Source organism: Schistocerca gregaria, chromosome 6, assembly GCF_023897955.1.
Source record: "Schistocerca gregaria isolate iqSchGreg1 chromosome 6, iqSchGreg1.2, whole genome shotgun sequence".
Classification (NCBI taxonomy): domain Eukaryota; kingdom Metazoa; phylum Arthropoda; class Insecta; order Orthoptera; family Acrididae; genus Schistocerca; species Schistocerca gregaria.
In genome coordinates, this window is record NC_064925.1 from 51,316,523 (window position 1) to 51,604,880 (window position 288,358).

Genomic DNA, 288,358 nt, shown 5'->3' on the forward strand with positions numbered 1-288,358 from the left:
GATTTAATTGATGGGCGGGACTTACAAGATACCTGGTGCCCTCTTCGCCCGCAGGTGACCGGATATACATAAGTTACCGCTGCCTCCGCTAGTCGTCTAGATAGGATTAATGTATCTAAAGACATTTTAAGCGCTGCCAGGGATTGTGAAATATGGCCTGTTAATTTTAGCGACCACTGTGCGTATTACATAACGCTTAGGCACGTCTCGCAGAAAACCTTTCTGGGTCGAGGGGTATGGCAACTGAACGTCGCACTGTTGGACGACGGCGACCTGAAGAAGGATCTTATTGCAACGTGGCAATGGTGCCTTCAGCGACGACAAAGATATAGGGAGCGTGTTCATTGGTGGACGGAGCTAGTGAAACCGCACATAAAGAAATGTATTTGTCAGTTTGCCAGGGCTAAGGCGTACTGGAAGAAAAAGCCGTTGGAGTTTTATTTCACCGCTCTCCGCCAGTTGTATAACGATTCCTCTGCACTGCCTGGCAATCTCTTTCGCATTAAACGTGCCAAAGCCAAAATCACCGCCTTGGTTCGTGAGTCTCTAGCAGAAGCCCAAGTCAGGGCACGCGCTTTCGATGACACCTTTAACGAGTCAGCGTCTTTGTACCACGTCATACGGGAAGCTAAAAGAGGCAGACAAAAATCAATTACTCAACTGACAGATGACGACGGTCGTGTTTGTGATGAGCAAGGCGAGCTGAAGACTTTTATTGGGAATCATTTCTGGCAACTTTACTCACTGCCTGACACAGATGTAGAGGCGGGAGAGGATTGTTTGTCTAACATTACGGCATCGGCGGATCCGGACGACCACGCACAGCTCCTGGCAAACATAACTAACTTCGAAGTGAAGTCAATCATTACGTCTGCGGCGAAAGGAAAAGCTGCAGGATCAAACGGTTTGCCGGTTGAATTTTATCTTCGGTACTGGGATGTTTTCGGCGATGAACTGACCATAATGTATAATGAGTTGTTAACGACTACTGCTTTTCCATCTCAGTTCACTGAGGGCATGATAGTCTTAGTATCCAAACCGTCAATCTGGACTTCACTTACGACCAATTACCCTACTCAATGCAGATTTCAAAATCTTTACTAGGATTATGAATGCCAGACTTAAGCCAGTCCTTCGTAAAGTGCTTGGTTCATACCACATGAACGTGGTTACCGGTCGTTCAATGATAGACGCCCTGTGCGAATACCGAGGTATTGCATATTTCACTTGGATTTGCAAGGCCACGTTGGCAATAGTCTTTTTGACTTCGACAAGGCATTTGATAGGACTAACCACGGATTTCTGTTCAGAACGCTGGAAAAACTGGGTTTCACCCAGCATTTCGTACAGATCATCAGGAACTGTATCTTCAATACGTCTTCCCACGTGAAATTCAACGGCCAGTTAACAGCCCCTGTGCCCATTCAACAAGGTTTGCGACAAGGGTGCCCACTTTCTACGACTCTTTTCGCCATTGCTATAGAGCCACTGCTGAAGACGTTTTGCGTCACCTTACCGGGACTTCGAACGATGAATACAAAGACCGTCTGTCATGCCTATGCGGACGATATCAGCGTCCTTATCAACAACGACCAAGAGTTCGACACTGTGCGACGGCTTGTCCACCGGTATGCCAGCGCCTGCGGTGCACGCTTTAACGAACGGAAATCCAAAGTCTTGCATTCAGGTCCGCAGCCTCGCTTCGCGAACACTGCTTGGTTAGAGGCAACCAACCAGTTCAAGCACCTTGGTTTGATTCTCACTCCGAATCCACGGGAAATGGTGAGAATGAATTGGGAACAGAAGCTCAACGTCCTTCGAGCTTTGATTCGAGAGCACAATATGCGGTCTTTAGACAGAATTCAGAGAGCACATTTCGTCAAATATTATGTTCTCAGCAAGATTTACCATGTTGCCGCTGTTCTCCCTATTCCTACTGATATTGCAAACAGAAGTTTAGCCCTTGCAGGCTGGTACATTCGGCGAGGTAATATTTTTAAAGGCGCTTTCAAGGCTACAGCTTTACTTCGGTATAAATGTGCTCTAGCCCTTAAAGACGTTGAATTGCAGTGCTTAGCGATTTTTCTAGTTCGAACATCAAGGATCTTACGATGTAGTCACACAGGTCTTACAGCACGTCTATTCCAGCACTTACGACCATCGGATATGACACCACCGATAAATGTTGGACCTATCCATCCCGAGCTCGTTCATATACGCCGATATTACGTGGAGACCAGCTATGTTCATCAACACCCGCAACCATTCAATGCTGCGGCTGTCTACAGTGTCTTTACGAATCGACAGCAGAATAACTTCATAGAACTGAAGTATCCTGGCAAGAACTGGCGACAAATTTGGATGAATGTCAGCACTCCTCATCTTCGTTCCCGAGTTCGTTCCGTATGGTATGATGTTGTGAACGAGGTGACGCCCACGGGGGAGAAATTGTGTAAGATTCACTTACGACCTGCACCGTCTTGCGACACATGTGGCCATGTGGAAACATTGCAACACATATTACACTGCAGAGATCAGACGCAAATCTGGAATTGGACGAGAATGAAATTGGCTCTTATTAATAGACCGACTGCATCCGCAATGCAATTGCAAGATATATTCCAACCGGACTGGCAATTATTTCCGAAATCTAAAAATAATAGTTATACCTGGTTAATTGGACAGTACCTATATTATATGCTGACGACTAAACCGCCTACACTTTCTGACTTTCATCTGTATCTTACTGCCGAATATTACGCGATCAAACTATTACGAAAGTATAAAGAAAAGTTTCAGAATTTTCTCTCCATTGCTTTGAATGATACGAAGCTTTAAGTGTACGCACCAATGAGAACGATCATTACTTTCGTTGCTTTCTTATTTCTTTCTTCTATTATCAGGGTATCAATTTGTCAGTTCTCAGGACTGCATTGCTTCATGGGTTGTACAATGTGTACACCTAAGGTCAAAGAGAAGCAGCATGCAAACAGGATCATAAACTTGTAAAGCCGGTATTTATTTATGTTTTTTACGCTACCCAGAAGACATGTATAGTTTCATTTGATGGAGTTTAACTCAGACGAGGCAGTATTTCTTTCTAGATACCCGTCTTTCATCTATACGGAACTTTATTTTCTATTTATTATTCACGGTGCTACAAGTGAAACCTCTGATCTTGTTTTGTCTCCAACTTCCCAAGGAACACAAAATAGTACGTAGTACCCAGTTCCTTTTAGGCAATACCAGCAAGAAACCGGGACGACTGCAATCTCGGCGAACATGCTCTCAACGCTAAGAGATGACAATTTTGAATCACGCTTTCAGGAAACTGAACCACTGTCAAATTCAGAACGAAACGGAAATATTCTTGCCATTATTACGAGGAGACGAGCTTGAGAGGCTGTGAGCCTGAGGTAATAATAAAAAAAATAAAAAAATAAATAAGTATGGTGCCGTGGTTAGTGTGAGCAGCTCTGAACGAGAGGTCCTTGGTTGAAGTCTTCCCTCGATTGAAAAGTTTAATTTTCTATTTTCAGACAGCTATCAAAGTTCAGGCACTCACACATAATCAACTTCGCTCTCCAATACTCCAGGACATGTTCAGATTTGCTTGGGACCCTCCCCATCGCAACCCCTCTGATTTAGTTATAAGTTGGCACGGTGGATAGGCCTTGAAAAACTGAACACAGATCAATCGAGAAAACAGGAAGAAGTTGTGTGGAATACGAACTGTTCTTCCTTGAGGTCGGCTTCTACCAGCGTTTCCACTCTTCTGTAAAAAATGTGTGTACATATTTTGGAACCATGACTTGTGAAACTAACAGTTCGGCAATATTCATACCTGTCGGCACGTGCTTTCTTTGGAATTGGAACATTACATTCTGTTTGAAATCTGTGGGAATTTTACGTATTTCATACAGCTTCCTCATGGGGTGGAAGAGTATGGTCATGCGTGGCTCTCCCAAGGCTATCAGTAGATCTGTCGGTATCTCCGTCTACTATCGAAGCCTCGTTTCTACTTACAAGGGAACCTACTCATCGCAACCCCTCAGATTTAGTTATAAGTTGGCACAGTGGATAGGCCTTGAAAAACTGAACACAGATCAATTGAGAAAACAGGAAGAAGTTGTGTGGAACTATGAAAAAAATAAGCAAAATGCACAAACTGGGTAGTCCATGCGCAAGATAGGCAACATCAAGGACAGTATGAACTCAGGAGCTCCATGGTCCAGTTGCGCTTGAGACGCGCTAATGTGAGGAGGTACCGTGCGCTTCGCCAGGCTAGCGATTGTTTACAATTTGGTGTTTGTGTCCGTCGAGTGTCGTATTACTGTTCTGTGCCTGCGTGTTGTTGTGTCTTTCGTGTCAACGTTTGATGCTGTCAGCCCGATAAGGGTTAATTAGCGTTAGGTCTCGTCAGTGTCCCAGGAAGAATACCCTAAAAATTGAATTTGGTAAGTCAACCCGTTCTCTGCAACCAAGTTCACTAGAGATCCACGAGTGGATTGTCGACGTATTCGGGATAACTACAGAACAGGTCCACACTGCCTATTACGATTTGGAACAGTACTGATCTTCTTAAAGCTGGACAATCCTGTTATCATGGAGCGACTTCTGCTGCAATTCGGGGGATGCATTGAGTTTCGCCATCGGAACGGAACTGTGAGTATTGTTACGCTTTCAAATGCTGATGTAGAGTTGAAAAATGTCAGTGTGTTCAATCTCCCACCTGAAGTTGAAAATTGCTACCTGAAGGAGATTTTGTCGAAGTACGGAGACGTTAGGTCTGTTAGAAATGAAATGTCGTCCAGGGAACACAAGCTGCAGTGTTATAGTGGGGTGCGCTATGTTGAAATGGAAGTAAAGGTTAATATCCCGTCGCACATAACGGTGTGTGGTTAGAAGTGGTTAGTTACCTATACCGGACAAATTCCCACGTGCCATATTTGTAACGAGAGTGGCCACCTGAGGCAGCATTGTCCCCATCGCATGTTTGTTTTAAAAAACAATTTGCAACAGCGACAGCGGCTTACGTTTATTGATGTGCTGATGAGACGTAATGTAGAACAGCCCGTTGTCTCTGTGACTTCCGATACCGTGAAGGATCCCACCTTGGTGAATGACAGTGCCATGACCATGCCTACTGTAGAGGAGCAATCTGCCCCTGCTGCTGGCGACCGTAGTGCCTCCGGCAGTAAGCGACCTCGGGACTCGGCCGATATTTCCTCCGATGAGGAAGGTTCCGATCACACCCACTCTGTGCAAAAGCAAAAATCCAGTAATGGACCAGCACTGGAGTCAGACACTGCAATGGAAGCGGCGTCATCAGGACAACCCACTGCCACTGTTCCGTCATCAGCAAATGATGAAGTCGCTGAAATGGAACCAGCCGAGGCAGCCATTCAGGCGTCAATTCAGGAGGGACCCGAAAATACTGATCAGGAATGTGCTCAAAATACTGAAGGCACTTCCTCGCCTACGGCAGAACACGGCACTAAGGTGAGACTTGTTGCTCAGGTCGGTAGTAGTGATCACGTTCACGACTTAAATAACCCCCACAGTGCAGCGCAAAAACAAGAGGGACCTGTGCAAGAGACAGTCACTCTAAATACAGCCGGAACCGCGCATGGCACACAGCGGCGCCACCTGAAACCGCAGCCGAACGTCAACGTCGGCAGGGCGCAGGCGAAACGCAACGGGGGAACACAACAGAAAAAATCGCCTGACAGTAAAAGCTTCACAAACAGTAGTGAAATAGCAGCGGACTACAGGCTGAATTTTCTTCCCCTCAGATACATTGTACACTTTGGGCGAAGTGTAAATCTCGGATTTTTTGTACTCCCTCTACTATGAAACGCCTACATGACAATTAACCTTCTCGGATGAGTCAAGCTTATAAAATATTAACTATTAACGTTAACAGGATAACGTCAGATTTGAAAAAAGTAGTGTTAAAACAATTTATCTATGAAGCAGAGGCGGATGTTGCTTTGTTGCAAGAAGTGTTATTCACTGATTTCACCGTACCCGGTTTTCAAATATTTTATAATGTCCTACCGGACGCAAATACAAGAACCGCAATTTTAACTCGTGAAGGTTTACATCTACATCTACACTCATACTCCGAAAGCCACCCAACGGTGTGTGGCGGAGGGCACTTTACGTGCCACTGTCATTACCTCCCTTTTCTGTTCCAGTCGCGTATGGTTCGCGGGAAGAACGACTGTCTGAAAGCCTCCGTGCGCGCTCGAATCTCTCTAATTTTACATTCGTGATCTCCACGGGAGGTATAAGTAGGGGGAAGCAGTATATTCGATACCTCATCCAGAAACGCACCCTCTCGAAACCTGGCGAGCAAGTTACACCGCGATGTAGAGCGCCTCTCTTGCAGAGTCTGCCACTTGAGTTTGCTAAACATCTCCGTAACGCTATCACGGTTACCAAATAACCCTGTGACGAAACGCGCCGCCCTTCTTTGGATCTTCTCTATTTCCTCCGTCAACCCGATCTGGTACGGTACGGTACCGGTAATGTTGTTGGATAAACTGGTTACAGGAAGAGGCCTTAGTTGTAAAATATTTGATGTCACTGTTGTAAATGTTTATGCACCGTCCGGTACCACCAACAAAGCGGCGAGAGCTAATTTCTTCAAGGACGACATTATCTACTTGCTGAGGAAAAATCCTGCGTCTGTAATAATTGGTGGCGACTTCCACTGTGTAGTTAACAGGAAAGATCAGGTACCGCATTTTAACTACAGCAAGGAGCTGCATGACTTAATCAAAAACATGAGGTACAAAGATGCATGGGAAGTCAAATTCCCTACGCTAGTCAAGTTCACGCATTTCACTTTCACATCATGCAGTCGGATCGATAGGCAGTATGTGTCTGAGAACCTAAGTCATAACGTGTTGGATGTGGAAGTAATCCCGACATACTGCTCGGATCACTGTGGGTTTTCTATGACTATCAATTTAGCAAGACAACCTACAAAATTTTACGGCAGTCAGTGGATGCTCAACATTGCCCATCTCAAAGATGACGAACTAGAAGAGTGGATCAAAGCCACATGGACGGCATGTTTGAAATCAGTGCATAAATACGGATCTAAAATCGAGTGGTGAGTCAAGTTTGCCAAACCTAAACTTCGGCAAACCTTAAAATCATACAGTTTTCAAAAAACTAGAGATGGCAAAAAGACAATCGAATTTTATTATACGGTATTGCGAGAACTACATGACAAACATAATGTAGCTGCTACTCACCTAGAGCAAATTCGAAAAATAAAAGCCGGCAGTTAGAGGGATTAAAACTTAAATCAAAGGCGAAGTCTCTACTTCAAGAAGAAAGTACTTCAATGCTTCACCTGATCAAACACCAACTTAATAGGCGACGCAGTTTTATTGAACACCTCAAACTCGAATACGGGACTGTAATTACCGACCAAAATGACATGGTGCGCGCCATCCATCAACATTTCGCTCACCTTTACGCTAATGACCAGACTGCCGAGACTGCAAGTACTGAAACTTTGCACTTATTAACGGAACGGATCACATGCGTATGAAAATAACTGTCTGCTTGCTGCATTTGCACAGGACGAAATATTACATCTAGTAAAGGCGTCACCTTCCAACAAATCGGCGGGTCCAGATGGAATACCAAAAGAATCACAAGTTTTGGCATATTATTGGGTCAACATTCACGGCTATAATAAACGAAACCTTACATGGAGGAGACTTACCAACTGAACTTAAGGAAGGGAAACTAGTCTTGATTCCGAAAAGTAAAGGACAAAAGCACATCGATAATTTTCGCCCCTTAATGTTGATGAACTATGATTACAAGACCATTGCAAGAGCAATTAAGGAGAGACTCACACCACTTCTAAGAACAGTAATAAAAGGCCATCAAGCCTGCTTCCCGGGCAGGACGATCATGTCAGTCATCTCCGAATACAGAGACCTCAGTTCTATCGTGGCAGTCACTGACATCAGGTGTGCAATATACTTCATCGATTTCTGCAAGGCATTTGACCATGTCAGCCATCGGTACTTGGACCTCATATTTAAACACATGGCTTTCGACGATCGAGCAGTTAGTGTAATCCATCAGATGATGACCGGGATAACTGCAAAGGATTACGTCAACGGACATCCGACGAAAACTATTCATATACAGAGGGGCGTTCCACAAGGGAGCCCGTTATCAATGCTGTTGTATGTTCTTGCACTTGAAACTTTGCTACGGCAACTCAGAGACAAATTAAGTGGTGTTACAATATCCGGAGTCACGCTTACAGCAAAAGCATATGCCGATGACATGGGCGTCGTCCTTAGAAAAGGAGGTGCAATTACAGTTCTGGAAGAGACGATACGTCAATATAGTCGCGCCTCTGGTACAAAAGTGAACATCCATAAGAGTAAAATCTTAAACCTAAGAGGATTTGAGAGGGTGCGCAGCCAATGGGCTACACTAGTTGATTCCCACAAAACACTAGGTATTATTATGAACAATTGTCCAATGAAGATGACTGCAGTAAATTGGCAGGACACGGCGAACAAAATACAGGGTGCGTTAAGAGAACTCTGTTAGCGATCCGCGAATTTATTGCAGAAAGTTCAATTAATTAACACCTAAATGGTTTCTAAAGCCTGTTTTGTAGCACAAATATTCCCAGCACCGACGTCACAGGTGAAAAAGGTAATGCGACTTGCCAATAGTTACTTGTGGAAAGGCAACATTTTTAAAATTAGACTGGACAGTGTGACCAAAGCAAGACTGATGGGCGGGTTAGGGCTAACTAATTTGGTTAAAAAGGCAACTGCACTTTATATCAAAAGAACCCTGTGTATGATTAATAAGGACAGAAATAACATCACCTCCAGACTATTCACAATTGTCCAGCCAGGTTCCCTGCAACCCCCGGTGAATGTGGGCAAACTAAACAACAAACTAACGCATATCAAGGAATTTTATATTGAGGTCAGCTACTTAGAGGCACGCACAATGTACAAGTTAAATATAACTACAAGGGAGATTCTAAATACATGGCACAAATCGGATACACAAAATACCATAGAACTCAAATATCCGAACGTCATATGGCGTACTGTATGAAAAAATCTTAGCCTCAAATCCATTCAACAGAGTGGCTTCCATTTGGTACAAGGTAATCAGCGACACTGTACCAATCAATGAAAAACTTTATCCGATAGGACTAACTGCTACAAATCACTGCACTAAGTGTGGATTCGTGGACACACTTCAACACAGATTCACGTGCAGAGGACAATTTCACAATTGGACATGGATCAGAAGGAAGATTGCACTCCTCACCAGAAGTGATGGCCGCAATTATACACCACAAATGCTGTTACAGCCTAAAGTGACATTTTTCCCGGAAAGCAAGAATAACACTGTCATGTGGCTCATGGGTCACTACACACATTACGTAATTGGTAGAAATGGATCTGACAATTCCATTGATTTCATGGTCTATATGGAATCCGCTCATTGGGAATCCAAAAAATTCAGTCACCATAAAAACCTCTACGGCAACATGTTGAATATAGTCTTCGAGAGAACAGGCATAGGATAAAAACGAACAACACGTTAGAAACTATAAGGAAGTAACAAGCTAACAGTGGACTGAGTAACCTATTTTATTAATCTCTGAGAAGTTACTACGGCTTCTACACGGTATTATGTACGAAAAAAAACAACAAAAAAGGTAAAAAAATTACAACAATCAAGACACAAACAGGGCAAATAAAAACAAATAAAAAAACATAAAGTGAAATAAAGGGAAAAACACAACGTCGAAAGTAAATGCTTTGTTCCATGATATTAATAATCTCAGAGGAGACAGACAAAAAAGTCTGTGACCTCCCATGTCGTGATGTGGGAGGTGTCTGCGTCGTGACGCACTCGCAGTGCCGCGAGGAGGCCTCACTGCTTTTGCTGCGCGTCCGGGATCCTGACTTCATTGCGATCAATTTCACGGAGAAAATAATTTTCACTAAGAATGGCAAAAACAAAGTTAATAAAAACAAAACAAAAAAATGGATAAGGCGTCGGACATCAGATCCGAAGATTGCAGGTTCGAATACTGAAAAAAAAAATGGTTCCGTGGTTAGTGGGAGCAGCTCTGAACGAGAGGTCCTTGGTTCAAGTCTTCCCTCGACTGAAAAGTTAATTTTTTATTTTCAGAGAGTTATCAAAGTTCAGGCACTCACACATAATCGCTCTCCAATACTCCAGGACATGTTCAAATTTGCTTGGGAGCCTCCCCATCGCAACCCCTCAGATTTAGTTATAAGTTGGCACAGTGGATAGGCCTTGAAAAACTGAACACAGATCAATCAAGAAACCAGGAAGAAGTTGTGTGGAACTATAAAAAAATAAGCAAAATACACAAACTGGGTAGTCCATGCGGAAGATAGGCAACATCAAGGACAGAATAAGCTCAGGAGCTCCATGGTCCCGTGGTCAGTGTGAGCAGCTCTGAACGAGAGGTCCTTGGTTCAAGTCTTCCCTCGATTGAAAAGTTTAATTTTTTATTTTCAGGCAGTTATCAAAGTTCAGGCACTCACACATAGTCAACTTCGCTCTCCAATATTCCAGGACATGATCTGATTCGCTTGGGAACCTGCCCATCGCAACCACTCATATTTAGTTATAAGTTGACACAGTGGATAGGCCTTGAAAAACTGAACACAGATCAATCGAGAAAGCAGGAAGAATTTGTGTGGAATACGAACTGTTCTTCCCTGAGGTCGGCTTCTACCGGCGTTTCCACTCTTCTGTAAAAAATGTGTGTACATATTTTGGAACCATGGCTTATGAAACTGACAGTTCGGCAATATTCATACCTGTCGGCACGTGCTGTCTTTGGAATTGGAACATTACATTCTGTTTGAAATCTGAGGGAATTTTACGTGTTTCATACAGCTTCCTCATGGGGTGGAAGAGTTTGGTCATGCGTGGCTCTCCCAAGGTTATCAGTAGATCTGTCGGTATCTCCGTCTACTGTCGAAGCCTCGTTTCTACTTACAAGGGAACCTCCTCATCGCAACCCCTCAGATTTAGTTGTAAGTTGGCACAGTGGATAGGCCTTGAACGGTCTTGAACGGCCTTTGACGGTCTACACACCGAAAAATTTGAAAACTGTGCGACTGTGAAACTGTTGCATTCATTTGTTGCAGTTCATGTGACAAATTTTTATATTTTAATCACTTTTTTGGGAGTGATTATCACATCCGCAACGAAGCCTAAATCGGGCAAGGTAGAAGCATCTTTTTACCCATTCGCCAAGTGTACAAGTGTACAAGTTAGGTGGGTCGACAACATATTCCTGTCATGTGACGCAAATGCCGTCGAACAGGACATAATTTTGCGAAAATAAAGAATGTAAACTTATCACTCGAGGGAAGACTTGTACCAAGGATCTCTCGTTCGACAGCTGCTCACGCCAACCACGGGACTACGGCGCTCCTGAGGTCGTACTATCCTTAATGTTGCCTATCTTGCACATGGACAACTCAGTTTGTATATTTTGCTTATTTTTTCGTAGTTCCACACAACTTCTTCCTGTTTTCTCGATTGATCTGTGTTCAGTTTTTCAAGGCCTATCCACTGTGCCAACATATAACTAAATCTGAGGGGTGTGCGATGGGGAGTTTCCCTTGTTTGGTCTTCCAGTGCTCTGTCAGCAGCATGGAAATGGATGTCTTGAAAAGAGGTTATAAGATGAACATAAGCAAATGTGGAGCCCTAAAGCGTCGACTGCACACGGACCAGCGCAGCACCGCGAAACGGCATGAGGGAGGCAGCGACCACTGTGGCAGTGGAGAGAGCTGGCGGCGCCACACCTCCAGGAAGAGGGACTTCAGCGCCCCACGTCAGTCTTGACTTAACCAAATAGCCGCCCATCGGTGGTCAGACCAGTTTTGTCACAGATTTCGAGAGCATCAGTACTTGGTACAGGAAGACAGTACTTAGCGTGCAATCCGCGAGTGGCAACAGTGTGTAAAGTGACTGCATGTAGGAGGCACAGGAAGCACATCGAGCCACCTCATAACGAGAAGTTAGTTTATGTTTCTTTCATTTTTAGAAATAAAGTGTTGTATTAATGTGCAACTGTTGTGTACAGATCATTTTGGATTCCTGCAACCGGCCACCACAATCTCTCTCCTCCCTTCTTTGTGTCGGTGCTGACTGCCACAGTAGGCGACACATCTGAAGCCGCGGATTACACAACCAACCCTGCCTTCGGTCTTCGCCGCTCCGTCACATTGCGGCACTAAGATTTCTTTTGTTTTCTTTCAGAGAAGCATTGCTACAAATTTTGTATTTTCATTACTTGTAACTTATTTGTTGTGGCACTCCTCTCGTCAAAACAGCCTGCCACATTACCTGCACCTACGGCTCTGGTTGCTGCTGGCTTTGATCTAGTGCAGTTTATTTAGTTTCAGATCGAACGTCCCAGTTGACGACTTGTGGTCCAGCAGTTGTTAACGCGCAAGCCGCTGGTGGATCAATTCCGTCACAACAGCCAGCCACACCTACCGCACTGCCTCGGTGCATTCCACAGTTCCGAGGTGAGGAGTGGAACGAGTCATACGCCCAGGATGGTGCTCATTGTGATACACGTCGAGTGCAACGTACTGTGAAGCTATCGTATTTCTTGTCAATGGGCAACACAGGAATCTACTGCCTCGCTTAGAAGGCATTCCCCACCAGTAGTCTGGAGTTAGTTTGCGCCCCCAACGAGTATTACGAGGATCAGGTACAGGTTGCTGCAGCTAGTTACAAGTTCTTTCGAATGCAGAAAAAGCCAGAACAGACATACCGGCAATGGGTCACTGAACTTCGGTGCTGTTTTCTATGTAGCTGTGGACAGTATTATATTGACACAATCATTCATTATGCAATTACTGCGTCAGACAACAGGAGTCGCGATCAAATTCTCAAAAATTGTTATGCTACTTTGAAAGAAGTGTTACAAATTATTGGACATCAGAACACGTAAGATACTGCTGCGGAAAATACGAAGAGGTATCTCCTACGTGCAGAGGAATGCAAAGCGACAAAGAGGTACGCCCTTGCGAGCGACCACCAGACGCAAACAGGCCACCGCGACGTGGACAGAGTAAACAAGTGTCTGCTCTGAAGTCATGACCGCGCTGATGACATGTACTGTCTGTATGCTTGCAACAGAAAAAGAACTCTATCGAAGTTTTCTGGGAAATAAGCAGACACATTATTCACTATCATAATCTCCAGCAGTGCCTCAGCTTGGGGATGGAGCTAGTTAGAATCACCAGGACTACCTCCTTCAAGCAGTCCTTCTGGTTGAAGGAGTGTATTTATATGAATAGGAGACAGAGAGTTTTCGCGACGTGTGACTTCGAAGAAGATTTTTTTAAATGAAAAGAATAATTCAGTTTTCGACAGAACAATGGAGAATTTGAGGGAACGACGTGAACTTTTGATTATAACCGAATGGGATGGGCGTTATGGCGTAAGACGCTTACCAGCAAATTTTGAGAAGTGGAGAGTGCCGAGAACTATATGCTTGTCCTGCTCACCTGACTTGTGTTTCTCCAGGCCATAAACGTGAACCGATATTCCGGTCTTCTGCGCCTCAAATTCAGGTATGTACTGGATCTTGATGGGGAACTCGATACCCTCAAAGTTATAACATGTCCGAATGTCAAGGTATCTACCATATCAAGATATGCACACTGGTTGATCGTTACGAACGTAATTTGTTTCGCAAGCGGTGCAAAACCGGTTTGATCCTTATTATTTTCGACGTTGATACATGTCCTCTTATCAGCTATATCCTTAGGGAACTTGGAGATAGGTGGACGCTCCATTTACTAGATCGTAGACATGTGTATGGAGGCCCAGGTGTAGTATTTGGCTGAGTGGTTTGACTCTTAACTTCCATCTCGGAAAACCGGGCCAGTATGGCTCTCAAGGGGGATTCAGGAAACCACTCGGCAGTTGATACGCTCCACGTCATTACACTATTTTCGCCCCAATGATAATGAAGACCTCTCTCTCCAATACCAGTGGCAGCTTTGGGGGGCGGGGGGTGAGGGTGACAGTTCGATACACAGCACTGCACCGCATTTGATGGTGGTTCAAATGGCTCTGAGCACTATGGGACTTAACTGCTGAGGCCATCAGTCCCCTACAACTTAGAACTACTTACACCTAACTAAGCTAAGGACACCACACACATCCATGCCCGAGGCAGGATTCGAACCTGCGACCGTAGCGTTCGCGCGGTTCCAGACTGTAGGCCCAGAACAGCTCGGCCACCCCGGCCGGTTTTTATGGTGGAATATGGCGATCTGTAACGACCCTGAGCAGCTCTGTCTCTATTGTGGGAAGGCACATGGTCCTGATACCCTCATGCCGGATCCTCGATTCTTGTGAACTGGATTCGCTCGTCAAAGGTGACCGCCATCACCGAGTATTCTAACTGCGATATAGTATCACTGACCGGATGTGGTCGACTGAAAGGACGGTAGAGGGAACTGCCCCTAGCCACAGCATCATTATCATTAACACTGTCGTTAATACTCTGTCTAGCAGATGAAGGCGACGACTGCATCTGCCTGGTGGATGACAGCGTTGGGGAGGAGGCGCCTGCTGGCCGACGCACGCGTGCCTTTCGTCGGCGAGGCTGGAGTAGTGGGGACGGCCGGGGTGGCCGAGCGGTTCTAGGCGCTACAGCTACGGTCGCAGGTTCGAATCCTGCCTCGGGCATGGATGTGTGTGATGTCCTTACGTTAGTTAGGTTTGACTAGTTGTAAGTTCTAGGGGACTGATGACCTGAGAGGCATTTGAACCATTTTTTTGGAGTAGTGGGAGGCTGCGAGGATGGGGACCAGTGGGAGCACGGATGTTGGCGCTGCTGCTGCTGCCTGCTGGAGCGCTCAGTGCCGCCAACCTGGGGGTTGCGAGGTCGTTGCTCTTCTCCTTCCACCGGCTGAACAGCCCACAGACGCCAGAGAGTACGAGACAGCGCAGCGGCAGCGGCAGCGGCGGCGCCGGGCAGTGCACGGCAGTCGAGCGTGTGTTTGATCCCGGCCCCCGCAGCCAATGCTCTATGCACTCCTGCCACGACTAGCTGTTGTGGTGGCGGCGTTGGTGACGCCTCTGTAACGAGCGAAAACGAAAAAAATTAAGTGCAATGCTCAAGATTGTTTTTTTTTCTTAAATATATGCCGTAAACAACATTCCAGAATAATAATAATTATATGCTGTAATGACGACGGTTGCGTTACAATCATCTTTTACACTCTGGATCCAAGGCTTGAGCAGTTCAGTCGGCCTTTCTGGTAATTCCCGCATGCAATCCCGTATTTCCTCCTCTTTCAAAAGGGCGAGTAGGCGCCGCCTCTCAGCATCCTGAGGAGCTGCTGTCTTATGTACCCACTCCAGTATTTCGCCCCCTCCTTCGAGCCATCTACCGAGCTCGCTTATCTTGCCTGCAACAATAAGATACTGAACGTAATTGTTTCTTGAAAATATTAGAGGCGCGTACAGAAAATCGTACTGAAACACAGACAGAAAATTGTATCCCTTAGCTCACCGAAATAGAAACAGAAAATCGTATTCTTCAGCTCACTGAAATACAAACACAAAATCGTGATCTCAAGTTCACTGAGATTACTTATATACGAAACACACACACTGAATTTGAATATCCAATTATGGTACTTACAAGACTGAATCGATGGCTTCTGACTTTCAGCCTCGACACATACCCCTTGATCTTCTTCTTCTCCGTCATAAGAAACTCCTAGTAGACAAAAGAATATGTCTTAGACAACTGAATGCAACATCAGTAGAACCACATAATGTTACCTTAAAAAATATTTTCCACGACAGCTACATGTTACCAAAAAAAAAAAAAAAAAATACTGCATTTACTTCTCCCTCACTCGACTAGATTATTACTGGTGGAGGCTGGTGCAGTGGTCTCTCCGCCTCCTGCTGGCGGTCCAACTCAACCAGCATCTCAGCGATGAATGCTGCTACGACAAGAAACAAAAAGAAAGGCTGTAATGCCCGTTACAGAATAAAAACTCTTCGCACACTAAAATTACAGCAGAAAACCATTCTAAATCTCAGTAGTACGGACGTATGCCTCTACCGACGTCGACCTAAACAGTCGCTGTGAGCGATACTAAAATTATGGCGCACACAGGTACATTGAATGAATAGAACAATTAACTTACATGGCAGGTTGTCCTGGCGAAGACGTTTTCGCTGCTAGGGCTGCTACCGCCGCTGGTGCTGTCGTTGGAATTTGAGCACTTCATTGCTCCCGAAAAAAAAAAAAGACTCAGACACACAATAGAAAAGACACAAGTGATATGACGACGGCAGAATGAGAGTGACAACATCACAACGAGGGTTTATGTAAATTCTACCCCTCCAGCCACCATTTCATCCAGAGAGCCAATAGGAGTGCGGCATCCCTCCCCACCTGCTGATGAATGCTGGTCTGTGCACGCAGGACAAGTTGGTGCTGGTCCTCTAGCCCTTTTCGACATTCGTTCTGACGTACTCTGTCGGAAAACACCCACGAAATCTACCCTATCCTGTAGTGTTGTACAGGATTTGCAGAACAAGTAGCGATGTGAAAACGCGTCTATGGTTCGATTTCTTCCATTTTCGAAAATAACTCGTATAAAAGCGTGAGAAGTTCTTGGTGTATCGATTAAACAACGCTCCCGTTTCAGATTATTTAAACTGAGGAGCGTGTGTCAGGGATGGAACTACTGGTTACTCCCCAGTCTCTGGCGTTTGAATCGCATCGTGCGGTGGCGGGGTGTTACGGAGTCAGGCGGCAACGGAAGTCGCGGATTAGCCTGACCCTGGCGACCAGTGGTTACTCGGCTGGCCTGCTCTTCAGGTACACACTACACTACACTAAGCAGACGTCGTTGAACTACACTGGAGGCTTCTGGCCAGTTTTGTTTTTCATATTGAGACACAGTGTTCAGGTAAAATAATGAGAACTAATTTCCTAAAAATATCGTACCACATATTTCACACTTTCCTGTTGGCTAGGATGAGAATGTGATTTGTAAGTGTGTATCGTTCCCAAGTGATGGTGCTTCACAAGTCCTTTATACAGGGGAAGGCTATAATATGGATTCCCCTACCTTCCAAGCCAGAAGATTATCGCTGTCTCGACTACGTTCCAGGAACAAATGGACTTTTGGACCCTCAACTGCTACCTAGTCCCCATCACTGCCTGCTATTGCTGACCTTCACTGCCCACTGCTGCTGACTGCCACTGCCTGCTGCTGCTGCCCTCAGTTGCAAACTGCAGCTTTCTATGAGAGTCCATGACTGGTGCCCATCACCTTATCATGCTTCTGCCCATTCTTGCCCACTTGTACTGTCCATGACTTTCCACTGGTTCTGCCTGCCCTTTCTTGCCCACTGCTACTGCCCATAACTGAAAACTGCTACTGCCTGTTACTGACCACTGCTGATGACTGTCAGTGCCCATTAATGCTGCCCACAGTTGCAAACTGTTGCTACAAACGATACGCCATTGTTGGTGCCTGTCGACTTGTAATGCTCCTTCACATTGTTGCCCACTGATACTGCCCGTGACTTCCCACTGCTGCTACCTGTCGCTACAGAATGCTGCTGCCCATTGTTGCCCACTGCTACCGCCCATCACAGCCTACAGCTACTGTCTGTGACAGCTCACAGCTACTGCCTCCCAATGCCCACTGCTGCTGCCTGTAACTACCCACATCTGCTACCTGAAGCTACCCACTGCTAACTCCCATTGTTGCCCTCAGATTCTGCCCAGTACTGCCCACTACTGCCTCCTGTCACTGTCTGCTGCTGCTGCCTGTTGCTGCCCTCTGCTGCTGCCCAACAATGAAGACAGCTGCTACCTCTAACTGCCCACTGCTCCTGCCCATCACTGCTCACTTCTGGTGCAAGTGGCCACCTGATGCTCCTGCCCATTGTTGCCCATTGCTACTTTATGTGACTGTCCACTGCTGTTGCCTGTCGCTACCCAATGTTCCTGGCTGTCGCTGCCCGCAGCTCTTGCCGATCACTGCCCACAGCTGCTACCTGTCACTGCCCACTGCTGCAGATCGCAGCTGCGAACCGCTGCTACCAATGACTGGCTACTGCTGGCGCCCGTCGCCACCTGATTGTGCTGCCCATTGTTACGTAATGCTGCTGCCCATCACTCCCTACTGCTTCTGCCTATCGCCACCTGCTCATGCTTTTCATCACCGCCTACTACTGTTGCCATTCTCCCCTTTGCTGTTTGTGCCCATCACCAAACACTGGTGGTGCCCAGTGCCACCCACTACTGCTGCCTGTTGCGACCCTTCGCTTCTGCCCATTGCTGCCTGTTGCTGCTGGCCATCACGGCCAACTGCTGCTGCCTGTCGCCACCTGCTGCTGCCTCTCTTCACCGCCTGCTATTCTTGCCATACTCCCCTTGCTGGTTGTGCCCATGACCACACACTCGTGGTGCCCAGTGGCACCCACTACTGCTGCCTAATGCAATCCACTGCTGCTGCCCATTCGTACCTGCTGCTGCTGCCATCACTCCCCACTGCTGCTGCCTGTCGCCACCTGCTGCTGCCTCTCATCACCGCCTGCTACTATTGCCATGCTCGCCTTGCTGCTTATCCCCATCACCACCGACTGGTGGTGCCCAGTGCCACACACAACTGCTGCCTGTTGCCACCCACCGCTCATGCCCTCTCATACCTGCTGCTGCTCCGCACCACTGTCCACTGCTGCTGCTTGTCGCCACCTGCTGCTGCCTCTCCTCAGCGCCTGGTATTGTAGCCATTCTCCCCTTGCTGCTTGTGCCCATTACCACCCACTGGTGGTGCCCAGTGCCACCCAGTACTGCTGCCTGATGCCATCCAACGCTGCTGCCAATGTTGATTGCTGCTGCTGCCCATCACCACGCACTGGTGGTGCCCAGTACCACCCACTACTGCTGCCTGTTGCCACCACCGCTACTGTCCATTGCTGCCTGCTGCTGCTGCCCATCACTGCCCACTGCTGCTGCGTGTCGCCACTTGATGCTGCCTCTCATCACCGCCTATTACTGTTACCATTCTCCCCTTGCAGCTTGTACCCATCACCACCCATTGGTGGTGCCCCGTGCCACCGATTACTGATGCCTCTTGCCACCCATCGCTGCTTCCCATTGCTGCCTGCTGCTGCTGCCCATCACCGTTCACAGCAGCTGTCTGTCGCCACTTGCTGCTTTCTCTCATCTATGCATTCTACTCTTGCAATTCTCCTCTTGCTGGTTGTGCCCATCACCACACACTGGTGGTGCTCAGTGCCACCCACTACTGCTGCTTGTTGCCACCCGCCGCTGCGGGTCATTGCTGCCTGCTCGTGCTGCCCATCACTGCCCAATGCTGCTGCCTGTTGCCACCTGCTGCTGCCTCTCATCACCGCCTGGTACTGTTGCCATTGTCCCCTTGCAGCATGTGCATATCACCACCCACTGGTGGTGCCCAGTGCCACCCACTACTACTGCCTGTTGCTAAACACTGCTGCTGCCCATTGCTGCCTTCCGCTGCTGCCCATCACTGCCCACTGCTGCGGCCTCTTGCCACCAGCTGCTGCCTCTCATCACTGCCTGCTACTGTTGCCATTCTGCCCTTGCTGCTTGTGCCCATCACCACCCATCGGTGGTGCCCAGTGCCACCAACTACTGCTGCCTGTGGTCACACACCGCTGCTGCCCATTGCTGCCTGCTGCTGCTGCCCATCACTGAACACTTCTGCTGCCTGTCGCCACCTGCTGCTGCCACTCATGACCACCTGCTACTGTCGCCATTCTCCCCTTGCTGCATGTGCCCATCAACAACCAATGTTGGTGCCCAGTGCCACCCACTACTGCTGCCTGTTGCCACCCACCGCTGCTGCCCATTGCCGCCTGCTGCTGCTGCCCATCACTGTCCACTGCTGCTGCCTGTCGCAACCTGCTGCTGCCCCTCATCACCGCCTGTTACTGTCGCCATTCACCCCTTGCTGCTTGTGCCCATTGCCACACACTGGTGGTGCTTAGTGCCACCCACTACTGCTGCCTGTTGCCACCCACCGCTGCTGCCCATTGCTGCCTGCTGCAGCTGGCCATCACTGCACACTGCTGCTGCCAGTCGCCACTTGCTGATGCCTCTCACGAGCGCCTGCTACTGTTGCCGCTCTCCCCTTGCTGCTTGTGCCAATCACCACCCACTGGTTGTGCCCAGTGCCACCCACTACTGCTGCCTGATGGCACCCAGCGTTGCTGCCCATTGCTGCCTGCTGCAGCTGGCCATCACTGCCCACTACTGCTGTCTGTCGCCCCTTGCTGGTGCCTCTGATCACCGCCAGCTACTGTTGCCGTTCTCCCCTTGCTGCTTGTGCCAATCACCACCCACTGGTTGTGCCCAGTGCTACCCACTACTGCTGCCTGATGCCACCCAGCGCTGCTTCCCATTGCTGCCTGCTGCAGGTGGCCACCACTGCCCACTACTGCTGTCTGTCGCCACCTGCTGCTGCCCCTCATCACCGCCAGCTACTGCTGCCGTTCTTCCCTTGCTGCTTGTGCCAATCACCAGCCACTGGTTGTGCCCAGTGCTACCCACTACTGCTGCCTGATGCCACCCAGCGCTGCTTCCCATTGCTGCCTGCTGCAGGTGGCTACCACTGCCCACTACTGCTGTCTGTCGCCACCTGCTGCTGCCCCTCATCACCGCCAGCTACTGTTGCCGTTCTTCCCTTGCTGCTTGTGCCAATCACCAGCCACTGGTTGTGCCCAGTGCCAAACACTACTGCTGCCTGATGCCACCCAGCGCTGCTTCCCATTGCTGCCTGCTGCAGGTGGCCACCACTGCCCACTACTGCTACCTGTCGCCACCGGCTGCTGCCCCTCATCACCGCCTGCTACTGTTGACATTCTTCCCTTGCTGCTTGTGCCCATCACCACCCACTGGTAGTTGCCCAGTGCCACCCACTACTGCTGCCTGTAACCACCCACGGCTGCTGCAAATTAACACGTGCTTCTTATGCCCATCACTGTCCACTCCTGCTGCCTTTCACCCCCTGCTACTGCCTCTCATCACCGCCTGCTACTGTTGCCGTTCTCCCCTTGCTGCTTGTGCCCATCACCACCCACTGGTTGTGCCCAGTGCCACCCACTACTGCTGCCTGTTGCCACTCACTGCTCCTGTCCTGTGCCACCCACTGCTGCTACCCATCACTGCCCACTGCTGCTGCCTGTCAGTACCTTTTGCTGCCTCTCAGCACCGCCTGCTAGTGTTGCCATTCTTCACATGCTGCTTGTACCCAACACCACCCACTGGTGGTGCCCAGTGTCACCCACTATTGCTGCCTGTTGCCACCCACCGCTTATGCCCATTCATACCTGCTGCTGCTGCCCATCACTGCCCATTGCTGCTGCCCTTCGCAAACGCCTTTTGCCTCTCATCACCACCTGCTACTGTTGCCATTCTCCCCTTGCTGCTTTTGCCCATCACCACCCACTGCTGGTGCCCAGAGCCAACGACTACTTCGACCTGTTCCGACTCACCGCTGGTGCCCATTGCTGCCTGCTGCTCTGCCCATCACTGACCACTGCTGCTGCCTGATGACACCTACCACTGCCTCTCATCACCGCCTGGTACTGTTGCCATTCTCCCCTTGCTGCTTGTGCCCATCACCACCCAGGTGTTGCCCAGTGCCACCCACTACTGCCGCCTGTGGCCACCCACCGCTGCAGCCCATTGGTTCCTGCTGCTGCTGCCCATCACTGCCCACTGCTGCTTCCTGTCGCCACCTGCTGCTGCCTCTTATCAGCGCCGGCTACTCTTGCCATTCTCCACTTGGTGCTTGTGCCCATCACCACCCACTGGTGATGCCCAGTGCCACCCACTACCGCTGCCTGTTGCCACTCACTACTCCTTCCCTGTGCCGTCCACTGCTGCTGCCTGTCGCCACCTGCTGTTGCCTCTTTTCACCGCCTGCTATCGGGTGGAGAACTGTAGGGTCCCCCTGAATAGGTCAGGCGTGCACTACACGCCGGAAGCGGCTACGATTGTAGCGGAGTACGTGTGGAGTGCACATGGGGTTTTTTTAGGTTAGAGAATTCCCTCCCTAGGCCCGACAAGACGCCTCCTGAGACGCGGCAAGGCAGGAGTAGGCAAAATGCAACAGGGAATAACAATATTAATGTGCTAATAGTAAACTGCAGGAGCGTCTATAGAAAGGTCCCAGAACTGCTGTCATTAATAAACGGTCACAACGCGCATATAGTACTAGGGACAGAAAGTTGGCTGAATCCACATGTAAACAGTAATGAAATCCTAAACTCAGATTGGAATGTATACCGCAGAGACAGGCTGGACACTGAAGGGGGAGGTGTGTTTGTAGCGATAAGAACTGCAATAGTATCGAAGGAAATTGACGGAGATTCGAATTGTGAAATGATTTGGGTGAAGGTCACGGTTAAAGCAGGCTCAGACATGGTAATTGGATGTCTCTATAGGCCCCCGGGCTCAGCAGCTGTTGTGGCTCAGCACCTGAAGAATAATTTGGAAAATATTTCGAGTAGATTTCCCCACCATGTTATAGTTCTGGGTGGAGATTTTAATTTGCCGGATATAGACTGGGAGACTCAAACGTTCATAACGGGTGGCAGGGACAAAGAATCCAGTGAAATATTTTTAAGTACTTTATCTGAAAACTACCTTGAGCAGTTAAACAGAGAACCGGCTCGTGGTGATAACATATTAGACCTTCTGGTGACAAACAGACCCGAACTGTTTGAATCAGTTAATGCAGAACAGGGAATCAGCGATCATAAAGCGGTTACTGCATCGATGATTTCAGCCGTAAATAGAAATATTAAAAAAGGTAGGAAGATTTTTCTGTTTAGCAAAAGTGACAAAAAGCATATTACAGAGTACCTGACGGCTCAACACAAAAGTTTTGTCTCAAGTACAGATAGTGTTGAGGATCAGTGGACAACGTTCAAAACCATCGTACAATATGCGTTAGATGAGTATGTGCCAAGCAAGATCGTAAGAGAAGGGAAAGAGCCACCGTGGTACAACAACCGAGTTAGAAAACTGCTGCGGAAGCAAAGGGAACTTCACAGCAAACATAAACATAGCCAAAGCCTTGCAGACAAACAAAAATTACGCGAAGCGAAATGTAGTGTGAGGAGGGCTATGCGAGAGGCGTTCAATGAATTCGAAAGTAAAGTTCTATGTACTGACTTGGCAGAAAATCCTAAGAAATTTTGGTCCTATGTCAAAGCGGTAGGTGGATCAAAACAAAATGTCCAGACACTCTGTGACCAAAATGGTACTGAAACAGAGGATGACAGACTAAAGGCCGAAATACTAAATGTCTCTTCCAAAGCTGTTTCACAGAGGAAGACTGCGCTGTGCTTCCTTCTCTAGATTGTCGCACAGTTGACAAAATGGTAGATATCGAAATAGACGACAGAGGGACAGAGAAACAACTAAAATCGCTCAAAAGAGGAAAGGCCGCTGGTCCTGATGGGATACCAGTTCGATTTTACACAGAATACGCGAAGGAACTTGCCCCCCTTCTTGCAGCGGTGTACCGTAGGTCTCTAGAAGAGCGAAGCGTTCCAAAGGATTGGAAACGGGCACAGGTCATCCTCGTTTTCAAGAAGGGACGTCGAACAGATGTGCAGAACTATAGACCTATATCTCTAACGTCGATCAGTTGTAGAATTTTGGAACACGTATTATGTTCGAGTATAATGTCTTTTCTGGAGACTAGAAATCTACTCTGTAGGAATCAGCATGGGTTTCGAAAAAGACGGTCGTGTGAAACCCAGCTCGCGCTATTCGTCCACGAGACTCAGAGGGCCTTAGACACGGGTTCACAGGTAGATGCCGTGTTTCTTGACTTCCGCAAGGCGTTTGACACAGTTCCCCACAGTCGTTTAATGAACAAAGTAAGAGCATACGGACTATCAGATCAATTGTGTGATTGGATTGAGGAGTTCCTAGATAACAGAACGCAGCATGTCCTTCTCAATGGAGAGAAGTCATCCAAAGTAAGAGTGATTTCAGGTGTGCCGCAGGGGAGTGTCATAGGACCGTTGCTATTCACAATACACGTAAATGACCTAGTGGATGACATCGGAAGTTCACTGAGGATTTTTGCAGATGATGCTTTGGTGTATCGAGAGGTTGCAACAATGGAAAATTGTACTGAAATGCAGGAGGATCTGCAGGGAATTGACGCATGGTGCACGGAATGGCAATTGAATCTCAATGTAGACAAGTGTAATGTGATGCGAGTACATAGAAAGATAGGTCCCTTATCATTTAGCTACAAAATAGCAGGTCAGCAACTGGAAGCAGTTAATTCCATAAATTATCTGGGAGTACGCATTAGGAGTGATTTAAAATGGAATGATCATATAAAGTTGATCGTCGGTAAAGCAGATGCCAGACTGAGATTCATTGGAAATGCAATCCGACAACAAAGGAAGTAGGTTACAGTACGCTTGTTCGCCCACTGCTTGAATACTGCTCAGCAGTGTGGGATCCGCACCAGATAGGATTGATAGAAGAGATAGAGAAGATCCAACGGAGAGCAGCGCGCTTCGTTACAGGATCATTTAGTATTCGCGAAAGCGTTACGGGGATGATAGATAAACTCCAGTGGAAGACTGTGCAGGAGAGACGCTCAGTACCTCGGTTCGGGCTTTTGTTGAAGTTTCGAGAACATACCTTCACCGAAGAGTCAAGCAGTATATTGCTCCCTCCTACGTATATCTCGCGAAGAGACCATGAGGACAAAATCAGAGAGATTAGAGCCCACACAGAAGCATACCGACAATCCTTCTTTCCACGTACAATACGAGACTGGAATAGAAGGGAGAACCGATAGAGGTACTCAGGGTACCCTCCACCACACACTGTCAGGTGGCTTGCGGAGTATGGATGTAGATGTAGATGTAGATGCTACTGTTTCCATTCTCCCCTTGCTGCTTGTGCCTATCACCCAGTGCCCAGTGCCACCCACTACTGCTGACTGTTGCCGCCCACTGTTCCTGCCCATTTCTGCCCACTGCTGGTGCTTGTCTCTACCTGCTGCTGCTGTTCAGTGCCACATATTGCTGCTGCCCATTGTCACCCATTGCTGGTGCCCATCGCTTCCCACTGCTGCTGCCCATCGCTACGCACTGCTGCTGCCACCTGGTGCCCATTCATGGTGTCCATTACTGTCCATTGGTTGTGCCTGTCGCCACTCATTGCCACTGCCCATTGCTTCCTGCTGCTGCTACCCATGAGTGTCTGCTGCGTGTGTCTGTCACCCTTCGCTGCCTACTCCTGACGCCTCTCGCTGCCTACCCCCGGCATCTGTCACTGCGGCTGTTGTTGTCAGTTTTGTCCCTCCTGGCTGTAGCCGCCATTATCACAACCGCTGTCGCAGGTGCCGTTGTCTTCGACATCGCCGTCTCTGTAGCTGTCACTGTTGGCATCGCCATCCAATCCTGTCCTTCTGTTTACGACTCCCGGTTAGCCCCATCTTCGTTTTCTCTCCCTACTTTAGCATCACCTGTCTGCTGTATTCTTCTGGACAGTCCACCATGGACAACCCCACAACTACAACCGTTTACACCTTCCCTTCCTCTGGCTCTACCATTACATCCTGGAGTACTTCCTCCATGCGCACCATATGCTCCATGTCCCCCCTCACAATCTCCTCCCCTTCCATCTCCTCCCTGCACTATATTCTCACCTACAGACTGCTCCTGCTCCTGCCCTGACTCTTGCCCCTTCTTCCACTCCTGCTTCCACTCATGCTGCTGCTCCCTCTCCCGCTGCTACCACCCTTCGGAATGGCATTCCCCCACTGCCCACACACCCAGCTATGCCTCCCCTGCTTCCCTTGCCTATGTCATCGCCCAATGCATTACAGTCGTCACCACAAAGCACTCAAATTCACTTCCAAGGGCCTCTGCCTCACACGAAGGCCTTATGATCTCCAGTTTCAACTAGTCCCTCATTCCTCTTTCCAGGCCACCCATGTTAAAAGACTTGCAAAGCTGTCAAGTGCCAACTTCGCCTCCACAGACTCCACCAAGACACCACCAGCAAACCCTCTTCCTTCTGATCCCCTCCTACCGCATTCTCAGCCCTTGCCGTGCACATATTCGTCCTTTCCAATCCCAGATTTCTCGTTGTCCGCACTCTCTCACTAGAAATACACAACTATGTCCCCTCTCCCCCATTGCTTAGCATATACCCCACGGAAATTCCATCCTGATGAAATCCCCTTCTCCATCATTCTACTCTGACCTATTCTGAAAAATTCTCCATGTCACCTTTGGCACCCATGCCTTCCTTACCTCCTCCTCTCCTGTAACCTCCAACCCTCTGGTCATCCTCCAACCCTCACTGCTATGATCAGGGATCTCGTTGCTTCCTTCCTCCCCCATTTTCCTTCCTAGGTCTTTATCCACAATACCAACTGTACATTTCACCCCACTGCAGGTGTGCCCAAAAGCTCCATCTTTTACTCTCTCCCCTATCTCCTGCATACTGCAGATATGCCAAAACCTCCCCCACCTGCTCACTTCCTCAAATTTGCTAATGACATCGCCTTTCTAGCCCTCTATCCTACCCTTGAACTGTCCTAACGCAATCTTCAAACCCACCTCATCCAGATCACTACTTTGCACCAACCTTTCCAAGACCCAGGCAATGATCTAGAATATACCATCGCCACCCCTTTCTGGCTCCAAGGTTTTTACGTTACCATTTATGGTCGACCTATCCAGCTCACTCCAACCCTGAAATACTTTGGTCTCATCCTCAACTGTCACCTCACCTAAACTTCCCAAATCCTTATGACCCAACACAAATCTCACAACCTTCTGGCTGGACGTGGAGGCTGCACCCTTCCACCATCCTTCTCACCAACAAATCCGTGGCACCTGGATTTCCGCTCCACCCTGATTATATCCTCGAATGTCACCTGGCCTTCCATATCCGCCTGTCATCCCCCACAAGGATCCTATAAGACCTCACCCACTCCCCACATCTTATCCTTTCCCTCAAACACGTCCAAAACCTGCACATCATTGGCAGTCTTGATCCCCCTCACCCCGTGGTGTCTCCTATCCTCTCTACCCCCATCTGCTGCCTCGCCTTTACCGAAGTGTCCCACCCTTGCTTCATCTCCAAACACTTACATTACCAACACAACCTCCAGCGCCTGTCCCTCCCACCCATTCTACCAAGTCTGACCCTACCTTCCCCACCTCCCCAAGGCTCCCTCTCCCCTCCTTTCGCTTCACCTAAACGTTTTTTCTCCCTTCTACATTCCCCTACTTTTCTAGTGAAACCCTTTCGACTCTTTGCACTCCCCCCTGGCTTGCCTTCTCCGTCCCACCATGCCGTCTCCTGCCCCTTAGTGTGATTCCCCGTTTTCTTATCCCAACCTCTCCAGCCCCTCCCACTGTCCCCTCCTCTCCCTTTTCTTCGCTCGTCATAGGCCCCCCCCTCCCTCAGCAGGTTCCTCCTATTTTTCATGTGTGCTATACTCAGCGTAGTGTTTTTGAAGTGTTGTTCTGGTGTGGATTTTTATACTGCGGCCTGCTTTGAACTTGTGCTTTAGATTCCAATCTGTTTTCAAAGTGCTATGCACATGGTCAAATCTGTTTTTATGTTCATGTGAATTGATTTAACCGTGTCCCACAGTGGATATCTTCATTCCAGCTTATTTTAACCCCCCACCCCCCTTATGATGTTCTTATATCGTCTTAATATAATTTTTGTGTCTTCTTTTTTAATTCACACAGTATCTCTTGTATGAAGAGTGACAGACTGTGCCACTCCCCTGCTCATATGGGGCAGGGGAATGGAAGAACAATAAAGAAACATTCACAGTGGGACAGTGGGTCGCTGTTCTAATATTACCATCAGCCATCCTCACATTCGTCCCAATAGCAGCTATTCACTTGTAGGTTATTCCCCCATACTTCAGTGATAGCCTGCTGTCCTATCATTATTAGCCATCCTTCCCATATAGGGTTATCGGTCAGACTGGCTGTAGAAACTCTCTAGCCATGTGGGATTAGTCGAGCGGTCTAAGGTGCGGCAGTCATGGACTGTGCAGCTGGTCCCAGCGGAGGTTCGAGTCCTCCCTCAGGCATGTGTGTGTGTGCTTGTCCTTAGGATTATTTAGGTCAAGTAGTGTGTAAGCTTAGGGACTGATGACCTTAGCAGTTAAGTCCCATAAGATTTCACACCTACACACACACACACACACACACACACACACACACACACACACACACACAAACTCTCTAGTGCTAGGCCAACAGTGAAAATATCCTCTCCACTTCCAGTAGATCTGCAGGAGGCTTCTCCCCTGTACGTCAGTGATAGCTTGCTGTCATATTATTATTATTATTGTAGATTCTTGTAGTGTGACTGCAGCACCTTCAGACCGCTCGGCTAATCCCACGCGGCTCAGTGGCACCAGTCGTGGGAAAGTGTTACTGTCTCTCTTTGTGGCGAATCAAATTTTTGGCAAAGATGTGTCGTTACACTTACTTCCAGAGATACTGTGAGAACCAAACCGACAACCATCCCATCTGTATGTCAACATCAGTCTTCATTACCAGGAATACCAAAGTTTTCGATCCTTAAGATAATGAGTATGGAGAGCAATCCATAAGTAGAAATGTAGTTTTCTTTTCTATCGCCTTAGAGTTTAAACTGTTTACGGTACAGCCAGAACAACAGTAAGGTCCAAAGTTGTGGCAAACTCGGTAAGTTATGATACCATGTTTTAATTCAAAATTTATTTTCACATTACTGTCACGGAATGATGGTGAGTTCACTCAAGTACGGAGACCAAAAAAGCAGCAGGTGCTCCACAGGTTCACTTGTGACCATAAAGGTAACACATACGAACCGAAATCTCTCATACCCCATAATTCGAAGACAGTGAACCTCGGAAAAAGAGTTGCATTTTCGTTTTTAGCTGGTGAATAGGCTTCTTTTGTCACAGATCATTTCGATCGACCAGTATCTACATCAGTGTTATAACCAGTGTGAGTTTAGGAGCTTAGTGTAACCAATATGCATGAAATCCCAGCTCTTTCTAAAGGCGATAGGCAGGATGTTCCCAACCGAAAAGAACACACACTGCTCCGATCATCATCCATATCCATACCGAGACCGAGATCTGTCTCTCATGACCTCATCAACGTCCGTACATTGGATCCCAATCAAGCATTCTCTTACCACAGTGTCACCGCAAGCACCTTCTACACACTAAAGCGCCCTGGAATTCTTGTGCTGTTAGGAAGACATCGGATATGTGAAACACTACGTAACAACTTCTATGATTACCTGCTTTTCGGCTAGTGGTGCTACATTCCATACCAGTATCCCAGTGTCCTAAAGAAGTATGGCACTTTATGGAATAAGGCCCTCTGGAACAGAAGTACTGGGTTGTAGTTTATGCAGTATGGATAAAAACGCCCTTGACATTTCTCAATGGGTGTGACTTGATAGACGGCAACGGTGCATATGAAAATGTGGCCATCGTTCCATCTGAATATGCCACCTCATTGGTAGACGGAGAAATAGTGGCAGTGCTCATATACAGAAGTTGTACTGGGAAATTAAGCGGAAAAGAATAAATAAATGAGGGTAAAATAAATAAGGAATCCCGTAAAGCGAATGCAGTAATGCTGTACAAAGTAATTCTATTTCTGGGAGATAAAGCATTTAAAGTTGTACCTAGGTAACAGATTACCCATACACCAGAACAAAAACTAAGAAGAAGAACAATATACGTATATAAGGGAAGTGGCAGTAATGTTAATGTGGTGAATACACACTACAGCGTTAATACCTTTAGAACAATAAAACAAGTTCGGTTAGTATGACAGAAGAGTGTGAAGGGTAATGGATGTTTAACATGTGAGTAAATACCTTTATTGTAAGGAATTTGTTATTAGTGCAAATTACACAAATTTAAATTTTAGTTAGCAAGATCCCATGTTTACAATTCTCTATATACTTCATTGTTTGCTGTACACATGTCTGTGCTGTACAGTTTATGAACCACACAAAACATGCAAAATGGACCACATGCAGTTCATCATGTTTTAAGATCTAAAGTCTCTTGACTGGCTTCAATATTCTTCAACTATTAATGTTGTTACTCTATACACTACACCAGCAATAATCTGCTTCTAATATTGTAACGTTTGTGTATCCTCCTTTCAAGCTTCTGTTCTCAAAGCTCTGACATGAAGCTCAACATCTTCTCGTGGACGAGTCGGTGTACATTCTTGTCAAAGAGGATGTGGAAGTGGTCATAGCCCTCCAGTCGTACCACCATCTTCTTGACGTTGCTTGGAATCCTTTGTATCTGCCGCATAGCTTCCTGTGGAAGACGGAATTTCAGTGGCACATGCAGCGTAATGAACTTCATGCAAACATAGGCGAATGTACACATACTTTATGGGCACTTTCTATTGGGTAAAAGCTACATCTCGTGAAGTTTTTGAGCGGTGAACCCATATCTGTCTCCTGTTTCTTTCTCCCCTCACATATAGTTCTGTCAGCATGTAACTTCATTATAAACTAGGTAAATGTGTAGGTGTAATTAATGACAACCTAATTTTTAAATATGTACAAAAAATTTGTTGAAGTGTGAAAATAAAAATATCCTTTGTTACCAGGAACTTCGTGTGCTCTGACTTAAACTTCCCTTTTCCTCCACTCCTCATAGCACGTAATAGAGTACGAAAATGAAAACGAGTCTTTGTTACACAGGGTGACTGGTATGGTTCATCTCCCCATGCTACTCTACCCTGTGCAAGCCTTTTCATCTCCAAATAACTCCTGCAGCATGTGTCCATTTGAGCTGGCTTATTGTACTCATCTATTGGTCTAACTCAGCAATTTTTGCCTTCCCCCACTCCCCTGCTCATATGGGGCAGACCTCATTCTTTATCATCAACATTTACTCCCATCCCTAATTTTCGTTTTCGATACATTATTTCTCGTACTGCAGTTCCTGCTAAATTTGCGCCAAATGAAGAATCTTTAGAATGTATACTTCCTTTTGCGATTAATTGAAGTTCTTTATTTCTTTCATGTTTTCTTTCTAAATCTTTAATCTCTCTATAACCAATATCATGTTTTGTACATGCTTCATCTAATGGATTATTCCTTGATTTACTTTAGCTATTCTTTCTTCTAGTTCTGTCCCAGGGCAACAATAATTATAATGTGGAATATATCATTCAAATTAGTTTATTAATTGAAATATTAACTAAATCTTTTCAATACTTTTCATTTTTCCGAAATTTTTCCTTATTCAAAAACTGTACAAAAAATGGATTTCCTTCTGGATTATTAATAATACAATAGCTAAATTTATTTATTGAAATTTTTATTATTCAAATTTTTCATTATGATTATTTTTATTTCCAACTAATTCTTCTCCATGAATTACAACTAGTTTATCATTAATTGAGAATCATTATTCATCTAAAAATATTCTATTTCGTTTTTCTGTATATTTTTAAATTAATCCTTCACCCATTTTTCATCAACACTTGAATCCATCTTTTGGAAAGGTGAAGATAGACAATTTCCTATACCAGTCAGTTATTTATTACCCTTATTTGATTTTATTTAATTTGGATTATTCTCACAATATAATGTTCCTGAATGATTGCATACCTTGATAAAACAGAAGCAGTAAATAGTGCACTCATACCTTTCATAGTTATTTGTTTTTTAGTTAACAGATTCATTAATTCATCTGTGTCATCATAGTCTTTTTCACCAATCTTTGATTTATTTCCATTAAATTCAACTGGATATTTAGCAACAAATTTAAATCCAGCAACAGCTCTTATTCCAAAAACCTTATCTTCATGTCATTAATATAATCCAGTATTCTTTCACTTCTATTCATTTTCAATTTTCGATGATTCATTTTCATTTTTTAACTTTTCTGTCTTTAAGTTCCTCTTCATATTTATTCAATTAATCTTGTATTACTCATTCACTTAGTACATAATCTCTTTTATCATTTCCATATTTTTTAATTGTTGGAATTAAATTCTTCAAAATAATGTTGCTTTTTTTTTTGGTCATCAGTCTACTGACTGGTTTGATGCGGCCCGCCATGAATTCCTTTCCTGTGCTAACCTCTTCATCTCAGAGTAGCACTTGCAACCTACGTCTTCAATTATTTGCTTGACGTATTCCAATCTCTGTCTCCCTCTACAGTTTTTGCCGTCTACAGCTCCCTCTAGTACCATGGAAGTCATTCCCTCATGTCTTACCAGATGTCCTATCATCCTGTCCCTTCTCCTTATCAGTGTTTTCCACATATTCCTTTCCTCTCCGATTCTGCGTAGAACCTCCTCATTCCTTACCTTATCAGTCCACCTAATTTTCAACATTCGTCTATAGCACCACATCTCAAATGCTTCGATTCTCTTCTGTTCCGGTTTTCCCACAGTCCATGTTTCACTACCATACAATGCTATACTCCAGACGTACATCCTTAGAAATTTCTTCCTCAAATTAAGGCTGGTATTTGATATTAGTAGACTTCTCTTGGCCAGAAATGCCTTTTTTGCCATAGCGAGTCTGCTTTTGATGTCCTCTTTGCTCCGTCTGTCATTGGTTATTTTACTGCCTAGGTAGCAGAATTTCTTAACTTCATTGACTTCGTGACCATCAATCCTGATGTTAAGTTTCTCGCTGTTCTCATTTCTACTACTTCTCATTACCATCGTCTTTCTCCAATTTACTCTCAAACCATACTGTGTACTCATTAGACTGTTCATTCCGTTCTGCAGATCATTTAATTCTTCTTCACTTTCACTCAGGATAGCAATGTCATCAGCGAATCGTATCATTGATATCCTTTCACCTGGTATTTTAATTCCACTCCTGAACCTTTCTTTTATTTCCATCATTGCTTCCTCGATGTACAGATTGAAGAGTAGGGGCGAAAGGATACAACCTTGTCTTACTCCCTTCTCAATACTAGCACTTCGTTCTTGATCGTCCACTCTTATTATTCCCTCTTGGTTGTTGTACATATTGTATATGACCCGTCTCTCCCTATAGCTTACCCCTACTTTTTTCAGAATCTTGAACAGCTTGCACCAATTTATATTGTCGAACGCTTTTTCAAGGTCGACAAACCCTATGGACGTGTCTTGATTTTTCTTTAGTCTTGCTTCCATTATTAGCTGTAACGTCAGAATTGCCTCTCTCCTGCCTTTACTTTTCCTAAAGCCAAACTGATCGTCACATAGCGCATTCTTCTGTATATTATTCTTGTAAGCAGCTTCAATGCATGAGCTGTTAAGCTGATTGTGCGATAATTCTCGCACTTGTCAGCTCTTGCCGTCTTCGGAATTGTGTGGATGATGCTTATAAGGAATAATTTGTTTTCAACTTCTCTATTTTCTTTAATAGCTTTCAAAACATTCTCAACAAATCCTTAAATTATCTCATTCACTTGTTCAATTAAATCGACAACTGCTTAACCTTCTTTTTTAAATTTTTACAATATGTTCTTGTCCTTTTTTTCCACATTTTAAACTCTTTTTTTAATTGATCTTTTCCTCTTCAACTTCATCTAGCTTTTCTAACAATATTTGGGTGTAACAACCAAACTGACTTATTCGTTCTGGATGATCACATTTTTAAAACAGTTATTAAGTTTAAAAACAATTAATTTCGTTTTTAAAATTCAACATTTATATTCAACATTTATTTTCAACATTTACAATTAACATTTACATTCAATATTTAAAAATTCTTAATCTTTTCTTTGTATTTATCGTTATTAATTTTTACTTGTGATATCTATCACAATAAAACCGAAATCGTCTTTTTCAAAACATTTACTACATGTTTCTTTAAAAGCATCAAACTTTAAATAACCCTGACAAACTCAGAATAAGTATGATTCAAATTTGAGTAATTTAATCTGAAAATATTAAAAATTAAGGTTATCTCTAACGAATTGCTTTGGTATTTTTGAGGATGTTTGACTAAAATAAAAACAATCTGTCTCTATGTGTCTGATTCTAGCAAAATACTCTCTTACTATATCATAATTTTGAAGAATGAACTCGTCAAATTCTACGTATGAATTATTTTTACATCCATCTAACAGAATAATTTAATCGTTATTTAAATAAAATAGCATTTTTTCCTTTACTTTATCTTCTGCTTCTCATGTCTTTTTATAAATTCTTCATATTTCGGTTCATCTACATCTACATCTACATGGATACTCTGCAAATCACATTTAAGTGCCTGGCAGAGGGTTCTACAAACCACCTTTACAACTCTCTATTATTCCAATCTCGTATAGCGCACGGAAGGAATGAACACCTATATAGTTGTGTACTAGCTCTGATTTCCCTTATCGTGGTGATCGTTTCTCCTTATGTAGGTTGAGGTCAACAAAATATTTTCGCATTCGGGAGGAGAAAGTTGGTGATTGGAATCACGTGAGAAGATACCGTTCCATCGGAAAACGCTTTTGTTTTAATGATTTCCAGCCCAAATCCGGCACCATTTCTGTGACATTCTCTCCCATAATTCGCGATAATACAAACGTGCTGCATTCCTTTCAACTTTTTCGATTTACTCCATCAGTCCTATATGGTATGGATGCCACACCATGTAGCAGTATTCTGAAAGAGAATGGACAAGCGTAGTGTAGGCAGTCTCCTTAGTAGGTCTGTTACATTTTCTTAGTGTCCTGCATATGAAACGCAGCCTTTGATTAGCCTTTGGTCAGCACTTTAGAATGAATGTGTGAATGATTGATTCTATTCTAATTTAATCATCCTGGAGCTAGAATATAATTATCAATCATTAACATTGTTTTTTCACGAACACTTTACCCAATTATTGATCATCAGTTAGAATTTGATAATGTTTACTGTGTTTATTTTTTATTTATTTTGTGGAATATTTATTTTTGGTTCAATTTTAGTCATTTATTGACATTATTTTTATTAATATCAAATGGTGTGTCTATTTCAATTCAATGATAATTCATTTGTTCTTAAGAAAGATTAATTGTTCCAATAAGATAAATTTATAAAAACGTTACATCTGCTGGTTTTTATACAACTTTTTCACTGTAAATATAACATAAAAAATTATAAATTATACACTAACAAAAGACCGACAGAAATTAATATTGGTCAATATAGTCTGAAAAATTTGGAAAAATTTATTAAATCGAAAAAAACCTAATATACACATTAATGTTTCATATCAGCGCACACTCCGCTGCAGAGCGAAAATTTCATTCTGGAGACATCCCCTAGGCTGTGGCTAGGCCATGTCTCCGCAATATCCTTTCTTCCAGGAGTGCTAGTTCTGCAAGGTATGCAGGAGAGATTCTGCGAAGTTTGGAAGGTAGGATACGAGGTACTGGAGGAACTGAAGCTGTGAGGACGGGGCGTGAGTCGTGCTTGGGTGGCTCAGTAGGTAGAGCACTTGCCTGCGAAAGACAAAGATCCCGAGTTCGAGTCTCGGTCCGGCACACAGTTTTAATCTGACACGAAGTTTCATATCAGCGCACACTCCGCTCCAGAGGGAAAATTTCATTCTGATTACTCGAAATAACTGTCAACATACATAGTCATCGCCCTACACAGGGACTTGTGCCCCTCCCCCCTTAGAATCTGGAGTACCATGCTTTCATTCATTACAAAATTCTTATACAACTCTAGAAGTGATTCCCCACGATTCCGCTAAGCCTCTCGCTTTGCGAAATATAGCACTATCTGGCTGACCGCAATGGGACAGTACTATGCTTATAGCACTTGGTGTATAATCGTTGGTTGTCTCAAGTACTGAAGGGGTGTACTTGTAACAAATATTAAATGTATAATCATCAGTTTTTAGGGATATAATGTTTATTGTGTCACCTATAAAATTTAGTTGTTGTGGCTTGATACATTTCAGAAGTGACCGACTCATTTACATTGAAAATGAGAATGTTTGTGTCTAGCACCTGTTACTCTTCCCTATTCCCGATAAATTTCTGCAGATGCTCATATCCGCATGATCGAAAAACAAAACCCTACAATGAGAGACGTTTACAAGTTCAGTTTCACCTTAAAGTAGTTGAGACAAAGTAATAAAAACTTGTCGATTCATGCAGTAATACATGCACTAAACGATTATATTAGGGCAGGTTATGTACACACACAAATAAATAAGTATATATACATTTATTATAATTTTGCGTTGCATCATTCTGAACAATAACGTTCTATTCATTCATACCATCTCTGTTTTTGTACTCATCTGCTTTAACATTACGGAATACCGGCAGTTATTTATACATAAATTGAATGTGGAGGGAGGGGGATGGGAGAAAAGAAAGGAGAGTAAAGGGATGGGTTACTGATTTCGGCTGTATCAGGACATTACGTGGAATCAGTGGCAAGTAGTGAAAATATGTACCAGATCGGGATTCGAACCCAGGTTCTCCTGTTCACTAGGCAGGTGTGGTAACCACTGCGCCATCCAGCACGAGGTGCTACTGCACCTGCGCGACCCTCACGCCCGACCCTTATTCCCACCAAGCGCCCCTATCCGGGGCCCATGTCCGTTTCCTGCACGCTCGCTACTCTGAGATCCCCGCAAGAGGTCGGTCATAGTTGTGCACCTGCAATGTATAAGGAGGATCCATTGTCCACATAGGCGAATCGGTTATATGAATGTGTGGCGTCTGTTCTTCCAGACATCAGTAAACCGTTCGCTTTCGTTTCCTTTCTCACCCCTCCACCTTCAGTTTACATATAATGTATCACAACTGCGGATTCCGCGTGGTGTCTGCTCTTTCGGACGTGTCTGTATACTCAGGCACGACGCGTTCATGTAGGTTATTTATGTGTTGCTATCACAACGCTCTTTCGTCTTATTTTCGACTCAGTTTCAACACCACAGCTAAACGAACTGCGAATGCGTAGATACTCAGTCTGAAGCACCCGAGAGACTGCCCACAGGCGACACAATATTTCCGAGCAGCGAAAAATATTTAGAAAATTTTTAGTGTTTTCAATATCGTTGCGCAACCACTCAATCTTTCTCCTATAGCTTCAATATTATTGCACTTCAGGGAAACTTGTGCAATAGTTTTGACTGTATAGAGAGCACTTTAGTGTCCTCCTATCGACGCACTTATTCTTGTGTTTCTATAAGCCCAAGATAGGAATTTTTGTACCTCTAAATTAACTGTGAAAATAATGTCGATATTGGGTTAAAATGACACGTGCCTTAACCATCACTAATTATCTGCACAGACTTACTTCATGTTTCATCAACCTAATTCCTCTAGGAAGAGAACGTTTGGTGATGCGAAAATTACGTCGCATCAGCGTGGTATCCCATACATAATCTGCATCCCGTCTGTTAGAAAATGCAGACTAAATTAACTTCGCAGACTTACTTTATGTTTAAGCAGCCTAATTCCTCTAGGAAGAGAATGTTTGGTGATGCGAAAATTACGTCGCATCAGCGTGGTATACCATGCATAATGTGCATCCCGTCTGTTAAAAACTGCATACTAAATTATTTAATGCGAGGAGTCCGATTATGCTTGCTGTGCACCACGACACATTTTTGTCGCATTGTACCGCACATTAAGATAGTCTGCCACCACTCAACTTACCGTTCTCATTCAGTGGCATCTGCACCTGGTTTCATCGTAACAGGAAATTTAAGAGGAAATGAACTGCAGGTTCTGGTTCAGTCTGGAGTTTTGTTTTAATCCACTTCTGATTCCAACTAAACATGTTCATTTTTACTGCCGCTATGGCCACTGTAATTTATGTCACCTCCTAACAGTTATCATTCTGACGTAAAATGCAATCTAGCATTCCATCTTTGTTCTGAACTTTTTCTGGGATGAAATGCACACTGTTATACCTGCAACGTGAATACCTAAAACTGCTAACAGTCAGTTTTTTGACATAGTTATTTGTTCATTCCATGAACAGGCTTCATAAGCTTAAGCTGTTATAACTGCAGTCTGGTTTGTCTGTAAGCTGTATACAATTTTTTTCTCCCACTATTTTATCTCTCATGCCTTCAGAATTTCATGTGGTGTATGCCGTCAATATTGTCAAAACCTTTTTTTAGTGTTCATGTACAATAAACTTAGGATTTTATTTGTTTAACGTATCTCCTACACTGATCAGCCAGAAGTCAACTAATTCCCGGAAATTCCGGGGAGGTCGGCGACAAGTGCTGACGCCACATTCAATCATATTCCAGATTTGTTCAGTCGGGTTCAGAGGGCCTGCACATCGAATGGAATCCGCCACTATGTACTTTGAACCACTCCATCGCACTGCTGGCCTTGTGAGATGGCGTATTATCTTGTTGAAAAATACCGCAGCCGTCGGGAAACAAGATAGTGATTGTGCTTGAAACAGCTATTAAAGTCGTCTGGGAAGGTGCACTGATATGAAACTTCCAACGAGACTGGAACTCGAACACATGACCTTTGTCTTTCACGGGCAAGTGCTCCACAGACTGCATGCAGGATAACTTCCGTGAAGGTTCGAAGGCAGGAGATCGGCTGGCTGCATTAAAGCTGTAAGGGATGGTCGTGTCATTCGGTACAGCACTCACCCGCTGAAGGCATAAGCCCTACAGTATGCATTAACCAGTGCAACGGCTACCATCTCGATTTCACCTTACTTGTGTTGGTGTACTGGGTGCCAGTTGTGTGGCAAGGTTGGCACTGTCAGACCATTCGTAAGACCTGTACTACACTGCGAAAATCTTTCATGAATCTCTTATATAAGTTAGCACCACGCTCTTTCATAAAAGACGTGACAAAAGACCCTACCACACAGACAAAGATTTTATAACTCCACTTTTGTAAAAGATATTTGAATACGTTCATTTACTATAATGTGAAGATGAAAGTCGAGCGGGTAGTTCGCAGTCCTTGGCAGTGAGCTGGGAAGTTGCCTGTGATTTCTGTGGTGGATGAAGGAGCAGGCGTAACGTGTGCAACGGACTGCAGGGTTATAAAGGCATTGTGCTCACAAGCTTGTCGGTCTCTAGGGCCTGCACCATATGAGAAGTGTAATACACAGGGCGATTCTGCTGCCCCTGTCGATGCCGTTTTATGCAAGCTGCAGCTTAACATCTAGCCTTCAAAAACCACGCTCAAGATTTTCATTTTATCCCGCTTTCTACGCACTGATAGCCCTACAGGAGAAAAAAAGGAACAGGACCTTTTACAGGAAACTTAGTTTAGTTAAATTTTGTACTGGGGCACGTTTTCGCTAAAGGCGACGGTTTTCGAGGTACATGAGAAAGAAACGTGCATAAGTGACCATCAAACGCTTTCCACACACACACTCATCCCTCACCAGTCAGCATTTCTAGTGTCTTTCTCGTGGCACTCCCTCGTACCACTGTAAAAAAAGTTTCCGGCGACACGAACTATTCCCGATATTCGACCTTTTTTGTTCTCTGTTGACTGGGCTCTGACTCCACCAGCAGAGTCAGCTGTTTTGGTAACATTATTAATTTATACGTGACGTTGAGGGTAATGAAAGGTAAACTACTTTTGCAAGCGTTACGCTAGAACTAATCATGTTGACAATTCGACACAAATTTATCCCTTACAATTAATTTCTCATTTGATTGTTTTCGTATGGTGTTAAAATTCACAAAATTATTAGATAAAATATATACAAACATCAATTTTAATACTCGTAAGTGCTCGACTAAGCGCGTGCCGGAATACCGCCAGTCAACGAAGGCCAAAAGAAGGTCCAATGTGGGAAATAGTTCGTGCACTCCCAAATATTTGTACAGTGGTAGGAGGAAGCGCCATGAACAACGTACTAGAAATCCTAACCGCTGGGGCTGAGTGTGGGAGAGGGGCTGCGTTTGAAGATCACTTTTGTACGTTTCTCTTGAGTAACTCGAAAACTATGGCCTCCAGCGAAAACGTATCCCAGTGCAAAATTTTACTACATTAAATTTCCTACAGTAAGGCGCTGTTCATTTTCTCTATTGTAGTAACAGTTTGCACTCTGCGAGCGATAGAATACGAAAACCTCGCGCTTGGTTTTTGAAGGTCGGTTATAACATTGCGGGTTGCATAAAACGACACCGGTAGGGGCAGCTGAACGGCCCTGTAAAGTGAAGTGCATATTGACAGGTAAGTGTAACCTAACTACGCAAGGAGAGTCCGAGTTGGGGTAAGCATATGCTGTCTCATATTGACCAAGATCGACATGTACAACGTACTCCGCAACCTCCCTAACCGTGTGTGGCCAAGAGTATTTCTAGTACCGCTATCTGATTGACTCTTCCCTGTTCCACTCCTGAATGGCGCACTGGAAGAATGATTGTCGGTAAGCCTCTGTATTCGCTCTAATTTTTCGGATTTTATCGCCGTGCTCATTTCGTGATATGTATGGGAGGAAGGAAGTAATATGTTGTCCAACTCTTAAGCCACTTGCAGTGTGTGCCACTGCAGTTTATTGACAATGCCTGTACGGCTTTCGCGCCGACTAAAGGAGCCCGTGACGGAACGCACCGCACTTCATTGGATCTTCTCTCTGTCTTTTATCAATCCTACCTGCTAAGGCTCCCAGATTGATGAACAATAATCGAGAATCGGTCGCAGAAGCGCCTTCTAAGCCACTTCCTCCGTGGATGAGTTGCAATTCATTAAGTTCCTTCCTATGAATTTCAGTCTGGAATCTGCTTATCCTACTATTTGTTTTATGTGGTCATATCACTTAAGGTCGCTCTGGACAGCTACTCCTACATGTTTCACGGTAGATACTGTTTCCAACAATTTTCTACCAATAGTATAGTTGTAAACTTGTGGCTTTCCTTCCAACGGGTGTTCAGGGTCAACTGCCAGGGCTGGTACCATTCACCAATCCTTCACCTATCTTCTGCAGGCCATTGTACAAATCGATACCGTCTTCTGGTGTTGGTACTTTCTTATTGACAACCACATCATCTGTGAACGGTCTTCAACAATCAGCGGATGTATGCCATTGGTAAAGATGAACTGGTTTTAAGCACTAACTGACCACGCATGTTTACGTTCATGTTTGTATTGTGGTTGGTTGCAAGGTTTATATTCTGAAGGCCGCTGTGCCTGCACATTACTGATGTCCGACCACGTATCAGTTGTGCTTACTGCCTCTTCCTTACGTGGGAATTCTGGTCTCTAACTGTGAACTGACTGTAGTCAGTCGTTAAGTACATTTATGGAGAGCGTTAAAACAAAATTATTGATTACCTGTTGATCAGTTCATTTACCTTTTGACTATTTTATGTTTTTTGAGATCAGATGTTTCACTTATATTTTTGGTATTGGCTAGTAGTTGATTGTCGAAACAGACTGCATTAGAGTCTTGGTACTACAGTTCCAACTTTGTCGAAAGTTCGTTTCATACATAATATCAAGTAATCTAATTCCAATGCAAATATAAAGCAGTATTAGCCTGTTAATAACATTGAATGTATTTTTTGCTCTAGAACGTTATCGATTATCTTTTTCACAACAAAACTCTTCTTGTTAATGTGAAGCATTACTGAAAACCTGTGAGTACGATACGTGGTATCACCACTTCGCTCTGTGAACCACTAATAAGACATTCTCAGTATCAAAAAGCCAATCCGCTTTACGTATTCTAGTTGTTGAGATAACTTTGTAACGCATAATATAAGCATTGTATACACTGTGGGGGAAATAACTTTGTCACAAACATTGTATTGTTTACTTATTTTTGAAGATATTTTAATTCTTGAATTAACATTGTGACACTTGACAAGCATCATAGAACAAATTAGATGTGGACATAATTAATTTGATGATCCAATTGTGCCTTACTCCAAGTGTAGGCCTAAAAAGCCGGCTGTGATTCAGACTGAGTATTTGTTTGTGTGCTCACCTGCTTAGTCAACATTTGTTTTTTCTGCAGAAATGGGCTTGGTCTGGTTAAATTTGGTGCATAACCTTGTTTAGGAATAAATGTGAAGTGTCCACGGTCTGTTAGGCATATTATTTTAATATCACAATTGTTTTGTGGCTATTCATGCATACTAATAGCATTGGGTCACTTCATGTTTTGATGATTTGGCTGTGTGTGTGTCAGTGTGTGTGGAAAATATATAAAATATATTAAAAATACATTTTTGGTGACGTATTTTTGTAGATATTCCAGTCATGAAAACAAAATTGTGGCTCTTGAGAAAAATCATAGATTTGGGGAATATTTAATTTGAGGATCCGTTGTGCCTTAGAACAAGCACGGTGCATTAGTCGCTCAATTGCCACTCACAAGTGCTGCTTAACCTGTAAATTCTTGGCATAAATAATGTGTGTGTTTGTGTTTCTGCTGACATATTTTAGATGCGAAAATACTTCAAGTTACACCCATTGCGCAATTTTATGGACAAATACTTTCGAACATGATGCAGATAAATAAATAAATCAATCAATACAAAATAAAGGGATCGTCAGACACTTTGGAAGTGGTTTGGGATGCCACGGGTAGTAGAGATATGCAGAATCTAGTTCACTTGCACTTATAGAGGCCATTAAAATGCAAAGTGTAGCAAAATACTCGTAGATATACTACTGATAAGTGAAGTTAATGGCGCGAAAAAATGAGGACAGCACATTCCCAAGAGCGAGAAAATAGTTCGTAAAAAATTAAATGGGTAGATGTGGAATTTAAATTGAAATGATAGAATGTATTTACTCAAGGTCCCTTCCTAGAGTGTAGCCTTCTATGGAGGTGAAGTGAGAACAATAAATAGTTCAGAAAATTCAAGCTTTAAAATGAGGTGCTACAGGATAATGCCGAAGATATGATGAGTAAATCAGGTAACTAATGAGGTGCTATTACATCAGTTTGTAAAGAAAAGAAAGTTACAGCACAACTTGATTAGATTATGGGATCTGTTGACAGGGCGTATCCAGAAACATCAAGAAAATGTAAGTTTGCTGATGGAGAGATGTGTTGAGGGTAAAAATTGTGCAGAAAGGCCAAGACTTGACTGACGTAAGGAGTCTGAGATAGGTGGGCGTTGCTGTAGTTACTCGGAGATGAAAGGGGTTACATAGGACAGGTTCATCAAACCAAGACATCGGCTTGAAGACCGCTACATTGCTAACTGTGTACGCCAGCTACTTGGACGTCTTGATAAGAAATACTGGTCTTATAGCGTCGCAGTAGTGTCAACGAAAAGAGAGGTTTACGTAGAGTCACTCCAGCACCAGTCAGCTGCATTGTCTGGACAAGCTGCTGACTGCAAACAATGCAGCGCAGCGCAGCGGGGGCACACACCCACCAACTGAATTAAAGATCCGCCGGTACCACAGGGAACTTGATACACAATAGCGACAATATGGATCGTCTAGCAACAGAGAAAATTTGAAATGTAGGGCAGTAGTACATTCTAGACAAGAAAATCGTATATCATCTGTAAAGGATCGTAGAACAAAGTTCCAATTTCTGATCAAACTGATGCTGATCTCACCGATGTAGTGTAGGTGAAAATTTCATTGATAAACCCAAATGTAGCTTTCTGACACGATTTTAACTTATTGTAATGCAATCTCTCATGTTGATTTCGACCCGGTAAACATTTCTTCGATACACCACATCAAGTCTCAAAATGGCAAACCTTTAGTTTTTGTGGAATGGCATGTCACTGGAAACTTTTCGTCAGTTCTCGGTATTGTTCATGAAGTGCCGTAAATCACCGTAAGATGAATTCCAATGAAGCTGTTAGTGGTGCATCAACGCTGACTCCACGTCACTATGATCTTTGTCCATTAGGGACAGTGGCTCACCTACATGCCAAGGGCAATGACATCATCAGTGCCTCTATCTGCATTAAGGCCATGAGGATAGTAGATGGCAGGAAATTTAAAAATTCAGTATACCATTAGTAGGAAATTTAAAAATGCAAGATTGTGAGAAATTAAAAAGATCCAAGATGGCGGAACTAGGCCAGTTGTACTTTGCAACACCTACCCACCCCCTCCTCTTTTCCTACTCTGGTCAGAGCATAGTAATCCGCAGATCATCAGAATGAAAGAGCCAATCTCACTAAAGCCATCTTGACTGGGCTCGAAAGTATCTGAATGCTTTAAATTTCTTGCAAAGTGTTCAAAATTGTATTTACCGAAAATTATTTAAAGGGTGTAACATTCGATATTTGCACATTGAAAGTACTTTATAGACCCACACAATGAAACGTTCAATCACAATGTAGCAATCTTGACATTGCTTGGAAGCAGTCAAATGTCCTGATTTTTTTCCCATCTTGTTCAAATACAAACTCTTGCTCATAAATTAAGGATAATGCTAATACATGGTGAAACAACGCTCTGGTGGGCGGTTTGCCGGTTTAAATCACCTCGGGGTATGACCATGCGGTGCATTTGACCTGCGGTCGTCGCACGGTGGTGCTGGCCACAGTCCACATACGCAGAGGTGTGTTGATGCATGTCAGAGTACTGTGCAGCGAGTAAGTGTGCAGAAGTTTTCAGACGTGCTAATGGTGACTGTGTTGAAAATGGCTCAAAGAACATATACTGATGACGTTATGAGGGATAGAATAGTAGCGCGACTGAAGGCTGGTCAAACACAGCAGGTATTAGCACGGGCCGTGTGCCACAAAATGTGATCTCAAGAGTATGGCAACGATTCCAGCAGACAGGAAACGTGTCCAGGCGCTACAGTAAGGGACGTCCACAGTGTACAACACTACAAGAAGACCGATATCTAACCATCAGTGCCTGCAGACAGCCACGGAGTACTGCAGTTAGCCTTGCTCGGGACTTTGCCGCAGCCACTGGAACAGTTGTCTCCAGACACACAGCCTACAGACGACTGAACAGACACGGTTTATTCGCCCGGAGACCTGCAAGGTGCATTCCACTGGCCCTTGGTCACAGGAGAGCCCGTAAAACCTAGCGTCAAGAAAACAATACCTGGTCAGTGGAACAGTGGTCCCAGGTTATGGTCATGGACAAGTCCAGGTATAGCATGAACAGTGACCCTCTGGCGTGAACCAGGTACTAGATACCAACTCCTTAATGTCCTTGCAAGGAACCTGTATGGAGGTCGTTTTTCATTTGCACCAGCATGGCCACCTTTTCAGGGGCGCAGTGGGTCCCACCTTCCTCATGATGGATGATAACGCACGGCCCCACCAATCTGTCATCGTGGAGGAGTACCTTGAAACAGAAGATATCAGGCGAATGGAGTGGCCTGACTGTTCTGTAGACCTAAAACCCATCGAGCACGTCTGGAATGATCTCGATCGACGTATCGCTGCACGTCTTTAAGCCGCTACAGCACTTCAGGAGCTCCGACAGGCACTGGTGCAAGAATGGGAGGCTATGCCCAAGCAGTTGCTCGATCACATGATCCAGGGTGTGCCAACCCGTAGCGTGGCCTGTGTCCGTATGCGTTGTGATCATTTCCCATATTAATGTCGGGGCACATACGCAGGAAACAGTGGCGCTTTGTAGCACATGTGTTTTGGGACGGTTTTCTCAACTTATCACCAATGCCGTGGACTTACAGATCTGTGTAGTGTGTGTTCCCTATGTGCTTATGCTATTAGCGCCAGTTTTGTGTAGTGCCACATTGTGTGGCACCACATTCTGCAATTATTCTTAATTTATAAGCATGAGTGTATTTACCCCATACATTACGTATTTGGTGTAACTTGCAATATCTGCACATTAAAGTACTTTACGGATATTAAAATAAAAAGATTAGAACAAAAGAACTAGCACAATGTAGCGTCAGAGCAGCCGTTTTCGCTGAAGCTCAGAAGCATTCGAACGATCTGAATTTTTGTACAGTGTTCAAAGGTATTTATCTGAAAAAGACAGTAAAGTGGCTATTCCAAATGTGAAACGTTCGACTAGGCCATTCAAACGGAACTGTCAATCTGCCACCTTAGTAGTGCTTAAAAGGAATCAAACAATCTGAACTGTTCTGTGTGGTTTTCAAAATTATTTATGGAAAAAATTGTAATACCGTACTTGTGTACATGCAAAGTTCGATTTCTGTACCGTAGTTGTAAGCCACAATGGGGCCCTGAATCGTTCATTCTACGCCTCTGGACTGTTATACGATGCCTGTCAAGCGTCACTGAGCAAAGAGGCAGGCGAGCAGGCATCGGTAAGACCGAACTCACTGACTGAACGTTTTGCTTGTTCCAACTAACTTGTCTTGCAGAAGTCCAGGGCATCTGATCCTCGGCTTCGTGTAGTATGACATGAAAGCTGCATTGCAAAACACGCATGGGACACACATGGGCACTAATGGTGATGTAAGTTAAGTTCAAAGTGCACTTGTCAACGAGAATTATCAAAAAACCAAGGTTATTCCATATTTTAATTCGACAAAAAGTCGTCTCTAAAAAGTGATATCAAAGCCGTTCAAGTATTATAGTGACATCATGCAAAGGTGCTAACTTCAGCTTTCAATTCTAAACGTTTGTCGCCTTAACAGTGGAAACTACATGACACCGTAGTGGTATTCCATACTGAACAATAGTATATCTGAATAGGTACGAAAGCAAGTTTCTTATGCTCTCAAAGTCAGCCAAACGTTATACTGATGGTAAGGTACTGGCTTTGTCTTTCATTCCAAAACGTTTCTCGTTCCCTACTGATAATCCTAAATCATGTCCTCGTACAGTGGAAACTACCATCATCCACCTAGATATTTTGTATGACTTTTATGCATCAGAATTATCCTTGGAACTCTGATTTACTAGCACTTGCTGTGGGGTGATTGTGAGCTACTGGGTAGGGTGTTGGATGTTTGTCAGTTGCTGGGGGATGTTAGCGACTGTGGGTCATTGAAAACAGGCAACGGTAAATGGTAAAGAGTATTAAGTGACCAGGTAACAAGTAACAGATAATAGTAAACAGTACACAGTAAGTCACAAATCGGTAATGGGTAATGGGCATTGTGTATTGGTTAATAGTGAATGGTAAATGGTGGATGGTGAAAAGTAAATAGGTAACAGGTAATGGGTAGCAAAAAATGGGTAATCAGTTACTGGTAAGTTGCAAATGCAAATGGTAAATGGTAAATTGGAAACTGTAAATGGTAAACAGTAAATGCACATTATCTGGTTAGATTTCCCCATTACCCATTTTCCATTACCTGCTACCTGTTTAGTTATTACCCATTACCCTTGTACCACTTATCATTTGCCTTATATCATTTGTCATTACCTGTTACCAATCAGCTGTTATATTTTAATACTGGAAAATACACCACCATTAGCTGACATACAAGTACTTTGGCACTGCCCCCTCCCCCACCACCACTCTATCCAGTAGGTCCAGGTCTTAAATAGCTGACACCCCACAGCAACAGTGATCAGTGACTAGCAACGAATCAATTGACCGTCACAGGTTGTGATCAAAATTACCACTGGCATCGGCAATACATGCTTCCAGTCCAGTAGGCTGCTGTAAAACATCGTTGCATACCATCATATGTAGTTGGTATGTCCTTGTAGACAGTGTCATTCACCTTTCCCAACGGGAAAAAGTGTACAGGCATCAAATCTGGGGAATGAGCCAGTCAAAGTACAGGACCTCTGTGTCCAACCGAACGATCTGGAAACAATTCATGAAGAAATGCTGTAGCCGGCCTGAGTGGCCGAGCGGTTCTAGGCGCTACAGTCTGGAACCGCGAAACCGCTACGGTAGCAGGTTCGAATCGTGCCTCGAGCATGGATGTGTGTGATGTCCTTAGGTTAGGTAGGTTTAATTAGTTCTACGTTCTAAGGGACTGATGACCTCAGATGTTAAGTCTCATAGTCCTCAGAGCCATTTTTGAAATGCTGTAGTACTTCGTGGAGTATGGGCCGGACAGCCATCACATTGGTGGCACAGGCACCTCCTAGTCTGTAGAGGAACGACCTCTAGCATCCGCTGAAGCTGATCTACTAGGAGGCTGCGGTACTTGTGGCCATTCAGTGTTCTTTCTACGGAAGTTGGGCCTATGAGCTGCTGATTAAGTATCCCGCACCACATGTTTATGCTGCATGGACGCTGACGTCCTACCTGAAGAAGGCGACGGGGATTGTCAACAGATCAGTAGTGCATGTTTCGGCGCCTTACCTGGCAATGATTAGTAAATGTGCTTCATCACTAAAAAGGATTCGTGATACATTGGGAGGATCCTGTCTCAATGCCCATGAACACAAGTTAACACGATTCTCATAATAGTTTTCATGGAGAGGTGTGACAGGGATGAAAGTTATGCCGATGGAGAATGCGTAGGACCGGTGCCGCTTCCTCGTGCGATTCCGCGGGAGGCAACGTGCGGATCAACTGCAACAGCATCAAGAACGTTAATTTCCTCCTCTTCTGTCGTCGCGTCTCTCCTTCTGTTACGTTTTCTAGGTATTAAACTATCACATTCACGTAACTGCTTTAAGAGGTTGATAAATATTTGCTGAGACGGTTGATGTCTATTGGGATATCTTGCCGCATACACTGTACAAGAACGAGTTGCATTCTTCCTACACTTTCCTTACACCAATTACACCAAGAGCCTGTCTGCATTTTCTGCATTGGTAAATGCCGTAGAGTACTCAGGACCTACTGTATGGACTGTCGCAGGCTAACTAACTAGCAAGTCGCAGTGCACTCAAGGAAAATTCAAGCTCACTGTAAGCAAACATAAAAACATCGTACCTATTAACTACACAGGCTGAATGGCGCATACAAACGTCGCTGTGGAAACTACTGAAAATACGATTTTCCAGTAAGAAGTGTCTGTTTGCATAAAAATATAGTATCTAAGTATTATTACAAGCTCTTTATTGGCTAACAATACGAGCCCCTAACTACCAACCATTCTGTGAATACCGCACATCAATAACGCTTTCTATTTTCGCAATGTTTGCGATGTACGTTTTAGGTAATTCATCCTGGATGGTTACAATACAATATTTTACACTGTTTCAGCATGATATAGTATTATCAGCAGAATATGACAAACGTTTTGTACTCCAATGCACCGCTAATATTCTAGCAAGGTGCATTATAATTTCTGACTGATTTTGAAAGCGGGCAGTTAAAAGTATAGCAATCCTTCCTTCTTATATTTATGAATAAGTACTAGTACTGTTTGGAATTATCAGCAGAAGATGGCACACATTATCCAGGAAAAAATTTTCACTCTGCAGCGGAGTGTGCGCTGATATGAAACTTCCTGGCAGATTAAAACTGTGTGCCCGACCGAGACTCGAACTCGGGACCTTTGCCTTTCGCGGGCAAGTGCTCTACCAACTGAGCTACCGAAGCACGACTCACGTCCGGTACTCACAGCTTTACTTCTGCCAGTATCCGTCTCCTACCTTCCAAACTTTACAGAAGCTCTTCTGCGAACCTTGCAGAACTAGCACTCCTGAAAGAAAGGATACTGCGGAGACATGGCTTAGCCACAGCCTAGGGGATGTTTCCAGAATGAAATTTTCACTCTGCAAGGCAAAGGTCCCGAGTTCGAGTCTCGGTCGGGCATACAGTTTTAATCTGCCAGGAAGTTTCATGGCACACATTATGTTTAGCAAATGCAGCTAATGCCATTAGAATTTACTGAGTATAATGTTGGACTGACTTCCAAAGCATAGTAACACCAGCACAGAGACGCCGTAATATTCGGCTGACTTTGATATCGCCCTTGAATTATTGCCGAATTTTGAAGTGATAATAACGTTGTTCACTTTTGTGATTCCCGTCGACAAGTGCACTTCAAGATGTAAGTCAGGCCAGCAGTTTTGCCCATTTGTGTCTTGCTGCAGGGGGTGTACCACATTGCACTGAGCCGAGGAAGCAATGGATACCAGCAAGACAAGAGTAGCTGTGACAAACGAGACCCCGCTCAGCAAGTTCACTCTGCCGACGCCTGCCTGTCTGCTTTACACGCGTCACAGAGTACCTTAAACGTGCGTAATAATTCATGTTGTGCTCCGTTAAGCATTATGCCATCTGTTGTGTATAAATCGATCCATGCATGAACGCAAGTGCTGTTTTACGAGATTTCTTGATAACACTTCAGTACATGTCCCAGAACATTCAGATCCATTGGATACTTTGGGCTAGCGGTTCTAGGCGCTCAGTCCGGAACCGCGCGACTGCTACGGTCGCAGGTTCGAATCCTGCCTCGGGCATGGATGTGTGTGCTGTCCTTGGGTTAGTTAGGTTTAAGTAGTTCTAAGTTCTAGGGGACTGATGACCGCAGATGTTAAGTCCCATAGTGCTCAGAGCCATTTGAACAATTTGAAACTTTGGGCACATTCAAGGCAACTGCTCTGAGTCTACATTGTTTCATTTTAATTGCCTGTAAAATATTTTTAGATGTGGTAATATTACAAATTAAATCCTTTACATAATTTTTCGGATAAATACGTTTGAAAATGGCACAAAAAATTTCAGCCTGTCGGATACATTTGACCGTGGTCAATATGGCTGCTCTGTAGCTACCTTGTGATTGGATCTATAAAATGGTGGGCTCTGATTAGAGGGGAGGAGAGGGAGGTGGATGGGCGATTGTTACAAAGCAAAATGGGAGGAATTCAACCATCTTGACTTTTGTCGATTTTTTAAAATTTCCTACGTACATCACTATACTAACAACAAAACTGTAAAGTGGTGGTGTCTGTGTATTTGTCTGTTCGAAAACGCTAAACTCCAAAACAACGAGGCGGAATGTTAAGGTGTTTTGCCAGGTAACTTAAGTCTACTTTGTGGCAATGTATAGGCTTATTTTATCAAAATCGGATGTTGCAAAAATGGTTCAAATGGCTCTGAGCACTATGGGACTTAACATCTGTGGTCATCAGTGCCCTATAACGTAGAACTACTTAAACCTAACTAACCTAAGGACATTACACATATCCATGCTCGACGCAGGATTTGAACTTGCGACCGTAGCGGTCACGTGGTTCCAGACTGAAGCGCCTAGAACCGCACGGCCACTCCGGCCGGCTCGGATGTTGCAAAACAAAATAAAAAAGACATCGAAATCTAAGGTTTTATCCTCAACCATCATGTCTGTCCTTTTGTCTTTTTGAACATACAAATCTACATAACTACAAGACGAATTTCAAGGCATTATCTCTGTGAAGTTGCACGCCAAACACTATGTCTTGTGGGAACCGGAAATGGCGAGTGAGGGTTTCATGCGCAGGTGACGTTACGCTAGTGGTGTGTAACAGGCTGTGAATCTGGTCAGAGGAGAAGCGTGCTTGGGTGGCCGAAGCGCTTAAGGCAACCACTTGCGTCAAGCGAGAAATCCGGGTTCGAGTCACGTTTTGGCGCAAATTTCCGCTGTTACCATCGGATCATTTTGGTGCGCAAATGCGGCTAACATCATTGATAAACTTTGAATAGTGTTCTTTGAATGTGTAATGGCTAGAAGTACAAAATCGGGAAGTGTCCTTTCTTACTCGCCCACAGTGCATATTAGCTCAAAGAAGGAGATATCGCGTAAGATCCACACATGGAACGCACAATGCCACACCCCACACTAGAGTTGCGATATGTGGATCAATCTGACGCCTTCAGTTCACTGCCATCAATAATATTTCCTACATACCTATCTTTGCCCCATCTGTTTTTCGTCTGTTTCCAAAACTGAAAAAAATAGCTTCGAGGTGTTCACTTTGATGGAGATGTAGCTGTGAAAGCAAAGGTGATTGAGGTTGTAGTTCCATCAGCAAAGGTTCGAATCCTGCCTTGGGCATGGATGTGTGTGATATCCTTAGGTTGGTTAGGTTTAAGTAGTTCTAAGTTCTAGCGGACTGATGACCTCAGATGTTAAGCCCCACAGTGCTCAGAGCCAGCCAGTCCATCAGCAAAGGCAAACATTCAACAGTGACGGTACCAACAAACTGGTCTCTCATCGGGAGAACTGTGTTGGTTGCCACGCTGCATATGTCGGGCAATAAAAATGCAGACATGAAGAATAAAGATGTGGAATGTCAAAAAAGTTTGTTTTACTTAAAAAGTAGCAAGGGTTTTGCATAAAGAAGTTGGGAAATTCCTTTTGAGTATTGCTACGTAATTAGTTATACGTATATCTCGAAAAGTTCGGTTCGACACAGTCACAATTGAGATAAACAAAGAGGACAGAGGGAAGGAGAAAGTAATTAACTGCTCTTACGTAGTTAGCAAATATCCGAAATGCTGGAAGAAGGTCACATTTGCCAGCTTGGTCTTGCCATTGAGAAGACAGTAAGGTGCTGCGTTGGTATCAGTTTCTATTCGTTGCAGTAGGTCCAGTGGTATGTCTTTGTTGACAAGGCGAAGTATGTGAAAGGTCTTCTCCACAACAAGTAACTGAAGCAAGTAACTAATCGTAGCTATGAGTGAGTAGAACTCACTTGACAGTAATAATAGATGTGATAGTAGTAGTAATAGTGAACGCCAGCACTGCGTACCTCAAAGGAGACCAGCCGGTCGCGCGTCCCTAGGAAGAAGGCGGTGGGCAGTGTCGAGTTGATGACGTGGTAGGCCGGCGGCTGCTCGCTGCCGTACTTCCTGAGGTTCTCCTCCGGGCCAAAGTCGAACGCCTGCAGGCGCTCTGGGGGCGACAAGAGGGACACTGTGTCATCCTACCTGCGCTGCGAGTACTGTGCGTATGTGTAAGGAGACGGGACAAGCCATTGCGAGGAATCAACGTCAGTAGCCGCACAAATAAACAGATAAGGCGGTTCAACTTCACTGCGTGTTCAATGGGCCTCCTTTGTCACCCTCTATCACGTGATTAACTACATCCGTTGTATGTACAGACAAACTGTATTTGTTGTTTGTTCTTTAAATTGAAGGAGGAGGGGGAGCAAATGAAAGGTAAGGTATTATTGATATCAGCTGCATCAGGGCTTTGTGGGGCATCAGCGGTGACGGGCGAAATATGTGCCGCACTGTGACTGAAACCCGGGATTCCCTGGTTACTAGGCAATTGCGTTAACCACTGCTCAACTCCGGACACAGTGTTTGTGGCAACTGCGTGGACTATCTCGATACGCCTCTCGGCCGACACCTGTTCCCACCTAGCGAAACCTGTCAGTAGACCCTGTCAATGTCCTCGATGGATGCCTACTACTTAGAGATTCCGCCAGGAGGTCAGACCTAACCGCACTGAGTGTGATTCACTTCGATGGACAATGGATCCACAACATTCAGTGGGGATGCGCTGCTACGTCCGACCTCCTACCGGAATCTCTGAGCAGCGGGGATGGGGACGTGGACAGGGACTGCAGATAGGTGGCGTTAGGTAAGAAAATGGGTCGGTCCAGAGACATGCTGAGACAGACCAAGCAATGGGGGTAGACGCTGTGTCCAGGTGGTGCAATGGTTAACATTATTACCTAGAAAGCAGGAAATCAAAGATTCGAATCCTGGGCTGGTACACTTTTTTGTTCGTCGCCACTGACGCCACACAACGTCCTGATGCTGCTGATATCAACAATGCCTTCTCTTCCTTATCCTTTCTCCCCCCTCCACCTTCAGTTTACATAATACATTTCACAGCTAGGGGTTCTGCATGCTCTCTGTTCTTTCAGACATATCCGAAAAAACAGACGCCATGCATTCATATAACTTATTAATTTTTTAGGCAACAGTGCAACACATAAATGAAGTGACATCTTGTACTGATCGTAGAATACTAGCGTTCAACACAGGACAGATTGGTGTATATACATATGCATATCTCTGTACATATGTATAAGGGGTGATCATAAGATTTCCACTCGAGGGTGTTGCTGCAGTGTATATGGGATGTACCGCAACTCCGACGCTGGTATATAAGGTAGGCAATATCCGTGTCTTTACAATGTATGTGAGGTACATATGGAAACCTGAACAACGGCGACGTTGTTACCAAATGCCTCCAAACAGGACCAACATGCTGTTATTCTTTTCATGGCTGCCGATGGACAAATCCTGGTAGAGCAATGTGTGTGTGGGGGTCAACACGTCTCTCGAAAATCACAGCTGTGGAATTTTGCGCAAACTTCCGTGCTGGTCGCGATTCGACACAACACGCTACTCGATATCACAGACCAGGCTTATCAGCTTCGCCAACAGAAGTGGGAGACACTCAGGCACCCTCCCTATAGTCCTCACCTCTCAAAATGCAATTATCACACCGACTATTCCTTAAAAGGGCCTTTAAAAGTCGACGATTTCAATCGGATGAGGCTGTGCAGCAGGAGATTACAGACATCTTCACATAGCAGGACATGCTGTTTTATCAAATTGGGATCTTCAACCTGGTGTGTTGCTGGGAGAATTGTGTCAATGACCACGGCGATTCAGCCTGATTGATATGCCGATTTTGAACTTTACGGCGTTTGAGTGGAAACTTTTTCATTGCCACTTACATAATATGTAAGCACTGCTGTGCTAGAGCCCTACACAATTATTACCTATAGTCCACTTTCGAGAATCTCCGCAGAGAAAATAAAAAATTTTCGTTTTAAAAATACACGACCATTTTGGTAAAGGACATTGGTAAAACATGAATGGTCAAAAAGCTCAAGTATGTTATCAAACAAAGATAGCTTAATAAAATGGATTAAATATATGATTAAATGAAAGGATACAAAAAACGGAAGCAGCATATCAAACCTAAGGAAGGGATGAAATAAAGTCCTTAATATGAGAATTACTCTGAAACTAGTAGCCAAATGTGGTAGACTGCAATGGTGTTGGATTTGTCATTTCTCGAACTAAGATACTAAAAACCAATGCATAAATGAGAAAAAAGTATCAGGTAAGAACAGCTAAAGTTATTAATTTATTCATAACATTAAGCACAACCATTGTGAAAAAAAGTGTTGATTACCTATCCAAAAGGAAAGAGGGCCTAGAATTAACAAAACATGAAGGTGGAATTTTAACCTTACTATTCTCTGCTTTACCATTTATATTTGATGCTACTTCAATAGCTGCAGCTAATGCAAATGCAGTTATAAATAAAAAAGATTGTAAAGAATTAGAAGAACAGAAAAAGACATAATTTAGCAATGGAAGAGAAAGGAAGTGGAATAACAAAGGTAAAAAAAAATGATCAAATAAATAGTCAATAAATTAGTAATACTTTACCTAATTTTAATATACAAAAAGTAGCTAAACAATTAAAAATTAAATATTTTTGTTATGTTTCTATGTCTGTTGAATAAACCAAAACTTTTGGGATCTGGAATAATAAATTCAGATAAATCTAATCATGTTGTACTCATAGAAGTTGTCATTACAAGAACAAAGAAATAAAACTTATTTTTGTTTCATTTGGAGGAAATATACCAAAAAAACTAATAAATTGTTTAGGAAAAATTACTTATATTATAACATCAAAAGGATACCAAATTTTAACAGATTTATTTGTGGTCAAATGTATTTCTTTGTTCTAAAACTATTATCTATTAATTAATGATATTTTAAATTTTATAAATGGAAGTTTTTGGAAATAGATAAATAAAAAATGAATGGAGGATTTAAAAATAATTTAGCATCAGTTGAAGCAGTTATTGTAGAAGCTATAATTAATCAAGAATAGATAATTTACCTAATCAATTTAATTAGGAATTATCTAAAACCTTAAACAATCTATAGGATATATTGATTTTAAAGGTAGAAGATATAATAGATCCTATGAGTAGTTACAAAACAGTATTTTGCAGCTGAATATATTACAAATCAAAAATATACAACTGTTTTAACATTGTTGAACAATTATGGTAATAAAATGAAAAGATTAATTAACACAATGAAAGAACTCCTTACCTTACAAAAAAGGAAATGGAGAAAGCTTTTTCAGATTATTTCCCAAAATCAGGCTTAACTACATATTTAAAAGAATTAAGTAATCTTAAGGTAAAGTACCAATAAGCAAATAAATGAATTTACATTTATGTCAGGGAGCCAAACAGAACTGGGTAATTTTGAGAATGGATTTATTACAAAAAGTTGTTGTTATTGGTAAAAATTTATGTAAACGTTTTTTATTTAAATATTACGATTTTTCGACAAGTATTTCTGACAACATTTAATGAATAACTCTTGACATCCAAACAATAAAAATATTGCAAAAATCTAATTTTCTAACTATGAGGGACAATATTCTGTTAAAATTGTTCTACTTTGCTATTTTTAAGATCTAAAAACGAAATCATTAAGATGGAAAAATTTATTAGTTTTTATTTTCATAAATGCTTAGTTAAAATAATTTGTCAATTGTGCAAACAAGAAAAGGAAATTTACAAGGAAATAGAAATTAAAAATAAGAATACCCTTTGATAGACAAATTGTTGGGATTGTATAAAATTACAGAAGATAAGAATACAGAAAAAATAAATCAGAATATGTAAAAGTACATTAATAAGTGGATTAGAAAAACAATTACTTATGAAAATATAACTTAAAGATTACAAAATTCTACTACATTTGATCATAGCTGTAAATATAATCAAGTAAAAAAAGAGAAAAAAAGCATTCAATTATCTGATAGATAAAAAAGGTGTTTTCAAAAAGTTGGAAGTTTTTGTTTCTAAAATGTGCATACACCTCAAAAATTATTATATCATGAACAACAGTGAATATGCTTAGTTTTTTACTACATTATTTGATTTTCTTACTCTTGTATGCAACTATTAAATTCACGTAAGGAATTATTCTTATGATCTATTATTTTGTTTGGGATTGACTTACCATGATCAACTGATAAATCATTAATTTGATCTTGTAATATAAATATGTTAATCATCATCAGAACTTAAAACTATTTTATTACATTCAACTGTTTACAGATTAAACTTAAATGATCTAATTAAATTTATTTTTCTATACTATTCTCTTTTGTAATGCAAAAGGTTATTATAAGCATCAAAAGTAATTTCGTTTTAAGCAGGTTTTATAACTGTTTTAGATATTTTATATTCTTGATCTGCTACTTACTAATTATACTTTCTCAGTCTTAAAATAACATGTCCTAACATAATTTTTAGACAGTTTTCATCTTTCATTTTTCCTAAGACTTTCTTGTTTGCGTACAGAATTTCATAAATAATATCTTTTGAATAAACGCTTATGCCAAGTTCGCTTATCACAGATTTCACACCTTTACATGTATAAATCTACATTTTTATGTCATTAATAAAAGAATCAGTATTATCGCCATATTTTTGTGAAAATTACATTATAATGAAAATCGTTCATTTATATTTTCGAAATAATTGATTTCTCATTTGAATGTAAATTGGTTGTTAAATTATTTTATTTTTTTCACATAGACTGCATTTAGATTCTCTGAAAATATGGTAGCATGTTCATAATTTAGTTTTAAAATATATTTCATATATTTTTCTGTATCTGTTATTATTATTTCACTATTTTTCTTCTTCTAATATTTGCCATTGTTTCTCCAATTACTGCATTATTCATAAACTTACAGGAAGGTTTTGCAAATTCGTTAGCTGCAGCTTTTCTCATGTCTTTTCTAAAATAAATATATTTTTTCAACCAATTTGTTTATCAAATTATAATACTCTATGCATTTTTCTTAAATTTTAACCAAGATTTGAACACTGTTTAAGATTTTCTCCTTGTTGTTCTAATGGTAAATTTTTGTGTAAAGCCCAAAGTTTTTCGGATACTCGAAATCATCTTCTCAAATGTAACCATATGTACTATCATCTAATATTTGAAGTTTTTCCAGTGCTTAAAATTTGAATCTGTCCATTCCAGTCTTTTAAATGATAGAATTGAGACAGTGCATAATCATATAAATTATTTGTGTGTATGTATGCCATATACTGTGATTGTTTTCTTGGTTTATAATTTTCATACATTTATTATTTAATTTAGTATATCTTGGTTTACTTTGAGAAATACCACCTCGAATTGCTTTTCAAAAAAAAAAAAAAAAAACGTATCAGGATTGTGTTATAAATCTAATTCATTTTTTTCATTTCTAACATAGAATCCCAAGGCAGACCAGGTTCGACCAGGATCGAGTTCATAAATGTATCTCTACAATATTCAAAAGTATCTGATAGTATTAAAACATATACATAATTTTGTGTATTCATCTAAATTTTTGATATTTAATTGTTTTCATTAGTTTTGCAGTTAATTTAGTCTAAATCGAAAAGCATTTTTATTCACAGTTCATATATTGATAAGGATAAACTCCTTTCTTCATCATTATATCAATTGTTCAAGTTTAAAAAATTTTGCTGTTTCTTTTGTTCGATTAGAAGATAATTTATCAATACTCGTAGGAAAAAATTAAAACATGGCCCAAAATCATAATTTTAATCCATCTTCATCCTCTTTACTAAAAGAAATATATTTTTGTTTGTTATTTGGAATAGCATTAATATCTGGATCACCTATTCCTAAAACTTTGACAGACAAACGAACATCGCAGTTTGCTAAATTGTGAATATAAATCAGAATAAAATTATGATTTTAATAATTAAGATTAGGATCTTTATGAGCACTTCCTCCATATTTTCCTGTTAAATGAGAATGACATCTTACTTTTTTTGTCTTGTAGTAAATTTCTTTAGACAAAGAAATCAAGTTTTTTCGTTTGTAAAATTTATTTTTTCTTCATTTGTCAGTATCATTCGAATATTTTAAACATATATTTCAGCTGTTTCTTTAGATTCTTGTTTTAACATTTCAACAAATTTTTGCACTGCATCTTTACCAGTATATGTTAGAGGTATTTTATAATTATAGATAGAGTATTCACATAATAGCTGAATGAAAAATGTACATGCTTCCGACATTTATTAATATAAGCTTTTTCAGGATGTGGTTGACTAATGTTACCATCCTTTAAAAGGTATACGAAATCTATATAAATTAGAAAAGGTACTCCTAATTTTTAAATTTATTTTTTTGAAATTTCAGTGGCATTTGTTTCTTTGTGCTCTACAATACTTTTAGAGATTGTTTAATTTTTCTTCTGAATAGAAATTTTGTAAACATCCATTATATGGCTTATTGACGTTCATTTTTAATTGATTCTGAACTAATTAAGTGAGAGCTTTTATCCAACAATAATGAGAATAATTTTCTTCTTGAATTAAAGTAAGATTAACTTGTTTTTCTTGCTTATTTTTTGTATGCTGAAGAGAATGCACAATACATTTTTCATAGTAAGTGTAAACATTTATTAAAATATTCGACTTCTTTTCAAATTTTCGAGTGTCTGTTAAGTGAACAGGAAAACTAATTTTCCCCTTTTCAAATATTTCATCTAATTATAATCCAATATTTCTATATTTACAAACTGTTTCTCCATCATGATCAACATGATGTAAAGCTGGTTTTACTGAATAAAGAAAATTTTTGAACTGTATTTTTTATATTAATTACAGCACTATTATCTATAGTTTCTTTGGTATATCTATATAAGAAGAACCAGAAATTGTTACGTGCTATTAAACATTTATTATAAACTACCTACATGAAATAAAGTCGAAACAGATTTTCTTCATTGCATTTCTTCAATTTCTGTTGATAGTTTGTTGATTTTTCATAATCAAACTTCAACGCCATGCTTTAAAATTAAATTCTTGTATTTCATCTAGTCTTTTAAAATTACAATTAAATTTTATGTTAGCTTTAATCGTTGTTTATTAAAACATTCTTGATTTTAGTCATTACTTCTTGTTTAATTTGATTAAAGACTGTTGTGGTTCAACAATATTATGAACATTATTAATTCCAAATATTCCTACCCTAATTTAAAAGCAGGCCTTTTCTAGTAGTTCTAGTAATCATCTAGAAAATTGTAATCTGATAAGCTTTTCAGATAGTTTTTTGTTTACCTTCTTGATATTTATCTATTAGAAACTTTTGAAAATAATTCTCATTACTAATATGAACCTCAGATGTACTAATATTATCAATCAATTGTTATTTGTTAAGTTTAGAATAACTTTTTTATTATTTCATTTAGCAGATTTTACAAAGATCATCTAAGGATTTTTTATTCAATTAGTTGTCATTATTATTTATAGTGTCCTCAGATTTTTCAATAAGAGTGTTTATATGCTGTTTGTTAAGTTTAGAATAATTTTTTAATTTAATATTGTTGACAGGTTTTCGAACAGAATCTACTAATTTTTCTTTATTAAGTTTTGAATAATTCTTTAAATTTATAGTTTTACAAATTGATCGATATCATTTTATAGTTTTGTATCCTAGTACTCTCTTCTTCATTTCGTTCCTGTTAAAATCAATAAGAGTGTTTATATGCTGTTTGTTAAGTTTAGAATAATTTTTTTAATTTAATATTGTTGACAGGTTTTCGAACAGAATCGACTAATTTTTCTTTATTAAGTTTTGAATAATTCTTTAAATTTATTGTTTTACAAATTGATCGAAATCATTTTATAGTTTTGTATCCTAGTACTCTCTTCTTCATTTCGTTCCTGTTAAAATCAATAAGAGTGTTTATATGCTGTTTGTTAAGTTTAGAATAATTTTTTAAATTTAATATTGTTGACAGGTTTTCGAACAGAATCGACTAATTTTTCTTTATTAAGTTTTGGATAATTCTTTAAATTTATTGTTTTACAAATTGATCGAAATCATTTTATAATTTTGTATCCTAGTACTCTCTTCTTCATTTCGTTCCTGTTAAAATCAATAAACTCCAAGAGACCTTGGCTTGTTAAATTTGAATTATCATTTTCTTCACAATAACATTTTAAATATATATAACTTTACCCTGCAACCCATGTCTCTGCCAGAACCATTTTGTGGAGATTAAATCAGGCTGGTATGTTTGCTTGGAAGCCTGTTACATGAATTCAACTTCAATCATGCCATTTTCAAGAAACAGTTCATTGTTGTAGGGAGCATGTTGGTTGGGGTCAGCAACAATGGTCCAGAATGATGTACTCCCACGAATCCCACTTTATTGTGGAAAGTGATCCTGGACACCAGTTAGTGCTGATAAAGGGGGGAATACGTTACAGACCACAGAAGGTTCATGAACATCATTGGTATGACCTTGGCGCTATGCTGTTGACTGGTATTATTCACAATGGGTCAACACTGATGTATAGATTTGCGCGAGGTACTGTTGCAGTGCAGTGGTACTGTAGAGACAGTATTCTCAATCGTGTCCATCTGTTTATGGAAGACAAGACCCGCCCAGAGAGGACAGTGACATGTTGGACTGTGAAGATATTGGATGTATGGAATGGCCTGCATATTTCCGGACTTAAACCCTATACGGCATGTCTGGAACACTCTTGGCAGACGTATTTATCGGGGAACACTCCCTCTCTGAACCGTGAAAGAACTGAAAATCGCCTGGAGACAGGACTAGGGCAATACACCCAAAGTAGCCCTGAAGTAAGAGCAACAGCTGTGTAACGTGCATTAGTGCCCAAGGAGAGCATATTCGTTACTCGGAATCCGATACCAACTTTTGTGTTGGGAGTCTGACCTGTGATATAGGTGAACGTTATTTATGTCTGTTATCTTGCTTTCCTGTGTGGTGAGAGCTGTATCATTTATCGTTATAAGTGTGTCACTCCACCTTTGATATGTATGTATTGTGTTTCATGTCATCTATCATTGCCTGTAGTTACTCCTGTCCAATAATGTCTCTGTCCCTTACCAGTTATCAAATACTGTAGGCCCCGGAAAAAACATCACATAGCATGTTTGAACCATGTATTATTCCAGACAATGTTATCTTACTACGTCAACCATATCGGCACAAGAAGAACCAAATTAGTAATAGAGAAGGATGGGATGATGTTTCTGCAGAATGTGGTACTTACTGGCCCTGATGTTCTGGAGGTAGTGAGCGATTGTAGTGGTGGGCATGCCACAGGAGACGTGCGCAGCGATCGCGGGCAGCCGGTTCTGAAATGTACCGTGAGTTGTCAGTCATTGCATCCAATATATACACATTTCACGCACACAGAAGAGGGGAAATAGAAGGGAGGGTGGGCTGGCGTACAGTGGCAGCAGCACGCCCAGCGGCGTAGAGGTTACGAGAGTACCGATAGAGGCCAATGGCAAGAAGTGTCGCCAACCCCCTCTCAGCCGCGAGTATTTAGGATCGCCGTTGCGAAATGGAGGGCCAGTTTTAGCCAGTTAGTTCGAGGCAGTTATGACAGTTAGTTCGTGACTGTACGCCATGGACTTCCACCGTGTTATTGAGATGGAGCTGAAGACAGTTTAGCAGACAGACAGCAAACACATAGCAACATTAGGGTGAACGTGGCGAACCTCCACTTCAGAGAGCTTGTACCACATATCATGGAAACTTAAAGTTAAGTACGAAATGCCATAAAAGGTGGCGACGAGTATAATTCAGAAGATTTTGCTTGCTTCTCTTATTTTTCAGATCGCAGAGGTTTATAATTGCATATTTGTTGTTGAGTTCTTGCATGTATACCACGAGGGGAGCTGCAGAACTAATCAAATTTCTCTTCTCAGGGGGTTTGCTTGCTTGCTTTTTTGCTGTAACTTACTTGTGAAATCCATGGCTACCACGCCCCTTCCGCCCCCTGCCCCCGCCCCTCAGACGCAGACAACCTATGTTATGGATCTAACACAAGCTTTAGACTTTCAGACCCAACAAATTGCTTCCTTGCTGACAATGGTACAACAATTTCTGGCTACACAAGCAACAGCGGTCGCACAACCGACTGACCGAGGCGCCGAAAAAGTGCCGCAGCCCAGCATACCTACGTACTGGCAATTTAATGAGACACAAGAGGAATGACACGAATACCTGACACAGTTCCAAGCTCATCGCGCAGTTCATCGTATTCAAGGTATTGCAAATCTATAATACTTTCTCTCGATGGCAGAGCCCCCAGTGTTCAGTTTAAAAAAAAAACTTTTCCCAACTGCGTCTCCCGACGAACTAAGTTATGACGAAGTAATGGCTGCATAAACCAAGTACTAAGACCAACAAGTTCACGTAGCTACAGCCAGGTATCAGCTTTTTCGTTTGCAGAAAAAGCCGGAACTGGTGTACTGTCAGTGGTATACAGAATTAACGGGCATGACTAGGAAGTGTAAATTTAAGTGTAGTTTTGGCAACTTTTACTGCGACCTAGTATAATTGGTGACCATAACTCCTGTACGTGAGGCAATACTGACCACACGACTTATCTTAGAAAATAGGAAAGGCAAACCTACGTTTCTAGCATTTGTAGACTTGGAGAAAGCTTTTGACAATTCTGGAACCGCGCGCCGCGGATTTTGAATCCCTGCCAGACGTCATGGACGTCGAAGACCACTAGAGGTCTCTGCACCATCACGTCATAAGCTGTGGCGGCGCGCGCCTCCTGGCCCGCTTTTAGTGTGAGGGCGCCACAGTGGATCACGTGGTCCCAGCGGCCAATAGCGGCGCGCCCGATAGACTACTTAAGCGCCGGTCTCTCGCTTAGCCAGCCAGTCTAATCTCGCGTACTTCTGTGGACACATCGCCTCACGTTAGACAACTTATTTACTTTCTTGTTCTGTGTACGAGTGGATGTTTTTGTTAGGTTTCCTTGTGACTTCGTTGTTCGATCTTGTTGTTCATTCTGTCCTTCGTTGGTCGTGTCAGTCCTCACCCATTGTGTTGTTGTAAGCGGACCTCTTTTCCGGGTCCCGCCGCGCTTTCCGTCATTTCAATCCCGCGACCATCCCGGTCGCAGATACAACAATGTTGACTGGAATACTCTCTTTCAACTTCTGAAGGTGGCAGGGGTAAAATACAGGGAGCGTTTCCGAAGAAGAGAAATTTGTTAACATCGAGTATAGATTTAAGTGTCAGGAAGTCGTTTCTGGAAGTATTTGTATGGAGTGCAGCCATGTATGGAAGTGAAACGTGGACGATAAATAGTTTAGACAAGAAGAGAATAGTACGTTTCGAAATGTGGTGTTACAGAAGAATGCTGAAGATTAGATGGGTACATCACATAACTAATGAGGAGGTATTGAATAGAATTGGAGAGAAGGGAAATTTGTGGCACAACTTGACTAAAAGAAGGGATCGATGGGTGGGGCATATTCTGAGGCATCAAGGTATCACAAGTTTAGTATTGGAGGGCAGTGTGGAGGGTAAAAATCGTAGAGGGAGACTAAGAGATGAATACACTAAACAGATTCAGAAAGATGTAGGTTGCAGTAGGCACTGGGAGATGAAGCAACTTGCACAGGATAGAGTAGCATGGAGAGCTGCATCAAACCAGTCTCAGGACTGACGACCACAACAACAACATAAACTCCTGTACATTCCATTTGTTATGTATAAATATTTATTTTGTATTGTGTAAATATCGCTGAAAACTGCATGTGTATTTCCATACGATAAATAAATCATAATAACTGTGACCTCTTGATTCGAGATGCTATAACATTCAATGTCCCCGATAGAAGAATACGGGAACAGATCTTAAAGTGCTCTGATCCTTCACTTTATCAAATGTTGCAAATCTTAGAGCAATACGATTCGGGTGCCATAGTGGCAAGTTTGATCAGGTCCCAATTTGTCGGGTCGAGTCACCCCTAGCTTGCGACCGCCCCAAGCAGCCACAACAGCGAGCGTGTACACATCACGGTGGACAGCCTCGTAAGGATGTAAACAAGCCGGTGAACTTAGTGAAGTCTTGGCCTAGATGTTATCCTCGCCATAAAAGACAAGATTGCCCATCACGTAACGTAACGTGTTTCATCTGCGGAAAAAGGGCCATCTCCAAACAGTTTGTTTTTGCAACGGCACAAAACCGCCAATTTCGGCCGCTCCAAAAAAAACACGCTGGTGCACATGCAGTGAACTTTGTGTTTTCCAAATCTGCAACAGGTTGTGACAAAAGTTCGATTAAAGTTGTGTCCCCTTCTCGCCCTAGTGTGGTACAAAGACGTTCTAACAAACTATATGTATCATTCCGCATTCCAGGCCGTCGTGTGAACTTTAAGTTACACACAGGTGCCTCAGTAACTTTGCTGAATTGTGCCGCGTACGAACAGTCCGGCTCACCTTGCCCTTCTAAATCTAGCAAGCACCTCACTGCTTACAGCGGACAGGAAATTCCAGCGCTTAGACAGAGTAGTTTGCTTGCCATGTAGCAGGGCCAACACGAATTCTTACTTTTCGTGGGTTAATAACACAGAGTACTAGTCAACTACAGTGGCCAAAGCTTCGTTTGTACTCTAAAATGCAAAGATGTACACTCCTGGAAATTGAAATAAGAACACCGTGAATTCATTGTCCCAGGAAGGGGAAACTTTATTGACACATTCCTGGGGTCGGATACATCACATGATCACAGTGACAGAACCACAGGCACATAGACACAGGCAACAGAGCATGCACAATGTCGGCACTAGTACAGTGTATATCCACCTTTCGCAGCAATGCAGGCTGCTATTCTCCCATGGAGATGATCGTAGATATGCTGGATGTAGTCCTGTGGAACGGCTTGCCATGCCATTTCCACCTGGTGCCTCAGTTGGACCAGCGTTCGTGCTGGACGTGCAGACCGCGTGAGACGACGCTTCATCCAGTCCCAAACACGCTCAATGGGGGACAGATCCGGAGATCAGGGTAGTTGACTTACACCTTCTAGAGCACGTTGGGTGGCACGGGATACATGCGGACGTGCATTGTCCTGTTGGAACAGCAATTTCCCTTGCCGGTCTAGGAATGGTAGAACGATGGGTTCGATGACGGTTTGGATGTACCGTGCACTATTCAGTGTCCCCTCGACGATCACCAGAGGTGTACGGCCAGTGTAGGAGATCGCTCCCCACACCATGATGCCGGGTGTTGGCCCTGTGTGCCTCGGTCGTATGCAGTCCTGATTGTGGCGCTCACCTACACGGCGCCAAACACGTATACGACCATCGTTGGCACCAAGGCAGAAGCGACTCTCATCGCTGAAGACGACACGTCTCCATTCGTCCCTCCATTCACTCCTGTCGTGACACCACTGGAGGCCGGCTGCACGATGTTGGGGCGTGAGCGGAAGACGGCCTAACGGTGTGCGGGACCGTAGGCCAGCTTCATGGAGACGGTTGCGAATGGTCCTCGCCGATACCCCAGGAGCAACAGTGTCCCTAATTTGCTGGGAAGTGGCGGTGCGGTCCCCTATGGCACTTCGTAGGGTCCTACGGTCTTGGCGTGTATCCGTGCGTCGCTGCGATCCGGTCGCAGGTCGACGGGCACGTGCACCTTCCGCCGACCACTGGCGACAACATCGATGTACTGTGGAGACCTCACGCCCCACGTGTTTAGCAATTCGGCGGTACGTCCACCCGGCCTCCCGCAAGCCCACTATACGCCCTCGCTCAAAGTCCGTCAACTGCACATACGGTTCACGTCCACGCTGTCGCGGCATGCTACCAGTGTTAAAGACTGCGATGGAGCTCCGTATGCCACGGCAAACTGGCTGACACTGACGGCGGCGGTGCACAAATGCTGCACAGCTAGCGCCATTCGACGGCCAACACTGCGGTTCCTGGTGTGTACGCTGTGCCGTGCGTGTGATCATTGCTTGTACAGCCCTCTCACAGTGTCCGGAGCAAGTATGGTGGCTCTGACACACCGGTGTCAATGTGTTCTTTTTTCCATTTCCAGGAGTGCATATAGCAGATGGAAACAATGTTTGAGGAACCGCTTTTGTACAATTGTAAACACCTAGTCCACTGGTGATATTTTGTGTAAGTGTTTGTTTGTCACTGTAGCATACCTAGCATATGGAGTAGGTCTGGAATATTGTTCAAACGTGTATCCACCGAAATTAGGTCTGGGCTAATGTCTAAAGGTGTACCACATCCATGAAATTCAGAATTGTGTTCCTAGAAAGATCTACCAACATTAGGTCTAGGACAGCTTTCACTCCCACCCTCCCTTCACCATCGCCCTCTCCCTCCATGACGAAGCAACAAGTATTCCTAACTGAGCTGTTTGAATTTGGTTTTCTCCCTTAGTAAACGTAGAATACCTTGTATTTTCCCACTATTTTTGAATTTCCATCTACTTTACTTAGCATACATATGCTATGATGTCAGAGAGGCAGGTTCAAATCACGCTTTTTCATATCATAAGGGTAGGAAAAACTTTTGTACTAAGGTGCCTGTTTCATATCTGACAATCGTAATTGTGGACAACTCTATCCTGCATTTTTTTTATTGTCTGCCGGTTTTAAAAGTGAGTATTGGATGAATCTGGCAACCTTGGATGCTGTTCCAGCTTTCCCAGCAATTTTGGTTCTTAAATCATAGAGGGAGGAAAGCACATATAATAATTGGGTGATAAATTATAGCTATAATAAAGGTGTGGCTGGAAGTGACATGTCATTAATAACAGTAATAACTTAGCTCCGTCTTCTTGGGTAAATCTGGCAACCATGAAGTCTGTTTTAGCTTTCCTAATGAACAGGATGACACATTTCAAAGTTTCCAACCATTTTTATCTCACCCCTTTGGTACAGAGTAGTAGGGGAGAAGGTAGGAAAGAGGGTAGGTGACCACGATATTGGCCTTGTGTGAGATCTAGTAACAACGCACTCTGTCTTAGAAACAGCTCTGCCCCCTTACTAGTTGAGTGCTGCATGACGCTGATGAGCAACTGGCACATACCCCCTCAATTCCTGCTCAGGAGGACCCTAGATTTGCCTATTCACCGAGCTTGGTCATTATCTTTGTGTCAGCTGAGACAGTACACAGGCTTATTTACAATGCCCCACAATATTGGTAGAGTTCTTTATGAAGAAAGGGAGGAACTGGAAAATGGCGTAGAATATATGAACAGAAAGCACTAAAGTCTGCTCTTGTGCAACACATATACTCTTTACTGAGATGGTTACCACAAACCCCCGGACAGGGCAGATAGAATACATTGTGGAAAGCGGCCAAAATGAGGGGCTCTCAGTTACACCCAAACAAACAAATTTATTATTTAATCGAACATTACAACAGCCCAAAAATTTTTAAACACACAGCTTTAATCTTTGGGACTTAATTACCGACTGAAAGCCACTTTAATTTAAAAATGGCTGAAGGCCAATAATTTACAACGCAAACATAATCAGAAATTTAAAAGCCAACCCTTTTCTTAAAACAGTTCTTTAGTTAGGTTGAAGTAAATAAGTTACATTCAAATCATCTGGAGGTCGAACACTTAAAACACCAAAACATCAATTGTTTTAAATACCAAAGACCTTATGGTAAACAGTTCTTTAATTTAGGCTAGAGGCCTTAAGAACAAACAACTGAAACTCAAACCTGCTGAAGGCCAAAGACTTAAAATTTCAATAGGTTGAAGTAAACTAGCTAAATTCAAATCTGCTGAAGGCGGAAGACTTAAAAATAAAAAAAAAAAATAAATGCCAAAGGGCTTTCGTGAAGCAGTACTTTAAATTAGGCTGAAGGCCTCGAGAGTAAAACAACTCTAATTTAATACACAAAACTGGCTAGAAGCCATACAAGTACCAACAACAAGAACAAATCTAAAAAAAAGGCAGTACACACAAGGGCGCCCAGATGTTCGAGGATCGACCTGTAATTCAAACACTAACGATCGCTTAGGTGAGACAGGCAGTAGGGCCAACCGTTCACTATACGACGACAACCAAGCGACCGGCTGTCAGCAGACCCACCGACAAGACAACTTCCACTTCACCCGACCAGGGCACAACCGGGAGTTCAACGGAACAACGAAGAAGATATCGGCGCCCACAACAAATCATACACGGAGCTGTGAAACTACACACCGTGCTGGACAGCAATAACGCGATGAGGAAACTACACTGCCTGAAATTTACGTCAACGCCCAGGGCAGGTAACCGGAACGTAAACGGCCACAGGGCAGAAGATTCCGCTAATGCACTTCAATTCAAATCACCAAATACAGTGAAACTCCACCAGAGGGTGGCTAGAATTTTCCAACTTGAAAATTACGTTGTTGCTCGTGGAAATATCCCAACAGGCGACAACGAACTCCAAACGACACAATGTGAACAGTCTTGACTTGCTTGTAGATTAAATCAAACTCAACTTTCGTGTCAGGGTCGGTGAACCACGCACCTCATAGCAATGGGAACAGCACTCTCTCCGACACCGTGTAGAGAAAGCCAGCGGGCCCCGGCCAAACTATGTCCCGTCGAGAATTTCTCCCTGCTCCAACGCCACCTGACCTACTCCTCAGAGCCAGTACGCCTACAACATTAAAAAAAAAACTTGTCAATCAGAATCACACAAACTACACACAGTTTCACGAACACTTACACGAAGATCCAGACAATGCTAACGGCAGTAATTGTTGAAAGACAGGGACGAATCAAGAGTCAGCACACACAGCCAACAATAAGCGATCGCCAGTCAAATACACGTCTTCCGGCAAGACGACCGACCGACGACCAACCAAAGTCGTCGCCACCCCAATCATGTGTGTTGGTAAGCGTTGGGCGAGTCATGGCGGTACGGACATCACTGCTGCCACGCCCCAGCTCAACTTGTGCCGTGTGCCAACTCAAACAGTGCCAGGTCCGAACTAACTGCCGGCACCTTCCAACTGACTCGTTGACACACGACGACCGGGAAGTAATAGCAGTCCAGCAAAGATAATAAGGCAGGGCTTATATCGATAAGCGCTACTGCTGCCACTCACGGGCAGGCAATGCAGCAACTCATTGATACAAGTAATTGAAACTAACATTATGAGGTGGCAGTATGCCAAAAACAGGATGTTAAATAAGAGATGGCACAAACACGAGCCACGCATGGCTCACTACTTGTTATCCATAAAGTACTTGAACATATCCTGTAAATCATCATTACCTGGTTGCTTGTCCTCACATTGCCCATGCTTGGTCAGAACCACTGTCTCTGCTGAAATGGTAAGTGCAACTGTTAATAGGTCCTTGGAGTGTGGCATGAGCTTAGTGAGAAACTGGAATATAGCTTGTCTTACCTTCGTGAGAAGGATCCTAGGCTTATATATATTATAATCCTAGGCCACTAGGTAATACCTCAACTGAGAAGATAGGCATATCTGTTCATTACGACAACAGAACCCACTGTGAGGTTGGTGCGGAACTGAAACATGGCCAACATATCTACACCCCCAAATCTGCAAATGTACCATACTTGGCTACTAACTAATACCATATCCTTCCCCCCATGAACCATGGACCTTGCCGCTGATGGGGAGGCTTGCGTGCCTCAGCGATACAGGTAGCCGTACCGTAGGTGCAACCACAACGGAGGGGTATCTGTTGAGAGGCCAGACAAACGTGTGGTTCCTGAAGAGGGGCAGCAGCCTTTTCAGTAGTTGCAGGGGCAACAGTCTGGATGATTGACTGATCTGGCCTTGTAACAATAACTAAAACAGCCTTGCTGTGCTGGTACTGCTAACGGCTGAAAGCAAGGGGAAACTACGGCCGTAATTTTTCCCGAGGGCATGCAGCTTTACTGTATGATTAAATGATGATGGCATCCTCTTGGGTAAAATATTCCGGAGGTAAAATAGTCCCTCATTCGGATCTCCGGGCGTGGACTACTCAAGAGAATGTCGTTATCAGGAGAAAGAAAACTGGCGTTCTACCGGTCGGAGCGTGGAATGTCAGATCCCTTAATCGGGCAGGTAGGTTAGAAAATTTAAAAAGGGAAATGGATAGGTTAAAGTTAGATGTAGTGGGAATTAGTGAAGTTCGGTGGCAAGAGGAGCAAGACTTCTGGTCAGGTGACTACAGGGTTATAAACACAAAATCAAATAGGGGTAATGCAGGAGTAGGTTTAATAATGAATAGGAAAATAGGAAATAGTGAACGCATTATTGTGGCCAAGATAGATACGAAGCCCACACCTACTACAGTAGTACAAGTTTATATGCCAACTAGCTCTGCAGATGACGAAGAAATTGAAGAAATGTATGATCAAATAAAAGAAATTATTCAGATAGTGAAGGGTGACGAAAATTTAATAGTCATGGGTGAGTGGAATTCGGTAGCAGGAAAAGGGAGAGAAGGAAACGTAGTAGGTCAATATGGACTGGGGCAAAGAAATGAAAGAGGAAGCCGCCTGGTAGAATTTTGCACAGAGCACAACTTAATCATAGGTAACACTTGGTTCAAGAATCATAAAAGAAGGCTGTATGCATGGAAGAAGCCTGGAGATACTGACAGGTTTCAGATAGATTATATAATGGTACGACAGAGATTTAGGAACCAGGTTTTAAATTGTAAGACATTTCCAGGGGCAGATCTGGACTCTGACCACAATCTATTGGCTATGACCTGTAGATTAAACCTGAAGAAACTGCAAAAAGGTGGGAATTTAAGGAGATGGGACCTGGATAAACTAAATGAACCAGAGGTTGTACGGTGTTTCAAGGAGAGCCTAAGGGAGCAATTGACAGGAATGGGGGAAATAAATACAATAGAAGCAGAATGGGTAGCTTTGAGGGATGAAGTACTGAAGGCAGCAGAGGATCAACTAGGTAGAAAGACTAGGGCTAGTAGAAATCCTTGGGTAACAGAAGAAATATTGAATTTAATTGATGAAAGGAGAAAATATAAAAATACAGTAAATGAAGCAGGCAAAAAGGAATACAAACGTCTCAAAAATGAGATCGACAGGAAGTGCAAAATGGCTAAGCAGGGATGGCTAGAGGATAAATGTAAGGATGTAGAGGCTTATCTCACTAGAGGTAAGATAGATACTGCCTACAGGAAAATTAAAGAGACCTTTGGAGAAAAGAGGACCACTTGTATGAATATTAAGAGCTCAGATGGAAACCCAGTTCTAAGCAAAGAAGGGAAAGCAGAAAGGTGGAAGGAGTATATAGAGGGTCTATACAAGGGCGATGTACTTGAGGACAATATTATGGAAATGGAAGAGGATGTAGATGAAGATGAAATGGGAGATACGATACTGCGTGAAGAGTTTGACAGAGCAGTGAAAGACCTGAGTCGAAACAAGGCCCCCGGAGTCGACAACATTCCATTGGAACTACTGACGGCCTTGGGAGAGCCAGTCCTGACAAAACTCTACCATCTGGTGAGGAAGATGTATGAGACAGGCGAAATACCCTCAGACTTCAGGAAGAATGTAATAATTCCAATCCCAAAGAAAGCAGGTATTGACAGATGTGAAAATTACCAAACTATCAGTTTAATAAGTCACAGCTGTAAAATACTAAGGCGAGTTCTTTACAGACGAATGGAAAAACTGGTAGAAGCCGACCTCGGGGAAGATCAGTTTGGATTCCGTAGAAATGTTGGAACACGTGAGGCAATACTGACCCTACGGCTTATCTTAGAAGCTAGATTAAGAAAAGGCAAACCTACGTTTCTAGCATTTGTAGACTTAGAGAAAGCTTTTGACAATGTTGACTGGAATACTCTCTTTCAAATTCTGAAGGTGGCAGGGGTAAAATACAGGGAGCGAAAGGCTATTTACAATTTGTACAGAAACCAGATGGCAGTTATAAGAGTCGAGGGGCATGAAAGGGAAGCAGTGGTGGGGAAGGGAGTAAGACAAGGTTGTAGCCTATCCCCGATGTTATTCAATCTGTATATTGAGCAAGCAGTAAAGGAAACAAAAGAAAAATTCGGAGTAGGTATTAAAATCCGTGGAGTAGAAATAAAAGCTTTGAGGTTCGCCGATGACATCGTAATTCTGTCAGAGACAGCAAAGGACTTGGAAGAGCAGTTGAACGGAATGGATAGTGTCTTGAAAGGAGGATATAAGATGACCATCAACAAAAGCAAAACGAGGATAATGGAATGTAGTCGAATTAAGTCGGGTGATGCTGAGGGAATTAGATTAGGAAGTGAGACACTTAAAGTAGTAAAGGAGTTTTGCTATTTGGGGAGCAAAATAACTGACGATGGTCGAAGTACAGAGGATATAAAATGTAGAATGGCAATGGCAAGAAAAGCGTTTCTGAAGAAGAGAAGTTTGTTAACATCGAGTATAGATTTAAGTGTCAGGAAGTCATTTCTGAAAGTATTAGTATGGAGTGTAGCCATGTATGGAAGTGAATCATGGACGATAAATAGTTTGGACAAGAAGAGAATAGAAGCTTTCGAAATGTGGTGCTACAGAAGAATGCTGAAGATTAGATGGGTAGATCACATAACTAATGAGGAAGTATTGAATCGGATTGGGGAGAAGAGAAGTTTGTGGCACAACTTGACCAGAAGAAGGGATCGGTTGGTAGGACATGTTCTGAGGCATCAAGGGATCACCAATTTAGTATATGAGGGCAGCGTGGAGGGTAAAAATCGTAGAGGGAGACCAATAGATGACTACACTAAGCAGATTCAGAAGGATGTAGGTTGCAGTAGATACTGGGAGATGAAGAAGCTTGCTCAGGATAGAGTAGCATGGAGAGCTGCATCAAACCAGTTTCAGGACTGAAGACCACAACAACAACAATACCATATCTGAGAGTGTATATGGGTCTCCTCACCAACTCACCAGATTACAGCATGAAAGTGGTAAGGTATTAGAATATATCTTTTCAAGTCTTCTCCAAGAAGCCCGCAGGGTCGCATATGCTTCAGTACTCCTTTAAACTGTAACTGTCACAACAACTGAGGCAATAACACAGGCGTATGTTGCACGTCAGCAAAGTGTAGCTGGTGAGAAACTGGTAATTAGTCATACACATCAACATCAAGGTAGCCACAAATCTGTACAAACCTGCACAGGCACCACACTTAGCCATTCCCAGTTGAGGGAATGAGTAGGCAAATTAATAAGATTCACGGACTCAAGCATGAGGCTGATGAGAAACTGGGACATAACCTGTTATTCGTAAGAAGGCACCTGGTTAGCACATGCACCAGTTTTAAGTACTCTCTATTACTGTAACTGACATGGCAAAAGTTTTCCCATCAGGTCCGCAAAGCCTTCCATGAAGGCAGGGAGCATCTGAGACGTAGCCTCACACGTCTACATCACACACAAAAAATGAACTTGTGCCACAGTAGCTTGTGCTTCAGCTGGGACGATAGCAAGTATGTAAATTAGGTCGGTAGAATTTTGGAGGAGGCTGATGGAAAAGTGGAAATGGCCCCTTAAGTCATCTTCAGCACAATCATAGTTTTGTACTTGCAGCTCCATTACCTGCTAGCTGTTACTTCAGCTGTGACAATATGCAGATCTACTCTTGAGGTCACCTGGGTCTGTCATGAGGATCATGTGAAAGTTGAAAATGGCATATCGTATACATGCTAGTAGCCCAACAAGCTGATTATATGCCGTTCTTGGTCACTAACATAGTTAACTTATCAGGACAGCAGGTCCAGCGAGAGCTCAGAAACGAACGGAGACTAGCCTCACATTTCTAACATAGTGAGTCCTTAAGTCAGTACATGTGCAACACTAGCTAGCATAGGAACTGAGTTTTTAGACAAGCAGTTGTAGCCGGTCATCAGAGTCTAGCAGAAGGTCAGAGAGGCACTGCAGCATCCACACTCAGGCCTTCCTCAGGAATACTCTGGGCTTCATCCTTAACAACCATGCTTCTACACTAGCTGTTACCACAGCTGGGACAGTAGACAGGCATACTCACCAGATTAGCACAGCTCAACATGAAGTTCATAATCAAGCAAGATGTGACCACACTTGCTTTCCCCATGGGTTCCTCAGAGCTGCACATAGGCCATGCTTTTTATCTGGTAGCGCCTCAGTTCAGACAATGGGAAGTTCTACTTATCTGCTCACTTCTAAACATGTGTCATTGTTAGACACTAGCTAGTATCTCAACTGAGACACATGTCTACTCACCAATTTACAGAGTGATGCCTATGGGCGACTGGAACGTGGTGTCACATGTTGTCCACAGGGTGTGCCAAATCTGCTCATGTACGATGGTTTGCAATTGTCCAATAATTCAGCTGAGTTGGCGAGCAGGCCTACTCATCAGGAAGACTGAGTGCAGCATAAAACCACTGATAATCTGGAATAATGCGTTGCACTTCTTCCTTAAGAGGGGCAAGGTCAGCACTTTTGCCATGCTTAGCCACTCAAGCTAAGAAGATATGCTGGTGTACACAACGAGGTGACGAGAGTCTAATGAGGGAATACAGCTTGCACATTTTCGGTAGCTATGCCCCAAGTCTGCACATGATTAGTCACTAGCTAGTACCTCACGTAAGACAGGAAGGCTGACTCACCTTTTCTCCAGAATGCATCATGAGGCTGTTGAGGAGTCGTAACAGATTTTCCCAGCATCCAGATATTACCTCAGTTCAAGCAGTAAGCAATGCTATTCACCGAGGCAGCAGAGCACAGCGTGGATCTAATGACAGAAGGGACAATGGTCATGCACATATACATTGTCCAATAACATTAATGTGACCATGTGTCAAACGCTTGAATAAGCACATTTTCCAGTGCAATCCCCTTCAAAAGATGCGGGAAGAGAGTCGGCGAGGTTCCAGAAGGTACCAATACGGATGTGGAGCCTTGCCGACTCCACTATGCCATGGAGAGCAACGCTAGGTTTCTTGGCTGAGGATCGATGGTGCAAACAGCCAGATTGAGGTGGGCTCACAGATTCTCGATTGAGTTTGAATCCAGGGAGTTTGCTGGCCAGAGGAGTATGGCAAACACACCCTGGTGCTCTTCAAACCATACATGTACACTGTGAGCTGTATTGCACATTGCACTGTCCTGCTGGTAGATGCCATCATGTTGAAGGGAAAAAAATTAATTTAGCGGTGGGCATGGTTCCCAAGGATATCTGCGTACTTGCACTGATCCATTGTGCCTTGCAGAATGACGAGATTACCCAGGAAATCCCACAAAAACATCGCCCATATCATAACGCTCGCTCCTCTGGCCTGAAGCCTTCCAGTGGTTGTTGCAGAGTATTTGATTTCAGCCTGAAGGAACGTAAAACGTGGTTATTCCCAAAAAGACATCTGTAGCTACTCAGTGGACGTTATTTGCGCTATTGGTATGCAAATTACGGCTTTTGTCACTGAGGAACAGCAGCCAGCATGGGTGCATCAACCAGGCGCCTGCTGTGGAGGTCCATACGCAGCAACGTCAGGTGAATGATCATTGAGTAGACACTGTTGGAAGACCCTTTGGTTCATTTTGTTGGTCTGTTCAAACGTACACAGCCATAGTTCGTTTTTGTCATCTATGGTTCGTGACGCCACTTTTGGATACGTTACTTTGATTACTTTGACATGCATGGTATATTTTAACTATGGTGGCTTGTCAACAGTTTACAAACTTGGCCACTTTGAAATGCTTCGATCCTTGGCCCGAAAGCCAATGATCCTACCTTTTGCACGTTGGATAAATCGCTACATTTTTCCACGTTACGACAACACTGAACTGTTTTCCTCGTCCACTGGACACACTTTATATACACTTCATTACTGTTGCAGCCATGTGCCGTCTCTTATTGGTTGTTTCACGTTGACGTCGAACATACGTGATGGTCACATTAACCCTTCCGTGGGCGCGCCTGCGGCAGATAGCCGCAAGATTCAGTTCTCTGTCAGTATCATAGATAGCGTTACAGTTGCGTCCACTTCCAGATACGTATTTGTTGTTCTCAACGGATGTCACCACTTACTACATTTGCGCTATTCATGCTTTCAGTGGTTTGGTCGCTATTGTTGTTTGAAACGTGAGTGTTGCGTTTGCGGTGTGTTCGCCGCTACGCCTTGTGATGTAAGTATTTTGTATACTTTCGCCTCAAGGAAATCTTTCTTTTATATTAGTATATAATGAATATTCGAATCGAAGTTCCCATATGCAATTTTCATAACTTGTTTTTACTCTAGGATATTGATTTGCTACAATATATTACTTTCACAAAAACACGTTTTTCATTAGCTCTCATAAAAGTGTGGGAATGGAGAAAAATAAGGCATTTTACAGGCACCGTCTAACTGTACGTCCTGAAGGCTATGAGAAACTACTGCGAGAATTGTCAGAAGAAGACTTACAACAATTGTGAGATTCAAGTGAATCTGAGTCAGATGAGGAAGTTATTGTAGAAGAAAACCACAGCAGTGACTCCGAACAATCAACACAGAAACAGATGACCACCTGGTTGAAGAGGGGAGACAACAAACAGAGGATTACCGATTTTACGTAGGAAAATATGAAGAAACTATTTAGATAAGTGTACTGCTTCCTTCTTCTCCTAAAACCAAGGCCAAGAACATCCTAAAAGTTTTGCCAGGCCCAAAAGTAAGTGCTGAAATTACGGAAAAAGAAATTGATGCATTTTTTCTATTTATTACTGATAGGATGATTATTTTTCCTTAGGTTAAAAATGTAAAACTAATTGCGGTGCAAAAGACGCAACGCGCCCTCTCACAGAAATATGAAAGCCGCGCCCACCGAGGGGTTAATTTGAGTAGACCATGTACATAGGAGGGCAACAAATTCGAAACTTTACCACATTTTGCCACTAGCTAGTAGCTCCAGTTGAGACAGTTGGCCAATCACGAAACAGCTCACCAGAATTTAGTAGGGGACCAATGAGACACATATATCTTATTCATTAGAACTGCAGGTTTACACAAGCATCATCCTTAGCTGTTATCTATAAACTGACCTGAGCCGGTGGGCGGATGTACTCACCATTTCAGTTGAATCCAGAGGTGCGTTAGTTATGAACTGATACAGTGCCTCGCAGAAATTCCTCAGGGGTGATCCAGATCTGCACATTCGCCATGCAATGTCCGCAGTGGCGCGAGATCGGGGCAACATGTCTTCTGGCACCTGCCACAGCGCCCTCTGGGGACAGCAGAGGCCTCAGTAGAGTGACTGCAGCAAAACAAGATGTAGAAAAGGACAGGAGGGGCACAATGGCTGTTGGACACTACTGCACTACTCTGACAGCAGTCCAGACTGAGAGCACATATTTGTTGTAAGGACGTGAAGTGTATCTATTGAAATGTGATGTGCACACAACCCACAGTAAGAACACCTAGGAAAAAAACAAATGGAGGCCCATCACAACTTATAATGTGAATGGGAATAATATTTTCATATTCAGAACAAAGATTTGTTGAAACCTTTAATAACTGCAACTTCTGTACCACAAAATTTAATTAACATGCAGCACTTCGTTTCCAAAATGGGTGCCCTCCTCTCTTCAAAAATACATAATGGCAGTGTACAATTTAGTAAGACGTATCTGTTCATGTGAAAAAAATGATTAAAATGTTTTACCCATAGAGCACCAACCTTTCATCAGCCAATTAAACGTAATAATTGAAAAATATAACAAATAGCCTTAGTAGTGGGCAAAACCGATTTGTGGCCAAATAGAAGGCGTTGTTCTTTTATGTTTTGTTTGGTTCAAAATGGCTCTGAGCACGATGGGACTTAACTACTGTGGTTATAAATCCCCTAGAACGTAGAACTAATTAAACCTACCTAACCTAAGGACATCACACACACCCATGCCCGAGGCAGGATTCGAACCTGCGACCGTAGCGGTCGCGCGGTTCCAGACTGTAGCCCCTAGAACCGCTCGGCCACCACGGCCGGCATGTTTTGTTTATTTAGACTGTAATTAATGGACAACAGCTGTCATGATAGTACAATTAATGGCCAATAATACTGTCATGTTAATTACTACAATTTATAGCCAAGATGATAGCTGAATAGGACACTCGCACTCACACTATGTTATTAGTGATAGATCTCCGGCGCCCTGCACCTGCTAGTCGTCGCCTGTACCTCACTCGAGCACCAGCAGCAGTAAACTGAGGCGAGCTTGCATATTTCTTGTACAGTATGGCACCCAGGTGCACTGCCCTAGTTTTCACAAATGTTTTGCAGAGTATCGCATCCAATGCTGCTTTCTACAACCTATGACACTATTTTCGGTTTCGTGGCTAGTTTTACTGATTTATTAAGAAGACACAGATTTCACTGCAATTTTGGCAATTTCTCCCTAACGTTTTAAGAATATACACATAAAAATGGGTTTAGTAGTTATTTCCCCCACTTCTTCAGAAGACAGACAACAACGTAGGTTTTGTGATTTAGTTTTCCAACTTTTTTAAGACAACATGTGCAAATATTAGTTTCGCTGTAGCCTTCATCACCAGTATGTGACGTTATTTATGGTTTTTAGGCAATTTGTTGATTTTGCCTCAGTATTACGCAAATACCGCCTTTTTCAAGAAGAGACACTTAAATATGGCGCTTTGAATGTGCAACGACTAATACCACAATGCATACCCTGCAAGCACACCAACATATGACACCTTTAACATTTTTTAGGTAATTCGTTAAAAGTTTGTCGATTTTATTTCATTATTCCAGAAATCGCCATTATTTTCAAGGAGACACACAGCAAAAACAAATGCGTAGCTAGTCTATATTTTACTTAAGCAAACTTAAGCAAATGACATAACTATCAACTCCTGTAACGCGATGTGAATGTACTGAACTTGTAAAAAATTAATGACAAGAACGTTTCTAGCGTAAAAAGTTTGTACTTGGCTAATATGCCCCCCACTAGCGCCGCTACCGTTAGGATACTGACAGGCGAGAGAGAGATAGACAAATTATTGAAGTACAAACAAAGAAAGTTTAGTTTACAAACTCCAAACAGTGTATTCTTATTGCCCTACATCATACATTCTTCAGTCCTTGTTTTGATACCGTGATGGCCGTGGAAGGCAACAATTACCTCTACATTTAATATTGAAAAACGAAAAATGCAACACGGCTTTCCTGCAAAGTATTCAAAGTGCTTCAGACTGTACTGCTACTGCCGCTCACTGGACCTCCCCCCCCCCCCCCCCTTCCACTGCAGCGCGTCTTGGAGCTGGCGTGCCTGAGGATGGACAGCTCACAAGGATAAACAGAACGATAAGACCAAAGGACTCGCTTTGTCTTGCCTGGTAGTGGGGCTTTCCATCCCCATCATCCACACAGCACCCACAGGCAGAAATAAGCGTTCAGATGGCAACCTGACGTTTTAACTAGCCTCTGAGATCCTTCCACACACATCACGATTAAAGCCCGCATCTCTGCAAGAGAGGCGCTCTGCATCGCGGTGCAGCTTGCTTGCCAGGTTTCGAGAGGGTGCGTTTCTGGATGAGGTATCGAATATATTGCTTCCCCCTACTTATAACTCCCGTGGAGATCACGAATGTAAAATTAGAGAGATTCGAGCGCGCACGGAGGCTTTCAGACAGTCTTTCTTCCCGCGAACCATACGCGACTGGAACAGGAAAGGGAGGTAATGACAGTGGCACGTAAAGTGCCCTCCGCCACACACCGTTGGGTGGCTTGCGGAGTATAAATGTAGATGTAGATGTAGAATTAGATTAGGAAACGAGACACTGCGAATAGCAGATGAGTTTTTCTGTTTGGGTAGAAAAATAACTGATGATGACCGACGTAGACAGGATATAAAATGGCAAGAAAAACATTCCTGAAGAAGGAAATTTGTTAATATCGAATACAGATTTAGGTGTTAGAAGGTATCAGGTATTTGTATGGAGTGTGGCCACGTATGGACGTGAAACACGGACGATAACTTGTTGGGAGAAGAAGCGAATAGTGGCTTTTGAGAAGTGGTGCTACGAAAGAATGCTGAAGATTACATGGGGAGATTACGTAACACGTGAGGAAATACTGAATGGAACTAGGGAGACAAGAAATTTGTGGCACAACCCGAGTTGAAAAAGTGATCGGTTGATATCACACATTCTGAGACATCAAGGGATCACGAATTCAATATTGGAGGGAAATGTAGAGGGTAAAAATTGAAGAGGGAGTCCAGGAGATGAATGCACTAAACAGATCAGAAGGAAGTAGGATGCAATAGTTATTCGGAGATGAAGTTGTTTGCGCAGGATAGAATAACATGGAGAGCTGCATCAAAGTAACTTCGGACTGAGGACTACAACAATACAACGTTATCAGTAGTAACCTGTTTTCAAGGAATGATGTAGACGGATCAAGCACTTAAAGACGAGGGCTCAATTCTCGAAATGCGCCTTGTATTAAAGTATAAATAAGGCTTTGTAGCTGAAGGCGGTACGTTTACTTTCTTACTAAAGCAATACAGTCTCTGTAACAGCAGTGGCGGCAACGGACATAATTAAGTAACAGTTGCAAATTGCTGGAAAAGCTGGTCACCTCACTAAACTGTCTCCCGATTTTTACTCCTAATTTCATCACATAAAGCGCGAAACGGATGGCGCGGGCCGCCCGAGGTAGCCGAGCGGTCTCGGGCGTCTTGTCACGGTCCGCGTGGCCTCCCCCGCCGGAGATTCGCGTCTTCCCTCGGGCACGGGTGTGTGTATCGCCCGTAGTGTAAGTCAGTTAAAGTTAGATTAAGTAGTGTGTAAGATTGGGGACCGAGGCACCGATGACCTCAGCAGTTTGGTCCCATAAGACCTTACCACAATTTTCCAAATTTACGGATGGGACGACCGTTCCCTCACTTCTGATTAGGCCTGTTCTAAGCAACTTCTTGGACTGACTGGCTGTGGAAGGGCAATGCGTTCTTTCTAGATTTTCTGTGAAATGTATGTGTGTGCGTGCGTACGTGTGTTTATATATACACTCCTGGAAATGGAAAAAAGAACACATTGACACCGGTGTGTCAGACCCACCATACTTGCTCCCGACACTGCGAGAGGGCTGTACAAGCAATGATCACACGCACGGCACAGCGGACACACCAGGAACCGCGGTGTTGGCCGTCGAATGGCGCTAGCTGCGCAGCATTTCTGCACCGCCGCCGTCAGTGTCAGCCAGTTTGCCGTGCATACGGAGCTCCATCGCAGTCTTTAACACTGGTAGCATGCCGCGACAGCGTGGACGTGAACCGCATGTGCAGTTGACGGACTTTGAGCTAGGGCGTATAGTGGGCATGCGGGAGGCCGGGTGGACGTACCGCCGAATTGCTCAACACGTGGGGCGTGAGGTCTCCACAGTACATCGATGTTGTCGCCAGTGGTCGGCGGAAGGTGCACGTGCCCGTCGACCTGGGACCGGACCGCAGCGACGCACGGATGCACGACAAGACCGTAGGATCCTACACAGTGCCGTAGGGGACCGCACCGCCACTTCCCAGCAAATTAGGGACACTGTTGCTCCTGGGGTATCGGCGAGGACCATTCGCAACCGTCTCCATGAAGCTGGGCTACGGTCCCGCACACCGTTAGGCCGTCTTCCGCTCACGCCACAACATCGTGCAGCCCGCCTCCAGTGGTGTCGCGACAGGCGTGAATGCAGGAACGAATGGAGACGTGTCGTCTTCAGCGATGAGCGCTTCTGCCTTGGTGCCAATGATGGTCGTATGCGTGTTTGGCGCCGTGTAGGTGAGCGCCACAATCAGGACTGCATACGACCGAGGCACACAGGGCCAACACCCGGCATCATGGTGTGGGGAGCGATCTCCTTCACTGGCCGTACACCTCTGGTGATCGTCGAGGGGACACTGAATAGTGCACGGTACATCCAAACCGTCATCGAACCCATCGTTCTACCATTCCTAGACGGGCAAGGGAAATTGCTGTTCCAACAGGACAATGCACGTCCGCATGTATCCCGTGCCACCCAACGTGCTCTAGAAGGTGTAAGTCAACTACCCTGGCCAGCAAGATCTCCGGATCTGTCCCCCATTAAGCATGTTTGGGACTGGATGAAGCGTCGTCTCACGCGGTCTGCACGTCCAGCACGAACGCTCGTCCAACTGAGGCGCCAGGTGGAAATGGCATGGCATGCTGTTCCACAGGACTACATCCAGCATCTCTACGATCGTCTCCATGGGAGAATAGCAGCCTGCATTGCTGCGAAAGGTGGATATACACTGTACTAGTGCCGACATTGTGCATGCTCTGTTGCCTGTGTCTATGTGCCTGTGGTTCTGTCAGTGTGATCATGTGATGTATCTGACCCCAGGAATGTGTCAATAAAGTTTCCCCTTCCTGGGACAATGAATTCACGGTGTTCTTATTTCAATTTCCAGGAGTGTATATGGGAATGGCTCAGGTAGACTACTTTCAACAACACTCTTACAGCTAAAGGCATCAGTCAACTTCCTTTAACCGCTTTTCTTTTATATAAATGATTTTTTGTTTCATTAACTAACGGAATGAGATACGATATGCCTTATTCCTTTGCAAGTCACAGTAAATTGGAAATCCACCATCCTCAAAATTAGGGGTTACGAACCTTTCTTGCAAGTAGGCGAAGAAGTTGGATCTGCTTGAGCGAGGAATAAATAGTTCTCGTCATGTGTCTCCCAAAGACTATTCTTCGCGTCGTGTCTGTTGTACAACTGTTTTGAAAGTGTTGCTGGCTTCGGAGTAGGATTCAAAAATAAAAGAAGCGAAACGCATGTGGTAATCAAAGAAAGAGCCTTTCATTTATCGAAGGAATGGACTTTATACAAGAAGAGCATAGTAATAGTGAAGTTAGCGACGGAAGAACGACAGAAAACGATAACTTCCATCAGCACTGCTTCGCACCTAGCAGTTGCAAACAGCATCACTATCTACATTAACGCAATTTTCACTCTGTATATTACTCCCCACTTTTGTTCCGCCGTAAAAATTCGTGCAAATTTTCAAGGGGTGCCATATAGCCTGGAAGCCGTAGATGTAGTAGCCAGTACTTAAAAAGTTATGTATTTAACCCTTGAATCGAGCTTGTTTCCCTTGAGGCACAGCTAACTCGCAAGATCATTTAGAGCCCTGAGGCATTTTAACTGGCTCTCGCTCATCCACAGGCTATGCACAGTTAACAGCTCCCAACCTCTCCAGTGCTGTGTTTTCTCACAAGGTGCACGAGGACTGCTAACTTTCTGGCGGCATGTAACTATTTAGTAGTTTGATTTTAAATGGAAGAACATTGCAATGCCGACTTTTACAGTTCAGCATATGTAGACATATTTAAATCGATTTAGGTTAAATAAGATATCTTATAGTTGAGAATATCAACGAGTTTTCAGTATGTGGCAAGATAACGCCTGAAGTTTGTTTCCTCACCAATTCGTATCGCTGTGTGGATTCTGATGACTCAGACGAAGTGCATTCGGTATTCAGTGTTTCTCTCCGTGTACGTTCAGGCATCTCCACGGCTGCGTATTCGAAAGCACTACGAAGTCGAGTCGCTAGAGGTGTTCTCGGTCTGTAAGCCTGCTTTAGTGCACCTGATCGTTTACGAAACCTCGCAGGAGAGGTCTACTGATGTGATGTCAGTTGACTGCAGCGGCCATCGGAGTCGACGATCTGGAAACCGCTCATCCAGAAATCTATCAACATTTAGGGACCAATGAGGACTCATTGGAGAATCAAGTCATTTCCAAAAAGTCACTGCTTGCGTCACTCTTGGCTATGACATCTAGTGCTAGCAGCTCGCACTGAGGTATGTCGCTCAGCTTTGGTGTCTGAAGCAGCATCGCCTTGAAGCCTTTTCTACAAGAAGTTGTATGCTGTTGATCGGAGAATTTTCAGCTCCCTAGCCGTCATACACACTTACTTAGTCAGACTCCCAGCCAACGCCTATTAGATATCAGCTATGACGCCACTATGAACAGTAGCCACGAGCTGATTTTGTGTGCTGCGGGAAAGAGCTGCGGTGATTATTGCCTCTGTGCCCACATTACTTGAGCAAGTCCATTCGAGAAATATCGAGTGAATCATTTGTACACACACAGGAAGTGCAAGGCTGAAGTAAGCGATCCTATTCATTTGAGAATCGGTGAATAATAATTTCCTGACGTTATAAGTACATTTAGGGTATTACCAGCATGAGTGCAGATACTCATGTTGATGACTGAGGACAGTGTACTGAACAACGTTACATCAGACTAATATGGTTCAAACGGCGCTGAGCACTATGGGACTTAACATCTGAGGTCATCAGTCCCCTAGAACTTAGAACTACTTAATCCTAACTAACCTGAGGACATCACACACATCCATGCCCGAGGCAGGATTCGAACCTGCGACCGTAGCGGTCGCGCGGTTCCAAATTGATGCGCCTAGAATCGCTCGGCCACACCAGCCGTCGACTGTCAGTACAGACTTCCGGTTCAGTTTCCAGGCTGAAAGGTGCAGGTGATCATACAGAACGACTGATACAATTTCAAAGACCTTCCTGGTCTCATACAGATATGCTTTTATGTATATAGAGTGAGGGGACGAGTGAAAATTTGTGCGAAATCCGGGAATCGAACCTGGGTCTCCTGCTTACTAGGCAGGTGAACTGGTCAGTAAGCCACGTTAGCACAATGGTTTGCACAACAGCACATACTACCCTGGAATGCATCGCTCCTCAGTCCAAGTTCTCAGTGCTGCCCCAGTTTACTTTGCAATCTCCGTAGATAAAACAATGTGCAAGTCTTAAGGAGCTCTGGTGAAAAATTTACCGTATGTTTCATGTCTAACACAAACACTGTGTCTTGCACAGTGTCGGTTCTAGTGGTGGGAAGGCACGCTCTGATTGCTGCATACGCTGGGCCCTGATTGTTGGATTGTAGCAGGTGACATATCAATCTGAGCTTCCTCGAAAAGAGGTGCGGGAAAATCGATGTTGGCACCTTTGACTAGATATTAAATGAAGCTGCTAAATCAACTTTTCAGTATGCAGTTCGATCGAAGCTGCATACACTTACCACTATGAAGCAAAGTCAGTTCACATTATCACCAAAAGATGATAAATGCTTCACACTCAACGATAATAGCAACACTGTAGTGTGGGGATGGTAACCTGTATGTGCCAATAGACACTCACCACTTCATACCTTGTAAATTCATTGGGTACATAGAATGAACTACAAAAGCAAGATGGCAAGGCATGTGTCAGAGACGTATCTGCTGTTGTAAAATTTTTTGGGATCCAGAGCCGGCCAGTGTGACCATGCGGCTCTACGCACTTCAGTCTGGAACTGTGTGACCGTTACGGTCGCCGGTTCGACTCCTGCCTCGGGCATGGATATGTGTGATGTCCTTAGGTTAGTTAGGTTTAAGTAGTTCTAAGTTCTCGGAGACTGATGACCACAGATGTTAAGTCCCATAGTGCTCAGAGCCATTTGAACCATTTTTGGGGTCCATAAATCAAACCATAGGGAAAAGATGGTGGAAGAGGGATCAGAGATTGAACTGCGATTGTAACACGTTTGGGTGTCAGAGAGCAAAGTTCGAGAGAAAGATGTAGCAGCTGTGCATGGTTGCACGTGTGTGTGTGTGTGTGTGTGTGTGTGTGTGTATGTGTGTGTATGTGTGCTGATGAAGCAGTGTGCATTCTGCGTACACCCACAAAGTTTTCCACGGCACTCATCACCTTAGAATTCCTACCCCACATACAGGTATGACAAAGGTCATGGGCCAATTTCCATTCAAAGTTGCTATTGCATTCCTACTAAGAAACATCCAATTTTTTTTTAATTGAAAGAGGAGTAATTTCTGTCAACCACTTTTTTTAAATAGTTCCAAGACAAAAACAGTAAAGTAATTCTGATCAGACTATTAAGATTGTGGCTATTGGTGAACCTTACCACGATGGCCTCAGGAAGGAGATTGTAAATCTTGATGATGGTGCTGTGCGGCTCGGTGTAGAAGAGGGAGGGCGTCCAGAGCAGTGCGCCTCTGAGCACGTGGTGTGCACGTGGCCGGCGCTGCAGCCACGTGTAGAGCGCGCCCCCGCCCGAGCTGTAGCCCAGGTAGAAGGGCCGCGCGTCGCCCGTGACGCGCTGCGTCAGAGCCAGCAGCGCCTCCACGTCGTACTCGCCCATGTCGTCCAGGCTGCGCGGCAGAGGCAGCCAGGGGGCGACAGCAGGTGGTCAATAGTCGACACCGCACACGTCTGCTGCGCATGCCGTCGTTTCCACATCTACATACCTACTCCGTGGTACCTCGTACCACAACTAGCATCTTCTCTCCCCCTTCCACTCCCAAACAGAACGCGGGAAAATGACTGCCTATATGCCTGTGTACGAGCACTAATCTCTCTTATCTTACCTTTGTGGTCTTTCAGCGAAATGTAAGTTGGCGGCAGTAAAATTGTACTGCAGTCAGCCTCAAATGCAGGTTCTCTAAATTTCCTCAGTAGCGATTCATGAAAAGAACGCCTCCTTCACTGTAGAGACACCCACCCGAGTTCCTCGAGCATTTCTGCAACACTCGCGTGATGATCAAACCTACCAGTAACAAATCTATCAACCCGCCTCTGAAGTGCTTCTATGTCCTCCCTAAATCCGACCTGATAGGGATCCCAAACGTTCAAGCAGTACTCAATTAGTGTTTTACAAGCGGTCTCCTTTACAGACGAACCACATCTTCCCAAAATTCTACCAATGAACCGAAGACGACTATCCGCCTTCCCCACAACTGCCATTACATGCTTCTCCCACTTCATATCGCTCTGCAATGTTACGCCCAAATATTTAATCGATGTGACTATCTCAACCGCTACACTACTAATGGAATATTCAAACATTACAGGATTCTTTTTCCTATTAATCTTCATTAATTTACGTTTATCTATATTTACAGTTAGCTGTCATTCTTTACACCAATCACAAATCCTGTCCAAGTCATCTTGTATCCTCCTACAGTCACTCAACAACGTCACCTTCCCGTACACAACAGCACCATCAGCAAATAGCCGCACATTGCTATCCATCCTATCCAAAAGATCATTTATGTAGATAGAAAACAACAGCGGACCTACCACACTTCCCTGGGGCATTCCAGATGATACCCTCCCCTCCGATGAACACCCACCATCGAGGACAACGTACGGGGTTCTATTACTTAAGAAGTCTTCGAACCACTCACATATTTGCGAACCAATCCCATATGCTCGTACATTAGTTAGGAGTCTGCAGTGGGGCACCGAGTCAAATGCTTTCTGGAAGTCAAGGAATATAGCATCCGTCTGATATCCTTCAGACCGATGTTTGAGAGATTAGAGCCCACACAGAGGCATACCGACAATCCTTCTTTCCACAAACAATACGAGACTGAAATAGAAGGAAGAACCGATAGAGGTACTCAAGGTACCCTCCGCCACACACCGTCAGGTGGCTTGCGGAGTATGGATGTAGATGTAGCTGTAGATCCATTGTTCGCAAGATATCATGTGAAAAAAGGGCGAGTTGCGTTTCGCAGGAGCGATGCTTTCTAAGGCTGTGCTGATGCATGGACAGCAGGAAATTCATTATATTCGAACTGAGAATATGTTCGAGAATCCTGCAACAAACCGATGTTAAGGATCTTGGTCTGTAATTTTGAGGACCCGTCCTTCTATCCTTCTTATATACAGGCGTCACCTGCTCTTTTTCCTAGTAGCTCGGGACTTTACGTTGGGCAAGAGATTCGCGATAAATGCAAGCTAAGTAAGGAGCCAATGCAGTAGAGCACTTTCTGTAAAACCGGATTGGAATCCCATCAGGACCTGGTGATTTATTTATTTTGAACCCATTCATCTGCTTCACAACCCCAGGGATGTCTATCACTATGTCCTCCATACGGGAATCTGTACGAGACTCAAACGGCGGTATGTTTGTACGATCCACCTGCGTGAAAGATTTCTCAAATGCTAAATTTAAAATTTCAGGTTTCGTTTTGCTGTCTTCCGTTCCCAGGCCAGACTGATCAGTGAGTGACTGGATGGAAGCCTTCGACCCGCTTACCGATTTTACGTGAGACCAGAATTTCCTTGGGTTCTCAGCAAGATCTTTTGCTAAGGTATGACGGTGGTAGTGGTTGAATGCTTCGCGCATCGATCTTTTTACAGCAGCACGAATCTCTACTAACTTTTGCCTGTCCTCATTCTCCCGATCTTTCTTGTAACGCGAGTGCAACTGCCTTTGCTTCTTGGGCATTCTCGGAATTCTTCGAATTTTGTCTCTAACTAGCTTTTTTCCCACTGCTTCAGCTGTAAATGCGTACGTCATACGTATTGTATACACCACATCGTCTCCCTCTCACCCGCCATCTCCTCCTGCCCCCCTCTCTGCCAATCTCCTCCCCCGCTCTCTTCCTCCCATCTCAACTCTTCATCTCCTCCTCCCCTCTCTCCCTACCCATATATATCTGCTTTCTCCGTCATCTCATTCTGCCCCTCTCTCTGTACACCGCCCCCCGTTTTAGCCCCACCCTCTCCCCTAAGGATCGTGGTTCTCACCCACACAGTACTCCTTTCCAGACAGTAAGTGTTATGTGCGTCATGTTCCCCAAGTTTACTTGAAATCGATCCAATGGTTTAGGAGCACAGGTGGAACGTACGTACATACATGGTATCTGTAATTAAAATTCCAGTTTCAAAATCTGTAGCAGACAACCACTGCTCAAGAGGACGTCAAATTTCAAGAGCATACTAGTGGCACACGTGGAAGCGCCATGGAACAAAAATAATTTGTTGAAAATTTCGCCAATAGATGGCTCTGTAAGTGCCTCAACGTACATTGTGTCTGCTGCAAATGACGGATGTATCGTAATAAGTTGGTTTAGTTGTACGTTACATCGTCCACACCGTTCAATGTCCATGACTGCACAGGTTTGGCAACTAACAGTTGTAGCTCTGCTACCTAACTGACCCGAGCCACTGTTTTCTGCCACAAGTTGTAATAGAGAAACAGCATGTTCCACAACAGATCGGAGTGTCTTAGGGGTCACGTTGAGAATGTGTTCCCTCAGTTCAACTATTTCTGCAACTGGAGCACTGAACACAACATCTTTCAGATAACCCCACAGCCATAAGTCACGCAGATTGAGATAATCTGGACGGCCAGGCAGTAGGGAAATGACGGCTGATAATTCTAGCTTCTCTGAATGCCTCTGTAGCAGCCACTTCACTGGATGTGCAATGTGCGGACGAAACTTCCATGAAAACGTCCCAACCCACACGTCCACAGGGATGAAGGATTGGAACGACGTTGGAGCGAAAAAGACACTCCTAGCGCTTGCCAGTGACGATATGTGTAACAGGATCCACAGGACACGTCTGCTGGAAAAAAAAAACACGGCCCTCAACCAACGCCACTCAGCCACACTTGCAGAATGAAGTGGTACCTGTTAATGTGAGGCTGATTTTCCGTTGCCGATTTTCTGTCATTCTGCTTACTGACATGTTCTTGGAAATGGTAATACGATTCGTATGTGCAGAAAATGTTGTGTGGCCATTCACTGTCCAGTTGCATGCGAAGCAGAAATTGGAGAGCGAACGTTTGTCTTGCTGGCATGTCAGCAGGAAGCAACTCCGCAACATGGGTGATTTAGTGGGTACAGCAACGCAGGACGTTTCGGATTTTTTGCAACGAGCTCGCGGGTATCTCCAACATTGGGCAATTCCATGTGCACTTCATATTTGCACACCACCGCTGTACCCCTGTTTTTCAAATTTTAAAATAATTTTCTTCAGACGAATGCCTTTTTCCAAACCCATGAGTGCCTGGAACATCTGCAGAGCTTCTTTTTGTCCGCCCAGATAGGTAAATGGTCAGCATGTCGGACTACCGTCCTATGCGGCCCGGGTTTGATTACCGGCTGGATTGGTCATTTTCTCGGCTCAGGAACTGAGTGTTGTGTTGTCTTCATCATCATTTCATCCCCATACGGCGGGCAGGTCGCCCAATGTGGCGTCGAATGTAATAAGACCTGCACCAAGGCGGCCGGACCTGCCCCGTGAGAGGACTCCCGGCCAATGACGCCAAACGCTCGTTTCCTTCTTACCGTTCTTGCTAAATAGCTTTCCCAGCGCCTGCAGCGTGCCGTCTTTCACGGAGACAGTCATGTCTAGCTAGCTAAATGAGAAACTGCCGTGTGCCGCGTGTCTCTTGGTGTGCATGTTCTGAAGCTTACAGTGGCATATATTGGTGAAATTTTCGTTAAACTTTCTTGTTCCATGACGTTAGCCGTGCATCAATAATATACTGCTCAAATTTGACGTTATTGTGTGCAATGGTTCTCCTTCTACAGCATTTTGAAACTATAAATTTAATTATGGAGACTCAATTATATAACACATGTCGGTATAGAAAAAGGTTTTATTTAATTTCGCCATATTGGACATTAACAATGAACCTGGTGGTGAAAACAAGATCTAAAATTGTGGCGAATCAAAGTAAAAATTAACTGTGTTGCTTGATGCATTCGACACAGCATGTGAGGGCGTCTTTAGAGTATGTACAACAGTAGTGGTCACGAACTGAATTATGTCAGACGTGAGATCCATATGTAAAATGGGAGACGTGCCACGCTTGTGTGGATTTTGCACTGTGCCAGTGTAATCACACATTTGATTTTAATACACTGACTCACAGAGAGTGCCGTCACTTCAGTAGCTACAGTAACGTATTTTAATGTGTTGCACGCTCTCAGAATTCTGAAATCCACATCATGGTTGCGCTTTTTCAATTTTACATATGCACTTTGCACCTGGATAAATTGCTCCCATATCTAATAAGGGCGTGTGATATTCTTGCCAAGGACACCACCACAAGTTGCTTCCCCCGCACAATCTGCTGCAGCGTTTGATATTATTTTTACGATGAGGTAGTTTGATAAGGTCCAAGAGAACGGAATTAGTTGATTGCTAGATTATGAGATAAAGTGTTTATTTAAAAAATAAAGTAACTTCCTCCATGAACTTCGCAGCTGCTGTGGACCTGAATATACAGACTGAAATGCCAGTTCCGTCCCAGACTACGAAAATGATAAGCTCTAGCTGTCTAAATACTTTTGGGGTGGGATGATATAACGTTACTCTGCCCACTTCCTCAAATTGCAAAGTGAGACGCTGGATGTACCGATGAGGAGTATCCACTCTACGTGTACGCCCTCTCAGTCAAGCGAGTGCAGAATGCAGCTACTTTCCCACATAATGTTAAAGGGAGTTATTCTCATCCGAGGGTTTGTTGGTGTTACTATTTACGTTCGCGAAGTGCCAGATACTCTCCGTGTGTGTTTTAATCTGAAATGGCGATATACCCACCTGGAAATATACCGTGCTTAGGAAAGTTATCCGTTCCTTCCAGACGTGAAAGCGTCCTTTGTAAGCTAAGTATTGTTCAAAGTGTGTATTTTAAACCACATGATGGATACTCCGTTCAACATTACAAATGCAATGCGAGTATATTGCAGTAGCGTAGACAGATTGTGTAGAGCTCAAGGGTAAGCAGTGACAATTTATACTGAGTGGACGAAAGTCATGTCATACCTCTCAATATCGTGTAGGAACTCTTTATGCCTTTAGTAGTACTGTAACCCAACGTGGCATGGACCCAACAAGTCGTTGCAGAAATATTGAGCCATGCTGCCTCTATAGCCGTTCATAATTATGAAAGTGTTGCCGGTGCAGGATTTTATGCACGAACTGACCTCTCAGTTACGTTCCATAAATCGTTGATGGACTTCGTGTCGGGCTATCTGAGTGGCAAAATCAGTCAATCGAACTGCACAGAATGTTCTTCAGGCCAATTGCAAACAGTTGTGGCCTGGTGACGTCATCCATTAACATCCATAGAAATTCCGTCGTTGTTTGGCTGCAAATGGTCTCCCAGCAGTCGAACATATCCGTTCCTATTCAACTCAGATGGACCAGAGCGCCCAGTCCATTCCATAAAAATAATGCACATCATTATGGAGACACCACCAGTTTGCACAGCGCCTTGCTGACGAATTGGGTCAATAGCTACCATCAGCTCTCGCCAACTGAAACTAGGACTCATATGATCAAGCCTCGGCTTTCCAGACGCCTAGGAAGCTAGAGATATGGTGACGAGCCCAGGAGAGGCTCTGCAGGCGATACCCTGCCGCTACCAAAGGCACTCGCGTCGGTCGTCCCCTGCCACGGCACATAAACGCCAGATTTGGCAACACTGTCTTAGCGGCTACGTTCGTTGTAGGTCCCACATTGATTTATATCTATGCACTGTTGCTTGTCTGTTAGAAGTGACAGCTCTAAGGAAACGCCGCTGCTTTCGATCGTTAAGTGATGGACGTCGGCCAAAGGATATATCCGTTGATAGCAGATTTCATTCGTTTAGGAACCACGTACCACGGCATGGTGAGCTAAATGGGAGAGGTGTATTATCATGTGGAAAGGAACTATTGATACGCCCGCTAAACCCGCTGGCCAAAACAGGTGACTAGGATTGTGGAAAGGGCCAAATAAGGTTGGTGTCAGTTTCACCTTAAAACTGTAATTTATTGTAATTTAAGAACACATTTACAACCGAAGCGGCACATAGCCGAACTTTTACAACTACGAGTTTCAAACTCCAAATCTTTCGTGGCTGCCGCGCTCGATTAGCTGAGCGGCCTAAGGCGCTGCAGTCATGGACTGTGCGGCTGGTCCCGGCGGAGGTTCGAGTCCTCCCTTCGGCATGGGTGTGTGTGTTTGTCCTTAGGATAATTATGTTAAGTAGTGTGTAAGCTTAGGGACTGATGACCTTAGCAGTTAAGTCCCATGGGATATCACACACATCTGAACATTTTTTTCTTTCATGGCTGAAGGCCTCCGAACAAGAAATCTTAAAAATCAACAAGGTAAATTTCAAGTGGCTGAAGACACGCAATTACAATTACACACACACACACACACATATATATATATATATATATATATATATATATATATATATATATATATATATCACAGCTATGCTGAAAGACTCAAGGCAGTGGTGGATAGACAAACATAAACAAGATGCAATACAAACGGCTGAAGGCTAACAGTAAAATTTTCAAAATTTTAAAATAAATTACCATAACTTTTCAAAGGCAGAAGGCCGCAATGTTTAAGCTTGAATGGTAATTTTAAGAATAAGGTTCCAAGGCTGAACACCAACAAATAATTTTCCAAAATTTAAAAAAAATAGCCATAAGGCTTAAGTTTTAAGTAACTGAAACCGGACTAAAACAAAAGACAACACAACAGCAATAACCTTTCAGCAAATATCCACTTGCCGGAATTCAAACTTCCTTACATAAAGCACAGTAAAACCAAGAATTTTTTATCATTGACTGTGATAGTTTATAAACAGTCAATTTAACACCGGTGAGAAAGACAGTAAAGACAACAAAACTCAGAAGCCTGCAGGGATCCGTCTGCCCTCGTTCACATAGGTGAGACAGGTGATGAGCCCAACTACACTTGATCCTTCGGAACCCAACCAAGTGACAGCCACGGACCGACCAACAAATGACTTGGTTGCCACCAATCGGAACATGAGAATTCAAACACAAAATGTTACGGGCGTGATTACTCGCAATCAAATATGTATATGTATTGAGCTGACACCGTGTTGGACACCGACAACAGGTGAGGAAAGGACACTGCCTGAAATTATGTTAGTGGTCAGGGCAGGTAAAGGCAGCACTAACGGCCACAAGGTAGAAAATTCCACTGGTGCACTTGAATTGTAGTAAACCAATATAGTTAGTTCCACCGCATAGTGGCTAAATTTGAGCAATACAAACACTCAGTGTTGATCACAGGTAAACCTCCCCAACAGCGAACCACCGAAACGAACCACACAACATGAATGGACGTGGCTTGAGTACTTCAAACCACTACTCAACTTTGACGTCCTGGGTCGGTGAACCACGAAGCTCGTAGCGATCGGACAGCTCCACACATGCTCCGACACTGTGCAGGGACCGCCACCGGACCCAGCCGCCTTCATCGGATATAACTTCCCTGGTCCTCAGCAACCGACCGTCTGTCGCCAGAATGTCCACAACATCTAAAATAATCGTCAGTGGAATAACGCCAACTACACACACAACCTGACAAACACTTGCACGAAGACCTGAGCGATACCAAACAGTAACTGAGCACGCACGAAAACAAATCGGGAGTCGATGCACATACACACAGCCGGCCGACTCATGAACGATCGGCGAGGCAAAACGCGTCGGCCGGTAGGACGACCGATCGACGATCCACCAAGACCGTGGCCCGGCTCAAGTGATGTGTGACAGCAATGGTCGACGCATACCTCAGTGCTTCAACCCGACTGCACTAGTGCCGCATTGCAGCTCCCCGACTGGCAGGTCCGGACTGCGCTCCAGACGCGTTCCAGCTGGCTCGCAGCCCAAACTCGAGACGCGAACTGCCTTACGACAGACAACGACCGGGAAGTAATAGCAGTCGAGCAAAGATACTACGAGAGGGGACATATTGACACGCGGTGCTAGCGCCGCTCACGCTCAGGCAAAGGAGCAACTCAGTGACACAAGTAATTTAAATTAATGTAGTGAGGGGAAAGTACATTAAAAACAGGATGTAAAATACAAGATGGCGGGAACATGGCTGCCGGTCTGGGTGGCCTAGCGGTTCTAGGCGCTACAGTCTGGAACTGTTCGACCGCTACGGCCGCAGGTTTGAATCCTGCCTTGGGCGTGGATGTATGTATTGTCCTTAGGTTAGTTAGGTTTAAGTAGCTCTAAGCCTGGGGGACTGATGACCTGAGAAATTAAGTCTTATAGTGCACAGAGCCATTTGAGCCATTTTTTGAACATGAGTCACACATGCCTGAACTATATCTTGGCAGGGTGAGCTAAATGAAATACATGTACTCACGAATACGAATATGGACAACCATCAGCTGTGTAAGTGAATGTCTACAACGAAAATCTGTGCTGGACGGGGATTCGAACCCGGATTTCCTATTTTATGCGAGCGGTCGCCTTAACCACTTTGGCTACCCGAGCAGGACGCACGGCCAGACACAAACGTCCATAGGTCGTCAAATATGCGTCTGCTGCCTGCACTCGTACACACGCTGTGTAATTCCCAAACAGGGGAGGGCGTTCTAATTGAATGTCGCTGCCTAGTATCGGCGGATAAATACGTGTTGTTAAGAAGAACGATGCACTTGTCCTTCATACATGCCAACACGCATGTGAAGGTAACCCCTCAAGCAAAACGGGAAATCTGGTTTCGAGCCCCGGTCCAGCACAGATTTTCATTGTTGTCACGCCCTGATCAAATGAGTCCCGATTTTGGTTGCAGAGGGCTGATGGTAGGGTTCGAATGTGGCGCAGATCCCACGAAACCACGGATCCAAGTTGTCACCAAGGCACTGTGCAAGCTTGTGATGGCTCCATATTGGTGTGATTTTTGTAATTTGTGTTTAAATGGAATAAAATGTGTCCCCTGGTCCAAGTGAACCGATCTTTGGCTGGAAATGCTGATCTTCGGCTACATGGAGAACATTAGCAGCCATTAATCGACTTCATGTACCCAAACGACGATGCAGCTTGTCACTGGGCCACAATTTTTCACGATCGGTTTGAAGAACTTTATGGACAATTCGAGGGAATGATTTAGCGGCCCAGATCGCCCGACAAGAATCTCATCCAATATTTACGGGACATTAACGAGGGGTTGTTCGTGCACAAAATCCTTCCCCGGCAACGGTTTTGTAGTTTGTATAGGCACCATGACCCAGTATTTCCGCAGGAGACTCACAGCGACTTGTTGGGTCCAGGCCACGTCATGCTGCTGCAGGATGCCGGGCAAAAGAAGCCCGACGCCATGTTAGGAGGTATGCTGTGACTTTTGTCAACTCAGTATACAATCCTAATATCGTTTGCTACTTCTGAATCCTCTGTTTATTTAAGTACAACGGTAAGAACCTCGGCCGAGTAAGTATTTATTGATAAAGGAAGTAGCTAAATACACGACTGGCCATTAAAATAGCTACACCATGAAGAAATGCAGATGATAAGCGGGTATTCATTGGACACACACACACACACACACACACACACACACACACACATATATATATATATATATATATATATATATATATATATATATATATATATATATATATATATATTAGAACTGACATGTCATTACATTTTCACGCAATTTGAGTACATGAATCATGAGTAATCAGTACCCAGAACAACCACCTCTGGCTGTAATAACGACCTTGATACGCCTGAGCATTGAGTCAAACAGAGCTTGGATGGCGTGTACAGGTACAGCTGCCCATGCAGTTCCGACACCATACCACACTTCATCAAGAGTAGTGACTGGCGTATTGTGACGAACCAGTTGCTCGGCCACCATTGACCAGACGTTTTCAGTTGGTGAGAGATCTGGAGAATGTGCTGGCCAGGGCAGCAGTCGAACATTTTCTGTATCCAGAAAAGGCCGTACAGGACGTGCAATATGTGGTCGTGCATTATCCTGCTGAAATGTAGGGTTTCGCAGGGATCGAATGAAGGGTAGAGCCACACCTGAAATGCAAAGTCGACTGTTCAAAGTGCCGTCAATGCGAACAAGAGGTGACCGAGACGTGTAACCAATGGCACCTCATACCATCACGCCGGGTGATGTGCCAGTATGGCGATGACGAATACACGCTTCAAATTTACGTTCACCGCGATGCCGCCAAACACGGATGCGACCATCATGATGCTGTAAACACAACCTGGATTCATCCGAAAGAGCGAGGTTTTGCCATTCGTGCACCCAGGTATGTCGTTGAGTACACCATCGCAGGCGCTCCTGTCTGTGATGCAGCGTCAAGGGTAACCACAGCCATGGACTTCGAGCTGATAGTCCATGCTGCTGCAAACATCGTCGAACTGTTCGTGCATATGGTTGTTGTCTTGCAAACGTCCCATCTGTTGACTCAGGGATCGAGACGTGGCTGCACGATCCGTTACAGCCATGACTGTCATCTCGACTGCTAGTGATACGAGGCCGTTGGGATCCAGCAGGGCGTTCCGTATTACCCTCCTGAACCCACCGATTCGATATTCTGCTAACAGTCATTGGGTCACGACCAACGCTAGCAGCTATGTCGCGATACGATAAACCGCAATCGCGATAGACTACAATCCGACCTTTATCAAAGTCGGAAACGTGATGGTATGCATTTCTCCTCCTTACACGAGGCATCACAACAACGTTTAACAAGGAACTCCGGTCAACTGCTGTTTGTGTATGAGAAATCGGTTGGAAACTTTCCTCATGTCAGCACGTTCTAGGTGTCGCTACCGGCGCCAACCTTGTGTGCATGCTTTGAAAAGCTAATCATTTGCATATCACAGCATCTTCTTGCTGTCGGTTAAATTTTTCGTCTGTAGCAGGTCATCTTCGTGGTGTAAAAATTTTAATGGCCAGTAGTGTAACAGTTTTTCGTTTATAAATGGTAATGTTCGGATGACCGAGTTTCACACGGGATATGCGGCGTGCGTCTTACTGAGTCTCACGAGACGAAAGGAGAGAAGTCACGTATAGAATTTTTCCGCTTCTGATAGGTGAAAAAAATGAGAAGCTAGACTTGGCTGACCGACAGGGTTTTTGGCAGAATTATTTTTGCTGAGACGCCAGAGCCAGATAAACGTAAAAGTACAGAGAATATTCTGAGAGCGATAGAGAGAACTTTCGCTTTCAGAGAGCGGTAGAGAGCAGGTTGAGTTCCGGAGCTTCTGTGAAGAATAGCCGCTTCCTAGTTCTGCGATCGACAGAGAGCAGTAGGTGATTGTTCGCGATGGGAGGCGGCAGCCTGTACGGTGAGCTTTCACGCTGCAGTTTTAGGATTTATCGACATCAGCACCGTTTGAAGTTTAGGAACCTTGCGACGAAATTACAGTCATTCCACTGCTTAAGTCATGATTTAATATTTTTTATTAGTTCTTTCACAATTCGGGACTCAACGATTGTTACAGTGAATCTTGAGTTACCACCACTCGCTCGTTAACCCGCCCGGTGCTTGTATTAATTGTGGTGGATGTCCGACCCCTCCTCAGTACCGTAGGTAACGCAATTATTTCTGCCACGTCATTTAAAGCCGATTAAGTCGCGATCTCTTTTACGCTGTGTTTCCTAGTTGCTTGCAGCCGAAGTGGCCGTGCGGTTCTAGGCGCTGCAGTCTGGAACCGAACGACCGCTACGGTCGCAGGTTCGAATCCTGCCTCGGGCATGGATGTGTGTGATATCCTTAGGTTTAATTAGTTCTAAGTTCTAGGAGACTCATGACGTCAGAAGTTAAGTCGCATAGTGTTCAGAGTCAGAGCCCTAGTTGCTTGGGGTTCACTACATGTGTATTACTTATCACTGAGAGAGTTTAATAATTTATGTGTTTTTAGGCGCTGTAGGCGATGTTGTGCTGTTAGCAAAGGCAGTCGCGTGGGTCGCCTGCTGCCATAACCTGTTAACTCCGAATTTCGCCACACTCTCTTAACGGATATGTGCGCCGCATGTCCTATATCGATATCTGCAACTTTTCCACGCACTGTTGTTTGCCATTTAGCAATGTGAACACTAAGCAAACGCTGGTGCCTCGGTAATTAAGTGACGGACATCGGCTACTGCTTTTTTTCGTGGCGACAGACAATGAAATTTGGTGTTCTCAACACAGTCTGGACATTTTCGATCTCTGAATATTGAATTCCCTACCGAATTCCGAAATGGAATGGCCCATGTGTCTAGCTCATTCCATGTTCAAAGTATTAATTCCCGTCGTGCAGCCATAATCACTTCGGAAACCTTTTCAGACGAGTAAAAATGACGGATCAGCCAATGCACTGTCCTCTTGTACCTTGTGTATGCGATACTACCGCTATCTGTATGTGTGCATTTTGCTATCCCACGACTTGTCACCTCAGTGCGCAGTGGACTTGGAGTAGGAGCGCGTTGCATGATACGTGCCCGTTATTTTTGAAATGAGATGCTTCAATTAACATTTAAGTTTCAGTCACTATCTGCTTATCGTTCGCTAAATCTGCAGTGTCCTGTCCTTTTTTTTAAAGTAAATAAGCAAATCGTCATAGTTCAGAGTGATCCAGAAGCGACGAACCCATGCTGGTAGATGACGTGGAGCAACGTTATGTCGTTTGTGGTGTATCGCGCCAGCTACATGATGCCGAAGTGGAGCTGTGTTATGGTGTCAGTGGTATATCACAGTTCAGTTCCTGCAGACAGCAACTGGGCACACCGAGCACGCGCTCCAGCGCCGTAATCAGAATCCCGCGCATGAGTCGCCGTGTGACAGTCGAAAGAAGCCTCCGGACCACTGCCAGTTACGCTGCTGCCACTGGTTTCGCGGTCTCTTCGTGTGGAGCTACTATTCACTGTAAGCGGCTGTAAAACTATTTGAATGGCAGTATATGTGGATACTGTAAGAACTCTACTAGATACAGAATAGGAAGGTACATCATTTAATCGTCAAACAGATTAAAAAACTCAGGAAGATGCATCAGCGGAGGAACGCAATATTTTCGGTCACATCAAATTTGGCTGATAAAAGGCAGTCATATGCAAATATAATCAAAAGGTGGTTTGATTATCCAACCAAGACAGTTACACATAACAGCAGTGCGACTTATACACACATAAAAAAAGTTTTGCATCAACCTGTACAGAATTCTGGAATAGATATAAACATAAAAATCATTTCCGCCCTTTTTATTGCTGGGTAATACCGCAGATTGGATATTGTACCACCATACAGCGGGACCTTCAGAGGTGGTGGTCCAGATTGCTGTACACACCGGTATCTCTATTACCCTGTAGCATGTCCTCTTCCATTGATGCATGCCTGTATTCGTCGTGGCATACTGTCCACAACTTCATCAAACCACTGTTGATCCAGATTGTCCCTCTCCTCAACGGTGATTTGACTTAGATCCCTCAGAGTGGTTGGTGGGTCACGTATCCGTAAACAGCCCTTTTCAATCTACCCAGGCATGCTAGCCACTCAAGTCGAGCGATGTCGCTATCCTGAAGGAAGTCATTCACAATACGTGCACGATGGGGACGCGAATTGTTGTCAGTGAAGACGAATACCTCGCCAAAATGCTGCCGATATGATTGCACTATCAGTCGGAGGATGGCATTCACTTATCGTACAGCCGTTACGGCGCCTTCCATGACCACCAGCAGCGTACGTCGGCCCCACATAATGCTACCCCAAAACAGCAGGGACCTCCACCTTGATGCACTCGCTGGACAGTCTAAGGCATTCAGCCTGACCGGGAAGCCTCCAAAGACGTCTCTCACGATTGTCTGGTTGAAGACATATGCAACACTCATGGGTGAAGAGAACGCGATGCCAATCCTGAGCGGTCCATTCGGCATGTTGTTGAGCCCATCTGTACCGCGCTGCATGGTGTGGTTACAAAGACTTTGGTTCACTGCGAGACGCCTGGACACTTCCCTTGTTGAGAGCCCTTCCTGTCACAAAGTAACAATGCGGACGTGATCGAACCGTCTAGGCATGGTTGAACTACAGACAACACGAGCCGTGTACTCCTTCCTGGTGGAATGACTGGAACTGATCAGCTGTCGGACCTTCTCCATCTACTAGGCGCTGCTCATGCAAGGTTGTTTACATCACTGGGCGGGTTCAGTGACAATTCCGAACAGTCAAAGAGATTGTGTCTATCATACAATATCCACAGTCTACGTCTAGCTTCAGGAGCTCTCAGAACCGGGGCGATGCAAAACTTTTTTTGATGTGTGTACTAAGATACTGTAGTAAATGTCAGGCATTGTTTTTATTATGAGGGTTGTTGGTACAGGAAGGTCCGAATCGTATCTACCCAATGTGCATGTGGAACGACTTCTGAAAGGCCTTTCTCGTCAATGGACGCCACTTGCTTTGGCGCTATTTACAGTCAGAGTGCGCAAGGGGGTGAGACTTTTGAAAGACGGACGGGAAAATGTCCGTGGTGATCCGTGATCAGACCGATCAACAGTGACCTTGTAAGAATTTTGAGAGAAACGTGTAACGGAGGGACGAGACATGGGTTCCTCCCACGACACCAGAGTCTTAACGTCTGTCAGTGGAATGGCGTCACAGGACATCACCATTCAAAGTGAAGGCCAAGTGGACAATCTCAACTCACAGTGTTATGGCAGTCGTGTTTTGGGAAACACATGGAGTGTTTTTAGGCGAGTTTACGCAGCAAGGAACGACAATAAGCGCAGCCGCTTAGTACGCTCTCCTGACCAAACTTCGACGTGTAGTACAGGATAAGAGACGTGAGTTTTGTTGCTGCACGACAATGCCAGACCCAATTTCGGCATTTACTCCAAAAATCTGATCAGATATTTTGGAGGGGAGCAGACTGTTCACCCACCGTAGGTTCAGACTTGGTGCTGAGCGATTTTCGCTTGTTCCGCTATCTAAAGTAGTTTCTCGGCCAAAAGCGCTTGACAGCACATTGCGAGGTGAACGGAGCAATTGAAAGATCGAATATCCTCACAGGCAGCAGACATCTATAACTTAGGGCTGCGACAGCTTGTAGAACGTAAAGACAAACATTGAAACAAATTTGGGAACTATGTAGAAAGATAGAGAATCACATTAAATAAATACATTGTTTTCAAAAATGGGCGATGCTTTATGTTTTATAAGTGTTTACAAGTGTTTTATAAGTAACTGGACTTTACTTTTCGAATAAGCCTTGTATGTACTCTGTCTGATCAGGAAAAGTATCGACACACCACCGAGTAATGCGGAACTGACCGCCAGATGTCACGACAGGCGAAACCTCCAGTTAAAAGAGAGACCACTGGTACCGTGTTGTTGGTGGGGAAGCAGCGACGGCAGAGTGGATCGGTTAGGAGAGCTCGGTGACTTGAAACGTTGACCAGACATCGGATGTCACGTGAGCAAAAAATCCATCAGGAACGTTTCAAGCTTTCCAAAACTGCGTAAGTTGACTGCTGGTGCTGAAACTGTGAAATGGAGACGCGAAGGGACGACCACAGCTAAATAAAAACCATGCATAACTCATATACTGACGGACAGTTACTGTTGAGAATTGTGGAGAGTGGTTATAAACGGTCGCGTGAAACCTGTGGAACAGAAAACCCAAAGAGATTCTGGTCATACATAAAGCACACCAGTGGCAAGACGCTATCAATACCTTCACTGCGCGATAAGAACGGAGAATTCATTGATGACAGTGCCACTAAAGCAGAGTTATTAAACACGGTTTTCCGAAACTCCTTCACCAAAGAAGGTGAAGTAAATATTCCTGAATTCCAATAAAGAACAACTGCCAAGATGAGAAACATAGAAGTAGATATCCTCGGTGTGACAAGGCAGCTTAAATCACTTAATAAAGGCAAGGCCTCCGGTCCAGATTGTATACCAGTGAGGTTCCTCTCAGAGTATGCTGATAAAATAACTCCATATTTCGCAGTTATATACAACCACTCGCTCACAGAAAGATTCGTACCTACAGACTGGAAAATTGCTCAAGTCACACCAATACCCAAAAAAGGAAGTAGAAATAATCCACTGAATTACAGGCCAATATCACTAACGTCGATTTGCAGTAGGGTTTTGGAACGTATACTGTATTCGAACATCATGAAGTACCTCGAAGACAATGATTTATTGACATATAGTCAGCACGGATTCAGGAAATATCGTTCTTGTGAAACACAACTAGCTCTTTATACTCATGAAGTAATAAGTTCTATCGACAGGGCATGTCAAATTGATTCCATATTTTTAGATTTCCAGAAGGCTTTCGACACCGTTCCTCACAAGTGTCTTCTAACCAAACTGCGTGCCTACGGAGTATCGCCTCAGTTGTGCGACTGGATTCGTGATTTCCTGCCAGAAAGGTCACAGTTCGTAGTAACAGACGGAAAGTCATCGAGTAAAACAGAAGTAATATCCCTCGTTCCCCAAGGAAGTGTTATAAGCCTTCTGGTGTTCCTAATCTATATTAACGACACAGGAGACAATCTGAGTAGCCGTCTTAGATTGCTTGCAGATGATGCTGTCATTTACCGTCTTGTAAAGTCATAGGATGATCAAAACTACTTGATATCTATGTGGTGCGAAAAGTGGCAATTGGCCCTGAATAAGGAAAAGTGTGAAGTTGTTCACATGAGTACTAAAAGAAATCGGCTAAATTTCGATTACGCGATAAGTCACACAAATCTTAAGGCTGTAAATTCAACTAAATACTTAGGGATTACAATCACAAACAACCTAAATTGGAACGATAACATAGATAATATTGTGGGTACAGAAAACCAAAGACAGCGATTCATTGGCAGAACACTTAGAAGGTTTAACAGGTCTACCAAACAGACTGCTTAGAATACGCTTGTCCGGCCCATTCTGGAGTATTGCTATGTGGTGTGGGATCCGCATCATGTGGGACTGACGGGTGACATAGAAAAAGTACAAAGAAGGGCAGCTTGTTCTGTATTATCACGAAATAGGGGAGATAGTGTCACAGAAATGATACGTGAATTGGAGTGGCAGTCATTAAAACAAAGGCGTTTTTCAATGCGACGGGATCTTCTCACCAGTTTTCTCCTCCGATTGCGAAAACATTCTGTTGGCACCCACCTACATAGGGAGAAACGATCATCACGATAAAATAAGAGAAATCAGGGCTCGCACAGAAAAATTTAAGAGCTCGTTTTTCCCGCGTGCCGTTTGAGAGTGGAACAGTAGAGAGACAGCATGAAGGTGGTTCATTGAACACTCTGCCAGGAACTTTATTGTGAATAGCAGAGTAATCACGTAGATGTAGATGTAGAAGCAGAACCACACGTGAGTTGCAAAGTGTTACCAGAGGCCCATCTAGCACAGTGTCTGTGTGTCGGGAGTTAGAAACAATGGGGTACAGTGGTCGTGCAGTTCCCCACAAGCCACGTGTTTCTGCAGTCAGTGATAGCAGACGCTCGAGGCGGTGTCAAGCGCGACGCCACTGAACTCTGGAACACTGGAAACGAGGGATCTGGAAGGGTGAATCATGCGATAACCTATGATAATCCAGTGTGTGCGTTTCGGGACGTTACTTACTGTGATGTTTGGTGCTAAAAGTGAAGTATGGAGTAAGTAGTGTTATGATACGGGTGGTTCCACGTGGTTTGAGTGGGGTCTCCTTATCGTACTTAAGGAAACGCTAAATCCAAAGGGATACGAAGATATTTTACAGCACAGTGAACTGCACACAGTGTGACAAATCGCTTTATCATAAAGTAGCATCTTTGGGGCAGTGGTTTGTGGACAATAATCTTCCTTGAAATGGTCTCGCCTCCCCAGAGTCCCAACGGCACACTTTTGGGGTGAGTTAGAACGTCGACTTCGCTCTCAGACCCCAGCGTCAGCGTTGGACGAAACTGCCTTTCTGGTTTCCAGCTCTTGAGGAACAGGCTACTGGACCACAGCTAAGTTTACTGCAGTTACCATTTATAATGTAACTAATGTTTCCCAACCACACAATGAGATAAAAAAGAAAATAATAACTGTAATAGTTACATCAGGATCGCTTTCTTGAGGATCAGTAATTGTTAAGACCCTGGCTGGAAGGCGTTACTGCTTGCCGTTATCTTGGAGTGTACGTCAGTGAACTGACCTCACACTCACTGAACCGGTCGGCATCATTTCTGGCGACAGGTGTGAAGGCAGTGAGTGTTGCGGATATGGCCACTGTGTGGGCTGTATCGGGCTTCCAGCAAATGGCGATCACTCCAGCAGACGTCGGCAGCTCGTGCCGGCGAGCTAAGTCTAGCACGTCTTCTCTTCTAGCAGGCAATGGATCGGGAGAGGGTTAGCAGGGAAATTTCGTAAATGAGAGTACGACTGTCTCCCTTCTTTCCGAAAAATTCTCTCTAGGCCTGTCTGTACAGCTAACCGCATGGCTGGAATAGGGCCATCATGTACCACACTAAAATAAACATATCACAGACAATGAAAAACATTTCTCTGTCATCCGCAACGACGGAAAATTTCATTGGTGTCTGCTGAAGTACAATTCCTATGAGGCAGCAGCTTTGTTCTTTTTCTCGGGATCATGTGAATGTGCGTTATTGCCGACATACAGGGTGACAGCAAGCCTTCGGTTATATCCCTCGTACATATATCTACAATAGCGTTCTAGGTGGCACCCACAGCATCATTGTCTGATGAGGCACTTCCCATATCACGAAACACACATGCATCAAGATATACATAGATCCATCGCAATGCACGGTCATGTTTCTATCTTACTCAGACAAATATTTCTGCCGAGAGGGCATCGCTGTGATTGACTGTCTTTATGATAACTTAATTACCTATCACAGTCACATTTATTTCTAACAAAATAACTGGCTTTGATAGATATCTGCCATCCTCAGGTCATCAAATACAAACTTTGATTCAGTCCCATCACCGTGACAACAATGTTGAGTGACAGTTGAGAGTGAGATTGAAATATACCATTGTTAAATCCTTCTACAAGAGAGAGGAAGTTGTCAACAACTACCGACCTGTTTGACTATTGACACCATTTTCCGTACCTTTTGAAGAGATGATCTGTTCCAGACATACCCAAGGAGCACCCCCCCACCCCCACCCCCACCCCCCACCGCCTGGCCACTAGGGTGCAGTGCACTGGAGGGTGTATTGTGAAATTGTTATCTGGAAGATGTGAGGTCTGTCAATCGTCGTCAGTGGCTGTTGATTGGTTATTGTATACAGTTTGTGTATCGTACGTCGTGGTGGAAGGCAATGTGGCCAACCGTAGCATGAGTTGGTGTGGGCTGGCGTTGCTTCTGCCCCTGCTGATAATCGTACTGAATCTTGTGTGAGTGGTGTCAAATACAGAGCAGTAACTGAGGCTTGCAGGATGCATGGAGAGGCAACCGGCAGTGTGATTTTTGAGTTCGTTTACCAGGGAGATTCGTGAAGACACCTCATGACACGTCCTGACGAGGCTGTAACTCATCGCCTGGATTCTGGCGTCTGAAACTGCACTCGTTGCTTCCACCTAGACGTCAGTGTTGACCAGTTTGGCCACAACTTCTTCTGATTCGAAGTCACAGATGTCGACCATGAGCATTTCTGTTTAGTTGGGTCGTGAGGTTGTGATCTGGTCGCTTGTGAGATGTTCAGTTTGTTGTCGTCCTGAAGGTCGTTTTTACCCCCCCCCCCCCCCCGGCCCCTCCCAGTAATGAGGATCCTGGTAGGGTTTACTCTGTTGATGGAGTCTGTCGTAGGGTTGCCGTTGAAGTTGATTCGATTGCGTAATTGGCGCATTTTAACCCTTGGAATGGTTCGCTGGCCGTTGTGGCCGAGCGGTTCTAGCCTCTTCAGTCTGGAACCGCGCGTAACTGGATGTGTGTGACGCCCTTAGGTTAGTTAGGTTTAATTAGTTATAAGTCTAGGGGACTGATCACCTCAGATGTTAAGTCCCATAGTGCTTAGAGCCATTTGAACCATTTAGAATGGTTGACTGTGAAAAGCTATAAGACCAGCAGTATACAGTGGTCATGGAGCATCACATGTGTACAATCTGCGAGTTTCTTGTGTGTGTATAGCTTCAGGACCGATTTTGCAGATGAGGGAGGCACCAGAGAATTGCGAAATTTGTTTCTGACCCACTGCACCATCGTTCTGATGGGTCTTGTGTAGGGGTTGATGGGTTAATAACACAAATTCTGTTGGAAGTATGACTGACACGCTGTAAAGAATCTCTGCAAGCGAAGCATGTAGGTTGTCCTCACACGCCACTTTTTTTTTTGTCATCAGTCTACTGACTGGTTTGATGCGGCCCGCCACGAATTCCTTTCCTGTGCTAACCTCTTCATCTCAGAGTAGCACTTGCAACCTACATCCTCAATTATTTGCTTGACGTATTCCGATCTCTGTCTTCCTCTACAGTTTTTGCCCTCTACAGCTCCCTCTAGTACCATGGAAGTCATTCCCTCATGTCTTAGCAGATGTCCTATCATCCTGTCCCTTCTCCTTATCAGTGTTTTCCACATATTTCTTTCCTCTCCGATTCTGCGTAGAATCTCCTCATTCCTTACCTTATCAGTCCACCTAATTTTCAAAATTCGTCTATAGCACCACATCTCAAATGCTTCGATTCTCTTCTGTTCCGGTTTTCCCACAGTCCATGTTTCACTACCATACAATGCTGTACTCCAGACGTACATCCTCAGAAATTTCTTCCTCAAATTAAGGGCGGTATTTGATATTAGTAGACTTCTCTTAGCCATAAATGCCTTTTTTGCCATAGCGAGTCTGCTTTTGATGTCCTCCTTGCTCCGTCCGTCATTGGTTATTTTACTGCCTAGGTAGAATTCCTTAACTTCATTGACTTCGTGACCATCAATCCTGATGTTAAATTTCTCGCTGTTCTCATTTCTACTACTTCTAATTACCTTCGTCTTTCTCCGATTTACTCTCAAACCATACTGTGTACTCATTAGACCATTCCGTTCAGCAGATCATTTAATTCTTCTTCACTTTCACTTAGGATAGCAACGTCATCAGCGAATCGTATCCTTTCACCTTGTATTTTAATTCCACTCCTGAATCTTTCTTTTATTTCCATCATTGCTTCCTCGATGTACAGACTGAAGAGTAGGGGCGAAAGGCTACAGCCTTGTCTTACACCTTTCTTAATACGAGCACTTCGTTCTTGATCGTCCACTCTTATTATTCCCTCTTGGTTGTTGTACATATTGTATATGACCCGTCTCTCCCTATAGCTTACCCCTACTTTTTTCAGAATCTCGAACAGCTTGCACCATTTTATATTGTCGAATGCTTTTTCCAGGTCGACAAATCCTATGAACGTGTCTTAATTTTTCTTTCTTTAGCCTTGCTTCCATTATTAGCCGTAACGTCGGAATTGCCTCTCTCGTGCCTTTACTTTTCCTAAAGCCAAACTGATCGTCACCTAGCGCATTCTCAATTTTCTTTTCCATTCTTCTGTATATTATTCTTGTAAGCAGCTTCGATGCATGAGCTGTTAAGCTGATTGTGCGATAATTCTCGCACTTGTCAGCTCTTGCCATCTTCGGAATTGTGTGGATGATGCTTTTCCGAAAGTCAGATGGTATGTCGCCAGACTCATATATTCTACACACCAATGTGAATAGTTATTTTGTTGCCACTTCCCCTAATGATTTTAGAAATTCTGATGGAATGTTATCTATCCCTTCTGCCTTATTTGACCGTAAGTCCTCCAAAGCTGATTTAAATTCCGATTCTAATACTGGATCCCCTATCTCTTCTAAATTTCGTCTTAGCTTCCCTGCACTTCCTATTTATTTCATTCCTCAGCGACTTGTATTTCTGTATTCCTGATTTTCCCGGAACATGTTTGTACTTCCTCCTTTCATCAATCAACTGAAGTATTTCTTCTGTTACCCATGGTTTCTTTGCAGCTACCTTCTTTGTACCTATGTTTTCCTTCCCAACTTCTGTGATGGCCCTTTTTAGAGATGTGCATTCCTCTTCAACTGTGTTGCCTACTGCGCTATTCCTTATTGCTGTATCTATAGCGTTAGAGAACTTCAAACGTATCTCGTCATTCCTTAGAACTACCGTATCCCACTTCTTTGCGTATTGATTCTTCCTGACTAATGTCTTGAACTTTAGCCTAATCTTCATCACTACTATATTGTGATCTGAGTCTATATCTGCTCCTGGGTACGCCTTACAATCCAGTATCTGATTTCGGAATCTCTGTCTGACCATGATGTAATCTAATTGAAATCTTTCCGTATCTCCCGGCCTTTTCCAAGTATACCTCCTCCTCTTGCGATTCTTAAACAGGGTATTCTCTATTACAAGCTGAAACTTGTTACAGAACTCAATTAGTCTTTCTCCTCTTTCATTCCTTTTCCCAAGCCCATATTCTCCTGTAGCCTTTTCTTCTACTCCTTCCCCTACAACTGCATTCCAGTCGCCCATGACTATTATATTTTCGTCCCCCTTTACATACTGCATTACCCTTTCAATATCCTCATACACTTTCTCTATCTGTTCATCTTCAGCTTGCGACGTCGGCATGTATACCTGAACTATCGTTGTCGGTGTTGGTCTGCTGTCGATTCTGATTAGAATAACCCGGTCACTGAACTGTTCACAGTAGCACACCCTCTGCCCTACCTTCCTATTCATAACGAACCTGTTATACCATTTTCTGCTGCTGTTGATATTACCCGATACACCTCTGACCAGAAATCTTTGTCTTCCTTCCACTTCACTTCAATGACCCCTACTATATCTAGATTGAGCCTTTGCATTTCCCTTTTCAGATTTTCTAGTTTCCCTACCACGTTCAAGCTTCTGACATTCCACGCCCCGACTAGTAGAACATTATCCTTTCGTTGATTATTCAATCTTTTTCTCCTGGTAACCTCCCCCTTGGCAGTCCCCTCCCGGAGATCCGAATGGGGGACTATTTCGGAATCTTTTGCCAATGGAGAGATCATCATGACACTTCTTCAATTACAGGCCACATGTCCTGTGGATACACGTTACGTGTTTTTAATGCAGTGGTTTCCATTGCCTTCTGCATTCTCATGTCATTGTTCATTGCTGATTCTTCCGCCTTTAGGGGCAATTTCCCACCACTAGGACAAGAGAGTGCCCTGAACCTCTATCCGCTCCTCCGCCCTCTTTGACAAGGCTGTTGGCAGAATGAGGCTGACTTATTATGCCGGAAGTCTTCGGCCGCCAATGCTGATTATTTATCAAAATTTAAGCAGTGGCGGGGATCGAACCCGGGACCTAGACCGTTTTGATTATGAATCAAAGACGCTACCCCTAGACCACGGCTCCTAACGCCATGTGAATGCCAAAAAGCACCAACAGAAGGGCATCGGTCCACGCGCCTTGACACATGAGTGCTCTTTTTATCATGTGATGCCATCATTGTTATGGAGATGGTATGCCATTCTGCGATGGTGGAAGATGACACAGACGTTCCAGAAAGCAGCAAAGAGCGCCGAATTGAATTGGCACCTATGATATGTGGTGATGGTATATGGGGAACCAAAATGTGATATCCAAGCCGTTATGAAGCCCTTGGCTGTCAGTGGAACGGCTTCCATCCAGTGTGAAACTTGGTCGACGACCAAGAGAAGGTGTCTGTAGCCTTCCAACCCTGGCAGAGATCCCATGATGTATAATTGTTCATGGTGGAAGCGCCTGATTGGTATTTTGAAACTGCTAAGGGCGTCTGCATGTGTAAGACCATTTGCTTTCCTGTCAATAAAGGAATCTACACATCCATTCATGGCAATTGCGCCTGATGCCCGGCCAAACCAACCTTTTGGTGCAATCTGGATCTCTGATTGAACTCCTGGGCGTGCAAGGTAGATTAGGTGTCCAAAGATTGTCTGCCGCTTTTATGTGAGTAGGAGCGATCACATATTGTGCGGCATCTCAAAAGATCCCAACCCCAAAATCCATCAGCATTCGATTTGGAAGTTAGACAAATTATCCTCGTGTGAAGGCTAAACAGTCAGATGTCGCTACTGTTCACCTGCTAACCTGTTGCGAGATTTTATGCACTCATGAAAGATAGTAAGCACTGATTTTACCCACTACATACATGTGCTGGACGCAGCAGAGCATTGGGTGATTAGGTCAAGATGACAAACTTGCCTGGGGTTGAGGATAACTGACAGGTGTCGTATTCCATCTGCCAGCAGTTTGTGGTTGGTGTAAATAAAAATGTGGTGTCTCTCTACATCTTCCCAAAACCAGTGAATGACCTCATGTGCAGTTAATAATTCATGGTCAAATGCTGGTCATTTTATTTGGGGTGCTTTTATTTTCCTAGAGAAGAATATGGGAGGCTGTGTAGTATCTGCCACGTATTGCTGGTGGCCACTCCAATAGCTGTGTTCCTGGCATCTGTGGTGATGGTGATCTGAGCGACTGGTGTAGTATGTGCCAGTGGAACTACAATCACAAGGTATTCCTTTGAATGGTCGAACAACATTTGCTTGTACATGGCCGATACCAGGTTTCGTTTCCTTTGTGTGTGGGCCCAGCAGAGTGTCACAACAGAGGAATGGTGAAAGGTACTACCCTGATAACAAATTAAGAACTTCTTGCTAAAACTTTAAGAAACAAGTTGGACAGATCAAAAAATCTTTAAACTCTAACCACATTCGTTTCAACGCCACGACCACTACACATTGAAGGGTCCTCTCACCTGACCGAGAAGTCGTGTGTCAGAGGACTGTGGCCTATGTGAAGACCAGTAAGTAGAACCTCATCCCATCTTCATGGCCATAAGAAGGTACTCCACTGCTGCATAGTGGGCTTTACTAGATGCAGCTCATTATGAGTCGCCTCCAGCTACTCGTTTCCCATCGACGCATAACTCTGTACGTCACCAGTGGGCTGAGAGCATGCAGAGCGATAGCACACTGAAATAACTGAGGATAATCTGCCCTTTCGTTCCCTGCAATACCCATGTGCCTTGGTACTCAGCATAAATACTGCTCCTTCCCCAGCTATTGTAGTTGGAGGAGTGTGCCCTGAAATTCTGGACTACTTTATCTGCTGGGTACAGCTATTGTAGAATGTGAAGAGTAAGATCACATATAATTCTGTGTTGAAAAAAATGGAAATGAGCGTTTGGTGTCATTGGCCAGGAGGCCCCATGCGGGGCAGGTCTTTTTACATTCGACGCCACATTGGGAGCCCTGCGCGCTGGATCGGGATGAAGTGATGATGAAGACAAAACAACACCCAGTCCCTGAGCAGAGAAAATCATTTCCGACCAATCCAGGGCACATAGGACGGCAATCCGTCACACTGACCACTCAGCTATCGGGGTGGACAATTCTGTGCTGAAGACAGTACTGTCGCCAGGCAGTCAGACCTTGAGGACATGATCAGTGAAAACCACAGAGCAACCTCTGCTTCGACCCTTCCACAAGACAGATGTCGAGTTGGGTTAAAAAGGCAGAAAATAAAGTATTAGAAACATAAAGAGGAGCGCAAATCTCTCCTGTATTGCACTGAATCTGGGCCTCTGCAGTAACCAGGGTGGCAAACTTTTAGAACCCAGGATTTGGGGTTGTACTTCCTCCACACCAAGTGACTCCAGCACATGCTGCTTCCAGATTCCAGAGGCCTTGTTGCTTATGGTCTGTTGGAGAAGCGGCATTCCAGAGGTGGATGAGCAACCAGGTGAAGTCTTAGCCATGAGCGGTTGCCACCGGATGGTGAGTGGTGGTTCCCCAGCCTCAGCACAGAGAATGGGTACGGGGATGGTCCTGTAAGCATGTGTGGCCAGACCGATCTCCCTACAGTGGACAGCGTCAATAAACTTCAGGTAAGAGGCCCCCCTGACCCATATGCTATGCATCCATGGTCTAGTCATGAACGCACAGGAACTCTAAAAAATATTGTAGCCTTCTACTCTGCAAGATTGGTGGCTAAGGCAATTTACGATGTTTATTGCCTTCTGGGTTCTGGCTTTCAGGTCTCTCAGCTGCTGTAACCACGAATGTTTGGACTTAAAAATGAGGCCGAGAAACCTCCCTGAGTCTCTAAAATGTGGAATGACATCCCTAAGATGCAAGTAAGGTAATTTAAAAAGATTATGTAAACAATTAACATGAAAAAACACAAACTTATACACAGAAAACTAAAAACCCATCCTTGCAACTCACTCCTTTAACCTTTGTACTGTAGGTTGAAAATGATGGATCACTGTTGCAACACTGGAGGAGGCACAGAAAACAGCAAAATTTTCGACAAATAATGAGCACTGTGCAGGACCCCTTACTGCAGATGTACTGTTTATGGCTAAGGGAAAGAGGGTACACTTAAAAGACTTCCCTCAAAGATACCGTTCTCCTGCTCGAAATGAACTGAGAGCATGTCTCCTACTTGTAGACCTAGAAAGGTATTTATACAGTATGAAGATGGGGAGTTGTGCACAAAAGCCCCATTGATAGCGTTGCACAAGCGCACTGTGTCTCCGAGTAGTGTCATACGCCTCACTGATATCAAAAAATATTCCCTGATAGTGATGTTTACGTAGGGAAGCCTGTTGAACAGCCGCCTCTAGTAGGGTCAGGCTGTCGACAGTGAAATGAAATCTCCAGAATACACACTGGGAGTGACTAAGGAGCTGCCTGGTCTCTGGCAACCAGACCAGACGATGGTTAACCATTCACTCCGGGGCCTTTCCTACACAGCTCGTTAAGGCGACACTGCGGTAACTACTAGGACATTTGCTTTCCTTTCCTGGTTTGAGGAGAGGTATCAAAATTGCTTTTCTGCACATGTTGGGAAATGGATCCGTCTACCTTATCAAATTAAAATACTCGAGCAGGATTTTCCTTGATGCTGCTGACAAATGTCGAGATGCAGTACCGGATTTGGTAGTGACCAGGTGCAATGTCATAAGCCTCAGACAGTGCCGACTGAGCTGCCATATGGAGAAAAGTCAGTTGTAAGACTCAGAATGGTGGGATCTGAAGTCCAGCTTACCCTTTCATCTGGTTGCATGGATGTGGCAAAACGTTGGTTCCTGGCTGGCATCAGCAGTAGCAATTGAAGGATAATCAGCCATGGTCTGAGTGATGTCTCTAGGTGCAGTTTGGAAACAGCCGTGTTTCAGCATTGCTGCTATTGGTAAACAACTGTGTTTACCAGAAATCCTCCAGATTGTTTTCCATTCTTCTGTAGAAGTGGGTCGGTTGACGGATTTCAGGAACACTTGCCATGACCTTTTCCTGCTCTCGACAATTACGCATCGAACCTTGGCTCTCGAGACCCGAAAGACTATGAGGCTGTCTGCTGTCAGGTAGTACTTAAACCATTTAAGAGCCCTATGCATGACCTGGATTTTTAAACAGCGCTCGTCACTTCACCAAGAAAAAAGATGCCTCTTAAGGTGACCTGGGACTTTGGGTTTGACAATTCAGTGGCAAGTTGGATCACTTGTCTGATGTAGTCCACACATTTCTGGATGCTGTCATGGTGTTCAAACATAGCCAGATGGCTGAGCAGCATCCAATTAGCCCTTCTGATCATCAATTTTTATGGCTTCTTTTCAGGTAATGCTCCATCCTGTAGGAGAATGTGGAGTGGGAAACGGTCACTGGTATGACTTCCCACTGGACAGGGTCCACGAGGGTGGGAGTGACGAAAGAGAGGTTTCAAGGCCAATAATGGCCCATTAGGAGCACAGAAATGAGTGGGAATATCCGTCTTGAGGGTGCATAGCTTGTGACACATCATGAGGCTTTCCAAAACTCGACTCTGGTGGCAAGTACAAGTCGAGCCTCACAAGACATGATGGGCATTGAAGTCTCCCAGTAAGAGAAATAGCTTGGGGTCTTGTTCCATAAGGTCTTTTGGAGCATCAGTATCTATGGCATCACGTGGAGATAAATAAAGTGAGCAGACAGTGATTCTCTGGCACATATGAATTTCAACTGCAACTGCTTGCAGGTCAATAGCCAGTGGGAGAGCACAGGAGTGGTGCACATTATGTCAAACGCATCAACCCCTCCCTTGGCGCTTTCCTCAGTCAGGTCACCCTTGCGATAGATCATATAGCCCCATAGTACATGGACATGAGACGTTTTAAAACGCGTTTCCAGCAAACCGAAGGACAGGGGACATTCCTGTGGTAGGAATTCCTAAATGGTCCTGAACTCATTAACGTTCCATTTATGATGGGAGTCATTTATGATGGGTGTAGAATTTTTATCCTGACTTTCTGTCGGGAAAGGGAACCTGCGATGGATCGAGGCTCAGTTTTGGGGTGGAATGATTGCCCAGCGCCAAGTTCCATCGCCTCTGAAGAAGATTCATGAAAGGCGTCTGAGAGTTAGACGTCTACATCATCCGACGGTGTAATTCTTCTCTCTGTAAGTGGGAGATTATTTTATTTTATTTTATTTTACTGTTTGCGAAGGCTTCAAAGCCTCGGAGCGACAGCTACGGAGGTCGTAGTTTCAACGCTGGACGGTGGACAACACTGGATCCTTGGAGAGGCAGGGAGTGACACAATGTCGTAATCACAGACTTTTATGCAGGTATGGGGCAGGGGGAGCATTCGAAGTTACTTCATCAACGTAAGTGCATTGAAAAACTCAGGTACTTGTGCTGAAATTAGCAACCTCTGTTTGTATACCGGCATCAGTTTTCTGGATTGGCTTTTTGAAAACGGAACAAAGGAGGCAACGAACATGGGCTGTAGCATGGCATCGTATATCTTTGTTGTTTTCGTCACCTGGATCTTCCATTCTTCAAGGAAGGCAGACAGAGTGATCCCAAAGAGCTGACATGCTTCGGAGGAGAGGAACGACCAGTTTCATCAAGGGCAGCTTCACCACATTTGCCACAAGTGGATTCTCTCTTACAACCATGAGTAGCGTTCCCAAAGTGTTGGCGTTTAGAACAGTGCATTGGGTTCACAAAATACGGCTGTATGCTTAGGTGAAGGAAACCTGCCTTGACATTCTCAATCGTTTGGTGCTGTTAAATGTAATGATAAAAGAGTATGATTTGACAAGATCGGCATACATCCCTTCATGATGTTTTGCACGGCAACAGTGGCTTCCTGGCATAAGTCAGCTTTCAGTTATTCTTGTGGAATGTCAACCAGATCCCTGCAAGTCACAAGATCTTTGCTGTAGTTCAAGTTGTTGTGCAGTTCAGTTCCAATTACATACTTACCGAGGCACTGACCTTGTTGGATGTTCTCCACTTGTTGGGAACTAGACGTTGCGTCCAGCAGGATGCTATTGTACAAGCGCTTAAGAGATTGGAATGTAACAGCAACGTCTCTAAACCTTTTTGTATGTGGAATGGTGGAACTTTATTGAAACAGCCCCCTTATCTTTTAACTATTATAAACACATTCTGACAAACAGCACGCGTTCTGTTACCATTGACTGAGTCAGGAGGACTGGCTTCTCAAGCCCTCTTATTAGAATGGGTGTTGGTATCTTCCAATGGCCTACCTCTCCCGCTGGGAGGAGGGGCGTATAGTTTCAAAGGATCCGTCCCGGTACCATGAGTAGCTAGGAAATAAAAGTTCACCTACACAGAGCGCACATACCTTTCAAAGTCGTAAACAGTTGATACATTAAAGGTACTCGCAACTTTGAAAAGGACAACGATCAGTTGTGGAACGGAATGTCGGCAATGGTGCGTCTACAGAGGACTGGCAGTACTTACCAGCACCCATCTCAGGGTCCCCGGGGGCGCCAGGCCCATACCCAACAAACGAATGCTGGGCCCATGAGCGCTCCAGACATCGATATCCCCAGCAACAGCAGCGCTGCATGTAAGAGGCTTCTACATTGAATTAACATCTTGAGATACTCCACAGTGCACATGTTCAAAGTGTCCGAGTGCTGTGAGCCAAACAGTTGGCACAAAGCAATAAGGATCGCCTGGGACACACGCAATCTACAGGACGCACAAGTTAAAGCAGTCTTTGACGATTCTGTACAGCAGGGGTATTAATCTCTTTTACCTACAACCCACTTTTGTATGTCCATTTAAAGAAAATTTTCTAATCACCCACCAGATCCACATTAATGGTAATTTATAAAGTATTATAAAATAAACAAGTAACTTTACTTTTATAGAATTTTAAAGCAGATTCACAGCAAGTTGAAGCATACAATAATAATAACCAAATACTTCTACCAAAATGTTATGAAAACATAATGAAAACTTTTTGGAACTCCTAAAGCATACTGAGCACACGACATCTTGAATGCGTATCAATTGGTGGTGGAGATTTAGTTGACTACCACTGATGAAGACTATGTGTTGGAACATAAAGTTTATGAGAAGAAGGAGTTAGACAAGTGTATAAGTGTGTGTACATGTGTTATACTTTGTTACAGCAATATTATTGGCACTAACTGAAATTCAGTACAAACAGAGTTGCATACTTCATATCCGCATGTTGTAGTGCTTAAATAGTTTGAATGCAATACATGCTGTGTTTAAAGCATAGAAAACAGTTATTTGAAAAATGTTGTGGGATGATGATTAGGGTTGATGTAGAACTAAAAAGAGTGGCTTCGTTTTAACAACATTGGTACATTTAACTATGTTTTCCGGTCTGGATGGTCTTATCTGACAAGAGAATGGTCCAATCAGACATGTCTAAAACTATCCTGAAATTTTTCACACTGGAAGAATACACCGACAGAAATGTAGTATCAAAATTTTAGCTCCTAAGGCGTGCTGCAAGCATCTTTTCTATGTTAAAAGTTATTTTTTCAGCATGAATAACCGCTTACAACAGTGGTTTGTACAGGCCTTCCTGCCTGGTACGCCAGTCGACGTATAAGCAGACGCAGCCACAATAGGGGAGCTTAGCGCCACCTAGTACAACGTTCAGACTGCACACACGCGAATTTCAAGCACTTACACCATACCAAAAAAGTCTCAAATCATCAGTTTATGAATAACTTGCAGTTCGTATTGAAAACTAGACTGTTGCGGGTGTAATTATTACACAAGTGACTTACAGAGATGAGTGGATCGAGGCAGAATGTGATGTTACGTTACAGACGTTGTTCGTCAGTCAGAACTTTCAATTCCTTATTCCCTGTTTATTCCCTTTAGTCGTCACGAAAATGCGAAGTGACTGTAGTATGATGGAGACATTTCCCACACGCCAGGCACCCCTGATAAATGAGAAGTTCATGCGTTCAGAGACTTCACAATATTTATTAGTTTTATTTAGGCAAAACTGCAACTGAGTAAGAAATGATCGTGGCAGTTGTTCTGCATATTGTGATATGAACCAGGCGCAAGTGATCAAATTCGTAAAATGTGATTTTGCAGACTGACAATTCGAATTTTCTTTATCGGGAGGCTGAATCACACTATTAGTTCTGGGTGGAATCTGAATTTCTTTTAGCCGCCCTACAGAAGACAGAGGTATCAGACATATCAAAGCCAAGAGCTCAGCTAAAGCAATGAATGATTTTCTACAAATGTTAACAAGACGTTTCGGATGTACCATCTAAAATTATTCTTCATCATTTTTCGCAATTTCGGTATGTCTGTTACTGTATTTTTTCAAATAAAGAGCCCTTTTTGAATTTTTGGTCCTAGCTTGGTTTGATATTCCTGAAGACAGATATATAGCTGTGGAAACATTTTAGGGGATAAGAAGAAGCTTTGCTTCACGTCAGCTGCGAATTTCTAAGTAGTATTACCTATAAATGGCATCTTCTCTACATGTTTAATTGAGGTAAGCCTCGTAATTTTTTTTTACATTTACATTACACTCCGTAAGCCACCTAATGGTGTGTGACGAATACTTTCAGTACCACTATCTGATCCCTCCAACCCTGTTCCAATCGCGAATAGTGCGTTTGACGAATGATTGCGGCTTTCTTTTCGGAATTATTTTCCGAACCTGTTTATGAGGTCCAAGGAGGCTGGAAATCAGCAATGTTCGTATGACTTGGAATTCAGAGTGCCCAGTCTCGTAGATCTCTCTCAGTAACAGTGCATTGACTCTCACGAGGCTTTCAAAGTATTTCAAATACTTCTTCTCTACCACTTTTTCCATTCATACTATTCATGTACATATTTTACGAAACGAAATTGGCTTCACACAATGCTTAATGTTTAGCGTTTTCCTCCTTGTTTTCTTTTAATAACAGACCTGACGACAGCTAGGAGCGCTTTTTGCCTGCTGTGTTACGAGGTAAGTAATTTAGCAAGTAATTAATTGTTTTTTGCTGAAGGACTACTACATCGCAAATATATATATATAATGTTCTATAGTATTTTCGTGCGTTAGTGTCAGATACACTTGATACATTGAAGGTTTCAATTTTTATTTGCGTCTGAATAGGAAAAGCGAAGTTTCTGTTTAGGATAGTTTCGCGTGTACACAAACATTTGTTTACATTCTTAACTGTCAGTGTACAGTACTTAGTATTTAGGTTTATTAGTGTCGTTTAGACTCGATACATTGAGGGTATCAGTTTTTATAGTTTTATTACGTCATTCTGACGTGTACATAAACGTTTTTTAACATTGTAAGTACGAGGGACAATCAGCAGGTGGAGCTTACCATAGGTTACTGTTTAATTCTTTAATAATATTTACTAGGGGCTGTCTAGTTAGCGACTCCCAGGATGATGTCATATTTCTCGACTTTCCAAATGCATACGACTCAGTTCCGCACTGTCGCTAGGCTCCAAAAAGTACCCGCTTACGGTGTATCCGATGACATATGCGGTTGGATAGAAAGTTTTCTAACAGACAGAGAGCAGTATGTCGTCCTGAATGGGGTGACTTCAACAGAAACAAGCATAACTTCAGTTGTGCCCTAGGGCAGCGTAATACGTCCGCTGCTTTTTACGATTAACGTAAACGATCTGGTTGATGGTATTGACAGCGATATTAGACAGTTTGCTGATGATGCTGAAGTCTCCAGGAAAGTAGTACCACACTAAAGTTGTGATCAAATCAACGAGCATTTGCAGAAAATTAATACGTGGTGAAATGACTGGCAGTTATCTCTCAAAACTAGTAAGTGTAACCTAGTGCGTATAACTAGGCGAAAATCACGATTAATGTACGAGTATAAAAATAAATGCCCAGTCTTTGGTAGCGGTAACATCAGTCAAGTATCTGGATGTGACTGTTCGAAATGATCTCAAATGGAATGATCAGATTATACAAGTAAGGGATAAGGCGAACTCTAGATTGCGGTTTATTGGTATAATCCCGATGCGATGTAGTAGTCCTTCAACAAAGGAAATTGCTTGCTATACGTTACTTCGTCCAGTCTTAGAGTATTGTTCATCTGTATGGGACCCTTACCAGTTGGGTCTGATTCAAGAAATTGAGAAGGTCCAAAGATGAGCGGCAAGATTCGTGACTGGTACATGTAGCCCGCGAGAGCGCTACAAATCTTATAGAAAGTTTGAAGTGGGACACACTTGCAGATAGACGACGCGCTAAACGGAAGGAGCTGGTCACTAAATTCCAAAATCCGATCTTCGCCGAGGATGTAGAGCATATATTATTACCACCAACTTTCAAATCGCGAAATGATCAACAATCAGAGACGAGGGAAATTAGAGTTCGTACTGAGGCGTTGAGACAATCGTTTTTCCCTCGCGTGATTCGCGAGTGGAACAGAGGGGAGAGGGGAATACGACACTGGCGCGGATAGTGTCCTCCGCCACAAACCACTTGGTGGCTAGCGGAGCATACATGTAGATGTACAACCCAAAAAATTTATAGCTTTCCCTTTTTCAGAGATAATTATTGCTGCACATGTTTTCTTTGGGCCTGGAAGTTTCGAAGTTTCTCCATTTATGATGTGGAACTTAGGTAACACGTCACAGTTAAAACCACCGTTCATAGACTCTTCAGAGTTATTTCGTGTTGCTTCTATTGTTTCGCCGGTTGCGGTGGTCTCGCGGTTAAGGCGCTCAGTCCGGAACCGCGCGACTGCTACGGTCGCAGGTTCGAATCCTGCCTCGGGCATGGATGTGTGTGATGTCCTTAGGTTAGTTAGGTTTAAGTAGTTCTAAGTCCCATAGTGCTCAGAACCATTAGAACCATTTTTTCTATTGTTTCGAAAATATGTAACGAAATGTCGACATCATTTCAATGAATGTCCAAGAAATTAACTAATAATTAACACAACGGCAAGTCTTCAGAAGAAGTAGGTGATTTCGATTACATGCCACGTTACTCGTATTTCATATTTGTAAGACTGAAAGTATTAACTGGGTCACACATTACTGTGAAACTCTGGAAACTTCACAGAGACAGATACTGATTGTTAGCAAGCATAGGTGAAGAAATGAGAAAGAAAATGAATTCAGTTTTATCTCCATTGTCCAAATTTAGCGATGCTGCAAAGGCAACTGCTAATTATTATTTATATTAAATGAGTTGTAAGTTCGGACGAATGTTGACTGTGAACAATATATTGTGTCATATAAACTATCAAAGGAAAGAGAAGTTCGCATTAGAAATTATGACTGCATTGTGGCATATTATCTATCTACCGATGTGCCACCAACTAGGGATATGTGCTCATCGTGTCGCGCATGTGCTGTCTGCTGCAGCTACGGCAGGGGTGTACATTTCTCCAGCCAAATGATGAGCTACAAATTTGGCAGTTTTCAACATTTTTTATAAAATACTTATAGTGTGTCTCAGCACCTACAGTTTTGACGTTGGGTTTCTTTCTGCGTATTATTCCTGATAAAAAAATTTCAGGGCAGCTTGCGACATGTCACACTCGGCCAATCTCTCGTGAGTGCAGTAGGAGCTCGAATATTGTTCGTCTAAGAAAAGTGTTTGTACGTCAGTTTACTCACTTCCTTCTGGTACAGACAGCCTCACATCAGGTTGGCACAGGTGTGGCCGAATTGAGGATAAGTGTCTTCCACTGGGAATAGTCTGATATCAGAACGGTCAGTACGCATATGTTCTCCGTGGTCCCGCACATGGGCAAGCATCAGTGGTGGGGAAAGTGTGAGACGCCGCATACGACTGGGAAGGGTTATTCTGCGCGAAAGTAGTGTGCGGATAGAGTTGTGTGGCGCGCTCTGCAGCAGTCCTGGGTTCGACAGCTCTTGCGCCTGCTGGCACACGTCAGTGCAGAGGACAGCGATGTGGTGCACCAGCTACTGTGGTCTGAAGATCTCCTCAACTTTTTAATAAAATATCAGTAAGCATTCCTTGTCCTGTCCATCCTACTACACTCACAGTGGTAATTGTTTAAACACTGTAATTGTCTAAAAAAATGACGATTTTTATAATGACTCACAGAAGTGGGGTATCTTCAATTTCGCACCATATTAAACTTAGCGGAAGTGGGCTAGTGTCAGTTAGCGCAATTCTGGCAGATCCTTCACCTTCGATTCTTTAGTCTCCCACCGTTTCCAACGTGGCACGGCTAGCAGTAGTTGGGGCACCTTGGCTTCTGGTGCCAGAGGAGCGGACGTAAGAGCGCAGGGAGCGTCTGTGAATGCTGCGCGGCCGGTGTAGGGAAAGTGGGTCACAGGAAGCCTGGCTTGAAACCGCACTTTCCATCTACTGATGATGATAATGCTGGAGATGACGTCGTACACTCTGATTGTTTGATTCAGACAGCAAATAATGTACATTGGTGAGTGGGAATTGAAAATTATTAGTGAGTCTTACATTACACTATTTTTAAGTTGGTTATTTACGAGTATCAATGAGACACGCTTAATTTACACAGTAAAATTTCTATGTCATGCAATAACTATATGTTGTTATCATATACTCGCAAATACTTCTAGAAATCAAGTAAGAAAGACCACGAGAACCTAATATGCCAGGGACAACGATATCACTACAGATACAGACAGGGCATGAGTTTGGATTGAAGAAACGCAGGAAAGTAATGTTCAAAAAATGTTAAAATGTGTGTGAAATCTTATGGGACTTAACTGATAAGGTCATCAGTACCTAAGCTCACACACTACTTAACCTAAATTATCCTAAGGACAAATACATACACCCATGCCCGAGGGAGGACTCGAACCTCCGCCGGGAAAGTAATGCACTTAATTCTTTCAAGGGAACCATCCCAACATTTTCCTGAAGCAATTTAGGAAAACTCTGGATTTCTACAGATGAGTGGCTAGACGAGGTCTGAACCATACTGTTGACACAAATTTTAGGCTATTACCTACGGTTTATGATACGAATTTCACAACCACGCTGACTTGAAGTTACGTGTGTCGAGACCAAATATCAGGGCTGTCATTCGTTTTATGTGTGTTGTTAAACTGAATGAGCATCTTCAGTAAACGCCTGTAACTGGTCAATAGTGATGCAGTAATATTGCAACCTTAGATACTGACTGCTCGCTGTACATATTTATTCCTAATGTTGTCTCAAATAGTTAGCACGAGTAAGAAGAAACAAAAGTAGTTTGAGTCACGACGATTTTATTTAACGTTACTGACATTCAATGAATGGGACAATGAGGTGGCCATAACATGGAATGAAGTCCGTGAAGTAACACTGAAAGCCGCTCAACGCCGATGTCACGTGTACGTCACGCAAAATCGCACTTTTGTGGCACGAGGGTACTTGTACTCAGTGTCCCTAATTTTCGTGAGCAGGTGCTTTGACCACTGCGCTATCTGAACACTATCCAGACTTAAGCAAAACGTCCATTGCCATTCATATTCCTTCTCATTAATTCTGAAGACTATGATCAGCAATTATGCCTCGATATATTCGGTATACTATTGGTTCAGCTACTCTCAAAGGTTTCTATAACACAATTTCTTGTCCCTGGAACGTTACTGGTTTCATCCTGCTGCACCTGCATTCCTTTCTACTCAGTGAATTTCATTCCATACCTATGTATCCCTTGAAGAAGAGCAAGATAAAGTTCTCCACCAAATCCATGCCAGCTCCCCCCCCCCCCCTCCGCCCCAGTGATGCTATACCCACAAACTCCATTGGAGAACCCTTGGGAGCACTGTTCACAAATCGTGTGTAGAGCATCAGTGACAATGAAAGTTCACTTGAGGTAGCCTAATTGTTAAGGTGATCGCTCGGCTGTCTGTGGGCCACAATACTTCAGCAGTCGCGACACGGAAGGTGAGAGCTGTCCAGAGCGACTGACCCCTACTGTTGCCCTCGGTATGTGGGAGCGAGTCCAGGGTCGGTGGTGCCGCCGCGGTTACTCACTTGAAGCGCCAGTACTCTGGCTGGCTGCGTGACCAGCGCCTGTGGCCAGTGTAGACGGACCCACGCACGTTCCCCAGCATGACGTCATACCCCGCGTCGGACAAAGGTTTCACTGTTGGCAACAGAAAAAGTACTCTCATTCACACATTTCATCAGAATATTTTCCAAAAAATCTGTGTGCACAGGTAGGTCTTGTCCCACAAATGGTCCATCAACGTACTTAGCCTGCCATTCTCCTTTCCGCTTCCAGTAAACACTCTAACAAGTTTTAGAAATGGCGTGTTGTCACTTTTGTCTTCTTTAAGAGGAAGAGGTTTCAAGTCCCACTGGTCATGATATTGTAGGAGATGGATCGAACGTTGGTCTTGTGATGATGGACACTTCAGACATTTGTCTGTAGACATGTAGACAAATTTTGGAAAACTAAGAACCCTATACTTGGTTGGACATTGAACGCTGGTTCTCCAGAATGTGACTACTGTTCCGTATAATACAGTTCACTTTTTTCAGTAGCTGTACAGCAAGTACAAACCATTCAGTCTGCGGATAACTCTGTAAATATAATCCCATGTAGAAACTTTGTGGACACTTACACTGCGAAATGGTACCAGATCTCAACAGATGGCACTAATCTCTTCGTTCTAGTGTGCAACATTACTTCATCATGTTACTGCAAATTTTTATTTCGTTTGTAATATTATCAAGCTAAATGAAATACAGTTATTGCAGATATGTAACTTGTTTGGTTTGCTGATGATGAACATTGTGCTTGATATCTTTAACGATGAATAAATTAATAAGTAATAAACGTTAATGTTCAAAATGAAATCTACAACTCACTAATTACAAATGAATGAGAATATCGAGAAAAAACCAGCGTACCATATTGGTAATTGTGAAGTTGAACAAAGCTTCAAAAATAAAACTGGAAAGAGATGTTTGAAATCGCTAAAACTATAAGATGGATGATTAACAATAGTAGAATATAAATGAATAGTGACTGTAAGGTAGTTGTACACTATGGCGCTTTGTGGGACAATATTTACAGTTTGTTACATGATGCAGAATTTGGATATTGCATAAAGTAAAAGGATTTATAGAACATATTTATATAATTGCAATAGGAGTCATAATCATTTTCCACATCACTAATTACCCAATTATTTTTCCAGTAAAGTTCACAAGACAACTAATCCATAAAAAGTCTAAACCCAAATGGCCACGGCACATTGTGTGAGGGTTTGTACTCCAGATTAGGGTTACCAGGGAATGAGAGTTGTATTTCCTATTTACGTGACACTTCCTACTATGCACCTATTGAAACACTTCCCACTAACGCCTTCCAACGTTGATAACTGCAGCCCTAGTAGTAGTGAGGCTGTGGGGGTACTGGTGTAGTCTGCACTACTGTGAGATTTCTCATTTCATATAACATCACAATGACATGCGATTTTACCATAATTCCCCCTACCCCAGCTCTCTGATGTCGCAGGAAAACAATTCTATTTATAAACAGGCAGGAAATTTAAAGCTGATGGGAAATTGGAAAGAGACCAACTGTGCTAAAGGGTTTTCCCACTTCGCTGAGGTGGCGCAGTGGTTAGCACATTGGACTCGCATTCGGAAGGACGATGGTTCAATCCCACGTCCGGCCATCCTGATTTAGGTTTTCCGTGATTTCCCTAAATCGCTCCAGGCAAATGCCAGGATGGTTCCTTTGAAAGGGCACGGCCGGCTTCCTTCCCCATCCTTCCCTAATCTTATGAGACCGATAACCTCGCTGTTTGGTCTCTTCCCCCAAACATCCAACCAACTAACCCACTTCGCTGATGTTTCAAGCCACTTGTCCTAAGTGAAATATGATGAGAAATTATAAAATCCTAGACTGACAATTGTCCAGTTGGTATGTAATTAAAGAATCCAAGATGGTGGACTGTGGGATATTGGCACAGCCTGTATAGTTACAAGTCTATTTAGCTCCAAGATGCTAATCCAAAATGGAGGATCTGGGAACCCTGGCGTAGCTTGCACTTTTTGTACATTTTTCTCAGCCATATGACATCAGAACTCAAGGTGGCTAAACTGTGGATACTAATGTAACCTGCATGGTTGCCAGGACACTTGCACTAGGTATAGAATGCAAGAGGGTTGAACCTACACAGTTGTAAGATTTCACATTTTTTAAGTCTCAAATCGTATCATAATTTTAAAATGGTATAAAATTCTAAAATTCACTTATCTCTATGTTTAAAACTCATACAGAGTATATGCTTAAACAATTTTTCCCACTGCAGTTCCTTTAAATCCACATGTGATGTGTCGGAACAATTTCTCCTAACGACTTGCTAGCCAGCTAGTGCTCTTACCACTACCCCTGGAGTAGGATAGCGATGGTTAATTCTTTATTTAAAACGAATGTGGTGGAATGAGCACCTTTCCACAGTCAGAGTGACTGCACAGGCCCTTCACCGATGCTACTGCCAGGAACCGTCTCTCCACTATGGCAGTTCAGATACGAGGGAATGTGACACATGCTGAGAGCAAAGAATTCCCCACCACAGCATCCAGCCAAATAGTGTTGTATGCCTCCCACTAGTCCAGGTTGCCCACACACTTCCTGGGTTGTGGTGTCACAGTGCTGGCTGCCATGCAGTTGCCATTCTGTGATGCTTGGCACATATCATGATACCTAATGCAACCACTCTCATGCTGCCTGGCAATGTATGAAGCACAATATAAACATTTCTTTCCCATGAAAGTCGTAACTTGTGTCTGAGTCTGCCTGATAATTTGTTATTTCAGCTATGCTAGTCGCAACTGACCTACTTCCTACAACATGAAAATCCACTTAGCATTCACCAAGGATGTAACATAGAAAAGCACTTACACATACCATTTCTGGTCTACAGAACCTGTAACGCTATCTACAAATGACCTACTTTCCCCCAATTATGTTTCAGCTTCTTATTCACTTGCTAAGGATGTGAAGTTCTATTATGTGGCATCAGAGACTGTCATTATTTATCATACTCCACACACACACACACACACACACACACACGCACACACACACATACACGATGGACAGATTTTGGAGCAATTAAACTAATGCTATTCATCAAATAATAAATGGAGGTCACAAACCTTCAGACGTGATAATGGATATTTTGACTCAATAAGTAAATGCAGAGACTTGACGGTGGTCAATGTACGAAAACATGTGCTTGTTGTGGCACAGCTGGTATAGTCATATTACTTTTAGTAATCATATGTGCACCCCGTAAGATCAAAATCAGGACCTACAGTCTTCTACCCTACTAAAGCTTCAAACAGTGGGTACCTTACTAAGTGCAATAGATCAGCCCCACACACAATTGTTTTTATGAAGTTATGTGTACTTTGGAGAAGTTTTTTATATTTTGCTGGATATTTTGGTACAGTTTGGAAGCATGTTGACACAATCCTTTTTGCTGTTACGTTAATGTAGTCTTCATTGGATAATTTTCTGCTTCATATGAAATACTCAAAGTTGGACATATTTCAGTACCCTCGAGTGAGCTCTCACCATGTACTCCTGTATTTGCTAATCTCAAGATGAGAAAGTGAATTGCGTTAGTAGGACATCTGACTATGACTTCAAGCTAGGTGTAACTTTTGAGAAACTGCATTATTGCGGCACTAAAGTGATATTATCCCCTATATAGTGGTGTAGGCTGTGTGACAACCCAACTGCAATTGCAACCATGAATGCTTAAATACTCGAACGCCCACAGTATTCCTAGGTTATCACAAGGTCACTGCAGGGGCTTTACCATGCACACTGAAAATTCTCAATGAAACGAAATCCATTCACATCCATGAGCCCAGAGGTCATCTTGTCTTTACCTGTATTCGTTCTTGAATACATGTGCTTCAATGAGGCGAGTAGTTTTACTCGTTCTACAAACACAGCAGGAAATATTGTGTATATGACCGACTTGCCCATGCTTATCATTCACAAATAAATTACATTATTAATTTTCAGTATGCTTCTGAAAGAAATGATGAGCTGACATATTGCATATTTTAAAACACAAATTAACGGACTTCTGTGGTAAACTATCTGTTGGCTGCACAAATCCCTTACCTATTTTTTTACTGAGAAATTTCTAAAATAAATCGCCTGCTACTGTTTCTATAAGGGGGACTCAGGTTTGTTACCTGGCCCAGCCATATTAATTAGGGTTTTCGAAAGTTATGCCACATAATTACAGGTAACTGTTGGCATGTCTTGACAGTAGAAATAACTATAACATTCTCCTTCTTCTATCCATTATTAATAATATGAGAGTAAAGTCTCGTTCAGTAAATATTTATAGTCATTCATTATTATTACTGTGCACTATATTTAAATATTATTTATCTAATGGAACGGCATGGTCATGTGGCGACATTGCAGTGATCATGAGGGGAAGAAAATAAATAATAAGTGCTTGTAAGAAATATAATAAAGGGAGTAATAATGAAACATAACTGATGTCAAGAAAGCTGTAAGGAAAAGCTGTATCCTATCGGTGTTTCCAGCTGGTATCTACAAGACGCAGTGGAGAGAGTGAAAGAAAATATTTTGACAGAAAATCTAGAGGGAAGAAATATGAAATATGAGCCTCATAGACGTCACAGTGCTACTGCTAGATAGTGTTGAATGGTTCACACTATCACAAACCACAAACTGATTGAGGATGAACTAGACAAGAGAGTAAGTATTCTGATATTAAAAATTGACTTTATTCAAGGTAGAAATTGTAGAAGCTATAGTCAGAAAATCATCATAATGTGGGTGAGACTTCCATACTGTTTGGAAATAAAAGATAAAGTCGTATCAGAGGAGAATGTTAAAAATTACATGAATGGATAAATTAGAAAATAAAAAGGTACAAGGAAGGCGAGACCAGTGTGACACTGTCCCTAATTTTGGGCGTCATCATGAGAAAGGCACTGCAGCGTTATGTGAAGCGAGCAGGAAGGTGCGGAGACTCTGGTATGTAAATTCATCAGCAAGCCTGTTCGCCCACCACAAGGTGCATCAGGCTGAGCTGCGACAGCAGCAGTGCAGCTATGAACGAGCCTGAGGAAAGTACGCACATTATGGGACCACAAAGGTAATGATGCCCCTTGAAGGGACGTATTGTCAGAATGTAGTTGCCATCAGCCACTATAGTTTGTACTATTGATTCTAGCATAGTTATGTACATGTCTGCCAGCAACCTACAAGACACCAGGGCACACAACTCTCCGCCACATCATTGGTCAGTGAGCACCTGATGTCAGTCTGGGCAGCCACTACAACGAGCCAAAGCCATGGACCTAAGTCAGCATCTATTAATTTGGAGCAGTGCAACAGATGAGCCATTTTCAGCCGCAACAACAGTAGCCAAACTCATGTCTTGGATGACAGCAATTCACACTCATGGTAGTACGACTGTCATCCATCCACACAAGTATGAGCTTCTCTTCCAGCAGCAGCAGACCTCTACGAAAACCAGGACAGACATTCACATGGCTGACTTATTTTTCATGTGGCTGGACAGCATCATCTGGAGCGTGTGTTGCTACGTGAAGCAAACAGTGCCTACAGAGTAGGACACAGATGGAACACATGCAGCACACCACCACCACAGCCTTCTGCAGCTAACGGCGCTGTCGGTGGGCCATGAGTCAGTGGGGTGAAAGGGGGGGGGGGGGAGGGGGGCTGCCTGTGGTGTCACACCATGCACCAGGCAGCATGCACCACTCCAATCGTTGTAGTGCAAATATGAATATATATGAGCAAGCAGTGAAGGAAACAAAAGAAAAATTCGGAGTAGGTATTAAAATCCATGGAGAAGAAATATAAACTTTGAGGTTCGCCGATGACATTGTAATTCTGTCAGAGTCAACAAAGTACTTCGAGGAGCAGTTGAACGAAATGGATAGTGTCTTGAAAAGAGGATATAAGATGAACATGAACAAAAGCAAAATGAGGATAATGGAATGTAGTCTAATTAAGTCGGGGTGATGCTGAGGAAATTAGATTAGGAAATGAGACACTTACAGTAGTTAAGGAGTTTTGCTATTTAGGGAGCAAAATAACTGATGATTGTCGAAGTAGAGAGGATATAAAACGTAGACTGGCAATGGCAAGGAAAGGGTTTCTGAAGAAGAGAAATTTGTTAACGTCGGGTATAGATTTGTCAGGAAGTCATTTCTGAAAGTATTTGTATGGAGTGTAGCCATGTATGGAAGTGAAACGTGGACGATAACTAGTTTGGACAAGGAGAGGATAGAAGCTTTCGAAATGTGGTGCTACAGAAGAATGCTGAAGATTAGATGGGTAGATCGTATAACTAATGAAGAGGCATTGAATAGAATTGGGGAGAATCGAAGTTTGTGGCACAACTTGACTAGAAGAAGGAATCGGTTGGTAGGACATGTTCTGAGGCATCAAGGGATCACCAATTTAGTACTGGAGGGCAGCGTGGAGGGTAAAAATCGTAGAGGGAGACTAAGAGATGAATACACTAAGCAGATTCAGAAGGATGTAGGTTGCAGTAGGTACTGGGAGATGAAGAAGCTTGCACAGGATAGAGTTGCATGGAGAGCTGCATGAAAGCAGTCTCAGGACTGAAGACCACAACAACAACATGTTTCATTCCCTTGCTAGCACTGTCCAGTACTACTTTCTCAACACCCTGCCACTGCACCAGCTCTATGCCATAGTCCCGGGTCGTTACACAAGGAAGGTCTGAGGAAAACTGTCAACAGGAAAAGCGTCTGCAGCGGAAATGGCGTGTCATTCATGGGAAAGTCGTCATACATATATTAATCCCTTATGATACATGGCTATAACCTGGATTATATACATGAGAGAAACGTGTACAATTACGATGTTAGTTTACAAGAGATGAGACTGATACATACGCATAGACGTATCGGGGAAGGGCAGAAGGAAGGTGTCGGAGCAACCTATGAGCCCTGAAACGGCCAGCAGAGCCCCACGGCGGGGAACGCCCGGCGAAACTAGCACGCGGTGCGCTGTCAGTAGGTAGCCGTCATCAGTCTCCACGGCGTGCGTCTCGCACGTCAAGCCGTAATCTCTGCATCCGTCCATCTGCAAACAGACCACATCTGGTACGTAACACCAACTGCAAGATCCGCGCCGGCCGGAGTGCCCGAGCAGTTCTGGAGCTTCAGTCCGGAACCGCACGACCGCTACGGTTCGAATCCTGCCTCGGGCATGGATGTGTGTGATATCCTTAGGTTAGTTAGGTTTACGTAGTTGTAAGCTCTAGGGGACTGATGACCTCAGACGTTGTCCCATAGTGCTCAGAGGCACTCTGCGAGATGCGCTGGCGCCGCCCTCTAACAGCATAGCTGGGCCACTGGCGCTTTGGGGCTGATCCACACCGGCAGCACTGCGGAAGGCAGGCCGGCCACACCCCCACCAAAGCACGCTGGCCGTTCACTAAATAACGCCACAAATTTGCTTACACCCATTAATCCATACATATTATAAAAATGTGTGTGCATGTGTATCAATAAATGTATGCATGCATCTTTCACATCTCTTAAACCACAGGACCGATTTCAACTAAACTTGGAACATACGTATATCCCTTACTGTTGTGTAACAATTGCCATTGGGGTAGGAACATCACTCTTATCCTGGCTCAGGGGGATATGAATTCATTAACAATAAGATGTGTGAAAAACTGCCGCATCATACACGACGTTTAAGATTATTACTTCTGTGCTGCTCACTCTGTTCCCAATAAATGTCGCAGACAGTATTCACATATACTACCAAATGCATACACAAAATTATACAATTGGTGCCACAAATAAATCAGGAGCTGGGACATCTGAAAGACTCAGATGCGTGAAAAATTGTGATTCTTCAATTTCTCCAGGCGTATTTCATGACGAAATAAATCTCGGTTGAACAGCCTGGTTTGAGTGCGCATAGGACACAATATTTCGGCAATCGACCACGTTGCCATAATCAGGTGCGCTGATGTAGTGACCGGCGGTGGGCCGGCGCCAGGTATATATAGGGCAACCACCCTCCCTCTCCTCCCTCAGGCTCTTCCTATGAGTCGGTGCGGTCCACGTGCAGCGTCCGTTCTCCCGCCGTCTGGGCGCTGCGTCCTAGGTCTCCTCGTTCAGGAGGGTCTGCCGGCACCGCTCTCGTTATTCTTCCCTCCTCCCCAGAAGTCGTTACACTCTGGGAAATGTCCTTTTTCTTGCTAAGGATGTAACCGCCGTCGCGATTTAGTTGTGGCTCCCTTACTGTAATATCTGTGGCTTCTTTGATGTCACACTCCCAGTATTTGGAAGTCTGTGTCAGGACTTTGGTTTGGTCATAATCCATGCTTCGGAGTTCCGACAGGCAATGCTCAGCGATTTCCGACGTACTGGGCTGTTGCAGTCTAGTGTACCGTTGATGTTCTCGGCATCGGTATTCAGTGGTACAAATGGGCTGCCCTAAGTATATACTACCACATTGGCAAGGTATCTGATAAACCCCTGATTTACGTAGATCAAGGTTGTCCTGGAAACTACCAAGAAGGCTCTTGGTTTTGCTTGGAGGACGGAAGATGGTTATCACTCGGTGTTTACGTAAAATGCGTCCAGTTTTTCCGGATAAGGCCCCACAAAACGGAATAATAGCCATGGCCGCCTCCTCCTGAGTTTCATCCTCAGTTTCCGCTTGTGCTGCAGGTGTCGGATGTAGAGCCTTCCAAATTCGCCCTTCCTTGTAACCGTTCCTCCGAAACACGTTCTTCAGATGGTCCAATTCTTGTTGGAGACTGTCCCTGTCGGAGATGATGTGCGCTATGTGTACAAGAGTTTTGAGCACGCCATTCTTTTGTGCCACCAGCGATCACCCGGATTAAGAAGGAAAAGGATATTTCCCAGAGTGTACCGACATCGGGGGAGGAGGGAAGAATAACGAGAGCGGTGCCGGCAGACCCTCCTGAACTAGAAGACCTAGGACGCAGCGCCCAGACGGCGGGAGAACGGACGCGGTACCTGGATCGCACCGACTCATAGGAAGAGCCTGAGGGAGGAGCGGGAAGGGGATTGTCCTATATATACCTGGCGCCGGCCCACCGCCGGTCAGTACATCAGCGCACCTGATGATGGCAACGTGGTCGATTGCCGAAATATTGTGTCCTTTGCACACTCATACCAGACTGTTCACCCGAGATTTATTTCGTCACGTGAAAAATTGTCGCATCTTGCATGACGTTTAAGTTTATTACTTCTGTGCTACTAACTCTAATTGGCACTGATTACGTATTTGTTTATATGTTCAGATGTGCTAGCAAAACTAACGTGGTTCCATTTTTTAAAAAAACGTAGGTTTGTGTTAATCTTCCGTGCATGTTTTAATGGTTTGTATTAAACAATTACACTAGCCCCTCTCCTCACGTTCGGTCTGTGGAATCGGTTCGTCAGTATTTGATGCGATTTACGAAATATATCCAGCGGTAACGCTAGGTGACTCACCCTGTATTACATTTGCTACATCACACTGGCTTCTTCAATGACCTCGAAGAGCACTATGACCAAATCACTGGCATTTGAAACAGCGCATGGAGTTGAGGATATAAAGCCTTAGGCAAAGGAAACCTGCCTTAATGTGATCAGGAAGCTCCATGCTGGTGAAAGTCAGGAAGAGGAGTCAGATTTGGCAAGATCCCCGTCCACCCTCTTCATGATGATTTGTATGTCGATTATACCTTCTGGAGGTCAGTCATTTTTCAATTCCTTCTTGGGACTGCTTACTAGATCCTGGCATGTCACATCACCTTTGGCGTAATTCAAAGTGGTGTGTAGGTCAGTTCGATAACATATTTCCCAAGGCATTGACTTTTCTGGAGGCTCGTAACTTTTTCGGAACAAGACGTTTATAGCAACAGTATCTCATTAATAATCGCCTGACTGATTTTAAAGTGCCAGCAATGACCTCTAAGCCTCTTGGAATATAGAAAGGCGAAACTTTGTCGATGCTACCCTCTTTCCTTTTCACTATTACAACCATATTGTGATTACCAGAGTGCGTTCTATTACTACAGACAACACTTTTGAAAGGAGATAGCAGGAACAGCTACACGGGTGCTCTTGTTTGGCTGAGTGTTAGCACCTGCTAGTGGAGCACCTTCCCACTGGGAGGAGGACAGAGTTCCGCGAGTTCCATCTCGGCGCCACGAGCAGCTGAGGAAAGAAAAGTCCACCTTGACGGAGCCCCGCACGGCCAGGTAAACCTCAACGCGGGAGGTGCGCCAGCTTCCCCATATATTGCCCCCTAACTACTGTTTCACTTCAGCAGCAACGCGACTTATGGGCGCGAAGCACACCTTGAGACTGAAGAGTTTTTATAGATTTCTTCACCATGCCAAGCCACGATCTCCTAACGTTCCACCAACGCGGCACACGGTAATCGCTGAAGCATGCCCAGAGCATACTGTGACACAGGGCTGTCGGCGCTCACCAGTCCCCAGATCAATCAAATGATTGCTGGACCACTGATGGCAGTACGTGTATTCTTGACTACTGCAGTCTAGACAGCTTTCAACTGTGAAGCACAAGCCGCTGTAGGCGAAAACAATAGTCATCTGCAGAGCTATGAAGAGGTGTTGCTAAAGAGGTGTTTACGAAATCGCTCTTTCAGCACACAAAGCAGCTGTCGTTTTACATTTGCATATTGTGCATTTTTTTATTTGTAGGTCTGTTTCACAATTTCAGAGGTGTTTTCACGAATTCATGGAAATTTGTTTCTGTATTACACTACAAACACAGTTCATTTTTTTATCCGTTTGTAACAAAAATTTGGAAATGAAGGAAAGAAGACCCTATGGACCCACTACACTCAGCTGGCGGCTACACGGGTATCGGAGGCTGTGTGGCGTGGATTGGGCGGTTTTTTAGGTTAGAAGGCCTCGGGAAAGTGCGGGATGGGCTGCAATGTCAAAGGGTGCTTGGCAATTACAGGACGTGCTTGGATCAAGGAACAGTAGGAATTATAGTTGTAAATTGTTGTAGTTGCGCTGGAAAAGTCCCTGAGCTTCAAGCGCTAATAGAAAGCACAGAAGCTGATATCGTTATAGGTACAGAAAGCTGGCTAAAGCCTGAAATAAGTTCTGCAGAAATTTTTACGAAGTCTCAGACGGTGTTCAGGAAAGATAGATTAGGCAGAATTGGTGGTGGAGTGTTTGTGTCTGTCAGTAGTGGTTTATCTTGTAGTGAAGTCGAAGTAGATACTCCGTGCGAATTGGTGTGGGTGGAGGTTATACTTAACAGCCGAATTAAGTTAATAATTGGCTCCTTCTACCGACCCCCAGACTCCGATGATACAGTTGCGGAACAGTTCAGAGAAAGGTTGAGTCTCGTAACAAATAAATACCCCACTCATACGGTTATAGTTGGTGGGGACTTCAACCTACCCTCGGTATGTTGGCAAAAATACTTGTTCAAAACCGGTGGTAGGCAGAAAACGTCTTCCGAGATTGTCCTAAATGCATTCTCCGAAAATTATTTCGAGCAGTTAGTCCACGAACCCACGCGAATTGTAAATGGTTGCGAAAATACACTTGACCTCTTGGCCACAAACAATCCAGAGCTGATAGAGAGCATCATGACTGATACAGGGATTAGTGATCACAAGGTCATTGTAGCTAGGCTCAATACCATTTCTTTCAAATCCATCAGAAACAAACGCAAAATAATTTTATTTAAAAAAGCGGATAAAGTGCCACTAGAAGCCTTCCTAAAAGACAATTTCCATTCCTTCCGAACTGACTATGCGAATGTAGACAGGATGTGGCTCAAATTCAAAGATATAGTAGCAACAGCAATTGAGATATTCATACCTCATAAATTGGATGGATCCCCCGTGGTACACAAAAAAGGTCCGAACGCTGTTGCAGAGGCAACGGAAAAAGCATGCGAAGTTCAGAAGAACGCGTAATCCCGAAGATGGGCTAAAATTTACAGACGCGCGAAATTTGGCACGTACTTCGATGCGAGATGCCTTTAATAGGTTCCACAACGAAACATTGTCTCGAAATTTGGTAAAAAATCTTAAGAAATTCTGGTCGTATGTAAAGTACACAAGCGGAAAGACGCAGTCAATACCTTCGCTGCGCAGTGCCGATGGTACTGTTATCGACGACTGTGCCGCTAAAGCGGAGTTATTGAACACAGTTTTCCGAAATTCTTTCACCAGGGAAGACGAATGGAATATTCCAGAATTTGAAACACGAACATCTGCTAGCATGAGTTTCTTAGAAGTAGATACCTTAGGGGTTGCGAAGCAACTCAAATCGCTTGACACGGGCAAGTCTTCAGGTCCAGATTGTATACCGATTAGGTTCCTTTCAGATTACGCTGATACTATAGCTCCCTACTTAGCACTCATATACAACCGCTCGCTCACCGATAGATCTGTACCTACAGATTGGAAAATTGCGCAGGTCGCACCAGTGTTCAAGAAGGGTAGTAGGAGTAATCCATTTAACTACAGACCTATATCATTGACGTCGGTTTGCAGTAGGGTTTTGGAGCATATACTGTATTGAAACATTATGAATCACCTCGAAGGGAACGATCTTTTGACACGTAATCAGCATGGCTTCAGAAAACATCGCTCTTGTGCAACGCAGCTAGCTCTTTATTCGCACGAAGTAATGGCCGCTATCGACAGGGGATCTCAAGTTGATTCCGTATTTCTAGATTTCCGGAAAGCTTTTGACACCGTTCCTCATAAGCGACTTCTAATCAAGCTGCGGAGCTATGGGGTATCGTCTCAGTTGTGCGACTGGATTCGTGATTTCCTGTCAGGAAGGTCGCAGTTCGTAGTAATAGACGGCAAATCATCGAGTAAAACTGAAGTGATATCAGGTGTTCCCCAGGGAAGCGTCCTGGGACCTCTACTGTTCCTGATCTATATAAATGACCTGGGTGACAATCTGAGCAGTTCTCTTAGACTGTTCGCAGATGATGCTGTAATTTACCGTCTAGTAAGGTCATCCGAAGACCAGTATCAGCTCCAAAGCGATTTAGAAAAGATTGCTGTATGGTGTGTCGGGTGGCAGTTGACGCTAAATAACGAAAAGTGTGAGATGATCCACATGACTTCCAAAAGAAATCCGTTGGAATTCGATTACTCGATAAATAGTACAATTCTCAAGGCTGTCAATTCAACTAAGTACCTGGGTGTTAAAATTACGAACAACTTCAGTTGGAAGGACCACATAGATAATATTGTCGGGAAGGCGAGCCAAAGGTTGCGTTTCATTGGCAGGACACTTAGAAGATGCAAGTCCACTAAAGAGACAGCTTACACTACACTCGTTCGTCCTCTGTTAGAATATTGCTGCGCGGTGTGGGATCCTTACCAGGTGGGATTGACGGAGGACATCGAAAGGGTGCAAAAAAGGGCAGCTCGTTTTGTATTATCGCGTTATAGGGGAGAGAGTGTGGCAGATATGATACACGAGTTGGGATGGAAGTCATTACAGCATAGACGTTTTTCGTCGCGGCGAGACCTTTTTAAGAAATTTCAGTCACCAACTTTCTCTTCCGAATGCGAAAATATTTTGTTGAGCCCAACCTACATAGGTAGGAATTATCATCAAAATAAAATAAGAGAAATCAGAGCTCGAACAGAAAGGTTTAGGTGTTCGTTTTTCCCGCTCGCTGTTCGGGAGTGGAATAGTAGAGAGATAGTATGATTGTGGTTCGATGAACCCTCTGCCAAGCACTTAAATGTGAATTGCAGAGTAGTCATGTAGATGTAGATGTCAAGAAATGCATTGTTGCCACAGTAGAAGGTGCTGGCGAATGACAGTGCCTCTAACCATATACCCCGAATGTGTGATGAACGCAGTTTACTGTAAGCTCCAGAATGGTCCGGTATTCATATCGGGAACAAGCTGAGTTGTTGTTTCTGTACGGCCAAGCAGGCGGAAATGGCTGAGAGGCAGCACCAAAAGAAGTAACTCTACCCTCACACACATCATCCACATCACACAACATTTCAAGGACTTTCTGGCCGTTTGTGTGGCCATGGGTCCTTTCAGACAGACGAACGGGCAGGGAGGCGGCGGACTGCACGTACACCAGATCTACAGGACTGGGTTCGGCAGGATTTTGAGACGAACACTGGTACAAGCTCCAGGCAAGTGGCCCACCAACATGATGTGCAGCACAGTACGATTATGTGTATTCTGCACGACAACTGCCGCCATCCCTGGCACCAGCAACATACGAGGAACACACGGAACGTGGTCAGAGGAAAAGTCATTCGTCAGCACTATCTACCGTGGCAACGATGCGTCTCTGAACACATTTTCACAGCACCTTTTTCTCCTCCATTTCCAGTCAGGAATCCATCCCTGCAGTACACAGAGTACGCGAAGGAACTTGCCCCACTTCTTGCAGCGGTGTGCGTAGGTCTCCAGAAGAGCGTAGCGTTCCAAAGGATTGGAAAAGGGCACACGCCATCCTCGTTTCAAGAAGGGACGTCGAACAGATGTGCAGATCTCCACCGTCGATCAGTTGTAGAATTCTGGAACACGTATTATGTTCGAGTGTAATGACTTTTCTAGAGACTAGAAATCTACTCTGTAGGAAACAGCATTGGTTTCGAAAAAGACGATCGTGTGAAACCCAGCTCGCGCTATTCGTCGACGAGACTCAGAGGGCCATAGACACGGGTTACCAGCTAGATGCCGTGTTTCTTGACTTCCGCAAGGCGTTCGATACAGTTCCACACAGTCGTTTAATGAACAAAATTAGAGCATATGGACTATCAGACCAATTGTGTAATTGGATTGAAGAGTTCGTACACAATAGAACGCAGCATGTCATTCTCAATGGAGAGAAGTCTTCCGAAGTAAGAGTGATTTCAGGTGTGCCGCAGGGGAGTGTCGTAGAACCGTTGCTATTCACAATATACATAAATGACCTTGTGGATGACATCGGAAGTTCACTGAGGTTTTTTGCCGATGATGCTGTGGTATATCGAGAGGTTATATCAATGAAAAATTGTACTGAAATGCAGGATGATCTGCAGCAAATTGGCGTATGGTGGAGGGAATGGCAACTGAATCTCAATGTAGACTAGTGTAAAGTGCTGCCAATACACAGAAAGAAAGATCCCTTATTTAGCTACAATATAGCAGGTCAGCAACTGGAAGCAGTTAATTCCATAAATTATCTGGGAGCACGCATTAGGAGTGATTTAAAAATGGAATGATCATATAAAGGAAGAATTTCCGTAGCTTGGGGGTCGGAAAGGCAAAGTCGGAAACTACTTTTCATGTGTCAGCTAACGAATTAAATGAATTCTCTTCTGCATCTCTGAGTACCAGCACGGCTGATAATTACCGTCCACAAGAATCCCCAAACAGGATAACTAACAACGATACCTTCCATCTAAAACATGTAACAACAAATACGGCAGGAAAAGCAATAATGAGAATCTCTTCTGATGCAATAGGAAACGACAGTATCGGTATAACCATGATTAAGAATGTTGCCGATATCTTAGTACCTGTCTTAACTGACATATTTAATTTTTCCCTCGTGAACGGAATATACACCACTGCATGGAAAAGAAGCATAATTCGACCCATCCCTAAGATCGAAAACCCGCAACTGCCTAGTGATTACCGACCAATTAGCATACTGCCGGCTGTTTCCAAAGCACTTGAATATATTGTTCATGACCAAATCACTGAACACTTGTATGAATTCAGTCTATATGACAAATTTCAATCCGGTTTCCATAAACATCACAGCACAAACACTGCTCTAATTAAAGTAACTGATGACCTGAAATATGCCATCGACAATCGAAAGGCAACGATATTGACGCTACTGGACTTCAGAAAAATGCAACAGCTTAATTTCTCTGACAGTGCAATGAGATGGTTTGAAAGCTACTTAAAAGACCGACAGCAATGTGTTGTCTGCGTAAATGAAAAATCTTCCTGGAAACATGTTTCTTCGGGAGTGCCACAAGGATCAGTCTTAGGACCACTTTTGTTTTCGTTATACACTCCTGGAAATGGAAAAAAGAACACATTGACACGGGTGTGTCAGACCCATCATACTTGCTCCGGACACTGCGAGAGGGCTGTACAAGCAATGATCACAGGCACGGCACAGCGGACACACCAGGAACCGCGGTGTTGGCCGTCGAATGGCGCTAGCTGCGCAGCATTTGTGCACCGCCGCCGTCAGTGTCAGCCAGTTTGCCGTGGCATACGGAGCTCCATCGCAGTCTTTAACACTAGTAGCATGCCGCCACAGCGTGGACGTGAACCGTATGTGCAGTTGACGGACTTTGAGCGAGGGCGTATAGTGGGCATGCGGGAGGCCGGGTGGACGTACCGCCGAATTGCTCAACACGTGGGGCGTGAGCTCTCCACAGTACATCGATGTTGTCGCCAGTGGTCGGCGGAAGGTGCACGTGCCCGTCGACCTGGGACCGGACCGCAGCGACGCACGAATGCACGCCAAGACCGTAGGATCTTAAGCAGTGCCGTAGGGGACCGCACCGCCACTTCCCAGCACATTAGGGACACTGTTGCTCCTGGGGTATCGGCGAGGACCATTCGCAACCGTCTCCATGAAGCTGGGCTACGGTCCCGCACACCGTTAGGCCGTATCCCGCTCACGCCCCAACATCGTACAGCCCGCCTCCAGTGGTGTCGCGACAGGCGTGAATGGAGGGACGAATGGAGACGTGTCGTCTTCAGCGATGAGAGTCGCTTCTGCCTTGGTGCCAATGATGGTCGTATGCGTGTTTGGCGCCGTGCAGGTGAGCGCCACAATCAGGACTGCATACGAGCGAGGCACACAGGGCCAACACCCGGCATCATGGTGTGGGGAGCGATCTCCTACACTGGCCGTACACCTCTGGTGATCGTCGAGGGGACACAGAATAGTGCACGGTACACCCAAACCGTCATCGAACCCATCGTTCTACCATTCCTAGACCGGCATGGGAACTTGCTGTTCCAACAGGACAATACACGTCCGCATGTATCCCGTGCCACCCAACGTGCTCTAGAAGGTGTAAGTCAACTACCCTGGCCAGCAAGATCTCCGGATCTGTCCCCCACTGAGCATGTTTGGGACTGGATGAAGCGTCGTCTCACGCAGTCTGCACGTCCAGCACGAACGCTGGTCCAACTGAGGCGCCAGGTGGAAATGGCATGGCAAGCCGTTCCACAGGACTACATCCAGCATCTCTACGATCGTCTCCATGGGAGAATAGCAGCCTGCATTACTGTGAAAGGTGGATATACACTGTACTAGTGCCGACATTGTGCATGCTCTGTTGCCTGTGTCTATGTGCCTGTGGTTCTGTCAGTGTGATCATGTGATGTATCTGACCCCAGGAATGTGTCAATAAAGTTTCCCCTTCCTGGGACAATGAATTCACGGTGTTCTTATTTCAATTTCCAGGAGTGTATGTCAACGATAATTCGTCGGTTTTGTCCTCCTGTAAACATCATTTCTATGCCGACGACCTCCGGCTCTACCTAAGCGTGAACCCTGAAGACGTAAACACTGCAATCACTCTGATGAATAATGATCTGTCTTCAGTGTGACATGGGCGAAAAACCTGGGGCTTAAATTAAATGCAAAAAAGACGCAAGTAATCTTAATAGCCCATCAGAAATTAATAAGTTCAGATTTCCGTGAACGGCTACCTCGTATTCTGCTCGACGGTACTCCAATACCATATCAGAAAACAGTGAAGAACTTGGGTGTAACTTTGGACGAGCATCTCAACTGGGCGGAGAATACAGTCGCAGTGTGCCGAAAGACGTCTGCTTGTATCTATGCTCTCAAAAAGTTTCGGAACATATTTCCACAGGACTTGAAACGCCAGCTCGTGCAAGCACTCATTCTACCGAACTTCCACTATTGTGATGTGATTCAACAAGGAATGAGTAGTGATAACAAAAGACGGCTAGAGCTAACCATGAATGCCTGTGTGCGATACACCTGCAACATTCGCCGATATGATCATGTTAGTGCTTCATACTCCAAGCTAGGGTGGCTGCGGCCGGACAAACTGCGTGCTACCACACTCTATGTCTACTTCACCGACTCTTCGTCGCGCAAGCACCCCAGTACCTTGCTTCAGAGATTAAAAACCTGTCATGCCATCATAATCGAAACACGAGGTCACTCTTATCTGGTATCCTAACTGTGCCCACTCACAAAACAACAACTTTTGCAAACTCCTTCTCAGTTGCCGCTGTCCGCCTCTGGAACAAACTGCCCCTTACCTTGAGGAAAATTCAGCCTCCTGTTGCTTTTAAGAAGAAGTTGAAGCATTTACTACTATCATCCTCATAAATTTCTCCACAAAATTAATGTACAAGGCTAATCCTCTCATCTGTCAAATAGCAAAGCTAGCGTCTCCTACCTTGCTCCTGAGATGCCTTTCTCTTCATCTATCTCTATTAGCGAAGCCATCTTCTTTTCCTTTATATTTCCTTAATTATGTTTCATCATGTCTCTCTATTCTTCTCCTCCCTTCACCATGAGTCTCCCTCATACTCCCTGCTGCCAGCACTCCTATCTAAAATCTTTCTCTTCAATAATGTATTTTTCTACCTTTCTAATTGTTTATTTCACTTTTTGTATTAGATGTAGTTTAACATGCCTACTAAAACATATGAATGTAAAATAAGTAGAATGCCTGGCTAGATGTAAGAGAGGGCCTGATGGCCCTAATCTTGCCAGGTTAAATAAATAAATAAATAAATAAATAAATAAATAAATAAAATAAATAAAGTTGATCGTCGGTGAAGCAGATGCCAGACTGAGATTCATTGGAAGAATCCTAATGAAATGCAATCCGAAAACAAAGGAAGTAGGTTACAGTACGCTTGTTCGCCCACTGCTTGAATATTGCTCACTAGTGTGGGATCCGTACGATATAGGGTTGATAGAAGACATAGAGAAGATCCAACGGAGAGCAGCTCGCTTCGTTACAGGATAATTTAGTAATCGCGAAAGCGTTACGGAGATGATGGATAAACTCCAGTGGAAGACTCTGCAAGAGAGACGTTCAGTAGCTCGGTACGGGCTTTTGTTGAAGTTTCGAGAACATACCGAGGAGTCGAGCAGTATATTGCTCCCTCCTACGTATATCTCGCGAAGAGACCATGAGGATAAAATCAGAGAGATTAGAGCCCACACAGAGACATACCGACAATCCTTCTTTCCACGAACAATACGAGACTGGAATAGAATGGAGAACCGATAGAGGTACTCAAGGTACCCTCCGACACACACCATCAGGTGGCTTGCGGAGTATGTATGTAGATGTAAATGTAGATGTAGAATCGGTTTTATTCAAAACGTCCTTTTAAGTCTTCCAAATTCTATGTTTCTTCTGCAGTTGTGTCAAGTTCCGAACAATTCCGAGAGACTGGAGAGCCCTAGTGAATCATCAAAATGGCGTCTGCCCTTACTGTCACAGATCACATCAGGCGGCGAAATCTGGATGATCATGAGGCGTAGCACCTATACACAGCGCCTATAGTAATATATCGGTTGCGAGCTGCTACATATGGACGATGAGTCACGGCTAAGTGCTGTCTCGTGGCAGGTGGGTACTCTAAGCCAGCTGCAAGGGGGAACGACGACGGCAGGATGGTGTGGCTATCGTACAGACGATGAAACTCTAGGCAGGCAAAACATAGTCTTATGGAAAGCAAATGTTTGATTGTGGAAATATTATCGCTTTTGTTAATTATTACTGATTTAACATGATTGAATATTAGTCTGAATGAAGGTTGAATACGAGGCAATATGATAAGTGAATAGTCTAATGTTTTTAACCAAGTATGTTAGCATGAAAATTGTATATAGACAGAACGAGTGACTCGTATACTGAGGGGGAAGTTTTTCAACGTGCAATCCAAAAGTTTATGTTCTTTGGAGACAAGAAACAATTGAGATAATCATGTATGTAAAGAAAAGAGTATTGGTATCTGTGGCTTTTTTTAAATCTGTTCTTTTAGTAATTTACTCACAAAAAGTAATAAGCTGCGATTGGCCCAAAGTAAAAGATGACGGAGAGCGTTGTTTTATATTGATATCGGATTGGTTGTAATCTGTCTTAGCCAAGCAGAAGACAAAACGGTCGCACATTGCTTTGTGGAGTATATGTTCGTAAGTACGTATTAGGAGCTCTGAATGGGGGTAACAATCTTTCGGAATTATGAGTTAAGACCTGACTGTGAAGTGCCGCAGAATGAACACAAACGAGTGAGAAAGAGCACATTAGGCGTACTCTGGACTATAGAAGAACAATCACCGAAATGTCAGTTGACATCTTTCCTGTAAACGGAAACAAAATCGCACCGCCACACGCGATACATATTCCTCCGGGAAATAAAAAGCTGCAGTAGGTCGAAACCACAATCTAGAGTAATTCTGAAAGAGGGTTCGCACAGTGATACAGTGCACTAGAAAGGGAGAAAGGAGGTGGATGGAACGAGGACTGGTACATCACCACGGGAGGCGGATGGCAAACATCAGCCAGACGACGGGGCGGCGGACACAGCGTAGGACTGGACGATGCAGCGGCAGGTGTTTCAGTAGCGTGGCAGCGCTGCAACGTACGCATCGGATGGCGGCCCTCAGACCGCTGTCACTGAAGGCGGAGATCGCGGATGGAATAGTCTGCTGCTGCCGCCCTTTTATTTACTTGGGTTAAAAGCCTTGCCGTGGTGGAAGAAAGCGACAGTTATGTAAATATGAGGGAAGAGGATGACTTCCAGTTTGGTGTGAGCTCCAAAACAAGATAAGTAAGTCTTTCATTAAATAATGATTTTCGAATTGATGACGTTCCTCCGTTATCACCAATTGTAGTAGATGGATCTGGAACAAATTGTTTCAACAGATGCAGCTATGGGAGATCTTAAATGTTGCTAGTAACCGATTGAATGATCTTAGTGATTCTAGTCTGTTTGATGTTAGTCAGTTTCATGTGCATCAGCAAGAAACAGTGGAATCAGGCACCAAATGTGGCATGTTGCCTGTGAAGCAAACAGGGAATTTTATTACGGGGGCAATAAACCTGAAAGTTTGCAAGAAATGCTTGTCTCGTTAATGTTTTAACACTTAGTGGAGTAAATATAAATATGAGGCAAGAGACTAGTAATCGGTACAAGAAAACTGAAAAGCAGACTGCACGACCGCGCGCCAAGCCGCTGGGGCGCTGGAGGCTGCTCAAACTAGTAGATTTCTGTATACATCAGAATAAGCATTTTGGTTAAATTCATACTTCTAATTAATGAGTCTTTGTGCTGTTAATCAGAAATTGTTACATTATTTACGTTATAAGGAAATATTGATAATAATTCCAACAACGGGTCTTCAAATAATTGTAGCTACTGAAAAGATAAGGAAGCTCCTGAAATATGAGATAATGTTACCTATTAACATGAATGGTATAAAATTCGATCACAATTTTCTAATAATGAGGATAAAGGTGGCTAATTGCTGATGGATGCATTGTTGTGGTGGAAAATGAATAATGGCTTTTGAAGAAATTCTCAGAGGAAAAACCATAATGTAAAGGGAGCCTGGACACTCTTTTAGGTTAATGTAGAGTGTTATGCACACGACACAAATAAGAAGCTGTGACGACGTAAGAAAACTGATTGCAAATGAAATAGAAAACAACTGCAGTGCTGTGTGTAAGGTAGGAATAGATATTCTACACTCCTGGAAATTGAAATAAGAACACCGTGAATTCATTGTCCCAGGAAGGGGAAACTTTATTGACACATTCCTGGGGTCAGATACATCACATGATCACACTGACAGAACCACAGGCACATAGACACAGGCAACAGAGCATGCACAATGTCGGCACTAGTACAGTGTATATCCACCTTTCGCAGCAATGCAGGCTGTTATTCTCCCATGGAGACGATCGTAGAGATGCTGGATGTAGTCCTGTGGAACGGTTTGCCATGCCATTTCCACCTGGCGCCTCAGTTGGACCAGCGTTCGTGCTGGACGTGCAGACCGCGTGAGACGACGCTTCATCCAGTCCCAAACATGCTTAATGGGGGACAGATCCGGAGATCTTACTGGCCAGGGTAGTTGACTTACACCTTCTAGAGCACGTTGGGTGGCACGGGATACATGCGGACGTGTATTGTCCTGTTGGAACAGCAAGTTCCCATGCCGGTCTAGGAATGGTAGAACGATGGGTTCGATGACGGTTTGGATGTACCGTGCACTATTCTGTGTCCCCTCGACGATCACCAGAGGTGTACGGCCAGTGTAGGAGATCGCTCCCCACACCATGATACCGGGTGTTGGCCCTGTGTGCCTCGCTCGTATGCAGTCCTGATTGTGGCGCTCACCTGCACGGCGCCAAACACGCACACGACCATCATTGGCACCAAGGCAGAAGCGACTCTCATCGCTGAAGACGACACGTCTCCATTCGTCCCTCCATTCACGCCTGTCGCGACACCACTGGAGGCGGGCTGCACGATGTTGGGGCGTGAGCGGGATACGGCCTAACGGTGTGCGGGACCGTAGCCCAGCTTCGTGGAGACGGTTGAGAATGGTCCTCGCCGATACCCCAGGAGCAACAGTGTCCCTAATGTGCTGGGAAGTGGCGGTGCGATCCCCTACGGCACTGCGTAGGATCCTACGGTCTTGGCGTGCATCCGTGCGTCGCTGCGGTCCGGTCCCAGGTCGACGGACACGTGCACCTTCCGCCGACCACTGGCGACAACATCGATGTACTATGGAGACCTCACGCCCCACGTGTTGAGCAATTCGGCAGTACGTCCACCCGGCCTCCCGCATGCCCACTATACGCCCCCGCTCAAAGTCCGTCAACTGCACATACGGTTCACGTCCACGCTGTCGCAGCATGCTACCAGTGTTAAAGACTGCGATGGATCTCCGTATGCCACGGCAAACTGGCTGACACTGACAGCGGCGGTGCACAAATGCTGCGCAGCTAGCGCCATTCGACGGCCAACACCGCGGTTCCTGGTGTGTCCACTGTGCCGTGCGTGTGATCATTGCTTGTACAGCCCTCTCGCAGTGTCTGGAGCAAGTATGGTGGGTCTGACACACCGGTGTCAATGTGTTCTTTTTTTCCATTTCCAGGAGTGTATTATACCCATGTACTATAAACTGACAGGTGTATTGAATGAACGAAAGTGATTAACATTGTGCATATGTATACCAGGGCCTTTACACAGCACACCAATTCTGATTCCTGGGTGAACGTATAAATTTTTAAAGTTCTCATTTGGTGTGGACGACAGGGAATCGGTGTGTCACACTTGGTATCTGGGGCACGGATGAAGTGCTGTGTTGCAGAAGGCACCGCGTTGCTAACAATACGTTACTAAATCGAGCCGAGCCGAAAACAAGGAGGGCAAATGGTGCAGTATGACGGCAGCTGTAACATACATATTGAAAAAAAAAATGCAAGCAGCAGAGGACTCCCGGGACAGCGGCGCTTGTCGTAATCACATGGTTTTTCAATTTTTGTTTTTTATTAAATCTTAATTTTACGGCATCCTGGGGCCCTTACATTATGTACTTATACACAGCGAACGTTTCGTTTTGCGAGCCCTTCGCTGTGGAGCTGTACATGTAACGTCCCTAACATTCCTCGGCGACCTGATACGGACAGAAAGTGTAGAGGCGAGAGGAACAGGCAATAACACAGACACCGCAGTGCGGACAAGTCCTGCGTAACCTCCGGATTTTATTTTATTTTGTTTTTGTCATCAGTCTTCTGACTGGTTTGATGCGGCACGCCACGAATTCGTCTCCTGTCCTAACCTCTTCGTCTCAGAGTAGCGCTTGCTACCTAATGAGAAGTAATGTGATAAAGGAATATTGTGACATCAATTAACGAAGTACGTTAACTTGAGAACTGTTTATAGACAGCATGAGTGAGTCATATGCTTAGGAAAAAATTTGTAAAGCGCAAATCGTCAGTTTATGCTACTGGGAAATTCAGGTAATGCCGTTGAGTATTTTGATAATTGTGGGTTTTATAACTTTGTTGTTTTAATAAATTGCTCATAAAAGCTATTAGTCGTTATTGGTTCAGTGTAAAGGATGGCCAATTTTATACTGATATCGGATTGGTTGTAATATATCTAAGGCAGTCGGGATACAACATGTTCGGGCATACTGTGTGGGTTAAAAGAATTGCTTTCTGGCGTCTGGAATGGATTCGGACCTCAGTATTGATCTTGTTCGGATGCGTGTGTTAGGATCCCTGAATAGAGGTAATAATTTTCCGGAATTATGAGGTAAACTGGACCGTGGAGTGCCGCAAAGTGAACACGATCGGGTGAGAAAGATGAGCGAGCGAATTTTAGATATTTCTGTGCATACCATGACTTTTTAACTAACTCAGACGTGCGCGGCACATATAAGAATCGTGATGGTGAACTCAGAGTTCGAATATTCAGAACGAATATTCAGTCGCATACAATACGGTTGCAAAGTTTTTGTCAACAGGATCGGTTGGACATCCTAAGCTGGATATTACGAGTTACTGTCATTGCGTGTGCGTAGTAACTTCAGACTACCATACACTTGGCTGTTATTTTGTATCAAAGAAGTCAGAATACAATAGAATTTTTATTGTAAGACACTTCCTTCTCCCAAGAGCTTGCGAAATGTTTGAAGCAATAAAAATTTTAGTTCGACGTGCAGATGTGTGGTACTGGTTCCACTACAGCTTCTCCAATAGAGAGACGTTACTCGTTCTCTGACAGATGAAGCGCAGCCTGAACTACAGAAGGAGAAATCACCGGAAGGTGAGTGGACACGTTTTCTGTGGGCAGAAACCAAACTGCGCCGTCTCCGTTACCTTGGCGTGGCGGAAAGAAGGCAGTAACTTGATCAGCACCGCAGGCTGCCACGGAAGAAGAAGAAATTCGAGGCAGCTCCCGCTGCTGAGAGTAGCGATGGTCTCGTTCTCGTGGTTGTGTCGTCAAAAGTGCCAGCCTTTAAATTACAGGTACATGTGGACACTCAGAACGAACTCGACAACCATTCCCGACGAATTTTATCTGACAGGTACCCGAAAAAAAAAAAATCGTGATCCAGCACGCTATTCACGGCCACACGCGAGTCTCAGAACCGGAGAACACATCGCCAAATTTAGTTGGACATTGCTGCCTCTCTCACCACCCTGCAGAAGACCACTTCCGTGTGTTCGGGCCACTTACTGATTCTGTTCTTGAGACACACTCTGAAGTTGATGAGATTGAAAGTTATGCACTGAAACCATGGCTACGACCTCAGAACAACAGCTCTTACGAGCAGGATTTCGTGCTCCCACACAACGCCGTTATAGGGTTATGCAGACTATGTAGAAGAATAGATCACTCAGAAGAAATGCTGACTGATATTGTCACTGAGCCGTAGTAAAGTTAGCTTTTAAAAGCGCGCCGCAGCGCGTAGCGTGAAGCAGTCGCCCTCCATTTTCTGGCGGTGGCGCCGTTGTCGCAATTGAAGGCTTCGGTGTCTCCCCCTAGCGGGAAAGGGGAAAAGTGGGCTGTTCGCGTGGGCTTAAGAAGTAGCTGTATGGGCTCTCGGGGAGAGTTGGCAGTCGGGGCATCAAGAAGCGACTTCTCTGCCGGTGGTAGAGGGACAGCACGCAGACCGCGGCATAAACGTAAGCGACGCGAGCAGCGGCTCCGTGGTATGGGGCGTTAACTGCTCGTCGTGAAAAGAATCTTCTGGAGCGTGGGTCCACAAGGGGCCTAATTTGCAGGTCGGCCGTATGCTGTCGACCGGCGAGGAAGTTCTGAAAATCGACGAGCCTTCTTGCGTCCGTTGAAACGGCTGGCAGCGGGCGGCTCCGCAGAGCATTCGGAGCTGCTGCGTTGTTTCAGTCCTGGTAGTCGTAACGCACCAGAAGCTGAGTATTGATTGTTAACAGATTTTATGAAGTTTAATTGAATTCAATTTACTTATTCTTGTTAATTATACCAGCCGTATATTTTGGGGGTTTCCCGCCATTCATTCTCGTCTGCCCACCCGCGGGAAGGTGGTAATATTAGAAGGGGTGGTCCTTTTGTCCCCTTTTTTAGGACGAAAGGGGGGGGCGGGGTGTGGAGTCAGAGTAACTCTCTGGTTCGTATTTCTTCTCTTCCCTCCCAGCTTACCTACGGGTTATTCGACTGTTACCCTCATCCATGTCTGTGAAAGTCTAAAGCACCAATGCCTGTTCTGTTTCAAATGGAAGGCACTAAGACCTGACCCATTCTCTCGCCTGCCATAACCAGTATTACTAGACTCACGTGTAAAAGGTGCTCTGAGAAAGGAGAAAAAACTCCTTTTGCCTCGTGGTAAGAACTAGTCAATTGCATAACGAATTCCTGCTCATCTGGGAGCTGTAACTTATGTAAAGGTTCGCAAATCCTACCTTGCGAGCGTGTATGTTTGCCGTACGTTAACTGGCAGAAATTTGTAAAATTAGTTTTTTTTTATACATTTTGGAAATGTTAACGTTATTAACTGTGAGTGTCCCCCCCCTCCCCTCCACCGGTGTGCCTGACTCATCCGTTTTGGTTTTTCTATTTTGAGAACTTTTGTAAACAGAATTGTCTTTATATGCTTTATATGTTGCAGATGAGTTAGATTCTGCGCCATTTAATGAGCCTGAGTGAGGCTGTTGTGGGCGGCCGTGGCTGCGGCTGTTGTAAAAAAATGGGAAATTTATCTGCCCAAAAGTGAAGTCATATATTCAAATTGTATTCATTTATTAATGGAGTAAAATTCACCTGTAATTTAGCTGAGCTTCAAATATTATACAGCGTTGCGTTGTATACGTTAAATTGCTTGCCTGTACTTGCCTTTTACTGGCCTGAAATTTTTTATAATAATTTAATAATTTAAAAGTTCTCTCCTGTTGTGAATTGTGACTTATTCGTTAAATTATTGTTTTTTAAATATCGTAAAGTCTTGCACCAAATTTGAATAAAGAGTGTTACTGAAAATTGTGTGTAATTTGACCAGTTATTACTTGGCACCTACTTCCACTTTACATTTTGTGTATTAATTGTGATTAGTAACCTTTTGGTGAACCAGTAGTAAATTTTACGGTTCAGTTATCAAGTTCTAAGAATAAATCTTATCTAAGACGAAAACTGTTGGCAGTTATTTAATGCACGACCACATGGTGTGCCAGCGGGAGGTTGTTGCCCGACAGGACGAAGCGAGTCCACAGTCAGCCACGTCCCGTCGGTTGCCTCCCGCTGTATGCCATGGGCCTCCACGGTTGGTTGTGTGACCAGTAGGCATGAGTCCCCTCCAGTGGGCACTTACTCTGTCGTGAGAGGTCTCTGCTTGACTCCCTTCTGGAGAAGAATGACGTAGGCAGAGCAGAACAAACACTGGTAGCAGTTACTTCTGTAAAATACGTGGGAGTATGCGAACGGAACGATTTGGTTGCCCCCGCGGTATGCTATGGGCCCCCACAGTTGGTTGTGACCAGTAGGTATGAGTCCCCTCCAGTGGGCACTTACTCTGGCGTGGGAGGTCTCTGCTTGAAGCCCTTCTGGAGAAGAATGGCGCAAATAAAGCAACGTGGCAGAGTAGATGGTCTATACCTGATGGCATGGGCGGCCGCGGTGGTCTCGCGGTTCTAGGCGCGCAGTCCGGAACCGTGCGACTGCTACGGTCGCAGGTTCGAATCCTGCCTCCATGGATGTGTGTGATGTCCTTAGGTTAGTTAGGTTTAAGTAGTTCTAAGTTCTAGGGGACTGATGACCACAGCAGTTGAGTCCCATAGTGCTCAGAGCCATTTGAACCAACCTGATGGCATGGGAACGCCGAGGAACGAGCACTGGTGGTCGCAGGGACAGTGAGTGAGCGTGCTGTGGCAGTCACTGAGGGCGCGAATACTGTGCGCTACTAGCAACTTTCTTTTTGTGACGTGTCATGGATGAGTTCTTGTGAGAGTGTATGGGGCTGTGTTTGGAGCTCACGTGCGCGCAACGGCGAACTTATCAGCGCCGCACGTATAAACTGCCTCCTCACTCGCCTTGACCATCCAGTTATACTGTTTCACACGCCTTAACACAACGCTCAAAAAATGAAACGTCCTGTACCTGGGATTAAAACAAAAATAAAACAACAGAGGAGCTAAAAGAGAGGCATATGGAAACATGACTGGCTGATCACTAACAGAAACGTCTGTGATCCAGTCCTCCTGTTAGCACGTTGAAAGCATCTACTTAAAATTTTAAAAACATGTCAGACGAAATACGAAAGGTGAAGTCTCTCACCACATTCGTTTGAAAATTACGCAAAACAGAGAGCAGATTTGGCGCAAATCTGACGCTGCCCGCTGGTAGGAAAATAAAACACAGTCTAGCGACATGTGGCGCACAGCGATCTGTACGCCACAACTACCACACATTGGAGGGTTCTCCCACCGAAGCAAGAAGCCATGCCTCGTAGGGCTGACTCCTACGAGAAGACGTCTAAGGAGAACCGCGTTCCATCGCAGCGGCTGGAGGGAGGTATGCGACAGCCGCGTAGTGGGCTTTTCAAGCCGGAGACTGTATCTCAACAGCGAGGCGACAACACGCAGTGGGATGGCACGCCGCTCTAACCGATAATCGTGACACGCCTCCTTGCCCGCTACTTCTGCCCTTTCGTTCCCCGCAGTGCCCATGTGTCCAGGTACCCAGCAGTATGACACCTCCTTTCCCAGGCGATGTCGCTGGAGGAGGGTGTCCTGGATAGTTCGGAGCACTTCATCTGCTGGGTACAGGCGTTGTAGAGTGTGAAAGGCACTCGGAGACTCGGGAGATACAAGAAATTTAATAGTCGAATTGTACCTCATCTGCTTCAGGGCCTGCGAGGTCGCACATAGTTCTTGTCGCAGTTGGACCTTGAAGACACGATCAGGTAAAACAGCACACTGACCAACAGCGTCCCTCTGTTTTGACCCATCCGTGAAACCTCTCTAATGGTGTGGAGCTCAGTTAAAACGTCCTTGAGTAATGAGTGCAGCCTCTTCTGTACTGTACTAAATCTAAAATTACTCTGGGCCTCTGCAGTAAACGCCGACCGCTGTGGCCGGGCGGGTCTAGGAGCTTCAGTCCGGAACCGCGCTGTTGCTACGGTCGCAGGTTCGAATCCTGCCTCGGGCATGGATGTGTGTCATGTCCTTAGGTTAGTTGTGTTTAAGTTGTTCTAAGTTCTAGGCGACTGATGACCTCAGAAGTTAAGTCCCATAGTGCTCAGAGCCATTTGAACCATCTGCAGTAAACAAGATGGCAGATGATTAGGATTTGCGGTTGTATTTGCTCCATACCAGGTGACATCAGCATATGCTGCACGCAGATCGGAAATGGCCTTCTTGCTCGTGGACGATTGGATAAAAGACGTTCCAGGGGTGGTCCAACCCCATTCTGGTATGCAGGTGAGGTAGGAGCTGTGAGGAACTTACGTGCCTGACGCTCCATGGGGAACTGCCGCCGGGTGGTGAGCGGCGGTTCCCCAGCCTCAGCACAGAGACTGGTCCTGCAAGTAACTGCGGCCACTCTAAACCCCTCATCGTGGAGAGCGTCAATAATCTTCAGGTAACAAAGGCTCGCTGACACACACTGTGCAGCCGTAGTCCAGCTGTGAACGCACAAAAGCCCTATGAAACTAGAGAAAACGCACCCTGTCCGTTCCCAAAGGCCTGTCGTTAAGGCACGATATTCAGTGCCTTCTTGTTTCTGGAATTCAGGTCTCTCGGGGATGTTAACCACAATACGTTGAAGACAAAAATGAGGCCCAGAAATGTCACTCAGCCTTTAAAATATAGAACGGTGTCCGTCAAATGCAAACTAAAAATATGACGAGAACGTTTAAAATGAACACACACACTTACCTGGAGGAAAATGAAAATTCGTCTTTGCAGGCAACTCCTCTAACTTCCGCACTGTAAGTTGTAACCGACAAGTCGCTGTTGCAGTACTCGAGAAGGAACGGGAAGTAGTAAAATCGTCCACAAATATAGAGCACTGTACAGGATGCCTTATCGTAGACGTGAATCTGTTTGTGGCTATAGCAAATAGTGTAACGCCCAAAATACTGCTCTGAGGATCATCATTCTACTGTTCAAAATTGACTGCCAGCAAGTCACCAATCCAAGACCTAAAAAACAGCTTAGTCGGAGGGAGGTGGCCAAGAAAGCAACACTGAACGAGTTGCATGAGGCTATTGTAGTGTCACATGCCTTACTGATATTCAAGAACACGTCGAGGCAGTGATGTTTACGTAGGTAAGTCTGCTAAAAAACCGCCTGTAGTATTATCAGGTTCTGACAGTGCACCAGAACCTCCGGAGTCCATACTGGGAACAGCTAAAGAGTTTCCTGGTCACCAACAACCATGTCAGACGACGGTTCACCATTCACTCCAGTGTCTTTTCTAAGCACCTCGTAACGACGACACTCCAGTAACTACAGGGACATGTGCTGTACTTCCGTGGTTTGAGGGGAGGTAATAGAATTACCTCTTGCACGAATTGCGAAAGTGGCCTACCTGCCATATAAGATTAAAACATTCGAGGGTGATTTCCTTTAACGCTGCTGGCAAATGGCGAACCATGCAGTACCAGATTTCGCCGTGACCAGGAGCAATATCACGAGTCTCAGGCAGTGCTGATTCCAGTTCCCACATGGTGAAAGGGCAATTGTAAGAATCAGAGTTGTTAGCTCTAAACTCCAACTTGCCTGCCTCTGTAGTCACACGGCAGCGGCCAAACGCCAGATCCAGGCTGACATTAGCAATAAAAGCTGCCAGATGCTCTGCCATAGTCTGAGCGATGTCTCCTGGTGTTGTGAGGAGACACCCCTGTTTCAGCACTGCTGCTAATTGGTAAAGGCCTGTGTTTACTGGAAATCCTCCTGATGGCTTCCCAAACTCTTACGCACCAAGTTGAACGGTTGATGGAGTCCAGCAACGCTTGCTATGACTTTTTCTTGATCTCTTTAAATACGTGTCGAATCTTCGCTCTCGTGACCTGAAAGACTATAAGGTCGCCTGTTGTCGAGCGGCATTTAAACGAGGAAAGAGCCACACGCCTGTCTCGAATTGCTGAGCTAAACTCCCTGGTCAATCACGGAACGTTGTCTCCAGCTGGCTGCACAGAGTCCAGTTAGCCCTGATGACCACCCATTTCGCTGGGTTGTGCTCTAGCAATCCTCCATCTAGTAAGTGGATCCACAGTGGGAAGTGGTCATTGGAATGTAGGCCATCAGTTGCTTCCACTGAAATGAGTCTGCAACAGTGGGAGAGCAGAAGATGTCGATGGCTATCCAGCAGCAGCTGGGAAATAGGTGGGGGGCTGCCCATGCTCAGTTCTGAAGACATCATAAGGTTCTCCAAGATCCGTCTGCTAGAGCAAATATAGGTTCAGCTCCGTAATACATTATGGGCGTTGACATCGCCCAGTAAGAGAAATAGATGGAGGAGTTGTTCAATAAAGCCCATGAGAGCCTCAGAGTCTATCACATCTTGTGAAGTTGAATAGAGTGAACAGATGCTGACGTTCTGGCGCACGTGAACTCCATTGTCCACTGCTTGTAGTCCAGTAACCAAGGAGATAAGAACAACAACCCATCCCTTGGCTCTGCCCTCAGTCAGGTCGTCTTTTTGTGGAGGTTATAGCCCTATATTACAGAGGCATCAGTGGCTTTAAAATGCGTTTCTTCTAAACATAGGCACAACGGGAGTTCCTGTGCTAGCACGTTCAGTTTCTCAACAAACTGTGAGCCATCTACCATGGCTGTTGCCCTTTCATCCTGTCTTTCTGCCAGGGAGAGGAGTCCGCATAGGGGAGGCTCGACGTTGGGTCAAAATGCTTTTCCATGTCTGATGTCAGGGCAATTATCTCTACAGAAGAATCATAACAGGCGTTAGAGAGGATGATGTCGATATCATCTGACTGTTTACTTCATGATTCTGTCAGTGGTGGATCCTTCACATTTGGCTTTTTGCCATGGGTAGGCTTCAGAGCGACAACCACTGCAGTGATAGTGGGAGAGCTGGACAGTGGACCAGACTGCATCTTTTGAGGAGCAAGGCGGTCCACAACGTCGGCTAACACGGCCTTGTCTGGTGTTTTGAAAGGAAGTGTAGGCCTTGAGGTAAGAACAGCAGCAGAAGAGTGCTGTCACACGCAGGTGCTGGTGCTGACACTTGCCGCCTCCATTTGTGTAGCAGCATCAGCTTTCTGAAATCACTGCTTGACAACAGAATCAAAGGAGGCTCGAATGTTGGAGGCTGCACGGCTTTATGAATCTTTTTGGTCTCACTATAGTGTATCCGCCTTATGGTTTTCATCTCTTGTATATTCCATTCTTCAAGGCAGATGCATCAGTCCCTACTCAAAACAGGGTGAGCCCCACAGAAGTTCACACACTTTGGAGCAGATGAACTTCCGACTTCATACTGGGCAGCCTTAACACATTTGCCGAAAGTGGCTTCTCGCATCAAAGAGTTGTGTGGGGACCAAAGCACTCGCATTTAAAACAGTGCACTAAGTTGATGACATAGTGCCATATGACTGATTCGAGAAAATCAACCTTAATATGGTCTGGGAGCTCAGTGCTTTTAAATGTGCAGGTGAACGAGTCGATTAGTCAGATCTACCTCCATCCTTTTCATAATATTCTGCACCCCTACAAAGCTTTCTTGGGCCCACTAAACTTGCAGGTCTTCTTTGGCGATTTATTTATTTATTTATTTACACGTCTGCTTCCGTAGGACCAAATTGAGGAGAAAATCTCCAAGATCATAGAACGTGCCAGTACATGAAATTACAACATAAAAGTAATAACAGATAAAATATAACGTTTATGAACCCAAAAAAGGCAGGCCATAAGTTTAAGTAAACGGAATCATCAATATGACACAAGAATCAACTAATTTCTCTAGGAACTCCTCAACAGAATAGAAGGAGTGACCCATGAGGAAACTCTTCAGTTTTCATTTGAAAGCAAGTGGATTACCGCTAAGATTTTTTAATTCTTGTGGTAGCTAATTGAAAATGGATACAGCAGTATACTGGACACCTTTCTGCTTTACTACTGAGTACTGTAGTAAAAAGTGTTCAAATGTGTGTGAAATGTTATGGGACTTAACTGAGAAGGGCATCAGTCCCTAAGCTTAAACACTACTTAACCTAAATTATGCTAAGAACAAACACACACACACACACACACACATGCCAGAGGGAGGACTCGAACCTCCGCCGGGACCAGCCGGTACTTTAATCGTTAGGGAAACTGACCATTCTTAAAACAAAAATTACAAATATGGCTAAATGCAGGGCTAACATGTGGAACACAGTACTTTAATATTCTGCTAGGCACTCCATCATATCCGCAAGATCTTTACTCTTCAGTCCACCAGGTCTCTACATGTCGCAACAGTTTCACTATAGTTTTATGTGAAATGCAGTCTCAGTGGTACATTAGTCAAGATTTTTGACCTTCTGCACGTTTGTCACTTGTTAGAAACTTTTCACAACCGCTTAACCGATTTTAGCGTACCTGCAATTCACTCTGAACCTTTTCAACCGTAAAAGGGTGAGACTTTTTTCAAAACTTCCCTGTTTCCTTTTAACCAACAAAACTTGCTGTGACAAGCAGCACTAATCCTGTTACTATTCAAACTGGGATGCTCAAACAGTTGGGAGGACTGGATAGATGAGCCCTATTACTTGACTGGGTATTGGTTCCTTTCTGGGGTCCTCCTTCCGCTGGGAGGGGGAAGCGAAATTTGGAGGGACCCATCCTGGTTCCACGAATAGCTGTGGATATACAAGTCCACCTAGACAAAGCCTTATATGCCTAAGGAAGCCATACACAACTGAGTTGTGACAGGTTTTCCAGAGGTTGTCCACTAACGACTGTTCCATCCCAACAGCCATCCATCTCGTTAGTGCACAGTGTACCTTTAGGTTTCTTGTAGAGGTTTTTACTATTCTCGCGAACTGGGTAGTCAAACCAAGAGCCCTGTTCCCTGTGACACAGGACGTACCACAGCCGCGCTGCACAGTGGTCGCTGAAGCGTGTCCAGAGCTTACAATGACAGAGGACTGGTGGTGCTTCCCGGTCCCCAGCTCAGGAACCTCGGGGTCGCCAAGCCTGTAACCAGCAAACCAATGCTGAGCCCCTGGGTCTAGCAAATAAGAAATAATTTACGTGACTCTTTTACCGTATGAACAGCAAAAGTGTAGTAAGTGATAAGTTTTTTCTCATCATTCTTTGGTAGTTGTCAGGGAGAAAAAGTTTCGTAAACGTGTGAAATTATGTTTAAATTTTGTTTCAAGTCTCCCACCCCCACCCTCAGTCCTTTGGCAGGTAGGCTCTTTTCAGTGTCTGATGGGTGTACCATGTTCGGTTCAAATCGTTTCTGTGGCTTAGGAGGAGATGTGGAAAATAGATTCATGCTTTCTGTTATACTCACTGATCAACACCCACGTCATACTGAAATTTGCTTTATTAGGTGTAGCCAGGTCCCAATTAATTTTACAACAGATAACCTTCACAGCTGCAGAATACTAACGCGAATTCTTTAGAGGCGAATGGAAAAACTAGGAGAAGCCGACCTCGGGAAACATCAGTTTGGATTCCGTAGAAATGTTGGAACACGTGAGGCAATACTGACCCTACGACTTATCTTAGAAGCTAGATTAAGGAAGGGCAAACCTACGCTTCTGGCATTTGTAGACTTAGGGAAAGCTTTTAACAATGTTGACTGGAATACTCTCTTTCAAATTCTGAAAGCCGGCCGAAGTGGCCTTGCGGTTCTGGCGCTGTAGTCTGGAGCCGCGAGACTGCTACCGTCGCAGGTTCGAATCCTGCCTCGGGCATGGATGTGTGTGCTGTCTTTACGTTAGTTAGGTTTAACTAGTTCTAAGTTCTACGGGACTAATGACCTCAGAAGTTGAGTCCCATAGTGCTCAGAGCCATTTGAACCATTTTGAACCAAATTCTGAAGGTGGCAGGGGTAAAATACAGGGAGCGAAAGGCTATTTACAATTTGTACAAAAACCAGATGGCAGTTATAAGAGTCGAGGGACATGAAAGGGAAGCAGTGGTGGGGAAGGGAGTGAGACAGGGTTGTAGTCTCTCCCCGATGTTATTCAGTCTGTAAAAGGAGCAAGCAGTGAAGGAAACAAAAGAAAAATTCGCAGTAGGTATTAAATCTATGGAGAAGAAATAAAAACTTTGAGGTTCGCCGATGACATTGTAATTCTGTCAGATACAGCAGAGGACTTGGAAGGGCAGTTGAAAAGAATGGATAGTGTCTTGATAGGAGTGTATAAGATGAACATCAACAAAAGCAAAACGAGGATAATGGAATGTAGTCGAATTAAGACGAGTGATGCTGAGGGAATTAGATTAGGAAATGAGACACTTAAAGTAGTAAAGGAGTTTTGCTGTTTGGGGAGAAAAATAACTGATGATGGTCGAAGTAGAGAGGATATAAAATGTGGACTGGCAATGACAAGAAAAAAGCGTTTCTCAAGAAGAGAAATTTGTTAACATCGAGTATAGATTTAAGTGTCAGGGAGTCGTTTCTGAAAGTATTTGTATGGAGTGTAGCCATGTATGGAAGTGAAACATGGACGATAACTAGTTTGGACTAGAAGAGAATAGAAGCTTTCGAAATGTGGTGCTACAGAAGAATGGTGAAGATTAAACGGGTAGATCACATAACTAATGAGGAAGTATTGAATAGGATTGGGAGAAGAGACGTTTGTGGCACAACTTGACAAGAAGAAGAGATTGGTTGGTAGGACATATTCTGAGGCATCAAGGGATCACCAATCTAGTACTGGAGGGCTGCGTGGAGGGTAAAAATCGTAGAGGGAGACCAAGAGACGAATACACAATGTAGATTCAGAAAGATGTAGGTTGCAGGAGGCACTGGGAGATGAAGAAGCTTGCACAGGATAGGGTAGCATGGAGAGCTGCATAAAACCAGTCTCAGGGCTGAAGGCCACAACAACAACCTTCTTTGGAAAATAAAAAGGCTTTTCTCCTGCCCAAATATTTAATATCAAAACACGGATACACAACCTTAATAAAACTGACTTTTATATCTGAACTGGTTTTACGTTCCTTGTTAGTGCTCTCTCGATGCTCTCCCGCGGATGCCGAGGAGTTAGGCGGGCGCCGCTTCCGGGTCGAAGACTGGCGTATAGAAGACGGGCACCTGGTCGATCGGGCTGCGACGATGTTTCCTCCTGGCGGCGGTCCGCGGCGGGTCGAAAGACGCCGGTTTGCTGTCCTGCCGTCTATTTACCCCGCGGGTCTAGTCTTCCTCCGCGGATTCTGCTGCGAGGATTGGCGGCCGTTGGCGCTACCCTATTGGCGGATGGCGATGTCATCGTATTATCATCCGCGTCGGAAAGAGGGGTGGCGCGCGGGCGTATTCCGCGGCTGCTTTCATGTTTGGCGGGAAACGTCTCTATTGCCGGCTAGCGGAACGCGCCGGAACTACGTAGCAGGTGCGGCTTGTTCTGCAGCGGTAGCCGCCCGTTGTATTGCCGTGGTTGTGCGCGCCCACGGCACTTGTCTTATACAGGATGTTACAAAAAGATACGGCCAAACTTTCAGGAAACATTCCTGACACACAAAGAAAGAAAATATGTTACGTGGACATATGTCCGGAAACGCTCACTTTCCATGTTAGAGCTCATTTTATTACTTCTCTTCGAATCACATTAATCATGGAATGGAGACACACAGCAACAGAACGTACCAGCGTCACTTCAAACACTTTGTAACAGGAAATGTCAAAATGTCCTCCGTTAGCGAGGATACGTGCATCCACCCTCCGTCGCATGGAATCCCTGATGCGCTGATGCAGCTCTGGAGAATGGCGTCTTGTATCACAGCCGTTCACAATACGAGCACGAAGAGTCTCTACATTTGGTACCGGGTTTCCGTAGACAAGAGCTTTCAAATGCCCCCATAAATGAAAGTCGAGAGGGTTGAGGTCAGGAGGGCGTGGAGGCCACGGAATTGGTCCACCTCTACCAATCCATCGGTCACCGAATCTGTTGTTGAGATGCGTAAGAACACTTCGACTGAAATGTGCAGGAGCTCCATCGTGCATGAAGCATATGTTGTGTCGTACTTGTAAAGGCACATGTGCTAGCAGCACAGGTGGAGTATCCCGTATGAAAACATGATAACGTGCTCCATTGAGCGTAGGTGGAAGAACATACTGACGAAACTAAAATGAGCTCTAACATGGAAATTAATCGTTTTCGGACACATGTCCACATAACATCGTTTCTTTATTTGTGTGCGAGGAATGTTTCCTGATAGTTTGGCCGTACCTTTTTGTAACACCCTGCATACAGTATGTACATCCATCCATCAGGATTCTTTGTTGGTGCTCGAGTGACACACTATGCCAATGAAGATCTTATTGTTGATAACACTAATATAACCTGTACGATCTATTGCAGATTGAAGAGCTGCAGCACGTAATCTCCACTAGATACATATTTGTGTGTAGTCCATAGGCGCCTAACTGCAGCGTTGCCGTCCCTTCCCCAAGCTCCCCTTCCAGCGTCACTGGCCCAGAAAAGGGCAGCTTCCTTTGTGAGCAGTCTGCTGTGCGTTATGCTCAAGTATTACCAAATTTGAGGTCCGCAGCTACCTCTAAATCTTATCTTGGAGTATAGTTTTGGCGTTATTTGGTAGTCGAGCATGAAAACGAAAGGAGATTCTGTCCGCAAAACTTTTCAGAGAGCCCTAGCACAATAATTGCAAATAGTAAATGTCACAGCCTTCCCCTGATTCTGTGCTACTGGATGGAACACATCACGCGTGACGTGGAGCCTCACCATGGTGGCGTAGACCGCCGGGTCTGCCGGAGGTTGGCTGCCGGCAGGAGGAGAGGTGAGGTTCAGCGTGGCCAGGAGCAGCGAGGCGGCGGCGGACAGCAGGCTGGAGGGCTCCATCCCCCTGGTCTGCGGTGGACCCTGCAGGAAAGAGAGCAAAGTCAGCCTCAGTGTGAGCAGAGAACAAAGCGACAGCGAAAATAGAGCGACTCTGTCCACCCTTGTCCACAGTCCTGCAACCTATCGGGAAGTACATTGTCGCCTCCACAGTTACTCAGATTATTTCTCAGGTGACAGTTTGTGAGCGTACTATTGCATAACTGCCCGCCTCAGAATCGACAATAGCCTCTTTCGAGAACGTGGAGAGTAATGGTTAAGAGCGGTGCGCGAGATTTCGTCGTAGGCGCCACTAGGATTGCCTGAGACGTGACTTAACAGAAGAGCAACTGATGAATTTCCAGAACTGGGTAGAGCTTTCACGACAGTAGTATATTTTTTATATTACTGCTTCGTCAGTAAGTGTCAATGAGTTATTAGGTAGTAGCTGCAGCCTGCGGCCAAACAGTTATTTACAAAAAAACGAGTCAAAAGTCCTTGGACACCTTCACAAGTTGGAATGTGATGATGGGAACATAGGTTTGACGTGGGCCGCAACTTTTGGAGTGAATGTCATTCATGGTCGCCATCTTTAAATCGGCCATTTTGGATTCAAGTCATTTTTTTAATGGGAAGAGGGGTGCATGACACATCAAATAACACTCGCTTGAGCTCTGGAATTGAGTGGTGTAATCTGTTTTTGTCCATCAAAGTTGGGAAAGTACCTTGATACCGACTGCTACAACAGATGTTCTACGTGTTGTCCATCCCGTGCGATGCACAACTGTAGTGGCCGCAACCACTCTGGCTGCACACGGAGGAGAGAGTCTCCTGCAATTTGGTCACAGGCGTGTTGTATGCGTTCCTCCAGGTCTCTCAAATCGCAGATGCTCTCAGCGTACACTATCTGCTTAAGATGTCCCCATAGATAAAAATCAAGGGGCGACCACTCCACGGGACCACGGCGACCAATCCACTTCCCTGGCAGTTTTTCCTCCAACCATTCGCGGACACCAATGCTATAATGTGAAGGGGCTCCATCGTGCCGAAAATAAGATGTGAAAATGCCGTCAGCGTTCAGTGTGGAAGGAAACACAAGGTGTTGCAGCAGCATCAGATATTGTGGAGCAGTTAAGGTGTTGTAAATGAAAAATGGCCCAATTATGAGGGTGTGCCATATGCCACTCCACACCACACCATCACCTTCGCTGGACTATGTTCTCCAATTGGGGCCACCCAGTTCGCATTTGCGTCTCTCCAGTATAGACAATTATGTCGATTAACCTCCCCGTTCAAAGTGAAATACGCCTCATCGCTGAACAGTATGCCCTTGGCAAACGAAGGATCCATTTCGTGTTGTTCAGTAGCCCACGGGCAGAACTCCAACCGGCGATCAGGGTCATCCTCTTTAAGTCGATGTTGCATCTGCAGCTTGTAAGCATACCATTCATTGGTGTGCAATATCTGGACAATGGAGGCTTGGCATTATTCCACATGTTAGGGCCACACGACGGGTACTTCGTTTAGGACTTTTCACAAACGATGCAACAACCGCAGTTGCAGTTTCCTCATTGGTGGCAGTCCTATGTCGGCCACTACGTGCCCTATCGTGAACAGAGTCCGTCTCCCGGAATTTGGTGATCACGTGAGCCACCGTGCTGTGCGATGCCGACTCTCAGTCTGGGTGCTGTCTGTTGCAGTCAGCTGCTATTGTTCGGTAGCTGCGTTCTCCTGATATAAGGATGATTTCGATCTTCTGTTCACGTGTCAGACCCATTTTAGATCACTTGGTACAAAGAGAGACATGAGTCGGTATCAAGGTAACTTTGAACATTAATAACTTCTAAACTGTACAAGATAGACAAAAACAAATTACACCACTCAATTCCAGAGCTCAAGCGAGTGTTATTTGATGTGTCATACCCCCATTCCCATTAAAAAAAGATTTGAATCCAAAATGGCGGATTTCAAGATGGCGTCCACGAATGACATTCACTCCTAAAGTTGCGCCCCATGTCAGACCTATGTTCCCATCATCACATTTCAATTTTCCCTTTAATCTTCCAACTTATGAAGGTGTCCAAGGACTTTTGACTCGCCCTGTATTAATGCCGAAACTCACTAGCCGCGTCATGTGACATTACGAAAGTTATCTCTTGGAGGTATTGAGAAGCGAGCCACTTGCAGCTCAGCGAAAGACGCGGGAAAAGAAAAGACTAATTTTGAGACGAAGGGACAACCTGATGTTGTACGTGTTGCTCACAACTCACTCTTTTCCTTAAGGAAAAAGTTTTAAGTGTCCGAGTAGCGAATAACAGAATGTGCCAGGAAAAGGAAAAAATAGTTTCACGACTTATAAAGGAGCAAGATCAGCAGCAGGGTGGGGGAGGCAAGGCGGACAGGGTCGACTGCCGAGGCCTGGCAACGGTGTCTCCCCCTCCTACTACCGAGGTGCGCCATGACAATGTTTTTCTTTAAATTACAAATCAGCTCTACAAGGGATCCATAGACAAAAATTATGACACCATGTGAACTAAAAACAGCCATTTTACCCCCTGGGATCACCTTACCTAAGCTGGTGGCAACTAAGAGGCGGTTGACATTTCAACGGACATAACCAGTCGTCAATTGTCGTAGTGTCTAAAGCCTTTGCACGCAGTCAGAGTCTGTCTCTGTTATCCTACGGTGATCGTGGAAACATCACGTCTGTTATTCAACTTCTTCTCACACCCAGCACACACCAGCTGGTCGGCGAGGTTCATGAACCACTACCGCAAATACACTACTGGCCATTTAAATTGCTACACCAAGAAGAAATGCAGATGATAAACAGGTATTCATTCGACAAATATATTATACTAGAACTGACATCTGGTTACATTTTCACGCAATTTGGGTGCATAGACCCCGAGATATCAGTACCCAGAACAACCACCTCTGGCCGTAATAACGGCCTTTATACGCCTGGGCATTGAGTCAAACAGAGCTTGGATGGCGTCTACAGGTACAGCTGCCCATGCAGCTTCAACACGATACCACAGTTCATCAAGAGTAGTGACTGGCGTATTGTGACGAGCCAGTTGCTCGGCCACAATTGATCAAACGTTTTCAATTGGTGAGAGATCTGGAGAATGTGCTGGCAAGGGCAGCAGTCGAACATTTTCTGTGTCCAGAAAGGCTCGTACAGGACCTGCAACATGCGGTCGTGCATTATCCTGCTGAAATGTAGGGTTTCGCAGGGATCGAATGAAGGGTAGAACCACGGATCGTAAAACATCTGAAACGTAGTCCACTGTTCAGTGCCGTCAGTGCGAATAAGCGGTGACCGAGACTTGTAACCAATGGCACCCCATACCATCACGTCGGGTGATACGCCAGTATGGCGATGACGAATGCATGCTTCCAATGTGCGTTCACCGTCATGTCGCCAAACACGGATGCGACCATCATGATGCTGTAAACAGAACCTGGATTCATCCGAAAAAATGACTTTTTGCCATTAGTGCACTCAGGTTCGTTGTTGAGTACGTGATGACCTCAACACACAGGAAAAATAATTATCTTAATCTGAACTATGAAATCCAAAATTCTAGTTGGAAAACCACACTCTTTGTTATATTTCTCAATTGGTCACAATCCCACTTTTTTATGAACTGAAAACTCTAATATTTACGAGAAACTGCTCTGAAATTAACCTGAACCGACAAAATTGTATATATATATATATATTCTGAAACTTCAAAGACATCTAAGACAATATCTGAAAGGAATTAGGAAAAGTGACAAAATTCCGTGAATCACACACAATACTGTTAATAATCGCATGAACACTGGGGGGTTTCACCATACATCTACCCACTTTTGAGCATAACCAGTGTCTCTGAATACTACGACTCGTAGCAATACAATATCAAAAACTTTTATTACTGCGTAAACAGTCCCTACGTTATTTGACAGCTGACATGTCAGGAAATGCACCAATACGGGAATGGCAGCTTTTACGTTATTGGTCAGAACGCCGTAATTTTCGCGCGAAGCCATATTTCGCGACAAAATACTCTTATTAGTCACTGTCATATATCTAGTCTCATAACAATATATAAAACTACATAAAATAACAACAATAATTTTGACAATCAAGGAGAATTAGTTCTAATGAGAGGAAGAAGTTTATATTTACTGGTATTTCAACAATGACTACCAGGCAACTTTTAATTCACTGATTGTAATTTTATTTTCGTTCGCAGAAAGCAAACATAAACTAAACAAAAAATTTAATTAAACAGAGTCTGTAATTCTTATACTTTTAATAGAGAAAGAAAGTTTCTAGGTCAGGAGATAGCGTTCGGCGAAATCTCTTAACTTTTTGTTTCACACGAAGCGTTGCGTTGGGCAGCACGATGTCGGCGGGTTACGATGATGAGAGCAGGATACAGCCAGTTCCGTTGGTCAATCTTCTCCGTCGAAACGCAAATAAAGTTCCGGCACAGCTGTATCATTAACCCCGTGGTGATTAACAAACCACAAGACGCCAGTATACGACCGTTGTTGACATGTCCTCTCTTTCAAAGTACATTACGTAGACATCGCTCGTTTTTACACTTTATGCACTGTCCGTGACGCTATCGTCCATAATCACACAGTTCGTCAGATTCATATAGTCTTAGCCACAAATATAATGTTCACAGAATTGTTCTTGTTTGTGAAGCAAACCGTAAACAATGTCTACTCTGTTCTCGCATTTCAAACTTCGACAACATCACTGAAAGTCATTTATATTAAACAGTTAATTAAAGTCTTCAATTTCACGGCTTGATAGAATGTGATATACAACAGTTCCACCACCCAAAACCAATGCCAGCAAAGTTCATTCGCGTAAGAGCACAGTTCGTGTAATGTTAGCGGCACTTCCACAATCCGGTATATTTGCTCTTAAAGTTCGCTGGCGATGACATTACATACCGCAGTGGTAAAGAGATTTAACAATCTGATAGTTCGGTATCACTGCGCATACTATTACGTATACTTTTCATAAAACACTTTACTATTTTCCCGCGCACGCTTCACAGACACATCATCCACCATCCCCTCTACTACATAACAACCTTTCGACTATCGACATCACTATCGCTGTCCCTTGTCTATAGATGTGATATCGTTATCGTAAATTACATAAATCTTTGTACATATTATTGACTGCATTTTTCACAATTAATAATATTCCAAAAGAGAACTTTACAAACTTTACCACACGCACGACGCAAGAAACATACTTATCCATTGGCAAACGAAATAATCACAATTACATCTTTACATTTAAAAACCACAGTAGACTGTTACATAATCACAATTAGAAATGCCCATATGAACAAAAGAAAAAGAATAGAAATCTAAAGAAAATCACTAAAAAAAATTTATATGCGTAATTAGCAATGCCTTCACAAGTACACCATCGTAGGTGCTCCTGTCTGTGATGGAGCGTAAAGAGCAATCGCAGCCATGGTCTCCGAGCTGATAGTCCATGCTGCTGCAAACGTCGTCGAACTGTTCGTGCAGATGGTTCTTGTCTTGCAAACGTCCCCATATTTTGACTCAGGGATCGAGACGTGGCTGCACGATCCGTTACAGCCATGCGGATAAGATGCCTGTCATCTCGACTGCTAGTGATACGAGGAGGTTGGGATCCAGCACAGCGTTCCGTATTACCCTCCTGAACCCACCGATTCCATATTATTCTAACAGTCATTGGATCTTGACCAACGCGAGCAGCAATGTCGCGAAAAGATAAACCGCAATCGCTATATGCTACACGGAATCGTAATGGTACGCATTTCTCCTCCTTACACGAGGCATCACAACAACGTTTCACCAGGCAACGCCGGTCAACTGTTGTTTGTATATGAGAAATCGGTTGGAAACTTTCCTCATGTCAGCACGTTGTAGGTGTCGCCACCGGCGCGAACCTAGTGTGAATGCTCTGCAAAGCTAATCATTTGCATATCACAGCATCTTCTTCCTGTCGGTTAAATTTCGCGTCTGTAGCACGTCATTTTCGTGGTGTAGCAATTTTAATGGCCAGTAGCGTAGTTAGGAAAAAAGTTCCGGTATTGCGTTCTGTTCTTTAAGGCCATCAACTCATCCATCCTGATTGTCACAAATCGAGGACTTCCTTTTCACCGCCGTGGTACATAAAATGTATCGCCATTCCATTTGCCTAATTGATAGCATGCATCCATGCCATAGGGAAATCGATGGCGTCGGGACGAAAGACGTCCATAGGCACAGTCGAAATAAAAGGCCCGGCGTACGAGGAAAGTCAGTATATGGCGGAGCCGTTTTCAGCACTAGCGTGTAGAACCACAGTTCAGTCTGTGCTTGTCCGTATCTATCATCGCGCAACAGGGGCGCATGGGATCGTCAGTTAGGTGAATGGAATGGAGCCTGTTTCAGGTCGGAAATTTCCCGTTAGTGAACACATACCACATCAACCACACAAAATTGGACAAGAAGAGCCCGTGGGTGGCTCTCCAGACCAGCGTCCAGTCGACTGTGGAGTATCGTCAAACACTGTTGTTAGCTGGATTCCAGCACTGACGGCCACTATAATAAATCTTCTCTGTCGGATTCCGTGTCTCCGGTATAATTCCCAGTATATAGCTGTGTTCTACGAGAAACGTGAGATGTTAACCAGATCCACACGTACAGCTGGACGTCGTCGTCCGAGGTGAATGCTCCTCAGAGCCTGTTTAAGGGGACCTAAAATGGTGTAATCACAGGGAGAGGGGGCCGGATTGTATGGAGGGTGGCCGAGAACCTCACATTTGAATTTCTCCAGGAGTGCCGCGACTTCGTTGGCCGTATGAGGCTTTGCATAGTCGTGGAGCAGAATGAGCCCATAGGTGAGATTGTCTGTTCGTTTTGATTGATCGCTTTGCGAAGGGTGGTCAAGATTTGCGAGTAACGCTGGGCATTCACTTTTGTCTCGTGCTGCAGGAAGTGAATCAGAAGGAGTTCAAGTGGTTCAACTGAGCACTATGGGACTCAGAATCTGAGGTTATCAGTCCCCTAGAACTTAGAACTACTTAAACCTAACTATCCCAAGGAGATCACACACATCCATGGCCGAGGCAGGATTCGAACCTGCGACCGTAGCGGTCACGGGGTTCCAAACTGAAGCGCCTAGAACCGCACGGCCACACCGGCCGGCCATCAGAAGGGGGCCATCTTGGTCAAAGAAGAACCGTGACGTCCTCCAGTAAGTGCAGAAATGGCTAACATCGCAACTCTGGGAATTTTATGAGACAGCCATTAACCACTTTGTATCACAGTGGGACAAGTGTCTCAACAATCAGGGGCAATATTTCTAACATACAGGTACTGTTTTCCGTAATTATGACTCCGGCTCGTTTCTTTTCAAACGCCTCTTATAGATGGCCCGTGAGCGTTGCCACATCTCAGCGTCGACAACTGCCGATAGCAGGTCGCGTGTGATGTAAAATCTATCCAAACGGCTCGCGGAATGGCTAGTAAAGTGTCTGTATTCCTGTCGATCGCCGTATTGTATGACCCATGTGTCCAGTGAAGCGAAGTCCGTTACAAACGCCTGAAGTGCCGGGCAGGTGATCGAGTGTGGCAGCTGGTCGGACGGCCTAAGCACGCAGCTGAATTCTCCGCCTACTACCAAGTGGTCGGCATTGGCCTGGAAGAGCATTGCTATTTCTTCGGGACGAAAGATGTGGCGTTTACTTCATTTATCGGTTCCGAAAGGAGCCTACAAGCTCACCAAACGAAGTGTATGAACCGTGAGTGCGACCCCACAGGCCGATGGCAAACGGGATACATCAGTTGCCATAATCCCTTCCATCCTCCGCTCACAACTGAAGACAGGGTAAATATCGAGACAGAGTCCTGGTCGGAACTCATGAAGGAAAACAACATCCAGAACCGCAGCTCATGATGTATCCTCCAGAAAACGTGTTGCCGTTGACACTGATTATGGCGAGGCGGTATGCCTGTCCCATCAAGTCGTAACGGCTGTCCTTGGTATTACAGATGGATACTATTCGTGGTGTGGAGTGTCTTCAGGACGAAGAGAGAAGAAGCGGCGAGTGTAGGTCATCCCGGCCTAGGGCTCTGTCGTCGTCAACGTGGACGCTGCCAACGGCATCGCTGTATCGTCACGGACCAGAAACGCAATCTGCATCTGCATCTCCATCTCCTGCGCCCAGGTCTCCCAGAGAGGTCGGTAACACTGGATCTCTAGAGGCATACTTAGTCAAGGTTGTATCCCTGGGAACGGGCCTTCGGTGATCTCCCGCACCCCCAAAGTGCACGGTCTCGCCGGTAGCAGGGGAAGACACGGAATCATCTGGTACGTTAGGATCGACCGCGTCTGTCCGGTGTATCGGTTGACGGACCCCGTCAGCCGTCGTTGCTTCCTCGGGCAGTTCTACTGCCTCCGTCGTTACGCGCCTTTTATTATGTCGCTTCTGCGATTTCTGTTTACGCTGTTTCGCCTTCGTGTCCGGCACAGGGCAGGGGGTGGACGCGGCATCCTGTTCTTCAACTTCCACCGCGCCGGCGTCTTGTCGTTGCAGGGTGCAGGTGTCCCGCCTGGCTCGACGAGAGTGCAAGAGACGCATCGGCGCGAGAAGACGCTGCGGGCTCCTCACGAACTTTTGCAGAGCCTCTAAGGCTCGGACCAACACAGAAGAGTCGTCGTAGACAGCTGGCATCTCCCGTCTGGCCGCCGCAACAATCGGCGGTTGAAGCCGATCGTCAGAAGAAGTCTGCACGAAGCGGCAAGGCACCGCCTTCGTGGCCTACCTGTCCACCCGGCTCTGGTCCTCGGTTGACGGTCGTAAGTAATTATCGACCGGCAACTAGTGGTCGTGAGATAGGAAGACATATGGCGGCGCGTCTCATGTGGACCCGTCGCAGCCCGTTCCAGACGGGTTACATTTCGAAGGTATTCAATTTTTCGGCCGAGGACTGTGCGTTGGGTTGAGTTGATGTGAGGGGAGGAGAGCAAACTACGAGGTCATCGGTCTCATCGGATTAGGGAAGGATGGAAAAGGAAGTCGGCGGTGCCCTTTCAAAGGAACTATCCCAGCCTTGGACTGAAGTGATTTAGGGAAATCAAGGAAAACCTAAATCGGGATGGTCGGACGTGGGATTGAACCGTCGTCCTCCCGAATGCGAATCCAGTGTGCTAATCACTGCGCCACCTCGCTCGGCGAGGAATGTGCCATAGGGTCGAAGATGAACCGTGGCTATATCTTCTGGAACTTCAAATGGTAGTTGTAAAAGATGCACACTTTGTATTCCCAGTTCAGCACATTCGGGTGTTAGCATTGCCACGTTTTGGTCAGAGTGGGAGAATCCGTACCTTTCCGTCGAGCGGCTGAGAAGTTTGTCACAGACCCCATCGTCAGTGAACTTGTGACACACAATGCTGGGAACGACAAACATCTGGATACGAGGTGGATACTCCACAGCTCCTTCGGATCAATGTGTATCACGTCTCGTAAAAATCTCTCTGCGTCGTGGGCGTTGTATCAGCAGTACGTTGAAACAAACTACAGCTTGATCGTGGCTTTCCGGTAGGAGAGAGCCATCGGATGTCAGGAACGTACACTATGTGATCAAAAGTATCCGGACACCCCCAAAAACAAACGTTTCTCATATTAGGTGCATTGTGTTGCCTCCGACTGCCAGGTACTCCACATCAGCGACCTCAATAGTCGTTGGGCATCGTCAGAGAGCAGACTGGGGCGCTCAGCGCAACTCACGGACTTCGAACGTGGTGAGATGATTGGGTGTCACTTGTGTCATACGTCTGTATTCGAGATTTCCACACTCCTAAACATCGCTAGGTCCACAGTCCCCGATATGATAGTAAAGCGGAAACGCGAAGGGACACGTACAGGTCGACCTCGTCTGTTGACTGACAGAGACCGCCGACAGTTGAAGAGGGTCGTAATATGTAACAGACAGACGTCTATCCAGACCACACACGAATCCCATACTGCGAAAGCATCCATAGCACGTACTATGACAGTTAGGCGGGAGGTGAGAAAATTTGGATTTCACGGTAGAACAGCTGCTCATAAGCCACACGTCACACCGGTAGATGCCAAATGACGCCACGTTTGGTGTAAGGAGCGTAAACATTGGACGATTCAACAGTGGAAAAACGTTGTGTGCAGTGGTGAATCACTGTACACAACGTGGCGATCCGATGGCAGGGTGTGGGTGTGGCGAATGCATGGTGAACGTCATCTGCCAGCATGTGCAGTGCCACAGTAAAATTCTGAGGCATCGGTGCTACGGTGTGGTCGTGTTTTTCATGGAGGGGGCTTACTCCTCTTGTTGTTTTCCGTGGCACTATCACACTAAAGGCCTACGTTGATGTTTTAAGCATCTTCTTGCTTCCCACTGATGAAGAGCAATGCGGGGATTGCGATTGCATCTTTCAACACAGTTGAGCACCTGTTCACAATCCCTGTAATGGAGTGGCCTGCAAAGAGTCCTGATCTGAACGCTATATAACACTTTTGGGATGTTTTGGAACGCCGACTTCGTGCTAGACCTCACGACCAACATCGAAACCTCTCCTCAGTGCAGCACTCCGTGAAGAATGGGCTGCCATTTCCCAAGAAGCCTTCCAGCACCTGACTCAACGTATACCTACGCGAGTGGAAATTGTCATCAAGGCTAATGGCGGGCCAACACCATATTGAATTCCAGCATTACCGAGGGCGACACGAACTTGAAAATCATTTTCAGAAAGGTGTCCACGTACTTTTGATCACGTAGTGTCGCTGCGACAGCCAATACTAGCGAGGCGGTGCGGTGAATTACACTACTGGCCTTTAAAATTACTACACCACGAAGATGACGTGCTACAGACGCGAAATCTAACCGACAGGAAAAAGATGCTGTGATATGCAAATGATTAGCTTTTCAGAGCATTCACACAAGGTTCGCGCCGTTGGCGACACGTTCAACGTGCTGACATGAGGAAAGTTTCCAACCGATTTCTCATACACAAACAGCAGTTGACCGGCGTTGCCTAGTGAAACGGTGTTGATACCTCGTGTAAGGAGGAGAAAAGCGTACCATTCCGTTTCCAACTTTGATAAAGATCGCATTGTAGCCTATCGCGATTGAGGTTTGTCGTATCGCGACATTGCTGCTCGCGTTGGTAGAGATCCGATGACTGTTAGCAGAACATCGAATCGGTGGGTTCAGGAGGGTAATACGGAACGCCCTGCTGGATCCCAACGGCCTCGTATCACTAGCAGTCGAGATGAGAGGCATCTTATCCGCATGGCTGTAATGGATTGTGCAGGCACGTCTCGATCCCTGAGTCGACTGATGGGGACGTTTGCAAGACAACAACCATCTGCACAAACAGTTCGACGATGTTTGCATGTACTATCTGATCGGAGACCATGGCTGCGGTTACCCTTGATGCTGCATCACAGACAGGAGCGCCTGCGATGGTGTACTCAACGACGAACTTGGGTGCACGACTGGCAGAACGTCATTTTCTCGGATGAATCCAGATTCTGTTTACAGCATCCATGTTTGGCGACATCGCGGTGAACGCACATTGGAAGCGTGTATTCGTCATCGCCATACTGGCGTATCACCCGGCGTGATGGTATGGGGTGCCATCGGTTACACGTATCGGTAACCTCTTGTTAACATTGACTGCAGTGTGAACAGTGGACGTTACATTTCAGATGTGTTACAACCCGTGGCTCTACCCTTCATTCGATCCCTGCGAAACACTACATTTTAGCAGGAAAATGCACGACTGCATGTTGCAGGATCTGTACGGGCTTTTCTGGATACAGAAAATGTTCGACTGCTGCCCTGGCTAGCACATTCTCCAGATCTCTCACCAACTGAAAACGTCTGGTCAATGGTGGCCGAGCAACTGGCTCGTCACAATGCACCAGTCACTACTCTTGATGAAGTGTGGTATCGAAGCTGCATGGGCAGCTGTACCTGTACACAGCATCCAAGCTCTGTTTGACTCAATGCCCAGGCGCATCAATGCCGTTATTACGGCCAGAGGTGGTTGTTCTGGGCTCTGATTTCTCGGGATCTATGCACCCAAATTGCGTGAAAATGTAATGACATGTCAGTTCTAGTATAATATATTTGTCCAATGAAAACCCGTTTATCATCTGCATTTCATCTCGGTGTAGCAATTTTAATGGCCAGTCGTGTACAACAGATCGAGAAACGCGACGCGGATCGGCCAAGGCGAAGGTCGAGGTGAAGGTCGAGGTGAAGGTCGAGGTGAAGGTCGACTGCAGGCAGGCGCGTGGGCTGCCAAGCCAGCCTGGCACAGCGCGTCTCAACACTGCACGAGGCGCGAGTTCGATTCTCGGCCTTGGCACGAATGTTTACTCGCTGCTTCATTCTATATACCTATAATTTCATGACTGTTTGCGCACACATAGAACGATAAAGGTCATAATTGTCTCGGTGAGACTGGAGAGCCGGAAATATTGCCGTAGCACGCCTCTGTGAAAAACGTTCCGAAGTTTCCATCTTCAGCATATATGTAAAGATTTCTAGTTCTCGATACAAGGGAGCAACCAATCTAGAGAAGTCTGTAAGCAAAGCATGGTGTGCGCAGATGAATACCTGCCACTTTGAATGTTTAACAGTTGACTCATATTTATAATGACAGAGAAGACCACTTTCAAAAAAAAACTGCGGGCGCTCTAAGTGGAAAGTCAAGTTTGTTGGGATGAAAGCAATCTGTCGTATCAATACCATCTCTAGTTTGCATCCTTGATGCGTAACCATAGTGCTCCCACATAACGCACTGCAATCACAGTCACACCCACATTCAGCTCCAGCTTGTGGGACGGCGTCACAGACAGCTCTAACGAGCTTAGGACATCTACAGGGCACCAATGACGTCGTCTTTTGTCACCACTGTATGGACCGACGTGTAGGTTTTCATCTCACCAGTTGTCCGCAATGGAATATTCTACTGAAAATCACTAAAGGAGAATTTAGTCTTTTTACTGACACTGCAAAACTTCAGCTCTGTTAAAAGAGACGTTATATGCAGTACCGTTCACCGTTTGTGTAGGCACGCTTTGGCAAACCGTAGTTTCGTGAGTAGTTATGATGATGAAACTGATGAAGTTATACGATATATCTTGATGTGGATAGCCTTAACAACTGGGAAGTTTTGCAATAACTTCCAGTGTCCAGGTGCGTATGGCAATCTCAAAGGAGTACTGGCCGCAGAACGCTTCTGGTGCCGATAACGTCCGTTTCGCACAAGGAGCACGAAGACAAGGTCAGAGGGACGAGGGCTTGTGCGAAGGCGTACAGACAGTCGTTTCTCCCTCGCTCTGCTTGCGAGTAGAGCAGGAAAGCAAATGACTAGCGGATGGGCAAGGCACCCTCCGCTACGCACCATACGGTGGCTTATGGAGTATGTACAGGTACGTAGACGCACATGTAGAAACGGAACTTTTTCTCTGAAAAATGCGCCGTTTTATTCCGGCATAGAATATATTTTAGAAGTAATTCTCGAATATTCTATGACTATTCGTGATTGTCATTCACATTTGCCCTTATCTTATTTAAAAAAATGCAACGCCAATCTAATAGTAACAAGTCAATAAAATTAAATTGTATGATAAATGAAACTTTGATATTCACTTCAGAAATCTAAAACAATATTTGCATAAAAATATTGCTATTAAAAAGATTCATAACAATTTGTAACTCAGGCAAGCCCCCTGGACGTAGCCATACATTGAGATTGAATCACATAAATATTTTGAGAAGATTTTCAAACTTATGAATAATAGTCTCTTTGGTAATCTAAGCAAAGTTCACGAAAGAGAGGAAAAAAAGTTAGCGATGTCCTGGAAGGTAGAAACGAGTTGTTGCGTTGATTCCATGACTTATCTTCAAAGCAGCGCATTTCTGACGAAAACTTAATTGGTATTGAATTGAACAGAATTAATATTATGTTGTATAAAGAAATGACAATGGAAATGGAAACTTTAGATATCTGAAAGTCTCATGTTAGCCTCTTTCGTTACTGATATATACTAAACGAGTTTCCAGAAAAGCATGTAAAACTGTGTTAGGCGGATACTGGCAGCTTAATTTCTCATATTATTTCTAGGGCACCTAATCTTTATTTGAGGGCCGGAGGGAGTTTTGGCGAATCCATTGGAGTCATCCTACTGTTAAAAATTATAACATTCAACAAGTCTTATGTAAAACTTCCTGGCAGATTAAAACTGTGTGCCCGACCGAGACTCGAACTCGGCACCTTTGCCTTTCGCGGGCAAGTGCTCTACCATCTGAGCTACTGAAGCACGACTCACGCTCGGTCCTCACAGCTTTACTTCTGCCAGTATCTGGTCTCCTACCTTCCAAACTTTACAGAAGCTCTCCTGCGAACCTTGCAGAACTAGCTCTCTTGAAAGAAAGGATATAGCGGAGACATGGCTTAGCCACAGCCTGGGGGATGTTTCCAGAATGAGATATTCACTCTGCAGCGGAGTGTGCGCTGATATGAAACTTCCTGGCAGATTAAAACTGTGTGCCCGACCGAGACTCGAACTCGGGACCTTTTCCTTTCGCGGGCAAGTGGTCTACCATCTGAGCTACCGAAGCACGACTCACGCCCGGTCCTCACAGCTTTACTCCTGCCCAGGAGAGCTTCTGTAAAGTTTTGGAAGGTAGGAGACGAGGTACTGGCAGAAGTAAAGCTGTGAGAACCGGGCGTGAGTCGTGCTTCGGTAGCTCAGGTGGAGGGCCGGCACGGTAGCTCAGCGTGTTCGGTCAGAGGGTTAGCTGCTCTCTGTAATAAAAAAACTGAGTTAATGATCACCAACGAACTTAAACGGATGTCTTACGACGCCCGCCCCGAGCAGATTCAACGAACAAAAGCAAACAAAATGAGATTTAAATAAAAAAAGATGGTAGAGCACTTGCCCGCGAAAGGCAAAGGTCCCGAGTTCGAGTCTCGGTCGGGCTCACAGTTTTAATCTGCCAGGAAGTTTCATATCAGCGCACACTCCGCTGGAGAGTGAATATCTCATTCTGGAAGTTTTATATAGTTTACAAATCTTGTTAATAGTTATCAATATTAGGTTGAGTCGATGAAAAGTGACATATTTGTGATGAATTATTACAGACACTACTCTGAATCTTCAAATTAAAAGCAGGTTTGCACGTTTGTGTGTTCTGACTTTAGGGGCGCTTAACGGTGTGGTTATCAGCGCCTTGACACTTTTAAAATGAACGAATATGGATGAAATCACAGAGAGGATAAAACCTACACAATGACACTAATGAAGTCACTACCAGATCTCACACGGCTTAAGACAACAGAGAAAGAGCAAATGGTGCTATAATGGAAATTTAACACAACTAAGACACAGAGGAGCTAAAACAATGGAGAAGGCAAATGTGACCGGTTTTCAACTTATAAATACACGGGTGAGCCAGTCACCCTGACAACACACTTCGATCATCTCTCAAAAATCTTGAGAGAAATGTTGGGCAGTTCAAAAAAATTTCATTGGAATGTCACTAAAATTAGAGGGTAGGTCCGGCGACAAATACGCCGCCGTCATATGGTCTGAAAATAAGATATAGTATAATAAGATGTGGCACACGGTGATGATCCGTATGCCGCAAGCACCACATATTGGAGGGTCATCGCGCCGAAGCAAGAAGCCATGCGCAATAGGGCTGTAACCTATGCGAAGAAGAGTGAGGAGAACTTCGCTCCATCGATGTGGCAGGAAGGTGCGCCAAGATAGAGTTGTGGGCTTTACTAGACGGAGCTGATTGGCACCTCCGACCACCAATCCTCCCATTGACCCCAGGCTCTGTGGCACAACAGAGGGGCTACAGCGTGTGTGGGGATGGCAGAGTGCACTGAGTGGGCATCGCGACAAGCCTACTTGGTTGCTTCGTCCGCCCATTCATTCCCCACAATGCCCTTCTGTCCTGGTACACAGCAGAAAGACACTTCGTTCCCCAGCCGTTGTAGTTGAATGACGGCGGCCTAGAAATTGTGCACTACTTTGTCTGCTGGGTACAAGAGTTGTACAGAATGAGGGGTCCCCAGAGAAGAGGAAATGACAAGGAATTTAGGACTGCTCCACTGCTCGCAAAATCGCATATAATTTCTCCTCGAAGACCAACCATTGGGACACGATCAGGGAGAAAAACAAAGCAACGAACAGAGTGTCCCCGTTTTAACCCATCTGTATAGATAGGCTTAGAGTTGTGATATCCGGTTGAAATGTCGTTAAAACGTTTTAAAAACATATGCTGGAGTGTAACCTCTCATGTAGCGCACTAAAGCTGAAATTGCTCTGAGTCTCTGCAGTAACCTGGGTGGCGCATGGGTAAAACCCTGGTTTGAGGCTGTACTTCCTCCAAATCAAGTGACTCTAGCATACGACAAATGCAGATCCCAAACTGGCTTGTTGCTCTTGGATGATTCGAGAAAAGACATTAGAGAGATGGATAGGCTACAGTACGGTATGCTCGTGAATTTGGAGCTGGGAGGAACTTACATGCCAGAAGAACCGTCACGAATTGCTCTTCGATTGTAAGTAGGGGTTACCCAGACTCAGTATAGACGCAGGGTGTGGGACTGGTCCTACATGAACCCGTGGCCAGTCAAGTACTCTCATTGTGGACAGCGTTTTCAGATGATACAGGAAACGCCTATCCAATCAGCGTGCCCCCATAGTGTAGCTGTGAAGGAACTAAAGCCCCATAAAACCGTAGCAAACACCTCTAGCTGCGGCACTTTATGATAATCAGTGTCTTCGAGTTTTGGTTTTCAGGCCTCTCAGGTGTGGCAAACATGCCAATTTGGAGTAAAAAACGTGGTCCAGAAGCACCAGAGAGGCTTTAAAACGTAAAACGGTGTCCCTCAGAAATATGACAAGAACGATTAAAAGGAGCACACACACACACACACACACACACACACACACACACACACACACACAAACAAACACAAACACACACTTACCTGCAAAAAACTGAAAACCCATCTTCAGAATCCTCATTGTGAGAAGCTAAGTAACTACTTGATCTCTAACAACCAGACCAGACGACGGTTAACCCTTCGCTTCAGGCTCTTTCCTACAGAGCTCGTTAAGAAACCACTCCAGTAACTACTGGGACATGTACGCTCCTTTCCGGTTTGAGAAGAGGTATCAATATTACCTGTCTGAGTAGCGGAAGTGGGCTGTCTGCCATAGCAGATTAAAACATTCGAGGGGGATTTCACTTAATGCTGCTGGCAAATTTCGAAGCACGTAGTTCTGGATCTGGTCGTTACTGGGTGCAGTGGCATGAGCCTTAGACTGCCGATTCCGGGTTCCCCGTGTAGAAGGTGTAAAAAAAGAATAAAAAATAAAAAAGACCTTCTGCGCCATCCAAAATTATTCGCCGTTTAATATCTGTTGATAACATGCAATGTACTTCTGTTCTACATCTACATCTACATCTACATCCGTACTCCGCAAGCCACCTGACGGTGTGTGGCGGAGGGTACCCTGAGTACCTCTATCGGTTCTCCCTTCTATTCCAGTCTCGTATTGTACGTGGAAAGAAGGATTGTCGGTATGCTTCTGTGTGGGCTCTAATCTCTCTGATTTTATCCTCATGGTCTCTTCGCGAGATATACGTAGGAGGGAGCAATATACTGCTTGACTCTTCGGTGAAGGTATGTTCTCGAAACTTTAACAAAAGCCCGTACCGAGCTACTGAGCGTCTCTCCTGCAGAGTCTTCCACTGGAGTTTATCTATCATCTCCGTAACGCTTTCGCAATTACTAAATGATCCTGTAACGAAGCGCGCTGCTCTCCGTTGGATCTTCTCTATCTCTTCTATCAACCCTACCTGGTGCGGATCCCAAACTGCTGAGCAGTATTCAAGCATTGGGCGAACAAGCGTACTGTAACCTACTTCCTTTGTTGTCGGATTGCATTTCCTTAGGATTCTTCCAATGAATCTCAGTCTGGCATCTGCTTTACCGACGATCAACTTCATATGATCATTCCATTTTAAATCACTCCTAATGTGTACTCCCAGATAATTTATGGAATTAACTGCTTCCAGTTGCTGACCTACTATTTTGTAGCTAAATGATAAGGGACCTATCTTTCTATGTATTCGCATCACATTACACTTCGCTACATTGAGATTCAATTGCCATTCCGTGCACCATGCGTCAATTCGCTGCAGATCCTCCTGCATTTCAGTACAATTTTCCATTGTTGCAACCTTTCGATACACCACAGCATCATCTGCAAAAAGCCTCAGTGAACTTCCGATGTCATCCACCAGGTCATTTATGTATATTGTGAATAGCAACGGTCCTATGACACTCCCCTGCGGCACACCTGAAATCACTCTTACTTCGGAAGACTTCTCTCCATTGAGAATGACGTGCTGCGTTCTGTTATCTAGGAACTCCTCAATCCAATCACACAATTTATCTGATAGTCCGTATGCTCTTACTTTGTTCATTAAACGACTGTGGGGAACTGTGTCAAACGCCTTGCGGAAGTCAAGAAACACGGCATCTACCTGTGAACCCGTGTCTAAGGCCCTCTGAGTCTCGTGGACGAATAGCGCGAGCTGGGTTTCACACGATCGTCTTTTTCGAAACCCATGCTGATTCCTACAGAGTAGATTTCTAGTCTCCAGAAAAGACATTATACTCGAACATAATACGTGTTCCAAAATTCTACAACTGATCGACGTTAGAGATATAGGTCTATAGTTCTGCACATCTGTTCGACGTCCCTTCTTGAGAACGGGGATGACCTGTGCCCTTTTCCAATCCTTTGGAACGCTTCGCTCTTCTAGAGACCTACGGTACACCGCTGCAAGAAGGGGGGCAAGTTCCTTCGCGTACTCTGTGTAAAATCGAACTGGTATCCCATCAGGACCAGCGGCCTTTCCTCTTTTGAGCGATTTTAATTGTTTCTCTATCCCTCTGTCGTCTACTTCGATATCTACCATTTTGTCAACTGTGCGACAATCTAGAGAAGGAAGCACAGTGCAGTCTTCCTCTGTGAAACAGCTTTGGAAGAAGACATTTAGTAATTCGGCCTTTAGTCTGTCATCCTCTGTTTCAGTACCATTTTGGTCACAGAGTGTCTGGACATTTTGTTTTGATCCACCTACCGCTTTGACATAGGACCAAAATTTCTTAGGATTTTCTGCCAAGTCAGTACATAGAACGTTACTTTCGAATTCATTGAAAGCCTCTCGCATAGCCCTCCTCACACTACATTTCGCTTCGCGTAATTTTTGTTTGTCTGCAAGGCTTTGGCTATGTTTATGTTTGCTGTGAAGTTCCCTTTGCTTCCGCAGCAGTTTTCTAACTCTGTTGTTGTACCACGGTGGCTCTTTTCCATCTCTTACGATCTTGCTTGGCACATACTCATCTAACGCATATTGTACCATGGTTTTGAACTTTGTCCACTGATCCTCAACACTATCTGCACTTGAGACAAAACTTTTGTGTTGAGCCGTCAGGTACTCTGTAATCTGCTTTTTGTCACTTTTGCTAAACAGAAAAATCTTCCTACCTTTTTTAATATTTTTATTTACGGCTGAAATCATCGACGCAGTAACCGCTTTATGATCGCTGATTCCCTGTTCTGCATTAACTGATTCAAATAGTTCGGGTCTGTTTGTCACCAGAAGGTCTAATATATTATCGCCACGAGTCGGTTTTCTGTTTAACTGCTCAAGGTAGTTTTCAGATAAAGCACTTAAAAATATTTCACTGGATTCTTTGTCCCTGCCACCCGTTATGAACGTTTGAGTCTCCCAGTCTATATCCGGCAAATTAAAATCTCCACCCAGAACTATAACATGGTGGGGAAATCTACTCGAAATATTTTCCAAATTATTCTTCAGGTGCTGAGCCACAACAGCTGCTGAGCCCGGGGGCCTATAGAGACATCCAATTACCATGTCTGAGCCTGCTTTAACCGTGACCTTCACCCAAATCATTTCACAATTCGAATCTCCGTCAATTTCCTTCGATACTATTGCACTTCTTATCGCTATAAACACGCCTCCCCCTTCACTGTCCAGCCTATCTCTGCGGTATACATTCCAATCAGAGTTTAGGATTTCATTACTGTTTACGTCTGGTTTCAGCCAACTTTCTGTTCCTAGTACTATATGGGCGTTGTGACCGTTTATTAATGAGAGCAGTTCTGGGACCTTTCTATAGACGCTTCTGCAGTTTACTATTAGCACATTAATATTGTTATTCCTTGTTGCATTTTGCCTACTCCTGCCTTGCCGCGTCTCAGGAGGCGTCTTGTCGGGCCTAGGGAGGGAAATCTCTATCCTAAAAAAACCCCATGTGCACTCCACACGTACTCCGCTACCCTCGTAGCCGCTTCCGGCGTGTAGTGCACGCCTGACCTATTCAGGGGGACCCTACATTTCTCCACCCGATAGCGGAGGTCGAGAAATTTGCACCCCAGCTCTCCGCAGAATCGTCTGAGCCTCTGGTTTAAGCCTTCCACTCGGCTCCAAACCAGAGGACCGCGATCGGTTCTCGGAACGATACTACAAATAGTTAGCTCTGATTCCACCCCGCGAGCGAGGCTTTCCACCTTCACCAACTCCGCCAACCGCCTGTACGAACTGAGGATGACCTCTGAACCCAGACGGCAAGAGTCATTGGTGCCGACATGAGCAACAATTTGCAGTCGGGTGCACCCAGTGCTCTCTATCGCCGCCGGTAGGGCCTCCTCCACATCTCGGATGAGACCCCCCGGCAAGCAGACAGAGTGAACACTGGCCTTCTTCCCCGACCTTTCCGCTATTTCCCTAAGGGGCTCCATCACCCGCCTAACGTTGGAGCTCCCAATAACTAATAAACCCCTCCCCCCGTGTGCCTGCTCGGACCTTGCTGAAGGAGCAGCCACATGTCCACTCACAGGCAGAGCGGGCGATGCCACACGGCCAGCCTCCACATTGACCCTCCGCCTCGTGCGCCGCGAACGCCGCTGAACCCGCCACTCCCCTTGGGGAGAGGGTGGCCCAACCGCGCCCGGTACCCGCGAAGATGTCTCGACAGCAGGGACAGTGGGTGAAGCATCTAACACCTGGGGTGCACCATGCGACGCACCAGACTCCCCACTGCCGCTACACTCCGAGGCAGCAGCCTGAAGACGGCTGACCGCGGCCATCAACACGCTCAGCTGTTCGCGAAGAGTGGCCAGCTCCTCCTGCGTCTGTTTCTGAATCTGTAGCTTTATTACGGTAACTATATTTCATATGAAATGGATGTAGTAGTGTATTTATTTGTGAACGCATATAACTGGTTGTTATTACAATGTAAATAAATGTAAATTGCTGGGTAATCGCCAAGGGAGCTTTGTCTAAATGTATCAACAGTAACGACGTAATGGCAGTAGCTGCGCCGCGTTGTTTATCTTTCCGTATGGAGATCGGTTGGTAGGACATGTTCTGAGGCATCAAGGGATCACCAATTTGGTACTGGAGGGCAGCGTGGAGGGTAAAAATCGTAAAAATCGTAGAGGGAGACCAAGAGATGAATACACAATGCAGATTCAGAAGGATGTAGGCTGCAGCAGGTACTGGGAGATGAGAAGCTTGCACAGGATAGAGTAGCATGGAGAGCTGGATCAAACCAGTCTCAGGACTGAAGAGCACAACAACAACATGGAGAGTCTCCATCGCTCTGCGAGCAGAGGCAAGACACAGCAGCTTGAGTCGTTGAAAGAGTGTGGAAGTGATTGTTGGGAGCTCTCGTAGACGCGGTGTGCAGTTATGATTGTCCCAGTGTAGGCGCACCTACTTTATTAATCAGTGACTATTGAGAGCACGGCTGGAGTGGACAGGCGGAGGGAGCTGCAGTTGTAACTGCTGACTGTCCCATGGTTATCCGTGGATCTGGAGACGACTCGTGGTTCTCAACCAGCTGCAACAGCAGTATCTCTGTATTGCCACCGGCTACATTCTTCGTCGCCCGTATTTTAGCTACAACATCGTAAGACTTAACTGACACAGTATAACTAATATCGTAGAGGCATTACCTAGTGGCATTTCTATAACGAACTTTAATGACTAACTTCCGTGAAAAATAACCTGCAATAGTTAAAACTTGTAGGGCACCTGTGTTGTCATTGTCCTCAGACATGATCTCCCAACAGCGTCCCTTTACCTTCCATACAGAGTGTTGTAAAATATTAAAACTGATTACATATTTACTGCTAGTTTTGTTTGTTTGCTAATGACCAGTTTCAGTCTAAATTTTGCTGCCTCAGTAGCTGTTCATTCTGGCATTGCATAACAGAGGTTCAATTAATTTGCAATTTTGAGTATTAACTCCACTCGCTTAAAGTAAAATAAAATTTCACTGGCAAAACTAATAACTAAAGACACAGCACAAAATAAAGAGTTCGCAATTTCATTTGTTCTGTATTCAGCATAGCGAGTGACTTCTGCTGGCTTGCTATGTATTTTATTGTTCTTACATTAAAATAAGTAAATCAGGTGCTCATCTGCTTAAAGAAAATTCAGTTCAGTCGTTCAGTAATCAATTGTAAATTGCATTCTTTTTTTTTCAAATTTTGCATTACGTTATGGTGAAGTTACTGAAAGTCATGTTTTACATAATAAAGTTTCAGCTACAGTCCGTCATTTATTTAACCTGCAAGTTCATTTAACTTTGCTTTCAAAATTTAATGTTTCAGAATAAGTAAATGCACACTCAGTGCTTGCTGACTCATTCATTTTCTCATGAACTGTTGGGTTGCGAAAAAGCATGACAACCTTCTGTTGACATGGCAGCGATTATTTGTCTAATGTTCTTTGCCATTAGCTCTCTTAGGATTTTGGATATTCATTGCCCTAGTGGGCAGGCGACCGCTTAATTATCCCTTTTTTTCTAGCCAGTACTTTTTGTATTAAATGTTACGTATTACTCTTCCCTCCCCCCACCCTTCCTTTGTAGTTCATGTGCGATTGCACTAAATTCCACTCATGTCAAAATTACACTCCTGGAAATTGAAATAAGAACACCGTGAATTCATTGTCCCAGGAAGGGGAAACTTTATTGACACATTCCTGGGGTCAGATACATCACATGATCACACTGACAGAACCACAGGCACATAGACACAGGCAACAGAGCATGCACAATGTCGGCACTAGTACAGTGTATATCCACCTTTCGCAGCAATACAGGCTGCTATTCTCCCATGGAGACGATCGTAGAGATGCTGGATGTAGTCCTGTGGAACGGCTTGCCATGCCATTTCCACCTGGCGCCTCAGTTGCACCAGTGTTCGTGCTGGACGTGCAGACCGCGTGAGACCACGCTTCATCCAGTCCCAAACATGCTCAATGGGGGACAGATCCGGAGGTCTTGCTGGCCAGGGTAGTAGCCTTACACCTTCTAGAGCACGTTGGGTGGCACGGGATACATGCGGACGTGCATTGTCCTGTTGGAACAGCAAGTTCCCTTGCCGGTCTAGGAATGGTAGAACGATGGGTTCGATGACGGTTTGGGTGTACCGTGCACTATTCAGTGTCCCCTCGACGATCACCGGAGGTGTACGGCCAGTGTAGGAGATCGCTCCCCACACCATGATGCCGGGTGTTGGCACTGTGTGCCTCGGTCATATGCAGTCCTGATTGTGGCGCTCACCTGCACGGCGCCAAACACGCATACGACCATCATTGGCACCAAGGCAGAAGCGACTCTCATCGCTGGAGACGACACGTCTCCGTTCGTCCCTCCATTCACGCCTGTCGGGACACCACTGGAGGCGGGCTGCACGATGTTGGGGCGTGAGCGGAAGACGGCCTAACGGTGTGCGGAACCGTACTCCAGCTTCATGGAGGCGGTTGCGAATGGTCCTCCCCGATACAACAGGAGCAACAGTGTCCCTAATTTGCTGGGAAGTGGCGGTGCGGTCCCCTACGGCACTGCGTAGGATCCTACGGTCTTGGCGTGCATCCGTGCGTCGCTGCGGTCCAGTCCCAGGCCAACGGGCACGTGCACCTTCCGCCGACCACTGGCGACAACATCGATGTACTGTGGAGACCTCACGACCCACGTGTTGAGCAATTCGGCGGTACGTCCACCTGGCCTCCCGCATGCCCACTATACGCCCTCGCTCAAAGTCCGTCAACTGCACATACGGTTCACGTCCACGCTGTCGCGACATGCTACCAGTGTTAAAGACTGCGATGGAGCTCCGTATGCCACGGCAAACTGGCTGACACTGACGGCGGCGGTGCACAAATGCTGCGCAGCTAGCGCCATTCGACGGCCAACACCGCGGTTCCTGGTGTGTCCGCTGTGCCGTGCGTGTGATCATTGCTTGTACAGCCCTCTCGCAGTGTCCGGAGCAAGTATTGTGGGTCTGACACACCGGTGTCAATGTGTTCTTTTTTCCATTTCCAGGAGTGTATTATCAGTATTTAGGTTAGGTTAGGTTGAGAAGGATCTGTTGTACACTTTCCTCCTACTAACCGGTATTATTTTCCTTCGGTAACGGTAGCCCTACTCGCGGTAGAATTTCATTAGGCATTCACAGTCACTGCAGTGCAGTAGGACGATTAGGAGAGGGAAGGCTAGACGTAGCGACGGTAGTGACAGGGCAGTATCAGTCTGGCATTGCCTTTTCTCACAGATTTCACATTGTGCACATTAGTAGCGAATTAAACCCTTTCGTCTATGAACAAAGTCGCTTACGCACGGTAGTTGTTAGTGATAGAAATAAGACACAAAATTTCAAAGTTTCCATTAATCAGTGAAACAGGTAAGATGCTGAACATGAATGAAACTGAAAATTTGATTGTACTTAATGGGGAACAATCGATAAAACAATGGGGAACGGATCCCCACTGTCGAGGAACCGGCGACTAGCATCGCAGAGGCCACCACTGACACACAGGAACTGACAAAAATGGAATTCCTGGCATTTGCAGATGCTGTAGAATTCCGATTAAAAATAAAAAACCGAATCCATTGAAGACGCATACGAGCATATCATTAAGAAAGAACCAGAGTTACAGTCAAAACCAGTAATATATCGCAATACATACGATTTGTTGAGCATGTTGATCAGTAAAATTAATACTTAGTCGAAATCGATATAAAATAATTTTCAAGAACAAGTATCAGGATGGGCATCATTATGGGAATTATTGGTTTCATACCGGGAATTAACAAATATGTTCCACTTAATCGTCCTACATTTATTTACTACATAAATAAAATCTAAAAAAGCATTTGTAAATGTACAAAATAAACATCAAAAGTGTTTTCTGTGGTCTATAAAATATGCATTATATCCTGTAGATAAAAGTTCAGCAGGTGTTACTTTACGAGTACTGAGCGTGTTTTGCAGATATGTGTACAGCATTATTTAGGATCAGTTTGCTATTGTACTGAAATTAGGAGTTTTTCGTGCGTCTGTGGGCTGTGCAACGTGATCCCAGGCACATCTGGGTACGTGTTTTGTGACAGTGTGATAAATATAAACAGAGTGCAGTCATTCCTTACTCACCCCAGCAGCAGGCTGAGTCGTTTTCCCTAACCATCTTGGTTTTATGTTAGGAGAGGGACAACTGCGTCCCCTGCTGGTGGTACTGAGTACTAGACCTCATGGAGAACACACTGTTTGCCGCCATCATGGATAACTGTACTTGCGTCATCAATTGGTGTCCAGGTGGCGTCGTCTGATGGTGACAAACTGTACTAAGCCAGTTGGGGTCTGGAGCTTATGGTGAACCCACTAGGTGGTGCCATTTTAGATTGTAGTACTTGTGTCACTACAGCATCCTCTAGTGGCATCGACATGAACTAAGTCAGTTGGGCCATGGACTCAGTGGCGAATACACTTGGTGGTGGTACTGCCTCTAATTGTTTAAATAAAGGCTGGTGTATGATTTCGATAGTTGACAATTAGCAAGCAGTGTCTTTTAGTTGCATTATTATTTTGAGAAATTACGAGTTGTTTTGCTATCTGGACGTAAATGTATTGCATTATTTATGAGTGGTTTGCATGTGTGTAGGTTGTGCAATGTGTTATTTTTGACGGTTTACAACTAGCAAGAGTATGTGTAGAGCCTTATACATGAGTTATGCAGGAGTAGTTTGCAGGTCTGTATGCTGTGGAGCATGTCAGAGCATGTGTTCTCTGATAGATATACTCCATGCGTAAATAAATTGATCCCAAATAAATAAAGTACACTCCTTCCTCTCTCCATCAGCCTAGTGGGGGGTGAGTCCTTTTACCGCCTACCCCTAGGAAAAGGTGTCGGTCTGTGCGACTGAGGTTAGTGGTGGTGGTGAGCTTCGTTCACAGTAACTTCCTTACGTTGGTAGCGAAAACGCAAGTGAGCTTTGTTTACTGACAGAATTGAAACTTGGCGCCAGTTCCTAGTAGGAAGTGGCGGTCGGGGGGCTGAGGTTAGTACAAGTGTCCTTTCTTTCCCACAATTTTCTTAGGTTAGTAGAGAAAGCGCAAGTGACCTTTCTTTACTGCCAGAATTCAAAGTTGGCACCGGTTCCTACAAGAGGAGGCGGTCTGAACCTTGAAAAGTAGTTGAAATTAGATAGTTGAACACCTTTTCATATTTATATGAAATTGTAAATTCAATTAATTAGTGACATTAAAATTGAAATGCAATTAAGTACTTAGGCAATTGATAGGTTAGATGCGCCATGTGGGTGTTAGCATATTTACAGAAGACTTTATCTGGCGCGTGTATGCAGGTGGCTGCCGAGGGTGTGTGATGTAAGCGATCGGAGGCCAGTGGGCTGGCGATGCGGTGTATGTCCAGTTATAACACGTGCGTGCGAGAGAGAGCAGATGATCTAGTTTCAACACGCAATGTCACGGTAGCGTCCTCTGGTGGTCACGATATGAACTAAGCCATTTGAGCTTTGGAGCTCGTGGCGGATGCAGTGGGTGCAGCCATCTTGAATAACAGTACATGTGTCATGTTCTGACGTAAGGGTGGCACCTTCTGGTGACGAGAATATGAAGTAAGCCAGTTGGAGCCCGGACTGCGTGGTGAACACACGTGCGTTATATTGTTTAAATAATAATAAAGACAAGTCCGTTTTTCCGCCCTTATCATGTTGGAATTTGGACTTCGCGAGATTTTTTATTGGGGGCGGGGGGGGGATTAGGTTAGTGGAGGTAGGCCAAGTGTCCAATCTTACACGTCGTGGTGGATACACTGGGCGAAGCCATCTTGAATAATGGTACTTGCATCATAATCTGACATCACAGTGGCGTCCTCTAGCACTCGTGCTGTGTACTAAGTCAGTTGGAATCCAGATCTCGTGGTGAATACACTGTTTGTAGCCATCTTGGATTATGTCACAGATGAGTGCGCCCTCTGGTGGTGGCAATGTGTACTAAGTCTGTTGGAGTTCTGACCTTGTGGTGAACACACCTGCATGGAATTGTTTAAATAAAGTATTATATCCAAGTCCTTTTCCCACGAATCCTTATCAGGTGGTGGCAGTCTGGTAACTGAGGCTAGTAAAGTGTCTTTTCTTTCGCATCATTTTGTTGGCTTAGTAGATATATGGAACTGAATTTTGTTTAAGGCAAAAATTTAAAGTTGGTGCCAGTTCGTAGGAAGAGGTGGCGGTCGGGTGACTTAGATTAGTGGAGGTGGGCGAAGTGAGCTATTTTCCTACGATTTTCTTTATTAAGTAGAGATAAGAGTAGTGTGGTGCATTATTCCTCTAGAATTTGAACTTGCCATCATTTTCTAGGGGGTTAGGGGTTAGGTTAGTGGACGTAGCCCAATTTGTCTACTTTCCCACCATTTTCATGGTGTGACACATTATCCTGCTGGAATTTTAATTCCCCACCAAGTTTTTTCTGGAGGTTTAGGTGAGTGGAGGTAGCCCAATTGACCTATCTTCCTGCCAAAATTCCAACTTCCCGCTAAAATGCGCCATCTTGAATACTACTGTAGTGGATGTTTTCTGTATTGTGGTAGGTCTATAAATTATTGTTACTGCTTACTGACATTGTTGTGCTAGGTGGGGGGGGGGGTGGTAAGAATTCTGTTACATGGAATGGTTTGCAAATGTGGTGTTACGTGCGTTCAGCTTTCAGTGTTTTACGTGTTCATAGTTTCTTGTTCTAAGCTTTATTTCCCTTTCACGCGTTTGCTAAGTGATAATCATTGAAGTTCACTAACGTATGCCTGCACAACTTCAATTAAATTCTACAAATTCTTGCTTTTCAGGGTCATCACGAAGCACATTTAATATGTAAAGCTGAAGACTTAGATGTGAAACACTTTCGGATAACGAAAGTTAATTTAGAGTACTCGTAGAGATGTGATTCGAACTCACTTAAAAGATGCAGTTCTGGTTCAAATAAAAGTAGGCATGACACTTCGGTATTTGACATGTGGCGATTAAGTCTTTCCATTATTCAAGCCTATACCACGTTCTGAAAATTACAATTTCAGAGTTTTTGTTTCATATCTTGGATGCTATTTACGATGCCCTAAATACTAATTTTAAAGCTAATATCTTGCACACCAAATACCGCGAAATGTTAAATTTATTCTATACCAGGTTTTGATGCTATGCTTTGTGCAAGTGAACTAAAAAGAGACTGTGATAAATTATAGATGGTTTCCTTCATTAAAAGCTGCACTCAATCCGAAATAATATTGTTATCAGAATCATTGTTGCCCCTATCTCAAATCCACTGAGCAAGTGTTTAAAGAACACGAAGTTGCACGTATTAGAATATGATTACCTGAATATCCTACCACCATTGCATTAATTGTCGCCATTTTTTAGATAAGGTGAGGTACTGTGAAACAACAAATCTGTCTTTCATTAAGCAACTCTTTCTTACTCACACAGATTTTATCCTTGTATCATGTAATAGAGACAGCATCTCCATTCACCACGTAACTTAACCATTATGTGCCAACAACCTCATTAGCAAAACCTACCACTGTTGCATAATAAGCCTTACTCGGAACAATGTGTTTGAGACAGAGCCATGATGCGATGTACGATTGGAACTACATATTTTGGTAATATACACGTATAAATATGAAACACATGAAAAACGACATTTTAGATTCAAAGGCAACGGCTCCTTTTGACGCTAATTGGTGGTGGACGAAGAAAAATGTTGTGACAAAGTGAAAGCATTTTTAACTTCTGTAGCATGGCATCTCTCCCTTCACCTAATATTCATGAGACTTGTTGCATAATTCCAATAACTGAGGATAGAGCGTCCAGTACTCGCCACGATCTTTTAGAGAGAGATATTGATTACTTACATCCATTCGATATCTTTTTAGTAGCAAACGCAGCACTGCAACACTAGTCTCGAAGCGTAAAAGCGTTGTGGTATCCATCCCACCTTTGGAGCTTAAAATCGAACCTATGCTTCATACACAGAATAGATTGTAACCTACCGTAACCTCCTTGACCCAAACTCACACTGACGAAGAGATCGGATGCACTGTGACCAAGCAGTCGGCCGAAGCTATCGGGCGCCCTCCGGCGATGGCTGTCGCCGACGTTGTGTACGCAGTATTATACTTTGTCACTTCTCACTGCGTACCGGTTTGTCTTCTTTCGGAATTTTGGACTTTTGCTCTATCGTCTTCACGAAATCCCTTTTATTTGTACGAACTATGAAACTGCTTAGAACTACCTTCTGCACTATTTACTAATACCAATTTAAACTTTTTTAAGGGTTTTTGCACTTTTTGATGTTTATCACTTGTACCTTTAAAGTGGCCACAATTAAAGCTTTCGATCTGAAACTTTTATGGCCGGTTCCCTATACTATGTAAGTTGTTTTAACACTGAGTTCGGTTAGATGTCGCAAATTCTTTACGACAGAACACGTAGCGTATGTTACCACCTCTGTGTCACCACACAAGAAATGTGTTCTTTCTCGATTTTAACACTTCAAGAATCAGTTTTAACACTTCATGAGTCAGAGTTAGTTTTGTTAATTATTCCTAGAAGCGTTAGTAATATTTCTTATTTGTAAGTTGATGACAAATACCTTTGATGAGGTCTAAAAAAGTTCCAAGCTGTGAGGTTGCGACGTCACGTGAAGAAGCCCTGTTTTCAACAAAATCACACGAGAAATTTTTTTCTCACTGTGATCGCAGTACACTTCACCGCCGATGTGCACTGTTTTTCCACGCCGGGGCTCTGTTTGTCCGCGGAAGTCCGACGCTGAAACTTCGTCCTCAGGAGCGCGCATGAAACCAGGCGCGTCTGCACTGGTCGTCGCAGGATAGCTGAGGGCGAGGGGGGAGGGGGCGGGGCAGTCTTGCGACACATCGCTACCCGCTGCCTTCAGCACCGCGCACGTGGACAGCGGCACTACTGCCCATCTGGTATGCTGAATGGTACTGTCGCTGAGTAGCGTTTCATTTTTCGCCATTTGAGCGCTCCATAATTTTTCATTATTACATTGCGAGGTGCCGGGGCTACCAGTGTATTTAACACTAACTTCTTCTAGAATCTTCATATGGAAATGATGCTCTAAGCCCCCCCCCCCCCCCTCCCCCTTTTCTAACACCGACTTTTGCTGTTGCACATGGATTAAGAAGATACGCGAACTGACTGTAAACGACCCTGCAAGTGGAGTAGAAAAGAGTTTGGCACCTGCAATAATTTAATTTGATAGAAATTAATTTGATAAAGAAAGTTTCAATAACATAGTGAGAAATGAAAGGGTTGCTTTACCGATACACAGAATGAAAGTTCTGTCCAAAATAACAATTTTATTTACTGGCGTTCTACGGATCGGAGCGTAGAATGTCAGATCCCTTAATCGGGCAGGTAGGTTAGAAAATTTAAAAAGGGAAGTGGATAGGTTGAAGTTAGATATAGTGGGCATTAGTGAAGTTCGGTGGCAGGAGGAACAACACTTTTGGTTAGGCGAATACAGGGTTATAAATACAAAATCAAATAGGAGTAATGCAGGAGTAGGTTTAACAATGAAAAAAAAAACAATAGGAATGCGGGTAAGCTACTACAAAAAGCACAGCGAACGCATTGTTGTGGCCAAGATTGACACGATGCCCACGCCTGCGACAGTAGTACAAGTCTATATGCAAACTAGCTCTGCAGATGACGAAGAAAATGAAGAAATGTATGATGAAATAGAAGAAATTATTCAGATAGTGAAGGGAGAGGAAAATTTAATAGTCATGGCTGACTGGAATTCCGTAGTAGGAAAAGGGAGAGAAGGAAACGTAGTAGGTGAATATGGATTGGGGGTAAGAAATGAAAGAGGAAGCCGCCTGGTAGAATTTTGCACAGAGCATTAATTAATCATAGCTAACACTGACTTCAAGAATTGTGAAAGAAGGTTGTATACATGGAAGAATCCTGGAGATACTAAAAGGTATCAGATAGATTATATAATGGTAAGGCAGAGATTTAGGAACCAGGTTTTAAATTGTAAGACATTTCCAGGGGCAGATGTGGACTCTGACCACAATCTATTGGTTATGAACTGTAGATTAAAACTGAAGAAACTGCAAAAATGTGGGAAATTAAGGGGATGTGACCTGGATAAACTGACTAAAACCAGAGGTTGCACAGAGTTTCAGGAAGACCATAAAGGAACAGTTGACAAGAATGGGGGAAAGAAATACAGTAGAAGAAGAATGGGTAGCTATGAGGGATGAAGTAGTGAAGGCAGAAGAGGATCAAGTAGATAAAAGGACGAGGGCTAATAGAAATCCCTGGGTGACAGAAGAAATATTGAATTTAATTGACGAAAGAAGAAAATATAAAAATGCAGTAAATGAAGCAGGCAAAAAGGAATACAAACGTCTCAAAAATGAGATCGACAGGTAGTGCAAAATGGCTAAGCAGGCATGGCTGGAGGACAAAAATAAGGATATAGAGGCTTATATCACTAGAGGTAAGATAGATACTGCCTACAGGAAAATTAAAGAGACCTTTGGAGAGAAGAGAACAACTTGTATGAATATCAAGAGCTCAGTTGGAAACCCATCTCTAAGCAAAGAAAGAAAGCAGAAAGATGGAAAGAGTTTATAGAGGGTATATACAAGGGCGATGTACTTGAGAACACTATTATGGAAATGGAAGAGGATTTAGATGAAGATGAAATGAGAGATATGATACTGCGTGAAGAGTTTAACAGAGCACTGAAAGACCTGAGTCTAAACAAGGCCCCGGGAGTAGACAACATTCCATTAGAACTACTGACAGCCTTGGGAGAGCCAGTCCTGACAAAACTCTACCATCTGGTAGGCAAAATGTATGAGACAGGCGAAATTCCTTCAGACTTCAAGAAGAATATAATAATTCCAATCCCAAAGAAAGCAGGCGTTGACAGATGTGAAAATTACCGAACTATCAGTTTAATAAGTCAGTCCTGCAAAATACTAACGCGAATTCTTTACAGGCGAATGGAAAAACTGGTAGAAGCCGACCTTGGGGAAGATCAGTTTGGATTCCGTAGAAATATGGGGACACGTGAGGCAATACTGACCCTACGACTTATTTTAGAAGCTAGATTAAGAAAAGGCAAACATACGTTTCTAGCATTTGTAGACTTAGAGAAAGCTTTTGACAATGTTGACCGGAATACTCTCTTTTAAATTCTGGAGGTGGCAAGAGTAAAATACAGGGAGCGAAAGGCTATTTACAATTTGTAAAGAAACCAGATGGCAGTTAGGAGTCGAGGGACAGGAAAGGGAAGCAGTGGTTGCGAAGGGAGTGAGATAGGGTTGTAGTCTCTCCCCGATGTTATTCAATCTGTATATTGAGCAAGCAGTAAAGGAAAGAAAAGAAAAATTCGGAGTAGGTATTAAAATCCATGGAGAAGAAATAAAAACTTTGAGGTTCGCTAATGACATTGTAATTCTGTCAGAGACAGCAAAGGACTTGTAAGAGCAGTTGAACGGAATGGACAGTGTCTTGAAAGGAGGCTATAAGACGAAAATCAACAAAAGCAAAACGAGGATAATGGAATGTAGTCGACTTAAGTCGGGTGGTGCTGAGGGAATTAGATTAGGAAATGAGACACTTAAAGTAGTAAAGGAGTTTTGCTATTTGGGGAGCAAAAATAACTGATGATGGTCGAAGTAGAGAGGATATAAAATGTAGACTGGCAATGGCAAGGAAAGCGTTTCTGAAGATGAGAAATTTGTTAACATCGGGTATAGATTTATGTGTCAGGAAGTCGTTTCTGAAAGTATATGTATGGAGTGTAGCTATGTATGGAAGTGAAACATGGACGATAACTAGTTTGGACAAGAAGAGAATAGAAGCTTTCAAAATGTGGTGCTACAGAAGAATGCTGAAGGTTAGATGAGTAGATCACATAACTAATGAGAAGGTACTGAATATGAATGGGGAGAAGGGAAGTTTGTGGCACAACTTGACTAGAAGAAGGGATCGGTTGGTAGGACATGTTCTGAGGCTTCAAGGGATCACAAATTTAGTATTGGAGGGCAGCGTGAAGGGTAAAAATAGTAGAGGAAGACCAAGAGATGAATACACTAAGCAGTTTCAGAAGGATGTAGGTCGCAGTGAGTACTGTGAGATGAAGAAGCTTGCTAAGGACAGAGTACCGTGGAGAGCTGCATTAAACCAGTCTCAGGACTGAAGACCACAACAACAACAGCAACATGACTAAACTCAAAATAAAAGCAAAACACATGAAACATTTACAATACGGCTAATTGGATACTCAAATAAAAGTTGTGAAGGTGAAGTTGTCCATTAACTAGCTTGTGACGTTTATGACCTAGTGGTATGTGGAGCCATTTCCTTGCAACTCAAATCTTAAGAGAAACACACAGCCAACCCAACATTAATTGCTGCTACAGTAGTGAGAACTCAGACAATGAACATCCAAGACAGAACCATGTAAGAAAAGACGGGAACAGGTGAGCTCAACCCATTACTGGCCAAAACTCTATCGGATCATTTTTTGCAAACTTTTATATATAAATACGTTACATTGAGTGATTAAGTGAATAAAAATTTGTTTTGAAAATTTTCAATTTATTAGAACAAAAGCTGCAGACCGTCCCATTTTTGGGACATTGGCCAAATGCGCTATCCAAATTCAGAACCTTATTCTCCATGCATTATATTGGAAGAAACTACACAAACAAAAAATAAAGAATGTCTATTCAGTATGAAATGAAGCTAAACACATGTCGTGTACATCAACATTGCACCTACCACAAATTATTGTTGTTTTTTTCTTGCAGTAAGCACATCTCTTCTGTGTTTTACTTGGCACAATGAAAAGATTTCCTGGATGTAGCTGTACATCTGTGCTCACCCGTCCTCCCATCAATTTGCTTCCTTGTGGTCCTCTGCATTTTGGTACTGATCCTGTTTTCTTTGATAGGTAATACTTCACTATTCTCCATCGGACATCCAAAAGTGAGAGCTTCTCATTAGAGTTAGCGATGTGGTATGCACACCATGTGTTTACTATGCAGATAACTATCATCTGTGTGAATAATGGCCACCACCATTTATTTGACCTTATCCTCGGCCTATAAAGTGACATCTTCTTGTCCAGCAGATCTACGCCACCCATACAGGCATTGTATTCTTCAATGAGATGTGGCATTGTAAAAGATATTTCCTTTTTCTTTGCCCGTGAGTATCTTTTAGTAGAACTGAGAGGAGGAATAGTTCTGTAATTTGTCGCTACACATACTGGTTTGTCACTCCATTACACAACCAGAACTTCGTTCTCTTTGTCAAACACGCAGGCATAGAATCCTCTTCCTTTTCTTTTGTCATTCTTTTCGACTCAATCAAAGGACATGCATTAGTTCGAATCTCTCTTATTGTTCCTGTAGCTTTCATTTTACTCTTTCCGAGTGTGATCAGTGTGTCAACACAGGTGAAAAAGTTGTCTAAGGAAAGCTTATAATTCCGATACTCTGATTCTGGAATCGCGCTGGTTGGTTCATTTACTACCCTTGTACCTAAAGGCTCCTGTTTTTGTCAGTCTTGCCACAGTATGGCGAAAAACTATAAAGAAAGCCATTGGAACTTGGAAGGCACCAAATTTTATATCCAAATTTGATAGGCTTTCCCCTCAGAAACATTTTAGCTGAATGTTTGCCATAATAATGTACCATCATTCCATAAATTGAGAGTTTTGAATGAAATACGCCAAATTTACCAAATTCCTTTTTCAGCATTTCAAAGTACAGCCTCAGTTTGTACATCTTGTCGTTTTTATCCTGTTGGAATCGTAAAATTCGAATAGAATATAAACTAAAAAACAGATATAAAGAACGTAAAATGCAAATCTTCTCTGTTTAATATGTGTCTACAAGAATAGGGCACATCAGTAATAAATGATAGTGTAACATGCCATTGTCCCATTATTGGCACACATGAAATATATCGATATTGCATATACTTGAAAAAATCTGAAGTATGCTTAATCTTACACGGACACCCACATGTTAATGACAAACATGACCAGACAACTAAATCACAGCTCATTGTCGTCCAGGAACTACCACCAGACACACACTGCTGCCAAGTGCGAGAACAAAAAATCGGCAAGTTTAAAATTTTCCTGGCGTGAAGTACTTAGAAAAAAGTCATTTATTTTACATTTACAGGAATTATAACAGTTAGTTGAACCTACAGGTGCAACAATTGCTTACGTAGAAATAAGTAAAATATACGCGTCCCAAAAACGGGACAATGGCCAGTAATGGGTTAAGAAGAAACGCGAACTGACTGTAATCGACCCTGCAAGTGTAGTAGAAAAGAGTTTGGCACCTGCAATAATTTAATGTGATAGAAATTAATTTGATAAAGGAACGTTTCATTAACATAGTGACAAATGAAAGGGTTGCTTTACCGATCCACAGAATGAAAGTTATGTCCAAAATAACAATTTGATTTATTATAACTAAACTGAAAGTAATAAACAAAACACATGAAACATTTACAATTCGTCTAATTGGATACTCAAATACATGTTGTGAAGGTGAAGTTGCCCATAAACTAGCTTGTGACGTTTATGACCAAGTGGTAGGCGGAGCCAATTCCTTGCAACTCAAATCTTAAGAGAAACACCGAGCTAACCCAACATTAATTGCTGCTACAGTAGTGAGAACTCAGACAATGAACATGCAAGACAGAACCACGTAAGAAAAGACGGGAACAGGCGCGGTCTGCTGTGCTCTGATTATCACAGAGTAAAATTCCCTAATCTGCCGGTGCTCCAGACATACATTACCAACCTATCTTCTTAACTGCAAGGACACGATCTGGCGTACCGGAGGCGATGGCTGGTTGTTTCGGCGTCCCGTCGTGGTGATGATAATGTTGCTCGTATAGCCCGAAACAAATTATCCTCGTCTGGTTGTTCCAGACTAAAGGCTTCCTATCAATACAAATGCCCCTCTGAGAGAGGCGAAGAAGGCTCGCCAAACAATCACTGACGGTTCAGTGATTGATTTTAACAAGCGAAGTCACACAGTAACTCCGATATAGTCAGCTTTAGCCAAAACTGCTCAAGACGAACAACATAGGCCGCTTGTACGCAGAACCCTCAATTGTCAACTGTACTCGGAAAGTTACATTGAAGTCGAAACTTCAGCAACTTCGTCAAACAGTTACAATTGAATAAAAGTATATTAGACAGCCAACGGAAGGCAGGCTGTCCAGAGCAGCGAGAGCTCAGTCTTGTAACCTACTCCGACAGAAAGGCGAGAGCCGACTCTCACAAGAGCACCCGTACAAACCGAAGACAGAACATTCCCGCCCCCACGACAGTGGCCGTGGTTAAACGTTCCAATCAGCAACTCGAAAACCGGCGGATAATTCCACTCTATTGCCGACGCACTACTATTCCACCAATGGAGATACTTGTCGCCAATTTCTGTGCCGATTTTGCTACGTCACAGAGCTATCCCCTGAGCAAGCCAATCACAGTTGTGATTTTGCAGAAAACGCGGGAATTTGGCCGCCAACACTGCCTGGGAACACAAGTCAATCCCACGGCTCGCTGGTAGCCCGCCAGAAAGTGTTTTCACTAAGTTTCTGCGAAGTAACGTAACCTGTAGCCCAGCCGCTCCGTCAGGCCCCTGTGGGCGTGTGGCCCCTGCTCTTATGACATTGTCGGCGTCTGGAAAGCATCCACTCGACTCCCTCACACCCGTCGGCTTAATCCTTTCAAGATCAGCAGAACCCGCCTGTCACCGGACCACCCGGGCGACGAGAGACGCTGCGTGGAATGTCCACGTGTGAACCAATAGCAACTTTTCACTGCATGCAATTAGAGACGAAAATCGAATTGCTCAGAGTAAGATAGAAATATGAGAGGGGGCTCATGCCACCTCTCAACATTACATTTCTGAGTGTCTTACACCTGTATAGTCCTTTGTTTTGTTTTTTCTTTTGTCAGTAACAACGCACAGTTCAGTAACTGGTGAGCCATTAGCCACTGGGGCTATATCTTCTGCCTCCACGACTTTCCCATATCACAAGAAGGGCAGACCATCAGACCATTCATAGCGAAGGTAGTGAATAAGGAGGTAGGGAATATTATAAAATCATGTGATCAAGAAGCAAGGCCGTAAAGTAAAAGAACGTTATATGTGCTGCCTACTGTGCTGGTGTACCTGTACGATCTGTTGCAAAAATTTTAAAAGGAGTCATTTCCGCGTATGTGACCCCTTTGTGGTCCTGATAACAAGCGTCCAAGATCTGTAGTATATAACTTTCAATTTGATTACTTGGATGTAGATGTAATAGAAGACATTATACTACATGCGTCTGGATATCAAATTTCCACTACGAGTTAGAAACAGTCGAGAAACCCCTGCGAATGACAGTGTTTTAATTGGCTCACATTTAAATGGTTGAATACAAAGTGTCAGCATTAATTAAATAATTACAAAACAGGCTACACAAGTGAAGAAGAGGTCGGTATTACTCCGAAAGCATGAATTCACTGAAAGGGTGTGGTGATTCGATATACTGAAGATGTCGAAATGGACTGCTGACAAAGGTAGACCTTCATTCGTGACAATGTTTTTCGAACGATGTGAACTCCTCTACCCACGAGCCACATCTGGCAAGTCTCAGCATTCTTGCCACGCGCTTTGTTTTCAACCACTGACAATACACTGACCATTGAATTGTGCGACGGATCAATTGCTTACTTTTCTTAATAAGATCTATTGCATTCGCGAATCTCACGCTGTCTGTTTGGCAAGCCGTAGGTGAGTAGCATTTGGCACATCCGCGTCATTCCGCCGCAATGGTAGGCTCGTCGTTGCTTTACTACTGATCAGATTAAGAAAAGGAATGAAATCCTTTGGAAAGTTTCCACTCCAGTCGCTCATTGTTAACAATTGCAACAAAACTGGCGGTTTATTTTTGGGTGAATAGTTAGCATCCCCATCATGAGTAATCACCGCATTCCACTTTTTGACGAGTTCAATTGCGCTTTTTCTGCCAAAACGCAGTATGATTTGTACAAATTCATCTTGCACAAGCTGTTGCTACAGAATTCTGTTCTGAAACAGAGGGTGACTAAACAAGCAGTTGGCGACCACAGACTCAAACGTACACTCAAATGTACTACAACGGTTAATCATAAAAAGAGAAGCAGTGTTCATAACGAACATGTACACATTTGAAAAGTTACACGGAAAAAACGTCACATGAATGCCATCTCATCTGTCAGTAACAAGTCGCTATCTGAATCTCTTCGAGTTAACAAAGTGCCGATCCATTTCCCGATTGACACAGAGCCGTCAACTTCAGGCGTTAATCTACAGGCGTACCGAAAATTAGGATCGCCGACGTTAACAAACCTTCAAGGCCCACTGTTCAGTTACAGCAAGCAGGAGATTTCAATAAAAGACCAATTTAGAACAGATGAGTCTTATAAATTAGTTACGAAACTTGCTACTCCCGTAGATGTCAATTCAAATAAAGGAACGAATTTACTAGGAGTGAATGTCTTTAATCCTTTGGGCTTCACTACTGACCATGGAGTGAATGAAATTCATACTGACATTCCGATTGGAAAGTTAAATCACCTGTTTCAAATATAGAATGACATTTTTTACCGAACCGTCAAGCAGTATCAAAGGTTACAAGACACACATTATGCAGGAGGAAAATGCCGTGCCGACATTTTGCACGACGTGTAACATTTTTTGCGTGTTAAAAGATAAAATAAAGCAGGAACTAAACCGGCTTGTGCATAATGAGGTTATGGATGCTATAACCGGTTGCCAATGGATAACGTCGGTCGTAGCTGTGAGAAACCGAATGGCTCACTTCTCACCTGCGGAGACTTCAAAACTAAAGTTGCTCATCAGTGTAGTACTGATTCAGAACCCATTCCCGACACAGAAGAGCTGATGCCAATGTTATCAAGTGGTGTGTACCTAGCAAAGCTAGATATTGGAGTAGTACATTTGCAAATCTCTTTCAACGAAAATACACAAAGATTCATGGCGATAAGTATACCATTTCATTTCTAGCGTTACAAAAGATTACGCTTCAGAATAGCCAGTACACCGGGTCTGTTCCAGTGGTTCTTAATACAATTAAGTCTGGAAGCTCAGAATGCTGTGAACTACTTTCACGACACAAGTGTTTGAGGCGTAACTCCACAGCGATTCTTAAAAAATATGGAATCAGTTTCCAAGGTTCTACAAGCGGAGAATTTCAATTACGACAAAGACAACTACATATTCTTTCAATGTGAAGTGCAATACTTGGATCATATACTATCTGCACACGGCATGAAGCCTATGCCACAACACACTGATACCATTTAAAAAACCGCGGCTCCCTAGGACGTCAAGCTCAGCTTCCATCAGTGGACCACCGCACAAGTTGGTACGAAAAGACCGACCGTTGTGGCCGAGCAGTTCTGCGGGCTTCAGTATGGAACCGCGCGACCGCTACGGTCGCAGGTTCTAAATCTGCCTCGGGCATGGATGTGTGTGGCGCCCTTAGGTTAGTTAGGTTTAAGTAGTTGTAAGTTCGACCATCTCACCAACAAAATCAGCGTATCAACGTACTTATTGCTGAAGGGACAGCTAGTAAGGAACTCCACAGTTAGAATTGCAGGCTCACCAGTTATAAGACGACAAGAGACTCGCTACTTGGGCGTCATCATCGATGAATGGTGGAACTTCGGAAGGCACATTGAGTCCGTAACCCAAAAAGCACTACAAGTACTCAACAGCCTTATTTCCATAGGGCACAAACGATTTCACCTTCCACCACACCTAATCAAGCTATATCACAATAGTACACTAACCAATAGTGGGTTACGGATCGGGAGTCTGGGCACACAGGCTCACAAGGGTGGTGCCTGCCATGGCAGTGAGAAGACTACAGAGAAACATGCTGTTAAGATCTATAGGCGCGTACAGAACATCCCCAGGAAGTGCCCTATTAATAATAATGGGGCTCTGTCCTCTAGATATAAAAATGCGAGAACAAGCAGCATGGAATTGGGTTAAGAAGGGGAACAACATAAAAACAGAGAATATCCTGGGAGCTCTGGTGAGGGACAAGGGAGAAATACGAAGAGGGTGTGAGGACTTATGGCAGGAATCTTGGGAAAAAGGCTACACCTGAGTGTGACTGTGGCGCTTCGGAGGGCACTCCCGACCATGTGGTTTGCGAGTGCCCCCTTTTCGATGATGTAGCAGCTTCCACATAACAATACTTATGAGCTATTAAGACATGAAGGGACTTTTTAAACCCTAAACATTTTGGCAAACGAGGTATCACAGAAAGTACTGACAGCATACTTGAGGGACTTTTATGACTGGAGACAAACACTGAACGGGTCCTATTACCCTGATCCTGAACCACCTGTGCGGGGACAGGTCGACCTTTAGTTGCAATCCGCCACGTGGAGGACTAGGGGGACCAGGGTACACTCATCTCAGACCAAATAGCACTCGAATTGACGTAGGTTAGCACAGTAGTTGTAGCATCTGATATAAAGTTAGGAACCTGCAGCGGCAAGCAATTTCGGCCAGCCCAGTGTCAGGGGCACGCTGAACGGGATTATCTCGATGAGCAGGGCCTACAGTAGTAGGTTTGTGTCTAGGCTGACACACCTCTAACGCTGCAGGCAGTTAGGAATTAACAAACAGGTCGGAAAACTAACAATTAGATAGTAGTGTAGATTAATAAGTGTAGTCTGCCTATTAACCTGTACTGTTACGCAGTCTGTAGCTCATAATGATAAACATATATCATTGTAATAAAAATAACAAAAGCTGCTGAAATATATAACACTGTAGTAATATTACGACCCACTAATCACTAAGGTGGTGGGTTGATTTTGTATAAATATTATCGATGTTATCAATAAAGATTAAAAAAAGTTCTAGAGGACTGGTGACATCAGATGTTAAGGCCCATAGCGCTCAGAGGCATTTGAACCATTAAGGTCGCGCGGTTCCAGACTGAAGCCCCTAGAACCGCTCGGTCACAACGGCCGGCCCAGATTACATGTACAGAAGTAAATTTACCCTCCTCACAGATCAAAAACCTTTAACGCCTGTCTTTTGGCGCAGCAATGTGCACTGATGCCTGACGGGCAGCTCGACGTTTGCAGCACTGGTCGCTTCTTCTGTCTAATTACGACGATGAGATTATATTCAGCTCCACAGAGCAGCATGCGAACACAGATTTACTTTCACGTTTGCCAATGGGTGAAGACAAAGAGTTGTCTTATTAGCTGGTGTTTGTTTTTCGAGAGATGTCAGTAATCAAGAGAATGAAAATTTTTCCAGTAAACACCTATTCAATTACGAAACTTGAGGCTAACTATCCTGTTTTGTCTAAGTTTAAACTTTATATACAAATAGAAGGCCTAATGGCAAGAAGTTTACTAATCAACCAGAACCTAGGCCTTATTAGAATATGACCACTCAAATAGGCCTCATTCTAGTACACTAAGAATTAGGGAAGACACGAATGGTTATCCCAGTGTGTTCAAATCTAACGTACACCAGTGCCACTGGATCATAGTTCGTCACAAACGTATTGGCATAGAGCGTTGCTACAGGAAAATATTCGCAAAGACATTTGAGTGGTGTTGACGAAATGCCACTTGTGTCAAAAATATCTGTCAGTTCCACCTTGACCACACTTACCACGGCCACAAGCAACAACCCCGGTCCAGCCTGCATATGTATTCGGCAGGACCATTTCTCGGAAACCACTAGCTTATCCTCATAGATGCTTCCTCCAAACTTCCATTTGTGACAAAGATGTGATCGAGATAGTCCGTCAACACCATTCAGCGTTTGTCCTCTCTACAGAAAAATAGCAGGAATTTATTGTTACTGACGACGATGCAATGCGTTCCAGGACCTAAACTGATGAATCCAACGGCCTTTCACATTTCAGATCTTCACTGTTTCATCGTGAGTCCCTGAAAGATTTTTACGGACTTTAAGGTCGCCAATGACGAAGCTGGCTCAACAGTACAATAAATACAATGCTTTAGCTCTCAATGCAGCCAGCAGCCTCCCCCACCAACAACCAGCAGTGGGTCCTTCGCTGCATGCAGCCAGTTGGCTTCATCAGCTTCCCCCCACAGAGAAGGAATGTTGTGCACCAGTCTTAAGGGCACACAACCAAACACACACGGCTGGCGCCCCTCAGTTCCGTGGAGGAGTCTCCACATAGCACTCAAAAACCCAGACCTCTCGCTGCTTCCGTGTCACGTCCATGTGTGGCTCGTACTCGTTCGTCTACAGTGTTGCCAGCTGCCAAAGAAGCTACAGTGCTTCAGCCTCATACTGACGGAAATGTAAATCCATCCCCCGTCAGGCACAAAATGTGACCCACTGCAGACACTCAGCACAGATCCAGTCCTGTAGTTAGATGGGACATTCTGATCCTGCAGCCAGACATTTCCGTGCTGTTTTGTGTGACTTCGTACACAATGGTAAGGAAAGGTGGGCTACAGACTGGTGCAGAAACTGACGTCGTAGGGAAGCTGGACAGGAGTACAAATGATTAGCAAACAAGTTAGCACTTAACTTGTATTTCTCCAGACCAACAAAGAATTATTACAACTAGGGTAGCAAGAAATGCAGTCCAGCTAATGCATTAGCAAGAAGGATGAGACTCTCTTAACTAAAGCCATAAGATTTTGCTGAAAACCCAAGGAAATTCTGGTCTTATGTAAAATCGGTAAGCGACTCGAAGGCTTCCATCCAGTCACTCACTGATCAGTCTGGCCTGCCAACGGAGGACAGCAAAACGAAAGCTGAAATTTTAAATTTAGCATTTGAGAAATATTTCACGCAAGACGATCGTACAAACTTACCGCCGTTTGAGTCTCGTACAGATTCTCGTTTGGAGGACATAGTGATAGACATCCCTGGGGTTGTGAAGCAGCTGAAAGGCTTGAAAATAAATAAATAGCCGGGTCGTGATGGGATTCCAATTCGGTTTTACAGAGAGTACTTTACTGCCTTTGCTCCTTACTTACCTTGCATTTATCGCGAATCTCTTGCCCAACGTAAAGTCCCGAGCGACTGGAAAAAAGCGCAGGTGACGCCTTTGTATAAGAAGGGGAGAAGGACGGATCCTCAAAATTACATACCAATATCCTTAACATCGGTTTCTTGCAGGATTCTCGAACATATTCTCAGTTCGAATATAATGAATTTCCTTGAGACAGAGAATTTGCCGTCCATGCATCAGCACAGCTTTAGAAAGCATCGCTCCTGCGAAACACAACTCGCCCTTTTTCCACATGATATCTTGCGAACCATGGATGACGGGTATTAGACGGATGCCATATTACTTAACTTCCGGAAAGCGTTTGACTGGGTGTCCCACTGCAGACTCCTGACTAACGTACGAGAATATGGGATTGGTTCCCAAATATGTGATTGGCTCGAAGACTTTTTAAGTAATAGAACCCAGTACGTTGTTCTCGATGGTGAGTGTTCATCAGAGGTGAGGGTATCATCTGGGGTGCCCCAGGGAAGTGTGGCAGGTCCACTGTTGTTTTCTAACTACATAAATGATCTTTTGGATAGGGTGGATAGCAATGTGCTGCTGTTTGCTGATGATGCTGTAGTGTACGGGAAGGTATCGGCGTTGAGTGACTGTAGGAGGGTACAAGATGACTTGGGCAGGATTTGTGATTGGTGTAAAGAATGGCCGCTAACTCTAAATGTAGATAAATGTAAATTAATGCAGATGAATAGGAAAAAGAATCCTGTAATGTTTGAATACTCCATTAGTAGTGTAGCGCTTGACACAGTCACGTCGATTAAATATTTGGGCGTAACACTGCAGAGCGATATGAAGTGGGACAAGCATGTAACGGCAGTTGTGGGGAAGGCAGATAGTCGTCTTCGGTTCATTGGTAGAATTTTGGGAAGATGTGGTTCATCTGTAAAGGAGACCGCTTATAAAACACTAATACGACCTATTCTTGAGTACTGCTCGAACGTTTGGGATCCCTATCTGGGCGGATGGAGGGAGGACATAGAAGCAATTTAGAGGCGGGCTTCTAGATTTGTTACTGGTAGGTTTGATCATCACGCGAGTGTTACGGAAATGTTTCAGGAACTTGGGTGGGAGTCTCTGGAGGAAAGGAGGCGTTCTTTTCGTGAATCGCTACTGAGGAAATTTAGAGATCCAGCATTTGCGGCTGACTGCAGTACAGTTTTACTGCCGCCAACTTACATTTCGCGGAAAGACCACAAAGATATGATAAGAGAGACTAGGGCTCGTACAGAGGCAAATAGGCAGTAATTTTTCCCTCGTTCTGTTTGGGAGTGGAACAGGAAGAGAAGTTGTGGTATGAGGTACCCTCCACCACGCACCGTTGGGGGATTGTGGAGTATACGAGAAGAAGGAGAAGAAGAACAGTGTCAGAGCGACGATGAGGCGGAGTCTGCCTAGCGCCCCATATCCAAGTGACTCCGAGCTTGAGTGCGCTGCGTGGCTGCTGCCGGCCGGCCCGTATCGCAGTAGCAGACAGCGCTGTTGGTACGGAGCCACTGGAGGCCTGACTCAGTGGACACACCACCACTGCGCCCACCAGAACCCATCTGACCACTGTCTGCATGACACAAACTTGAAATTCCGTTGCCAACTTTGTGACAACACTACGAAAAGACCACTACTCTGAGTCATTAGGCGAAAGCCGTCGGTCACTGCGTTGTCCTTCGATAGAGGCAATGCCTGACTTTTGGTATTCTCACGACATTCTTGACACTGCGGATCTTGGAATATTGAATTCCCTAACGATATGTTGTTTGAATATCAAGAGCTCAAATGGAAACCCAGTTCTGATCAAAGAAGGGAAAGCAGAAAAGTAGGAGTACATAGAGGGTCTATACAAGGGCGATGTACTTGAGGACAATATTATGGAAATGGAGGAGGATGTAGATGAAGATGAAATGGGAGATGTGATATTGCGTGAAGAGTTTGACAGAGCACTGGAAGACCTGAGTCGAAACAAGGTCTCAGGAGTAGACAACATTGCATTAGAACTACTGACAGCCTTGGAAGAACCAGTCCTGACTAATCTCTATTAGCTGGTGAGGAAGATGTATGAGACAGGCGAAATAACCTCAGACTACAAGAAGAATATATTAATTCCAATGCCAAAGATAGCAGGCGTTGACTGATGTGAAAATTACAGAACTATCAGTTTAATAAGTCACTGCTGCAAAATACTAACACGAATTCTTTACAGACGAATGGGAAACCTGGTAGAAGCCAACCTCGGGGAAGATCAGTTTGGATTCCTTAGAAATATTGGAACTCGTGAGGCAATACTGAACCTACGACGTATCTTAGAAGACAGATTAAGGAACGGCAAACCTACGTTTCTAGCATTTGTAGACTTAGAAAAAGCTTTCGAAAATGTTGACTCGAATACTCTCTTTCAAATTCTGAAGGTGGTAGGGGTAAAATACAGGGAGCGAAAGGCTATTTACAATTTGTACAGAAACCAGTGGGCAGTAAGAAGAGTCGAGCGACAGGAAAGGGAAGCAGTGGTTGGGAAGGAAGTGAGACAGGGTTGTAGCCTCTCCCCAATGTTATTCAATCTGCATATTGACCAAGCAGTAAAGGAAACAAAAGAAAAATTCGGAGTAGGTATTAAAATCGATGGAGAAGAAATAAAAACTTTGAGGTTCGCTGATGACATTGTAATTCTGTCAGAGACAGCAAAGGACTTGGAAAAGCAGTTGAACGGAATGAACAGTGTCTTGAAAGGAGGATATAAGATGAACATCAACAAAAGCAAAACGAGGATAATGGAATGTAGTCGAATTAAGTCGGGTGATGCTGAGGGAAATAGATTAGGAAATGAGACACTTAAAGTAGTAAAGGAGTTTTGCAATTTGGGGAGCAAGATAACTGATGATGGTCGAAGTAGAGAGGATATAAAATGTAGACTGGCAATGGCAAGGAAAGCGTTTCTGAAGAAGAGGAAGTTGTTAACATCGGGTATAGATTTAACTGTCAGGAAGTATTTGTATGGAGTGTAGCCATGTATGGAAGTGAAACATGGACGATAAATAGTTTGGACAAGAAGAGAATAGAAGCTTTCGAAATGTGGTGCTACAGAAGAATGCTGAAGATTAGATGGGTAGATCACGTAACTAATGACGAGGTATTGAATAGAATAGTGGAGAAGAGGAGTTTGTGGCACAACTTGACAAGAAGAAGGGACAGGTTGGTAGGGCATGTTCTGAGGCATCAAGGGATCACGAATTTAGCATTGGAGGGCAGCGTGGAGGGTAAAAATCGTAGGAGACCAAGAGATGAATACACTAAGCAGATTCAGAAGGATGTAGTTTGCAGTAAGTACTGGGAGATGAAAAACCTTGCACAGGATAGAGTAGCATGGAGAGCTGCATCAAACGAGTCTCAGCACTGAAGACCACAACAACAATAACTCCGATATTCGAAGTGGAATGTCCCACGCATCTAGCTCCAACTACCATTCCGCGTTCAGAGTCTGATAATTCCCCTCTGTGCGGCCAGAATCACTTTGGAACCCTTTTGCTATGAACAGCCTGAGCACAAATGACAGCTCTGTCCTTTTATACACTGTGTACGCGCTACTGCTGCCATCTGTATATGTGCACATCACTGTCCCCTGACGTCTGCCATCTCAGTGTAAAGTGATAATTTTGAAGCGACTTGTTCGCGGGCCCCATCATTTGGCTGTCGCTCCTCACCCCACAGAAATTCAGTCTCCTACCAATGTAGGCACCCACACCATCCCCGGATTTGGGATGTGTACGTCGGATCAAATAGAATGTTCATTAATCTATTTGTTATTTAAATTGTTGTGGTTGGCAGGAGAGCCAACACCGTGTTACTAGAGAAGGCCGAAAGGCACGCGATTTAGATCACGCAGGCAGGCGTGCGATCTGGAACAGGACAAGGAAATTAGAATTTAGAAACAACGGACGTAGCTGGTGGAAAACTTAACTTTAAACCGTTAATGACGAACGTCGCTTTTGACGGTACATATTTCACTATATCAATAGTAACTGATAATGGCGCCTTGCTAGGTCGTAGCAAATGACGTAGCGGAAGGCTATGCTTAAGTATCGTCTCGGCAAATGAGAGCGTATTTTGTCAGTAAACCATCGCTAGTAAAGTCGGCTGTACAACTGGGGCGAGTGCTAGGAAGTCTCTCTCTCTCTATGCGACGAGGTGGGGAGCCTAACAACAGGCGAGGCTGTGCCACCCGCACCCTGCCATTCGGACCGCGTGGAGCAACGAAACGCCTGAAAACCTGCTCCAGGGTGCACGCCAACATGCGCCCGTGGAGAGACAGGAGGGGCCGAAGGGTCGACCTCCATCGGGCCGGGGCACCAGTCGGACGAAGTCGACATATGGTCCGGAGCGGGCAAGAGTCCATGTCGGAGGACAACGTCACGGGACAGGGAGGCGCCCGGCGGTTGCAGCGACGCGTCCACTGCGGCGGTGGCGGCGGCGCGTCGCCATGGGGCAAAATGGAAGGCAGCGTCGGCAACACCTGGTGCTGAGGCGAGCCAGTAGATGGGTCCCCGGGGCACTGCAGATCCCGTGCGACGACAGAGACGCAGCTGATTGAGATGCCGACGCACCTCACCAGAGGCCCCCAAAACCAGATACATAGCGCTGCCGAGGCAGCGAAGAACGCGCCCTTCGAGCCAACGCCGTGAACCTCGGTAGTGGCGATAGTAGACAACGTGGCTTGGAGCAAAAGCAGGTGTCTGCCGCTGCACAGGAACCTGAAGCGGCGGATGTAGCAAAGAAATCAAGGTTCGATGATGGCGACCGTGGAGCAACTCAGCCGGCGAGCGACCATCTCGGGGCTGAGAGCGATACGACGATAAAAAGAGCAATAACGCGACTCTTTCAACTTCAACATCTGTGACTTGAAAGTCCTGACCAATCGTTCAGCGGCACCGTTTGACCGTGGCGAAAACGGCGCGGGTGTCAGATGTTGAATACCATTGGCCTTGCAGAATGACTGAAATTCTGCGGACATGAATTGTGGGCAATTGTCGGAAACAATAGTCTGTGGAAGACCTTCAATGCAAAAGATAGGGGATAACGCATGGATGGTAGCAAATGACGTCGTGGAAGACATCCGGACAACAAAAGGAAAATTACTGAATGAATCTACCACAACCAACCATCGAGCATTCCAGAATGGACCAGCAAAATCGATGTGTAAGCGTTGCCAAGGGGCAATGGCTTTGGGACATCCAAAGAATTTCCGTGGTGGTGCTGATTGTTTTTCGGCACACATGATGCAGTGGTGCTGGTTGTTTTTCGGCACACATCATGCAAGAATAGCACATATTCGTAATCGCGGCATCGATTCCGAACCAAGTACAGTGCTGACGAGCAAGTTGTTTCGCTCTCACTATACTCCAATGTCCTTGGTGGAGAAGCTGTAATACAGAGGACTGTAACGAACGTGGTACCACGACCCAGGACTGATCATTATCAGAACGCAACAGCAAACCACCACATCGTAGAGAAAGTCTCTCCTTGTGAGCAAAAACTCGGCGAACCAACGGGACCCCGATCCGTGACTTTGACAAGGGCCATTGCGCAGCAACAAAACGCAGAACGGGAGCAAGGACAGGGTCGGCAGCTGTGGCTGTAGCTACACAACGAAAATCAATCGGAAACGATTCGACCACGTCATCGGTTTCCGCATCAATGAACATGCAAGCAAGTTCGGAGGAATCGAATGCCCTATCCTCAGCAACAGGCAAGCGGGACAACGCATCGGCGCTTCCGTGCTTAGCAGTGGACCGATACAAGATATCGTAGCGGTACTGCGAGAGGAAAATAGACCAGCGAATGAATTTCTGCGCTGTACGTGGAGGTACAGGCTTGGTCGGACGAAAAAGCGATGTCAAAGTTTGTGGTCTGTGATTATTGTAAAGTAACGACCAAATAAGAAATCATGAATCTTTGTACACAAAATACGAGAGCCAATGCTTCTTTCTCGATCTGTGAATAATTTCTTTGAGCAGACGAGAGCAATTTGGACGCAAAGGCAATAGGGCGATCGTGCGATCCATCTTTGTGCGCAAGCACAGCACCGATCCCGAAATCCGATGCATCCACCATTAATAAGAGGGGCTTCTGGGGATCGAATGGCGTAAAGCAAGTATTGGAAAGTAACGCCGATTTCAGCTGGCGAAAGGCGCGTTCGCATTCCGTCGTCCAGACGAACGGAACACCTTTACGGAGTAAGCGATGAAGCGAAGCTGAAATGGAAGAGGCATGCGGCACATATTTATGATAATAGTTGATTTCTCCCAGCACACTCTGTAGCTGCTTCAAATTCTGCGGCGACGGCAAGTCTTGGATAGCACGAAGTTGTGTGCGACTGGGATGCATGCCTTTGGCATTGAGTACATGTCACAAGTATGGCAAATCACGAGCAAAACCACACATTTGTCCTTCCACACGCGAAGACCATGTTGTCGCAAGACCTGAAATAATGTTCTGAGATTGGCCAAATGTTCTTCTTCCGTCTTTCCAGAGATCAAAATATCGTCCAGATAATTTGCTGCAGTAGCGACCGACGCACAAACAGTTTGTAGATATTGCTGAAACAATGCACACCCGAATGGTAGTCGTTTGAATTGATACAACCCAAGATGCGTGTTAACCACCAAAACGCGCTGGGATTATTTTTCCACCGGTATTTGCAAGTACGCATCTGCGAGGTCCAACTTCGAAAAATATTTACCCGGCCACAGTTTGTCAAAAAAAACTTCCGGGCGGGATAAAGGAAAAGTTGCAATCACTAGTTGTGGATTCACAATTGCCTTAAAGTCCACACAAAGTCTCAACTTTCCCGAAGGTTTTGGCAAAATTACTAAGGGTGATGCCCAGAGAGAAGCCTACACACGTTCAATTACACCTTCTGATTCCAAATCATGTAATGTTTTTGCGACCTCATCACGCAATGCATGGGGAACATTGCGCGCTCTGAAAAATTTCGGTTGCGCGTTTACTTTCAGTTCCAAATATGCTTTATAGATCTTAGCGCAACCGAGGCCCGGTGCAAAAATGTCTGCAAATTCTTCACATAGACGAGAAACACTGTCTGAAGGCACCGTCTGGTTCAATGATAGTACCTGATTTACTATAGACAAGTTAAACAACTGAAATAAATCGAAACCAAACAAGTTCACTGCAGAAGAAGAACGAAGGACGTAAAATGGCACAAGTTTTGTTTGTCCTTCGTATGTTGCAAGAAGGCTGCACTGTCCTAACACAGGGATGTCTTGGCCGGAATAGCTAAATAAGTTAACATCTGCGGCACGCAACGGAGGTGTGCCCAGCAGTTTGCAAGTGTCTTGATTGATCAGTGAAAGTGCAGCTCCGGTATCGAGCTGGAATGGTATCACTTTGCCGTTAATGTCCAAGTCTACAAAAAGTTTATTGTCCTGCTGACGACAAAAGCGACTGTCTCGTGGAACGTGAACTGACACTGGTACAGAATCACTTGCGACTTGACGGGAGTTCCGGCGATGTCGACGCACACTATTTTTGGGACAAACACAGTCACTGTTAGAGAGAGTGGCACTGGGCGGAGTGGAATGAACTACATGAATTTCTATGGCCGAAGTTTCGCGAGCCTGAGTATCCTTGGTTCGATTCCGATTCCGGCGCGAAGCAAAGGGCCTGGAACGGTTTTGAGCTTCCGATCTGAGCTTTTTCTGGCAAACACTCTGAACATGTCCTTTTTTATTACAATAAAAGCAAATAGCTTGGCGTGACGGGCAATTACCACGAGAATGTTTAGTAGCACACCGCGGGTATGATTTGATCACTGCATTTGCTTGCCGGCACGGCACACGTGGCTGAGAGCCTGGCGGCAGCGGCGCGGCCGGGCGCGAGGGCTGTTTACTGCTCCGTGCAGCTCGCCCGGCGGGCCGGTTAACCTGACACACTGCAGGCGAAGTTTCAAATGATTCCTGAGCAAAGTCAAGTGTGTCCTGCCGATCCAATATGTCCATCACTTGTTGAAGGGAGGGATTTACTAGTTTCAAAATCTGTTCCCTTATACGAACATCAGAAACGTTCTGTGCAATTGCATCACGTACCATAGAATATGAATAAGGGAGTCCACATTGACACTCAAAAGCACAATCCCTAGTAAGGTCTTGCAAGGTTGCAACCCACTCCCGATTAGTCTGACCTGCCGTACGTTTTGTACGAAAGAAGGTATACCTTTTTGCAACTACATTGACTGATTCTTTGAAATACGCATCTAATGCAGACAAAATTTCTTTCAGAGTTGCTACGTCGCGTTGGGGAAATAATTTGACTATCACACGGTACGTTTGTACGCCGACCGAAGACAACAAAAATGGCTGCCGCTCGTTACCTTGAATTCTGTAGGCGGCGAGATGGAATCCAGATTGGCATGACCACTCCGTCCAGCTTTCCAGTGCAGCATCAAAAGGTCGAAAAGTTGGTGCAACAGCGTGTTGTGGCTGCTCTAGCAGTGGAGCGGCGGCTGCCGCATCGTTTTGCATCGCACGTTGACCCTGGACGAGCTCAAGGGCATCCAGTAAGGCCTGCGTCTGCTGATTCTGTAAGCGATAAAATTCGGACAGTACATCTGGAGATTGTGGCGAAGCCATTACACAAGTAAATCAGGGCAATGTCGATAAGAACGCGGTTTAGCATCGTCGCCAATGTTGTGGTTGGCAGGAGAGGCAACACCGTGTTACTAGAGGAGGCCGAAAGGCACGCCTTTTAGCTCACGCAGGCTGGCGTGAGGTCTGGAACAGGACAAGGAAATTAGAATTTAGAAACAACGGACGTAGCTGGTGGAATACTTAACTTTAATCCATTAATAACGAACGTCGCTCTTGCGTTGTCCCGCTTGCCTGTTGCTGAGGATAGGGCATTCGATTCCTCCGAGCTTGCTTGCATGTTCATTGATGCGGAATCAATAATAACTAATAATGGCGCCTTCCTAGGTCGTAGCAAATGACGTAGCGGAAGGCTATGCTTAACTATCGTCTCGGCAAATGAGAGCGTATTTTGTCAGTGAACCATTGCTAGCAAAGTCGGATGTACAACTGGGGCGAGTGCTAGGAAGTCTCTGTAGACCTGCCGTGTGGCGGCGCTCGGTCTGCAATCACTGATAGTGGCGATGCGCGGGTCCGACGTATACTACCGGACTGCGGCCGATTTAAAAGCTACCACCTAGCAAGTGTGGTGTCTGGCGGTGACACCACGTAAATACTGTGCAAAGCTATAGTCAACACACTAGATTCTTTTAACATTTCAAACTGAGAAAATTACTGTGAGCTATAGTCCAGAGCAGGGGTTCCCAACAAAATTTTCTCGAGGACCCCCTCATCGAGCATGATTGGTACCTTGTCATATCACAGTATCAAGTACCTAAAAAAGGCAAATTAAGAGTCTTTTTATACGTTTTCTATTTTTGGTACTTAAGAAAATGGTTCAAATCTCTCTTTGCACTATGGGACTTAACTTCTGAGCACATCAGTCCCCTAGAACTTAGAACTATTTAAACCTAACTAATCTAAGGACATAACACACATCCATGCCCGAGGCAGGATTCGAGCCTCCGACCGTAGCGGTCGCGCGGATCCAGACTGTAGCGCCTAGAACCGCTCGGCCACTTCGGCCGGCCGTCTACTTAGTAAAAAACATTGACACATTCATTACTGAAAAAATATTGACGTAAAAACTTTTTCAATTTATCTATCATTGTTATTGTTATATCTTTGATTATTGCTCAAAATGTTTGTCTTCCATCTTTAAAAAATATTGAGTATGAACTGAAAATGACAGGAAAAAATTAAATCTGAGTTTATTGGTCTTTCTAGTGGACGACACTTGAGATTGCATTGAGTAGACATGAGTAAAAAATAAGAAAACACTAATTTCATAGAAGGTATTCTTTATTTGAAAAAAAATACAGTTACAACAGAGTACTCCATCAGTATATAGTTAGTTTTAATTTTCAGTTCTTAATGAGATGAGTTCCATCTGACATTTGAGTCCATTATTCCTGAAATATTAGGTTCCGAACTTGAAACTTTCACTCTGAAATCCGACCGCATGTCGAGCCGATTTCTATATTTGTTTTACTTGCAACACTTGGAAGAAAACGCTTGCTCACACCGATACGTAGTTGCAAATGGAAAAATTTTTTTCACTGCCTTATCTCCAAGTTTCTTGTAGTCCTTGCGTGCTGATGCCCAGAAGTCTTTAATTTTATCACCGATGAAAACGTTTATGATCGTACCACAGCTGGACAGATCCACAAGCTGATCTTGTTCTTCTTCAGTGAGGCCTTGGATTTTGTCTATTTCTTCACAGCTGAAGGGATTTCGAATCCATCTGTCGTCAGGGTCAGGTTCAGGGAAATATTCTCTAAAAGTGGTGGCTAGACTGCATAGATGCTCGGCTACATTGATCTTCATCTGGTCAAGCAAACCCTCCTGTGATGACTGCAAGAATTGTTTTAAAGTAGAAAAGTTAGTTTGTGACTCGATTTCTATCCTTGACGCCCAGACCTGACACTTTTTGACCATAGCACTAATCTTATCCTGAACTTTGAACATGTCTACATTTTTTCCTTGTAAACTCAAATTTAACACATTCGAGTGTTCAAAGACATCAGATAAGTACGCAACTGAGCAAAGTCAAGAGAAGTTAGTGAGAAAATCCGCGTACTTTGTAGCAAGAAGGGAGACACGAACCTCGTCTCTAAGTTCAAAAAATCTTGACAAGATCCTACCTCGAGAAAGACGTTTTACTTCCGTATGAATAAGAAGTTGCTCATGCTCACTGCCGATCTCTTTACATTCTAGGAAGACGCTAGAAGCTGAAGTAAGCGTTCGCTAAGGCTCTGTTCATGCAGGAAGCGGCCAAAACAGAAAATCTGTTATCATACGAAATATATTTAATATATTTTTTAGTCTAATAGCATCTTGCGGACCCCTCTGGCATAGCTCGCGGACCCCTGGGGGTTTGCGGACCACCTGTTGGGAACCACTGCACTAGAGGAAATTATTCTTCAGAAAGCAGTCCTAATACAAAAATCAAACACAAGGAGATCCAGTTCTACCATCGCAGGGTCTGCATATTCTATCCTCTCGACTTGTACCATCAACAGATTTTTCACAGTACAAAAATCAACACTCAGGCTCCACTTTTAGTGTCTCATTTCCTAATTTATTTCTTTTGGCATCGCATAATTTAATTCGACTACGAGGGTCACTCCAAATTAAATGCACACTATTGTTTTTTTAAATCCATCTTTTATTCTACATGTTTGAAAGTTTTACAGTGTGTAGATACATCCTTTAGGAACAATATTTTCATTTCTCCACATAATTTCCATCCCTCTCAACTGCCTTACGCCATCTTGGAACCAGTGCCTGTATACCCGCACGGTAAAATTCTGGACCAACCTGTTGGAGCCACTGTTTGGCAGCGTGCACAAGGGAGACGTCATCTTCAAACCTTGTTCCACGAAGAGAGTCTTTCAGTTTCCCAAAGAGATCATAGCCACATGGAGACAGGTCAGGACTGTAAGGCGGGTGTTTCAGTGCTGTCCATCCGAGTTTTGTGGTCGCTTCCATGGTTTTTGCCTGACATGTGACCGTGCATTGTCGTGCAACAGCATAACGTCGTGCTTTTACCGATGTGGTCGAACATGACTCAGTCGAGCTTGAAGTTTCTTCAGTGTCGTCACATATGCATGAGAATTTATGGCGGTTCGGAATCGAAAAACACCGCAGGCATAAGTTTTCCAGCAGAAGGTGTGGTTTTGAATTTTTTTTTCTTGGGTGTATTTGCTTGATGCCACTCCACTGATTGCCTCTCCGTCTCTGGTGAAAAATGATGGAATTAGGTTTCATCACCTGTCACAATTCATCCAAAAAATCCATCTCCACCATTCTCATACTGTTCCAAAAGTTTGCTGCATACCGTTTTTCTTGTTTGTGAGCCACTTTCAACACCCTGGGAACCCACAAGACACAAACCTTTTTTAAAGCCAACACTTTCACTATTCTGCAAACAATTTCTTCCCTAATCCCAATGTGACGTGACAATTCGTACTCTGTGTTGCGTCTGTCAGCAGTCACCAATTGGTTAACTCTCTGCACATTGTCTGGAGTGTGTGCTGTACGAGGCCTGCAGCTGCGAGGACAATACTCAATATTGCCGTGCCCGCTTTCGTCACGTAACCTGCTTGCCCACCGACTAAATGTACTGCGATCGACAGCAGCATCTCCATACACATTTTCAACTTCTTGTGGATGTTTCCCACTGCCTAGTTTTCGCAGCACAGGAATTCTATGACAGCACGTTGCTTCTGAAAAACGTCAAGTGTAGCAGTCATCCTGAAGACATGCTGTGCTGACGCCACTCACGGGAAAAGGTTGAACTAAGTTTGAAAACAAGCGGGAAGGATGTATCTACACACTGTAAAACTTTCACACATGCAGAATGAAAACTGTATTTTTACAAAAATAATGTGCATTTCTTTTGGATTGAGCCTCGTACATTCCATTATCATTGTTTCATGTTCGTGACGATTGTCTTGTAAACTCTTTTCAAGATAGTATCCGTTAGGTTCAACTGCTCTTCAGCTCCCTCGTTCTCTCTGACAGAATTGTAATGTCATCCGCAAACATCAAAGCTTTTATAATGAATTTTCACTCTGAAATAAAGTGTGCGGTCTTTCCTTCTGCAAACAATCCTCCAAACTGTGGCTAAGCCATGCCTATGCAATATTCTTTGTTCGATGAGAGCTTGTTCCGTAAAGTATGCGGAAGAACTTGCGTCTCACAAGGAACGAAATGTTCAAATGTGTGCTAATTCCTAAGGGACCAAACTGCTGAGGTCATCGGTCCCTAGACGTACACACTACTTAACCTAACTAAAAGTTACTTATGCTAAGAACAGCACACACACCCATGCGCGAGGGAGGACTTGAACCTGTGGAGGGAAGGGCCACACAATCCGTGACATGGTGCCTGAAACCGCGAGGCCACTCTGCGCAGCTCACGAGGAACCCTCGTCTACCATGCAACCACAATTTCTTTCTTTTTTTTCTTTCGCTTACGCCATAGTCCCGCAGCGATCGCAGGGTCGGCGTGGTTACAACAGATTTGACAATGTTAGTTGTAGGGATGGTCGGATGCCCTTCCTGCCGCCATCCCGTATCCCCGAGGATGGAATCAGTGTACCCCCAACTGTCTTCCTCTTGTGTAAATCGTGAAATGGTGCGGACGTGTTTCAAATGTCTGCGACGCGTGTAACTGAGGCGAAACGTGGGGAGCAGCCCAGTGTTCATCTAGCGGGATGTGGAAAACCGCATAAAAACAGCTTCCAGGCTGGTTGGCACACCAGCCCTCGCCGTTAATCCGCCGGGCGGAATCGATCCGGAGTCGGCGCGCCTACCCGAGTCCAGGAAGCAGCTCGTTAGCGCTCTTTTTTTTGTGTTTTGTTCGTTATTGATCGTTGTTTGGTCGTTGCGGACGTCGCAAGACATACTGTTCAAGTTCGGTGGTTGATCCTTCCACTCAGTTTTTCATAACAGAGGCCAACCGGCTCTGTGACCGAACACGCTGAGCAACCGTGCCGGCTGAACTCTCGGCTACCCACGCGACCACAATGTTGGCTTCTAATGGCAACACGGGGAGGGACATGAGGTATCTAATGGCGAGCACAGCATGGGGCCACGGAGCGTAGTTTGACTGCTTGCTCGACGAGTAACTCACATTAGTGCTACAATGCTTGTGGCGTTCATACAAAGCAGGCCAATGGCAGCGATAAACAAAGGGAACCTTGCCTTACGTCTACAACAGTTGCCGATTTCGACATTTTGTGAAAAAGGAATCCAAGGAATTTCGCAGAGTGAGAAGGAAGTTGCAGATCAAATATTAGCTTTTATGCTAGATGAGTCAGTGGAATGTACGATGTCGTGTACACCCGACTGTGCAGACAACGTGCGTGAGGAGAACAGTAATGACGGTACGTGCTGAGCGAGAGGAAGTGGCAGGCAAACAAGTGTCGAGCCACGTGCTTCATCATCCTCGGCGGGAAGCGAGCTACAAAACCTGTGGTACAGGACAACCGTTGTTAAAAGATCGGGTACTAAACATAACTGCGTGCATGGAAGATCATCTGCAGCATAATATTGTAAAAAAAATAACAGATTTTGAAAAAAAGGCTACGGATGTTCAAGGGAAAAGAAGGCGCGTTCGTTACAAAAACTTTTTTTAAATAGTGGTGAGGCCCCTCCACGCCCGCACCAACGTGGTGACCAAACCAGAAGTTCTACTGTCACCGCCGTCAACATGTTAGTTAGCTAGTGAGTGGATCACAGGATGCTGGGCTGTGATGCTATCCGTACGTCAGGGTAAGAATACGCATTAACACGGTCCACCAGGTGATAGGTAGTGGGCGAAACGCGAGGGAGGGTAGCGATTTGAAGAGCAGAGGGAAAAAACTGCCAAGGCTCGTGCCGTGGGAAAAAAACCTCTGCGACAGTGGGATGGGTAGTAAGAGCAGTAGTGGCTTACTAGCTGCGATAGCTCATGCAAGGTAGGATTTGTTAGTATGGGTATCATGCATCATTACCGTGCCAAGCGATGGCGATGTATCCCAGTTGCTGCAGCCGCTACATTCCTGGAACAATCAAGATCGTTATATAGTAGCGGGAGATCGGCCATAGATCATCTCACTGTGTGGAGGATGTGTGGAGCTTGTCTGCATGCAGTGTACGGTACGGCTTTCCTGCGTGGTGCCAGTTATTCGGCAGTGTATTCCAGCTGGATATCCAGGAACGGCGTCTGATTAACAGGGACTCACCTGTACCGTTGTGTTTGCGGTTGCTTGGCCATAGATGTTAGGTCCTTACAAGTATGTCTTTTGGTCTTTTATGTTTCCATCTATGGTTGTGGTCGTAGTTCCCCAGATTCAGAATAAACGGGTTCTGCGAATGTCTGGAGTTTCTTTATAGTCTTGTGGTGAGTTTGTGGATTACCTCCGCGAGAGTCTCAAGTCGGTATTCCCGGTGAAGGTTCGCGATGCGTGTGTATCGTGGAGCACTGCTTATGATTTTGAGAACTTCGTTTTGTATGAGCTGCAGACGGCGCAGGCGTGTAGGCGCAGCGAATCCTCAGACAGGAGCTGCGTACGTCATCCGGGGTCGAATAAGTGTCATGTACATGGACTTCGATACCCCTCTGCTCAGTGTGCTACGCCTGTTGAGCATAGGGTAGAGCTGTTCGAGCCTCGCGCTAGCTCGGTTGGTCATGTGTTGTATGTGGTCCCACCAGAGTAATTTCAGGTCCAGCCAGACACCGAGGTATTTAACTTTCTCACGGAAACTGGCGTTTGCTTGTTTCAAGGATGCTCGATACTATTTACAGGATGTGCGTGATGGAGACCTACTACGTTATGCACATCAAACTGTGTGTGACACACATTACAGTGATTTCAAGGGAAGCTGTGGATCACCGCATAACTTCGGACAGTGCTACAGAAATGGGAGACGAAGGATAAGGAAATTTCAAAGGAAGCGTCATCTTGATGATCCACAGAAAACGGCTGAACCGGCCCGAAAATTTGTAGCTGAGATAAACAAACTTATCTCAATCTTTCATGAGGAATTTGTTTTCAGTTTCGACCAATCGGGATTTGAAGAGGCATATGAGAAGCCCTGGAAGTCTAGCAATGATACAGAGAATGCGAATCATGCTGCTGTCAGTGGTTGGCATTAAAATTGCGGAATAACTGGTAAAATTGCTAAAACTGATCGCATTATCTACTGTGGTGCTTATTACAGTATATCATCCCATGTGAAGAGTGTCTCCTCCATCCCATCTATCCACTGGTACACTGTTGATTACCAGGTATTGATAGACTGACACTACTTGTTTCAGATGGAGAGAGTTTTGGTGGGAGCAAAACCTCCCAGAGATGGCCACCACTGATGCAGTGATTGCATACATGGCTACAACATAGAGAGTCAGTGCTTAGGGCCTCATCAAAAATGGAACTCCAAGTCATCTGCCGCAATTAATTGTAGAGATCATTAGTCTCCTTCAGATAACTGCTTGGAAATCCCCAATAGCACCACAAGCTCTTCCAGTTTCAATACGTCATAATGTCCTTCACAGTTTTGTCATTTCAACCATCCTGTGTGTTGTGGGAACAGCACAGTTCACACCATGTGATGTCCAGCTATCTAAGAGAGGCAATGGATCGAGATGTCTTAATGTCAGTTTAGCACATAACAGAGACCTCGAAGTTGTGGACGAAAAACAAAATGTATGGTGGTATACAATGCTGCAGTCAAACACTGCTTGGATGTGTTACTTGAGAAAAATGACGCGTCGAACTGCATGTGAAAACGAAACAGGAACCCTCTCTTGTGATTGACAGTTTCTGATATATGGTGCTCCTACAGTACAGGTGACAAAACTTTACACGGGTGTTTGCAAGCGACTTCGGCCACTGGCCACGTACTTCAATGAATCAATAACTGTGTATAAAATAGGATCGCCACACATGCTCGACATCAGGACGCAGACAGTATTGGTTTTCGATTTAATGGAAGAAAAATAAACTTGGTAATGTCTTATCGAGTTCTCTGCTGGGTGAAGTTAGCGAAGCTTCTATGGGTCGTAGTTTTTCTGTCTTGGGTGGTACAGAATAACGAGGAGAGGGAGAATGGTTGAGTGACAGACATGAATGCACCCTGAGAGACGCAGGTCTCCTTCTTACTGCAGTACCTTTATGTTGTTTGGAAATGCTCCGTAATGCAGCTGCAAATTGCTCATTCTTCTTCCAGTTCCTGTACGATGTGAAGTCTTCCAAATTCCCATTTCCACTAAGTGGGCAAGACATGGTCCTGTCGCACTAACTCAGCTTAACCTGTTTCTCCACAGGATGCAGAAGGTGTTAGAAATTGTTCTCTCTGGCTTCTGCTCAGTTGTGACCTAAATTGGAATGATCACATGGACACAGTTGCAGCGAGGGCTGACACAGGCTAAGAAACAGTTACATGATAGAGAGAGACTGTCTAAAACCATGCTGCTGCTTTGCTGAATGGGGTAACTTCTTTCGAGATATGACAGTGTCAGGAATATGATTCAGAAGTGGCTGTAATCATTAAAAGACATCTCCTTAGCACTGAGTGCAAGCGTGTGGTTGAATGGAGAGATTTGATTACAAATCGCTGACAGAATTTCCATCAGAAAGCGTAACACTAGAGACCTACAAACCCAAAGTATTGGTCCAACGATTTTGTACATTTCTTACGACTTAAATCTAGCATTGCATTTTTTGAGTGATTCCCGACGTGCACACCACGTACTGTATGTGATCATTCTCAATCAATCATCATCGTCACTCGGCTATAACCCTGTGGATATATAGCAGAAACTCTGTTACACCGTCTACATGGCATCAGGATAGAATGCATTACAAATACTGTTTGTTAGGTGGGAAACAAGAGGGAGATGCATATACCGACTTAATACCACTTCCTTAGCCAAATCACTTTCTAAATTTGGTCAGAAGGGTGATTTTATGACCAACTTACACCTCTGGCGACGTGGACCCTCACCTTACCTTAAGAACCTGTATGCGGTGAAGCATTTTGTTGCTTTAAGAGAGTTCAAAGTGAGGAGGCATTCGGTGATAGGGGTACGTCTTAGCACTTCATCAGTCTGCAGCTCGTGGTCGTGCGGTAGCGTTCTCGCTTCCCGCGCCCGGGTTCCCGGGTTCGATTCCCGGCGGGGTCAGGGGTTTTTCTGCCTCGTGATGACTGGGTGTTGTGTGCTGTCCTTAGGTTAGTTAGGTTTAAGTAGTTCTAAGTTCTAGGGGACTGGTGACCATAGATGTTAAGTCCAATAGTGCTCAGAGCCATTTTTGAAGCACTTCATCATGAGCCAAATATGGGTTCCATATTTGAGTCCTGTGATACAGGATGTAACAAATATTAAGCTGATCAGAACAGATTTTTTTGCCTCATGAGACAATACTTAGAGGAAATATGTGCCATGCATGTATCCCTGATTTCTTCTGCCTTTGGAAGTAACTCATATAAAACAGAGATATCTACATTTTGCGTAAGAAATTCGAGGTGTATAGTCAACAACATCTCTATCTTGTATTGGTTAAAGTGGATTTTTTAAACTGGTGGTGTCTGTCTGGGTGAAGTTGCTTAGAACTATTGTATGCATCCTAGCAGCTGGTGCTTGTCTTTCTGTGCGCCACAGACAGTGGCATGAGTGGTCACGAGGAGTCGGCGACTGGAAGTCACGGATTAGCTCAGCCTGTCACAAATGGTTACTTACAAAGAATGCGCTGTTCTTGCCCATGACAGCAGGGGCTAGCAAAAAGGTCAGTGTACTGGGTGGACTAGGGGGAGAGATGGACGTGTTTCTTGCACGAGAAGATTCAATATCGTGGGTCTTTCTGGTGGATTATCATTGCCCTCGTGTAAATTGATCGGTTGATTGCTAAGTGACATTCACTCCTCTGAGCATTTGGTAGAACTGGCGTGCAGATGCTGGGGGTTGGAATGCAGCTGCCAGCAGGGCCGATACATATGTTGGTCTCTCCTGAACAGCCCGTGGTATGAAGCAATGTCCCTGTTGGCGGAATTGGGCTGGGTGATTGAACAGAAGAGGAGAGTTAATTAATTGAGTGATTTAATGATATAAAAGGTTTGCTTGTATCGGCGAGGGGGAGGGTTTGGGGATTTTACAGAGGGTTGTTATAAGAGGAGGGTGGAAGGAAGGGGATTTCTCAGGTTGAATTATCCCCAGGTTGGCATAATTCAACCCCAGGGGGCCACAAACTAGTTTCCAAAACAATGAGTTAGGAGGTGGAGGGGCTCATAAATCAATCTAGTTTGACCCTGAAAGTATACAACATGCGCTAACAAAATGCACCAGAATGGAGTTTATCTCGTTACTCACAAGAAATACTGACTGAGGTAAGAATAACGAGCAATATTCCGTTGGGCTGAGGTAAGTATCTTGAGAGTTTCACCACATGTGTTTCAACATGTGCTGGGTCATAAAGTCTCTTTCTATTATGGATTATCTTGACATCAGATGATTAAAGTTTAGAAAATTTCTAACACCTGCGACGTAGTGTTTTTTCTAGATCTTCTAGTATCCTTGTACCAAAAAATTTAAAAAAAATGGACATCTAAACAAATGAATAGCGAACATGGAAACACAGGTACAACGCAAAGAACAAGTTACATGTAAACTGAATGTGGACAGGGGTATAGGGAAAGTAATTGCTGTCAGCTGCATTAGAACAGTACTTATCGGTGGCGACAAATAAAAGTGTGTACCAGATCGGGATTCAAACCTGGGATCTCCTGCTTCCCAGGTACGTGTATTAATTACTCCCATTGAGTGCCCCTATCCCGAGGCCCTGTCCATGTACTTTGACGTTCACTTTCTGAGAGTCCCTCAGGACGTTAGATGTACACTCCTGGAAATTGAAATAAGAACACCGTGAATTCATTGTCCCAGGAAGGGGAAACTTTATTGACACATTCCTGGGGTCAGATACATCACATGATCACACTGACAGAACCACAAGCACATAGACACAGGCAACAGAGCATGCACAATGTCGGCATTAGTACACTGTATATCCACCTTTCGCAGCAATGCATTCTGCTATTCTCCCATGGAGACGATCGTAGAGATGCTGGATGTAGTCCTGTGGAACGGCTTGCCATGCCATTTCCACCTGGCGCCTCAGTTGGACCAGCGTTCGTGCTGGACGTGCAGACCGCGTGAGACGACGCTTCATCCAGTCCCAAACATGCTCAATGGGGGACAGATCCGGAGATCTTGCTGGCCAGGGTAGTTGACTTACACCTTCTACAGCACGTTGGGTGGCACGGGATACATGCGGACGTGCATTGACCTGTTGGAACAGAAAGTTCCCTTGCCGGTCTAGGAATGGTAGAACGATGGGTTCGATGACGGTTTGGATGTACCGTGCACTATTAAGTGTCCCCTCGACGATCACCAGAGGTGTACGGCCAGTGTAGGAGATTGCTGCCCACACCATGATGCCGGGTGTTGGCCCTGTGTGCCTCGGTCGTATGCAGTCCTGATTGTGGCGCTCACCTGCACGGCGCCAAACACGCATACGACCATCATTGGCACCAAGGCAGAAGCGACTCTCATCGATGAAGACGACACGTCTCCATTCGTCCCTCCATTCACGCCTGTCGCGACACCACTGGAGGCGGGCTGCACGATGTTGGGGCGTGAGCGGAAGACGGCCTAACGGTGTGCGGGACCGTAGCCCAGCTTCATGGAGACGGTTGCGAATGGTCCTCGCCGATACCCCAGGAGCAACAGTGTCCCTAATTTGCTGGGAAGTGGCGGTGCGGTCCCCTACGGCACTGCGTAGGATCCTACGGTCTTGGCGTGCATCCGTGCGTCGCTGCGGTCCGGTCCCAGGTCGACGGGCACGTGCACCTTCCGCCGACCACTGGCGACAACATCGATGTACTGTGGAGACCTCACGCCCCACGTGTTGAGCAATTCGGCGGTACGTCCACCCGGTCTCCCGCATGCCCACTATACGCCCTCGCTCAAAGTCCGTCAACTGCACATGCGGTTCACGTCCACGCTGTCGCGGCATGCTACCAGTGTTAAAGACTGCGATGGAGCTCCGTATGCCACGGCAAACTGGCTGACACTGACGGCGGCGGTGCACAAATGCTGAGCAGCTAGCGCCATTCGACGGCCAACACCGCGGTTCCTGGTGTGTCCGCTGTGCCGTGCGTGTGATCATTGCTTGTACAGCCCTCTCCCAGTGTCCAGAGCAAGTATGGTGGGTCTGACACACCGGTGTCAATGTGTTCTTTTTTCCATTTCCAGGAATGTATTTGTGCGTCCACAGTGAAGACGGTGCATCCACTGTCCAGCTATCAAATTATGTCCGATCTCCTGTGAGAATATCAGAGAGCGAAGACAGAGGACAATGGACAGGGACTGCGTATAGCTGGTGCTCGATGGGAGCGTGGATCGGCTATGAGTCGTGTCGAGACAGTCTGCGCAGTTGCGGTAACGCTGTTTCGCCGATGGTGCAGTGGTCAACGCACGTGCCTACTAAACAGGAGATCCCACATTCTAATCCCGGTCTGGTACACATTTCCACTCGTCGCCACTGATTTCACGTAGTGTCTAATGCAGCTGACAGCAGTGATCCCTTTCCTTTCCTTCCTTCCCCTCTCCACCTTAAATTTGCATAAATGTATAAAAGATGCGCACGGTGCGTGGTGTTTGTTCTTTCGGACATGTCTGCAGAAACAGACACCACACTTTATTGTAAGGAATAACTGCCAGAACTTTATGAAAGTAGATTCGGATTCTACAAACCAAAGTATACTGTACAGCAAAATTAAAGGAGCACCATTTCCAAACCCCGTAATTGTATCCCGTTGCAAAACGTAAGATTGAAATTTGGCACAAAGTTGCCTACAACCTTCTTCTGTAATGGTGCAAACATGCTGCATTCTGCGACTTAAGCCCTCTGGCTCGGAGACGCTTCGAACAGCAGTTGTTTAGATATGCGTAATAAACGCCACATGTAATGTTATGTGAGCCTCACTGTCCCTTTTTTTAAAAACTAGTTTGTGTCTGATATTATTCTGAGAAGCTCAGTAATGTCTGTAAATATCGTAAATGTAAATGTGATTCAGAAAGTACTTGAAGCGAAGTGAAGCGCAACAGGACAGCAACAAACTCTTTAGCGCGCAATCCTCGCAACGATAATAGATGTGAATCTTTGAGTATTGACTCTAAAACAAAGACAGTTGATTTATTTTAAAAAAGAGAACTGTTAATCTGTATCTTGTGCAAAGAGAACTTGTTGCTAGGCCGTCGCCCAGAACGTATTGTTACAGTTAATGAAAATTGATATTTTAGTAATAAAACCGAGGATGTATGCGTAAGAGATGCCAAACATTTATGTATAGAAATTATCTGGAAGTGAAGAATAGAAAAATGTTGTTTTTGGAAAAAGAGCTGAACTTCATTGTCGTCATGGTCTATCAATCGACAGAATTGTAAGTGTACAAAGTTCACTAAAATACAGGAAAAGAAAGGCATTCTCTATAGTTTTCATTCAATAAGTAACAACCTCTCATAATTTCTTAATTACAGTAATTCGATTATATTCTTGTACAATAGTATGGTGCTGAACTCCACTGGCCGGCCGCGGTGGCCGCGCGGTTCTAGGCGCTCAGTCCGGAACCGCGTGACTGCTACGGTCGCAGGTTCGAATCCTGCCTCGGGCATGGATGTGTGTGATGTCCTTAGGTTAGTTAGGTTTAAGTAGTTCTAAGTTCTAGGGGACTGATGACCACAGATGTTAAGTCCCATAGTGCTCAGAGCCATTTGAACCATTTTTGAACTCCACTGACCAATTTTGATGTAGCAGGAAGTGTAGTTTGAAGGAAGTTTGTGTATTAAGCAATCTCCTTTTCTCACGAAGAGCAGATTGCAGTTTGATCTTATTTACTCACAACAATGATCCCTTAGGTATGAAAAGCCACGAAAACTTGGGCTCAAAGGTATCCGCAATACGGCCAAGTAACTAACAGAGTCGTATTTTAAACCTTAAAGAACAATAACCCCCTCCAAATTGTAATACGTCACCAACTGGTGCGGAAGCTGATGATTCAAGGAAGCAGCAACCAAAATTCAGGTACCAGTTACAACTTAAAGTAAAAATCTCAATCAAAAATCAGTCTCTCTCTCTCTCCCTCCAAACACATATATAAATATTTATATTATTATTAAAAAAAGTCATTTTACACACTCCTGCGAAGTTCATGTGACACGTGAAACCTTCATCCAGTTGTGAAAATGGACAAATATCCGATGTAAAAGGGAATGACGTCAATGAAAGTTGCGCCGGGTCGGCACTCGAACTCGGGATTCCGCGGCGGCCTTAATCCGCTCTGATTGTTGTTGCACGACCCACGGCCAGACTGAACCTCCCTTATGTTGTGGCTCCTGCGCCGCCACCTGCACTCGTAATTCCTGTACAGGGGAGGACGTTTGGTCGTGGGATGGGTACGACATTGCAGTTGGTTGCTAGGTTAGTTCATTTGGGGGAGGGCACCAAAGAGTGGGTCATCGGTGCCATGGGATTAGGGAAGAACGAGGAACGAAGTCGGCAATGCCTTTTCAAAGGAACCATCCCGGAATTGGCCTGAAGTGATCTAGGGAAATCACAGAAAACGTAAATCAGGACGGCCGTGGTCCTACCGAATGAGAGTCCAGTGTGCTAACAAATGCGCCCTCTCGCTCGGTGCTATTGCAGTGCCTGGGTCGTTAAGTACAACGATTAAATGTTACTTCGGACATGCATTAGTCAGTCCAAACAACATAAGTACTGCAATATCGAATGTATCCGCCAATACCTGGCAGAGTAGTTTATGTGAGCCGTAGTGATGCCACATCACAATTCTGTTCTACGTCTCGCGGTGGGTAGGAGGTCACACCACCCTCTCTTACTCACATTACATTTCAGTCATTGTGACCCACCCAATTTTTTTTCCGCTGGTGCGATTGCGGTGAGAACCGCGACACTCTGCGTTCAAATCACGCAGTTTTTCGTGGGCGGCCCAGACATACTGCCGCTCAGAATCGAAACTAAAGGGCCTCAGGGGGTGATATAAAGAGCATCAATTCAAGCACTCCTTCCCTTGGTGCGTTGATTCCCACAGATTTCGCTGCCGGAAACGACAGTTCGCAGTGCGAAGAGAAACAACACGACCTTCAAGACAAACCTGGGCACTGCTAACAACACGATGTTCAAGACAAACCTGGGCACTGCTAACAACACGACGTTCAAGACAAGCCTGGGCACTGCTGAGAACACCCCCTGGGCTGTTCAACCCCGCTCTGAGCACACTGTGCGGCCGCAACCGCACCGGACGTGATTGCAGCCCTTTACAGTGTAGTGTGATGGAAATTTTTGCTGTGCTGTACAGGGTAAAACTGTCACGGGCCGTTCGAAACAATTCTACGAAATTTGATGGTGACTCGAAGCAGAAAAGTATTTTATGCTATCCCGACCACCCTTTTTCGCGCCCTCCTTTGACGTAATCACGGGAGCGTTCGACGTTGAGGCACGTCGAATAAAATGGCACAGTGTCCCTCGAAAGCCGCCCATTTCGGCAACACCCGTGGTGCCAACCACTCAACTTTGCTGAGTGTGTTAAATAAACTTCGACACCAAATGGTGACCGTTGTAACACAACTCAACAAACGTAATTTGCAGAATTTTACAGGAGGTATGTTTTTGTTGTACTTAGTGTCGTTGATTCAAAAAATGTCAAAAATGTAATACAGGTCATCCACGCAGACAGGGATTGATGAAGGAATAATTGATATTCCGTTTCTTCTTTAGCGCTACGGATAATTTTTATTTGCATCTTTGCAAAGAGGCGCGTCGACTTCAAAATTTAGGAGCTCACTTTACGCAGAAACTGACGCTCTACAACTTTCATGTACGACGCTTTCCATCTGCAGTACCCGTTTGTGAGTTACAGGCGTTGGAGTATAACTCACTTTTTCACCAAACTGACGCCACATTGTCGCTATATGGCTGATACCATTTTAACTTTTAAGCAGGTCACTCTGCGAGAAATTTTACTCTCTTTCATTCTGATGTTTCGTAACGTGTTTGGAGACCGTGTCGTTTCCGAGTTATAAGCGAAAAACTGAAAAAAAATCCAAAAATTCCGTGGTTTCTCAACCTCAAAAGTTTAGCACAAGCCACAAAACGTCGAAAACTCATTTAACTCTTATCTGGCATGGCTAACGTCGATCAGAATCAATTCCAGCTTGTTCATATTTATTGGCCAGCAAAAGTCTAATATGCCTACATACTGATAGTAAGAAATCATCTTGTTCAACTTTCTTTTTATTCGTATACAGTGCATCTCTAACAAGAATAAGATCATTGAAAGACAAACATTCTGCTTTGCATGTTATTTCCTTTGTTGTTTCAATACCGTTAGAGTCTACGTTCAGATCTTCCGTTTAGGATACAATCATCAACTTCTCACTCTTTTGACGTTAGCTTTATTGTGCACTTTTCACCTCCAGAACTGTTTCAGAATATTCTGAATCTTCCAACATCTTAATAATGATGTTCCAACAACAGCTTATCACAACAGGTAGTAGTGGGGTCCTAGCTTGTCGGGTGCGTCTATCGTCGAACCTCATGGCTCTATTTGTGTCTTGTGAAAGAGAATGAAGCAGGGCATTACGCATTGTTGTTCAAAAAACGCTTGGCAAACAGTCGGTTTATCTTATAGGATGTTGGCGACTACATGTTCTTCTGGGCGTTTTTCTTTGGTGGAGACATCTATTTCTTGGTCCCTTTTGATGCCACATCTAGCCAATGCTTGCAAGACATTTTTTGGGAGTTTGGAGTTTTCGCTCTGGGCTACATATGTGGACGAGAAAGTTCTAGAACCAAGGCCTTCAAGAAAATCCTCGTTTTATGTGACTTTTCACTGAGATATTCTGAATGCTGATTTGTGAATAAACATAAAGCATTTATAGTTGTAACATGCATTATATTACCCCATAGAAAAAGGCTTGCCCCTTGTTCTTTTTTCTCTTTGAAGTGTAGGTACATACCATGAAATCATTTCTGATGTCTTGTTTCTGTGAGTCTCATAAGTTGTGGAGCCGTTATACACGGAACTTAGTCACACCAGACTCTTATTCATTTTGGTACATAACTCACAATATTCAAATCGTCTCTGAATCCTAATGTTAAAAACAGACTCTCTCTCGTGTTACATGCTTTCATTTCAGGTAGAATTCGTAGTATGCTACGGCGAGGAGTACCAGCTGCAGTAATTTTATCCTTCAATACATCCTGAAACAGGGCAACACTCCTAAAGTAGCTGTCGATCATCATAATCGCCTAGTTTACTCAATGCATTTTTCGGAATGTCTTTACCACATGAGCTGCAGCATTAGCTTCACGAGGCTGATGTGGATTTTTTCCTGAGTACACTAGCCCATCCATCTCAAAGAGTCGCAGAGCCAGAATATCTTTATTCCGTAGTTTCCTGGCTTGCTTGGAATAAATTTTAGAAATCGCCAACACAGTCTGAAATACACTAGCTGCTCATCTACTGTAGAGATCTCTCCTGGAGGAAATCATTATCTCAGTTGTACAGAATAGTACCCTAACATTGTGGAGAGCTGCCATGTCATCATCTTGGGTCCTAGCTTGTCGGGTGCGTCTACCGTCGAACCTCATGGCTCTATTTGTCTTCAAACCAGTTTATAGAAAGATTTGCCGTATAAAAAGGATTATCACCGGTACAGACATGAAATAATTCTGTTATAGGAACCTCTCAACTTCTGTAACTGCCAGCTAATAGGAGAATTACAAAAATGCATTGATTTCCTCTTTTGCGACATTAAGCCATGTCTGACTTTTATAGCTGCTGAGTGTCGTCCTTGCAGGTCTCTGCAACGAATTATTTCATCCACAAGTGTTATCTGTGATGAAGTAACACAATGCACTTTTTGGCGTATCTGGATTTATTTCACTAAAGGACCTGGAAGGACTTTCATTACATTATGAGTAAGCGTACTGCTACGCAAAGTTGGTGTTTTGTTCAACTGAGTTCTATCGGGACCAATAAAAAGGATGGACATGAAACTTTATTTACATTTTCACATTGGAATGAGTTTGGCATATTATTTGCGCTTTCAGGCTGGGGTGTACTTGCTACATTATCTGAATTTGCACGCTGCACTGCATTAGACGGGCAGGCTATCCATGTTAAACCTACATCTTTTATGTGCCAACATTCATCACTCCTATCTTCATATTCTGAGCTGTCCGACATGGGACCTCTACGCAGGAACAATTTCATCTTCAGATGCAGTACTATATTCACATGCGTCCAACCATTCAGAAATAACCGTTGAATGGCTTGGTTCAAATGGCTGTGAGCACTATGGGAGTTAGCATCTGAGGTCATCAGTCCCCTAGAACTTAGAACTACTTAAACCTAACTAACCTAAGGACAACACACACATCCATGCCCGAGGCAAGATTCGAACCTGCGACCAGACTGAAGCGCCAAGAACCGCTCGGCCACTTCGGCCAGCTAATAACCGTTGAAGCTCAGGAGTTCCCTCGCCATTATTCGGGTACTAGGCTATTGCATGAGCCTTAAGGGCATTATCGGAGTCATTCTGCTAGATTACATCTATGATACTCGCGCCGATACAGTCACCCCATGGGACCTCTCCAGCGTCTCCAGTAGCTTGTAACCGATACACCGTTGCCGGTTTACTGACATCCTGGCACCCCCATATTGACGATGTGACAGAGAAAATGTTTCGCGATGGAATACTACATGTTCCCTCAAGACCTCTCCTAGAGACTAATGCCGCCGCCGGCCCCGGTGGCCGAGGGGTTCTAGGCGCTTCAGTCTGGAACCACGCAACTGCTACTGTCGCAACTTCGAATCCTGCCTCGGTCATGGATGTATGTGATGTCCTTAGGTTAGTTAGGTTTAAGTAGTTCTAAGTTCTAGGGGACTGATGACGTCAGATGTTAAGTCCCATAGTGCTCAGAGGCATTTGACCTAACGCCGCCCTCAGGAGTTGTCTCGCCATTGTGCTGGTGCTGGGCTATTGCGTATGTCACGAGGACATTGTTGGAGTCATTCTGCTAGTATACATCTATTTTACTGGTGCAGCTACAGTAATCGCATGGAACCTCTCCTGGAAGTCCAGTAGCTTGTAATCTATGCCCCTTTGCCCACTTACTGTAACCCTCGCTCCCTCACACTGCCGATGTGACATAAAAATTTCTTCGCGATTGCATATTAAAGACTCCCTGCCGAAATCTCTCGTATAGAATAATGGCGACCTCAGCCTTTGTTTCGGCATTAGGCGGGTGCTGGCCTATTGCATAAGTCTCTAGGACATTGTCAGGGTCGTTCTGGTAGTGGACATCGACGATAATGGCGCGGCTTGGGCGACACAGTAGGGAAAATACTAATTACCATTCCGGAACACGTTACTGAATACTTCGTATCTGTACTTTCTACAAAGACACCTATGTTAGCCACAACTTTAATCACATCGCCAATGACAAACTTCAAGTAACGCATGGTCAGCTAGTTAAATATGTACTGACACACGCAACCTGCAATAATTATCTGATCACTGGGCAAACACGAAACGATACCAGACAAGCAAATAATCCATAGACAGCGGAATTCAGCCAGCAAAGTAACGCACATATGCCGAATAACAAAGGCAGATATAATTTGAGTCCAGAGCCTCACAGGATACTAACTGGTGTAATAAAGTACCAACATTCCACATAGCAGAAGTTACGCCTAACCCAGAGACCGATGCTACAGCGACGCTGGTTAACTTGAGCCGTTCACAGTGGGCCGCCGTTCTTTGACGTGGGAGGAGATTGGGGTCTCTAGTTTGATCGACACTTGCTTCATTAGATACGATCAAGGTAGTGATGTGAAAGATGGGCAAAATATTTTATCTTGATGTATCCCTTCTGTTTGACACAGGTGCTGCGACTAATTTGATGTCACAGGGAATCTTTCAAGAACTGAAGAAATGTGGGAATATACCCACACTGCCACCGCAAAATTGCTAGGAACAAACTGCGAGTGGTCATAAATTGAAAGGAGCCGAAACACAAGCATTAATTAGCGTCCAATTACTACAGATTTCTGTACAATACAATTTTTTGATAGCAAAGAAATTAATAATTGACTGGTTATTCGGTATGGACACATTTAGGACATACCAAGAATAAATTGATATAAGCATGGGCCAATGTCATTTTACAGTAAATAACCAATTATTTGTGGTAGACCTAATCAGGGGAAGTGCTGATAGACGTGAAACTGAAGTTACTCACTTACGATTCAATTGGCAAATCCCATAGTCATGTTTATCAACACATACAACAACGAGTAGTCGGCAGCAGAAGAGGTGAACGTTGACACTATAAACACAACGGTAAGTGAGCCAAAGTGCTTGTATCAAGAACACCGAGCGGAACTTAGGGAACAGATACTTTCTTATATACATGTGTTTGAAAAAAGACCAGGTATCATTAAGGATTTTATGTACAAAATGGAAGTATAGCCTCATGAAACTCTTTTTTATGCTTCATACCATTTGCCATGCACTAAGGGTGAAACAGTAAGAAAAGAGATTAACAGGATGATTGACTGGGGCATAATACAACCATCGTTTTCCCCTTATTGTAGTCCTATTGTGGCCGTGAGTAAGCCAGATGGCAAGGTGCGCTTGGTCCTCGTCGCACGTAACAATAATAACAATATTGCACCAGTACGAACACGTCCAGACAATTTAGAGCAACAGCTTATGAAATTCCATGATGCTAAATTTCTTGCTACAACCGATCTCCGGCCCCCTTATTGGCAAATGAAACTACATGAAGAAAGTCGGAAGTATACCGCTTACGTATGTCGGGGCAGGAGCTTCGAATTTCAAGTTTTACCGTTTGGATTGAACGTAAGTGCAGGTGTATTTATCTCTGCTCTGGACAAAGTGCTAGAACCCGAACTTTTGACTAAGGAAACAGTATATGTGGATGACCTTTTAGTCGCCACACCCACTTGGATAGTACATTTAAGATTCTCGACAAGTGTTGAAGCGCTTTTCCGAACACGGAGTAACAGCAAATCTCAATAAATCTAATTTCGGGAAGGCATACTGTCAGATCCTAAAAAACCTGATGCCATTAGGAACTGTCCTGTTCTTCAAAACAAAAGGTAATTAATGGCATACTTAAGCTTAGTGTCATTTTTCAGGAAATTCATCCCAAACCAACTTGTGAACAGTGATGATTTACTCAATCTTCTCCGGAAAAAAGACCTTGATTCTGGGGCAACAAATGTCAAACCGATTTCGAGAAGATCAAGCAAGCTTTTTTAAATGCTAGTATTTTATCTCAACATGACATGAAGACCGATTTTGTTTGTGTGCATGCCTTTTTCAAGAGGTAGAAGAAGAGGGAAAACTTTTACCTAAAGTAATTAGCCGAACCTTATCCGAAACTGAACGTTCATATTCATCTAAGGAATTGGAGGCTTTGACTGTAATTTACTCCTTTAAAAAGTGAATATTTCCTTTGGGGTAAACACACAAAAGTATACTGTGACCAGCAGTCGCTATCGTTTTTGTTACCTTGTAAATTGCTACACCGACAGATACTCAGATGGTGTATGTACCATCAAGAATTCGATTTTGAAATAGTGTACATAAAAGGAAACCGAACATAACAGGATTACCACAAGCCTAAGAGGAATTGAAAGATCTTTTAGTGCAGGAAGGAAAATAAGAACTATGTTGATGGAAGACAAAACTCTCCGAACATACTATGTCCACATGTGTAAATAGATAGAGCAATTATAGCAGGAACATACACGCCGGAGTAAGGCACCAGTGAAACTTATGGAAAACGGTGATGAAAAGAGAAAAAGGTTTTACAGTATTCACAAAGGTGTTCTGTTCCATAGGAACATGCCGAACAAGTAGAATGGCGAGTGTGTTTGTCAGAGGAATATGTGGATGATTTTATCTTGTACACACACTATACTTGGGGCCATTATGGCACTGCAAAGTGCAGTGACAAAATAGGTAAATATTGTTATTTCCCCAACCTTAGACGAAGAATATTACAAGTGGTAAGAAAGCGTATTTTCTGCCAGAAAACAAAACATTCTTACATCAGCAAAGAGATTGAACTACATTCCATTGTGGCTAAAAAAACCTCTAGAAAAGTTATCTTTGGATGTGGCTGGACCCTATCCCAGAGGTAAGGGTGGCGTTAAGTATATAGTAGGTCTGTATGTTATTTTCACCAGACACATAAAATTGCATGCTGTACAGAACACTACAGCCAGTTCACTTATAATACGAATCAATTAGGATTATTTTGCAAAGGCAGGCAAACCAGAAATCATGTTAACAAATAATGCCTCACATTTTGTTGGATGTAAATGGAAAGAGTTTGTAGATTCTAACCAAATCAAACACATTTTAGTATCCAAATTTCATCCGAATGAATCCTCCATAGAAAGTGTGTTTAAGGAATTCAACAGGTGTGTAAGGACTTATATACCTCGTAAACATACCAAGTGGATTGAATACGTCACTCCCTTCCTACAAGTTGGTAACAACTTTCACCATACATCAAATGGATTTATACCAAATGATACGACGTAAAATTGCAAACAAGTAGACAAGTGGGAGAAACCTTTGCCCAAGATACTGATACAGGAATTATCACTGGATGATAAAATAAGACAAGCAGTAATCTACCTTGAAACCTGGGCTAAATACAGGAAAGGAATTTATGACAAAAAGCTGAAAGGTACAACACAATTTTATATAGGACAAATTGTGTAACTTAGAACACATCCTAAATCCACAAAAATTGGAAAACTGAACAGTAAGTGGCAACTGACCGTGCATAGTTACTAAAAAATCACCTGCCCATGAACATACAGATTCGTACACGCAAACACGGGTAAAGACAAAGGTGTATACCCAAACAAAGACTTGAGAATATATATATATATATATATATATATATATATATATATATATATATATATAGAGAGAGAGAGAGAGAGAGAGAGAGAGAGAGAGAGAGAGAGAGAGAGAGAGAGAGAGAGCAAGGGCTGTACACCCTCTAAGTTGTATAAATGTATAATAATATACTCCTGGAAATGGAAAAAAGAACACATTGACACCGGTGTGTCAGACCCACCATACTTGCTCCGGACACTGCGAGAGGGCTGTACAAGCAATGATCACAAGCACGGCACAGCGGACACACCAGGAACCGCGGTGTTGGCCGTCGAATGGCGCTAGCTGCGCAGCATTTGTGCACCGCCGCCGTCAGTGTCAGCCAGTTTGCCGTGGCATACGGAGCTCCATCGCAGTCTTTAACACTGGTAGCATGCCGCGACAGCGTGGACGTGAACCGCATGTGCCGTTGACGGACTTAGAGCGAGGGCGTATAGTGGGCATGCGGGAGGCCGGGTGGACGTACCGCCGAATTGCTCAACACGTGGGGCGTGAGGTCTCCACAGTACATCGATGTTGTCGCCAGTGGTCGGCGGAAGGTGCACGTGCCCGTCGACCTGGGACCGGACCGCAGCGACGCACGGATGCACGCCAAGACCGTAGGATCCTACGCAGTGCCGTAGGGGACCGCACCGTCACTTCCCAGCAAATTAGGGACACTGTTGCTCCTGGGGTATCGGCGAGGACCATTCGCAACCGTCTCCATGAAGCTGGGCTACGGTCCCGCACACCGTTAGGCCGTCTTCCGCTCACGCCCCAACATCGTGCAGCCCGCCTCCAGTGGTGTCGCGACAGGCGTGAATGGAGGGACGAATGGAGACGTGTCGTCTTCAGCGATGAGAGTCGCTTCTGCCTTGGTGCCAATGATGGTCGTATGCGTGTTTGGCGCCGTGCAGGTGAGCGCCACAATCAGGACTGCATACGACCGAGACACACAGGGCCAACACCCGGCATCATGGTGTGGGGAGCGATCTCCTACACTGGCCGTACACCTCTGGTGATCGTCGAGGGGACACTGAATAGTGCACGGTACATCCAAACCGTCATCGAACCCATCGTTCTACCATTTCTAGACCGGCAAGGAAACGTGCTGTTCCAACAGGACAATGCACGTCCGCATGTATCCCGTGCCACCCAACGTGCTCTAGAAGGTGTAAGTCAACTACCCTGGCCAGCAAGATCTCCGGATCTGTCCCCCATTGAGCATGTTTGGGACTGATGAAGCGTCGTCTCACGCGGCCTACACGTCCAGCACGAACGCTGGTCCAACTGAGGCGCCAGGTGGAAATGGCATGGCAAGCCGTTCCACAGCACTACATCCACCATTTCTATGATCGTCTCCATGGGAGAATAGCGAAAGGTGGATATACACTGTACTAGAGTCGACATTGTGCATGCTCTGTTGCCAATGTCTATGTGCCTGTGGTTCTGTCAGTGTGATCATGTGATGTATCTGACCCCAGGAATGTGTCAATAAAGTTTCCCCTTCCTGGGACAATGAATTCACGGTGTTCTTATTTCAATTTCCAGGAGTGTATTAGACTTAGGCTGTTGCAAACTCACAGTCCAGAATTTATCTTGTTAGTTGATAAGAAAGATTTTTGTTTGTGTTTCTCTTGTATGTCAAATGTGTAAATGATAAAGTGAGTGGTTGTAAGAAGGAAGAATTTTAATTTTAGGTGTATAGAGGCGACATACTCTAAATACAATGCTTCGCCTTGCGCTTAGCCCATTTGTAAACAAATAAATGAACTTGTGAAATGCACATTAGCGTGCAATGTAGTACGCTACTTGCCGCGACGCAAGTGGTATCAGAGACACGCAGTACATGCGCGGTGGAGAGCAAGGTAGTCAACAAATCACAAGCGCGCGCTCGCCAGACAGGCACAGCTGAGAGTGTTGGAGCACCCAAAACAAACAAACCTCATGAGCTAGAGCCCGCACTGGCTTTTGTAAAGCCGATCGAATGAACAGAGACATAGAAAATTAAGATATACTGTACCCTACAACTATGAATTTCTACAGAATACACAGAAACAATAGCTAAGAGATTATATACACAGGAAATTGACTCTAAACTAGGAGATATTTAATTAAGCTACGCTACATTATATCTATACATGTCCAATATTTACAAATTTAAGTACTGAAAGTGCACGCACTAATCATACGTGATAGACGAGAAAAGTCTTGCTGAAGGCAAACAAGCGGGTGCAGTATAAGAGGATAATTGAATGAGAGGTCGCATCACACTTATAATACACTTTCTCTTTCCGATTTATAAGGTAAGTAGAGACCTACACATGACATGAGATCAATTTTGTGATAACACGACTGCACACTGAAGTGAATGAATAGGTGGTTGAATATATGAAGAAAATGGAGACACTACACACTTATCTATGAAGATTTAGTTTTAAGTTAGTATTAAGTTTTTTCTTCCAGGAAACCACGCATCGACACGTCCTAAAGTGAAGAAAGATAAATGCTTGTACAGTGTTAGATACCATATAAACTTAAGAAAGGACCGTACCGCAAGTAAATATAGTTGTGAGTTTGTGATATATGTGAATGTGATAGTGTGAAAGTATGTGAAGAAGAAAACAGTTACAGTACCTCTCATATCACGATGCTGAACTAAGGCTGCGTACCGCCAAATAATCAAGGGTCGAAACCTAAGAGCTGTGAGAGTCGAGTAGCCATAAAAGCGTCGAACACCTGAATTACATTAAAACTTTTACACACGTTTGTTACTTATGTAAACATTCTTTTACGCTCATTATACATACCATACCATATTAATGATACAACTCTGTGAACCTCAGCTCATGAAATGGTTATCCTTTATGAGATGAATATAACAAGTAAATATTAAGCTGCACTTTTAAACAATATGGTTGGTATCGTCGGATTTGAGTCTCGCTTACAAAAAACTAACTATTTTGTTCTTCAGATCACAATTATCTCTATTAATGAGGCGTAACTGAGCACATGGAAGCCTGTCCGTGGAATTTCCACAAACGTGTAGTGTGTAGATCCTTCCTGGAGGACGACAGAGAGGTGAGTCCATGCGTAGTTATCTGAATCTATTGTAGCGACTATTGTTTACTTCTGTGATTTTTTTAAGATGATAAATATGCTCCGACAAGGAGTCACTATAAAATTAAATGAAATGTATGTCAATATATGCCAAAAATGGAAACTGAATCTATTATTGTATGAATGTTATCTGAAGCATGTATAGCCAAACGAGAGTAAAATGTGTACTCATATAATTGAAACTGAATAATGAAACGAAAATGAAATCTGACAAAGTGTAATTAAAACCAAATGACTAGTAATGACTCTATATGTAAAAAGGGGAGAGAATATGTTACAGTCTGTAATGTATATGAACGACGATAATGGCATGTCAGCAAATGAATAGGATAAATTTACTTTGCAATTGTATTTGTATTTTATTATTTTGTGTGTACAGTATGCGGAAAGGACACTACAGAAACTGTATGTAATGCAACTATATGAAAGATGCTCAAAAATAAAGAGTAAAAATATACAAAACCTGTCTGCAAAGTGTCAAGCGTACCTGTGTTAAAACAATAAGTGGGTGTGCATGTGGTAAACAAAATTCCTCGGGCTGCTGATATGAAAACCAGTTGTCACACACTGAAGATTTCACAACGGAAGCTGAACACGAGCTTCACGAATTTGTGCAGTGAAAGCCACTGTAAAAGCAAGACATAGGCACTCTGGCCTCGTACTGGACATGTGAGCCCGAAATGAGACGATGACGGACGTTGGGCTGCACGAGCATACTTCACAAGGTGAACACTGTGCAGGTGTTGACTGACAATAATAGAGCTATGCGGTTGCAGCATGCACTTTGTTAGGAGAGAAAACTGTTGAATTCTTCAAACTTTGAAAAGGAAATACAAAAATGTATGTATGTCTTAGAAGAAGCTGACATGCCCATATAAATTCATAACCATTCAGGATAACTCCAAAGGCCGAAAATAAAGGCTATGCCCATACCGGCCAGGATCATCGAACCTCAAAAAGAGAAATAAGCTCAGCCACTGTGCACCTCCATATGACGTCAGCACACAGTGAGAGGCAATTGTATTGAATCATACTATTGTTCTTTCTTTTCTTTTCTTAGGTATGTAAACTGAATGAGCTATAAACCAAAGACACCACCAGTTATTTTTTGGCAAGGATAATGTTTTGATACATAGTAAACCTGAATGAAACAAAGTAAGAAATACACTCTTCAATTTATTATTTCATGTACCTTCCCCCTTTTGTTTCAGGAAGTGGTAGCGTACGGACGTATACTTGGATCCATCATACCAACATTATTAAAATGTGTATTTTAACTGTTCATTAAAAATATTATAAAAAGTTATTAGAAAAGGAATATTTATTCGTATGATTAAAAGTTCAACTACTATTTGTTCATCACGTCACTCGCTGTCGAGTTCCTGCATCAAAGGTTCGTCGCAGAGAAGAACAATTAACGCCGTATCTGGAGGAGCGCTCGTGCATCGACATTGTCACACTCAAGACTAAACACAATGGAATTAATGTGAAGGTAATGACTCAGACTTGATAGGTACCTATTGAACTTAGTTTACGTATACTAAAACCATGGTGCTTCGTGTGTTTAAGAACTTATAGACAGATGGACAGTTTCTTTGGTTGCAGTACATAATGCAGATTATGTTTATTGAACTAGAATGTAATGATATTCAGTATCTGTTGATATTGGTATCAGTTAAAGTTCACTCGAGATTGTGCGCCGATTCACAAAATTACCTTCAAATTTTCTCAACTATTCTTTCCAATCAATTTTTCCAACTACTAGAGCAATTATTAATGCATTTCCTGTGCCACATCTCTATTCACTACATAAGTGGAAGAACCGCTACTTCTCTCTCCCGTGAAGGGATTGTGCTGCCAATAACGAAATTTGAAGACAGAAAAGCTTGGACCACATGGAGTCCGCTTAGAAATCACTAAAACTGCTGCACCACAAGTAGTACCCTACCTGACAGACTTACTTAATGACCCTTTACAGCAAGAGAGAATAACTACTTGTTAGAAGATGACCACTGCAGTGATTATGAAAAAATCTGATAACGAGGACTCAATAGACCCAAAATCATATAGACGGATCTGTCTACTGAATGTAAGAGCCAAGGTCCAGGAGAGGCTACTGGGCCTCAGTCCACATCACAGTTCAGTGGGTTCCAGCCACACAAACCTATCGACGATTCAACAATGTCATAACTCTGAGCACGCAGGACAAGTATTTGGTAGTAATATTGATTGATATATCTGGCGCTATTCGCAAACTTAACACGAACGCAAATCCCAACAGTTTTATACAACAGCTTCCTCCACTACTGCAGAGATGGAGTTCTAGAATGGCGACTAGGCCACCGAATAGTTGTCAAGAAAATCACTTCAGGGTGCCCACAGGGATCCATATGTGGATCCTTATTCTGGGACATTGCTGTTGCGCCACTGATAGACAACCTAGACATACATGATAAAGTAAAGGGGATAATAGCTTAAGCTGATGATTCGCTCTTAGTGGCGTTGGAAAACTCAGGAACACACTTCGAACAAAAGACTACACAGCCCCTTGTAGACATCATTTAATGGTGTAATAACAATAAACTTGCAGATAATAAAAGGATGTACTTACTAGTAAAAGGCGAAAGCAACCCCTGTATCAAACTAAACAAGACAACCTTGCAACACGAAAGGGTGACAAGATATCTAACTTTACACATTGACAACAACCTATAGTTCACTGAACATACTAGACTTACAAAGTAATGAAAATAACACATAAATTAGCAAGACTAATTACTACAAAATATGGACTACCTATAAAAACAGCAAGTGATTGTGTGTATCGACTTAGGCTACAAACACAGAAAATCGTTGTGATATATGCCCACAAAAAAGTTCTGCTCGGGATGTCAGGGGCCTTCGGCACAACATCGGTGGAGAGGCTACGTGTAGTGATGGGAGTGTGCCCATTGACATTACCATCCATCAAACAGCAACATCGTATTGGTCAAAGAAAGGCAGACACAACAAAGTATTTGAAATTATGGGAGAGGACGTCAGGGAAAAGCGCCAACTAAATTGCTGGTGAAATTATACCTGGCAGAGTGAATGGGATTCGACAGAATCTTCACATCTTTTTCCCAAACATCAAGGAACGAATGAGGGTAAAACATAAAAGATCGTGCCCATGGTATGGTCAATTTCCTCATGGGCCATTGACCATATCTAGAACACCTCCTTCTGTTTGGTATCAGTCGTACACCCATGTGCACTTGTGGAGAACTAGGGACTCCTTAACATGCCACTTTACACTGTGACAAACTTGCACACATACGATCCCAGGCTGAGTATGACAGCATAGAGCACATTTTACAGCAGCCGGACCATACTGTCACATAACCAAAATATTCACGTACTTTGCATGAGTTATATAAACATCAACAAACACATATACAAATAAGAGTAAACACACAAACACAGGACTAGGTAGCTTGGAATGGTACAGAAGAGGTAGGGAAATGGTGGCGTGAGCACATTCTTGATATCAATTTGATATGAAAATTAATTAAATTGTAATAGTTAATTGATTTATGAGCTTAACATATTATTCCGCTAAGTGGTTTTTCATGTAAACCCTCCACCTTGTCCTCCCCTTAACCTATTTTTCATTAATTGATTTATGACCCTTGGGGGTGACCTGTGCTTCTCGGGAACTCCCAGCCCTCCTTCTCCACCTTCCTCAACCATCTGGAAAATCCCCTCGCTGTTACAAGCACACCTTTGATATGAAATTAATATAGGAATTAATTAGCTTGATCAATTAAATACCTCTTTCCTCTCTGAGAAATCCTTACCCCTCCCACCTCCCCCTCCCCCACGGATATGAGCACATTTTTTAAAATTTTGTACACTTTTGAATGGGGTTTCAGCTGCAAATTTCTTTGTTATTAACCGCTCTTGGAAATTCCCAACCTTCCTCCCTTCCAGAAACCCAGCATCCCTTTTGGTATCAAATTAATTGTCTAATTAAAAGGTTCGAGAAAAATTGGTGGGAAACAGCTCAATTGAGGTACTTCCCCTTAACCTATTTTGCCACTTTTCCCTTCCTGGTATTGTGTCATTTAACATGAGCTGATTTAGGTCTGGCCTGTGTTATAGCCCTGGCACACTCTATTAACTGATTGGCTAATTAATTGAATCTATGTCATTTTGTGTGGCGTTGTCTGGGATTCGATCCCGCAACCACCTGGCCTCCAGACCCTACTTTCCCCTTGTGCATTTTTCCGTTGCCTCTTTTTGGCGGATACACGCAGAGGTCACAACGACCTGTGGCATGTGCAGACCCGTCAGCATGCTGGCAGAGGACTAGAATCTCCTATTGTCTGTACCATTCATCAGGTTATCTGATGATGAAGGCATACAACCTGTCCCCAACTTGCAGAAGTGTACCTGAGGTTTCAAATATTATGGTGTAGTCGAGTACTGGACATATGCACCATCCACTGAACCGCGATGATGCAAGGTCACAGTCTGGTTATGAACATGTTGCTAGCTCGCTGTGCACTACTACTATTCAGCTCAGTATATAATTTAACTGATGGTGGATAAAAGTGACTGAATATTGGCACAGAGGCAATAGGAATAGGGAACAGTGAGTGGAGTTTGGTGATGGGGAACGAAAATGCAACTACGTGTTATTCGAAAGCTGCTGTAAAAAAGAACTAGTGCCTTTTCCTTGTTAATGTAATGCCTCCTATGTACCAGTGCTGATTTGTACGCAAAATATCTATTATTGTAAATCATGTGCTATTTCTTGCTTCATAACCCTCTCAATATAACGTAGCTCAATAGGTAAGAGGACAGCACTATGGTGGCTAAAAATATTATTACAAGTGTAAATTTTTTCCCATTATAGAAGCCCATTGCCCGTAAAGATGGACTATGTAATTCAGATGATCAGGAACTTTTTATGTTAACTCAATCGATGGCTAAGGTAAAAATTACAGAACAAACAGAAATAAATCAATGGTACGGTATCGCTAAACTCGTGGACAGTTCACACATTCACAGCAAAACAAAGGTGTTACATGCTGTACCCGTGAAGCAATAACGTCTGGGAAGAAAACATATTTATGTATTTTTTCAAGTGGTTCATAAATGTCAAAAAAATGCTAAATATCGATGATTGTAAAAACAACTCATTTTTCAAGTGTATTAACCCACTGCATAATTGTATGAACATTACCAGCATGGAAACAGCCAACTGTTCTACTCCACAAGCAAGAACATACTCTGTTGGACAGGTAGGGATATATTTCGTCACGAATTCCTGGCGGTTAAACTGAAAATAATTTGAGCGGACAATGAACGGATTACCTGCCTCAGCTGGCCGCTGCTTGGTAAAAATATTAGGAATGCAACACTTTGACAACTTTCTCATGACAACTGTCCCCATGAAATTTATACATAATTTTACACCCCAAGTTTCTCATATATCTTACGGTTACTGATGTTTTGATATCACAATTTTCTACACAAAAATCCGTGTCTTCCTTAAAAGAGGGCTTTGCCCCACCCTCGTTGTCTTCTTTCCACATGTCGGAACACTGACCAAAGTAACGTTACACCCCAACACACACGTTATAAGGGTGCTGATCACAGCGAATCTATCACACAAGCCACACGAGTATAACACTTCGCCAATAACTAAATGCTGGTGCAACACAACCAAACAATAGTGAGTGAAAATTCCGGGATGGATGGACATTCCCCATTGGTTTCCTTTGTGGGTGGTACCTTTGTGTCTTGGGAAGAGAGACGTAATTGTCTTCTAAGCGACCACCTATTAAAAACACGATCGCAACGACTATGTTACTGTCACCGTACATAAAAAGCGATCTTGGTTGTTCATGCATACACGAGTCGCTGACAACATCCATGCTAAACAGATCGAGGTATGACATTGCTTCCTAATGAAGTGGTTTTCCACACAAATGCTGTGACATTGAATATAGATAGTGATCGCTGGGGTGTGTAATAAAAGACCGAATGTGGGGTGCACGTCGCCAGAGGTTCGTAATAAAATCACCCTTCTCACCGAATTTAGAATGTGATCCGGCTAAGGAATGTGGTAGTAAGTTGATATTTGCATCTCCCTAGTGTTGCTGCTAGATATTTCTTACCTAATGAACAGTATTTGTAACGCATTCCTTGACAGTGTAACAGAGGTTCTGCAATATATCCATAGGGCTATAGGCCAGTTACGATGATGATGGACTAAAGAAAGATCACATACAGTAAATAGAGTGCTGTGTGAGGGATCACTTAAAATGCAGCGCTAGAATGAAGTCATAAGGAATGTACAAAATCCAGTGACCAACATAGTTGGTTTTAGATCTCTAGTGTTACGATTTCTGCTAGAAGTGCTGTCTGCGATTTGTAATCAAGTCTCTCTGCTCAATCACACACTTGCGTTTGTTCCTATGGTGATGTCTTTTAATGATTACAGCCACTGGTGAATCACATTCATGGCTCTCTAATATCTCAAAAGGAGTCATCTTTTTCAAACCAATATGCTAAGCACCTCATACAGCAGAATTCCAACGTAGACAGTATCTCTGCATCCTGCGACTTTTCCTCGGCCTCTGCTCCGCCTTCCCTGCACTTTTGTCCATGTGGTCATTCCAGTCTAAATCAGAACTGACGGAGAGTGCTATATCTACAACCTACGGCATCCCGTGATGTGGAGAAAAAGGGTGAGATGGGTTAATGCGACAGCACCGTGTTTTCACGACCCAGGGGTATGATTCAAATGGCTCTGAGCACTATGGGACTTAACATCTCAGGTTATCAGTTCCTTAGAACTACCTAAACATAACTAACCTAAGGACATCACACACTTCCATGCCCGAGGCAGGATTCGAACCTGCGACCGTAGCAGCATCGCGGTTCCGGATTGAAGTGCCTAGAACCGCTCGGCCACAGTGGCCGACCAACTCAGAGGTAATGGGAACATATTGCCATAGCTCCATCAATCATTTACAATGTGTAAGACCAATTTGACTCACTTATACGGCAGTGCACAGAAGGAGATCAAACGTCACGGTGGCAGATGTGATACGACTAAGTTTGTCATTGGTACAGTGAGTTGCTCAAGATGACTGAGGTCTCAGCTGTCGGTACACCTAAGAGTGCATCACAGGTTCCCCAGTCAAGGATAAAGCCGCTACGAAGTCACACTCAGGACTCATGAAAATAGTCATGACGAGCATCCTCTCCAGGCCAGAGTCTGTATCAGAAGGCCCATTTCTTCGCTGATCCCTTTCCATCAAACCTCGGTACACTCGAAAAGAGCACCCATGCAACCACTCCCATAACGGTTTCATGCCAATCTCAAGACTCCACGAACATAGCCTCTGCTCATATGCTGTAACCTCTGGTCAGTCCTAACCAAAGTTGATAACATTCTTTTTTCTGCTGGAGAAGCAGGCAATCAGTGACCTATAAGTTCCTGTACAAGGGTTAGACATTATATTCCTGAACTGTACTTCCCATGCTCACTTTAAGCAGCGTGGTTTGAGTTTCTGTTCAGGTCTAAAGTGAACAACACATTTATCAAGATATTATCTGGACGGGCCGAAAGATACAGCATATCCAACCAAAGGCCTCGGTTAAACTAAGAGAGGTGCTTTTGCGTACCAATGTAGATCATTTCAGGGGCTCCATAAATGTTGCATTCCATTCTAAAATTCTGATTCTTCCCAGAAAACTAGGCAGGCAGAGACATGACACCACCTGATGACTCCATCAACAGTGTGCGGTCCAAGGTGAACATGGACGCTCGGGGATTTTACGGACACCTTCCCTTTACACACTAGGCGTTTACAGCACTTGAGAAATGCCATGCCCATGTGACCCACTTCTCTCCTGCCATGGCCAGAAACACCTAACACGTACATCCCACTAGGCAGTTCTTTCCGCCTCTTCGATCGAAAGCATTGTTTGCTCCCTAGTGCGAGAAATTCTTCGAACCAGCGTAGCTGCACATTTCTGAGTAGCTGCACATTGCTTCCAAGGCCCAAATATCAACAGGAAGACATACTGCTAAATAACCAGACTGCTTGCTTGTTCTCAATTCTAGAAAATACTATACGATGGAGAGCTACCACAAAGTGTGAGGGTAACTTGTCCTCTCTTAAGATTTCTAAGAGAAAGTGTAACAATATAGATCTGAAAAGCCAGGATACTGTTTATCGTTCATTGTCGTGGTATACTATCACTGACTCCTGTGGAGATAACTTTTGGCAATTTCAAAGGACTGACTGTCTAAGGTTAGACAGCTGTAGTCAAAATTTCATCGTTCTGGAGAAAGAATTTTTTTTTTTGGCTGTGTCTAGCTGATTTCTAATCATCTGGAAATGCTGTTTGCTAACCGTAACCTCATTTTAAAAAAAATTGCGTGTGTAACTATGAGTGTTCCTGCCTTTGCACGTTTTCCTGGTCCAGGATTGCACTCCACAGCTACTTGCGCTGCACCTTGCATCGTTTTAACCCAAAGGAGCGCATTAGTGACCTTCAGAGTTCCTCACAGAAAGAAGTCTAACGATCTGGGTGGAAATTCAACATTTTCTTATCAGCCCATCCACCTTGCGAAACTGCAGTGGTCTGGCAGTTTGATTTTAAAGGCTGCAGGCGACTGTAAGTGTTCGTCCTGACTGCAATCACTTTAACTTGCAAGCCTTCCACTTATCTACCTGTCCAGGCGTCTGCTGAATTGATTCTGCTCCCTGCCAATGGTGGTTGTTGCTAGCCTGCGTTGGAGTTTATCATTTTTATCAGAATCTTAAATACAGTTAGATTGCTAAAATAGTCTATTGAAAGGATGGCCATGTCATTATTGTAGCCAGTTATTGAAGGGTGATTACTGTGTCACAGGAGATTAAACTTTTATCAAAAAACGGCAAAGCTTTGTTGATCATAAAATAGGAGAAGCAAAACAAGTTAAGTGAGATGACAAGTCATGGACTGTTGGCAACAGAAATAGAAGGAACAAATAATTAACACTCCACTGGGTGGCATTTGCTTGGTAAACTTGGTAAAGACTGACATTTGTCTGTTTAACTTATTTACCATGACTCAAAGACAGATAACTCAATCTGAAATTATGTAACGTTGAATAGCACTCCGTCTTCAGGCCGTAAGTGGCCCATCGGGACCATCCGACCGCCGTATCATCCTTAGTTGAGGATGCGGATAGGAGGGGCGTGTGGTCAGCACACCGCTCTCCCGGTCGTTATGATGGTTTTCTTTGACCAGGGCCGCTACTATTCGGTAGAGTAGCTCCTCAATTGGCATCACGAGGCTGAGTGCACCCCGAAAAATGGCAACAGCGCATGGCGGCTTGATGGTAACCCATCCAAGTGCCGGCCACGCCCGACAGCGCTGAACTTCGGTGATCTCATGGGAACCGGTGTATCCACTGTGGCAAGGCCGTTGCCTAACGTTGAATAGACTTTGATGGATTTATTTGGCACAGACTGTTGGTGCACTATGTTGGCGCAGCTGATAGCAAGTGGCGAAGCTGTCATTCTGTTTGCCCTAACAAGACAGAGCTTTCTCTGTGCGTAGCGCTGCCTCAGGTGACGGCTGCAGTGCAAGCGCCTGCAGAGCAGTGACGTGCGGCGCATGCCATTTGTTGTCGTGAGCACAAAATATGCAGAGTTGCAGGCTAACGATCTCTTAGATGGATCGTAATTCCTCTCTGATGGAGCCCTGAAGTATCGGTAGATTCCAGCGTGTCATACTCCCGTTCGCTTGTTATTGTATGGACCAACCTGACTCACTTTTATGGCAGTGCAAGCAAGGAGATCCAATGTCAAGGCGGCAGATCTTATACGAATAAGATTGTCCTTAGCACAGTGAGTAGTCCTAGATGACTGAGGTCTCAGTTGTTGTTACAGCTAACACGTCACCGCAGGCTCCCTGGTGAAGACCCACGATAGTGCAAAGTGACACTCATGACGTGTGACCCTGGTAAAAGCCCGTCACAACAAGCGCGAGGACCAGAATCTCCTCTCCAGACTGGGGCCTAAACCAGAAGCCCCCTTTCTCCACTCCTCCCTTTCCATCATCCTCGGTAAATTCGAAAAGAACACCCACATAACCGCCCACACAAGGGTTTCATGCCAGTCACAAGGCTCCACGAGCGCCATGTCTTCCCTCTCACTCTTCTGTTCTACCCTCCAGCCAACAGTAACCAAAGTCCACACAAGTCTTTTCCCTACTGGACATGTAGCCAATCCCTGGCTCGTAGCTATCATATATGGAGGAGAAAACGTTATGCATCAGAACTGTTCTCTCGCGGGATAGCCGTGCGGTCTGGTGCGACTTGCCACGATCCGCGCGGCTCCCCCCGTCGGAGGTTCGAGTCCTCCCTTGGGTATGGGTCTGTGTGTTGTCCTTAACGTAAGTTAAAGTTAGACTAAGTAGTGTGTGTAAGCCTAGGGACCAATGACCTCAGCAGTTTGGTCCCACAGGAACTCAACACAAATTTCCGAACTGTTTCTCCCACAGCCACTTTAGGCAACAAGTTTTGAGTTTCCATTTTAGCCTAAAGTAAAAGCAAATTTATCACAGATATAATTACCTGGACGGGCTGACGTTACAACATGTCCGAGCAGAGCCCTTGGCTAAACTAAGAGAAGTGCTTTTGTGTCCCAACGTCGATCATTTCAGAGGCTCCATAAATATTGTATTCCACCCTAAAATTATTCTGAAGGCCTGACGTTTCCCAAAAATCTCGGCAGGCAGGGGGACGACTCCACCTGAGGGCTCCATCGATAGTGCCCAGTTGAAGGCGGACATGGTTCCACACAGACTTTTACAGACGCCATCTCTTTACACAATGGGCGCTTACGACACTGTCAGAACACCTTAGCTGGGCGACCCACTTCTCTCCTGCGCCCCTTTCAATTTTGTGGCAAGAAACCACAAAGATGTACATTCAAGCAGGCAGTTTTTCTTTTTTTTTGCCTCTTGGGCCAAAAGTACTTGTCTGCACACCAGTGTGGGACATTCTTGGAACCAGCATTCTGTGCCCAGTAAGCGGTTCACCCTATTAGCTACACATGGCTTCCAAGCCCCAAATGTTCACGGCAAGAATTATTATTAAATAACCAAACTGCATGCTTGTCATCAACTCCAAAAAATACTATTCGAAGGGGAGTTACCATAAAGATCCAGGATGCATTAACAATGTACATGGCCCACTACTTCCTGATCATGCTGATAACTTCCTGTCGACTTACACAAATGATGTATAGGGTGTAATAATATTACGGAGTAGTCTTGAACATGATAATAAATGACAGTGTAAGTTTTCCTCTCTAATTGCCCCCTCCCCCCAGCTACGGTTGATTTCCGCATGTGTAATGCCTCACTTCGAAATGTTACAGTGTAACATGGAACAGAGTAAATCATCAAATAATATTGAGATCTTCCAATAGTAATATAAGTGATAGGGGCGACTTTGCAGTCAGGACCATGCATGAAGAAGCCAACTTCACTTGACCCCATTAAGTACAGCGGTCACTCACTCACACAAAGCTACATGCCTGCAAGAATATCATATGAACATTACTGACTGTAGTATGATTCATATGGACCCCTAAGGTCGTTGCTACACGACAACCTCGAAATGAACCAAGTACTAAGGGGTTAGAAAGGGATTGCAACAGTATTTTTACTCATGCATACACTTTCTGATCAAAGATGACTAATATTTGTAACCATATTGCTATTTCATGGAGTTCGAACGATTCCTTGCCTCAGTGTTTTGACCCTGCACAGTCATTCATCAAGTTTTATTCATCTGTAACGGACAAAAGGAAAATAATTATAATTTAAGAAAGACACTCATTCTCAAAATCTAAAGAAGCAAGTAATATGTGTTACCGGTTGCTTTTGACAATGTTGACTGGAATACTCTCTTTCAAATTCTAAAGGTCGCAGGAGTAACATACAGGGAGCGAAAGGCTATTTACAATTTGTACAGAAACCAGATGGCAGTTATAAGAGTCGAGGGACATGAAAGGGAAGCAGTTGTTGGAAAGGGAGTGAGACAGGGTTGTAGCCTCTCCCCGATGTTATTCAATCTGTATATTGAACAAGCAGTAAAGGAAAAAAAAGAAAAATTCGGAGTACGTATTAAAATCCATGGAGAAGAAATAAAAACTTTGAGGTTCGCCGATGACATTGTAATTCTGTCAGAGACAGCAAAGGACTTGGAAGAGCAGTTGAATGGAATGGTTAGCATCTTGAAAGGAGGATATAAGATGAACATCAACAAAAGCAAAACGAGGATAATGGAATGTCGGGTGATGCTGAGGGAATTAGATTAGGAAATGAGACACTTAAAGTAGTAAAGGAGTTTTGCCATTTGGGGAGCAAAATAACTGATGATCGTCGAAATAGAGAGGATATAAAATGTAGACTGGCAATGGCAAGGAAAGCGTTTCTGAAGAAGAGAAATTTGTTAACATCGAGTATAGATTTAAGTGTCAGGAAGTCATTTCTAAAAGTATTTGTATGGAGTGTAGCCATGTATGGGAGTGAAACATGGACGATAAATAGTTTGGACAAGAAGAGAATAGAAGCTTTCGAAATGTGGGGCTACAGAAGAATGCTGAAGATTAGGTGGGTAGATCACATAAATAATGAGGAAGTATTGAATATGATTGGGGAAAACAGAAGTTTGCGGCACAACTTGACCAGAAGAAGGGATCGGTTGGTAGGACATGTTCTGAGGCATCAACGGATCACCAATTTAGTATTGGAGGGCGGCGTGGAGGGTAAAAATCGTAGAGGGAGACCAAGAGATGAATACACCAGGCAGATTCAGAAGGATGTAGGTTGCAGTAGGTACTGGAAGATGAGGAAGCTTGCACAGGATAGAGTAGCATGGAGAGCTGCATCAAACCAGTCTCAGGACTGAAGACCACACAACAACAACTCATTCTCAAAATCTAAAGAAGCAAGTAACATGTGTTATTGATTGTTCTTATTTCCTAGGGCAGTGTAATATTGTTTGTACTACCTCCAAGACGTCTGCATATTACACTTTCAAATAGAATTTACGTAAATCTTTGAGAAATTATCTTATCTTGAATAGCTGTACCAAAACATTAAATCCGTTTGTCAAGAAAATATACAGAAATGCATGAGAATAAGAGTTACAGAAAACGTCCTGTCACTCTCGCGGCAACGGCCCCTAATGAGACAATTTACAAAGTCACACTGATAGAACATGGCACTAAACACACACAAATTGTCTCTGAATTGCCTGGAGCATCAAGGTGCAGCGAGGTTGCGCCAGAGTGAGTGTTGCCCTTCAGCCAGCGCTTGATGTAGAAGCAGCAGCTCTGGTCCCCCGTATTGGCCATGGGAGGTTCAGAAAGCCAGCTGGGCTGTTGGTATCATCTCGACCTGACAGCACTTAGAAGTCTGGTGTGCTGCCAGGTGTGACAGACATGACATCTTGTTGGAGGAAATGAGAGACTGTTGTTGATGGACAGCCCCCAACAGCACCAATGTCTCTGCCCTGTTTTGTCTCTCGACCTGGTAGCTGAAAGAGGGAAGTCTATCCTCGGTTTATGCGGTGAGGCAGTATTGCATTTGGTGCGCAATCCATCTCCTCATGATCAGTTCTTGTCTCCCAATGTGTCAGTGGGTAGCATGTGTTGTCTCCACAGTCGCCAGTGCCCATCTGTGTCATTGTGCAACTTTTCTGGATCAGCGCCATGCAACTCTGCACACCATCGCTAGAGAAATGTGTCTGCCCAGGAGATTCCTCCAGGAGTCATAGGGGCACCAGCTTGCCCCCGGGTCCTTCGAGGGCATGGTGGGTCCCATTCACAACAGCTTGGTGGGTGGTTGCTGTCACCAGCCATTTATTTGGCGCCAGGCCTTCCACAAAGCTGTCAAGGGAGTGGTGTGACATCAATTGAGTGCTGCACTTGTTCAGCGGGCCGCCCCCATTCATAGTCACACAGGGTAGGCTCGTTTATGGCAGCTGCAATATGTGATGCAGTTCCCCATCCGCTGTCACTGTAGTTCTGCTGGCCCCCAGATGTGCCAGCATTCATTCAGTGCTGCCGACTAGCCCTCCACTCGGAAGCTTTCTGGGCCATCCACCCAACAGGGACTCTCGTTCAACCAGTCACGTGTTCGTCGCAGCCAGCCGCATAGCTTTGCTTTGGGTTGCCCCATAGGATGCATAAATACTGGGTCTGGCTGCTACAAAGATGTGCACAGTGCCCATAGTGTGCTTCAGAGCCTAGGTATTACATAAATTTTTACAGATAGTTTCTTATGAATGGAGCAACATCATGAAAATAAGCTCTTTGAATAAACACAGTATGAACCCATATATGATTATCTGAGTGATTGTAACAAAATGAAGAGAAGAAATAAGTGTTATAGTATTCGCTCCACAGTTACAGTTGTCTTAAAAGTATGGTATGAAGTTTCTCTTGTTTGTGTGTGAGAGTTGTGTTAGTATCATTCCCTAGCTTGCATACCTCTATGACAGACCAGCACTGCATCCAATCACGAGACACTCATTCCACCGAACACTTAACTTATTTTTCGTACCAAACGCTTGTCAACTTTACTTCTGAGCCTTCTCTGTTCTCAGATTGTGACTATGCTCCATATATTGCTTCTGTTTTTAGTAGTTCCTGAGGCGTTGTCACCCAGTGCCGAAGTGACCTGAAACCATGCTCCCGCTCATGACAGGTCCTCCTGCATCATTCATACATCTGAAAGTTAAATGTCATTAGGTCCCACTTTTGTGTTGCTTTACACTTTACAAAAATGGCTCCGCTTCCTCTCTTGTTGGGTCGCCACTGTAGTAAAATACAAAAAGCTAAGTTAGTTCTCTGATGTAGATTGACGCTCATCCTCACCAGGGGTCCCCTCCTTCCTGTTGCCTTCCTTATCCTGAGTCTGAGGTACGCCAGACCACCGTGACTCGCACGGTAAGTGCTCGCGCCTCGTAATACATTTCGGTCCGTTCTGATCACACCAGCAAACTGCAAATACCTCGATAAAGGCTTCATCGCACGTCTCGCTATGGCCCAGAATACCAACAGATTTAGCGTCTTCATGAACCTAATGCTTGGACACCTAATACCACTCATAACACACCCGAAAATCGAGACAAACATGTTGGCAGTTACGCTGCATTCCTTGAATGTCTGGAGTATTTCCCGTAAATCACACAGTGTCCTCTCCACGTCGGTTCCGCAATCAAGAGATTGTCTACATATCCTTCAAGATACTATCGAGTCCGCTAATGAAGACAGAAGAGGACACGTTTAACTCGAATGGTAGTGGTTTGAATTGGTAACATGTACCAGAGGCGATGAATGGCGTGTAGTATTTCATTTAGTATGGACGGAGTGGAATTTTCCAGAAAGTGGATCGTAAGTCGAGGGACGAGAATACTGTTATGCCATGAAAGTCTTGTAAGAGTTCCTCCAGCTTCTCGTGACGATCTGTTCTCGGCTCTATGATGGTATTAATTTGGCGTGAATCCAGCACCAAAGGGATTGAGCCGTCGGGATTTGCTATTACTGTGAGGGGGTTGTTGTACGTGGAGTTTGGAGGTTCAACGATGTTGTCATCTAGCATTGTGATGATCTGCAAAAAATCTTTCTGACGGTAGGCGAGTGGAACCTGACGAGTTAGTACGAAGAATTTTTGTGCTCGCGCACTGGGAAAGCGTATTCCAAATTAGGGATTGCTCCAGATTTCGGCAGAAATACATCAGTGTTTTCGAGTAAGATATCTTCCAGATTCTCCTTGTCATTCGTTGGTATGTTTTCTAAGTTCCCTAACATGTTATTAATAGCGTAGCGCATCTCCCGTCGAATTTGTTCCTATTCTTGCGTGGTGCGATTACGCTCATGACGCCACGATTGATTTCTCTCTCCCTCCCGTTCTGAGGTGTAACTGAGGTTGAAGCATTCGGCAGGAATTTGCGCACGTACTGCGTGATCAGCAGACGTAATTTTTCTCACAGTGCCTATTCGCAGTGTGAACTCTCCTCGTCCTGAGTCCAGTACGGCCTGATGTTGGTTCAGGAAACCCATGTCGAATATTATTTCAGTTGCCAGCGAAGGGGTGACGAGAAATTTCGCTACCAAGGTGAGCCCTTGGCAGCTGAAAATTAACCGGGCTTGTATCCGCACCTCCTTGTGTTTTCCCCTCAGTGCGCGAGTCATTTTCATCTTCTTCAGCGTGAGTGCTGGCCATGGATGATTCGCACTACATCTCTTGTACGCAGATTCCGATATTGCCGTAACGTGGCTTCCACTGTTCTCATTCCCGGTCAGACTGATGCTGCCTGAGGTGACGTGAATAACAGACTGTAGGTCCGGTCGTGTTGTGACTTCTTTTTCCTCGTGGAAAATCTCTGTTATGTCTTCATATTCTAACAAGTTGATGTCGCACGTTCCGATATTTGCTACAGCCCTTTTTTGAGCTGCGTCCGCAGCAGTCGAGCGTGAGTTTCTATTTAGACTTCTGCTACGTTTCCCATCTGTCCTAACCTCGATGTTTTGATTTTGTTGGTTACTTTGCTGACGTAGGCGGTTGCTCTCCCAGTCGTTTCTTTGCTGCTGTGGTTCTCCTGTATACCGCTGGAACTAGTTTGGTTTACGTTGTTCTCTCCAGTTTCCATTTTACCGTTCGTTGTAATTATTGTTGTAATTGCCTCGTGTACCTATTTTCTCCCACAATGATTGGTTATTCCCTCTAGAGTTCGAGTTGTTGTTACTCTGTGATCGTTTGTTTCCCCCATTTCGTCTGTCGTCGTTCCTTTCTGACGAGCCCTGCCAACTGCGTTTTGTATTTCCTTGACATAGTCTAATTCGCGTAGCGCGCTCTTCAATAATTCAATGGAATCGTTGCATTTTGCGATGAGGAGTTGATGGTAATTTGGGAGTAATTTGACGCAACAGTGCCTCGTAATTTCCTTGGGACTATATGGCTAGTCCAAAAACCGATTTTCTCAACTATCGACTCAAAGAACTTCTCTGTTCTACGGAATCCTGACACTTCTAGGTCTCTGCCCAGAATAATCTACTGATTGATTCTTTCTTGAGTGTCTTGTGACCGATATGTGTTAGGGACGCATCCCTGAACTCTCTGTATGAGCGACAGCTCTAAGAAACACTGCAAATATGTTCCGCAGTCGACCCATCTAAGAATCAGCACATAAATCCCAGCTTTATTTTAGTGGCTACGGTTCCCGTAGCACTTTATCCTACTGAGCTACCCAATTTTTGGAAAGTAATGTATTATTATTATTATTCTATTTGTACATTTGGAAATTTTGAATGGATAAGGAATATTCGTGGTCGAATGGTTTGACATTTCCTGCGAACGAATTTTCTCTTGTTTCTGTAGTACGTGCTTCCATAAATCGGCATCCAAACGATCCTTGTGCGCCGTTAAGGCCTCATCCTGTGTCGTCAGACTCGCCAGAGTAATGTTTCCGTCCGGAGAAGACGTACGCAACTGCGCTCCGCATATTTTGCGTTGCCGGCGGAGCGCTTTGATTTGCGCCCTCTGGCGGCTGGCGTGTTCTGCTGCAGCATTCGCCTTTGTGTGGGTGACGTAGCCTCATATTGCTTATCTAAATGCTGGTTGGTAGGGTGCAGAACCGCGCGACTGCTACGGTCGCAGGTTCGAATCCTGCCTCGGGCATGGATGTGTGTGTTGTCCTTAGGTTAATTAGGTTTAAGTAGTTCTAAGTTCTAGGGGACTGATGACCACAGATGTTAAGTTCCATAGTGCTCAGAGCCATTTTTTTGGGGTGCAGAAGGGACCCAACTACGCGGTCATCAGTCTTATCGAGATGTAACACATTCTCTTCTCTGCTACCAAGATCACAAGCGAACATTGCCGTACCAGCCAGTGTTTCTAATTGCGCAACCAGCTGACGAGCTTGCTGGATATCTTTAGCTAGCTCGTTTTGCTGTGAGGTGATCCGGGTCTGCTCTTACATAACATCTGGTATGCCTGCCTGTTTGCTCTCTGTGTTCGATGCGTTGTACGTTCTCCCTATTTTTTTCTTGCGTTTGCTGGATGATCTTTCTTTCCTGTGTTTGGTGCCTTGCAAGAATCTTTTTGGTTTTGCACATTTCTGTTTAGGCCTGTTTCACTTGTTCTTTAACTACAAAGCGTCCTTGTGTGCACTTTGGTCTACTAATCTCACCGCCCTGGCATCGTATTTTGCAACCTCTCGCGACTCTGTTGATATTCTCTTGACTCATTCTACACCTTCTTCAACACCTGCGACTTCCTTCTTAAGCTGTTCTTTATATTTAATAAGCTGTTCAACTACCATCCGTATCCCCTTCGTCTCCTAAGTGACTAATCAGTTCTTCACCTTTATGGCTCTCTTCTCTATCTCCTGCCTCTTTCTCCCTGCTTCTCGCATCTTTTTCTCCGCTTCCTGTCTCTTCCTCTCCGCTTCCTGCACGAATAGCATAAGGCATCATATTCACATCCTCGGCTAAGGAAGAGGGGATTAGTGTTTAACGTCCCGTCGACAACGAGGTCATTAGAGACGGAGCGCAAGCTCGGGGGAGGGAAGGATGGGGAAGGAAATCGGCCGTGCCCTTTCAAAGGAACCATCCCGACATTTGCCTGAAGCGATTTAGGGAAATCACGGAAAACCTAAATCAGGATGGCCGGAGACGGGATTGAACCGTCGTCCTCCCGAATGCGAGTCCAGTGTGCTAACCACTGCTCCACCTCGCTCGGTCATCCTCGGGTAATACCGCCAGGGCTAGACGGACGCGGTTCCATCGCTCTGTGACGTTTTGTTCGTGAGTCTGCACCGCCACTCCCACTAAAGGTACGCCTCGCCGTGACTGGACAAACTACCTGGCATTCTGCTGCGGTTTCACCTCCCCTCTCGTTGTCTGACTAAGTTACGTCATTATCAGAAAATTATATGTTCGACATATCCGCAAGGCCAGCTGCTATATTCGACTGAGGACTCTTCGCAAATTCCTCTTGGTGACTGCTACCAATCTGACGTTAATTCCTTTGTGACGAGATTCGAATATTCTGATTACTTTGGAAAAAACGTCTCCTGCTTCTGGTAACCATCCATTCAGGTTACTGCTCCCGAGAGGTTTCAGTTGCTCTTCATTCCAGTAATACAAAAATTTACACTGAGATTTGCTCTAGCAAACTACTAATTTTAATCAATACCAAATGAAAGCAGCCCTAATGTAAGAAATTTCGTGGCAGATTAAAACTGTGTGCCGGGCCTAGACTCGAACTCGGGACCTCGCAGAAGAGCTTCTGTGAAGTTTGGAATGCAGGAGACAAGGTACTGGCAGAATTGAAGCTGTGGGGAAGGGGCGTGAGTCACGCTTGGGTAGCTCAGGTGGCAGAGCAGTTGCCAGGACAGGCAAATCCCGAGTTCGAGTATTAGGCCGGCAAACAGTTTTTATCTCCCAGGAAGTTACATATCAGCGCACACTCCGCTGCCGAGTGAAAATCTCATTCTGGAGCCCTAATCTACTGTAACATACATGAGTCTCGTATAATCTACCATCCTACACGTTAACAGAACGGCATTCTCCGTCAGAAACAACGAAGAAATGACACAGAAATCACAACAACAAATGAATGAAAATAAAGACAAGAGGCAACAGACACACCGCGGTTTTGTGGTATTTTATCGTTCACTCAACGCTGACTTTGTCATCTATGGTTCACCATCTGTGTCACATAGATTAGAGAATCATTCCATTTTTTAGTCAATATCGCTGCATTTGTTTCAACATAGCCCATGAGCAAGGTATTTAAACTCTTTCCATGGTCCTACAGGAAGTGTGAGAAAATGTGTGAATGGCAATTACAACAAGAATTGAAGAAATTTCAAGCAACTAAAACAAATGACATAGGTGAACAGATAAGTGTGAGAAGGAAATCGAATGGATTTAAAATCTGCGTGCCTTTTCCAGACAGTTCTACAATACTTTGTGAGAATCTCAGAGAAGGAGATACTGAAATAAAGAATAGTGAATACGACTGGTTTTCAATTATGCGTGGCGTATGTAGACTGTCTATCGTCAATTGCTCTGGTGTCCCCAACAGACTGAGTTCAAAAAGTGAAGGAAGCACTATCAAGTCTAGGATGCAGTGAAATCGGAGTAGAAATACAACAGTTCGAAATCAGTTACCACTCGAGACAGGGAAAAAAATGGAGTCATCATGGTTGTGCAGTGGCACGATATGAACAGCTGCAAAGTACACCGAGCAGTGATCCGTGCCACGTGCCTGAGCCACAGGCTCAGCGGCGAACCGTCCCCAGTGGGTGACACCACGTGATGTACGTACCTCGGCAGTGGCTTGCCCTACGACAGCGGCCCGCAGCAACGGCTCACAGTCTCTAGTATTTGTAACATGTCCTCGTCTGTGCAAGGTGGGTAATCTGGGTCACTCTCGGATACAAAACCCTTCCACCTTTTAATTGGCTCGTAGAGCCAAAAGTGGCCCAACGTATGCTGACAATGGCGAGGGTAAAGAGAGGGTGAGACTGGAATCTCTACCAATGGTTGGGGCAGCACGTCCTCCACAGCCAGAGTGGGAGGTGCCACCATCTGCGATGACTGCAGTCCAGAGGTCTCAGGTTGATCGGTGGGGAAGTAGCCGTTGTATATGACGAAGGTGCCATCAACTGGTCATCCTCCATCACCTCCACGTTCCAAGAGGGTGCCAAGTCCCATGATCGGTCCAAATGGATGGCTTGGCGTTAGGGAAATGAGCCATATACCAAATGATGGGAGGGAGGGGATTGGTCTCTATAGACTCCCACCGCTTCTCAGTTTCTACTTCCCACCGACACCATCCACTGGGCAGAGTGTGGAGGGGGAAAAGAGCAGACCCAGAGACTGCTATGGTTTTGGGATGAGCCCAGTGATGGTGCGCCATCGATGCCTGAGGAGCATTCGTGGGGTGCCATGTCATGCTGAATGTGGAGTTGATTTCGGTGACTGACCAGCTCCTTCTGGCCGACCGCAACCTCAGACATTTGTAGCACTCTTGCCAAATATGATGCCCTGGTTCCACCCAAGATTTTGGTCGAATGTGCAGGCCCCAAACGTGAGAACTGGTGTAATAAATGGCAGGATACAGAGACACAGAGCCCGTGCTGCTAGATGCAGAAAGGCAAACAAAATATGTCTACATTTATTGACAGGGGTGGACTAGTACACGTCGAGGAAGCTGGTGAGGGGATCCCTTGATTTCGCCACCTCAGACATTTGTCACACCCTGTTGCCAATTATGACGCCCTGGGTCCACCCACGATTCTGGTCGAATGTGCAGGCCCCAAAAGTGAGAACTGGTGGGATAATTGACAGGGTATAGAGACACAGAGCCTGTGCTGCTAGATGCAGAAAGTCAAACAGAATACATAGTTACATTTACTCACAGGGGTGGACTGGTAGATGGCAAGGAAGCTGGTGAGGGGATCCCTTGATTTCGCCAATATCAAGATTTTTTCATCTGCACCTTGAATGCCCTGTCCAACCACTTGGCTTAAGGACTGGGTGCTAGGTAAAATGGGGTGGTGTCACGTGGTCAACACCATTACTTCTACAAAAATGTCTAACGCCAAAAATGTAAGATGAGGGCCTTGTTGAAAACCGATGTAGCTGGAGCTCCTTCTGCAGGAAATATTGTAGATAAGGCGTGAATCACGGCCCTGAAGATGTTAAAGACATCTACACTCGAAATGGGAAGTTTGAAAAGGGGTCAACGACAACAACCAAGCTTCGCGGGATAGCCACGCTGTCTAGGGCGTCTTGTCACGTTCCGGGCGCCCCCTCCCCCTCCCCTTCCCGCGGAGGTTCGAATCCTCCCTCGGGCATGGGTGTATGTGTGTGTGTGTGTGTGTGTGTGTGTGTGTGTGTGTGTGTGTGTGTTGTCCTTAGTGTAAGTTAGTTTAAGTTAAATTAAGTAGTGTGTAAGCTTCGGAACCAATGACCTCAGAAGGGTCTCACCACAAATTTCCTAATTTTTACAACAATCGAAAAGTCCAGAGAAATATATGGCACTCTTCTTCATGGGTGGTCAGCGCGGGGCCATGAGATAAAATACTGTACTGGGACGACAGGTTACACACGCAGGCATATCAATTGAGGATGGCATGTTCAATGTCGGCGTCTATGTCTGGCCAATATGTATGATGCCGCTCCATTGCTTTCATTCGCCACATTCCCCAAACGGGCAGGATACAGTGCATATGTGACGGTGTAGTGCAGGCAGTACAATCACCTGACTTTCTGCATGATCCGTGGCTCTCAAAATGACTACTCCCATAACATTGTGCCTGAGGAAATATAAGTGCGCCACTGTGGATTCGCATCTTCATAAAAATGTCGAGGCCAGCCCCACAGTACCGCGGACAATACACTGCAAAGCAGCGAGTCCCAGCTCGTCTCGGCCACTACATCGTTCACCGAAGTGAACCACCCCATTTTACCTAGCACCCAGTCCATAAGTCAAGTGGTTGGACAGAAAAAAATATTGATATTGGCGAAATCAAGGGATCCCCTCACCAGCTTCCTTGCCATCTACCAGTCCACCCGTCAAGGGTGCGCCCCTGGGTCGTGTCCAAGGAAAAACACAACGTTTCATGTCGGTCAAAACCGTCATCAGCGCCACAGGGAAACGAGATAGGGTATCACCATTAGAGTGCTGTGTAGTAGTTCTGTAATGCATATTATAATTGTAGTTAATAAATAGCAATGCACATCACTGCAACCATTACGTAGTCTTGTCCAGACTTTTGCATGGGGGACAAACAATGAAAGCTGGCGCTTGTGGTCCGTAATCATATGAAACTTCGTACTATAGAGGTAGAAACGGACCTTCTGAACACATTAAATAATGGCCAACGTCTCTTTTTCAGTCTGTGAATAATTTTGTTGCGCTATGTTCAACGTCTTAGAAGCAAACACGGTAGGTTGTTCTGCAAATTTATGTGACCAGCATCAACACCACAGTGGGACGCATCTGTGGCCAGTGATAACCGTTCAGCATGCTTGAACGTCACAAACAAGAGGCCAACACAAACTTTTCAAGTTACGCAAATAGCCATTGACATGCTTCCGACCACACAAACGGAGCACACTTTTACGTAACTGGTTAAGTTGGTAGGAAATATGAGCCGCATTTGCAATTAAATGGCATAATAACTGACTTTGCAAAGAAATGATGGCAATTCTTTAAGTTTCTTAAGAACCCGTAAATTAATAATGGTGGTCACATGGTCTTATGCGGGCGTAATCCCTTCCCTACTTAATGAGTGTCCCATACCTGCTGGAAGAATCTATACTTCGCGAGACCACAATGTAAGCCATTGTTTTGCTACCAATCAAACAATAGTTGTAAATTGCGCAAGTGATGTTCCCACGTAGCCCCAGTAATTAAGAAATCATCCAAATAATTGACATATTAACGATACACTGCATGAGCTCTTCTCGATGCCTCTGAAAAATTGTGGAAGTAGTAGCAACCCAAATGGCAATTTGTTATATCTGTAGATGCATAATGCCGTATAAATCACAAGAAATTGTTTTGTGAACTCATCAACAGGTAACTCAAAATATGCGTCAGTGAGGTCAACTTATGAAAAATACTCATCTCCTACCAATTTAGCTAACAATTCCTCTTGCCTAGGGATTGGTTACAAATAAATACTTGCCTGGGAATTAATGGCAGACTTAAAATCATCACAGATCCGAAGTCAGCCATTAGCCTTTTGTACAACAATCATAGACGTCGGCCACTGGCTAAACAAGACGAGGGAGGTAACACCCGGAGTCTGCAATCTGTCTAGTTCTACCTTAACATGTTCGCAAATGGCGAAAGGTACAGACGAGCTGTAAGGAACTTGGGTGCTGCCGAGTGCCTAAAACTTCGTAGCGAAACTTAAGGTAGGTTCAAAACAATTCTTTGAAATTTTTACACAACGCACCAAGTTCCACGAAAGGAATCGCATCAGAATGTCTGTGTATGTGTGGAACATTGGGTTCACGTGCAAACAGGTGACAAGTGAAATAATAACAAATACAGAGGACTTGCAAGATACAACTAATTTATTACTGATCAACCCAAAGGGCACAGTATTTACCAAAAATTTTCTACAAGTGTCTCTTATTCACAAGTAAGAAAAATACATTACACAATACCTTTCTAATTGAATTAGGTGCAAACAGGAACTTCTTATAACTTCTGTACTAACTATAAACACTTCAATAAATAAAAGGTAAAATCAGTTTCATTTAACAAAGGGCACTTGAATAATAAAGGTGAAATAAGTTTCTTTTAAATAGGTCACCTGGGCAAGCGCAATAGAACAATTAACATAATTTCCAATCTCCGCTACTCATCAAGTATTTCTCTTTAACATGTACATAAGTTCAACTCCCCTGCACGTAAGGTATAATTCAGAACACTAGTCTACTTCCTTGATGGTTTTGAAGGTAAATATGTAAGCAGTATAGCAAACGGAACAGACGGCTTGGCGTCCCAATGCAGAGGAAACTTAACTTAATGCAAGATCCCCACTAAGTGCAACTCGAAGAGCTCAGTGGCCGCCGTATCGGTTGCCATTTTCCCCGCGGCCAAAAGAACCTCCCGTTCACTCTGGTTTTGGTCGGCCAAGGCGTCGCACTCCGGACATCGACTTAGACACGGACTAGGTGCTCGCTGCAGTGCTGCCACAGAAGAACACAAACACACAGCCACAGCGAAGAGAAACAATGTTAACAGCCCCAGAACATAGTAAGATAAAATTCTGCGAAGATAGATCACATCAAGACAAAGGCAAATTAAAAATTGTTAAAAGAATTAACTGTAGACCTCAAATTAGAAAATACGTAAAATTGCCCCAGCACAAACAGACTAGTTTTAAAAGGGCAACGACAAGACGAAGCATAATATTATTACACCAGTACGTCGCAGTTCCAATACAATATTGGCACTCATAAGAAAAGGTAGAAGCTAGTGATAACATGGGTAGGCGCGAATGCAAAACTAGAAAGCTTGAATGTCTACTTCTTCAAAAGACAGCTGCGTGGTACATAGTTCAACTCCACTAGCCAAAATGAATAACGCATTGCTCAGCGTCCCGTGTAGAAGACCATGGCGCACTCACCCCTCAACAACTTCCAATAACAGGCCCGCTTCCGCACTCCGAGCCACATACACCGGTCAAATCCAGCTAACGCCACGTAAACACTAGTTTCACTCTCTGAGCAGCAACACATACCGGCCATTCCGAATCCAAAACCCAGTCTGCCCACCAGCCCACCAGCACCAATAACGGCCAACGAGGCAAAGATAAGCAACGCCAGAGAGAAACAATCGATCCAGGTGAATCGAACGGAGAAAGCGACTGGCGCCAGCGCCTCCCCACGTATCAAGGTGTGTGTGTGTGTGTGTGTGTGTGTGTGTGTGTGTGTGTGTGTGTTTGGAACTTATGGGCGCTCCACGCCGTGGTTATCAGCGCCCTTACACTCACTAAATCAAGCAAATGTTGATAAAATCTCTGAACTTTGATCACACAATCACTCTGTCTCACTGGTGTTAAAATAATGGAAAAAGAATAAAAGTAGCTACACATGAAATTAAAACGCAAATGAAACTACAAAGGAGCTAAAAGAATGGCGCTGGCAAATGTCACTGGCTGACCACTTACGTAAGATGTTGGCGAGCGAGTCACCCTGTTAACACGCTAAAAGAGTCTCCCTAAACTCTTGGAAGAAATGTTGGACAATTCACAAAACTTTAAAACTCGAACCAAATTCGTTTGAACTTTCCTTACATTAGAGAACAGATCGGTCGGCAAATCCGCCGCGGCTCACTGCATGGAATATGAAACACATCCAATAAAATGTGGTGCACAGTGATCTACACAACCCAAGCACCACGAAGATTGGAGGGTCCTCTCGCTAGATGAAGAAGTCATGCATCCTAGGGCTGCCGCCTATGTGATGACGAGTAGGCAGGACCTCGCCCCATCGACATGGCTGCAGCTAGGTACGCCATGGTCGCATTCTGGACTTTACTAAGTGGAGCTGATTGTCTGCCACTTCCAGCCACACATCTTCCCACCAACGCAAGACTCTGGATCTCAACAATGAGGCGACAGCGTGCAGGGGGATGGCAGACTGAAATAACTGACTATCACGACATGCTTCCTTGGCTGATGAATCCACCCTTTACAACCGGGACAACCTGTTCAGGGCGACACACTGCATTGTTGCCCGATGTATCCAAGATGGCGGAGATGACGTCTTTGCAGATCCACAATATACCCCACCCAAGTTAGCGTTCGAGTGTGGATCTGCAGCAGACTATATATACAGACCTATGTTTGGAGGCGGATCCACCACATCTGCAGAGGGGACTGAGTTCTGGGAGCCATCTGTGAGGCATGCATATACAAACATACAGAAAACAGAGCAAATGCTCACTGATTGTGGAGCTGACTGGATACAGTTGAGTACAGTGCTGTATTACGCCTCCCAATCAGTGCATTTGGGCTAGGTATTGGCAGCTGTGCTACATTTACAAGCAATTTTAGAGCACAGAACGAGAGGTTATGTCATGATTGCATGGACAGATCTGACATAAAATCGATAGAATTGCGAAAAATGATGGGAGAATAGATATAAATTGACCAAACACTTCAATAAATACAAGGTAAAATCAGTTTCATTTAACAAAGGGCACTTGAATAATAAACGTGAAATAAGTTTCTTTCAAATAGGTCACCTGGGCAAGCGCAATAGGACCAAACACTGAAACGCAGGGAAATTGAGGAAGTACATACATATCGTCTGGTTAGCGCTGAACAGATTGTACATGGGAACAAATATGTGGCAATATGAGAAATCTGAGAAAACATCGACATTGAAACGAAGGGAATCTGGGAGGTAGTCAGTTTTTTCTCTTTGAAGCAGGATCATACTGTATGTCTATTGAGATACCAGTGATACATGTGAGTTGACTGCTGCATTTGATGCTTTCAGGAGAACAGAGAACCATTGACCTCTAAACTTACTTGCTCTGTTTGTCGCCATCTTCGATAACTGTACTTGTATCATTACCTGATGTCACAGTAGCGCCCTCTGGTGGTCGCAATATGTACTAAGTCAGTTGGAGTCCAGATCTCACGGTTGCCACCGTCTTGGATTACGTCACAGAGGAGAGCACCCTCTGGTGGTGGCGATCTGTACTAAGTCAGTTGGTGTCCTAACCTTGTGGTGAATACACCTGCATAAAATTATTTAAATAAAGACTTATGTCCAAGTCCTTTTTTCCCATGAATCCTTAGGAGGAGGTGGTGGCCAGGAGACTGAGGCTAGTACAAGTGTCCTTTCTTTCGCACCATTTGCTTAGCTTAGCTGCGAAACCCCAAGTGACCTTTTTGTTTACTACCAAAATTCAAACTTGGAGCCAGCTCATAGGAGGAAGTGGCGGTCGGGTGGCTTAGATTAGTGGAGGAAGCTCAGGTGACCTATCTACCCACGATTTTCTTTGCTTAGTAGAGATAACAGTGGTGTGGTGCACTATCCACTTGGAATTTGAACTTCTGCCATTTTCCGCTTGAAGGGAGGTGGCGTGGCACTTTCCGGCCAAAATTAAAACTTGCCGCCAAAATCCGCCATCTTGAATGACGTCACCGTCGGCATATTGGATGATGTCATGTGTTGTTGCCAAGTCTACACGACGACATCTTGGATACATCTGGCAAATAATACACATATCATTTTTCTAGCCTATACTAACAGCTGTATTCACGAAACATTCAGCGCTAACATAGATTTTTAAAAAAGTAAGTATCTGGCAACTAAATGACACCAGAAATTCAGAACACGAAAAAAAAGATGCATTGCTCATTCTAGTACAGCGGAAATGTTCTAGAGTCATGGTTCGCTTCGCAGCTGCGAGGAGTCGACGCAAGCAGACTGAATTGGGTTTCTTCCTTCTCTCTTTTAGATGGTAGTCGAGGTGAATCTTTGACAGTATTTAGCAGGAGCGTCCGTAGGGCTGAAAGCTTTGAAAAAAAAAAAGAAAAAAAACATATGTACCACGTGCATCCAGTAGTGAAAAGTCTATTACTAGAAGAAACTTGCGTTTAGTTTAATTAGCTACGAGAAGACGGAACGAAATTTTTCAACTACCTCCCAATGTATTTCTAAAACTTTGATGGTTTACTTCACTTTCTCAGAAACGCATTACAGAAGCAAGACAGAAATGAGACTATACATTCAATGGAAATGTTGCCTGTAAATATGATGTCTTACACAAGACAGAATATGAGCTATCATATGCATTTAGCTTTAGAAGTACCATTTTGGTAATTTTATTGTTATTTTCGATTGGTGTACCTGTAAATTATATATAAGGAGTCATATATCAATAAAGAAATTGTCACAGCCGATCGTTTGGTTTAATTAATACGATGCAAAAGAGTCGATACCATTACTGCCGAAAACGGGCGTGGAAACAATATCCTTTACCACACATTAGTATACGCTTCATCGGTTCATTGCCGTTGTGTATGTTTACAATAAAATAATTAAAAAGTTATACATTTAGTTGTATATCAACAGTAAGTACAGTAGACATATATCCTGATATCCACTCATCGATCAGTCACACCAGGAATACTTCAGAAATGTGATAATTGAGAATTTTCGTAAATATTTGATCTGCCTTCTCCGTTGTTCCACAACAAACCTAGTTACTGCATTCCAGAATAAATGCAATTGAATTAGTCTTTTTTCCAAGTTGTTTCAGAAGAAGCAAGACGGATTTTAGGGCGACGAAAGTGCAGATAAACCGGCGGAAACGGTGCGACATCTGCTTCCCGTCGACATCCGGCTAACACACAGTGATTTTCATAGCAGACTCGACAGCCAAGCAAAAACGGAATGGACAAAGTTTGGAGGCTTACATTATAACATGCAAGACACGTGATGCTTGACGATTCGGCAACACATTCCACGCTACACTTTGTTTCTGAATTTGGCGCTCACGAAAAGAGAAATTGTTACTCTTGACAGACTGAGAGCAGGACACACGAATAACAATGACGCGAGACATTTGTTGAAATTAATTCCTTCTCCAGCTGTGACTGCTGCCTCCTTGACGAGGACATTGCACATATATTAACAGAGTGCGATTAATACCGTCATCGAGGAGCAATTACACAGTACAATATTTTAAAAATATATGAGCATTTTTCTCTCAGAGTAGCTGTTTGTTCCATAAATAGGTCTGTTGCCAAATATATTTGCCATTTCACTCGATTTTGTAAAAGGTGACTTTAAAATTTGAGGATACGTTTAAAGACTTGTTATTTATGTATATAATTCGATTTTATGTCAAAATATCTTGCCATTTATTGTCAGAGTAATATACTTTTAGGACTCTGTATCTTTCTTAATTTATATTCTCTCATGAAATCAGACCAATGTCCTGTTTGTTCCATTATGTGCTATAATCTGGTGAATGGGCTGCATCTGAAACCAATAAAAAAAACTGAAAAAATTAAGCAAATCGTAACATTCCAACAAAACGAGACTTTCTGAAAGGTTATCACTAAACCTCGGACTTTCATGTTCTAATAATCTTAAATTAAGAACCTAAAATAGGTTCTATCACTTACAAAAATTGGTTATAAAAATCAGAAAATAAGCGACCAAAATCTGATATTTTACTGTATAGAAAGATTTACAAAAATCCACATTATATTATTTTCCAAAAATACACATTATATTATTGTCCATATCCATAATTACAATCACAGTAAATAACCAACACTTTCTCCAGATTTACCGTTGAGAAACTGCATCTCTTGTCCGTTAATAGCGTCTTATATGCCGAGAATGAACGTTCCACATCAACAGATGATACCGGAGAATATTTAAATGACAGTATTGGGCGCAATGGGACCGCACACAAATGTTTTGTAGATTTACCTGTGTAGAAGGTGGTAGTTCTGTTTTTTTTTTTTTTTTTTTTTTTTTTTGTAGCAGTGTCTTTGGTTTCTCACTAACTTTCACACCAATAAATCCAGCGTCACGTTGATTTTCTCTGCCACCTCTTCTGTCAATCGCAGTTGCGTGTAGACTGATTTCTCTGAAGACTCCAGAGCTTTAATAATAGGAACCAAAAATCCATAATGAGATTTTATGCATGCAGTGTCGCTGTAAATTGTTGGGTCCTTTAGAAGACCTTTAGCTGAAGTAATATTCACTACCTGCTCCCGCAATTTAAGAACAATGTTCGTAATGTCTTACAAATGCTTGCTGTAATGTTCCACGGCTTCTACATACCCTCCGCAACCAGTAAGTATGGGTTTTGGTGGAAGTGGTACGTTGGGAAATTCCTCTCGAAATAACTGGATTCTTGTAGGTGCTTTAATGAAAACCTTTTTGATGGTTGAAACTAGCTTATTTACGTGCGGAAATTCGATACGTGTCGTCTCAGCTATACGATTCATGGCATAGGCTAGACGTGTGTTATGGAGCAAGGCTGGGTAAAATACTTTCAACAATTTGACAGCCTCAATCGTGTATGCGACTGCATCAGTATAGATTATAGGTACTTTATTTTCGTCTAGACTGTTGGGGAAAAGTAATTTGAGGGTTTTACTAGCAAAATGAGCAAGTGTATCTTGGTTAGTCTTTTTTAGCTCCTTGCTGCAGATCAGATGAGGTACAGAGCGAGTGTCAGGACTAACTTACCCAACAATCAAATTAGCCACGTATCGACCTCGCCTGTCAGTTGTCTCATCGACAGAGATCCACATCTATGAATCGCCAATATCTTCCCTTGTCCTGCTCAATGAATTTTCATATAATCTAAATAGTTCTTTCTCGGTGTGGATTCTGATGGAATGGTGAAATGACAGTATTTCTCTAGAAAACTTCTGAACTGGCTATTTTCAACTGCATTGAATGGTATGTTTGCTGCAACAATGGCTCGACAAAGGTCAAGGTGAAATTCGTTTTTGTTTGTTGCATTTGGTTTAGTTACAAACGTGTGTTTCAAGTTTGATTTATGTTTTAAATTTGCCTGATGTTTAATCCTTGCAACACACTGACTTAAAGCTGCCTCTGTTCAGAACATACTTTAAAACAAAAAGAAATGAGAAATGCATTGTGGAAGAATTTACGTGCGAGATCTACTTAGCGAAATTAACCTACATTAAGTGTTTAGAAACAATATTTTTCCATTCGCATGTGTCTGGTCCAAGTCAACTCGGGAAAAACAATAGCATCAGTGTTCTCTGAGTGGGCGTAGCAGATAAAAGGTTAACATTTTGCTTAAGTCTTTGTAGCACACATTGCAGTGAATAACTCTCCCATCTGTAGAGAAATCTGGAAATTCTTGGAACCACTGACGAATCAGCGATGATTTGGAGTAGGCCAAGTTCAGCATACTTGAGTTTCCACAAATACACTGTCGCTGTGAAACATTTCACCACATCCCAGCAGCTCGCTGACCGATTGAATGAAGGCAGTGCAGGTGTTTTAAGCAGGCCATCTGGCGGTTCACAGCGAGCGACAACGCTTTGCGGAGCAGTGACGGCTGGAATAGCCTGGCGTGTGCTGCCGTCATCTGACCCGCGACTGGCGTTCACGCATACAAACAAACCAGTTATCATTCAGTTACAGTTTTCTGAGTACCCGGGAAGACCATAAGAGTAGTTTTAGTCATACCAATTTTATTTGACTGAATTTTTAAAAATCAAATACTGTCAGGTTCTAACGTTAAGTTAGGTATTTTTAGGCTTTTTAAAATAAGGTACAATCAGGTTCTAACATGAAATTAAATATTTTTCCTACTATAAAATTACAATTTTCGATAAAATATTTGAGTAATTCTTAGCTGGGGAGACCACGACAGAATGTTAGTCTTAAGAAATTTTATTTAATAGGATTTTTAAAATTTAGGTACAATCAGGTACTAACGTGAAATCAGGTATTTTTAGGTGCTATAAAACTAGTGTTTTCGATCATAAATTGGCGTAATTCGAGTGAAATGCCCTGCTTGACCTGCAAGACAGGTCACATAGAATAAATTGTGAAAAGGGGCCAAAATAAGGAGCTGTCAGTTACACTCGAACAACTTTACTATTTGATCAAAAATTACAAGAGCATAAATCTTTTTTAAAAGCACAAAGCTTTAATGTGTGGGACTTAATTACCGGCTGGAAGCCACTTAAATTTTAAAACGGCTGAAGGCCAATAACTTAAAACGGAAGCATAATTACAAATCCAAAACGCAAGCCTTATCTTAAACAGTTCTTTAGTCAGGCTGCAGTAAACAAGTTAAATTCAAATCGACGCAGTAAACAAGTTAAATTCAAATCGACTGAAGGCCGAACACTTAAAAGTCGAAAAGATGATTTTTTTAGATACGGAAGTCCTTACGTGAAACAGTTCTTTAATTTAGGCTGAAGGCCTTAAGAACAAACAACTTGAACTCAAACCGTATGAAGGCTGAAGACTTAAAAATAAAAAATAAAAAAAAATAACAATGGCAAAGAGCTTACGTGAAGCAGTACTTTAAACTAGCTGAAGGCATTAAAAGTAAAACAACTCTAATTTAAAACACAAAACCGGTTAGAAGCCATATAAGTAGCAACAACAAGAACAAAATTTAAAAAATAAGGCAGTACACACAATGGCGCCCAGATGTTCGAGGGTCGACCTGTATTTCAACACTAACGCTCTCTTAGGTGAGACAGGCAGTCGGGCCAACCATTCACGATCTGACGACAACCCAACCGACCGACAGTCAGCGAACCCATCGACAAGATAACTTGCGCTTCACCCTACCAGGGCGCAACAGGGAGTTCAACGGAACAACGTAGTAGATACTGGCGCCCACAACCAATCATACACGGAGCTGTCAAACTTCACACCGTGCTGGACAGCAACAAGACGATGAGGAAACTACACTGCCAGAAATTTACGTCAAGGCCCAGGGCAGGTAACCGGAACGTTAACGGCTACACGGCAGAAGATTCCGTTGGTGCACTTCAACTCAAATAACCAAATACAGAGAAATTCCACCGGACGGTGGCTAGAATTTTTCGACTTGAAAACCACGTTGTCGCTCGCGGGAATATCCCAACCGCCGACAACGCACTCCAAACGACACAATGTGAACAGTCCTGATTTGCTGTTAGGTTAATCAAAGCTCAACTTTCGTGTCCAGAGTCGGTGAGCCACGGACCTCATAGCAATGAGAACAGCGCCTCAGTCTCCGACACCGCGTACAGACCGCCAGCGGGATCCGGCCAAACTACGCCCCGCCGGGAATTCCTCGTGCTCCACGTCAACCTACCGACTCCTCAGAGCCAGTACCCCGGCAACATTTAAAATAACTTGTCAATCAAAATCACACAAACTACACACAGTTTCACGAACACATGCTCGAAGAACCAAACAATTCTAAATGCAGTGACTGTACAACAACAGGGACGCATCACAAGTCGGCACACACAGCCAACCCGTAAGCGATCGCCAGCCAAATACACGTCGTCCGGCAAGACGACCAACCGACGACCAACCAAACTATGTACGTCGGCAACCGTCGGACGCGTCATGCCGGCCTGGACCTGGCCGCTGCCGCTCCCTCCCCCTCCTTTAACTTGTGCCGCGTGCCATCTCAAACACTGCCAGGTACGAACTAACTGCTGGCACCTTCCAACTGACTGTCAAATACCAACCTTCTTCCCAAAATACGACAACCGGAAAGTAATAGCAGTCCGCCAAAGATAATACGGCGGGGCATATATCGATAAGCGCTGCTGCTGCCCACAGGCAGGCAAGGCAGCAACTCCGTAACGCCAGTAATTAAACTACAAAACGAGGTGGCAGTACAGTGAAAACAGAGAGTAAGAAGAGAGATTGCCCGAACACGAGACACGCACGGCTCATCGAGTATGTACAACTTTCATTGCCTCTATTTAATGTGGAATAAAATAGGTTTTTACCTAAAATCCGAGATCTAGGTATCACAGTTGACGATTCCCTGAATAAAATTTCGTCACGCGTTTAAGGAAACTAAATCGCTACTTGTGTTGCAAGTCCGATAGCTCCTGTAGCCCAAAGACTTTTTTCTTTTTTATAAAATAGTTCTTTATTCACAAAACTTTATAATTATACAATCTTAACAAACCTCCTTATGTGATTAGTGGGTCGTAAAATTTATATAAACATTGATTGCAGCTAATTACAATTTTATTAAGTGAGCCAGAACTAAATTAACAATGGCAACTGATTTATTACACTGTGTAACACCACAGCTCTTATACTGTATGGATTTATTTTGCTTTTGTTTCATTTAATATTACATCGTTAAGCGTCTGTAAATGTGTTTGATTGAATCGATAAGACAATATTGTATACTCCTTTCTTTGTTTAAAACTTTGATGTTGTGGCTTGATTCTATGCAATGTAGTGTATCTGTTAATTAAATTCTTTGTCCCATTTGGAGGGAACAAAGCTTATTATATATAAAAGTAATTTCTGAATGAATAATTTTTTGTAGAAATGTCAATATGTGCAAATGTTCTGTTTTATTTAATGTATTTGGTTACTGTTATGTAAACTGCTGTTCCTCACTTAAGGTTCTTAGTTATTCTGCATGTAAAAGTTGTTGTGATTCCCCTCGGGAACGGAACTGTGTAGTGCGGGCAAATTGTGGTTGGCTTGGGTAGAAAAAGTGGAACTAAGAGTCAGTCGGGACGAGCTACGAGTCGGGGACGAGCTACCAAACTGTGCACTGCCATGTAAAAGATGCATATTGTGCTGGAAACCGAGAGAGGCTTTTTCTGCTACTTTCTAATGCCTCGGATGGATGGATAAATAGCTAGAATTATTCTGGAATCTGTATCTATCATCGCCACCAAGAAATGACAGAGTCCAGCAATTCTACCTGCAATTCGACCTACCGACATGCAATCGCCACCACATTGCGCAATCACTGTAATGGAGCACTATAGCAATGTACAGTGAAGGATCAGCTTAATGGATGTGTTAGTGTGCTCAAATATAAGGTAATTTATAACTGAATTTATGTACCTACCTTGATTTTTCTCCTTATCATAACACCTTTCAGGTTCCTCTCCGTTTGAACTAAAGTGATTTCCGAGTGTCCTTACTGAAAGAACATTAAAGCTTGGATATACCTTTTGCATTTCTTACTTTTATGTTTTCATCCTCTTTAAAAGCAAAGAGAAAAGATGAGGTGGTAGTAGCCCAGCGTAGAGCCTGTGCCTACCGTCAGGTATTTTTGACTTTCAGATGTTAAAAGACAGAGCAGTTTTTGTTCTGGTACAAGTTGTTGGAAGGAAGGTTTCGCTCAGTGAGTGAACGAGAGAGAACCGCCATTTTTAGCGAGTAATTGTAGACCGCCATTTAATGCAATAAGAAGAACGGAACCCCACCTGTGTACTTCGGAAAATTTACAAAGATCCGAATATAACAACACGGCCACAGTCAAGGAGACGGCGATCGGACATAATATTAATAATTGGTACGCATAAAATACTATGAAGACGATTTATTTATATAAATATAAACTAAAATGATTCCTTTCCCGTTACAGGCAATGCCTAGCTTATTGTGCTTGTCCTTCATGCCAAAGAATGAATCTCTTTAATTCATCCATTTTAAAAAAGCCACACATTCCAACATTTTATTATCATTCATTCCCTATCCTATTATATTATCATTTTATTATATTATAAAGTGGCGACAAGTGACAGGCACGATACGTAGTGGGCAAAACTGTGAGTACTAGTATTGTTAGGAAAATGAATATACATGTATGTTAACAATTTCTTTATGTTCCATGTACGCTGATGATGTGACGGAGACGGTGATGTGATACTGAAAGGAAATAATAAATAAATTAGAAGGAAGAGGACGACAATACCAAGAACGTACAACAAAGCACAATAGAGGACGTAACAGTTACAAGACAACAATCAGGTAGGACCGCGCAATGCATATAGAAAATGCGTTCCCAGTAAGCATATTAGAAAACCCAAGCACCTATATCCTAAAATCCAGAACCTAAAGCTTCAGAGCTTAACGCTATTGTATTCGAGTAGAGAAAATGACATTTCTTTATTAGTACTGAAAATATATTGACCGAACAACAACTGAGATTACAATTACATACATATGCATTTTTAGCGTGAGAAGTACCAGGAAAGTGAAATCTAAAGAGAGAAAATACTGATTTTGATAACTGTAGTGCCTTAAGAGTTTCTATAATGGAGAGTCAAAATAATAAGGAAATGTCATTCGAAAATCAAAATGCTAATGTAGTGGATGTGCATTTACAAAACGCAACAATGAGTGGTTTAGAACCGTTAAGCGGTGATTATTTGGATGCTGGGCGCAACATGCCATTGTTGCATTCGACGCCCGTGAATACAGAACATTTCATTACCAGCAATACTTTGATTACAATAGACGAAATTAATGACAACTCAAGGCAGGAGAATATTTTAAATGAACGTAGTACGGGTAGTACAGACGCAGATGCTGACAGGCGTAGGCCGGAAATGAATAGAGAAGATATGCAAGCATTATTTCGAGCTTTAACAGAAACTATACAAACTAACATGAACACAATTAATTCAAAGATGTCGAGTTTAGACATAATACAAGCAGACATGACTAACATGCAAGCAGACATGACCACAGTAAAGTCCGAGATCGCGAAGGTAAATACAAACATGACGCACTTTTCAGGCGAGGTACAAAGTTTGCGCACAGAACTCAATAACATGGATACGAAGTTCACACAGCAGATTTCGCAAATCTCCACGGAGGTGGATAGGAAAATTAACGAACAAGTGCAAATTTCAGTTCATGATATGGGTGAGAAATTAAAAGGCATAATGAGAGAAAATTTTGAGACACTAACACACACATATCGACAGAAGCTATCCGGTATTAGAGAAACCCAAGAGAATTTACAGGCAATGCAAAAGAATACGCAGGTTAACTTAGACAATGTACAATCAGAAGTAGCGAAACTACATTCTTTCTGTGACGACTTGCCAGAAAATGTAGAGAAAATCACAGTGGAGATAGGGTTACTCAAGTTAGAACACAAGAGAATCAACTCAGACATTGTGCAGCTTTACGAAACGGTAAAGAGTAATACAAAGGACGAAAACACAACGTTCGCAGAAAAATGCGTACGTGAACAGCGCAATTATGTGGAAGCGGTAAAGGAAGTAATGGGGGAAAAGAAAGAAGAAATCTTAAAACGCATAGAACAGGATATCAGACAGGTAGAACAAAGGTTAAGGGACGAAATACTTAGCAAACAAAGTACGGTAATATCATCGCCGGGGGCGGTAAGCGGAGCGCTAAACAGTGGGAGGAATCAGTGGCGCGGACAACAATGCCCAACCCACGCCGCGCGACCGCATGTCGACGCACGACGCGAGCAACGGGCAAAATTTTTGTGAAACAAATATACCGTCACTGCAGGGAAATGCTGTTCCGCCCTCCTGGACAGCGTTGTTAATGGATGAGAGCTTAATAAAACATCGACAGTTTCCCGTATTCTCAAATGAGAAAAAGCGTACGCACCCGGTAGTGTTTGTCCGAGCCTTCAGAAATATACTGCCGAGGTCTTGGACAGAAGCTCAAAAGATCAAATATGTAGTAGGACATACCGAAGGTGATGCCCTTTTGTGGGCTACGAAGATGTCAGAACTTTGCGAGACATATGATCAGTTTGAGAATGCATTTTTAGATAAATACTGGTCTACAGCTATCCAGGAGAGGTTAAGACGAGAGGTATTTAACCCAGTACCATATCATTCAAAATTCGGGGGGCTAAGAAACTATTTTGAAACATATCTAAACAAGACCCGTTACTGGAATAATCCGATCTCTCATGTAGATGTATTGAAAACCTTAAAGAACAAGTTACCTGCAAATGTTAGGGAAAAATTAGTAACTGTTCCCGAATATGACCTTGAGTATTTTCTTTCAGTGCTCGACTCAATAGATCTGATTCATGAGGATGGGCAAGCCATGCCTATTTATCGTAACGGTAATGAACACTACCCAAACGGAAAGAACAACTATGGTAACGGCAATGGATTTCTAAACTATAGTGGTCGTGTGCGTATGAATGAATGGCATCCGTATGCACCGCCGCGTCACAACGGCAATCCATACAATCGGCCTACCCACCAGCCACAGGGTGACCGAGGGTACGAAAATAAATATCAGCCCCATAGGTACGGCAATGGCCGAGACCTTAGGAATCCGAGGGAAAACTTTGACAACAGGCGACAAGGAAATGCAAATTACCAGGATCAGAATATGCAACACAGGGATCCGAGAGAGAACAGGCAGCCAGTACAATCAAATCGAAACAACCGGGACACGAACTGGCGAGCACGCGAACATACAGTGAACATAGTAGAAATTACGGCAGAGAATGAATCCATACCTTTACCACCCCCAAGCAATAGTAATCGAGCGTGACTAGAGGAAGAAAGTAATGAACTGTCAATGTGCCACAGTACTAACATGAGCGACAGGGACGGAAAGGAGGAAGTAGAAACTGAAACAAACCTACACATACAGCACATCCGGAATCTATTTTTAAGGTATGATAAGGACACAGAAATGAAAGAAGACCTGTTTACTGAGGAGAAAGGAACAACACCCAAGGTAAGTGAAATTATTCAAGCAATAATAAAGGTAAAAGTGCGAAACATAGATGTACCCGTTGTTTTGGATACTGGCGCGTCGACAAGCCTCATGTCTACTAGCTTGTTCAAAGAGATCGAGGGAAGTAAGTGTACCCACGCTACCCGTGGAGAACTGTAAGATCGTAACGGCAATGGGAAGTAAATCTAAGGTTATAAAATTACAGGCCAGCATACCCATTAGCATATGTGGTGTAACTTTGCAGTGTACTTTCTTGTTGATAGACAAACTGATAGTGAACTGTATACTTGGTATGGAGGTGTTCAGAAGGTATGGGGTAAAAATAGATATCGGCAGCGGGGAACGTCAATTTCATGTAGGAGAGCGCACACTGACAGTGGACTTAATAAAAACTACAACGACGAATCAGGGTAGGCAGATACCCGATATTGATGTTAAACTTAGCTACCCTCAAGTCTTAATAGCAAGGGAGACAGAATTTGATGACCCTGGCGGTGAGATCCTAGATGAGCAAACAGTAGATAGTAAAATAAGTAAATCCACTTGTTTTAACAATGAACAGCGAAGTGAACTGGCAAAATTACTCTTCAAATATCATAACATTTTTCGTAAACAACCCAGTGTTATTAGGGGATATGAATATAAAATGGAAGTGTGCCCGCATGAAACCTATTGTAGAACGTCATATGGCATTCCTTGGGCAAAGAAAGACGCAGTAAGACAAGAAATAGAGCGTATGATTAGGTGGAAGGTGATTGAAACATCGCACTCGCCTTACTGCAGTCCGATTCTCGCAGTTGGTAAAACTGACGGAACGGTGCGGCTGGTTTTAGACGCGAGAGAAATAAACAAAATCATCGTTCCTATAAGAACAAGGCCAGAGAATCTAGAAGAGCAGTTATTAAAGTTTCATGGCGTTAAGTATTTAACATCCCTCGATTTGAAAGCTTCGTACTGGCAAATTTTGTTGCATGAAGAGAGTAGAAAGTATACAGCTTTTATAAATGCCGGGAGGAGTTACCAGTTTAGGGTGCGGCCTTTCGGATTAAACGTGAGCGCTGGTGTATTTATTGAAGCATTAGACAAAGTACTTGGACCGGAGTTGCTTAGCCAGGTTACACTCTACGTTGACGATTTATTAATTGCAACTCAAACATTGGATGAACATGTGAGTATACTGGAAAAGGTTTTTCAAAAATTCGATGAATACAATGTCACAGTTAACTTTAGAAAGTCTGAATTCGGAAAGGACAAAATAAAATTTTTAGGGCATATTATTTCACCAGAAGGGATCTTACCTGACCCCGGTAAATTAGATACGATACGAAATTTCCCAACACCCTACAATAAGAGACAATTAAAAGGTTTTCTAGGAATGGCCTCGTTTTTCAGGAAATTTCTGCCACAACAATTGTTGAACAGTAGCTCGCTGTTAAACCTACTGCGTAAAAATCACAGTTGGCTGTGGACTAAAGAGTGTGAAAGTGATTTTCAACGCATTAAGCAGGCACTGATTAATGCACTTATCCTTAAACACCCGGATATGGAGTTGGACTTTTGTTTAAGCACTGATGCTTGTTATCAGGGGCTTGGCGCGTGTCTGTTTCAAATAATAACAAAAGATGGTAAGGAAGAAATCAATGTAATAAGTTTTGCGAGTAGAACTCTTACAGAATGTGAAAGATCGTATTCTGTAACTGAACTGGAATTGTTGGCAGTTATTTGGTCCTTTCGTAAATTTCAATATTATCTATGGGGAAAACATACTAAAGTTTACTGTGATCATCAAGCTTTGTCAAGAGAATAGCGAGGTGGTGCATGTACCTACAGGAGTTTGATTTTGAGGTTGTGTACATAAAAGGGGAACAGAATGTTTTGGCAGATGCACTATCACGATTACCACAAGGCCTCACCGATTATCACGACTTAGAAGAACAAACATCTGATTTCAAAGTACTTTTAATAAATGATGGAACTTTTAAACCATATTATATCAAAATGTGCAAAAACATGCAGCGTCTGCAGGAAGAAGACCCGAGATGGAGCAAGGTAATAAGATATTTGCAGTCCGGAACACACGAACAGTTAAAGCAGTATTACATTATACATAATAGCGTCCTCTTTCATAGAAGAGATCGGCGAATGGATAAGTGGTGTGTGTGCATACCTCAGGAATATGTGGACAACTTAATTCAACACACGCACCGCACGTGGGGACATTATGGAGTGCTAAAGTGTGCTGCATAAATTGCAACGTATTGTTATTTCCCTAATATGAGGCGACGTATAGAGCAAGTAATCAGACGATATGCGGTGTGTCAGAAGGTCAAACATCAAAATAGGACATGTCTTAATGAACTACACCCAATAATACCAAAGCAACCAAGGGACCTTGTATCTATTGATGCCACAGGACCTTATCCTCAAGCCCGTGGCGGGGTTAAATACATCGTAGCCTTGTATGACGTTTTTAGTAAGTATCTCCAGCTGTACGCAGTCAAAACGGTTAGGTCTGGACCAATTATAAGACGGATTCTGGAAGACTACATACCACGTATTGGGAAACCGCAAGCGGTTCTAACTGATAATGCTTCAAATTTTACAGGTGACCAATGGAAATCATTTTTAAAATCACAAAACATACGTCATATTTTAGTATCCAAGTTCCACCCGGAAGCAAGTCCTGTCGAACGGTGCTTCCGTGAATTTAACAGGTTTATCCGGACATATATACCGCAGAACCAAAAGAAATGGATAGAATACGTGGGTCCGTTTCAGCACATAGTAAATCACCTACCACACACATCAACAGGGTACACACCGGCCGAACTTATGTTTGAAAAGGTGGAACTAGATGAATGGGCAAAACCGATACCTAAACTAGGGCACAAAGACATAGCTTTAGATGACAAAGTACGGCAAGCGCTAATAACACTGGAAGGGCAAGCTCAAATAAGGAAAGGCATTTACGACAAGAAATTGAAAAACATAATAGAATTCCAGATTGGACAGGAGGTACTACTAAGAACTCATCCGAAATCATCGAAATTAAAGGCATTGAACAAAAAATGGCAATTATTATATGTTGGTCCGTATATCATTGTTGACAAGCCACATCCTGGGTGTTACTTGATAGGAAATATAAAAAATGGTAAAATAAAAGGCATGTATCCACATAAAGATTTGCGGAAATTTATTAAATGAAAGTGCAAGTCCAATTCTTTCCTTATTTGTTGCGTTAATAAAACCCAAGTAGGTAGGAGGTTTGTCACTCTATGACGAATAAACCGATTGGCGCTCGGTTCCTCTCCAGCTAGGGGGTACAATATTTATATTTTCGTTACCCTCTCCCTCTTCTACTGTCCTGTTTAGTCAATAAGGAATGTTCAATTTTCTTCTACTGTCTAAAATGCAGAGATGAGAATGCAACCTAGTCGTTAGAGATTTTTCTTGTAATTTTGGTATTGAGCTTTCTTAAGGCTTAAATATCTATAGAAACACAAGAAACTTTTTCATATTCCTTAAGAGAACACTAAATATATGGGAAGAAATAAAACAATTGTACACAATAGTGGACGAGTGAAAATCATTAGATTACGTAGTTACAATACATAAAAATAATTAAACAAGAGCGATGGAAAAGAAAGGAATTCACAGCGCGTGAGCTTTGAGCTAGCGGCACGAGCGATGAAGAGTACTGAGACGCGCAGCCGCGCTTGAAGCGGAGTGTACTTATAACAATTACATACGAAGCGGCTAACAGCTGATCTTAGGGGTCGAGTAGGCAAAAAGCACGGTTGAGTTCAGTGTCGTCAGCTAGATGCGCAAAGACACACTGCGCATCGCGACGGAAACCATTCTAGAATTTACGCGAATCGGCATTCACGCTGCGCTGCCAACTGGACAAAACAGAAGCGACACGAAATGAAGTATCTATCAGCTCATTACTCTAACGTAAATCAGTTACACAAACAAAACGAACACAGACATTTATCCCCAAGATGGAGACTATACTGTAAAGAGCACTAATTTTAAGAGTATATCATTAAGTTAAGCATACGTAGTTTTAAGAAAAGGACCGCATCGGTGCAAGTAAAGTATAAGGAGCGTAGAATAAGCTAAAATTGTGAACTTAACATAGGCTATTGAATGTACATAGTTAGAAATAAGTATGACTATTCAAAGGAGAAGAAAATATACACAGATATTCCTATCAGACTATATACAACAGTATTAAGACAAGTCTAAAAGAAAAGAAACAACATGTACACTTGAAAGAACACGATTAGCACTGAACTTTATTGAGAACTAAGCGGCTTACATACAGCACGCAAGTCAGCGACGATGGGAAACGTAGAATGAAATATACACATAGAAAAGAGCGTGTGACGGAGACGTAAACTACAAAATAACATATCGTACGAGATTTAGCGAGAGGAGCAATTGTGCACTTATAAGACTACACTTCTTTACAGACAACTTTAGAATTAGCGAGCGTGACGTATAGGGAGAATACATACCCACAAATTTGCTATTACAGAACTCACTTATGTTAGTTGTTATTAATTACATGGTACCTTATACGAAAAGCATAAGCAGCTGAGTAAAACTGTCAACATGAATCGTACAACTTGCGGGAGATAAGCTAAGTAAATACGAAAACCAACCAATACGCACACAACGTAATTATACGAACTAAAACAAAATAACTGAGGTAAGTACTGTATGTTTAAAAAAGCAATATACAGAAACAAATTAATTTCACTGCTGGATAATACTTAGAAGTAGAGAGAGTATGGAAAGTTTTAGATTCGATTGGAGGTATTAATTAGTTAATCTACGTTTGTGGTGACATAACATGCATGAATGAATCTAGGAAGAGAATGAAAGTGTATTAGAGTAATATGAGTTTATTTATATTTGTGAGAAGAAATAAATAGGGCGGTGGTTCTAGTGTAAGAACCCTGTAGGTAATACATGAGTATAAATGGCGATTTATGTGGAAGATTTTTTAATGAATAATTACATGGATATACGGCGATGAATATGAAGATTAATTTTGCAGTGGTACCTAGGAAAGGGCCACGAAGGCGACGTAAGAAAGAATAGATTATATAGTTTTAAGTCTTGGAATGAATGGTTGTATGAGTGTGGAAAGCAAAGTATGATGATGTATGTACGGCAAGTAATTATGAAAACGACCATCTTGAAGAAGCAGTGAAGAATAAAGAAGAAACAGTGGAGTCCATAGTAACAAAGGTACACGCTACATTTAAAGTACACTACAATACAGTGATCTGCTACACAGGCGTCAGAAAGTAAAACAAATTAGTATGAAAAATATTTCTTTAACGACTAACTGTTACAGCTTGAGCAACTATAAGGTGAATATTAATGAAAATATGATATACGATTCGTATGAGGAACGAGCACAAAATGCAGTGAAATAATATTTTCTACACTGAGTTCTTGACACACGCAGAAGCGAAAACAGTACTTTAACATAAGCACGTTCTTCTTTCGCGGGAATGAATTATGAGTGGAATTACACATGGCAAAAATACAGTAAAAGTATCGGCCACACGTTACAAAGGGTAAACACGTACATGTCGTCGCATCAATAAGGCAGAAATATGACTTGAAAGATGTGTACATGAATGTGTAATATTACGACGATTAACAAGCAGTGATGAAGTCAGGATTGTCAAAGGAAAAAACATCCTACACACTCGCTCACAAACGAGCACTTGTAAATATTGTACGTAGTATGGTTTCTATCAAATGCCAAGGATAGAATAAGTACACTAACGACGCACTACAAGTAGCAATCTTAGAAGTAGCTTGATCTCTGAAGCAGACCTTAGCAAAACTTCTTTTTCCATGTAGTGAGTAGTGCTGGAACGTATTTTCTATGTGTTTTTGTGAAGGTATAAACGCGCAGGAGGTCGGGCCTGCAAGTCAAGAGAAGAAAATGCAAATATTCAGAACAAATGAAAGATTCCTTCTAATTTACTTATTGGTGTGTAAGATGCTGTTTTAACATGAAGTCCATATACGAAGTGTGAATGTGGACTGTACATTTATTTGCCAACTACATTATTGTCAATGTCGAAGTCTATGTAAAATGTATGTATGTACTGTTTTCTATGTGTAGTTGTGAACGTAAAAACGCGCAGGAGGTCGGTCCTGCAAGAAAGGAACAGGAAACCCAAATATTCAGAATAAATTAAAGATTCCTTCTGATTTGCATATTAGTGTGTAAGAGGGTGCATGTCATGGAGTCCATATATGAAATGAGTATCAATTGTAAATTTGTATGTCGACTTTATTATTGTCAACGTTTTTGTCTATGTAAAATGTATGTACTATTGTCAATTTTATGTGAAATTTTATTCTTGAAAAGGAACCATTTATGTATGTATGTGAAGTGCAACGCGACGGACGAGTAAAACACTCACACGTGTGAAGTAATACAAAGATGTTAAGGCCTAATAATAGTGAAAACAACGGCTGAGCCGTAGTAAGAGTAAACGCTACAATGTGGCGAAGTGAATACAGTGAGTGTGATGCGTGTGCGACGGAAAAATGAGAGGAAGTCCATATAACCACGAGTTGTGGTGTGAGGACCGCTGAACTACAATGAACAACGGAAGACAATGCCGAGTTCTGCAGTGCGGCCCTTACCTCACCTTGCTGTGCGAAAACCTCGTCCAGGCGCGAGATGATGTATTGGTGTTCTTCGGGTTGAGCGTTGGAGCTGAATCCGTCGTATCCAGTCTCCGGACTGGAAGGGCATATACAACACCGACTTCATGAGCCTGGAGCGACATTACGATGGATGCGCGGGCAGTGCTGCTGCTCACGTGGCGCTCGCTTCACTGCGACGGGCGCGGTAAACAATGAGCTGCTGCTAGCCATAAGCGCAGCGAACAATGAGATAGCGTGTGCTGAAAAGACACCTTCTCAGAACGGCCAATGAACCAAAAGCCAGTGAGAAAAACAATTTTTAAAACATGGTGAGGACAATTTACAAAATGTAAAATTTTTCCCCTGTCCATACAGCTTAACAAGTATAATGAAAAATTACAGACTAAGACGTTAGCACGATATGGACGTACGATTATGTAATATAAATATATGTGAATGTCGTTATGTGATATAAGTGTATGTGAATGTATTTATATGTATGAATTTGTAATGAACAAGGAAATGAACTTCGTAGACTTACTTGTAGTAGCTTAAGGGTATTAAAACTCCACTGACTTGCACCAAATGACTCAACATGAGCCCCAAGGTAAATAAGGCTACTGTATAGTGTCTCACTAAATAAAGAGACTTATTCCCGACAGTATACAGTAGGGGGCAATTGTGATATACCTTTTGCATTTCTTACTTTTATGTTTTCATCCACTTTAAAAGCAAAGAGAAAAGATGAGGTGGTAGTAGCCCAGCGTAGAGCCTGTGCCTACCGTCAGGTATTTTTGACTTTCAGATGTTAAAAGACAGAGCAGTTTTTGTTCTGGTACGAGTTGTTGGAAGGAAGGTTTCACTCAGTGAGTGAACGAGTGAGAACCGCCATTTTTTAGCGAGTAATTGCAGAGCTCCATTTAATGCAATAAGAAGAACGGAAGCCCACCTGTGTACTTCGGAAAATTTACGAAGATCCGAATATAACAACATGGCCACAGTCAAGGAGACGGCGATCGGACATAATATTAATAATTGGTAAGCATAAAATACTATGAAGACGATTTATTTATATAAATATAAACTAAAATGATTCCTTTCCCGTTACAAGCAATGCCTAGCTTATTGTGCTTGTCGTTCATGCCAAAGAATTAATCTCTTTAATTCATCCATTTTAAAAAGCCACACATTCCAACATTTTATTATCATTCATTCCCTATACTATTATATTATCATTTTATTATATTATAAAGCCCAGTGTTTTTTCTAATTGATGCTTCTTGAACATAGTAAAAAGAAAGTCAAAGTTAAAGTGGCAAGAGAGTGAGTTCAAGTTAATGATACTTGCTGAAAATAATTTTCCTAGTAAAACTGCTTATTAATGTGTTGTTGCCAACTTCAAATTAAAAGTTTTTAAGACCGAGGCTTATAACGTTTTGCTTAGTAAATGATCACATTATTGCCTGTTGTGAATCGCAGGTGAGTCAGTATCTTAAATATATGTTAATTTTGTCTCTCACTGTAGTAAAAGTGGAAAACTGCAGTTGTGAAACGTTATATACTCATGTTTGATAAGTGTTCGTCTCTCTTGTGTATTAGAAGTGCATATGAATAGTATAACAGGATCCACAGTTTGTCTATTGTGTTAATGCTCAGTAACATGTAACGGAAAGACCATTAATTATGAAAACCATAATTTCTTTATTCAAATGATAGTGAGAAGCAACCTGTTAGTGGATTCCAATTAA

At 44.0% G+C, this 288,358-nt stretch overlaps 2 protein-coding genes across 3 annotated transcripts; one reads left to right on the plus strand and one right to left on the minus strand.

Annotated features, from left to right (window-relative positions):
- The first annotated feature begins 19,312 nt into the window (after positions 1-19,312).
- LOC126278720 (putative keratin-associated protein 4-16) lies at positions 19,313-19,822 on the plus strand. Its single transcript, XM_049978995.1, has one exon. The coding sequence runs from the start codon at positions 19,313-19,315 to the stop codon at positions 19,820-19,822; it is 510 nt and encodes a 169-aa protein (XP_049834952.1).
- A 10,188-nt stretch (positions 19,823-30,010) lies between these two features.
- LOC126278201 (lipase 3-like) lies at positions 30,011-193,031 on the minus strand. 2 transcript variants are annotated; one of them, XM_049978122.1, is made up of 9 exons: positions 192,786-193,031; positions 162,562-162,699; positions 131,548-131,737; positions 124,609-124,720; positions 86,692-86,938; positions 77,790-77,945; positions 62,000-62,084; positions 52,619-52,761; positions 30,011-30,491 (listed from the first exon to the last, which is right to left on the minus strand). In XM_049978122.1, exons 2-9 carry the CDS (start codon positions 162,676-162,678, stop codon positions 30,342-30,344), a joined length of 1,200 nt encoding a protein of 399 aa, XP_049834079.1. In that variant the 5' UTR covers positions 162,679-162,699; positions 192,786-193,031; the 3' UTR covers positions 30,011-30,341. The 2 variants fall into 2 exon arrangements, with proteins under 2 accessions (XP_049834079.1, XP_049834080.1); XM_049978123.1 differs by lacking the exon at positions 52,619-52,761 and having other exon boundaries at positions 30,022-30,491; positions 192,786-193,016.
- Between the last annotated feature and the right edge of the window lie 95,327 nt (positions 193,032-288,358).

Bases quoted from the DNA above. Each gene is read 5' to 3' on its own strand.
- LOC126278720 (XM_049978995.1), top strand. From the start codon at position 19,313: ATGCATTCTACTCTTGCAATTCTCCTCTTGCTGGTTGTGCCCATCACC.
- LOC126278201 (XM_049978122.1), bottom strand. From the start codon at position 162,678: ATGGAGCCCTCCAGCCTGCTGTCCGCCGCCGCCTCGCTGCTCCTGGCC. The intron at 62,085-77,789 runs GTGAGTACATCC...GGTACATTTCAG, and splicing joins CTCTGGATTCAACTGAAATG to AACCGGCTGCCCGCGATCGC. The intron at 52,762-61,999 runs GTAAGTACCACA...TGTCGCCCCCAG, and splicing joins CCTCCAGAACATCAGGGCCA to AGCGCCTGCAGGCGTTCGAC.